The 270,214-nt window shown below is 43.1% G+C and overlaps 3 protein-coding genes across 9 annotated transcripts; 2 read left to right on the top strand and 1 right to left on the bottom strand.

Annotated features, from left to right (window-relative positions):
* The first annotated feature begins 24,752 nt into the window (after window positions 1-24,752).
* Window positions 24,753-48,620, top strand: LKAAEAR1 (LKAAEAR motif containing 1). Its single transcript, XM_060771476.2, has 5 exons — window positions 24,753-24,836; window positions 25,858-25,933; window positions 37,106-37,439; window positions 45,200-45,322; window positions 48,430-48,620. Exons 3-5 carry the CDS (start codon window positions 37,146-37,148, stop codon window positions 48,490-48,492), a joined length of 480 nt encoding a protein of 159 aa, XP_060627459.1. The 5' UTR covers window positions 24,753-24,836; window positions 25,858-25,933; window positions 37,106-37,145; the 3' UTR covers window positions 48,493-48,620.
* A 43,175-nt stretch (window positions 48,621-91,795) lies between these two features.
* Window positions 91,796-182,543, top strand: RGS19 (regulator of G protein signaling 19). 3 transcript variants are annotated; one of them, XM_060771928.2, is made up of 6 exons: window positions 91,796-92,173; window positions 172,594-172,769; window positions 174,447-174,586; window positions 179,710-179,784; window positions 180,787-181,021; window positions 181,851-182,543. In XM_060771928.2, the coding sequence occupies exons 3-6, from the start codon at window positions 174,483-174,485 to the stop codon at window positions 182,037-182,039; spliced, it is 603 nt and encodes a 200-aa protein (XP_060627911.1). In that variant the 5' UTR covers window positions 91,796-92,173; window positions 172,594-172,769; window positions 174,447-174,482; the 3' UTR covers window positions 182,040-182,543. The 3 variants fall into 3 exon arrangements, with proteins under 3 accessions (XP_060627911.1, XP_060627909.1, XP_060627910.1); XM_060771926.2 differs by having other exon boundaries at window positions 91,797-92,173; window positions 172,594-172,740; XM_060771927.2 differs by lacking the exon at window positions 91,796-92,173 and adding an exon at window positions 141,836-141,970 and having other exon boundaries at window positions 172,594-172,740.
* Window positions 182,544-188,433: 5,890 nt separating this feature from the next.
* On the bottom strand, window positions 188,434-212,571 carry TCEA2 (transcription elongation factor A2). 5 transcript variants are annotated; one of them, XM_067468245.1, is made up of 10 exons: window positions 212,394-212,564; window positions 207,377-207,439; window positions 205,704-205,809; window positions 204,116-204,203; window positions 198,238-198,371; window positions 195,140-195,196; window positions 194,257-194,411; window positions 193,581-193,727; window positions 191,362-191,433; window positions 188,434-189,815 (listed from the first exon to the last, which is right to left on the bottom strand). In XM_067468245.1, exons 1-10 carry the CDS (start codon window positions 212,460-212,462, stop codon window positions 189,717-189,719), a joined length of 990 nt encoding a protein of 329 aa, XP_067324346.1. In that variant the 5' UTR covers window positions 212,463-212,564; the 3' UTR covers window positions 188,434-189,716. The 5 variants fall into 5 exon arrangements, with proteins under 5 accessions (XP_067324346.1, XP_060627905.2, XP_067324348.1 ...); XM_060771922.2 differs by having other exon boundaries at window positions 188,434-189,644; window positions 212,394-212,562; XM_067468246.1 differs by having other exon boundaries at window positions 189,656-190,165; window positions 212,394-212,563.
* Window positions 212,572-270,214: the final 57,643 nt, after the last annotated feature.

Consider the following 270,214-nt stretch of genomic DNA (forward strand, 5'->3'; position numbering starts at 1 on the left):
AGGAAACAATATACTCCCAGAAGTCCTAGTATGATTTCTGATATGTCAAAAAGAATGAGTTAAAAATAGAGAGAGCGGTCCACACAGAGATCTGAAAAAGTTATCTTTCTTGACTATGACTCCCAGAATCCACTGAACTGATGTGATGAAGATGCTGGGAGTTATGGTCTCAAAAGTATTTTTCCAGGCATCAGTATCTGCAAAGGTCCTGTCTATTGTGAATACCAATCTCATTTGAGGAGCTCCCAGTGGTGCTATGGGTTAAACCTTTGTTCCGGCTGGCTAGTTCGAATCCGGGGAGAGCAGGTAGAGCTCCCTTTGTCAGCTCCAGTTCACCATGCAGAGACATAAGCGAAGACTCCCACAAGGATGGTAAAGCATCAAAAACATCCCCTTAGCAACATCCTTGCAAATTGCAAATTGAGGATTGCTTTCCCATGTCTCCCATGTCTCACCCAATGGGATTTGAACCCTAGTCTACTATTTCCAACACTCAAACCACTACACCAATCTGGCTCTCTAGAGTCCTGCAAAGGTAAAGGTTTCCCCTGACATTAAGTCTAGTCATGTACAATTCTGGGGGGTTGTGCTCATCTCCATTTCTAAGCCAAAGAGCCGGCGTTGTCCTTAGGCACCTCCAAGGTCATGTGGCCAGCATGACTGCATGGAGCACCATTACCATCCCGCAGAAGTGGTACCTATTGATCTACTCACATTTGCATGTTTTCGAACTGCTAGGTGGGCAGAAGCTGGGCCTAACAGTGGGAACTTACCCTACTCCCCAAATTTGAACCACCAACCTTTGGGACAGCAAGTTCAGCAGCTCAGCGGTTTAACCCATTGCACCCTCAACATCTAACCAACATCATAGGGATGTCTGATGGAGCAGTATAAGCAGGGAGGATGGGCACAATACTGGCAAGCCTTGCTCCTTCAGTACTTTGATGGGTCAACAAATATCCTAATGCATCTGGACAAGAAGGCGATTAGAGACAAAATCTTTGAGAGGGATGCAGCTGACAACTTGCAGATTAGCCAACTGCAAGGTTTCTCTACCTGGTATCCTCGGCTAAAAAGTGACCAATATTATCAACAATATCTTCAAGACCTAACGTCAGCGGTCCTGAGGAAAGCATTTACAGCCCTGCGATTCCAAACAATGCCATCAAACTGGCTAGAGGGAAGATACAGAGGGATCCTCCATGCCATGCCCAACGACTTTGCATTTGTGGCACAGGGGAAATAGAAGACCTAACACACTATTTGCTACGTTGCCCCTTGTACAATGACCCTAGGAAAAATATCCTAGGATCACTTTTGGAAGAAAGGGCATCGTGGCAACAATCTGCGGTGATCTGCGACTTGCTAGCAGATCATTCTAAAAATATAACACCAAAGGTTGCCACATTCGCAATCGCAGCCCAAAGGATAAGAGACAAAGTAGCAAAATCCATACTGGGGGTCAGAAATGGAAACGGTTTAGAATGACACAAAGCAGACACTGTTACTGTCATGTTTCTGCTTTCATAATTTTAAAGAACTTGTTTTAGTTTTAATTCTTGTTACGTTTTAAGGTTTATATTGGAAAGTGTTTATAAAGTTAGTATATTACTGATGTCATGGCCTATGGCTAATACAATAAACAATTCATTCATAGGGATGTCAAAACCTCTTGGGTTTGAGTTCATCCTTTTCTTCCCCAGAGCTCTGCCTGCCTTTACATCCCATGACTTGTTCAAATGAGATTGCAAGGTTTTTTTTTTCTTCCCAACATTCATATGTGTTTTAGTACATACGTTCTGCAATGTAGGATGCATCTACACTGTAAAACTAATGCAGTTTAACACAACTTTAGCTGACATGGTTCAATGATATAGAATCCTGGGAATTGTAGTTTTACAAGCTCTTGAGGTTTCTCTGCAACAGTATGCTGGTGCCTCAGCAAACTACAAATCCCAGGATTCCATAACATTGAGCCATGTTAGTTGAAGTGGTGTTCAACTATATTAATTGCCAATGCACATGCACCCACAGTCATTTATTTGCACACTGTTTTCAATGCACACATTTCACACACATCTTTGCGTGAACACACACATTATTTTATTTTTACACTTTTCCTAACATATACATTTCTGTACTCATGCCCTACTTTGATTGAAGTGTGCCAGTGCCTAATTTCAAAGGAGTACCATTTGTATTTCCAGAAAGCAGGTGTGATTTTATCCTGACATAACTCAGCACAAGTCTTACAAATGTGCCAAGATCTGAGACGTGATGCACTTTTGTCTTGCAACAAGTGTTGGTAGGTGTGAAACGGATAATTTCAGTAAGGATCTTCAAACCATCAAAAAAAAAATATTCTTCAGTCTCTCGTCAATGCCAAACCAACACTTTTCTGTTGACTTGATTCACACATTTGACAATGTCTCGTCAGGAACAAAAACAGGGGAAAACATGTCATAATGTGTATCAGAAATGAACACTGGATTCAATTGGTGTGCAACACTGGAGTAGCAATGAAGCTTTACTGCCCAGTGAAGCTCACACAGTTGTATCAAAACCTAGTCATAACATATATGTCCAAACTCTTATTGGAATCATATACCCATGTGTGTTCCCTTTTGTGTGTAGTTGTACTTTTTTGTCTTTTGTGTAATGGATGTATTCTTTGCACTGTTGCATAAATAAAGCACTCCAGGTATACTCATTGCACATGTCTGAATGGGGTTGGATTAGATGGCCCTTGGGGTTCTCTTCCAAATCTATTATCCTGTATAACATTGCCATTTTCCTCCTCTAGCCCATTTCACTCAATAGTTGACATTCTGTTATGTTGTCCCAAATAGATTCTCCAATCCATTTTTCAATAGTGGGGTCACATAGAGATAAAGCTAATCGACTTAATACATTGACTCCAAACAGGAGTACTCTACAAGGATATGGACAAGTTGGAGGTTGTCCAGAGAAAAATGGCCAAAATGGTCAAAGGTTTCAAAGCCAAGCTGTATGAGGAGCTAGATATATTAGCTTGGAGAAGCTAAAGTTGAGACAGGATGTGATAGCAATGCTTAAACATTTGACATCATTTCCTATTGGGAAGGAAAACCACTTATTTTCTGCTGCTCTAGAAGCAAACTTTCTAACTTGGGGGCCACATGCTAGCGCTCCCTGCTAGGAGAAGGGAAGGGAAGGAGGAGGGAAAGAGAGAAGGAAGGAAGGAAGGAAGGAGAAAGAGGGAGGGAAGGAGGGAAGAAAGAGGGAAGGAAGGAGGTAAGGGAGGGAAGAAGGAAGAGAAGGATAAAGGAAAGAGAGAAAGAAGCAAAGACAATAGGGAGGGAGGGAGGGAGGGGGGAGGGAGGGAAGGAAGGAAGGAAAGAAGGAAGGAAGGAAGGAAGGAAGGAAAGAAGGAAGGAGAAAGAGGAAGAGAGAGGAAAGAGGCAAGGAAGGAAGGACAAAACGGTGGCAGGGAAGAATGGAGGGAGAAAGAGGGGGAAGTAAGGAGGAAGGAAAGGAAAAAAGGGAGGGAAGGGTGGAAGGGGTGGAAAGAAGGGAGGGAAGGGAGGGAGGGAAGGGAAGGGAGAAGGAAGTAAGGGTGGAAGAGAAGGGTGGAGAAAGAGGGAGGAGAGGGGGGAAAGAGAGAAGGAAGGAAAGACAAAAGGGGAGGGAGGGAGGGAGGGAGGGGAGGGGGAAGGGTGGAAGGAAGGAAGGGTGGAAGGGAAGGGGGAGAAAGTGGGAGGGAAGGGAGGAAAGAGAGAAGGAAGGAAGGATGAAAGCGTGGAAGGGAAAGGGGAGAAAGAGGGAGGGAAGGGAGGGAAGAGAGAAGGAAGGAAAGGGAAAAGGGAAGGAAGGAAGGAGACAGAGTGAGAGAGGGAAGGAAGGAAGGGTGGAAGGAAGGAGGGAGGTAAGAAGGAAGGAGAGGAAGGAAGGAAGGAAGGAGAGAAGGAAGGAAGGAAGGAAGGAAGGAAGGAAGGAAGGAAGGAAGGAAGGAAGGATACAATGGTGAGAGAGAGAAGGGCCTGAAAAAAGAGCCAAAGTGGGCGCAACCAGCCTTCAGGCCTGGGTTTGCCTATACCTGGGCTAGGGTATGGAGCAATGGATTCCAATTGCAGGGAGAAAAATCCACCTAAAGATTAGGAAGAACTTCTTTACAGTAAGAACTGTTCAATAGCCTTGGAGTCCACTGGAGTCTCTTTCTCTGGGGTTTTTAAAGAAGTGGCTGGCTGGCCATCTGTCAGGATTGCTTTGATTGTGCCTTCCTGCCCGGCAGAGTGGGGTTGTCCCTTGGAGTCTCTTCCAACTGTATGATTCTATTAAAAAAGAATAGAGACTCAGGCCTGTTAGAAGTTTTCTATTATTTGTTGGAGATTTTTAAAATCACAGAGTTGAGTATGCGCCTTCCACAATCTCTGGCCTCCTTAATCAATGTGGCACCTCTTTAATTTGCTCCCCTAAAGTTAGAATGTGCACTTAAAAGGGGAGGAAGGAACTTGCAATTTAGGAGATGACAGCCAGGTGGGAGGAGGATATTGGTTAATTATAGCCTCACTGACTACTCTGCGCAACACCAGGATGGAACGAATCCCCAAGATCTATCATTGTAACCTTGCTTAGTGGAATGCGGTATGAGGAACTCTGTGAGGTGACAACTTCTGATGACTAAATTATGCACTTGTTGAAATTTGCAAATTAATGGGGCAGTGCTACACTGTCTTCGGTGTCTTCCTACTTGTTTTCCTGCTATATATATATATATATATTCAAGAACTTCTCTTTACTCCACTGTAGCTCATCCTTTGAAGAAGAACTTCCTAATAGATCGTTTATAATTTTATATATTCCGTGACTCATGCTTCTATCCAGCTTTCCGCAGTGTTCAAAGAGGCATTCACGGCTCTCTTCCTCCGCATTTTATCCTCTTAACTCCCCTGTGAGGTACTTCAAGCTAAGAGACGGAGAGCCCCTTCAGAGGAGAAAAAAAATTACAAAAAGTCCTAGTTTTTGTTCCTGTACAAACCGATTTTGTTTCCAAAATGTTCAGGCTCTTTCCTTCATGCTAAAGAAATTCTTGGGATCTTCCAGCATTACCAAGCACTTTTCCTTCTCATTCCTCTGCCCAGTTAAAATTAACCCAGTATTTCCTGAAATGCGATGTTATACTTACCGGGCATTTGGTTTATAGGTAAAGGCAGGTAAAGGTTTTCGCCTGGCATTAAGTCCAGTCGTGTCCGACTCTGGGGGTTGGTGCTCATCTCCATTTCAAAGCCGAAGAGCCAGCGTTGTCCATGGACATCTCCAAAGGTCATGTGGCCGGCATGACTGCATGGAGCACTGTTACCTTCCCACCAGAGCAGTACCTATTAATCTACTCACATTTTCATGTTTTCAAACTGCTAGGTTGACAGAAGCTGGGGCTGACAGTGGGAGCTCACGCCGCTCTCCGAATTCAAACCAGCGACCTTTCGGTCAACAAGTTTAGCAGTTCAGTGGTTTAACCCACTGCACCTCTGAGGGATCAGTTTGTATTAACACAGAATTAACAGCCGGTAGGCTTGTACCATCGTGCCTGGGGGCTATAGCTCTCAATGAAAAAGGAATGGACGTGACATCTTTCCCCAGGGGATTGCTTCTTGCCCTCCTTTAGGGAAACTGGAACTCTCAAAGACCCAAACACTGTAGATAACTCAAAATAAGTTTTATAGTTCACAAAGAGTTATCTGTTTAAGGCAATAAGCTGGAAGTTTCAAAGGGGTGAAGGAAAATGTACATTACAGTCTCTGGTTGTCTTGGGTCCAAGAAGCTTTTCCAGGTCCCTCTTTCTCAATGGCTGTAAATGCCGGAGCAATCCACAACCCCAGTCCAGATGGCCTATATTTTGAAGACACAGTGTCTTCCCCTGGTGCCAAAAGAACTGGTTTGAAGGCGCTTGAGACTTCCCAACGTTGTTCAGGTTGGTCTGAACATGAAGCATAAGTCTCAAGGGTAAGAACCTCAGAATTGGTGCTGAGAGGTAATTTAATCAGGGGCTTTTAGAGCCAAGTTTCTTACTCACATCCATCTGGTAGAAAATCTGATGGTGGAATAAAAAAGGGAAGCACTCCACTCCTCCAGGAAGAGGTGAAGCCAAACAATTGAGCTGAAAAAGCAATTCAGCTGGTGAAAACAACACTGATTGACACCTATAAATAACCAATCAATCCAACTATACATAAGCAGGGTAAAAAGGCAGGATTAAGCATGATACAACAGTTTAAATCTTGCAACTAACAGTTCTACACATAGGTGGTGCCACTCACGCCATCACAAGGCTGTTAGGAATTGTGGGAGTTGAAGTCCGAAACACTTGGAGGGCTGAAGTTTGCCCATGCCTGACTTACACTGTAGAATTAATGCAGTTTGACACAATGTTAACTGCCAAGACTCACTGCTATGGAATCAAGGAGCTGTAGTTTGGTGAGACACCAGCATTATGTGGCAGAGAAAGCTAAAAACCTTGGAAAACTACAGCTCCCAAGATTCCATTGTATTAAGCCATGGCAGCTACAGTGGTGTCGAACTGCAGTTCATTCAACAGTGCAGATGCATGCTAAATATGATAGAAAAGATAAGTATAAAAATGATTTTAATAATTATTTTAATATTGCTGCTGATTTTTTTTAATGCATATGCCAATTTTTACTGTATGTGTTTATGTGCATGGCATCAAATTGCTGCCTTTTTGAAAGGCCGCTCTGAGTCCCCCTTTTGGGGTGAGGAGAAGACAGACAAAAGCTCACCTTGCTCCCTGGATTTGAACCACCGACCTTTCAGTCAGCAGTGAAGACCAGACACAGTGAAGACACCTGCCCTTGCACTATGCTACTCTGCTGCTGAGTACGCATGCCCAGTGTGGGCACACTAAAACAGTAATGTGGCTCTTAATGAGATATGCCACAGTATCACGGGAGGTCTGCGCCCTACACCACTGGAGAAACTACACTGTTTAGCCGATATTGCACCACCTGACATCCGCCGGGAAGTAGCAGCCAATAGTGAAAGGACCAAGGCAGTGACATCTCCAGCTCATCCCTTGTTTGAGTATCAGCCAGCACATCAACTACTTAAATCAAGAAATAATTTTTTAAGATCTACAGAGACACTCGCTGGAACACCCCAGCAAGCGAGAGTCCAAAAGTGGCAGGCTCAAACCCAGAACCTCAACCAATGGCTGATACCAAATGAGAGACTCCCCCCTGGGCACACAGAAGACTGGGCAACTTGGAAGGCGCTGAACAGACTGTGCTCTGGCACCACGAGATGCAGAGCCAACCTTAAGAAATGGGGCTACAAAGTGGAATCCATGACATGTGAGTGTGGAGAAGAGCAAACCACTGACCACCTGCTGCAATGCAACCTGAGCCCTGCTACATGCACAATGGAGGACCTCCTTGCGGCAACACCAAAAGCACTCCAAGTGGCCAGATACTGGTCAAAGGACATTTAATCAACTACCAAACTTGCAAACTTTGTGTTTTGTCTGTTTGTTTGTTTGTTTGTTTTGTTAAAAATGTAATACAAATGTCTGGTTGCTCCTGATACGATAAATAAATAAAGTCAGCAGTCCAGCCGGCACAAGGGTATAACCCATTGCGCCACCAGGCGTTCCTTGAAGGACCTTTTAATCAAATCCATGAAGAATCAAGCCCAAAAATGTGGAAGGCAACTATGTAGCATTATACTGTACTATGTGAAAGGGGTCTTGGATTTTAGAGCAGTTTCCCATGTTGTTTTCTGTGCAATATGCATTCTCTCCCTTTCTCCAGTCCTCTGCCGTCTCTTCTTTGCTTTTCTTCCTTTTTTATGTCAGATGCAATCAAGTTTTTTGCATCGTATTCATTTCCACCTGCTGAGTTTTCCTTCCTGCTAGCTCTCTATCTTTCTTGCTTTTCAGAAGGTTTTATTAAGTCCCTTTTGGCCCAATCCTACGCTCATATACATGCCACTGCTCATATTTAAATCAAGGCATTATCCCTATGATGAAGATGCAAAGAAAATAGGATGCAAATCCAGACTACATTACTGTGGCTTCTTAGAATCATAGAATCAAAGAGTTGGAAGAGACCTCATGGGCCATCCAGTCCAACCCCATTCTGCCAAGAAGCAGGAATATTGCATTCAAATCACCCCTGACAGATGGCCATCCAGCCCCTGTTTAAAAGCTTCCAAAGAAGGAGCCTCCACCACACTCCAGGGCAGAGAGTTCCACTGCTGAACGGCTCTCACAGTCAGGAAGTTCTTCCTCATGTTCAGACGCTGTTTTACTGCGTGTTTTTTTACTCCAGCCAAAAATTTATCCAATGTGATGATTTCTATGAGAAAAAATACAAGCTTAATGGGCAAAATCCATAGCAAGGGGAGATACATTCATGTGTTGGGTGTATGAATGAATTGTTTATTGTACCAGCCATAGGCCATGACATCACATAATATACGACCTTTAAAAGTACAATACAATAAGTACAGGGTGAGGCAGCATAACTTCCTTTTTTCAAAACTTAATAAAACCCATTGTATGAATCAGAAATGTTTATTTTTATTTTTTACAATGTAGGCGTATACCTAAAGTTTTGTTTTACGTAGTTTTGAAGATCTAATGTTGCGTTTTCTGGCTCCTCTCACTGACCTTGAAGTCCTGCATTTTCTGAGTCACATTTCTCACAGAGAGAAGCATCATTCCCCTGACTTGAATCTTCATCGCTTCGAGCCCCAGGAAATCCCAAAGGCAATCCCACAATCCTCTCTAAACATCAGTGAACTTATCAACACATAATCTGATCTCCAACACATAACCTCAGACTTAATGTGGACATAACATATTAAACAAAAATGTCCAAACAGGAGGGAAACTTACTCCTGTGTAAGACACCAAAAGGATTGTGACTCTGATACTTATATTAACCTAACCCCTCACCTTCCAGCCTAAGCTACAGCTTTAATACCTTGTGTTGTATTTTCCTGAGTTTTAATCTATTATTACAATTTTAGATATGCTTTATTTTTCCCCACCATCAGTGACCTAATTTTTAAAAAAAACAACGTAATCATCAAAAACCACGACCCCAATTTCTGATTCTTTTCTTTCTTTTAAATTATACATCTACATTTCTGGAAAATTACAGAGGCAAGGAAGATTGTTTATACCAGACAGACTGCAGTCTGTTGAAAAAATAGTCACAATTTACAACAGAAAGCAATTTACTGAAGCCTCTTAGGGAGCTTTATATGTTTCGTAAGCAACATCTTTTTTTCCCAGAGTGTCAATGTTTTCTTTCATTGGAGATTCAAGAGCATCAGTTACAATCTACTCGGTTGCGTGGACCATATCCTAAAAAGCAATTTGTAAACTACTTGTCAGGTGGGATGATCAAGGGTTCCTTTACACCGGGCATGGGAAAACTTCAGCCCTCCAGGTGTTTTGGACTTCAACTCCCACAATTCTGAACAGCCGATAGGCTGTTCGGAATTGTGGGAGTTGAAGTCCAAAACGCCTGGAGGGATGAAGTTTGCCCATGGCCAGAGGCGGCCCTAGGTAATTTTCAACAGTAAGCAAACAGTATTTTGGCATCCACCCCCCCCCCCCAACCAATCATTGATATATATTTTCTGTTCGTCGTGGGAGTTCTGTGTGTCATATTTGGTTCAATTCCATCATTGATGGAGTTCAGAATGCTCTTTGATTGTAGGTGAACTATACATCCAAGTAACTACACTTGCCGCACTTGCTCCCTTGCCTGTCCCGCTTTGAATCCGGAGGCGTGCCTGAAGCCCCCGGCGTGTGCACCAAAAGTCACCTCTTTTTCTAACTTTCTCCTCAGCCATTGGGACCAAGAGAGAGAGAGGGGTGGAGATGCCCACCTTTCCTGAAGGTAGGCGCAAAAACAAAGGAGGGAGCGGAGGTGGGAGATACCTCCAGCCAGAGGGGCTCTCTCTCTCTCTTTCTCTCTCTCTCTCTCTCGGTCCCAATGGCTGAAGAGAAAGTCAGGACAAGAGGAGACTTTGGGTGCACACGCTGGGGTCTTCAGACATGCCTCCAGACCCGAAGTGGGCCAGGCACGGCGGCTCCGCCCCTTGGCCCACCCGCAGATTGGGGAGAGGAGAGGAGTCGGGTGGAGCGCCAGGGGATTGGGAAAGGGAGCCGGTCATGGGGAAGGGATCGAACACGGAGAACGATTGAGCGCTGGCTCTGCTCGCACACCCGGTGGCTGGGTAGAGCAGGAATGAGACAGACTAGGTGAGGCTCAAGGGCCCGGCCCCTTTGGGAAGAGGACCGCCCGGCAGCGAGGCAAGAAAGCCGAGGCTCCCCCCCCCCAGACTGCTAGGGCTGTTGTGAGCTGAGGGGGCGCTCCTCAAGTGGCAATTGAGGGGCATCTACAGAGGCGCCTCTGCGCCCCTGGCAAAAAAAGTGTTCTGCGACCGCTTACTTCGCATAATGGATGAGCCGCCCCTGCCCCTGCCTGATTTACACTGTTGAATAAATGCAGTTTAACATCATAGAAACCTTGTGAGCCATCCAGTCCAACCCCTTGCCAAGAAGCAGGAAAATCACATTCAAAGCACCCCCAACAGATGACCATCTAGCCTCTGTTTAAAAGCCTCCAAAGAAGGAGCCTCCACCACACTCCGAGGCAGAGAGTTCCACTCCTCAACTTTAACTGATATACTCAATGCTATGGAATCCTGAGAGCTGTATTTTCACACAGCCTTTAACTATCTCTTCAAAGAGTGCTATTGCCAGGATTCCACAGCATTGAACAGTTAAAGTGGTCTCAAACTGCATTCATTCTATGGTACAGATGCACCCTAAGGCACCAAAAGTATTCCAGCAATTCAATGGGGAGTCAGCACACAGGAAAATCTCAATGTTTAAATGGATTTATTGGAACTGGGACTAAACCATAGAATTCAGTGTAGTATCTCCATGAATGCTTAATCAAATACCACAGATAGTTGAATTCAGCTGCCTTGAATCCTGGGGCAGGAGGGGGGAAAATATGATATTAATAATTCATAAATATAATAAGTAATGTTGCCACGAGGGGGCAGGCTATATACAGTCATAAATAACTCCTTAAAATGTATATTTATCACTGCAAAGATGTGAAATGTGGATTGATGGCCTCCCAGTAAATCCAAAATATCTTAGTGGAGGAAGAGAAGTTCTACTTTGAGCAGCAAGCCATAAATCAGAAAGAGGTGATTGTGACTAACCTATAACCGCAAATATGGGCTCAATTATTAGGAAGAGAGTTTCAGGTCAGAACATGGAAGAATGTGTTCTTTTCAACGAGAAAGCCTTGGCTCCATAATTGACCTCACAGTAACAAGCAAGTCAGCTGTGTGATGCAACTGCAAAAAAAAGGATAATGCCATTTTAGACTATATTCATAGAACCATTATTCCCCAATAATCAGGGGAGGGGGGCAATTTCATTTTATTCTGCATTATTCAGAATAAATACTTTATGTGAAGAACTATGTTCAATTCTGGGAACTGCACATTACAAAAGATCGCCAAGTCCAATGGGTTCATAGATTGAGGTGAAAAAAAGTATCAGGCATAAAGAAAATAAACCCTACAAGAAAAAGCTGGATGAACTGTGTACCTTTAACTTGGAGGAAAGAGATCTAAGAGAGAACATGGATGCACCTACACTGTAGAATTAAGGAAGTTTGAGCCCATTAATTGTCATGGCTCAAACTATGGAATCATGGAATGTTGGAGTTCAGTGAGGCACTAGTGTTCTTTGGCAAGGAAGGCTAAAGGACTTGTGAAACTACAACTCCCATGTTCTGTAGTATTGATCCATGGCCATTAAAATGGTATCAAATAATAGTCATTATACAACTGTGGTTCTCAACCTGTGGGCTGTGGACCACCAGTGGACTGCAGGGATGAAAATCTGGTCTGTGAGCCTCCTTCCCCTTATTTTATTTTTTATGTATTTTATTTTATTTTATTTCCACTCCTTTCGTGCCACCTGCCACTCCTTCCTTGTCTCTGACCAGCCCCTACCCCTTGTATAGACCACATCAGCTCTAGATTACTAAATATAGATTTCTGTGGCTGAGCAGATGGTGACTACTGGATGGCATATGTTCTGTATCAGAAACTAGAGCTAATGTGGTCTATCCAATGCAATTTTCTGAATCAGCACCCTAAACACCCAAACAAAATCTAAAGTTGACCAAAAACTTATTTATAACCCTTTTGGTGCTAATGTTGGAGAGTGATCCCTGGTCAAAAAGAAGGTTGCGATGTGTCCTTAGAGACCAAACTGTGAAGGAGCTCTCCAAGGTGCTGAACCTTTTCCTGAAGATAGGACTCAATACCAAAAAAAGTTAATTTAAAGCTTAGTATAAACCCTAGAACAGAGTCACTACCAAGCAGTCAGCCTCATGACTTCTTTTGCATTAAAGCATAACCAGATTGTTACAAAGATGTCCTGCTTTTCCAGTTCCTTCCACTCCTTTTCATTCCATTCAGGAATCCCAAGTGAAATCCAATATACAGGGTTAGTCAAAATGAATAGGCCAATAAGAAAATTAATTGTACCCGAATGTATGTTTACTGTAACCAAACCACAGCTACGTAGCGACAGATAAACTATCAAAGTTTTTTTTGAGCAACACACATGTACGTTAATGCCGCTAGGCGTCGCTAGGAGTCGCTGTTTTCAAAATGGCGGAATCAGGCAAAGAGAAGGCGTTTTGTGTTATGCCATTATGTCGGATGTGCTGCAACGGATGTGGAATGAACTGGACTATCGCTTGGACGTCTGCCGTGTCACACGGGGCGCCCATATCGAACATCTCTGAAGGTGAGACAAAACTTTGATAATTTATCTGTCGATACGTAGCTGTAGTTTGGTTACAATAAACATACATTCGTCTAAAATTAATTTTCTTATTGGCCTATTCATTTTGACTAACCCTGTATATCTGGAGAACCGTTTTCCAATATTCCTGATCCTCCACATAATGGAGACACCAATGACATACAGACAGCTACTGCATTTGAAATCATTCCCTCTCTGATGCATTTTTGGTCTCAGAGAGATTGTTCACAAAGGCTGCAATGTCAGGAGTTGCTATAATTAGAGAAATCTTTGGCCTCCCACCAACAGCAAGCGTGCAAGAAATTGGCTCTTTCCTTGAAAACTTTTTGACCGAATATGGAGTTGCACATTCTTATTTCTCATTTGGATCTTCCCTTAAGAACTTAAGCCTCACTTGGGTAGGTTGGGCCAAAGGTCTGTGTAAACTCCACATCCAGTTCTGAACAGCAGCCAGCCAAATCCTTTGAGGGTCTTAAGCTGTGAGATCTACCATTATTGCAAACAAGGACGACTGGCACCATGCAGTGCACTCTTGGACTAATGTTGCTTCCCAAACTACAGCAGGGTTTCAGATTCAGTTCTTCTGTTCCTTCTTGCTCCTTCTGACTGAGATCTTAAAATCAGAGAATAATACAGTTGGAAGAGACCACTTGGGCCATGTAGTACAACCCCCCCCCCCCCACCATGCAAGAAAAGCACAAAGTATCTCTGACAGATGGCCATCCAGTCTCTGTTTAAAAGTTTCCAAGGAAGGAGCTTCCACCACACTCCGAGGCAGAGAGTTCCACTCCTAAACAGCTCTTACAGTTAGGAAGTTTTTCCTAATCTTCAGGCGGAATCTCCTTTCCTATTATTTGAACCCATTGCACCAAGTCCTAGTTTCAAGGGAAGCGGAAAACTAATCTGCTCGATCTTCCTTATGGCACTCTTTCACATATTTGTACATAGATATCATGTCTCCACTCAACCTTCTTTTCTGCAAACTAAACTGACCTAGCTCTTTAAGATGTTCCTCAGAGGGATTTATGGTCTTCAGACTCATGCCAGACAAAGCTTATCTCTTTTTTAAAAAGAGAGATTCAAACTTAGTTGATGAAGGGAATGCTGTGGATGTAGCATATCTTGATTTAAGTGAAACCTTTGAGAAGGTCCCTGTGCAGAAGTCATTGATACTATGTATATGTTTAACTGTTAGAGTATATGTTTGTGTTGGTAACAGTAGCTAAGACTAGAGTTATCTGGTTTGAACCAACAGGGAGCGTTGCCAAGGAAACCAGGCAGGTTAGCTCAGAGAGTGAGAAGTGGGCGAAGCCAAGGAGGAGAAGTTATGTGCGTCTTTGGAAAAGGGGGAGTCCGAGTCTGAGTCTGAGAGTCAGTGTGTGAGAGTAGAGGCTTGAAAAGCCTGGGAGAGAGGTGTGTGTGTGAATAGCTGAAGGTTTTTCAGTCTAGGAGTGCTGAAGGGAGAAACCTGACCCGTTTCTTTAGTTAAAGTAGACTAAAGGAAGCTTGTAAGATCCCTAGTCGAGGAAGGACTAGAGATCAGATATTTGATCAAGGAAAGATCAAATTGGAAGGCTACTCATATTAGGAAACATTGTTTACTAAAGTGCTTCACCTCAGTAAAAGTTAGCCACGAGCTGTGTCATCAGGGAAGAGGACTGTATTACAAACCAAGTTATATTCAAAGTTCTATAAGTTATTTAACAGCCTGCAACCATACGCTTTGTACACAATAAACTTGTTAACTTTTGTTGATCTGCATCTGTAGAGCCAGTTCTCATCAGTGATACCTTAAATACCTCACGTTGGTGGCAGTTACCTTAAATTACAAATAACAATTGGCCTCCTCTATAACATATTCTTATCAACAACAGAGGCCTGAGAATAATTCCCTCCTTAATCATCCACACCTGTACAATTTGGTGCGTGCGTCCTGTACAATTGGTGACAGCGGGTGGGATCTTTAAAGATAAAATCCCTATACCCTGTCTATTGTTGGGTTTGCACCTGTACAATTGGTGGCAGCCCTGCACAATTGGCTCGCGACCTCTGCACAGTCCCTCATAACCTTCTTGCAAACAAACTAGTCAAATGTGGGCTAGACAATGCTACTGTGAGTTGGGCTGGGAATCTGGGAAGTTCTAATTTGGTGAGACACCAGCCCTCTTTGGCAGAGAAGGCTAAACTACAGCGGGAGCAGGGCGGAGTGGCGAACCGCGGCCAGAAGTGCCCTCCCCGCCAGGAGTAGTGAGGAGCAGCGAGCCGCCATTGCTGTGGGAGCTGCGGCCTGAAACACCCTCCCCGCCTGGGGAGTAGGGCGAGCCGCCGCCGCTTGCCAGGGTTGGAGCCGCGGCCTGAAACTCGCTCCTCGCCCGGGAGTAGGGCAGAGCAGAAAACCATTTAAAGATACCGCCGCTGGGCAAGATCGCTGGTGCGGGGCCTCTGCCGCTGGAGCCCTTGGAGCCTCTGCTGGGCCTCCGCCAGAGCCGCCGCCACCGGAGCTGCCGCCGCCAGCTCTAACGCCAAGCCGTCGTCGCCGCCGCCGGGGCCATCACCACCTTCACCCTCCGGCGAGGACTGGCCGACTGCCTGTCGAGCTGTTGGGTCCCGCCGCCGTCTGGGCCGTCTGGCCCGCTGCCGCCGTAAGTTCCACCGCGGTCGCCATCTTGCTGTGGCTGAGGGGAGAGACACGCCGCGGGGAAGAAAGACGCGCCGCGGCCGCCATCTTGCCGCGTTGTGGGGCCCCTTGCCGCGTTGCTGGTCCTGCGGCCTTACCATCTGGGCCTGCCCGTCCCCTACCTCGCCGCTACTTAGGCCCATCAAACAACTTAGGCCCATTAAACAACCCAATCGCTGGGTCCAACTCTACCTGAGCCTTCTCCATCCTCACCTACTCCGCCTGGGCCCTATCTTTCCATCACCTGGCCCTCGCCAGCGGGCAAGCTGCGGATACCTCTTCTCTGGTGCTGTCGTTCACTGTATTATTGTGTAGACCATTGTGCTGATCGATATTGTGCAGACCGTTTGTATAGATCTTGTTGTGCGGGCCGCTTTCTGTGTAGACCGACAGGGTGTTGCCTGTTGTGCAACTTAGCCAGATATAGACCAACTGGGCTGACCACCACCGTGTTGACCACCTCCAGAGGACCATCCGCTATCTCTACATCAGTCGTCTATAGTTTACATCTGAATCATAGCACTTTTGCCAACTGCCAATCTCTTTAATTACTGTGTTTACATATTGCGAACATTGCACGTTACAGTTCCTGTCTACCTTTGCTGCTAATGTGGTAATAAGAGCATAATATAGCACCTTAAGGCGCCTGCCTCTGTTGCCAACTGTTTTTGCACTTTACCCCTTCCCGATTCCTCCTGCCGCACTTTAGTAATATTGAGGGCCAGTTTTGAGCTTTTGTTGCACTTTAAGATCCTGCACCTTATGAATCACCCTAGTGGCTCGTAGCCGTGGAGTTTACTATTGCTGCACTTTAAGACTCTTTAAGACTCTAGCATTTTAGGTACCATCCTACTTTCGCGGCTGAACGTTTACCACTTGTATCACTACCACCCTCTGAAGTGTACTGTTTCCACCCATGTGGTCCCCCACCCTCCTATGTATACTGTCCCTGATATTATTGACTGGAGAAAGGGGCAGGGGAGAAAGTGGGCTGGAGCCTGTGAAGAGCAATGAGGAGGGGAGGGGGGATAGAGAAGACCAAAGCAACTGGCAAGAAAAAACACCAACATTCCAAATAGCCGGTGAACTGGATTAAGACCTTGGTCATGAACTGCAGCACGGAGGAGGGGAGATGTTCCACTAGTCGAGGGGCCCCCATAGAGGTCGTGGTGGGAAGGAGGAGATGCGGGAAAAGGAGACCTCGAATTCGGCTAAATTCGGACCATTTATCCACATTAACAATTCCAAATCGGTCTCCTAAGGTAAATTGGTGTAACCAGGTGAGCGGACCCTCTGGACTGAAGGTGGTGCTGTTGAACGCCAGATCTGTCAACGGAAAAACGACCTGGATCCAGGACCTAATCCTGGACGAGCGGGCAGATCTGGCGTGCATCACGGAGACCTGGCTGGATGAAGCTGGAGGAGTAAATCTGACCCAGCTTTGTCCTCCAGGCTTCTCCGTGCAGCACCAACCGAGATCCGGAGGGCGGGGAGGTGGGGTCGCAGTGGTCTATAGGGATTCCATCCATCTGACCAGGTGCCCCATCCCGCAGACCACAAATTTTGAATGCGTCTACCTGAGGGTGGGTGACCGGGACAGAATAGGGATTCTGCTAGTGTACCATCCACCTCGCTGCACTACAGTCTCCCTACCTGAGCGAGTGGGGGTGGTCTCGAGCCTGGCGTTGGAGTCTCAACAGCTCCTTGGGCTGGGAGACTTCAATATCCATGCAGAGGCGACCCTCACAGGTGCGGCTCAGGACTTCATGTCTGCCATGGCAACCATGGGGCTGTCCCAACAAATATCTGGCCCCACCCACTGTGCTGGACACACATTGGACTTGGTTTTCTGCCAGGGATGGGAACAGGGTGGCGGTGTGGAGGAGTTGTCCATCTCTCCGTTGCCATGGACCGACCACTTCCTGATCAGATTTAGGCTCACTGCGCCCCCTAACCTCTGCAAAGGTGGAGGACCCATTAAGATGGTCCGCCCCAGGAGGCTGATGGATCCAAATGGATTCCTGACGGCTCTTGGGGATTTTCCCGCCACCTCGGTAGGTGACCATGTCGAAGCCTTGGTCGCTCTCTGGAATGGGGAGATGGCCAGGGCTATTGACATGATTGCTCCAGAACGTCCCCTCTCAAGTAGCCGAGCTAAACCAGCCCCTTGGTTTACTGAGGAGCTGGCAGTGATGAAGCGAAGGAAGAGGGAACTAGAGAGCGTGTGGCGCTCGGATCCGAGCGAGTCAAATCGAGCACAGTTTGTGTCCTTTCTTAGGGCATATGCCGCGGCAATAAAGGCCGCTAAGAAAACCTTCTTTGCGGCCACTATTGCGTCTGCAAAGAACCGTCCGGCGGAGTTGTTTCGGATTGTCAGAGGTCTTTTAACACCCGCCACGTCAGGCAGGAGCCCTGACAATTCGGTCACGCGCTGTGAAGCATTTGCTCGGTTCTTTGCAGACAAAGTCGCCTTGATCCGTTCTGAGCTGGACGCCGCGTTAAATGCAGTCTCCGAGGATGTAACAAGAGCACCTGCTTGTCCTATTTTGATGGATTCTTTTCAGTTTGTGAAACCCGAGGATGTGGACAAGATACTTGGAGGAATGAGGCCCACCACGCCCATCCTAGACCCCTGCCCATCCTGGCTTCTGAGGGAGGCCAGAGGGGGATTGGCTGAGTGGGTAACAGTGGTGGTGAATGCCTCCCTTCGGGAAGGCAAGATTCCAGCGAGCCTAAAACAGGCTATTATAAAGCCGCTGTTGAAGAAGCCATCACTGGACCCCACTAAATTGGACAACTTTCGGCCTGTTTCCAATCTCCCCTTCTTGGGCAAAGTCATGGAAAGCATGGTGGCCTCACAACTCCAGGTATTCTTGAGAGACACGGATTATCTGGATCCGGCACAGTCTGGTTTCAGACCGGGACATGGTACCGAGACGGTCTTGGTCGCCTTAGTGGATGATCTGCGCCGGGAGCTAGACAGGGGGAGTGTGTCCCTGTTGGTGCTCCTGGACCTCTCAGCGGCCTTCGATACCGTCGACCACGGTATCCTTCTGGGGCGCCTTGCGGAAATGGGCCTTGGGGGCACTGCTTTGCAGTGGCTCCAGTCATTCCTGGAGGGCCGCACCCAGAAGGTGGTATTGGGGGACTCCTGTTCTACACCACAACCTTTGACTTGTGGGGTTCCACAGGGTTCCATACTGTCCCCCATGCTGTTTAATATCTACATGAAGCCGCTGGGTGAGATCATCCGGAGTTTCGGGGTGCGGTGTCATCTGTACGCAGATGATGTCCAACTCTGTCACTCCTTTCCACCTGCTACTAAGGAGGCTGTCGAGGTCCTGAACCGGTGCCTGGCCGCTGTAACGATCTGGATGAGGGCGAACAAACTGAAATTAAATCCAGACAAGACAGAGGTACTCCTGGTCAGTCGCAAGGCCGAACGGGGTATAGGGTTACAGCCTGTGCTGGATGGGGTCGCACTCCCCTTGAAGGCGCAGGTTCGCAGCTTGGGTGTGACCCTGGACTCATCGTTGAGCCTGGATCCCCAGGTGTCAGCGGTGACCAGGGGAGCATTTGCACAGCTCAGGCTTGTGCGCCAGCTGCGCCCGTATCTCGGGAAGTCTGACTTGGCCACGGTGGTACACGCTCCGGTCACATCCCGCCTTGACTACTGCAACGCTCTCTACGTGGGGCTGCCCTTGAAGACGGCCCGGAAGCTTCAGCTGGTTCAGCGCGCGGCAGCCATGTTACTAACTGGAGCGGGTAGCAGGGAGCACACAACGCCCTTGTTGTCCCAGCTCCATTGGCTGCCGATTTGCTACCGGACCCAATTTAAGGTGCTGGTTTTGGCCTACAAAGCCCTAAACGGTTCCGGCCCAAAATACCTTTCAGACCGCATCTTGGCCTACGAGCCCACGAGGACCTTGAGATCGTCTGGGGAGGCCCTTCTCTCGATCCCGCCTGCCTCACAGGCACGTCTGGCGGGGACGAGGGAGAGGGCCTTCTCGGTGGTGGCCCCCCGGCTGTGGAACACTCTCCCTGCAGACATCAGACAGGCGCCCTCCCTCATGTCCTTCCGAAAAAGCCTCAAGACATGGCTGTTCGAGAGGGCATTTAATTAGTGCTATAACAATGTGGTAAAGATGACTGGAATGGAACAAGGAATATGAGATTGGCTACGATTCCACTATGAGACGAAGCGGATTTTTAGTGTAGTTTGTAATTGTTGTGTAGTTTATAGGTTGTTGTAATTGCCTCTTTGTAAATTGTCTTTTATATGTGTGTACACCGCCATGAGTCGCCCTAAAGGGCTGAGAATGGCGGTTAATAAATGCATCAAATAAATAAATAAATAAATAACAGCCATGACAGTTGAAGTGGTGAGCTGTTGTAGTTTTTTTTGGGTTATATGGCCATGTCCTAGAAGTTAAAGTGGTGTCAAACTGCATTAATTCTACAGTGCACAGTGCAGATCCGCCTTTAGTCAAACTTGAACAGCTGCCTGATTTTTCCAGGGGACAGTTCCAGAACAAAATACTCAAGACATGAAATGAAGCATGAAGTGAGTTACCAGGATCGAGCAGTTTGCCCTGACTCCAAATATTATGTATGTAGAAAAATGAGGGGTGGGAGGAACTATGGAATTTTGGAGATGGCCATAAAGAAAAAAAATGGGTCCTGGAGCAAATTGTGCTTCAATTTTCACTAGAGCCCACCATGACTAAACTGGGGCTAAGGAATCCTAAGAGTTGTAGTTTCATGAGGTACCAACACTCTTTGGCAGAGGAGTCTTAAGAGTTTGTAAAACTATAACTCCCAGGATCCCATGGCTGTCAAAGAGGGGTCAAACTGCATTAATTCTACACTGTAGGTGTACCTATGGTTTGAATCAGAAAGTATTGGGTTTGGACTGATCTTACTGCAATTGGGTATAGATCACAATTTGGAGCTTGTAAGTCTTACAACTCTTCAATGTTTCATTTGCCCTATTAAATACTTTCCCTGCAAAATTACTTCTGCCTTGTTCTTCCTCTTTCTAGCTTTATTCGAAATCGATTTATGGGGTCCTTGGCATTTTGCAGTGGCTCTCTAAGTAGTGCTGAGAAGTATTTAAAAACTTAGAGCAGAAAGGGAGCTCCGTAAGTGTATTTGGCTTTCTGGCAATTGAGGAGCTCTCCAGAAGCCCATCATAAATCCATTTTCTCCTCTTACTGTCTTCCATTTCTTTTCACAGTCTCAGCCTTTTTATTATGAAAACACACTTAGCCAATCTTATATATATATATATTCATTTTGGAAACCAATTTCACTTGGGGCTGGGAAGTCAGATTGAAAAGGAAAAAATTACTTGGCATTGAACAGTCTCTCTCTTCCCACCCACCTCCCCCCCCCCCTTTTTTTTTTAAAGGCAAACAGGAACCACTTAGAAATTATAGAGTGGTGATATGAATGGTAGCAGTAAAAGATTGCTCATACCTTTCAGAAAATAAAAAGGGTCTACTTATGCCCATTAGTGAAACTCAGGGTATGAATGCTTGCAAAAGGGCATATTTTCAAGTTATTTCAAAATGCTTCCCATTGTACTAACTCCTGCCTTCTGGGCAGAGTTTGGAGAATTTATTATTTTTACAACAACTCACAGAATTCTATAGCTAGTAGTTGTAGTGGCTGGACTACTAGTTACAAATTATCAGTGCGCTATAAAAAGTGGGAAGAATAAGTTTGGTAGAAGCATGGCTTTAAATTACATTGGAAATGATAGCTATATACACAAGGATGTGAATGCTAGAGGTGGATAGGATGGGACCCACAAAAAATTGACAGTAAATTAACAAAGCTTCACATGTCTATACACCAATACACAGAAATGGGAAACAAGATGAACTTGAACTCCTAGTGTACAGAGAGGTACATTTGACCTATACACCAATACACAGAAATTGGAAACAAGATGAACTTGAACTCCTAGTGTAGAGAGGTACATTTGACCTTATAGGCATATATGAAATTTGATGGGGTGGGACCTATGATTGGGATAATAAGGGTATCACTTATTCAAAAATAAGAGATGTGGCAGAAAAGAAGGATCCACAGTATTATATGTCAAAGATAAAAATCAGTCATTCAGAAATAGTGATCAAAATGGACCAGTTGGCAGAATTGGGTAAAAAGAAATAGATATATAAAAGAATGCAACACTGTGGTAGAAGTTTACTACAAGCCACCAAACCAAGGAGAAGTACTGGAAGATGCCTTTCAGAAACAAACTTCTGAAATGTCAAAGATGCAAGAATTAGTAGTTATGTTGGACCATAATTTTCCTGATATCGGCTAGGAGACTAATTCTGCTAAGCATAGACTGTCCAACAAATTCCTGATATGCCTTGCAGATAATTTCTCATTTTAAACAGATAAAGGAAAGAATAAACAGATTGGCAATCCTAGGCTTGGTTATGCCACTGAGGCTCCTTCTACGCTGCCATATATTCCAGTTTATCAAATAAGATAATCCAAATTATTTGCTTTGAACTGGATTACATGAGCCTAGACTGCCATATAATCCAGTTTAAAGCAGATAACATTGATTTTATATGATGGTGAAGAAGGGGCCTGAATTACACTGAATCCCACCTTTGGATCTCACTCTGATTGTGCCACAGGTACCACTGCATTATAATGACTTATGTGGCAATGGTCTTCCATAGGTTGGGTGTATGTGCCTTCAAATTGCAAGAGATAAGGGATAGTCGGAGGGGGGTTTCCACTTCCTTCCTCTGAAATATAGCCAATAGTACCTGTTATTAATTTCCAATCTCCTATCTATATCCAAGTATTAAAAAGAGCTGCCCCTGGTTTGCTTTCAAGATCAGGTAGGACGTGATGCCTTTAGGGTATTTAGACCTTATAACTCTGTGTTTTAAATAGTCTTGCATTTTCCATTTGAGAATTATTTTGGGTTTTCTTCCACCTCTAGCATCATCCAAGCCTTCAAATCACCATGAATTTCATATAATACCAGGTGCTGTTAGCATGTGGTATTTGTTGGTAGTCTCCAATAAACTCTTGAAGTCAAACCAAGATTGATCCAGCTTAGTGTACAAGTCCAGATAGGATGTGAAGCTTTTATGATATTTTATTTACCTCTATTTTTATTTATTTATTTTATTTACTTCTGCTTCATTGACTATTCTAAAGCCTTTGACTGTGTGGATCATAATAAATTGTGGCAAGTTCTTGGTGGGATGGGCATCCCAAGCCACCTTGTCTCTCTCCTGAGGAATCTGTACAAGGACCAAGTAGCAACAGTCAGAACTGACCACGGAACAACAGACTGGTTCAAGATTGGGAAAGGCGTACGGCAAGGCTGCATACTCTCACCCAACCTTTTTAACTTGTATGCAGAACACATCATGCAAGGATGTGCGGGGCTGGATGAATGCAAAACTGGGGTGAAAATTGCTGGAAGAAACATTAACAACCTCAGATATGCAGATGACACCACTTTGATGGCCGAAAGCGAGGAGGAGCTGAGGAGCCTTCTAATCAAGGTGAAAGAAGAAAGCGCAAAAGCCAGGTTGCAGCTAAACATCAAAAAAACCAAGATTATGGCAACAAGAATGATTGACAACTGGAAAATAGAGGGAGAAAATGTGGAGGCCGTGACAGACTTTGTATTTCTAGGTGCAAAGATGACGGCAGATGCAGACTGTGGCCAGGAAATCAGAAGACGCTTACTTCTTGGGAGGAGAGCAATGTCCAGTCTTGATAAAATAGTAAAGAGTAGAGACATCACACTGGCAACAAAGATCCACCTAGTCAAAGCCATGGTATTCCCTGTAGTAACCTACGAATGTGAGAGCTGGACCTTAGGGAAGGCTGAGCGAAGGAAGATAGATGCGTTTGAACTATGGTGCTGGAGGAAAGTTCTGAGACTGCCTTGGACTGCGAGAAGATCCAACCAGTCCATCCTCCAGGAAATAAAGCCCGGCTGCTCATTGTAGGGAAGGATACTAGAGACAAAGTTGAAGTCCTTTGGCCACATCATGAGGAGACAGCAAAGCCTAGAGAAGACAATGATGCTGGGGAAAGTGGAAGGCAAAAGGAAGAGGGGCCGACCAAGGGCAAGATGGATGGATGGCATCCTTGAAGTGACTGGATTGACCTTGAAGGAGGTCACGAAGAGTCGGAGGCGACTGAACGAATGAACAACAAAAATTTATCTCTATTCCCCCCAATCGATGTGTGTGAGAGGGGGCTGTGTCATCGGCTGCACAGATCCTGAAGGGACGACATCACAATTAGATGGCATCAATCAGAAAGTACCCAATGCCCAAACTGTTTGCTCATCGGTACCGACCTTGTAGTAGTGACTACATGATCCATAGGATCAAGAAAGAGGCAAGTCGGGGATATGGGTGAGGTCTTAAATATTTTCAAATTACCTGAAGAAACAAGCCATTGGTAGTGTTATGCTCAAAATTTTACAAACCAAAACCAGGACATATGTGGCCAAGCAATATCGGAGTGTTGTCAAGATGACAAAAATGAATTTGAACATACAAGCTGGGAGAGGACGCAGCAGTTTGCTTTTGCCTGAAAGGCAATTTTGCTGAAAGCGTGTCAAACTGCATTCATTTTATAGTGTAGATGCACCCCTAGAAAATTCTTAGAGGGGACACAGTTTGTTAGATGTGGCAAGGTGAAAACAGAAATGGAGGTCATAATATACAATCAAAACAGATGATTTATTTACCAATTATGGTGCATATGTATAATTTTTAATTCAGTTCACAAGGTGCTTGTTTTGTGTCTCCCATTTCTCTCTGCTTATCTTAATTTATTTGTTTTACCATTTTGCCGAACGTAAAAGCCACCTTGGGCAACAAATTTGAAAGGAGAAGCAAATTATTAGTTTATTGTAATGGTGTCTTTACTGATGTGGAAAGTTTTTCAAACTTTGCAACTTCACTCGAATTTGCGGAGGGGAAGAGTTGTTGTGCACACTTCTCTGCAGCAAAATGTCTGGGGATGAGTTTGCTTCATCAGTAATCCTCGTGCTTTGTGTATATGTGTGTGTGTGTGCATGTGTGTGCGTATGTGGTAAGCGGTCTGGATGGGGGAGTGGGGCCTCCTCACCATTGTCTAGTTGCCCAGCGCCTGGGTTACTATAGAGACGTTTAGTACACTGAATGTCTTTGAGCCTAGAAGGGTAAGGTGGAACGGGTTTGAGGCAGAAGAGATGCAGGCTGCCAAGTGAAGAGCAGGTTCCATAATGGGAGAAAGGTGAGAAAGGAATATTTAAGGAAATTATGGGAATCCTTTCCCTCGTGTCTCTGTCCCACTTCTTTTTTACTCCTCCCCTGCTCCTCGTTATCCTTTTATTTGGCCAATATGGCTGAAATGAAAGAAAAGCCAAACAGTAAAGCTTCCCTTCTGCTCATCAAAGCCCAACAAAAAATTGTCTTGGTGGCTTGGTTTTTAGGCCCATTACTGGGATTATTTGGGTTACTGGTTCAGAAAATTGTGCTGGGTGGACAACATTAGCTCCAAGTTTTTAGCTTTGTTATCATCATTTTCTATAGGTGGGCAAATGATGGCTGATATATGACACATGATTGCTCTGTTATCTCAAAAACTTGACTTGATAGGGAAAAGTCGGTGTCATTTTTGGAATCAGCAAGTCAAATAGTCTAACATTTGAGGCACCAAAATGCATGTTGGCCAGTGTTAGAGAAGGGTGTTCTTTTTGGACTGCATCTTCCAGAATCCCCAGTCTGTAAGGCCACTGTATTGTATTATTACCCTTTTCAAAGCATGCCCATAGTTCCTGAGGAGAATGCAATACTGGCATTCTGCAAATCCACAGTTCCAAAAGGAATACAAACACTGTGAGTCACAAAGGATAATGGAAGGTGGTGATAATTCAGCAGAACCAAGAGCATGCCAAGGAGGAGCAAGAGATCTTTGTAGGTTGGTGGTGCTCTTTTCAAGTTCTGCTTGGTGTTGGCTTCCCTATGTAGTAGATCCAGTGGAGGCTAGTGTCTCCAATGTCAGAGAGGCATCAATCTGAAGTTTGGTCCTTACTTTCAAAGAACAATCCAAGATGCTGAAATTATGTTAGGGATGGGGTTGAGCAACTTAGATATCTCCTTTGGAATTCAAACTAAAACCTAAAGTAGATCAATTGCCCCATGGACATTGGCACCACCAGCCTCCACTGCATGGACTTTCTTGGCCATACAGATAAGCTCTTCCTGTTCTCCAACCTGATGTTCCTATCTATCTCTTTTTTTTAACCCACCAGGGAAATAACGATCTTCTCTTGGATGCTAAGAACCTGCTAGCAGAGATTGAACATTCTATACTGGATTTCCCCAACGGTAGGTAGCATTGAAAGTAAAGGTTTATTTTCATTATCTGTAGGTGAATCTGTCAGTTTTACACTTTCTGGAGATTAGGAAGAGCATACCTTCTTTCCTCTAAAGCAATAGACTCCATCATCAAAAGGTTTCTTCTAATGTTCAATCAAAATCTACTCTCCTGTGATGTCAGACCATTAAGCCTGGTTCTATCTTCTGAGGCAGCAAAGAACAAACCTGTCTCTGTGATGGTTCTTGGGGTCTTTAAAGAGGATCCTCATATCACTCCCTCAGTCTTCTCTTCAACAATCATAGAATAGAGTTGGAATAGAAAACATGGGCCACCCAGTCCAACCCCTTAGCATGCAGGAAAAGCACAATCCCTGACAGATGGCCATCCAACCTCTACTTAAAAGCTTCCAAAGAAGGAGCTTCCACCACACAGAGAGTTCCATTGTTGAACAGCTCATACAGCCAGGAAGTTCTTTCTAATGTTCAGGTGGAATCAACTTTCCTGTAACTTGAACCCATTGCTCCTAGTCCGGGAAGTGGACTGCAATTGTATGGATCTGGTTAATGATTTTAAGCTGGTGAATTGTTTTAATGGATTGTTTATAATTGTTTTAACTGTTTAATTGTATTTAATATTTTAATTGTATTTATTTATTTTATTTATTTATTTAAAACATTTATATTCCACCCTTCTCACCCCAAAGGGGACTCAGGACGGAGCACAGCATATACATGGTAAACATCCAATGCCAGGACACAAATTCACATACAATACATAAACACTAAAAAACATTTATCAAAATTTTAAAATACACCATTTAAAACCATCCTACTCACCTGCATCAAATCTAATTGGCCTGGTCATCTTTCTTATTGCCGCTTGGCTTTATCGCCCTCTCCCGAAAGCTTGGTCCCACAGCCAAGTTTTTACCATCCTTTGAAAGGACAGGAGGGAAGGGGCTTACCTGATCTCACCAGGAAGGGAGTTCCATAGCCAGGGAGCAATCACCAAGAAGGTCCTGTCTCTCATCTCCACCAATCGTGCCTGTGACAATGGTGGGATGGAAAGCAGGGCCTCCCTGGAGGATCTTAATCTCTGTGATGGTTCAGACAGGTAAATTGGGCCGGGGCCATTTAGGGCTTTATAAGCCAAAGCCAGCACTTTGAATTGTTCCCAGTAGCAAACTGGCAGCCAGTGGAGCTGGCGTAACATGGGAGTTGCATGCTCCCTGTATGCTGCCCCAGTTATTAACCTGGCTGCCTCTCTTTGGACTATTTGAAGCTTCCGAGCAGTCTTCAAAGGCAACCCCACATAGAGTGCACTGTAGTAGTCTATCCTATATGTAACGAGAGCGTGGACCACCATGGCCAAGTCTGACTTCCCAAGGTATCTAATTATTTCCTGTTGTAAGCCATCCTGAGTCCTTCTTTGGAGGTTGAGAAGGATGGGATATAAATGCTTGAAATAAATAAACAGTCCTAATTTCAAGGGCAGCAGAAAACAAGCTCCCTCTCTCTTATGACACCCTTTCACATATTTATACATGGCTATCACGTCTCCTCTCAATCTTCTCTTCTGAACAGACCCAGTTTTCTAAGATGCTCCTCAGAGGGATTCATGGTCTCCAGACCTTTGATTATTTTAGTCACCCTCCTCTGGACACTTTCCAACGTGTTGATATCTCTTTTGAACTGTGGTGCCCAGAACTGGACACAGTATTCCAAGTAAAAAGGTCTAACCAAAGCAGAATACAAAGGCATCACAACTTCTCTCAATCTAGACACTATATTTCTTTTGATGCAGACCAAAATCCCATTGGCTATTCAAACTGTGCATCACACTGTTGGCTCATATTCAACTTGTTGTCCATGAAGACTCCAAGATCTTTCTCAAGTGGACTGTTGTTCCTTTGTGCGCTGGGCCTGTAAAAAAAATTCCTTTAGAACAGGACGTGCAACCTTTCCCCAGCGGGAAGCCAGGGGGCCCAAGGAGAAGTTCTTAGAGGTTTTCCACCACAAATGATCTTTAGATGGCTTGTGAAGTATAACAAAGTCTTTTATTAATGAACAATCAAACAGAAACTTCTCTTGTCTTCAGTAAAGATAAACAAATGATTCCAGGCTTTATGCAACTGATAGCTTCCTAATCTTGTCCATGAACTTGTCAATAACTTCTTTACTTTAAAGGAAAGTCCCCTTTTTAACTTCTCCCAGGCTGACTGTAATCTAACCCTTACTGATGTGGGCTCCGCTACCGGGTCGAACTGCTTCTCGAACGCCGAGTGGACCTACCAGTAAAGGCTTAGATGTTCTCCAGCTGGAGTTCTTTGGTCTTTAGGGCTGTTTGCCTGGAAATCTTTAGAATCTTTGGAGGCTCTTAAGACTGTTCTCCCCCAGAAAAGTCTTAAGGGTTGAAGCTTTTGTACAGGGGAAGCTTGCACACGTCCTGTACATTAGCTTTCCTTGCTCTGAGACTAACTAAAAATGGCTCCCTTCCCTTCCCAATTGCCCTGAGCAAGGGGCGGGACCAAAACTTAACAATGATGGACAGGTGACTTGCTCTATGACTGCAACCAAAGGAAGCCACCTATCTGCAGAATCCCAGGAACCTTGGAGTGCAAGCAAACATTTAATACAAAGCAAATAAAATTGGAGCTCCTGGTACAGCCGTACCAGCACAACTGTTGTTGAGCCAGGCATTATCCATCCTTTATCTTTGCATTTCATTTTTTCTGCCGAAGCATTGTATCTTACATTTGTATTGTTGAGATTCATTTTGTTGGTTTTGGCCCAGTTCTCTCATCTGTTCAGGTCATTTTGAATTCTGTTCCTGTCTTCTGAAGGATTGGCTATCCCTCCTAATTTGGTGTCATCTGCAAACTTGATAGCACGCCCTCTAAATCTTCATCCAAGTCATTAATAATGATGTTGAACAATATGGGGCCAGGACCGAACCCTGCACCACTCTATTAGTCACTTCTTTCCAGGATGAAGTAGAATAATTGGTGAGCATGCTTTGGGTTAACCAGTTACAGATCCACCTAATAGTAGTATTCCCTAGCCCACAAACTGAACATGTTCAGCTCCTTCAACCTCTTCACATATGATTTGCTCTCCATCTATCTAATAATCCTCTCAGTCCTTTGCTGAACCCACTCCAATTATATCCTTGTTAAAATGAAGTGCCCAGAGCTGAACACAGTATTCCAAGTGAAGTCTGGCTAGCACAAAATATAATAGGTCTATAATTTATCTTCACTTAGACAGTATGTTCTATTAATACAGGCTAAAATCATATTCATATTAGGCTGTACAGTGTAGTGGAGGGTTGGACTGGATGGCCCTTGGGATTTCTTCCAACTTTATGATTCTAAAGTCATGTTGGGAGACCTAGAGATTCCTAGAGAGAAGGTCTTCCTAGGAATCTCTTAGTCCTTTACTACGATGTAGTAGAGTCAAGCCGGAAATCTAGCTATTTCTTGAAAAATACTTTCTCAATGTATTGTCAAAGGATTTCATGGCCGGAATCACTGGATTGTTATGTGTTTGCTGGGCCATGAAGCATTCTCTCCTGACGTTTTGCCTGTATCTATGGTAGGCATCCTCAGAGGTTATGAGGTCTAGGTTGCTGTAGGTTTTTTCGGGCTATATGGCCATGGTCTAGAGGCATTCTCTCCTGACGTTTCGCCTGCATCTATGGCAAGCATCCTCAGAGGTAGTGAGGTCTGTTGGAACTACGAAAAAGGGTTTATATATCTGTGGAATGACCAGGGTGGGACAAAGGACTCTTGTCTGCTGGAGCTAGGTGTGAAACCATGAAAATGAACAAAATCTGGCTACCAATATTTTAAAAAACCTCTAAAATTACAACAGCACAACAACAGAGAGGAAAGAAACAAGGACATCCAATCACCTCTCAACAAAAGTTTGCTCTAGGCACTGTCAGGCCATTATATGCTAATCAAGGTGGTCAGTTGAAACATTCACACCTAGCTCCAGCTGTGGAATGACCAGGGTGAGACAAAGGACTCCTGTCTGCTGGAGCTAGGTGTAAAACCATGAAAATGAACAAAATCTGGCTACCAGTATTAACAACTCTAAGATTACAACAGCACAACAACAGAGAGGAAACAAACAAGGACATCTAATCACCTCTCAACAAAAGTTTGCTCCAGGCACTGTCAGGCCATTATATGCTAATTAAGGTGGTCAGTTGAAACATTCACACCTAGCTCCAGCCAGGCCCGTAGCGGGGGGGGGGGGGCTGAGTTTGGTTTGGGGGGGCTGAGTTTGTTTAGGGGGGGGCTGAGTCTGAGTGAAAGAGGGTCTACCCTAGCAAACCTTTTGTATTGTTACCCCAATACCCCCATGCATATGGGATATATTGAGTATACTGATCAGCAGCATAGCAGTTTAAATAATGCACCAGTAAGGCCTTCTCGTGGACCACCATCAGAATTCCAGGGGGGGCTGAAGCCCCCAAGCCCCCCCCCCCCCCCCCCCGGCTACATGCCTGGCTCCAGCAGACTAGAGTCCTTTGTCTCACCCTGGTCATTCCACAGATATATAAACCCATTTTCCTAGTTCCAACAGACCTCACTACCTCTGAGGATGCTTGCCATAGATGCAGGCAAAACGTCAGGAGAGAATGCCTCTAGACCATGGCCATATAACCCGAAAAAACCTACAACAACCCAGTGATTCCGTCCATGAAAGCCTTCGACAATGTTATGAGGTCTGTTGGAAACAAGGAAAATGGGATTTATATATCTGTGTAATATCTAGGGTGGGAGAAAGAACTCTTGTTTGTTGGAGGTAGGTGTGAATGTTTCAATTAGCCACCTTGATTATTATTTTATTTCGGTTACTTCTACCCCGCCTTTCTCACACTAGAGGGGGACTCAGGGCGGCTTACAAAGGCACAATTCGATGCCGGCATCAACATAACAGTAGAATAAAAACAATATAGCAGCAATTAAACAATTAACAATCAGTTTCTGCACTGCAACAATAAAACCAATAAAACCAATTTCACCTAATTAACACTCAGCATTCACCATCTCATAGTCCAAATTCCAATTCCACTTTGTCAGTCCTGTCAGTCCTAGTCGTCCAATTGTCTTTATCTAGTTGTCAGATTGCCCGAAGGCCTGGTCCCACAACCACATTTTTAATTTCCTCCTGAAGGAGAGGAGGGATGTTGATGACCTAATTTCCCCCGGGAGTGAGTTCCATAGGTGAGGGGCCACCACTGAGAAGGCCCTGCTCCTCATCCCCACCAACCTCACTTGTGATAGCGGTGGGGTCGAGAGCAGGGCCTCCCCAGATGATCTCAAACTCTGAGGTGGGACGTGTCAGAGTTAGACCTCTGGTCTCAGCACAGCAAGCGTGAAGTTTCCAAAATAAACAGACTCAGTCATCACACAGCATTCTTCTTAAGTTCCAAGATAGCTTTTACTAGAAATGTCTATACACAAGCGACTACATGATGAGAATGAAAAAATGGCGACTAACAAAGCATAGCAAGAAAACACACAGCAAACGAGAGATCCGCCCTTCTGTCTTATCTATGTTCTTGGCTGGTACACTCCCTAGTTTTCTCAGGGCAAAGGAATTTTTGTTATCACAGTTTCACTGTCTAGCCTGTAACTTTGTAACAATAACAATTTTACTGCATATGTGAACTGAACAATAAATGAACATGACTGAATCCATCTTTGAAAAGCAATACTAATACATTGCAGTGCTAATACAAACACATTGAAAAACATACATGTGAGATAACTACAACTATCCCGACAGGACATAGAGGGAGATGCGTTCGGACAGATACGCTGGACCAGAACCGTGTAGGGTTTTGTAGTTCAAAACCATCCCCTTGAATTGTGCTCGGAAGTGAATTGGCAGCCAGTGGAGCTGACACAACAGGGGGGTGGTGTGCTCCCTCTATGACGCTCCGGTGAGCAATCTGGCTGCCGCTCGCTGGACCAGTTGAAGTTTCTGAACAGTCTTCAAGGGCCACCCCACGTAGAGTGCGTTGCAGTAATCTATTTGGGATGTAACAAGAGCGTGGACCACTGTGGCCAGATCAGATTAGCATTTAATGGCCTAGCAGTTTCAAGGTTTGGCTTCTTACTGCCTTTGGGGATCCTTTGTTGGGAAGTGAATGCTTCTGGGAAATGGCCATGCAGCCCAGAAAACTCACAAAAACCCAGGTATTTTCTCAGTTTAAAAATAGCATTTTATGTTTTGCATCTTCTGTGGCAGTCCTGTGCCTCAAACCCTATCAAATGTGGAGAACTGACTTCATCCTTTATTTCATTTTATTCTGCAAATGGCCTTCCAAGGTCACTTATTAGCATCCATCCCTTCCCTACCTAACCTTGCGGCCACCATCAGGGCATTGCTTGAAGAATATCACAATGGAGAATCCAAATGACTCCAGAGGATGCCAAGTGGCAGATGGCAAACTGCTTGGGTCACGGAGCCTGATGGCTGCTAATTGCAGCCTGGTACATGCAGACTTCCCTATGGGACGCCCGTTTTGTAGAAACGGAGCAAAGTGCCAAGTTTCTTCTAGGCTGAACACAAAAACAGTGTGATGCCTATGACTGACTTTCCCAACCAAATGTCTTTGCAAGGTTGTTTGTGTGCTTGCTTTGAATAATACATTTTTTCAGTTCCTGGAGGCTGCTTTTCCAAGAACAGTAGTCCCTGCTGCCAATTGATGGGTATTTCTCTGTATTTGGTCATTTGCTACGAAACCTTTAACCAAGGTTGAGAGATGTTTATTAGATGGCCTGCAAGTCTTCTTACACCAGGGCCAAGGCCAAAAAAATGTCATCATACTTCACTTTCTCAGAGTATTTTTCAAAGAGACTATATAATGCAGTTCAATACAGTTAAACTGTGTTATATGAGTCTACACGGACCATATAATGCAGTGTAGTTGAGGCCTTGTCTTGCCACAGTATGACAAAGAGGATCAGAATAATCTAATAACACTATTCAGGTTGATTTAATTTGATGTGAGTTTTCATGGAATTTAATCTACTTCAAATCCATCAAAGTCAATATCACAATGAATCAGATTCTTGTTAAAGACTCAACAAATATTAACTGGAAAAAAACCTCATAGAATCTTAGAATCTTAGAGACTGTTAGGAATTATGGGAGTTGAAGTCCAAAACACCTGGAGGGCCAAAGTTTGCCCATGCCTGATATAGATGCATCTCTACTCTATGAAGGTTGCTGCAACCGACTTCTTTCTCCCATTCTCAAAGGTGCCACACATAATGCACAATTGTTTTGCATACTGATATTCCAGACTAACTTAGCTATGCATTTGAATATAGAGCAGTTTCACTTCTATAACTCTAGCTTATGACTGCAGCTCGTGATGTTACTATCTAAATCACATTTTGGTCTCTGAATGTTCCTTAGAGTTCCTTTGAAGACCCACTTCAAATCAAATTGCTGAGCCCAGAAATGCCTTTTCATGGACTTCATAGGCTGATCTCTATGCAATGCTCATTTTTTTTGTCAAAGGCAGAGACTCAAGTGCAATCTGGAAATTCTGTTACATAGTAAACAGCTGGCAATTCTGTTACATGCTTGTAAAGCCCTCCAAGAGCTAAATTCAATAGGAGATTCAGCCAATATGTTTAAAAAGCTAATTGAACTGCTGGACATAGAATCATAGAGTTGGAAAAGATCCCATGGGCCATCCAGTCCAACCCCCTGCCAAGAAGCAGGAAAATTGCATTCAAAGCACTCCCGACAGATGGCCATCCAGCCTCTGTTTGAAAGCCTCCAAAGAAGGAACCTCCACAACACTCCAGGACAGAGAGTTCCATTACTGAACGGCTCTCACAGTCAGGAAGTTCTTCCTAATGTTCAGATGGAATCTCCTTTCTTTTAGTTTGAAGCCATTGTTCCACGTCCTATGACTTATCTGGAAGATAAGCCTTCAGGCTCTTGGGGTGCATCTACACTGTAGAATGAATACAATTTGACACCACTTTGACTACTATGGTTTAATGGTAGTTTTCTGAAATATTTTTCTTTATCTGTCAGACAGCTTTGGTGCTGCAGCAAACTACAAATCCATAGAATGAAGCCAAAGTTGTGTCAAACCGGTGGTGTTTTCTAGTGTGGGTGGTATCTCACAAAGACCCTAAGGACAACCTTGGCAAAATTTGTTCAAAGGGAGAAGGTTGTTATTGCTTTCCTCTAAGGCTGAGAGGATGTGACTTGCCCAAGTTCACCCAATGGGATGTGAACCCTGGGGTCCTTCCACACAGCCCTATATCCCAGAATATCAAGGCAGGAAATCCCACAATATTTGCTTTCAACTGGATTATCTGAGTCCACACTCTGATAACGTGGGATTTTCTGCCTTGATATTCTGGGATATAGGGCTGTGTGGAAGGGCCCCTAGTTTACTATTCCCAATGCTCAAACCTCTACACCAGTCTGGCTCTCGGGAGTCCTGCAAAGGTAAAGGTTTCCCCTTGACATTAAGTCTAGTCAAGTCCAACTCTGGGGTGGTGATACTCCTCTCCATTTCTAAGCCGAAAAGCCGGTGTTGTAGACACTTCCTAGGTCATGTGGCCAGCATGACTGCATGGAGTGCCATTACCTTCCTGCAGAAGCGGTACCTATTCATCTGCTCACATTTGCATGTTTTCAAACTGCTAGGTTGGCAGAAGCTGAGGCTAACAGGGGGAGCTCACCCTGCTCCACAGATTCAAATCACCAACCTTTTGGCCAGCAAGTTCTGCAGCTCAGCAGTTTAACCCACAGCACCACCGCAGCCCCAAACCAAGAGTCTTGCCAACCAAATCTATGCTTAGTCATAGAAGCTCCACTGGTTGACCTTGGGCAAGTCATATCCTCTCAGCCTCAATGGAAGGCAATGGCAAACTTCCTCTGAACAAACCCTGCTTGGAAATCCCTTTGATAAGGTTACCATAAATTGGAGTCAGCTTGAAGACACACAGCTACTTGTTGCTACTGTTTAAACAGAACTCGCTAAAATAACATCAGCAGTATGCCACAAGTCTACAGCAGCTGCCCAAGTAATTAAAATATTCAAGGGACAAAGATTAAAAATCACATTTGACATTTATCTATCGGAGGCCTTCTCAAAAGGGAAGCTCTTGACCAGCTTCCAGAATGTCATTAGTGAGGAAATTGAGATGTGTCTCCTGTGGAAAGGAATTCCTTGAATTTATGTCCCCTAATAACATTGTCCCGTGGACAGCTTAGAAACATACAGAGATAAAATGTAATTAAAAGCCATTATGCTAAAACAACAAAACGACTTCCAGCCTAACCATTTCCAGCAAAGAAGAGAATAAAACCAGATGACCCCAGTATTTCACATCACATGAATCAATATGTGCAAATCATTCTTTAATCACCAATTTGACCTCAAAGAGAGCCTGAAAAGGATTCTTTTGTGGGATCTAAGTACTACTAGAGTCTTCCAGACAGCTTCTGGGAACCGATGTCCATGAACATCACTTTTCCAAACTTGGATCTAAACTTGAAAGTATCAGCCACTTAGAATCATAGAATCATAGAGTTGGAAGAGACCTCATCCGGTCCAACCCCCTGCCAAGAAGCAGGAAAATCACATTCAAATCACCCCAAGCAGATGGCCATCCAGCCTCTGTTTCAAAGCCTCCAAAGAAGGAGCCTCCGCCACACTCCGGGGCAGAGAGTTCCACTGCTGAACAGCTCTCACAGTCAGGAAGTTCTTCCTGTCTGTGGCCCATCAGATGCTGCTGGATTGAGCTCCAAAACTAAGCTACCAAAACAAATGGATTGTAGGAATTCCAGTCCATCATTGAGAGAAAAAGCCATAGTTTTCTAACTGTGATTGAGTAATAGCCAGAAGTTTCCATGACAAGGGTGCAATTATTCTTTTCTGAGTTTAATGCTTAAGATTCAGCACCTCAAACAGCTTTGAGTTCATTAGATCCTACATCCAATGAACATAATGTATGTTTTTCAACACTTTGATGCTCTTTCAAAGCTCGTTCCACAGATTGGTAGGATTCTCCTTGCAGCTTCCCAGTTTTTTTCCTCCCTGGATCTTCTCAGGTGCTCTAGAATCATAGAGCTGGAAGAGACCAAAGTCCAACCCATTCTGCTGTGCAGGAATACCATTTGGATTCTAAGCTATATCAATAGAAGTATAATCAGTGTCTCCTAACCTTTGATCCTCCAGGTGTTTTGGACTTCAACTCCCAGCTAGCCTTCCAACTGTTAGGAATTGTGGGACCTGAAGTCCAAAACACCTGGAGAACCAAAAGTTGGGAAACACTGGTTGATGGAAGCCATAGTCCCTCTTTATTCTGTTTTGGTGAGACCATGTCTTGAATAATCCTGTGTCCAGTTCTGGGCACAATTCACAAAGGATATGGAAAAGCTGGAATATAGCCAAAGATGGGCAACCAAAATGGTAAAAGTTCTGGAATGACCAGGGAGGGACAAAGGACTCTTGTCTGTTGGAGCTAGGTGTGAATGTTTCAACTGACCACCTTGATTAGCATTTGATTGCCTGGCAGTGCCTGGAGCAATCTTTTGTTGAGAGGTGATTAGATGTCCTTGTTTGTTTCCTCTCTGTTGTTGTGCTGTTCTAATTTTAGAGTTTTTTAATACTGGTAGCCAGGTTTTGTTCATTTTCATGGTTTCCATGAAATGCGAATCAAGGTGGTCAGTTGAAACATTCACACCTAGCTCCAACAGACAAGAGTCCTTTGTCCCACCCTGGTCATTCCACAGATATACAAACTCCTTTTTCTTAGTTCCAAAAGACCTCACTACCTCTGAGGATGCTTGCCATAGATGCAGGCGAAACATCAGGAGAAAATGCCTCTAGAACATGGCCATATAGCCCGAAAAAACTTACAGCAACCCAGTGATTCCGGCCATGAAAGCCTTCGACAATACATTTGACAGTTTTGTCTTTTGAAATATAGTCTAAACCACCTGCCATTTGTTGTTCACCTCCCATCCAAATACTATCAAAGACTGGCCCTGCTAAACATCCAAAATCAGACAGGATATGTTGCCTCTAGGGTATTCACACCTTATCCCTTTGTGTTTTCCAATTTTAGAATTACTGCATTTTCCCATTTTAGAGTTACTATATTTTTTGTCTCCCTCTAGCATCCTCTACCATTCAGTCCAGGCCTGAGAGAGAACCAAGATGTCCAAAGCAGAAACGCTTCAGAGAAGCAAACCTCTCGCCCGCTTTAAGAAGGCTTCTCCCACCAACGAAGTCAGCAAAATGACTCCCGAACAGACTGCGCGCTACTTGGCCTTTGCTGATCCCTGCAATCCCAAAGTGAAGGCAATGTTGGCCGCCACACTTATGAAGGACAGGAAGCTTGTCGGGGAGGAGGAGAAGCAGGCGGAAGAGAATAACCTCATTGGGATCCTCAAGGCCGCCGAGGCTCGGAACCGCCTCCGCAACGCAAGGCTCCAGCACCAGAATCTGAGAGTGAGTTTACTGTAGCTCAATCATTCCCAACTCTTGGCCCTCCACATATCTTGGACTTCGCGTCCCAGAATTCCTAACAGCTGATCAAGCTGGCTGAGGCTTCTAGGAGTTGAAGCTCCAAACACCAAGTGGACCAAAGCTTGGGAATAATTGTTGTAGCTGGTTGGTATGGCACAACAGGGGAGAGGTGGAGGAACCTCAAAAGATCTTTTATGATGTAGCATCAAAGATGGTTCACAGGGCATCCCTCTTCCTTGTGTGTGTTTTCATAATACACCAAGGCTGCATCTCCACCTTAGAACTGGCATGGTTCAATGCTGTGGAATCCTGGGAGTTGTAGTTTGGCCAAAAAGGCTAAAGGCCATGTAAAACTATTATTTATTTATTTATTTATTTGGGGTTCTTGTACCCCGCCCTTCTCACCCCGAAGGGGACCCAGGGCGGCTTACAGCTGCAAGGTGCACTTAGACGCCTGCTACACAAACAATCATCACAAAAAATATAACAGTACAAATTCCCACAATTCAACATTATCCAATAAAATCAGTAAAATGATAAAATCAGTAAAAACAATACAAACCTGGATCTTCCTCCTACCCATCAGTGTACAATTAACTCAAAGATCTGTTTTGGTTCCATTTCGACAATCCTGCCGATCTTACACATCTGATTGTCTTATTTGGTTGTCATTGTCTAATTGCCTGGTTGCCCAAAGGCCTGGTTCCACAGCCATGTCTTCACCCTCCTCCTGAAGGAGAGGAGGGTTGGTGCTGTTCTGATTTCCCCCGGGAGTGAATTCCACAGGTGGGGGGCCACCACTGAGAAGGCTCTGCTTCTCGTCCCCACCAGCCTCACTTGTGAGAGTGGTGGGGTCGAGAGCAGGGCCTCCCGAGATGATCTCAAACTCCGAGGTGGGACGTAGAGGGAGATACGTTTGGACAGATACACTGGACCAGAACCGTATAGGGTTTTGTAGGTTAAGACCAGCACCTTGAATTGTGCTCGGAATTGAACCGGCAGCCAATGGAGCTGGCACAACAGGGGGGTGGTATGCTCCCTGTATGTCGCTCCGGTGAGCAATCTGGCTGCCGCACGCTGGACTAGTTGGAGTTTCCGAACAGTCTTCAAGGGCAACCCCACGTAGAGCGCGTTGCAGTAGTCTATCCGGGATGTAACAAGAGCGTGGACCACCGTGGCCAGATCAGACTTCCCAAGGTACGGGCGCAACTGGTGCACAAGTTTTAATTGCGCAAAAGCTCTCCCGGCCACCGCCGAGACCTGGGGTTCCAGGCTCAGCGGCGAGTCCAGGATCACTCCCAAGCTGCGAACCTGCGTCTTTAGGGGGAGTGTAACCCTGTCTAACATAGGCTGTAACCCTATACCCTGTTCGTGAACTACAACTTTCATGATTCTACGGCACTGAGCCATGGCAGACTGCATTAATTCTACAGTGTAGATACATCCCTAGGCAGTGTTTGGATCTCTTAAGACTGTTGCATCCTACAGAATCCTGGGATTTGTAGTTTCATGTGTTCTCTAGCTGAAAATTCTAAATACACTCCTGTAAATTCCAAATCCCAGGATTCTGTATGATGTTGCCAAGGCAGTTTAAGTGCAAAGAATGTGCTATAATTGGTTAGCATGAAAGGATAGATAGAACACAGATATCTATTACTAAGATACACAAAGTTTTATGTACACAAAGTATTATGTCCTTCGAAATACTTATAAGTCACTTTTCCAATCATCAGACAGATTGGACAGTTATGTTTATCTACATGAATATGGGAATTTATCCATGATAGAGATACCGTATATACTCGAGTATAAGCTGATCCGAATATATACGCTACATCCACGGCATTCCCCGCATCTACTCAGCTTGGAGCTTTCTTCGATAGAGCTACAAGCTGGGTAGATGCGGGGAATGCCGTGGATGTAGCGTACCTGGATTTCAGTAAGGCCTTCGACAAGGTCCCCCATGACCTTCTGGCAAGGAAACTAGTCCAATGTGGGCTAGGCAAAACTACAGTGAGGTGGATCTGTAATTGGTTAAGTGGACGAACACAGAGAGTGCTCACTAATGCTTCCTCTTCATCTTGGAAAGAAGTGACAAGTGGAGTGCCGCAGGGTTCCTCCTGGGCCCGGTCCTGTTCAACATCTTTATTAACGACTTAGATGAAGGGCTAGAAGGCATGATCATCAAGTTTGCAGACGACACCAAATTGGGAGGGATAGCCAATAGTCCAGAGGACAGGAGCAGAATTCAAAACGATCTTGACAGATTAGAGAGATGGGCCAAAACTAACAAAATGAAGTTCAACAGTGACAAATGTAAGATACTCCACTTTGGCAGAAAAAATGAAATGCAAAGATACAGAATGGGGTATGCCTGGCTCGAGAGCAGTACGTGTGAAAAAGATCTTGGAGTCCTCGTGGACAACAAGTTAAACATGAGCCAACAATGTGATGTGGCGGCAAAAAAAGCCAATGGGATTTTGGCCTGCATCAAGAGGAGCATAGTGTCTAGATCTAAGGAAGTAATGCTACCCCTCTATTCTGCTTTGGTTAGACCACACCTGGAATATTGTGTCCAATTCTGGGCACCACAATTCAAGAGAGATATTGACAAGCTGGAATGTGTCCAGAGGAGGGCGACTAAAATGATCAAGGGTCTGGAGAACAAGCCCTATGAGGAGCGGCTTAGGGAACTGGGCATGTTTAGCCTGAAGAAGAGAAGGCTGAGAGGAGATATGATAGCCATGTATAAATATGTGAGAGGAAGCCACAGGGAGGAGGGAGCAAGCTTGTTTTCTGCTTCCTTGGAGACTAGGACGTGGAACAATGGCTTCAAACTACAAGAGAGGAGATTCCATCTGAACATTAGGAAGAACTTCCTGACTGTGAGAGCCGTTCAGCAGTGGAACTCTCTGCCCCGGAGTGTGGTGGAGGGTCCTTCTTTGGAAGCTTTTAAGCAGAGGCTGGATGGCCATTTGTCAGGGGTGATTTGAATGCAATATTCCTGCTTCTTGGCAGGGGGTTGGACTGGATGGCCCATGAGGTCTCTTCCAACTCTTTGATTCTATGATTCTATGATTCTATAAGCCAATTCACATAATTTTACCACAAAAAAACTGGGAAAACTTATTGACTCGAGTCTAAGCCGAGGATGTGAAATGCCGCAGCTACTACCACATTTCAAAATAAAAATAAATACCAATAAAATTACATTAATTGAGGAATCACTAGGTTAAATGCTTTTGAATATTTACATAAAACTGTAATTTAAGATAAGACTGTCCAACCAAACCATTATTCTAACTTTCTCCAATGTAAATGTGCATACGTATCGAGTAAAATAATAAATGTAATAATAATAATAATAATAATAATAATAATAATAATAATAATAAATTGAGTAAAATAATAAATGTAATAATAACAACAACAGAGTAAAATAATAAATAACTTTGACTCAAACATAAGCCGAGGGGGGCTTTTTCAGCCTAAAAAAGGGCTGAAAAACTAGGCTTATGCTCGAGTATATACAGTAAGTTGTTTCTTTATATTGTGTGTATAAGTAATAAACCTATCGTACGTTAACATATTTGAAGTTTCAACAACAAAAACATCATATTTTGTGTAGCATGAAAGGATCCCATGTCACTGCCCATCCACTGAACCCAAGTAAGGAGACCCTTTTCGGACTACAACTCCCAGACAGTAGATTATCCAAAGTCTGGACTCAGCCTGTATAGAGGGAGCAGCACACTTTGGAAGAATAGGCAAACTGCTTTGTGAAGCTGCAATTCCCATGATTGCATAACACTGAGTCATGCCAGTCAATATGGTTTCAAGTCGTACTAATTTTACAGTTTAGCTGGACCTTCTGTGAATCCTCAGTTTTTGAAGCTCTTGGATGCATGCCAGTTTTCAATTTAATTAGGACTAAAGAAGAGAGTTTAATGGGCATATCTAAATTCTGGAGGGCCAAAACATGTCCAAAAAGGGGCATCTTGTTCCCCTCTCTTACAACAAAAACATTTCCTTTTACAAAGTCCTCTAAAGGAATTTTCCTGGCCTAGATTTAATCTGCTTTACCAGTGGCTTGTTAAAATTGTTTTCCAACCCATCTGCTGCTGTTGTTTCACTTGGAGCAGTAGTCAGATTTTTCTATCTATGTGTTTCCATGGTTCTTGTTTGATGGTGTCTTGATGGAATTCAGGAAGCCTTTGGGCAAAGTCCCTGGTATCTGAGCAAGTGTAGCAGGTGTGAGATAAAAGGAGAAATCCCTATATGGAGTGAAAACTAGAGCAGAAAACAGAGTAGGAATGCACAAACTGGTTGATTTTTCATGAATGCATATATCTCCATTTGGAATTTGTTGGACCTTTTTGTTTGATGGAGAACATTTACAGTTGCATTCAGTTCTGGACAGGAACTTCACTTTGGTGCATCATCATCCATTGGAGCAATGAGTTCAAATTACAGGAAAGTAGATTGCACTTGAACATTTGGAAGAACTTCCGACTTTAAGAGCTGTTCAGCAGTGGAACTCACTACCTCAGTGTAGGGAAAGCTTCTTCTTTGGAGGCTTTTAAACAGAGGTGGGATGGCCATCTGTTGGGGGTGCTTTGATTGTGCTTTTCCTGTATGGTAGCAGGTTGGACTAGATAGCCCATGATGTGTCTTCAAACTACTAGTGTCTACAACAAAACGGACCTTACTTAAAAAATACCCCTCGTAGATTGCACTTGAACATTTGGAAGAACTTCCAACTGTAAGATCTGTTCAGCAGTGGAACTCACTACCTCAATGTAAGGAAAGCTTCTTCTTTGGAGGCTTTTCAAAAGAGGTGGGATGGCCATCTGTTGGAGGTGCTTTGATTGTGCTTTTCCTGAATGGCAGGGGGTTGGAGTAGATAGCCATGATGTGTCTTCAAGCTATATGATTCTATGAGAGTATATTCTTGCAAAGGAGCTAGTAAAATGTGGACTAAATGGAGTGAGAAATGGTTAACTGAATGAATCCAAAGGATGCTCCTCCTCATTTTAGAGAGAAGGAATTAGTGGAGTGCCACTGGGTCCTGTTCTGGGCCCAGTGCTATTCAACATCTTTATTAAAAAAAATGACTTGGATGATGAAATAGAAGGCATGCTGATCATGTTTGCAGATGATCCCAATTGGGGTAGAGAGCTAATACCCCAGAGGACAGGATCAGAATCCAAATGTACAGATATAGAATGGGTGACACCTATCTAGAAAACAGTTCTTTTGAAAGCCACAGGGAGGAGGGAGTAAGCTTGTATTCTGCTTCCTTGGAGACTAGGACGCAATGGAGCAATGGCTTCAAACTACAAGAGAGGAGATTCCATCTGAACATTAGGAAGAACTTCCTGACTGTGAGAGCCGTTCAGCAGTGGAACTCTCTGCCCCAGAGAGTGGTGGAGGCTCCTTCTTTGGAAGCTTTTAAACAGAGGCTGGATGGCCATCTGTCAGGGGTAATTTGAATGCAATTTTCCTGCTTCTTGGCAGAATGGGGTTGGACTGGATGGCCCATGAGGTCTCTTCCAACTCTTTGATTCTATGATTCTATGATTCTATGAAAGTTTGGTGGAGTCTCCCTCTCTGGAGGCCTTTAAACAGTGGTGGGTGTCCATCTGTCAGGGGTTCTTGGATTGTGCGTTCCACACCGCAGGGGCTGGACTAGGTGGCGCTTGGGGGTTTCTTCCAACTCTATGGTTGCGTGAAAAATTGAGAATTTTTGGTGCATCAAGGGGTGCAGTTTGCAGAGAGGTCAAGAGGAGTGATGCTCCCCTCCCCCAGTCTGTGTCCAGTTGCCCATCCATGCTCCAATTTCATCTGTTTTCCCCTGAGAATTGTTCAGGGAAGTCCTGCCTAGGAAAAGTTTACCATTCCTGGCCAGGAGTATATAGTTAAAACTCCCTGGAATTCCTGCTTGAGGCCCAGATGGGAGCTCTCAACTTCCCTTCCTTGTCAAACCCAAAGGCAAATGTTTTGACAGTAACTCCAAGATCCCCGGAGGCCTTCCTGTGCAGGAGACCTTTCTCCTGATTGCTGTCATTTTATTCATGGTTTACAAACCCCGGGCCAAGTTTCCTTGCATAATCCCCGTGAGAAAGCCAATTCTGGACGAAACGGCTTATTTTAGACCAGACCGCCGCAAGGAAAGTATTTTCTTTTTAATCTCGGAACAACATGATATCATAATTTGGCTCCGGGGCTGGTGTTATTTATGGCCTTCGCCTCCACTATGCTATAGTTAGCAACCCTGGAAAGGGGATTTGCTGCTGCTGCTACTGTCCAAACAAACCTTATACTCATTGCCAACTTTAGGGCTATTCTAGCCTGTAAGACAAAACACTGGCAGAGCGCCCCCCCTCCCCCCCCCCCCCCCCCCCCCCGGCCATCCCAATGGCAATAAACAACACCTGGAGTATTGTCGAAGGCTTTCATGGCCGGAATCCATGGGTTGTTTTGGTTTTTCCGGGCTATATGGCCATGTTCTGGAGGCAATTTTTCTCCTGACGTTTCGCCTGCATCTATGAGGATGCTTGCCATAGATGCAGGTGAAACGTCAGGAGAAAAATTGCCTCCAGAACATGGCCATATAGCCCGGAAAAACCTACAACAACCAACACCTGGAGTCTTTTGCAGTCTTTCTAGAGTGGTTTCATGTATACAGAGCTACATCTCTGTAATGCTTTATAGAAACAGTGTGTGACTTCTGTTGGTGCATGCCTTTCAAGTGTCCTGGGGTACATCTATAATGTAGAATGAATTCAGTTTGATACTACTACCTTCTCGGTGGTGGCCCCTCGACTCAAACTCACTTCCCAAGGACATCTGGGATGCCCCAACTCTAGCAATTTTTAGGAGGAGCCTGAAAACGTGGTTGTTCCAGTGTGCCTTTCCAGAATAATGAATTTCTCAGCAATATGCCCCCAAAATGCACTTTATTACTTATTTAGGATTGATTGATTTGTTATATCCTACCTTGCTCATGCCCAGCCTTGGGTTTTAAATGCTTGTTGTGTTACTGTACTGCTTTATTTTATTTTATTTTTGTTTATGAGATGTATTTTAACTGTTTTTGTTATTGTCTGTTGTTATTGCTTTTGTTATTGATGTGTTGTGGGCTCGGCCTCATGTAAGCCGCACTGAGTCCCTTGGGGAGATGGTAGTGAGGTATAAATAAAGTTTATTATTATTATTATTATTATTATTATTATTATATATCAGGGATTGATTGAAGGGGCGCCAAAATACTGTGTCCTTACCGTTGAAATTACCTAGGGCTGCCTCTGGTAGTGGGAGATACGTTTGGACAGGTAAACTGGGCCGAAACCATTTAGGGCTTTATAGGTTAAGACCAGCACTTTGAATTGTGCTCAGAAGCTAATAGGCAGCTAGTGGAGCTGGCAAAACAGGGGACTTGTACGTTCCCTGTAACCCACTCCTGTGAGCAACCTGGCCACCAAGCATTGGACTAGCTGAAGCTTCCGAGCAGTCTTCAGACTCCTCTATTCACACAACTCTATTAGGATAAAGAAACTTCCCCTTTCAAGTAGACTTGGGGAAAAACAAATTTCTGCAGCCTCTCCTAGCTTATCTGATATTTCTCAGTAATACTTTTTGACATCTTGGTCACACTCTGATGTTGGAGGGTATCCTAATGTTCAGATTTGGATAACGGCTTCCATAACAGCCCCTGACCATTGTCTTTCTTTTCTCTCCAGGCGCAAGAGATCAATTTCCTGGTCTCCTTCCAGAGAAATGCTAAAGGCGCTGTGAGACTGGAGGTCTTCCTTCCTCCCAGGAGGAACATGGTAAAGTTATCCGACTGCATGAACACAGTCCAGGTATGTGTTGGGCAGGGATGAAACTCTCTGCTAATTTCTTTCTTGGAGGTGAGGAGGAAGAGTTTTGAAAGTTTCCTTCCTTCTGGGGGCAAGGCTGCAAACTGGATAGATAAAAAGTTGATTATCTGCAAGTTACATTTGGGGACGTCAGCTTCTTGAATACGACTGTGGAAATTTGGGACTTCAGAATTACAACAACAAAAAAAGCTTGTTTAAACTCTGTAGTGTCTATCTATCTGCTGAGCTTGTTGACCAAAAGGTCGCAGGTTCAAATCCAGGGAGCGGCGTGAACTTCCGCTGTCAGCCCCAGCTTCTGCCAACCTAGCAGTTCGAAAACATGCAAATTTATTATTTATTTATTTATTTATTTATTTACTTCACTTGTATACCGCTCTTCTCAGCTATCAGGCGACTCAGAGCGGTTAACAACCAGTATCAACAACACAGTACAAAATCATTAATCATTTAAAACAGTAATATCAATTAATTAACATCAGAACATCAATACAACAATAATACAACAATACAGGAAAACAACAATCCATCACGTCTCATCAATAGAATCAGCATCCGATCTCGTTGTCCATTAATCCATATTCCAAAAATCAATCAATTGCACTGCTTAGTTGAAAGCCTGTTCGAAGAGCCAGGTCTTCACTTTCTTCCTGAATGTCAATAAGGAGGGAGCCGATCTAATGTCTGTAGGAAGGGCGTTCCACAGCCGGGGGGCCACTACTGAGAAGGCCCTGTCTCTCGTCCCCGCCAGGCGTGCTTGTGAAGCTGGCGGGACCGAGAGCAGGGCCTCCCCAGATGATCTTAACGTCCTAACTGTTTCATAGGAGGAGATGCGTGAGTAGATCAATAGGTACTGCTTCGGTGGGAAGGTAACAGCACTCCATGCAGTCATACCAGCCACATGACCTTGAAGGTGTATATGGACAACGCCGGCTCTTCAGCTTAGAAATGGAGATGAGCACCGCACCCCAGAGTCAGACACAGCTGGACTTAATGTCAGGGGAAAACCTTTATCTTTACCTTTATCTATCAGCAACTAAATTTTGTTTCTATATAAAGGGGAGGGGAGGGAAAGAAGGAAGGAAGAAGGAAGGAAAATTATTTATTTATTTATTTAAAACTTTTATATCCCGATCTTCTCCAACCTCTGTGGAGGGACTCAGACCGGCTCACAACAGGATTCAGTACTAATAATACAATCTAAAAACATCATACAATAACAACAACTTAAAATACATATAGATTAACTTTACAAATAAGCCAAATAAAGTAGCAATGAATTTCTAATTGTCTAGTCGAGATAGTAAGAACCTCTACTGGATGGTTATATAATTATTTACTTACTTAGGCAATCCCTCATAGCTTGAGGATGATTGTCTTTCAGATGTGGTGTCTTGGCAGTGGGTCCGTAGGTGGCTGTGGAGCCCTATTCTTGATCCGCATCTTCTCCTGCAGTGAGGACAACGGTTTCCAGGTGGAAGGCGGTCCATGTCAGGGTTGGCTTGATGGGCCTTACTCTTGGCATGTTTCTCTTTTTCACCCTCCGTAGGTGCTTCTTTGAATTCCGCAGCACTGCTGATCACAGCTGACCTCCAGTTAGAGTGCTCAAGAGCCAGGGCTGTATAGCAAGTGTTTCCAAAGTTGCATGATCTGTGGTTACTTTCTAAAACAGAGATAATTATGTTGCCATTGTAAACCACCCTGAGTTTCCTAAAGGTTGAGAAGGGTGGTATACAAATATAGCAAATAAATAAATAAGGGCTGAGAAGGGTATACAAATATATTAAATAAATAATTATCTAAGGTTAGCATGAATGCAAGCATAGTATAATGGTGTAGGCATTGGACTCCCCACTCTCTCAGAGGGATGCAAGAGCAACCCATCTCTCAACAAATCTTGCCACGATAACTGCATGAGTGAGTTTCCATAAGTCAAATTGAAAGTGCATAGTAAGAACCACCAATGCACACACATGACATGCCATGAAAAAGCAGTTTCCACAGGTATCTGTCCACATTTTACCATCATCATCGTCATCATCATCATCTTTATTTATATTCCTCCCTATCTCTCCAGAGGGACTCAGGGCGGATTCAAAACATAAAAGGCAAGCTTACTTACTTATTTCACTTACTTACTTGAAAATGGAAGGAAAAAGGAAGAGAGGCCGACCAAGGGCAAGATGGATGAATGGCATCCTTGAAGTGACTGGATTGACCTTGAAGGAGCTGGGGGTGGTGATGGCCGACAGGGAGCTCTGGCGTGGGCTGGTCCATGGGGTCACGAAGAGTCGGAGACGACTGAACGAATGGACAACAACAACTTACTTATTTCACTTACTTACTTAGTAACTAAGTACAGTAGAGTCTTGCTTATCCAACATAAACAAGCCAGCAGAACATTAGATAAGCAAAAATGTTGGATAATAAGGAGGGATTAAGGAAAAGCCTATTACACGTCAAATTACATTATGATTTTACAAATTAAGCACCAAAATATCATGCTTTACAACAAATTGACAGAAAGAGCAGTTCAATACATGGTAACATTATGTAGTAATTACAGTATTTACGAATGTAGCACCAAAACATCACAATGTATTGAAACAGCTGTGGATCCAGATAGGAGGCAGACTGTGCTGGATAATACAGAACGTTGGATGAGCAAAGATTGGATAAGCGAGACTCTACTGTAAAAGGCAGATATTCAATGCTCAAACACAACAAAAATTGGCAACCCAACATGTAAAAACAAATTATGCCTTAACAAGTAAAATTAAATTAAAAATGCAACATAAGACAAAGCACCAGACATCAAACAGAAGCATCAATTTCCCAATCCCTTGGGACAAATAGATCAATCATTACTCAAGATGTCTATTGTTCTGGTGGGGCGAACAGGGCACGGATATGGATGGTAGCTATTAATCAGAGGTATAATGGTAGTATCACCATCTACTCCTCTTCCTCCACATTTCTCCATTTGAACAGAATTCCATACTCTAGGCATGTAAATATTCAGAATAAATATTTTCCTAAATATTGTTCAATGTCTTTCCCTTTAGTCATTTCCATTTCCCTTTCCCTTTCAGAGAGGGCGGATTGAAGAGATCCTGGAGGATGAAACGGGTGAGATCTTTATCAGGAGGCCTTGAACCCTCCGTAGAAGAATGTAGGACAAGGGAGAGAAGACAGGGATGGGAGCCAACCGGAGCAGAGGTCTGCCACTTAGCAAAGTTATTCCAGTTAAATAAACTACATGGATTATTACCAAGAACTAAAACATAGTGTTGTGCCAAAAATTCTCTTTTTAAACATTTTAGCAATTCCCAATGTCATGGAAATGAAACGTCTTTGCTAAATAAAGTGAACCCTGGGTATACACTGGAATTTGAGTTCCAGGACCCTTGTGGATACCAAAATCCATGGATGCTCAACTCATATTATATAGAATGGCATACATACACAAGCCATAGATAGCTGTTTCCATGGATGGAGAATCTGGATATGGATGGTTGATTATCATGCCAGTGAGGAAGATTGCATTGCAGTTGGATCGACTTAGGCCCCTTCTCCACTGTTATACAAATGCAAGATACTCCACTTTGGCAGGAAAAACAAAATGCAAAGATACAGAATGGGGGACGCCTGGCTCAAGAGCAGTACATGTGAAAGAGATCTTGGAGTTCTCGTGGACAACAAGTTAAACATGAGCCAACAATGTGATGTGGCGGCAAAAAAAAAAGCCAATGGGATTTTGGCCTGCAACAATAGGAGCATAGTGTCTAGATCTAGGGAAGTAATGCTACCCCTCTATTCTGCTTTGGTTAGGCCACACCTGTAATATTGTGTCCAATTCTGGGCACCACAATTCAAGAGAGATGTTGAGAAGCTGGAATGTGTCCAGAGGAGAGCGACTAAAATGATAAAGGGTCTGGAGAACAAGCCCTATGAGGAGCGGCTTAAGGAGCTGGGCATGTTTAGCCTGAAGAAGAGAAGGCTGAGAGGGGATATGATAGCCATGTATAAATATGTGAGAGGAAGCCACAGGGAGGAGGGAGCAAGCTTGTTTTCTGCTTCCCTGGAGACTAGGACACAATGGAACAATGGCTTCAAACTACAAGAGAGGAGATTCCATCTGAACATGAGGAAGAACTTCCTGACTATGAGAGCTGTTCAGCAGTGGAACTCTCTGTCCCGGAGTGTGGTGGAGGCTCCTTCTTTGGAAACATTTAAACAGGGGCTGGATGGCCATCTGTCGGGGGTGATTTGAATGCAATATTCCTGCTTCTTGGCAGGGGGTTGTGCTGGATGGCCCATGAAGTCTCTTCCAACTCTTTGATTCTATGATTCTATGATTCTATTCTATACATTATCAAAGCAAATAATCCACATTATCTGCTTTGAAGTGGATTATATGAGTCTGCACTGCCATATAGTCCAATTCAACGCAGATAATTTGGATTTTATATGACAGTGTAGAAGGGGCCTTAGTCATGTTTGTGAGTTTGCAAGAGCTGAGAAGGGCTGATAATAACAGGTGGTCCTGGAGGTCTTCCATTTGTAAGAGTCTTGTCTAACTAGTCAGAAATCCTGCATTGGACTAGATGTTGCTTCTGGACATCCAGATTGATATATACAGGAACTTCTGGTGTGCAATATGGGGCAAAAAACCACTTCTGAAAACTCCTTATCTAACAAAACCCTATGAAATTCATGGGTCCGCCATATATTGACAGGTGACTTGAAGATGGACACAGACAGAAATATGGACTAAGAGTCTAGATCAGCTTTTTGCTTAATTATACTGAACTAAATAAGGTCTCCTGGCCCAATCATCGCTTCTCCCATCCTTCCTTACTGAGGAGCAGCGACTGTGATTAATAGGGCTCTGTTCTCCTGATAATTGTGATGCAAAGACTGGTATTTTCACCCACTTCTCATCAGTAATCTCCAGTATGACAGAGGCAGAAGTCCATCTCCATCACAAAAACATCAGAAACATCTGCTACACCCCAATCAACAAGAGAACTGACCTCCATCACTCACAGCAACTGATACTCCGTAAAGTGAGGCTGGGTTCCTTTTATGATCCCTGTATATTCCTTACACCAGTGGTTCTCAACCTGAGGGTCCCCAGATGTTTTGGCCTTCAACTCCCAGAAATCCTAAGAGCTGGTAAACTGGCTGGGATTTCTGAGAGTTTTAGGCCAAAACACCTGGAGACCCACAGGTTGAGAACCACTACCCTATACTATAATCATGAACATGTAGGGAGTGTGAATACAAACAGTTACAGATGTATAATTATTGCTATGGTCATTCTCAGAACTCTTGTGTTTTCCATGGCAATTGGATAAAGGAGTTATCTCTGGATTTTAGTTCAACTGTTAAAAGATCTCTCCAAGCTGCTGACCTGTATCTCCCAAATAAGTTGGGGTTCTTTGGTAACTCCTTGAAAATCTGGCGTGAAACACAGAATGGATCAATATGTCATGAAATATGATGTATGGTTTGAATGAAATTGTATGAAAAAAGTATAAATGGGACCTAATTGTGCTGAAGACACAGTTCTAAAATATTAAGGCCTGGAAAACAACTACGCTGCTGAACTGTAATTAAAAGTTGCTGATGAGAACTGTGACAATGATTAACTGTTGACATTGCTGACTTGATTAACTCTGTAGTGGAAAACAACATATTTACATTACCAAAGACAATTACTCTTTAACTTACGGAAGTCACAAGGCTCCTTGAGAAGGAAAACCAATTATCATTGAAAGAAGGAAAGTCAACATCTGCCCAGAAACTGATGCAGAGCTGTGAAGTTTCAGGCTAGTAAACAATTTGTAACTCATTTAGACCTTTGTCAACTTTCTGGAACAGCATCAACAGAAATTGCTGTATTGGAGAACTTCCAATATTCCAATATTGTGGCAGACAGCTGGTCTGGTCACCCGCCAAGTTCTTCTCCATGGGAGAGAGAGTTGGTGTATTTGGGAGAGTGGCAGATCTGCAATGGAACTCAGAGTCTGGTTATCATGAAAATATCATTGCAGATTTGATAAATATGGATTTAATATGATACGTGGGTATGAATGAGTTGAATTGAAGGATGTATGGATGGACTAATAATTTTGGAAGCACCATTTCTAAAAGGCCAAGGCCTTAAATGCCTAACTACCTGCTTGCTGGACTGTAATTAAAAGTTCCTAATAAGAAGTGAAAATAAACTCTTGATAAGAACTAGACCAGTGTTTCTCAACCTGGGGGTTGGGACCCCTGAGGGGGTCACGAGAGGGTTGTCAGAGGGGTCGCCAAAGACTTTCAGAAAACACAGTATTTTCTGTTGGTCATGGGGATTCTGTGTGGGAAGATTAGCCCAATTCTATTGGGTGGGGTTTGGAATGCTCTTTAATTGTAGGTGGACTATACAACCCAGCAACTACAACTCCCAAATGTCAAGGTCTATTTCCCCAAACTCCACCAGTGTTCACATTTGGGCATATTGAGTCTTCATGTCAAGTTTGACCCAGATCCATCATTGCTTGAGTCCACACTGCTCTCTGGATATAGGTGAACTACAACTCCAAAACTCAAGGTCAATGCTCGCCAAACCCTTCCAGTATTTTTTTTTGTTGGTCATGGGAATTCTGTGTGCCAGGTTTGGTTCAATTCCATCATTGGTGGAGTTCAAGATGCTCTCTGATTGTTGGTGAACAATAAATCCCAGCAACTACAACTCCCAAATGACAAAATCAATCCTCCCCAACCCCACCAATATTCAAATGTGGGTATATCAAAAATTTGTGCCAAATTTGGTCCAGTGAATGAAAATACATCCTGCATATTGAATATTTATAATTCATAACAGTAGCAAAATTACAGTTGTGAAGTAGCATCGAAAACGTTATGGTTGGGGGTCACCACAAAATGAGGAACTGTATTAAGGGGTCACAGTATTGGGAAGGTTGAGAAACACTGAACTAGACAGTGATAAGATAAACGTTTACAATGTTAAGAAGGAAGTTTACACAAGGCTAACACCAATCAAGAAGAATCAACATCTGGCCAGGAAACTGAGATGGAGCCAGGATGGAAGACGTCTATCATCAATTTACAACTTTGGGACTACATCAGCAGAATATTCCTATAAAAGACTCAATATAATAATTCTCAAATTGTGGCAGAACGCAGGAGTCTGTTCCACCCGCCTCTCTGCTCCATGGGAAGGACAGAGATGGTATATTCGGAGAGTGGCAGATTTGCAAGGGAGCAGTCTGGTCATTTTGGGGCTTCTTTCTCAAGGGAAGAGGAAGAAGTGCACTTTTTGGGGTCTTAGATTTTGTGCAGGGAGTCAGGTTCTGCTGTATGGAAAACAGAGATCTGTTCCTTGGCATTGTTCTTAGGGAATAATTTTTGACATTTTGAAGTTTTGAAGTTATGGAAGTTTTAGAACTATGCATTGGCAGGCTGCAGAGAAGCAGGATCTGGCTTAACAGGTGCTTCTCCAAGGAGGGGGAAAAGGATATTATAATTTTTGGATGCATGACGATGAATGCATGAACATGTGTGTGAATTGTGATTGAAAATGTAATTCTCCTTTGTTTGTTTGTTAGCCATGTAATTGTAAATCCAGCGTAGTTGCATAGAATCTGTATGTCTGTATGTCCAATATTCTTTGTGCAAAAGTTCTGTAAAAGTTTTGATACACCCTCTCACACTGGAAATTGCAATATAAAGAACCTATGTTTAAAAGTTATTGAAAGGTTATTCATGACATGGTCACTTGCTTCTTTCTCAGAGGAAAGGAAAGAATGTGTGTTGCAAATATTTGAAAAGTGGCAGATTTGCAAGGAAGCAATCTGACCTAAATGCAGGTGTTCTTCTCCAGGAGATGGAGGAAGTATTGTGATGCATGCATGTAAAGAGTGAATGTGTATGTATAGTGTGAATGCTGAGTAGATGTGGAATCCCCTTTATTTGATTGTTAACCAGAGGCGGCCCTAGGTAATTTTCAACGGTAAGCAAACAATATTTTGCCCCCCCCCCCCCCAACCAATCACTGATATATATTTTCTGTTCCTCATGGGAGTTCTGTGTGCCATATTTGGTTCAATTCCATCATTGGTGGAGTTCAGAATGCCCTTGGATTGTAGGTGAACTATACATCCCAGTAACTACAACTCGCATATGTCAAGGTCTGTTTTCCCTCAAGTGTGCCTCAAGAGCACCCCTGGGCAAAATCAACTATACTGCAAATGCTTACTTTGCGTAATGGGTTGAGCCGCCCCTGTTGTTAACCAATGTGTCTTGGATAATATGTATGTCTACCTTTGTAAAAATTGCTCGAATATACTTTCTTGCTAAAAATGCAGTAAAAAGAACATTTGTTTAAAAAGCATGCACGACACATTGTCCCATTGAACGAGAAACAACAGATGTCTCGGATTCAGAATCACGCCAGGTGTTTGAGGCAAAACATAAAAATGGGTCTTCTATTCTGAACTAGCAACCCTTTCCCTATGCTTTCAGGTATTGGCTTTTAAAAAGGGAAATATACAAGTTGTTTCTTTGCCTTTCCTTTCTCCGTACTCTCCTGGAATACATCCAGTGCCGCTTCTTCGGGGCTAGTTTCACATGATGCTCAGTTGAAACCAATTAAAGTCAACCCACAGGATGTAGTTGGTGCTGACACATGTCTTCTTTTTAATCACCCTTTTTCCTACTGTGCCAAGTTCCTGTGCAGCCCTTTTAAAATTGTTTGCACACTGTAGAAACATATTGCAGAGAGGCATGGTGAGCCCATTGCTTTTGCGGCACTAAAAAAAGAGGGCAGAGTAGAAGTGAGCCAACATTGCTCAAAAGTGTTTTTTCTCCCCTCCTGGGAAAATAGCAGAGTTTTTCCCCCTCCTTCTTGCCTGCAACTAGAAAAAGAAAGCTACCGATGATCCTTTCTGCTAAACTAAGGAAATGTTAGCTAGGAGTACATACGTAAGATCTCTAGCTAGAAAAGGTCACTTTTGCATATGTAAAGATATGATGTAGCTGTAGAGTATCTGAATTATGTAGATGCAGGTAATGTGTATTCCAATAAAGCCCCAAAAGTGTGACTTCTCTTCTGCATCATTTTCTCTTGTTTCACTATTATTGGCTGAGTGAGACATTAGAACTGAACCTTCGTGGCCGCTTTTAGGTCATCATTCCATTTGACTTCTGGTACAAACATGGGGTGGCAAGGTGGTCCATGCCTTAGTCACCTCCAGATTGGACTACTGTAATGCATTCTATGTGGGGCTACCCTTGAAAACGGCCCGGAAATTCCAACTAGTTCAACGAGCGGCGGCCAGGTTGCTAACTGGAGCTCCTTACAGCGGCGCAGGCGTCAGACCAAGCGGATGTCGAAATCCGTATCCACAAAAAACTTCATGTCTAGAAGCTGGAGAGAACAGCCATATTAAAGAAAGGTCAGACAGAATATTATGGCTCTTAGAAGTAGGAATGGCAATTAGAGGAGGCCCCTCTCACAAAGGCAATAGGTCAGAAGTGCTTGCTACCTAAGGCAAGGGAGGAGCGAAATTCCCTTTGACTCCATTCAGTACACAAACCACCTGGACACCATGCTGAGTTTGATGCACCAAGCACTTATCTTTGAAGGAGATGCTCTCAACAGGGCGGCAGCTAGGTTACTAACTGGTGCGTCTTACAGGGAGCGGTCAACCATCCTGTTTAAGGAGCTCCATTGGCTGCCATTCATTTACTGGTCCCAATTCAAGGTGCAGGTGCTTACCTACAAAGCCCTAAACGATTTGGGACCCGCCTACCTGCGTGACCTTATCTCTGTGTACGAACCCACATGATCTCTTCGATCATCTGGAGAGGCCCTGCTCATGCTCCCACCACCATCGCAAGCGCGATTGGTGGGGACAAGGGAGAGAGCCTTCTCGGTGGTGACCCCTCAACTCTGGAACTCACTCCCCAGGGATATTAGACAAGCCCCATCTCTGGCAGTCTTTAGGAGAAGCTTGAAAACGTGTCTGTTTCAGTGTGCCCTCCCAGAATAAGGAAACTCCCAGAAATATGTCCTCAAACAAACTTTAATAATGATTTTAGATTGTCTACACATTTCTTCCCTCTCCAAAACCTCTATCCCAATTACATGTTACCTGTTCATGCCCAGCATTATTTTTAAATTTTTAGTTATTACATTTGGCCCAGCCATAGGTTTTTAAATGCACCGTGTTATTGTTATTGTTTTTTTGCTTATTTTTTATGAGTTTTTGTATTGTTTTTGCATTATTGCTGTTATTGTTATTGTTGTATTGTGGGCTCAGCCTCATGTAAGCCGCACTGAGTCCCTCGGGAGATGGTAGCGGGGTACAAATAAAGGATTATTATTAGTATTACTATTGTTATTATTATTATTATGCTGGTTGCTTCTGGATTGAGAGAATCAGCCATCTACGAAGACGTTGCCCAGGGGACGCCCGGATGTCTTGCAATCCTGCGAGGAGGCTTCTCTCATGTCCCCCAAAGCTCTAGGTGCTCTTACTGCCTATTACAGGGAAAACCAGCTGATCCCCAACTCATCTAAAACACAGACATGTGCCTTTCATCTCAAGAACAGAGAAGCATCCCGAGCTCTGAGGATCACCTGGGAAGGAATCCCATTGGAGCATTGCAGCGCACCCAAATACCTGGGAGTCACTCTGGACCATGCTCTTACCTACAAGAAGCACTGTCTGAACATCAAGCAAAAAGTGGGTGCTAGAAACAATATCATATGAAAGCTGACTGGCACAACCTGGGGATCACAACCAGATACAGTGAAGACATCTGCCCTTGCGCTGTGCTACTCTGCTGCTGAGTATGCATGCCCAGTGTGGAACACATCTCACCACACTAAAACAGTGGATGTGGCTCTTAATGAGATATGCCGCATTATCACGGGGTGTCTGCGCCCTACACCACTGGAGAAATTACACTGCTTAGCCGGTATCGCACCACCTGACATCCACCGGGAAGTGGCAGCCAATAGTGATAGGACCAAGGCAGAGACATCTCCAGCTCATCCCCTGTTTGGGTATCAGCCAGCATGTCAACGACTTAAATCCAGACATAGTTTTTTAAGATCTACAGAGACACTCGCTGGAACACCTCAGCAAGCGAGAGTCCAAAAGTGGCAGGCTCAAACACAGAACCTCAACCAATGGCTGACACCAAATAAGAAACTCCCCCCTGGGCACACAGAGGACTGCGCGACTTGGAAGGCACTGAACAGGCTGCGCTTTGGCACCACGAGATGCAGAGCCAACCTTAAGAAATGGGGCCACAAAGTGGAATCCTCGACATGCGAGTGCGGAGAGGAGCAAACCACTGACCACCTGCTGCAATGCAACCTGAGCCCTGCCACATGCACAATGGAGGACCTCCTTGCAGCAACACCAGAGGCATTCCAAGTGGCCAGATACTGGTCAAAAGACATTTAATCAACTACCAAACTCACACATTTTGTATTTTCCTTGTTTGTTTGCTTTGTTCTGTTAGAAATGTAATCTAACTGACTGGCTGCCCTGACACGAGAAATAAATAAATAAATTATTATTATGTAGGGCATTGCTTGGATAGTAATGACTGTATAAGAGTCAGAAATTCCTATTCAGAAAGAATAAAAGAACAGGAACAAACCCTCAAAAATCGACCAATCCTACCTCCCCTTTTTAGCTTGGTGGAACTGGAGGAGGAGGTGAGAGGAGGGATGAAATTGGGCTTCACAAATTGCTGTCAAAGAGGCAGAAACTACTCCAATCCATTTCTTTAAAACTCTGTATTCTCACAGGGATTGCAAAATGGTTAAATTATGCCTTAAAATTTGCTGTAAATTTATCAACTTTGTGGCAAACAGCATATCTGAAGGTAAATCTACTTTTCTCATTGTTTGAAAGCTACAAAGACCTTTTAAATGACTCTTAACATTTAACTATTAGAATTATATTCTAAGAATTGTCTGAGTGCTTAGTAAAACTATCTGGCGATTATCTACATAAACTTAAAAAAAAACCAATCAAAATTGTTTACCATACTTGGAAACAGGAAGTAATTGAACTATAGAGGAATATTTATAGAGAAGTTAAACATTGATTATAAATTATTCACTACAATACTGGCAAACAGACTAGAGAATATACTAACAGGATGGAAGGTCAAGCAGGCTTCTTACCTGGACAGAAAATTAGAGAAAATACGAGAGTGATATTCAATTTGACAGAATACTTCCATCAGGCCCGTAGCCAGGATTTCGTTTCGGGGGGGGGGCTAAAAAATTTTCAGGGGGGGTTTCGGGGGGGGGCTGAGTTTCGGGGGGGGGGGCTGGGTCTGAGTGAAAGAGGGTCTAGCCTAGCAAACCTTTTGTATCATTACCCCAATACCCCCATACATATGGGATATATTGAGAATGGTGATCAAATCATGATATTAATAAACATAATAGTTTAAATAATGCACCAGTAAGGCCTTTTCGCGAACCACCATGAGAATTTCGGGGGGGGCTGAAGCCCCCCGAGCCCCCCCCCCCCTGGCTACATGCCTGACTTCCATAAACATAATGAAAAACAAGACTACAATATACAAGGGTTGAATGAAAAGTAATGCCTCCACCTTCGTAACTCCTCAACAGATGGCAGTACTGGTATGCGGCAGGTACTGGCTTGTTCAATAGACTCTTCTCTACAGTTCCATTTTGACGAGAAGCTTTAGCATTGAATGGTTGTGTTGTTAAAATGTGAAGTGTGGAACCTGTGCAGATGGTTCGATCAATGCCACTTAAGCAACGAGCAGTCATTGAATTCTTGACAGCAAAAGGTGTCATTCCAAAGAAGATTCATCAGATAATGCAAGCTGTCTATGGCGATTGTGTTGATGTGAGTACTGTGCATCAATGGGTGAGTAAGTTTAAAGATCTTGAGGTCAGAACATCTGACTTGCGTGAAAAACAAAGAGTTGGACGTCCTGTGACAGCAACCACCGAGTTTCACAAGCAAAAGGTTGACAGATTCATTCAGGATGATCGTTGTATCACTCAGAGAGAAATTTCAAGCATAATCGGCATTTCACAAGAACGTGTGGGCCACATTATTGCTTTGCTTGGCTATCAGAAGATCTGTGCACGATGGGTACCCAGGATGCGGACGCCTGAAATGAAAGCGTAGAGACTTGAAATTTCAGAGACTGGATCTGTCCACCATACGACACCCTCCATACAGTCCAGATTTAGTGCCATCTGACTTCCATCTGTTCCCGATAATGAAATAAGATCTGCGGGGACATCATTATGCTTCTGATGAAGATGTTGAGAGAACTGTGAGACGTTGGTTACAGAAACAGAGTGTTGACTTCTTCCGTGAAGGCTTCAGAAAACTTGTTCATTGTTGGCAGAAACGTATCCAATTGTCTATCAGAAAAGTGAATAGTGGTAGTTAAAGAGCACATTCTAAGGATTATTTCTGCATTTGATTTATTAAAATATTCCCATCCAAACCCAAGTAACAAAGGTGGAGGTATTACTTTTCATTCAACTCTTGTAACTGATTACTAAGGAATGACAGGTACAGCCAGCCAAGGCTGTGAGGGACAAGAGACACACACACCCTCACACACAAGGCAGAACAGTGGGATGCCACCACTGTATATTCAATATTCCTTTGCTGCTACCAAATATTTATTAAGGCTTCTTTTGCTGCCACCTCCTTGCCAGAATGTTTTAAAAGACACACAAACTCTTCCGGTGAAATGAAACAAGAATATGTTGTTTATTTGTTCTTGAACAGTAAAGATGCATAGTGGTTTCAATAATCAGTCAGGCTTTACTTCTTACAGAGAAAGGTCTTATAATTTGAGTTCCTTAAAAGCAATGTTCCACACACAGGAATGCAAACAGGTTATTTTGAACCTTTTGAATCCTCTTTCCACACCAGTCCTCTATCTCTATAAAGGTGTACTAAATTTCTTATTCCTTCTCCCTGAAGGCTTTAACTATTTTCCTCAAAGAGATATCTTCTTAACAAAGTTCCCAAAACTCTTCCTTCCTTCCTTCCTTCCTTCCTTCCTTCCTTCCTTCCTTCCTTCCTTCCTTCCTTCCTTTCTTCCCCTTCAAAATTCCTATCTATTTCCTCCAACTTCAAACTCCAAACTGAAACTATGGCTGCCTTAGCTTTTTCATAGAATCATAGAATCAAAGAATTGGAAGAGACCACCTGGCTACGGGCCTGGTGAGGGCCGTTCAGCAGTGGAACTCTCTGCCCCGGAGTGTGGTGGAGGCTCCTTCTTTGGAAGCTTTTAAACGGGGGATGGATGGCCAACTCTCAGGGGTGATTTGAATGCAATATTCCTGCTTCTTGGCAGAATGGGGTTGGACTGGATGGCCCATGAGGTCTCTTCCAACTCTTTGATTCTATGATTCTAGGGCTTTAAAGATCAAAACAAGAACTGTAAATTGTGCCTGAAAATATACTGGCAGTTAATGCAGCCATTGCAACAAAAATACTTATTTTATTTATTTATTTACAGTATTTATATGCCACCTTTCTCACCCTTGGGGGGACTCAAAGCGGTTGACACATAAATAATGGCAAAATTCAATGCTTTACATTCGGCACCGATACGATACCAATACAAACAATTAGTGTGCTGTTGCGCGCTGGGCCTGTAAAAATGTCTGTTTACAGGATATGCTTTCTGTATGTCCAATGGGATGACGGGGTGCCTCAGCTAAAGGGTCCCATAGGTTTCCCAACACAAAGTTCTGTAGAGGCTCAAAATAGGTTCAACAACGTTCTTTATTAAGGCTTAAATCTTCGAACAAACGAATTAAATACTTTATAATTTGAAAACTAGTAGCTTCCTCGATCTGCCAACAAGGAACAGGCAACTGCTTGATAAACTGTTCCTATCTTCTTTAGGGAAACCTTCCAACCCTTCCTTGGGCAATCATTCTTTACCTTACTGGTGTGAGGCCCCTACTCCTGGCTCCAATCTGCTTTATGGATAGCCCGAGTGTCCCTTACCAGATAAGGTTTTTTGTAGATCTGCCAAGCTGGTGTCCTTTAGATTTTCCAGCAAAAGGTTGTGGAACCATTCCCTTTGCCTAGCAAAGCTGGCTGTAATTCCCAGCAAAGCTGGCTGTATTTCTTTTTTCCCCAGCAAAGCTGTAAGAAGTGAAGCTTTTTGCAGGTGGGACAGAGAAAGCCCACATGTCCTGCTGTAAGGCTCCAAACTGTGAGACTGAACTAAAAGTCCCCTTTTCCCTCCAAATCTGGGGAAAGGGGTGGATCTAAAGGCTCCAACGATGATTGATAGGTTGTTGGCCCTATGATTGCAACCTGGGGAAAGCTACCCAATTGCAAAATGCAAGGCCCAAATAAATTTAAACAAACTAACAGTCCAAGAAAAAGAAATTCAAATCTCCTAGCAAGCCGTGCCAGCACAATTACAATAGTCAAACCACAATTAAACATAAATCATAATTAAAACAATACATCAACAAGCATTAAAACAATAAAACAGTCAAATCGCCTTTCCAGTCAATGTTCCTCTAAAATACATCTACTGTCCGAAGGCCTGGTCCCAGAACCATGATTTTGATTTTTTTTTTTCTAAAAGCCAGGAGGGATGGAGCAGATCTGATTATTATATATGGCTAGTCAAGATTCAAAAGCCTTGCTTCAAAAGTACTGCCATTTTATTAGCTTTTGCTTCTCACTGCTAGTATATTTCAACAGAAAACACAAATACAGAAGGATAGAGTAAGGTATTGGGAGAAGTGAAGAGGATTTCTTAATGGTTTCTATGTTGCAAATCTCATTATTCATGATACTTCCAAATAGTCCTATGGGACTCTTCCCTTCCCAGTCAGGAGGAAGATGCTTGTTCAAGAACAGCTTACATGCCCCAGGAAAACCAAAATCTAAGGCTTATGATTTTTTTTGGTAAATATATCCTCCAATTTTTTTTGGAATACATTGCCCTTTAAAGTTCATTAATTTAATTAAAATTCATTAATTATTCATGCAGTATATATTTTTAACAGCTGCTCCTAGGCTTATAAAGTTATTTTGCCCATAGAACTCTTCTGTGCTTAACTTGTTACTTTTATATGGGGCATAGGATACAATCCTAGGTCTGGAAGAGGTGCTAAAGGTCATCTAGTCCAGCTGTGCAGGTACAACTGTACCAGGAGTTCCTATTTTGTTTGCTTTGCATTGAATGTTTGTTGTAGTCCTAAGTTTCAGGGACTCTGCAGATAGGTAACTTCTTTTTGCTGCAATCATAGGGCAAGCCACCTGTCAATTATAGTTAGGTTCCCTGGTCCCGCCCCCTTTTTGGGGTTTTGGAGGGAATAGGAGCCATTTTGAGTTCAGTCCACACAGAGAAGCCTTTCATGCAGGACATAATACCAAGAGCTCCTGTAGAAAGCTTCGTCTTCTACAGCTTGGCCGGGGAGAAAGGTCCCATAGCTTGGCCGAGGATTATACAGCCTTACAGCTCCTTTGCTGAGGGACTTCAGCCAGCCATCACCGAAACCTGAACTCCTTTTTCCCTGGAAGTCTACAAAGCTCTGCTTGGTAAGGGTCACTCGCGGAAGCCAGAAGCAGTTGGTACCGGGTGCAGGGGCTCCACGCCAACAGAGGCAAAGACAGACTGCCCAGATTAGAAGTTAAGGATTTCCTCATTAGTTACAGTTATGAAGATAGTGCCTGTTCCCCGTGGACAAGATTGAGAAAGAGCCAATAGACTGTTAAGAAAGCCTTAAAGTACCTGTTTGTTTTCATTAATAAAGAACTTTGTTGAACCTTTAAGCAATCTAAAGACTCTGTTTTAAAGAAATCCAAGGGCCTTTAATCTGAGGCAGCCCCGGCGTCCCGTTGGGCACACAGAATTTATGTCCTGTCTACAGTCTTATGCACAGGCCCAGCGTGCGACAGCATACCAGCCCTTTTCTAGTTTCAGGAATCAACACAAAACTATCCCTGGGGCGGGGTCATCTAACATTTTCTAAAAGCTTCCAATGAAAGAGAGTTCTGCAGGTTCTTGATAGTCAATTCCAAGCATCCTCAAACTGCGGCCCTCCAGCTGTTTGGGCCTCCAACTCCCATAAGCCCTAATGAGCTTATTCAATTGTTAGGAATTATGGGAGTTGACAGCCCAAACAGCTGGAGGGCTGCAGCTTGAGGCTGCCAGGTCTATTCTATTATCAAATGGCTCTTACTGACAGCAGTTTTTACAAATATTTAGTTGGAATCTTCTTTTGTGGAATTTGATGCCAGTGGCTTGAGCTACTGGGTCAGCAGATTGCGGAAACAGAAGAACGGCCTACCTCAGGGGAGCATGCTTGCTCCATCCATGTTCAACATCTACACAAATGACCAGCCACTGCCAGAAGGGACAGAGAGTTTGATCTATGCTGATGATCGTGCCATCACCGCTCAAGCAGGGAGCTTTGAGATGGTAGAACAGAAGCTCTCCGAAGCTCTAGGTGCTCTTACTGCCTATTACAGGGAAAACCAGCTGCTCCCCAACCTATCTAAAACACAGACATGTGCCTTTCACCTTAAGAACAGACAAGCATCCCGAGCTCTGAGGATTACCTGGGAAGGAATCCCACTGGAGTATTGCACCACCTGACATCCGTCAGGAAGTAGCAGCCAATAGAGAAAGGACCAAGGCAGAGACGTCTACAGCTCATCCCCTGTTTGGGTATCAGCCAGCATGTCAACGACTTAAATCTAGACATAGTTTTCTAAGATCTACAGAGACACTCACTGGAACACCTCAGCAAGCAAGAGTCCAAAAGTGGCAGGCTCAAACCCAGAACCTCAACCAATGGCTGATACCAAATGAGAGACTCCCCCCTGGGCACACAGAAAACTGAGCAACTTGGAAGGTGCTGAACAGACTGCGCTCTGGCACCACGAGATGCAGAGCCAACCTCAAGAAATGGGGCTACAAAGTGGAATCCACAACATGCGAGTGGGGAGAAGAGCAAACCACTGACCACCTGCTGCAATGCAACCTGAGCCCTGCCACATGCACAATGGAGGACCTCCTTGCAGCAACACCAGAGGCACTCCAAGTGGCCAGATACTGGTCAAAGGACATTTAATCAACTACCAAACTCACAAATTTTGTATTTTGTCTGTTTGTTTGCTTTCTTCTGTTAGAAATGTAATATAAATGACTGGTTGCCCTGACACGACAAATAAATAAGCAGAGCTCAACCTCAACTCATCTTCTACATATACAGTATGACCCCCATATCAATAGGAGATATGTTCCATACAGTGGAAATGCAAAACCTGTTTTCAGTCTGCACTTTAAAGGAGCCATCAGAGCTACTGGGCCTATTTGGGGGACAGAATCACACTCAAATTAAAACATCAGTTTGTTTCAATTTAATAATCAGTTAACACAGATGGTCATTGTTTTAGTTTCATTTCCAGATTCTACTGATTTGTGGCCAAATATCCAGATACAGATTTGCCTACTCTGTTGATGCCAGATGGGCAGGATAGCATCAGAGACAAGTTCGGGGAGAGAAGGATGTCATTCTTGGCACCAATTTGTTTCTACCTTCATGGAAATATTCAGAGCTCAAGACTGATCAGAGCTTGGAAAGTGACTTTGCTTGGACATCTCCCAAAAAAAGGTGAATTGGGAACAACAGCCGCAACATGGCACGATTCATCCGTTTCCGCTGTGCTAAACACTGAAGGAAAAGGGTGATGGCAGCAAGCAATGTCTATTTGGACAGTGGATCAGGCTGTTTTTCCGGACAGTCCAGGGTCAAATCCCTTGTGTTGGATCATCATCTCCTACATATTGTCTCCAGCATTAACTTTCCCAGCTGGCCACAAAGCTCTCTCATGGTGATCATGTAGGTGCCTCTTTTTGACATCAATAAAGGTGCCTGAAAAGGCCAAGAGCTGGAAAAAAGTTCTGTTCTGTGGCCATCTAAGAGCAGCAGCAGCAACATGGGTATGATTTTATCCTTTTCCCTGCATCAATTAGCATAGGGAAAGGGTCAAGGTGGCAGTGTCCATCTTGACAGCAGATTGGGCCCAATCAAATCTGATCCCATTGCCCAAACTCTCCTGAAGTCATAAAATACTCTAGTGCAGTGTGTCTCAACCTTGGGTTGGGACCCCTGTGGGAGTCGTGAAACCATCAGAAAACAGTATTTTCTGTTGGTCATGGGGGTTTTGTGTGGGAAGTTTGGACCAATTCTATCATTGGTGAGGTTCAGAATGCTATTCCATTGTGGGTGAACTATAAATACCAGCAACTACAACTCCCAAATGCTGGGGTCTATTTTCCCCAAACTCCAGCAGTGTTCACATTTGGGCATATTGAGTATTTGTGCCAAGTTTAGTCCAGATCCATCAATGTTTTAGTCCACAGTGCTCTCTGGACATAGGTGAACTACAACTCCAAAAATTCAAGGTCAATGTCCACCAGACCCTCCCAGTGTTTCCTCTTGGTCATGGGAGTTCTGTGTGCCAAGTTTGGTTCAATTCCATCATTGGTGAACTTCAGAATACTCTTTGATTGTAGGTGAACTATAAATCCCAGCAGCTACAACTCCCAAATGACAAAATCATTCCCCCCAACCCCACCAGTATTCAAATTTAGGCATATTGGGTATTTGGGCCAAATTTGGTCCAGTGAATGAAAATCCATCCTGCATATCAGATTATGATTCATAACAGTAGCAAAATTACAGTTATGAAGTAGCAATGAAAATAATGTTATGGTTGGGAGTCACCACAACATGAGGAACTGTACTAAGGGGTCGCGGCATTAGGAAGGTTGAGAACCACTGCTCTAGTGTTTCCAGCCAACACTTTCATATCCCCCAATGTATGGCTAAAGACATCATGATAGTGACTGGACTCCACTGTACATTGAGGAATCAGTTAGAAATCCATCAACAGTGAGTATGGGGTTTGGAGCCAGTGTTGAAAAGCCCTAGGTCCTGGACACTGGAGGTTAGTAAGAAAGCAGAAGTTCTAGCACAATTGACTGCACCTTCCTATTCTTCTCACAATTCAGGCATTTGAATTTTCATAGAAACATAGGTGTCAGAACATCTTTGTCCAGCCTGTGACAGGCTTCCTGGTGATACAGAACCAGGCAGCACCACTCCTCTCCTACCAACCTTTAGATTAAGAGGTGACATCACAGTCATGTTAAATATTTGAAAGACTGTCATATGGAAAACGGTGCCAGTGGAATCTCCTTTGTCAGAAATTTTGAAGCAGGCTGCATAAACATCTGTAGAGATTGCTTTGATTTGGTTTTCCTGCTTGGCAGATTGGGGTTGAACTGGAGAACCCTTGGGGCCTCTTTCAGCTCTATGATTTTAATGATTCTATCAGTTCCAAAAACTCATATGTATTTCATTGCACCGTGTTTTATAACCTCTCGTCTTCAAAGTGTCTGGAAGCTTTCACATCTTTTGCAAGCACAGTCATTCTCATCTTGTGATTTCTGTTTATGATTTCACATGATGCTGATCTTGATAACTACATATAACCAAACTTATCCTGTCATTAGACATAGAACACAAGTCCTGTGTTACACAGATAACCGCATCTTAGTTACCACACTCTCTCCTGACAAGGACATGGCCTATTGAAAAGATCTGAAGCTGAGGAAAGATGGGTGTGGAGATGATTTTGGTCATTGTGAATTCCATACAGAAGTCTGAACTTTGGCCTGATCCAAACAAGCAGAACTGTAATATCATGTGTTTGACTTATACCAGCATAATTCAGTAATTCATCAACAGAATGTCAGCTCCTGTTTCCAAAAGTATTTTGTCTTGAGGTTAACCTCTGTCTATACACACTCCTGGGTAGTCAAAGCAGTAGGAGCTTCTGACTGTTGAACAACAGATGATGAATGTTTCCCTGTCCACCCATGGAGGATAAGTCTTTTTGCAAGTGTAATCCCCTAGGATCCCTTGGTTAAATTCCACACTACAGGAGAGTATTTTAAAAGAGCATGTACATTTGCAAATGTCAAAGATTTTGCTAATAGAAAATTAATGCACATCCAACCCAAAAAAGGTAACCACTGAACCACGGCTTCTGTGTCCACATCGCAGAAGCATTATCTGAACTATTGCATTGTTGAAATGTCCAAGCTGAGTAATCTGGGGAGATGCAGGGGGGAAAAGTCATGGGGCATTGAAAGATCAGTGGAGAGATCATTTTCTAGTCTGGAAGCATGAACAATAAGAGAGCACACAAGAAAATCAGAAGGTTCCTTGGACTGCAGTTCTAACGATACATAGTGGCTGAGATCCTATATGGCACAGGATAGTGTGATTGTTTTACATGTGAAAAGATGTGAACACTCCCAAATTCACCACTAAACCCTTACACACACTCTATAGCTTGAAATCTCATTTCTGTTTAAAAAATTCTTAATAATAATAATAATAATAATAATAATAGAGTAAAATAATAAATAACTCTGACTTGTGTATAAGCCGAGAGGGGCTTTTTTAGCCTTAAAAAAGGGCTGAAAAACTCGGCTTGTATTCAAGTATATATGGTATATTGATTTGTACAAGTAAGCCTATGAAAAATGTTTTTGTGGTTATGTCTATTAAAAAAATCTGCTGAAACACTTGACAAAATTTTATAGAAATCCTTTTAGTCTGTCCCTGTCCCTCCAATAGTGTTACCCACTGTGATTGGCACACCCATAACCTCCCTAGTGACCTCAACTGACTGCAATCCTTTTTGTGCAAACTTATAATTTGTGCAAACCTATAGTTTCTGCAAACTTGTAATGGTACACATATGCAAGTGCAAGACTGGCCTTTCAGAGTTTATCTGAGGTACAAAATACCCCAGAGAAAGATTCATCCTTTTGAGCAAGAACCATCAGGACATAGGTTGTATTTACTTTCTGGGTGATAAAAACAGAAGAAAATAGCTGCTGTTTCAGAACAAAAGCCAACCTGATCTAACATTCTGTTCCGACAATTGCCCACTGAATGCATCAATGGGAAGCCCAGAAGCAGGGCATGAGTGCCATAGCTTCCTCCCACACATGTTCCTTAGCAACTGGTACTGCCATGCAAATGGCCTTAAATACCGAGGGCAAGGAAGAGGAGGAACATCAGGACTAGCAGAGCTGGAGTACCCTCCTCGCCATGAGAAATCAATAACAAAAGAGGAAAGTGAAATAATGGAAGAAGTGGCATTTAAGGTGTCTGTCACAACAATGAGACAGGGTCACTTGTGTGTGTGCATACTCATAAACATCAGGAAAAGGATGAAAAGATAAGTAATTCAGACACAAGAGGAGCAAGGCTAGGGAAAGGGAGAGAGGGTGAGGTGAGAAAGCATAACTAAGTAAAGTTGTAGAGTTTTAAGGGATGAAAGTCATCAGTACGTTGATGATCCTCAATGCTTCTTCATTCAGTCTAACTTCAAGGGAGCTGTTTTAGTCCTAAACAAATTGAATCCCTTGTCGCATTGGTGACGTATGCATGTGTTAGACTTGCTATGCATGTGGGATGATTTATTTGCCATAGTACAGCAGGTGCTGTTTGGTGAATGGTTCATCTTTGGCCCTCAAATTTTTGGACCAAAAACAGAGAGTCATTGACCACCTTCTATAGTTGCTTACAGCTTATTATTTTGAGGAAGGGAATCTGAAAATAGAGTATTTAAAAGAACATCTTATCTCTGTATTGTCTAAGGCTTTCATGGCCGGAATCACTGGGTTGTTGTAGGTTTTTTGGGGCTATATGGCCATGGTATAGAGGCATTTTCTCCTGACATTTCGTCTGCATCTATGGCAAGCATCCTCAGAGGTTGTGAGGTCTGTTGGAACTAGGAAAATGGATTTATATATCTGTGGAATGACCAGGGTGGGACAAAGGACTCTTGTCTGTTGGACCTAGGTGTGAATGTTTCAACTGACCACCTTGATTAGCATTTGATGACCTGGCAGTGCCTGGGGGAATCTTTTGTTGAGAGGTGATTAGATGTGCCTGATTGTTTACTTATCTCTATTGACAAAGGGATCTCATTCATTGAAGTTTTAGGAGCTGAATTGAGCAGGAGGGTTGGACCCCATGACCCATGAGGTCCCTTCCAATGGTATGGTTCTATGATCCAATGAGGCCACTTTGGTTGAGACTGGGAATTAGGTTAAGGATATTATGCAACTTTTCAGACCTAAAAGTGAACATCCAGTCATGCCTTGGATTGTTTTGTTTTCACTTAGAGATATTTCTGGCAGTTCTTATGCTTCCCAAGAGGACCACAGGGAGTGAAAACTGGCCTTCGGCCTCATCAAACTTGCCAAGTCATTGGCCCAAAGTTCAGAGCATGATGGCTCTATCTCTCTGCAATGCAGAACTACATTGGAGTGCTGGAGGTATTCTGCATACTAACACTGCACATTCCTAGTCCATGGTCCCTTGAAATTCTGGACTCCCATCTTTTCTGTATTTGACCCCATTGAGCCCTATATTAGGAGTCTTGCCAGGGAGCTTTAGTAAACACTTGCTTGGATATATATGGGGCTCACATCATCTGCTTGGAAGTTAAACTCCAACAGAAGATACATGGAGTGCACATAGGGATCCAGACTAGTGAGGTGAATAAAGAATTGCAAAGAACAGAGGAGTATTTGGGACTCTCAGAGTGCATCTACAGTGAAGAATTGATGCAGTTTGACATTGCTTTAACTGCCATGGCTCAGTGCTGTGGAATGCTGGGATTTGTAGTTTGGTGAGGCACCAGTCCTCTTTGGCAAAGAAAGCTAATGACCTTGCAAAACTACAACTCTGTAGTGACTGCATCTTCTCCTATGAACCAACACACACCCTGAGATCATCTGGAGAGGCTCTCCTCTCGCTTCCATCACCATCCCAAGCATGGCTGGTGGGGACGAGGGAGAGGGCCTTCTCAGTGGTGGCCCCCTGGGTTTTGAACTCCCTCCCTAGGGAGATCGGACAGGCCTTCTCCTTATCCATCTTCTGCAGGGAATTAAAAACTTGGATTTCTGTGGAGAAAATTGCAGTTTCACCAGAGAACTACTTTGTCTCTACTATAAGCCACGCACCTTATTCTCGGCCCACCTATTGGTTACTCAACACTTTCTAAGGGTATTCTTCAGCCTCTGTTCATTTGAATTCTGCACTTTCCACTGGCTCCATTTCAGAATCATTGTGCTCATTTGAGCCTGACTCCAGCTCTGAACTTTATTGCAGCCTTGTTGTTTTAGATGATGTCTTGTGATTGTGGTATGTTTTTTTTATTGTTTTAATGCTGTTTTTATTTGCACGTGGGCTTGTCCCCTTGTAAGCTGCCCTGAGTCCCTTCAGGGAGATGGTAGTGGGGTATAAGAATAAAGTTATTATAAAGTTGTTGTTGTTATTGTTGTTGTTGTGTCGTGGCTGTTAAAATGGTGTACAACTGCATTAATTCAATAGTGTAGATCAGTGTTTCTCAACCTGGGGGTTGGGACCCCTGGAGGGGTTGCGAGGGGGTGTCAGAGGGGTCACCAAAGACCACCACAAAACACAGTATTATCTGTTGGTTATGAAGGTTCTACGTGGGTAGTTTGTCCCAATTCAATTGTTGGTAGGGTTCAGAATGCTCTTTGATTGTAAGTGAACTATAAATCCCAGCAACGACAACTCCCAAATGCCAAGGTCTATTTTCCCCAAATTCCATTAGTATTCGCATTTGGGCATATTGAGAATTCATGCCAAGATTGGTCCAAATCCAGCATTGTTTGAGTCCATGGTGTTCTCTTGATGTAGGTGAACTACAACTCCCAAAACTCAAGGTCAATGCCCACCAAACCCTTCCAGTATTTTCTGTTGGTCGTGGGAGTTCTGTGTGCCAAGTTTGATTCAATTCCATCGCTGATGGAGTTCAGAATGCTCTGTGATTGTAGTTGAACTATAAATCCCAGCAACTAGACTCCCACAGGACAAAATGAATACCCCAATACTCCAATCCCACCAGTATTCAAATCTGGGTGCATTGGGTATTTGTGCCAAATTTGGTCCAGTGAATAAAATACATCCTGCATATCAGATATTTACATTACTATTCATAACAGCAGCAAAAATGACAATTATGAAATAGCAATGAAACTAATTTTATGGTTGGCGGTCACCTTAACATGAGGAAGCATATGAAGGGGTCTGGCCGGGGTGGTCCACGCCTTGGTCACCTCTAGAATGGATTACTGCAATGCGCTCTACGTGGGGCTGCCCTTGAAGACGGCTCGGAAACTTCAATTGGTCCAGCGGGCAGCAGCTAGGATGCTAACTGGAGCTCATTATCAAGAGAGGTCTACCCCTCTGTTTAAGGAGCTCCACTGGCTGCCATTTATTTTCCGAGCCCAATTCAAGGTGCAGGTGCTCACCTACAAAGCCCTGAATGGTTTGGGACCACCCTACCTGCGTGACCGCATCTCCATCTACGAACCCACACGCTCGCTCCGGTCATCTGGGGAGACCCTGCTCGTGATCTCACCTACGTCGCAAGCGCGCTTGGTGGGGACACGGGACAGGGCTTTCTCTGTGGCGGCCCCGACTTTGGAATGCCCTGCTTTGTTTATTGTTGTGTTATGTTTTTCTATTGTATTGTGTTTTGAGGCTTCGGCCCGTGTAAGCCGCATCGAGTCCTTCGGGAGATGCTAGCGGGGTACAAATAAAGATAATAATAATAATAATAATAATAATAATAATTAGGAAGGTTGAGAACCACTGGTGTAGATGCACCCTCTGTCTCTTCCTGGTCACCCAATGTTTTCTAGCTCAGACTGGGTGCTTGTTCTAATTTTGGACGCAAAATCACCAAGGCAAGAGGGAAGCCTTATTTGCACCTGAACGGCTTACTGCTCCCACTGATTGCACATTACGTGGAAGAGAAACAGTGAACCTTGTTTCCAAGGGTCTGGGGGGTTTTATCCCCTCAAAAGGACCCAACTGTTGCCCAGGGAATGAGGTTCAGGTCTGCTGGAGTTGTGTGACACCTACTGGATCTACAGAATAATACAGTCTTTCTTCACAGAAGAAGGAAACATTGCAATTTTAAGATAAAAGGGGATGATGCATCAGCTAGTGAGGTTAGCTCTCACCGTCTTATTCTTATCCAAGCAAGTTGGTTTGGATTCAGAGTCACAATTCATCAATTAGCTGGCCCTTTTGCAAGACTTCCAGAAAGAAACCTTTTTATCTTTTTAGTTTTTCACATTTTTCAAAAGTCTCTTTGCATTAAATACAGGGAGGGTTTATTCACTGTAACTGCAAAACATTTTTGTAAAGCCAGCTTATCTGCATTTTATCCATAGGTCTAGAAGGCTAAAACTTTGTGGCAATTTACTTTTTGAACCTTCTAATATACACAACCCCTGGTTAGAGTTGCCATTTATTATCCAACTAGCTTGGATACCCAGTGTTGCACAGGTAATTTGAAAAAAGTCATTTTTAATTTTTTTTTTCAAAATGCATAAGGTTGTGGGTGAACTACAACTCACAGCATGCCAGGCAGGCATGTACCCGGGGGGGGGGGGGGGGGGGTTGAGGGGTTTCAGCCCCTCCCGAAATTATCAGGGTGATCCGCAAGGCCTTACTGGTACGTTATTTAAACTGTTATGTTTATTCATATCATGAGAATGAAGAGGGGATCATTCTTTAAAAGGCAGGGAGAAAAAAAATCAATATATTCTTCCGAAAATGAGATAAATGCTGACTTGTCAAGGCAACTGAGAACCAACACTTGGCTACCAAGAGTATCTGTTAGTAATTCATCTCATAATATTTAGAAATACCTCTGTATCCACAGCAGATTCATTTCCAGTTTCAGGTAACCACAGTGTTACCATGGATATGACCGAACCCGGAGTATTATAGAGCTTTTTTAGAGATTCTAAGGTCCTAGAGGACCTAGAGCAGTGGTTCTCAACCTTCCTAAATGCCTCAACTCCTTGATACAGTTCCTCGTGTTGTAGTGATCTCCCAACCATAAAATTATTTTCGTTGCTACTTCATAACTGTCATTTTGCTAGTAAATTTCATTTACTAGACCAAATTTGGCACAAATACCCAATACGCCCAAATTTGAATACTGGTGGGGTTGATGGGGGGATTGATTTCATCATTTGGGAGTTGTCATTGCTGGGATTTATAGTTCACCTACAATCAACTCTATCTGAACTCCATCAATGATGGAATTGAACCAAACTTGGCACACAGAACTCCCATAACCAAGAAAAAATACTGCAAGGTTTTAGTGGGCATTGACCTTGAGTTTGAGAGTTGTAGTTCACCTACATCCAGAGAGTGTTTGGTGGGCATTGATCTTGAGTTTTGGAGTTGCAGTTCACCTACATCCAGAGAGCACTAAGGAATCAAACAGTGATGAATCTGGACCAAACTTGGCATGGATACTCAATATGCCCAAATGTGAATGCCGGTGGAGTTTGAGGAAAATAGATCTTGACATTTGAGAGTTGTAGTTGCTGGGATTTATGGTTTACCTATAATCAAAGAGTATTCTGAAATCCACCAACGATGGAATTGGGCCAAACTTCACACAGAATCCTCAAAACCAATGAAAAATACAGGAAAATACAATGGAAAATACAGGAAAATAGACCTTGACATTAGAGAGTTGTAGTTGCTGGGATTTATAGTTTACCTATAATCAAAGAGTATTCTGAACACCACCAATGATAGAATTGGGCCAAACTTCCCACACAGAATCCTCAAGACCGGTGGAAAATACAGTGTTTTCTGATAGTCTTTGGTGACCACTCCGACACCCCTTCTTGACCCCCCAGGAGTCCTGACCTCCAGGTTGAGAGCCGCTGACATAGAGATTCCTCTTTAGACATTTGCTATATCTTCCAATGCAACTTCTGCGGGAAGCATATCAAGCATTCACCTGGAGGATCTAGGACAGTGGTTCTCAACCTGGGGTCCCCATATGTTTTTGGCCTACAACTCCCAGAAATCCCAGCCAATTTACCAGCTGTTAGGATTTCTGGGAGTTGTAGGCCAAAAACATCTGGGGACCCAGGTTGAGAACCACTGATCTAGGAAGACCCCAGGCATGGTTAAGTAAAACTGCAGATGACTTAGAATATATCAGGAAAACTAGGCTGAATCAAAAACAGATCTATTTCAGCATCCTCTTCCCAACCTTGGCCAGCCAGATGCCTTCAGGGAGGCTAAAATTGAGAATGAAATCCCAATCTGTTCCACTATGAGAAACAGCTGAGGGAGCAGAGTATGTTTAGCATGGAGAAGAGGAAACCAAAATGTGACATGACAGCTGCCTCCAAATATCTAAAGGGATGTCATGTAGGAGTGAGCTTATTTTCTGATTCTTCAGAGACCAAAACACAAACAAATGGATTCTCATGACAAAAAAAGATCCTGTTTTAATATAAGGAAAAACCTCTTGACAGTAAGAGCTGTTCCAACAGTATAATAGATTACCTTAAACAGTAGTGGGTTCCCCATCTTTGGAGGTCTTAAAACAGATGGGCATCTTTCAGGAGCGTTTTAGCAAAGGATTGGATGTGTTCCCCTCCAGCTCTTTGATTCTATCATTCTATTCCCACATATGAGCACTATATTTTGGAGCTAATCCAGAGGAGGGCAACTAAAATGATTAAGGGTCTGGAGAACAAGCCCTATGAGGAGTGGTCTAAAGAGCTGGGCTTGTTTAGCCTGAAGAAGAGAAGGCTGAGAGGAGATATGATAGCCATGTGAGAGGAAGTCACAGGGAGGAGGGAGCAGGCTTGTTTTCTGCTTCCCTGGAGACTAGGACGAGGAACAATGGCTTCAAACTACAAGAGAGGAGATTCCATCTGAACATTAGGAAGAACTTCTTGACTGTGAGAGCCGTTCAGCAGTGGAACTCTCTGCCCCGGAGTGTGGTGGAGGCTCTTTCTTTGGAAGCTTTTAGACAGAGGCTGGATGGCCATCTGCCAGGGGTGATTTGAATGCAATATTCCTGCTTCTTGGCAGGGGGTTGGACTGGATGGCCCATGAGGTCTCTTCCAACTCTTTGATTCTATGATTCTATGATTCTATATAAGGTAAAGGTTTCCCCTTGACATTAAGACTAATCGAGTCCGACTCTGGGGGGTGCTGCTCATTTCCATTTCGAAGCTGAAGATCCAGTGTTGTCCCTAGACACCTCCAAGGTCATGTGGCTGGCGTGACTTCATGGAGCGCTATTACCTTCCCACTGAAGCTGTACCTATTGATCTACTCACGTTTCCATGTTTTCAGACTGCTAGGTTGGCAGAAGCTGGAGCTAACAACAGGAGCTCACCCTCTCTGACACCTCCTTGCAACCCCCCCCCCCCCCAGGAGTCCCAACACTAGTGTATGATTTACTTTAACATAAATTCCTGTTTTTTTTATAATAGCAACCCACTCCCATTGATATTTATAGAGCAAAAATTAACGCCTGAAATACTTCTCCTTGCTTTCAAAACCGCTTTGATTAAATGTAATTAAGTGCAAGATTGCAGCCTAAAATACATTTACAGTACTAGCATTCAGAATTAATGGCATTAAGCGCAATGAAATGTTAGACTGCAGCCCCAAATAGAGCATAACGCTGTATCTGTGGGACCAGCACCCCTAGTTTCATTTATCCAAATTTGAAAAAAATATGACCTCTCTAAGCATTTTCTAGATCAGGTATGGGCAAATTTTGGCCCTGTGGTTGTTTTGGACTTCAACTCCCACAATTCCTATCAGCCTCAGGCCCCTTTCTTTTCCCCCTCAGCCGCTTAAGCGATCAGGCATGGGCAAATTTTGGCCCTCCAGGTGTTTTGGACTTCAACTCCCACAATTCCTATCAGCCTCAGGCCCCTTTCTTTTCCCCCTCAGCTGCTTAAGCGATCAGGCATGGGCAAATTTTGGCCCTCCAGGTGTTTTGGACTTCAACTCCCACAATTCCTATCAGCCTCAGGCCCCTTTCTTTTCCCCCTCAGCCGCTTAAGCGATCAGGCATGGGCAAATTTTGGCCCTCCAGGTGTTTTGGACTTCAACTCCCACAATTACTATCAGCCTCAGGCCCCTTTCTTTTCCCCCTCAGCCGCTTAAGCGATCAGGCATGGGCAAATTTTGGCCCTCCAGGTGTTTTGGACTTCAACTCCCACAATTCCTATCAGCCTCAGGCCCCTTTCTTTTCCCCCTCAGCCGCTTAAGTGGCTGAGGGAGAAAAGGAAAGGGCCTGAGGCTGATAGGAATTGTGGGAGTTGAAGTCCAAAACACCTGGAGGGCCAAAATTTGCCCATGCCTGATCTCAATCCTTCAGTGTGACCCTGTAGTTTAATGTATCAATGCAAGGTCCTAGGATACACGTATTACAGATATAGAGGCTGTACTATACTTACACTTCCATTTAAAAACATTAGGATTAAATGCCAGAAAATGTAAAAACCACAACTCCCAAATATTGCCAGAACTAAACACAATGCAATTTTTTCTGGTGCACCGGCCCCTAAATAAAAGCTTATAGAATCATAGAATTGGAAGAGACCTCATGGGCCATCCAGTCCAAGCCCCTGCCAAGAAGCAGGAAAATTGCATTCAAAACACCCCCGACAGATGGCCATCCAGCCTCTGCTTTAAAGCTTCCAAAGAAGGAGCCTCCACCACACTCCGGGGCAGAGAGTTCCACTACTGAACAGCTCTCACAGTCAGGAAGTTCAATGTATTGTTGAAGGCTTTCATGGGTTGTTGTAGGGTTTTTCGGGCTATATGGCCGTGGTCTAGAGGCATTCTCTCCTGATGTTTCGCCTGTATCTATGGCAAGCATCCTCAGAAGTAGTGAGGTGAAGTTCTTCCTAATGTTCAGATGGAATCTCCTTTCTTGTAGTTTGAGGCCATTGTTCCACGCCCTAGTCTCCAGGGCAGCAGAAAACAAGCTCGCTCCTTCCTCCCAATGATTTTCTCTCACATATATTTATACATGGCTATCATGTCTCCTCTCAGCCTTCTCTTCTTCATGCTAAACATGTCCAGCTCTTTAAGCCGCTCCTCATAGGGCTTGTTCTCCAGACCCTTAATCATTTTAGTCGCCCTCCTCTGGACACATTCCAGCTTGTCAATCTCTCTCTTCAATTGTGGTGCCCAGAATTGGACATAATATTCCAGGTGTGGTCTAACCAAGGCAGAATAGTGGTAAACTTGGTGTTTACTTTGCAAATGTAAGGACTTTTTCTCCTTTTTGACCATTGAAAACTGCTGTTATTCAGCAATAGTATCTGATTTGTCACTTAAAGAAAAAAGATCCCATATCATGGCTGATTTTTGCTCTTTCTCAGCCACATCTTCCAAATCTGAGAAAAGTTAAAGGTCATCTCAGTCAACCAACTATTGCTGAAAACAATTCATTCTCCCTTTCTGCATGCGTCCTTGAAGCAACTCTCAATGAAACCCTTATTGTGACTAAACGAGAAGGATCTCGTGACATCCTGTGGACCAGTAAGTTTTATTGGTTTGGGGGGAAAAAACCCTCTTCCTCCAAACTAATAATTGCCATCAGCCAAACTGGAGGATGTATGGATTTTAATGACTCATTGGTTCAAGTGTTTGACTCATTGGTTCAAGTGTAAGTCTGGGAAAAAAATCTGTCAAGAAATCCCCCATGATAGGTCAGACATAAACTGAAAACACATTGCAACAATGGGCTTCTGTAAATTGTTTGACTGCAATTCCCACCATCCTTCACTATCGAGTCTTTCAGTCTTTCACCCTCCATTCGTGCCTCTTCAAATTCTGCAGCACTGCTGGTCACAACTGACCTCCAGCTGGAGAGCTCAAGGGCCAGGGCTTCCCATTTCTCAGTGTCTATGCCAGAGATTTTAAGGTTGGCTTTGAACCCATCTTTAAATCTCTTTTCCTGTCCACCAACATTCCATTTTCCATTCTTGAGTTCGGAGTAGAGCAACTGCTTTAGGAGATGGTGGTCGGGCATCTGGACAACGTGGCCGGTCCAGCGGAGTTGATGGCGGAGGACCATCACTTCAATGCTGGTGGTCTTTGCTTCTTCCAGCACACTGACATTTGTCTGCTTTTCTTCCCAAGAGATCTGCAGGATTTTCTGGAGGCAGCGCTGATGGAATCGTTCCAGGAGTTGCATGTGACGTCTGTAGACAGTCCACGTTTCGCGGGCATAGAGCAGGGTTGGGAGGACAACATCTTTATCGACAAGCACCTTGGTATCCCTACAGATGTCCTGGTCCTCAAACACTCTCTGCACTCGCACATCTCAGGTGGTGTTGTATTTCGGTGTCGATGTTGACTTTGGTGGAGAGGTGACTGCCAGAGTAACGGAAGTGGTCAACATTTTCTAATGTTACACCATTAAGCTGTATCTCTGGCATTGGAGAGGGGTTGGCTGGTGACTGCTGGAAGAGCACTTTGGTTTTCTCGATATTCAATGACAGGCCGAGCTTCTCGTATGCTTCTGCAAAGGTGTTTAGAGTGGCTTGTAGACCTTCTTCTAAATGCGCACAGACGACATTCTCATCAGCATACTGGAGTTCTATAACAGATGTTGTTGTAACCTTGGTTTTGGCTTTCAGTCTGCTGTAGTTAAACAGCTTGCCATCTGTCCGATAGAATCCTGGGAGTAGTAGTTAAGTGAACTGAGAACTGGGAAGCCCTGGCCCTTGAGCACTCTAGCTGGAAGTCAGCTGTGACCAGCAGTGCTGTGGAATTCGAAGAGGCACAAATGAAGGGCGAAAGGGAGAAACATGTCAAGAGGAAGGCGTGTCAAGCCAACCCTGACCGGAACCTCTTTCCACCTGGAAACAGATGTCCTCACTGTGGAAGAATATGTGGGTCAAGAATAGGGCTCCACAGTCACTTATGAATCCACCACCAAGACCCTACCCTTGGAAGACCATCATACTTGGACAAGGGATCGCCTAAGTAAGTAAGTAAGTAAGTAAGTAAATTAAGTGAGACACCAACATTCTTTCACTGAGGCTAAAGACCTTCCCAAACTACTATAATTCCATAGCACTGAGCCATAGTGAAAGTGGTCTCAAATTGCATTCATTCTACAATGAAGATGTGCTCATTATGGGGCTAATATCTGAGCAAATGGCAATATGGATGGATGGGATCCTTGAAGTGACTGGATTGACCTTGAAGGAGCTGGGAGTGGTGACGGCCGACAGGGAGCTCTGGCATGGGCTGGTCCATGAGGTCATGAAGAGTCGGAAACGCCTGATCGAATGAACAACAACAAACTGAGCAAATATGCACAGAATTGCACCAAAACTCCCTCTTTATTCCCCAAATATGCATAGGCCAGGGTTAAGAAAAATGGGCAGGACTTTCCCTTTTCAGCCTCAATGGGGAAGAGAATGAGATGAGAATTCCAAAAATGCATTGCAAAATTCATCGTATATCATAGTCAGCCTTTTCCTCAATGAATTCCAGTGTATTGTTTTCATCAGACTCCAGGTAAACAAAATTTCTCCAGATGATAAAAAGTGTTACCTAGGTTCATTCGCGGCTGGGTATGTGTCGATTTTTAATTTTTATTATTTTTATATTGTTGCAGTTTCCTTCATTTCAATGACCAGCCTTTGGTTTTCAAGCCTTTTCTTCCGTAAGGATAATGGGATTTCTTTGGAGTAAGCATCCCCGGGGGTATAATCAATTTACTGCTGCAGCTGGCTTGGATGATCTACGGATGGAACAAATCAAGAACTTTGGTCCAAAAGCAAGGCGCTGGCTGCTGGAGCTGATGAACAACTGCACTGCATCCTGTCAGATCCCCAAAATCTGGAGGAAAGCAAGAGTCATCGCCATCTTGAAGCCAGGCAAAGACCGTAATGACCCAAAAAGCTACAGACCAATCTCCCTGTTGTGCCACCTCTACAAAGTTCTGGAGAGACTTATTTTGCATAGAATTATGGAAAATATAGACCCCTGTCTGATCCCACAGCAAGCTGGCTTCAGAAAAGGCAAAAGCTGCACATCGCAAGTGCTGAACCTGACCCAGCACATAGAAGATGGCTTTGAAAGGCAGCAGATCACAGGAGCTGTCTTCATAGACTTGTCAGCAGCCTATGATACTGTGAACCACCGCCTCCTCCTGAGAAAAATGTATAATATCACAAAGGACTACCACCTCACCCGCCTCATAGGAAACCTGCTACAAAACAGGAGCTTTTTTGTGGAGTTCCAGGGCCAGAGAAGCAGATGGCGGAATCAGAAGAACGGCCTGCCTCAGGGGAGCGTGCTTGCTCCATCCATGTTCAACATCTACACAAATGACCAGCCACTGCCAGAAGGGACAGAGAGTTTCATCTATGCTGATGATTGTGCCATTACTGCTCAAGCAGGGAGCTTTGAGATGGTAGAACAGAAGCTCTCCGAAGCTCTAGGTGCTCTTGCTGCCTATTACAGGGAAAACCAGCTGATCCCTAATCCATCTAAAACACAGACATGAGCCTTTCACCTTAAGAACAGACAAGCATCCCGAGCTCTGAGGATTATCTGGGAAGGAATCCCACTGGAGCATTGCAGCGCACCCAAATACCTGGGAGTCACTTTGGACCGTGCTCTGACCTACAAGAAGCACTGCCTGAACATCAAACAAAAAGTGGGCGCTAGAAACAACATCATACGAAAGCTGACTGGCACAACCTGGGGATCACAACCAGACACAGTGAAGACATCTGCCCTTGCGCTATGCTACTCTGCTGCTGAGTATGCATGCCCAGTGTGGAACACATCTCATCACACTAAAACAGTGGATGTGGCTCTTAATGAGACATGCCGCATTATCACGGGGTGTCTGCGCCCCACACCACTGGAGAAATTACACTGCTTAGCCGGTATTGCACCACCTGACATCCGCCGGGAAGTAGCAGCCAATAGTGAAAGGACCAAGGCAGAGACATCTCCAGCTCATCCCCTGTTTGGGAATCAGCCAGCACGTCAACGACTTAAATCAAGACATAGTTTTCTTAGATCTACAGAGACACTCGCTGGAACACCCCAGCAAGCGAGAGTCCAAAAGTGGCAGGCCCAAACCCAGCACCTCAATTCATGGGTGATACCAGATGAGAGACTCCCCCCTGGGCACTCAGAAGACTGGGCGACTTGGAAGGCGCTGAACAGATTGCGCTCTGGCACCACGAGATGCAGAGCCAATCTTAAGAAATGGGGCTACAGGGTGGAATCCTCGGCATGCGAGTGTGGAGAAGAACAAACCACTGACCACCTGCTGCAATGCACCCTGAGCCCTGCCACATGCACGATGGAGGACCTTCTTGCGGCAACCCCAGAGGCACTCCAAGTGGCCAGATACTGGTCAAAGGACATTTAACCAAATACCAAATTTACCAAATCTGTGTGGTTTTTTTCTTTCTTTCTTTTTTTTTCCCTTTTCTTTTTAATCTCTGTGTTTGTTTTGCTCTGTTAGAATTGTAATACAATGGCTGCTGATGACACGATAAATAAAAATACTGCTGCAGTCCAAGACCAGAGTCCAGCACATTGCAAAAACATCTGTTTCCAGATTGCAGCTCTTAAACCTTTTGTAGCCAAAGGCTGTTTCACCAAATTCCTTAAAATTCTGGGCATGTTGACTTTGTTTTGAAATTTTGAAATTACTGAATACCTGGGCATGCAATAATGTTTACTGGGTTATTTATTTTTAGTGGGGAGGAGAGGGAGGAAAAAATACTGCCTCCTTCCTTCAAGAGGAAGTTCAAAGTGACTAATAAGTAATATAAAATTGGCATTACAAAAACAACAGTTTGGAACTTTAAAGTATTCTTTAGTCCTGAAGGCATGAGATGCAGGTTAAAGCAATGAGCTGCTCTCTGCTGCCCCCAAGAGGCAGCATGAGACATGACAGGTTTGTATTAAGGGAATGTTAGATTTTGTGTCAGCATTAGAAGAAACCTCTTCCAACAGACCTCACAACCTCTGAGGATGCCTGCCATAGATGCAGGCGAAACGTCAGGAGAGACTGCTTCTAGAACATGGCCATATAGCCCGGAAAACCTACAACAACCCAGTGATTCCAGCCATGAAAGCCTTCGACAATACAACCACTTGATAGTAAGATGTATGAAAACCAGTGGCAAAGAAAATTAGTAAGCTTGCTTAAGGGCTCTTTCCTTCTTTTTCTTTCTTCCCTCTTTTCCTTCATCCCTTCTTTTCTCTTCTTTCTTTTTTTCCTTCCCTTCTCTCATGCTTTTTCCTTCCTCCCCTTCTTTCCTTTCTTTTCCTTCCCTCCCTCGTTTCCTTTTCTCTTCTTCTTCTTTCTTTCCTTTCTTCCCCACATATACGTCACCTATTAACAGCCAATCTGCTTCACTCCTTTCCCCCCAGTCACATGACAGAAGGCCACTTCACCTGCTAGTAAAAGTAAAGGGTTCTCCTTGATGTTAAGTCTAGTCGAGTCCAACTCTGGGTAGTGGTGCTCATCTCCATTTCTAAGTCAAAGAGCCGGCATTGTCTATAGACATCTCTTAGGTCATGTGGCCAGCATAACTGCATGGAGCACCATTACCTTCCTGCCGAAGCGATACTACTTGATCTACTCACATTTGTATGTTTTTGAACTACTAGGTTGGCAAAAGCTGGGGCTAACTATGGGAGCTCACCCCGCTCTGTGGATTCGAACCACTGACCTTCCGATCACCAAATTCTGCAGCTTAGTGGTTTAACCCACTGTGCTATGTTCCTTTTGTTCCTTTTATTTCCCTCAACTCAGAGTCCAAAAGGGGTGGTTATTTTATTTCAAACTCCTTAATTTATTATTATTATTATTATTATTATTATTATTAATCATTTCATGTATTTCTATCCCACCCTTCTCCCGCCCGAAGGAGGACTCAGGGCGGCCTTACACAAGCACCGTACAATGCTATCAATGTGTAAAACAGTCCAAAATACATTAAAATCATTAAAAACACATTATAAAATTCATTAAACAGTAAATTAAACATGTTGGTTGGATACTGAAGGGTGTGCATGCCAAGTCTGGTCAAGATCCATGAAGCCTTTGTGGTACAAACATAAACACCAACCAACCAACATACAGCATCGAAACACTGATTCTCCGCCATCAACTTCACTAGACCGAATGCCACGTTGCCCAAATGCCTGATCATCATCTCCCAAAGCAGTTACTTTACTCTCAGCTAAAGATTTAGTGGAGATTTACTCTCAGCTAAGACTTAAAGATGAACTTAAAGCTAACCTTAAGAAATGTGGTAGAAATAACTGGGAAGCCCTGGCCTTTGAGCATTGGAATGGGAAGTCAGCTATTTTCAACAGTGCTGTGGATTTTGAAGAGGCACGAATGGAGGACGAAAGGGGGAAACGTGCCGAGCAGAAGAAGGTGCCTCAAGCAAACCCTTGTTGGGACCGCCTTCCACCTGGTAATGTATGTCTTCCTTATGAAAGAAAGAGCATGCACATCCAGAATAGGTCTCCAGTAACTTACGGACCTACTGGCAAGACTCTACCCTTGGAAGACAATCATACTCGTCCACAAGGAATAGCTTATAGTACACATATGAGGTCTGGAATCATGGTAAAGGTTTTTTTAAAGGTGTTTTGAAGTTTAGAGTAAAACCTGGAACTGTTCAACTGTCATTGGAGATGTTCTAGGTCTGGATTTCTTGTGGCCTTGGCTGATTTCTTTTTTGTCATGTCAGGAGCAACTTGAGAAACGGCAAGTCGCTTCTGGTGTGAGAGAATTGGCCGTCTGCAAGGACATTGTCCAGTGGATGCCTGGATGTTTTGATGTTTTACCATCCTTGTGGGAGGCTTCCCTCATGTCCCCGCATAGAGAGCTGGAGATGATAGAGGAAGCTCATCCGCGTTCTCCCTGGATTTGAACCTGCGACCTGTCAGTCTTTAGTCCTGCCGGCACAGGGGTTTAACCCACTGTGCCACTGGGGGCTCTGCCTTGGCTGACTCTTTTAAGATTCTACAACAGTCATGGGCAAACTTGGGCCCTCCAGGTGTTTTGGACTTCAACTCCCACAATGCCTAACAGCCAGTAGGAGTTGAAATACAAAACATCTGGAGGGCCCAAGTTTGCAATGCCTGTTCTCCAATCTGCATCTACAACACAAATTAATATTATACACTAGCTGTCCCTGCCACGCGTTGCTGTGGCCCAGTCTGGTGATCTGGAAAATAAAGTAATGAGGAAGTGTTGGTTTCTAATATGTGTAATTCCTTTATGCTTGTGGGTAAACAGTATTTCTTTTTGTTTCTTTGTCAGTGTTGATGTGGAGACTGTCTGGTTTGCCTACTCTGGAACATGCAACATATAATTGCCCTTCTTTAGGGGTCCCTTTCAAATCATAGAATCATAGAATCAAATCCATGATACTATATCTCTCTGTGTGTGTCAATCATACATATCTATCTATATCTATGGCTGGATGGCTCTCTCTCAGGAGGGCTTTGATTACGTTTTCTTTCCCTGGTGAAGGGAGTTGGACTGGATGGCCTTGAGTATTTTCTGTTGGTCATGGGGGTCTCTATGTGGGAAGTTTGCCCCAATTCTGTTATTTGTGGGGTTCAGAATGCTCTTTGATTGTAGGTGAACTGTAAATCCCAGTAATTACAACTCCCAAATCTCAAGCTCTACTTCTCCCAAACACCATCTGTGTTCATATTTAGGCATATGGAATATTTGTACCAAGTTTGGTCCATATCCATCATTCTTTTGAGTTCTTAGTGCTCTCTGAATGTAGGTGAACTACAACTCCAAAACTCAAGGTCAATGCCCACCAAACCCTTCTAATGTTTTCTGTTGGTCATGGGGGTCTCTATGTGGGAAGTTTGCTCCAATTCTGTCATTGGTGGGGTTCAGAATGCTCTTTGATTGTGGGTGAACTGCAAATCCCAGTAATTACAACTCCCAAATCTCAAGATCTACTTTTCCCTAACACCATCTGTGTTCATATTTGGGCATATGGAATATTCGTGCCAAGTTTGGTCCAGACCCATCATTCTTTTGAGTTTTTAGTGCTCTCTGAATGTAGGTGAACTACAACTCCAAAACTCAAGGTCATTGCCCACCAAACCCTTCTAATGTTTTCTGTTGGTCATGGGAGTCCTGGGTGCCATGTTTGATTCAATTCCATCATTCGTGGAGTTCAGAATGCTTTTTGATTGTAGGTGAACTATAAATACCAGCAACTACAACTCCCAAATGACAAAATCAATTTTTTTTAGTGATGGTCACTCCTTGGGTTAGTAGGTATCTTGTGTCCAAATTTGGCAGCAATTCCCCCAATGGTTTCTGAGTTGTGTTAATCCCACAAACGAACATTACGTTTTTATTTATATAGATGTAGAAATTACAAGGGTTCTTGTAGTAATGTGAAGGTGATGTTACCAAAAAGGTCAAAAATTTCAAAGTAAAGCCACCGGTGGAGGCCCCTGGCTGCATAACTAAGGAAAAATAAGGCAGTAGAAACAGGAATTGTTTTTTAGAGTTAGGAGACATATCTGCTATATTTTCTAGTTCAGATCTGGCAGGTAGAGACCCCATTAGCATAGTCCCAGGGTGAACTGTCCTCATTTAGGTAGAAATGTTGACACCCTCTGCTACTATAATTTGATGAAAATTATAGTGTGATATTTTGCAGAAAATATACACGTGCCATGACAATATCGAATGCAATCATTTTTATTTTAGGTAGGAAAATGAGTATTTTATGTTAAACCAATTAGAAGCCTTGTATGCTAATGAAGGAAAAACCTGGTGTTATAAATATCATGCTCAAACTTGTAATTTTCGTCTACCTGGTCTTTAGAGGATTGCCTCCCAATTGGCTCCTTTCTGCAGACTGTCTGATGAGTGATTTCCTACCGTTGCGGTAATCACTGGGACCTTGCATTGGGCAAACTGATCTGGCCCTTTTTGAGCAGCAAGGAAGGCTACTCAGTTTTGTTGGCCATCACTGTTGGAAAATTACTGGAGAGGAAATTGGTCTCCTATAAACAGTTAAGATCCATTAACTTGACAAAAGACCTGCTTATGCTGGAAATAGAAAGATGGTAGAATTGTGTCTTTATGCTACAACAAGATGACCTGAATTTTTGGTCATATCTTTGTAATCATGATTTAGGGAGGCTGTCAGGATGTGTTGTAGTTCACCAGTACACCATGACCCCAACCCAGTTGGATCCAACCACTATATCACACTTCCTACAATGCTCATAGCTGGGATGAGACCTGAAAGCTGGACTTGTCAGTACCATTTACATATCCTATCCACAGAGCAGAAGCATTGTGTGACTTCTGATGGATCTGGACCAGACATGGGCAAACTTTAGCCCTCCAGGTGTTTTGGACTTCAGTTCCCACCAATTCAAGTCCAAAACACCTGGAGGGCTGACATTTGCCCATGTCTTCTCAGTGGTGGCCCCTCGCCTGTGGAATTCACTCCCCGGGGAAATTAGGTCATCAACATCCCTCCTCTCCTTCAGAAGGAAGCTGAAAACATGGCTATGGGACCAGGCCTTTGGGTAATCTGGCAGACTGACAAGGTAATGACGACCAGAACTTGGAAAGGACTATGGTAATGCTGAATGGATTTATGGATTTTAGAACTCGGTGAACGTTGGCCACTAGATTGGCTTTTAATTCTTATTGTTTTAATTGATTGTTTTTAACTACTGTGGTTATTGCTGTTATGTAATTTATCTGTTGAATTGTTGGCATCGAATTGTGCCAGTTGTAAGCCGCCCTGAGTCCCCCCCTTGGGGGTTGAGAAGGGCGGGGTAGAAGTGCCCAAAATAAATGTCTCATCTGGACCATTTACGAGATCTGTATTGACCTCATAAGCTCTGAAATCCCCAATCAACTACTACACTGTGAGGAGGTGAATAGAATGGAATCAAAGCATTGCAAGGTACCCCAAGGGCCATTCAATCCAACTCCCTGGAGGAACACACAGAACAGATGGCCATCCAGCTTCTTCAAAAAGCCTCCAGAGAAGGAGATGCTGCCACACTTTCAGGCAGCTCTGAACAGCTCTTACAGTCAGGAAGATCTCCCTAATGTTTAGATGGAATCCCTTTCCCCTCAATTTGAATCCATTACTCCATTGTATCCAAGTCTCCAGAGCAGAAGAAAAAAGCTTGCCCCCTCCTCAATGTGAGATCCTTTCAAATATTTAAAGATCTTGCCCTTCTCTTCTCCAAGAAAACCAGCTCCCTCAACTGTTTCTCATAGGGCTTGGTTTGCAAACCTTGGACTATTTTGTCCGGGCTTTAGCGCAACAGGTTAACCACCAGCTGCAAGAAATCTTGCCAACTGAAAGGTTGACAGCTTGAGCCTGGGTCAGGATGAGCTCCTAGCTGTCAGCCCAGCTTCTGCTCACCTAGCAGATAGAAAACAGCAATATAGATAAATAAGTACCGGTTTAAAAGGGGAAGGTAATACAACGTACCCATAAGGACATGCCAACAATTTGATTGAAAGGTCATCTACAGACAACAAAGCTCCTTGGCATGGAAGATGGAGCGACAGCACCTTCCTGTGGCCTGAGTCGAGCACAGCCTCCAGATGCAAGAGATGGAAAAAGATGGGAAAAGCTCTGTTTATGTATGGTCTGTCCTTGTCAATTGTATAGCAACATTAAATATTTGCTGTATATGTGTTCTGTAATTCGCCCCGTTATTCCCAGTGAGGCATGATTGAGGTGGAATAGAGTCGGCCTGTACTTCCCTCAATCTGGACAGGACATTATATTATCGATGCAGCCTAAAATCACATTGGCTTTTTTAGCTACCGCATCATACTGTTGACATGTTTAGAATCTACATCGACTCCTAGATTCCTTTCAAATGGACTGTTTTCAAGCCAGGTGTCACTCATTCTATCACAGAATCATAGCTGTGGGCCATCCACAAGGGCTATCCAATCCAATCTTCTGCCAATTGTGCATTTCACTCCCCCCCCCCCCCCCCCACAAATATTGCCATGCAGAATTTTCCCTAAAGACTCTTCCGTGGAAAAAGCACACTTCACATGCTCATTTAGCACAGTAGGTTAACCCACAGCTGAAATAAATCTTGCCAATTGAAAGGTTGGCAGTTTGAAGCGTGACCTTCAGCTCAGCTCACTGCCCACCTAGCAGATAAAAAAAAACTCTGAGTAGATAAATAAAAAGGTAAAGGTTTCCCCTGGCATACAGTCTAGTCGTGTCTGACTCTGGGGATGGTGCTCAATTCCATTTCTAAGCCAAAGAGCCTGCATTGTTCATAGATACCTCCAAGGTCATGTGGCCAGCATGACTGCATGAAGCACCGTAGCCTTCTCGCAGAAGCGGTAACTATTGATCTGCTCACATTTGCATGTGTTCAAACGGCTAGGTTGGCAGAAACTGGGCCTAACAGTGAGAGTTCACTCCGCTCTCCGGATGTGAACCGCACACTTTTTGGTCAGCAAGTTCAGCAGCTAAGTGGTTTAACCCGCTGCATCACCAAGGGGGCCCAAGTAGATAAATAGGTACCGCTTAATTTGGAAGGTATATTACATGGCACCATAAGGAAATATATATATATATGAAATGCAGGCTATTCAATCAAAGGAGGAAGTCTGTGGACAGGGCTCTTTGGCATATTGGATGGAGCAAGAGCACCCCCTGTGGCCAGAATCGAGCACAACCTCCAAGATGCCGAAGATGGGAAAGCCATATATACCTCTAGGAGCCCTCAGTGGCAAAATGGGTTAAAGTGCTGAGTTGCTGAACTTTGTGATCGAAAGGTTACAAGTTTGAATCCGGGGAGCGGTGTGAACTCCCGCTGTTAGCCCCAGCTCCTGCCAACCTAGCAGTTTGAAAACATGCAAATGTGAGTAGATCAATAGGTACCGTCTGCGGGAAGGTAATTGTGCTCCATGCAGTCATACCAGCCAACATGACCTTGGAGGTGTCTATGGACAACGCCGGCTCTTCAGCTTAGAAATGGAAATTTATTTATTTATTTATTTAGAACTTTTATATACCGGTCTTTTATATACCGGATGTTCTTGTACAATCTCAAAAGCCCAGCAGCTCTCCCAACTAGGTATGAAAAGGGTTCTCCATCCTTGATCCAAGATTAAGATCCAAGACAACTCAGAAGCAAGTCCAAACGGCAGAGGGAAAGTGCCTGGCCATGCAGGAGTAACTTCCCATGGAGAGATAAGGGGGGAAGGGAGGGAGGGAGGGGGGAAGGGAGGGAGGGAGGGAGGGAGGCAGGAAGGGGAAGGGGAAGGGAAGGAAGGAAGGAAGACAAGGTTAGACCACATCTGGAATATTGCGTCCACTTCTGGGCACCATTATTGAAGGGAGATGTTGACAAGTTGCAATGTGTCGAGGAGGGCGACTAAAATGATCCTTAGTCTTCCATCTAAGGCTAAGAGCCCTTCTACACAACCATATAACCCAGAACATCAAGGCAAATAATCCACAATATCTGCTTTGAGCTGGATTATCTGAGTACAGATTGCCATATAATCCAATTCAATGTGGATTTTATACAGCTGTGTGGAAGAGGACTCAGCCTCCAAGATCAGATGGGATCTGCTGCCTTTCGGGTATTGTAGACCCATCATTCATTCATTCATTCATTCCAGAAGTGTATTGTTTCTGTAGGGATGGTTCCACTAGGCAGGAGGCCCCAGGTTGTTGGCATGTCGGACATTCATATTGCTTTTGCAAGAAGAAATCTGTTTTGGAAGGGGGAAAACCCATTTGAAGGAAGATGCTGATAAGATGGAATGTGTCCAGAGGAGGGCGACTAAAATGATCAAGGGTCTGGAGAACAAGCCCTATGAGGAGCGGCTTAAAGAGCTGGGCATGTTTAGCCTGCAGAAGAGAAGGCTGAGAGGAGACATGATTGTTGTTGTTCATTCGTTCAGTCGTCTCCGACTCTTCGTGACCTCATGGACCAGCCCACGGCAGAGCTCCCTGTCGGACATCACCACCCCCAGCTCCTTCAAGGTCAGTCCAGTCACTTCAAGGATGCCATCCATCCATCTTGCCCTTGGTCGGCCCCTCTTCCTTTTGCCTTCCACTTTCCCCAGCATCATTCCCTTCTCTAGGCTTTCCTGTCTCCTCATGATGTGGCCAAAGGACCTCAACTTTGTCTCTAGTATCCTTCCCTCCAGTGAGCAGTCGGGCTTTATTTCCTGGAGGATGGACTGGTTGGATCTTCTCGCAGTCCAAGGCACTCTCAGAACTTTCCTCCAGCACCATAGTTCAAAAGCATCGATCTTCCTTCGCTCAGCCTTCCCTAAGGTCCAGCTCTCACATCCGTAGGTGACTACAGGGAATACCATGGCTTTGACTAGGCGGATCTTCGTTGCCAGTCTGATGTCTCCACTCTTCACTATTTTATTGAGATTGGACATTGCTCTCCTCCCAAGAAGTAAGTGTCTTCTGATTTCCAGGCTACATTCTGCATCTGCAGTAATCTTTGCACCTAGAAATACAGTCTGTCATGGCCTCCACATTTTAGACATAATAGCCATGTATAAATAAGTGAGAGGAAGTCACAGGGAGGAGGGAGCAAGCTTGTTTTCTGCTGCCCTGGAGACTAGGACACGGAACAATGGCTTCAAACTACAAGGAAGGAGATGTCACCTGAACATTAGGAAGAACTTTCTGACTGTGAGAGCCGTTCAGCAGTGGAACTCTCTGCCCTGGAGTGTGGTGGAGGCTCCTTCTTTGGAAGCTTTTAAACAGCCCTATGAGGAGTGGCTTAAAGATCCCTATGAGGAGTGGCTTAAAGAGCTGAGAATGTTTAGCCAGAAGAAGAGAAGGCTGAGAGGAGACATGATAGCCATGTATAAATATGTGAGAGAAAGTCATAGGGAGGAGGGAGCAAGCTTGTTTTCTGCTGCCCTGGAGACTAGGACACGGAACAATGGCTTCAAACTACAAAAAAGGCGATTCCACCTGAACATTAGGAAGAACTTTCTGACTGTGAGAGCTGTTCAGCAGTGGAACTCTCTGTCTCAGAGTGTGGTGGAGGCTCCTTCTTTGGAAGCTTTTAAACAGGGGCTGGATGGCCATCTGTCAGGGGTGATTTGAATGCAATATTCCTGCTTCTTGGCAGAATGGGGTTGGACTGGATGGCCCACGAGGTCTCTTCCAACTCTTTGATTCTATGATTCTATGAAATACAAGGTATGGATAAGGAAACAAGCCAAACCCTTCTTGGGCTTCTAGAGAGCAAACCCTATACCTTATTTGTTGCAACATGGAAGTTGTGCTCCCCATGCTCTATTCTGCTTTGGTTAGACCACACCTGGAATATTGTGTCCAATTCTGGGCACCACAATCCAAGAGAGATATTGACAAGCTGGAATGTGTCCAGAGGAGAGCGACTAAAATGATCAAGGGTCTGGAGAACAAGCCCTATGAGGAGCAGCTTAAGGAGCTCGGCATGTTTAGCCTGAAGAAGAGAAGGCTGAGAGGAGATATGATAGCCATGTATAAATATGTGAGAGGAAGCCACAGGGAGGAGGGAGCAAGCTTGTTTACTGCTTCCATGGAGACTAGGACAAGGAACAATGGCTTCAAACTACAAGAGAGGAGATTCCATCTGAACATGAGGAAGAACTTCCTGACTGTGAGAGCTGTTCAGCAGTGGAACTCTCTGCCCCGGAGTGTGGTGGAGGCTCCTTCTTTGGAGGCTTTTAAACAGAGGCTGGATGGCCATCTGTCAGGGGTGCTTTGAATCCAATAGAATGGGGTTGGACTGGATGGCCCATGAGGTCTCTTCCAACTCTTTGATTCTATGATTCTAATGGCTTCAAACTACAAACTACTGAACATTAGGAAGAACTTTCTGACTGTGAGAGCTGTTGAGAAGTGGAACTCTCTACCCCAGAGTGTGGTGGAGGCTCCTTCTTTGGAGGCTTTTAAGCAGAGGCTGGATGGCCATCTGTCGGGGGTATTTTGAACGCAATTTTCCTTCTTCTTGGCAGAATGGGGTTGGACTGGATGGCCCACGAGGTCTCATAGAATCATAGAATCAAAGAGTTGGAAGAGACCTCATGGGCCATCCAGTCCAACCCCATTCTGCCAAGAAGCAGGAATATTGCATTCAAACCACCCCTGACAGATGGCCATCCAGCCTGCCATGAAGCAGGAATATTGCATTCAAATCACCCCTGACAGATGGCCATCCAGCCTCTCTTCCAACTCTTTGATTCTACAGAAAATCTGTCAGGAGATGCATTGCAGAGGTGAGTGTGTTTCCCCTCCTTGGACTCCTCTGGGCTGCTGTTGCAAGCTGCATGAAGGCTCATCTTCTCTTTTTTTTTTTTTTTCCCCGCCTGGGATTGCCTTGCAACCGGGGAAAGGCCGAGGAAAGCAGCCAAGCGGAGGTGGGCAGAAGGAAGACCTTCTCCTTTTTTCCCCCCTTCTCGCCCAGATCCTGCCAAATATAAATAAATAAAGCGGAGCAGGCAAGGAAGTGCAAAAAAACAGCCCTTTGCTTTCGGAAGTCAATCGCCGGGGCTGGGGGACGCCTGCGCAGTGGAGAGACCCTGCCAGCCAGTATTTTTCTTCCCCTTTTTTTGATTTTTTTTCCTCTCTCTCCAAGTGGCTTCCCCACCTCCACCTCTTCCTCCTCCCTTGGCACCCCTTCTTCCTCCCCAAAAAGGGAGCTAAAAAAGAAGAGGCGGCGGAGGAAAAAAATAGGGGATTGGAAAGGGAAAAAGGGACGGATGTGCGGCAGGGATCTCGGATGCACCAAACGTGAGTCCCCAAAACCCCCTGAGTTTGGGTTGAGTGCCTTTGCCAAAAGGGACCTCCATTGGAGAGGGCAACTCTGCCCAGGATTGGGCAAAAGGGAGGGGGGTGAGGGGGGGGAGGGAGGTGTTTCCTTGGGAGTGAAATCGGATCCAACCTGGCTGAGGCTCCCTCGCCTTTTCCTCAGTTTCCTGTGCTGCTTCTCCTGCTTTTCCTCTCCTTTTTGGATGAGGTTTGGCTACATCTGTATCTTGGGAAGGGACCTGGGCCCTTTGGCAAAGCCGAGGGGAAGGGGAGAAGGGGCCGAAGGAGAAACAGTCTTGCAAAGGAGAGATATATTCACAAATGTATTAAATTTAGGAAGGGAAAGGCAGGCGCGTGTTGTCGGGTGAATGCATCAAGTGTGCGGCCGGATTGCAATAGAGGGGAAACAGGGAGGGAGAGCTTGCTGGCGTGGAATGGGAGAGGAAGACCTGGGTTTGGGGTCTCCCCTTGAACCCCCCTCCTTCTCTTCTTCCTGAGGTTCCTACCAGGTAGGAAGAAGGCATGCCATGGTCTGCAAGGCTGGCTCCTAATGAGAGCCATGTGCCAGGTTTGGCCAAAGAGGCTCAAGGCAAAAAGGAGAGAGATGTTTGGGGCGATGGCAGAGCAAGGCGTTGAGTGCCATTAAGATCCCTTTGGGAGGAACCCCATCAGGGCAACCAGTTTCTTCCTCTTGAAGGGTCACCTTTCTTGTACCCCAAACCTTTTATTCAGGTGGCTTCCTTTCCTTGCCTCTTGGAGGGCAATACCTGGGGACCCACCAGATCAAAGGCTGCCTGAGGCTTCACAAGGCCAGTCGCAGGAGTTTTGGTCTTGCAAATCCATCTCTTTACAACAGTAGGGCCTTCCACACAGCCCTCTATCCTGGAATATCAAGGCAGGAAATCCCACATTATCTGAGTATGTACTCAGATAACGCAGGACCCTTCCACACAGGATATCATGGCAGGAAATCCCACATTATCTGAGTATGGACTGAGAGAACGCAGGGCCCTTCCACACAGCCCTATATCCCGGAATATTGAGGCAGAAAATCCTACATTATCTGAGTGAGGACTCAGATAACGCAGAACAGCCTTATATCCTGGAATATCAAGGCAGGAAATCCCACATTATCTGAGTGTGGACTGAGCTAACGCAGGGCCCTTCCACACAGCCTTATCTCCCAGGATATCAAGGCAGAAAATCCCACATTATCTGAGTGTGGACTCAGATAACACAGAACCCTTCCACACAGCCTTATCTCCCAGGATATCAAGGCAGGAAATTCCACATTATCTGAGTGTGGACTGAGATAACACAGGGCCCTTCCACACAGCCTTAGATTCTGGAATATCAAGGCAGGAAATCCCACATTATCTGAGTGTGGACTGAGATAATGTAGGACTCTTCCACACAGCCCTATATCTCGGAATATCAAGGCAGAAAATCCCACATTATCTGAATGTGGACTGAGATAATGCAGGACCCTTCCACACAGGGTATCAAGGCAGGAAATCCCACATTATCTGAGTGAGGACTCAGATAATCCAGGCCCCTTCCACACAGCCCTATATCCTGGAATATCAAGGCAGGAAATCCCACATTATCTGAGTGTGGACTCAGATAACGCAGGACCCTTCCTCACAGGATATCAAGACAGAAAATCCCACATTATCAGCGTGTCGACAGATAACACAGGGCTCTTCTACACAGCCCTATATCCCAGAATATCAAAGCAGGAAATCCCACATTACATGAGTGTGTACTCAGATAACGCAGGGCCCTTCCACACAGCCCTATATACTGGAATATCAAGTCAGGAAATTCCACATTATCTGATTGTGGACTGAGATAATGCAGGACCCTTCCACACAGGATATCAAGGCAGGAAATTTCATATTATCAGAGTATGGATTGAGATAACGTAGGGCCCTTCCACATAGCCCTATATCCCGGAATATCAAGGCAGAAAATCCTACATTATCTGAGTGAGGCCTCAGATAATGCAGAACAGCCTTATATCCTGGAATATCAAGGCAGGAAATCCTACATTATCTGAGTGAGGACTCAAATAATGCAGAACAGCCTTATATCCTGGAATATCAAGGCAGGAAATCCCACATTATCTGAGTGTGGACTCAGATAACGCAGGACCCTTCCACACAGGATATCAAGGCGGAAAATCCCACATTATCAGCGTGTGGAGAGATAACACAGAACCCTTCCACACAGTCCTATAGCCCAGAATATCAAAGCAGGAAATTCCACATTACATGAGTGTGTACTCAGATAATGCAGGGCCCTTCCACACAGCCCTATATACTGGAATATCAAGACAGGAAATCTCACATTATCTGAGTGTGGACTCAGATAACGCAGAACTCTTCCACACAGCCCTTTATCCCAGAATATCAAGGCAGGAAATCCCACGTTATCTGAGTGTGGACTCAGATAATCCAGTCCAAAGCCGATATTGTGAGATTTTTTGCCTTGATATTCCTGGGATATAAGGCTGTGTGGAAGAGCCCCCAGTTCCAAGCAGATATTGTGGGATTTTCTGCGATATAGGACTGTGTGGAAGGGCAGCCCGGAAAACTCACAACAACCCAGTGTGTGGAAGGGCCCAGTGTGAATTTTCTCGGCTGTATGGCCATGTTCCAGATGCATTCAACAATATCGTGTTTTTCAACCTTCCTAATGCAGTTTGTCATGTGGTGGTGACCCCCAACCATGAAATTATTTTAATTGCTACTTCATGACTGTGATTTTGCTACTGTTATGAATCGCAATGTAAATATCTGATTTGCAGGATGTATTTTCATTCACTGGACCAAATTTGGCACAAATAACCAATACTCCTAAATTTGAATACTGGTGGGGTTGGGCCGGGGGGGAGGGGAGAGATTGGTTTTGTCATTTGGGAGTTATAGTTGCTGGGATTTATAGTTCACCTACAATCAAAGAGCATGCTGAACTCCATCAATGATGCAATTGAACCAAACTTGGCACACAGAACTCCCATGGTCAACAGAAAATACTGGAAGTGTTTGGTGAGCATTGATCTTGAGTTTTGGAGTTGTAGTTCACCTACACCAAGAGAGCACTGTGGAATCAAACAATGGTGGATCTGGATTAAACTTAGCATGGATACTCAATATGCCCAAATGTGTTAAATAGACCTTGACACTTGGGAGTTGTCGTTGCTGGGATTTATAGTTTACCAATAATCAAGGAACATTCTGAACCCCACCAACGATAGAATTGGCCAAACTTCCCACACAGAACCCCCATGACCAACAGAAAATACTGTTTTTTCTCATAGTATTTGGTGAGCCCTCTGACACCCCCCTTGCAACCCCCCAGGTTGAGAAACACTGCTTTACAAGATCCTGAAATCAGGGAGACATATATCTTGCAAACCTCCTCTTTGATAAGATGCTCAAAACAAGGGAGCATATGTATATCTGCAAGGGAGGGGCTTATTCATATATTTAGTAAAGATTCCTTTGTACAAGATCTTGATAATGAGAGGGCATATAAGCTTGTTACATCCTGCAAAGGGAGGGGGGCATATGTCAGATGACACAGAGAAGCCATTAAAATCCACAAGCATGTGGACAATTTCAACAGAAAGGAAGAAACCGTGAAAATGAACAAAATTTGGCTACCAGTATTTTTTTTTTAAAAAAAAAACTCTAAAATCAGTACAGTAAATAAAGAGCACCACTCTGAAAATAGGAATTCCAGATAGGAAAAGTCAGGGCCAGCTAACATCTTCCAAAAAAAAAAAAGGATTCCCCTGAGCAGGAAGCAGCCAGGCATTGAAGCTGCAAGGCTTTTCTGTGCTAATCCCAAGGTGATTGATTGCAACACTCACACTTGCTTTAAACAGCCAAGAGTTCTTTCTCCCACCCTGCACATTCCACAGATATATAAACCTCCCTTGCCTAGTTTCCAACAGACCTCACAACCTCTGAGAATGCCTGCCATAGGTGTGGGTGAAACGTCAGGAGAGAATGCTTCTAGGACATGGCCATGCAGCCCAGAAAACTCACAGCAACCCAGGGGGCATATAGTTTGTTAGATCCTACAAAGGATGAGGTATATATTTCAAAGTTCCCCCTTTTACAAGATCCAGTAAAGGAAAACATAAAAAACCCTTTACAAGATGTTGTCTGCGGCTTTCATGGCTGGAATCACTGGGTTGCTGTGAGTTTTCTGGACTGTGTGGCCTTGTTACAGAAGCATTCTCTCCTGATATTTCACCCACATGTATGGCAGGAATTCTCTGAGGTTGTGGGATCTGTTGGAAACTGAGGAAAGTGAAGTTTATGTATCTGTGGAATGTCTAGAGTGGGGAAAAGAACTCTTGTCTGCTTGAGCTGCATGTGAATGTTAGCATTGAAAAGCCTTGCAGCTTCAAAGCCTGGCTGCTTCCTGCCTGGGGGAATCCTTTGTTGGGAGGTGTTAGCTGGCCCTCGTTTACAGGGTTACAATATACATTTATGGCCCCTCCTTTACAAGATCCTGCAAAGGACGGGCATATATAATCCTTATATTTATATAATCCTTATATCTTTATATAATCCTTATATCTTGGGCCCCTTTCACACAGTTGAATAAAATCCACATCGAACTGGGTTATATGGCAGTGTGGACTCAGATCCCCTCTTTACATGGTCCTTATATCTTGGGCCCCTTTCACTCAGTTGAATAAAATCCACATCGAACTGGGTTATATGGCAGTGTGGACTCAGATCCCCTCTTTACATGGTCCTTATATCTTGGACCCCTTTCACACAGTTGAATAAAATCCACATCGAACTGGGTTATATGGCAGTGTGGACTCAGATCCCCTCTTTACATGGTCCTAATATCTTGGACCCCTTTCACGCAGTTGAATAAAATCCACATTGAACTGGGTTATATGGCAGTGTGGACTCAGATCCCCTCTTTACATAATCCTTATATCTTGGGCCCCTTTCAGAAGTACAAAATCCACATTGAACTGGGTTATATGGCAGTGTAGACTCAGATCCCCTTTTTACATGATCTTTATATCTTGGGCCCCTTTCACACAGTTGTATAAAATCCACATTGAACTGGGTTATATGGAAGTGTGGACTCAGATCCCCTCTTTACATGGTCCTTATATCTTGGGTCCCTTTCACTCAGTTGAATAAAATCCACATCGAACTGGGTTATACAGCAGTGTGGACTCAGATCCCCTCTTTACCTGATCCTTATATCTTGAGTCCCTTTCACGCAGTTGAATAAAATCCACATCGAACTGGGTTATATGGCAGTGTGGACTCAGATCCCCTCTTTACATGGTCCTTATATCTTGGGCCCCTTTCACTCAGTTGAATAAAATCCACATTGAACTGGGTTATATGGCAGTGTGGACTCAGATCCCCTCTTTACATGGTCCTTATATCTTGGACCCCTTTCACACAGTTGAATAAAATCCACATCGAACTGGGTTATATGGCAGTGTGGACTCAGATCCCCTCTTTACATGGTCCTAATATCTTGGACCCCTTTCACGCAGTTGAATAAAATCCACATTGAACTGGGTTATATGGCAGTGTGGACTCAGATCCCCTCTTTACATGGTCCTTATATCTTGGGCCCCTTTCACGCAGTTGAATAAAATCCACATTGAGCTGGGTTATATAGCAGTGTGGACTCAGATCCCCTCTTTACATGGTCCTTATATCGTGGGCCCCTTTTACACAGTTGAATAAAATCCACATTGAGCTGGATTATATGGCAGTGTGGACTCAGATCCCCTCTTTACCTGATCCTTATATTGTGGGCCCCTTTCACACAGCTATATCCAATCCTCACTGAACTGGGTTATATGGCAGTGTGGACTCAGATCCCCTCTTTACATGGTCCTTATATCTTGGGTCCCTTTCACACAGTTGAATAAAATCCACATCGAACTGGGTTATACAGCAGTGTGGACTCAGATCCCCTCTTTACCTGATCCTTATATCTTGGGTCCCTTTCACTCAGTTGAATAAAATCCACATTGAGCTGGGTTATATGGTCGTGTGGACTCAGATCCCCTCTTTACATGGTCCTTATATCTTGGGCCCCTTTCATACAGATGTATAAAATCCACATCGAACTGGGTTATATGGCAGTGTGGACTCAGATCCCCTTTTTACCTAATCCTTATATCTTGGGCCCCTTTCACGCAGTTGAACAAGTGGACTCAGATCCCCTCTTTACATGGTCCTTATATCATGGACCCCTTTCACACAGCTGTATCCAATCCACATTGAACTGGGTTATACAGCAGTGTGGACTCAGATCCCCTTTTTACATAGTCCTTATATCATGGACCCCTTTCGGACAGCTGTATCCATTATCCAATCCACATTGAACTGGTTTGTATGGCAATGTGGACCAAGATGATACAATACAAATCCAGTTTGGATAATCCATAGCGTGGATCATCACCCTTGATATTCTGGGCTGTGTGGGAAAGCCCTTGGTAATAAGCAGGGGCCAAGATATTATCTTGCAAGCCCCCACTTTCGAAGATAGGCTGTCCCTTCCTTTCCAAGACCTGGAATTACTCCTCTTTGGAGGATTGAAGACAGTGGTGGGTTGCTGGGAAAGCTGGGATCGCCCTTTTCTATCTATCTATCTATCTATCTATCTATCTATCTATCTATGGATCTATCCATCCACCCATCCATCCATCTATCTATCTATCTATCTATCTATGGATCCATCTATCTATCTATCTATCTATCTCTCTTTCTATCTATCTATCTAAGGATCTGTCTATCTAAGGATCTGTCTATCTATCTATCTATCTATCTATCTATCTACCTACCTATCTATCTATCTATCTATCTATGGATCTATCTATCCATCCATCCATCCATCCATCCATCCATCCATCTATCTATCTATCTATGGATCTATCTATCTATCCATCCATCCATCCATCCATCCATCTATCTATCTAAGGATCTGTCTATCTAAGGATCTGTCTATCTAAGGATCTATCTATCTATCTATCTATCTATCTATCTATCTAAGGATCTATCTGTCTCTGGGGAAAAGGATATTCCGGTGTGCCTGCCTCCCTCCCTCCCTTCCCAGCCATGCAGCCCTGTCTGTCCCTCCTGATATGGCCTGCCTGCCTGCCTGCCTGCCTGTCCCTTCCTCCTTCAATGCTGTGGAGAGCAGTGTCATTGGGCGCAGAGGGAGAAGAGAAAGACCCTGCATGCAGAGGGATTCCTTGTCTCCAGCAAGCCTTTGGTGCGGGGTTTCCCTGCTGCCCAGGGACCCTCCTTCCTTCCTTCCTTCCTTCCTCGCCCCCTCCCTTTCCCTTCCCTTCCCTTCCCACTTTGGGGAGTTGGCATCCCTTCCCTGGAGGCAGGGAATCCCTCGCCTGGGGCTTTGCCTGCCCAGCAGCTGCTCGCCTTCTGCAAGGAAAGAAAACATGGCGCGGGCGGGGAGGGAAAGGTTGCAAGCCTGGGATTTCCCTGCCTCTCGCGCCTTCCCTCCCTTCTCGGTTCTTTCCTCGCCGGAGAAAAGGAGCCTCCTTTCCCAGGAAGGGATGCGGCTGCTTTGCAGACCTTGCCCAGCTTTGTCTCTGTGCCTTGGAGGATGGATCTGCACTGCCATGTAATGCGGTTGGGTTGCGGTGACATTTCCGGGCGGTATGGCCTTGTTCCAGAAGCATTCTCTCCTGACGTTTCACCTGCATCTGTGGCAGGCATCCTCTGAGGTAGTGAGGTCTGTTGGAAACTAGGAAAATAGGGTATATATATCAGTGGAATGTCCAGGGTGGGAGAAAGAACTCTTGTCTCACACCTCTGAGGATGCTTGCCATAGATGCAGGCGAAACATCAGGAGAGAATGCCTCTAGAACATAGCCATATAGCCCCAAAAAAAACCTACAACAACCCAGAACTTTTGTCTGTTCAAGGGCCAGCTACCCCTTCCAACAAAGGATTCCCCCAGGCAATAAGAAGCCAGACCTTGAAACTGCTGGGCCAATTGAAAGAACATACAAGAGTTCTTTCTCCCACCCTGGACATTCCACCCGATTTTCCTAGTTCCCAACAGACCCCATAACCTTCGAGGATGCCTGCCATAGATGCAGGCAAAATGTCTTTCGTTCACGTCTCATGTCAAATTATCACCACAAATTTCCCCAGAATGTTTCCTTGGGGGTAGTTTTGTCAGTCCCTTCCTCAGAAATACAGCTTTGGCCTTGGTCCTTAGTCTCGTATCTAAGACTAAGAGCTTGTTCTACGCAGCCATATAACCCAGAATATCAAGGCAGATAATCCACAATAGCTGCTTTGTGCTGGATTATCTGAGTCCACACTGCCATACAATCCAATTCAATGTGGATTTTATGCAACTGTGTGGAAGAAGTCTTAGCCTCCAAGATCAGATGGGATCAGCTGCCTTTCGGGTATTGTAGGCCCTTCATTCATTCATTACAGAACTGTATTGTTTCTGTAGGGATGGTTTCACTAGGCAGGAGGCCCCAGGTTGTTTGCCTTGGCATGAGGGATATTCATGTTGCTTTTGCAAAAAGAAATCTGTTTTGGAAGGAGGGAAACTCATTTGAAGTGAGATGGTGACAAGCTGGAATGTGTCCAGAGGAGGGCGACTAAAATGATCAAGGGTCATGAGGAGCGGCTTAAAGAACTAGGCATAGAATAATAGAATCATAGACTCAAAGAATTGGAAGAGACCTCATGGGCCATCCAGTCCAACCCCCTGCCAAGAAGCAGGAATATTGCATTCAAATCACCCCTGACAGATGGCCATCCAGCCCCTGTTTAAAAGCTTCCAAAGAAGGAGCCTCCACCACACTCCGGGGCAGAGAGTTCCACTGCTGAACGGCTCTCACAGTCAGGAAGTTCTTCCTCATGTTCAGATGGAATCTCCTCTCTTGTTTTGTAAATCTATTTTTTTTTCCTGGAGGGAGTAAAGGCATGTTTAGCCTGAAGAAGACAAGGCTGAGAGGAGACATCATAAGGGCCATGTGTAACACCCTTCCAAGGGAGATCAGATCGGTGTCTTCACTCCTAACCTTTTGGAAAACACTTAAGACATGGCTATTTGAACAAGCATTTGCAAATATTGAGTAACGGACATAAGAAATGGAACTACATGATGGGATTGGACAGTATTTTAATGAGCATTTATTGAATTATGTTTTATTGTTGCTGTTATGATTTTATAGATGTTAAAGTTTTTATATTGTACTTGTGTTTTCATGGCATTGAATTTTGCCTCGTAAGCCACCCCGAGTCGCCGGAGGGCTGAGAGGGGCAGTATACAAATATAGTAAATAAATAAATATAAATATGTGAGGGGAAGTCATAGGGAGGAGGGAGCAAGCTTGTTTTCTGCTGCCTTGAAGACTAGGATGCAATGGAACAATGGCTCCAAACTACAGGAAAGGTGACTCCACCTGAACATTAGGAAGAACTTCCTAAATGTGAGAGCTGTTCAACAGTGGAACTCTCTTTCCCAGAGTGTAGTGGAGATTCATTCTTTGGAGGCTTTTAAACAGAGGCTGGATGGCCATCTGTCAGGGGTGCTTTGAAAGTGATTTTCCTAATTCTTGTCATAATCGGGTTGGACTGGATGGCCCACAAGGTTTCTTTCAGCTGTGATTCTATGACATGACCTGTCTGGTTTGTTTTTGGAAGCTGAGCTGCATCAAGTCTTGCTCCTCATTGGATGGGTGTCCACCAGAGATGGCCAGATAAGACTCAGAAAGAGACCTATCAGAAAATTAAGGGACTCATTCTATAACTATTTCTGACTAGAAGAGTCAAGGATTCAACTAAATGTGTTGTTCCTTAGAGTATATAATGAGCATGGGCAAACTTCAGCCCACTGTGTGTTTTGGACTTCAACTTCCACAATTCCTAACAACCTACCAGTATATAATATAATTCCAAATATCTCCAGCCCTCCACATTACCAGGTTTGAGTTTCACGGAGTTGATTATTTGCAGGTTTGATTAAAAGGTCCTCTCTGGAAATATCAAGGACCTCCAGTGCGATTCTGTGGTCAACTTCAACCACGGGGTTGACCCTACAGTTGTGTTGGAGGTTGCAGACATTCCTAGAGAAGTGGTCTAGAGATGTAGGGCTTTTAGTTGCTATTTCTCCATTTTGACAGGAGTCCTGTGCTCCTAATCCCCATGAATATGGAGGTACTGTTCTGTATAGCTCCTAGGCTGGGAAATTGCCATTTGAATGTACCTTTTTCGTTGGATTTCATAACCTAAAGTAGAGTCTGGCTTGGTTTATGTTTTGATGAAAAATGATGGTAATAGCAAGGCTCTATAGCAGGCATGGGCAAACTTGGGCTCTCCAGGCATTTTGGACTTCAACTCCCATCATTCCTAACAGCCTCAGGCCCTTTCCTTTTCCCCCTCAGCCGCTTAAGCGTTAGGAATGATGGGAGTTGAAGTCCAAAATGCCTGGAGAACCCAAGTTTGCCCATGCCTGCTCTATATTTTGGTTTAGGAAGGACTTGTGCTTTAAACCCTGGAGAACAGCTGCCAGTCAGAGTTGGGTTAGATATTGAAGCTGCTTCGTGTGTCCGTTTGGGAAGCACTGGATTAAATGAATGCAATTTCAGATTTAGTGGGAAACCTTTGACATCTGTGCGTTGTTGCTTTGGTCAGACCTCACCTGGAATAACCCCGTATCCAGTTCTGGGCGCCACAGTTCAAGAGGAAGATTGACAAGCTGGAACATGTCCAGAGAAGGGACACCAAAATGATCAAAGATTTCAAAACCAAGCCCTACGAGGAGCAGCTGAGAGAGCTGGGGGATGTTTAGCTTGGAGGGAGGAAGGATGATAGAAAGGGCACAAGAGAGCCGTGTTTTAATGTTTGAAAGGATGTCACATTGAGGAGAGGGCACGCTTGTTTTCTACTGCTTTGGAGATTTGGACACTACAGAGCAATGGATTCAAACTGCAGGAGGAAAATGTATTGTTGAAGGCTTTCATGGCTGGAATCCCTGGGTTGTTGTAGGTTTTTTCGGGCTATATGGCCATGTTCTAGAGGCATTCTCTCCTGACGTTTCTCCTGCATCTATGGCAAGCATCCTCAGAGGTAGTGAGGTCTGTTGTTACTAGGAAAATGGGTTTATATATCTGTGGAAAGACCAGGGTGGGACAAAGGACACCTAGCTCCAGCAGACAAGAGTCCTTTGTCCCACCCTGGTCTTTCCACAGATATATAAACCAATTTTTCTAGTTCTAACAGACCTCACTACCTCTGAGGATGCTTGCCATAGATGCAGGCGAACCGTCAGGAGAGAATGCCTCTAGAACATGGCCATATAGCCCGAAAAAACCTACAACAACCCTGCAGGAGGAAAGATTATGTCTAAGATTTTTTTTTACAATAATTTAAGTTTTTATTGTCTCAATTCTATTATTAAATTATACAATCCAAGTCTACCGGCTCACTCCCCCTCTGTAGTAGTAAATCTACACAGGAAGATAAGCATCCCATACTGGAAATTGGTAGAGCTGGTCTGAATAGACAGGACAAAACCAAATATACATCCCCTTTATACAACAGATGGGAATAACTACATGATGTTGTTGCATACAGACAACAACATCAAACACACACCAAGAGGGGGTCATTAGCAACCTCTAGATGGAACAAACACGAAAACGTCCCGTCTCATGCACGAGCTGTGGCATGTTCAGCTTTTTCACACTACAATTACTCAATTACATCTGCCCCAAGTGTAAACAGATCACTCGCATGGAACACAGGATTCGACAACTCGAGGACCGTATTAACACCCTTAAGGACATTCAGGAACTTGAGCTGTTCTTAGACACCACACACCACACTGTCCTAGACACGCAGCCCATATCGCACCAACATTACGGGGAGGCTCAACAGAACAGCACCTCAGTTGTGGACAACCCTCAGGCTTGGAGAAATGTCACCCTTAGAAGGACACATAGGACCCGGAAGCCTCCTCAGAATACTTCCGCTCAGCTGCAGTTACACAATAGATTCCAAATTCTCACACAACTATCACCTGACCAAGAAACACAAAATATTGGGGAAGACCAGAATGGCTTAGATACTGATCAGTGGCTCATCCTTGATCAGTGTGCAGGGGATAGCCCTGACTGGGACAACACTTCACAACATTCACACTTGCGCAATCGTGCAGGTGTACCATCCCCAACCGTAGACCAGGTGCAACAGGAACACATACAGGAGAACCATAGGCTCTTGGACGAATCTCAATGGATTGTCCTTGACGAATGCACCGGGGATGTCGAGGAGGAGGACAACACTTTTCACCTACACAATTCACACCAACAGGATCACTTTTCTGGAGACCTACACACTACAATGCACAAAAGGGGCCCTGTCATTCCCGAAAGTAAACAGGTCTTGGTAGTAGGCGACTCCCTCCTTAGAGGAACGGAAGCTGTCATTTCCAGACCAGATGGGATGGCTCGAGAAATATGCTGCCTACCGGGGGCAAAAATACACCATATCACTCAGAGGCTCACCAGGCTCCTCAAGCCCTATCACCGTCCTCCCCTCATGTTGATTCATGTAGGAACCAATGACACTGCAAGGCATACGTTTCAAAAGATCACAAATGATTTTCGAGCTCTCGGAACAAAGCTAAAAGAATGTAATGTACAGGTGGTCTTTTCATCCCTCCTCCCTGTTGTAAGACACGGACCCACAAGAGCCAGAAAAATAGTACAGGTCAATGACTGGCTTAGAAAATGGTGTCAGGAGGAACGCTTTGGCTTCCTCGACCATGGCCTGCTTTTCCAGGAGGATGGCCTACTGGCAAGGGATGGGGTGCATCTCACACAAGTAGGAAAACACCTTTTTGCTCACAGACTCGCAAACCTCATTAGACGCACTTTAAACTAGGTCCACCGGGGGAGGGGGACAACAGCCTTGCGAACACTACTTTACCCACAATATCTGGGAATCGCCAGAAGGCTAAACGGAGGGCTGCACAAACACAACAAGGACCAAGTACCCAAAGCACAATAATCCCAATTAAACAGCTCAGGGGAAGATCTCAGGGGCTCACATGTCTTTACACTAATGCACAGAGCATGGGAAATAAACAAGACGAACTCCAACTTTTAGCACAACACCACAAATATGATATCATAGGGATCACTGAAACCTGGTGGGATGACTCCTATCGCTGGAATGTAGATATCGAGGGGTATAACCTCTTTCACAGAGACCGAACAAAGGGGAGAGGAGGCGGAGTAGCCTTATATGTCAAAAACTCTTATGTTACAGAAGAGATTCAAGACAGCAATCTGGGAAACCAGCTTGAAATCATCTGGATAAGAATCAAGGGAACTGGGACTCAAAAAGATGTCGTTGTAGGCGTCTACTACAGACCCCCAAGCCAGGAGGAAGAACTTGATGAAGTCTTCTGCCAACAGTTGACCAAACATGCACAGAGAAGAGATGTAGTAGTCATGGGCGACTTCAACTATCCCGATATTTGCTGGAAAACAAACTCGGCCAAGAGTACAAGGTCCAACAAATTCCTCGCTTGCCTTGCAGACAATTTCATGGTCCAGAAGGTAGAAGAAGCAACAAGGGGATTGACTACTCTTGATCTCATCTTAACAAATGCGGAGGACCTGATCGATGCGGTCGAAGTGGTAGGATCCTTAGGGGCAAGTGACCATGTGCTCCTGCAATTTGAGGTACAAAGGAAGGCCGAAACTAAGACAAGTCAAACCCGCATTTTGGACTTTAGGAGAGCTGATTTCCAAAAAATGAAGGAAACGCTGAGCAGCATTCCGTGGACACAGATACTAAAAGACAAGGGAGTTACGGATGGATGGGAATTTCTCAAGAGTGAAATACTCAAGGCGCAATTGCAAACTGTGCCAACAAAGAGAAAAAATAGGACAAGTGCAAAGAAGCCAGAATGGATGTCCAAAGAACTTCTAACTGTGCTAAGACACAAAAGAGACATGCACAAGAAGTGGAAAAAGGGAGAAATCACCAAAGAAGAATTCAAACAAATAGCCAACACCTGTAGGGAAAAGGTCCGCAAGGCTAAAGCAAAAAACGAGCTCAGACTTGCCAGGGACATTAAAAACAATAAAAAGGGCTTCTATTCTTATGTCAGTAGAAAAAGGAAAAACAAGGAGGCGATAGGACCTCTTCGAGGAGAAGATGGGGCAATGCTGACAGGGGATAGGGAAAAGGCAGAACTACTTAATGCCTTCTTTGCCTCGGTCTTCTCACAAAAAGAGAGTCTTCAACCTCAGCAAGATGGAGTGGATGAGGGTTTGGAGGACATTCAACCCCAAATTGGGAAAGAAGTCGTCCAGGAATACCTGGCCGCTCTTAATGAGTTCAAGTCCCCAGGGCCAGATCAACTACACCCAAGAGTACTGAAGGAACTAGCGGAAGTCATTTTGGAACCATTGGCAACCATCTTTGAGAGTTCTTGGAGAACGGGAGAAGTTCCAGCAGATTGGAGGAGGGCCAATGTGGTCCCAATCTTCAAGAAGGGAAAAAAGGATGACCCAAACAACTACCGTCCGGTCAGCCTCACGTCGATACCGGGCAAGATTCTGGAAAAGATTGTTAAGGAAGTGGTCTGCAAACACTTAGAAACAAATGCAGTCATCGCTAATAGTCAACATGGATTTATCAAAAACAAGTCATGCCAGACTAATCTGATCTCTTTCTTCGATAGAGCTACAAGCTGGGTAGATGCGGGGAATGCCGTGGATGTAGCGTACCTGGATTTCAGTAAGGCCTTCGACAAGGTCCCCCATGACATTCTGGCAAGGAAACTAGTCCAATGTGGGCTAGGCAAAACTACGGTGAGGTGGATCTGGAATTGGTTAAGTGGACGAACACAGAGAGTGCTCACTAATGCTTCCTCTTCATCTTGGAAAGAAGTGACAAGTGGAGTGCCGCAGGGTTCCGTCCTGGGCCCGGTCCTGTTCAACATCTTTATTAATGACTTAGATGAAGGGCTAGAAGGCATGATCATCAAGTTTGCAGACGACACCAAATTGGGAGGGATAGCCAATAGTCCAGAGGACAGGAGCAGAATTCAAAACGATCTTGACAGATTAGAGAGATGGGCCAAAACTAACAAAATGAAGTTCAACAGCGACAAATGCAAGATACTCCACTTTGGCAGAAAAAACGAAATGCAAAGATACAGAATGGGTGACGCCTGGCTCGAGAGCAGTACGTGTGAAAAAGATCTTGGAGTCCTCGTGGACAACAAGTTAAACATGAGCCAACAATGTGACGTGGCGGCAAAAAAAGCCAATGGGATTTTGGCCTGCATCAAGAGGAGCATAGTGTCTAGATCTAAGGAAGTAATGCTACCCCTCTACCCCTGCTTTGGTTAGACCACACCTGGAATATTGTGTCCAATTCTGGGCGCCACAATTCAAGAGAGATATTGACAAGCTGGAATGTGTCCAGAGGAGGGCGACTAAAATGATCAAGGGTCTGGAGAACAAGCCCTATGAGGAGCGGCTTAGGGAACTGGGCATGTTTAGCCTGAAGAAGAGAAGGCTGAGAGGAGATATGATAGCCATGTATAAATATGTGAGAGGAAGCCACAGGGAGGAGGGAGCAAGCTTGTTTTCTGCTTCCTTGGAGACTAGGACGCGGAACAATGGCTTCAAACTACAAGAGAGGAGATTCCATCTGAACATTAGGAAGAACTTCCTGACTGTGAGAGCCGTTCAGCAGTGGAACTCTCTGCCCCGGAGTGTGGTGGAGGCTCCTTCTTTGGAAGCTTTTAAGCAGAGGCTGGATGGCCATTTGTCAGGGGTGATTTGAATGCAATATTCCTGCTTCTTGGCAGGGGGTTGGACTGGATGGCCCATGAGGTCTCTTCCAACTCTTTGATTCTATGATTCTATGAACTCAAAGAAAAGTAAAACAATTCCGCTGCTTGTTTATGTTTTCCTTTTTTGCTTTTGTAAACCATGCACAATGCAGTAGAAAAAGGTTGCGTCTCCACCATCAGGCAAAGAAACTTTGTATGGGATGTGGGCCCTTTGCAAATAGTTCTTTCCGGATTCAAGAACTGATTATTTCTCTCTGAATGGGGATAAATAATATATGAAACCCATTGGCAATGCCAGGTTGGCAGTTCATAAATTCTCAAACAAACCATTGCATGAAAAACCAAAGTATTCTTTCTTCCACACTGAGAATGGTTGACTTTTCGTAGAGTTTGGAAAGGCAGGAAACCCATCATGGTGAACGTTGCAAAACTTTGCATATACTTATCGATGTAGCAGCGGGTTGTTGCTGTTTATTAGTTCAGTCGCTTCGGACTCTTCGTGACCTCCTGGACCAGCCCACGCCAGATCTCCCTGTCTGCTGTGGCCACCCCCAGCTCCTTCAAAGTCAAGCTAGTCACTCCAAGGATACCATCCATCCATCTTGTCCTTGGTCGGCCCCTCTTCCTTTTTCCTTCCATTTCCCTCAGCATAATTGTCTTCCCTAAGCTTTCCTGTCTTCACATGATGTGGCCAAAGTACTTCATCTATGCCTCTAGTATCCTTCCCTCCAGTGAGCATTAGTTTCTGAAGTATGGACTGATTGGATCTTCTTGCGGTCCAAGGCACTCTCAGAATTTTCCTCCAGCACCACAGTTCAAAAGTGTCTTATCTTCCTTCGCTCAGCCTTCCTTATCGTCCAGCTCTCACAACCATAGGTTACTACAGGTAATACCATTGCTTTGACTATGCAGATCATTGTTGCCAGTGTGATGTCTCTACTCTTCACTATTTTGTCAAGACTGATCATTGCTCTCCTCCCAAGAAGGAAATGTCTTCTGATTTCCTGGTTGCAGTCATCTTTGCATCTACTAATACAAAGTCTGTCACTGCCCCCACGTTTTCTCCCTCTAGTTTCCAGTTATCAATCAGTCTGGTTGCTATCATCTTGGATTTTTTTATGTTTACCTGCAACCCAGCTTTTGCACTTCCTTCTTTCACCTTGGTTAGAAGGCTTCTCAGCTCCTCCTCTCTTTCAGCCATCCAAGTGGTATCATCTGCATATCTAAGGTTGTTAATGTTTCTTCCAGCAATTTTAACTCCAGCTTTGGATTGATCAAGCCCTGCACATTGCATGAAGTGTTCTGCATACAAGTTGAATACGACGGGTGAAAATATACAGCCCTGCCATACTGTTTTCCCAACCTTGAACCAGTCTGTTGTTCCATGGTCTGTTCTTACTGTTGCTACTTGGTTGTTGTACAGACTCCTCTGGAGATAGACAAGGTAGCAGTGGGTCTCAGATGTAAAAGATCACTAGGAAAAGTGAACCAAAGGGTGTTGGGTTCAACGAATATACACCAATCTGGTGTACATTGTGTTGGTCCCAATGCACATGGGTTACATTTTGTCCCTGCTGACCTGGGAACAAATCCTATTGAATGGACATTGCTCCCACGGACGTTCAAGGGATTTGCTCTAGGAGCAATATGTAAGAAATGCATGTGCTTGAGCATGAGGCGCGTTCCCCAATTGCCTGCTGTCCCAAAGCTGAGGAAGAGTAAGGTTACATTATGGCAATGAAAGCCATTAGAAATACCACTACCAAGTTCATAAGTTGAAGCCAATCTCGGTTCATCTTGGAACGCTGGATATAATAAGCTCAGAACTCAAGATGTGTGATCTCCCAGAGATATCTATATAAATAAAAATGTAATGTTCGTTTGTGAAATTAACATAATTCAAAAACCACTGGACGAATTGACACAAAAATTTGGACACTACACCCCTAACAGACCAATGAGTGACCATCACTCATAAACCCCTCCCAAAAATAGTGGAAGGGACTTAAAAAACCCCAAAAGGTAAATGACAATACAGCGCATGTGCGAAAACGACAGCTACCAGCATCCCCTAGACCAGGCCCTTTAGGGGAGGAGGATGCTCCAAATGCACTGTTTCCAAGCTGCAAGTTCACTTCTCCTTGGATTTCTTTGAGAGCATTCCAATATTTCCTATTCCTGGACTGCAACTCCCAGTAACCCTCCAGAAAGATAAGATATATAGATTAGATAGAGATAGATAGTAGGTAGATAGACCAATCAGGAGGACTGCTGGGAGTTACAGTCCAAGAATAGGTAGAGAAAGAAGAAAGGAGAGAAAGAAAAAGGGAGGGGAAGGAAGGAAAGAGGGAGAAAGAAAAAGGAATGAAAGAGGGAGGGAGGGAGGGAGGGAGGGAGGGAGGGAGGGAGGGAGGGAAGGAAGGAGAGAAATAAAGGAGAGAAAGAGAGAGGGAAGGTTGGCCACAGCAACACGTGGCGGGTACAGCTAGTAATTATATAATTACTTTTTTGTACAGAGATTTGCACAACAGTTTGCCCAGTTCTTGTCCTTTGGGTCTGTTTTCTTGATGCCAAAACAAGACAGAAAGGAGGGAGGGAGGGAGAGAGAAAAAGAGAGAGAGAGAGAGAAAAGAAGGAACAAAGGAAGAAAGGCAAATTTGACCTTCTCTTGACTGGACCCAGTAAGAGGAAGAACTTCCTGATGGTAACAGATGTTTGGCAGTTGAGTAGACTCATGGTAGGATCTCCTTCTGGGTGTTTTTAAGCAAAGGCAGGATGGCCATCTGTCAGGGTGCTTTGATTATGTTTTCTTGCATGGCAGGATGTTGGACTGGATGGCCCTTGTGGTCTCTTCTTTGGTGCTTTCAAATGCACATGTTAAAAGTGCAAGAGCAATAGTGTTTTTATTACAGGAAAATATTCCAATGTAGAGTCATACTATGGCCAAAGCCCGGTCTACACTGACTATTCAATGCAGCTTCAAGCTCCCTTGACAATGCAGTGGCTAGACTAGGCATGCTGCGAAAATCATGCTGCAACGCACTTTCAGTGATAGAATCTTTTCAAGGGCAAAACTGAGGAATAGTCTGCATCCCAGCACATTCTATAGCAAAACAAATGATATAATAGTAGGATTTAGGATTTACAAATGATAGTAGGATTTAGGAAAATTTGGCTTGTTATGGAAACAAGGATTGGCAATAAAGCTTCAGTGGAGACCCCCTTCCCCCATAAAAACAACTCTTCCAGGAGTGCATTTCCCTTCCAAGGGATAGATTTCTCTCACTTCCTGTTCTCAGCCCTGTTCTTCACAAGGAGTCATATTTAAGTTGAATGTTTGTAACCTGGGGCTTGAGGTCGGGTACAATTTATAATTAAAATAAGAGATAAAACACTATTAAAATGCATAAAACAAGATACACTGTGTCAAATTTATGTCTATGGAGGCAAATCCCGGTGGTTCTTCATGAGACCGATCCACTATGGGTGCATCTACACTAATTAATTAAAGGGAGCATACCACTCCTCTGTTATATCAGCTCCACTGACTGCCGATCCAGTTCAAAGTGCTGGTTTTGACCTATAAAACCCTATATGGCTCCGGCCCAGCGTACCTGTCTGAACATATCTCCTTCTACGTCCCGCCTTGGAGTTTAAGATCTTCTGGGGAGGCCCTGCTCTCGGCCCCACCTCTATCACAAGTGAGATTGGTGGGGACGAGGAGCAGGGCCTTCTCGGTGGTGGCCCCTCGCCTGTGGAATTCACTCCCCGGGGAAATTAGGTCATCAACATCCCTCCTCTCCTTCAGAAGGAAGCTGAAAACATGGATATGGGACCAGGCCTTTAGGTAATCTGGCAGACTGACAAGGTAATGACGACCAGAATTTGGAAAGGACTATGGACTTATGGATTTCAGAACTCGGTGAACGTTTGGCCACTAGATTGGCTTTTTAGTTGTTATTGTATTAATTGATTGTTTTAACTATTGTGGCTATTGCTGTTATGTATTTTATCTGTTGAATTGTTTGGCATCAAATTGTGCCGGTTGTAAGCCGCCCTGAGTCCCCCCTTGGGGGTTGAGAAGGGCCGGTAGAAGTGCCCAAAATAAATAAATAAATAAATAATGCAGTTTGACACCACTTTGAGTGCAATGGCTCAATACTATGGAATCCTGGGAATTGCAATTTGTTTTCTCAAATTAAAAATGTGGAGATCTGATTGTACAGTAGTCTAATGTATTACACACAAGGGATCTCTTTCAGGAGTCTTCCTGTATTGCGATTTTCATGCTTGGACAAGATGGCTTGTGCGGTTTCTTTGAACCCTGTGATAATCTGCAACGCTATTTTGGCTGTCCTGAAATAAGGATGCGCTTCTGGGAGAAGCACACCATGAAATCCTGAGGGAGGATCTAGTGATTCTATTTATTTATTTATTTATTTATTTACTGCATTTGTTTACCGCCGTTCTCAGCCCTAGGACGACTCACGGCGGTGTACAACATATAAAAACAGTTTACAATTGGCAATATCACAACAAAATCAACATAACTATCACTAATACAATTACACTAAATCATCCGCGCCGTCTCATCGTAGAATCATAAACCAAACTCGTTATCCATATTCCGTTCCGATCATCATTGCCAATTGTTGTAGCACTTAGTCAAACGCCTTCTCAAATAACCATGTTTTTAGGCTCTTACGGAAAGCCAAAAGGGAGGGCGCTTGTCTGATATCTACAGGGAGGGCGTTCCACAGCTGGGGGGCCACCACTGAGAAGGCCCTATCTCTCGTCCCCGCCAGACGTGCCTGTGTGGCAGGCGGGATCGAGAGAAGGGCCTCCCCAGATGATCTCAAGGTCCTCGTGGGCTCATAGGCCGAGATGCGGTCAGAAAGGTATTTTGGGCCGGAACCGTTTAGGGCTTTGTAGGCCAGCACCAGCACCTTGAATTGGGCCCGGTAGCAGATCGGCAGCCAGTGGAGCTGGAACAACAAGGGCGTTGTGTGCTCCCTGCGTCCCGCTCCTGTTAGTAACCTGGCTGCCGCGCACTGGACTAGCTGAAGCTTCCGGGCCGTCTTCAAGGGCAGCCCCACATTTGGTTCAAATTGACCATAGAATTGCTCTGGAGGCTGGAAAGAAGGCTTCTCTAGCCATCGACTGCACAATATTCAAATCACGTGTAAATGAAAATGCATTCAAGGAACTCAAATAGTTTTTCTGTATCACCTCCCAGCCGACAAGGCCTCCGAGGCGATTATGAAAAATGAAAATCCATTATAACAGCACACAGCCTTAAAACATAGTAATATATCCATCAGAAAAACCTAGAAACAGGGTAAACACAGGGTTGTTGTAAATTTTTTTCGGGCTATATGGCCATGTTCTAGAGGCATTCTCTCCTGACGTTTCACCTGCATCTATGGCAAGCATCCTCAGAGATAGTGAGGTCTGTTGGAACTAGGGAAATGGGTTTATATATCTGTGGAATGACCAGGGTGAGACAAAGTACTCTTGTCTGTTGGAGCTAGGAGTGAATGTTTCAACTGACCACCTTGATTAGCATTTGATGACCTGGCAGTTTTTTGGTGTGGTTTGTGAGTGCCTGAGGGAATCTTTTGTTGAGAGGTGATTAGCTGTCCCTGATTGTTTCCTCTCTGTTGTTTTGCTGTTGTAATTTTAGAGTTTTTTTGATACTGGTAGCCAGATTTTGTTCATTTTCATGGTTTCCTCCTTTCTTTTGAAAATGACCACATGCTTATGGATTTCAATGGATTCTCTGTCTAGTCTGACATGGTGGTTGTGAGAGTGGTCCAGCATTTCTGTGTTCTCAAATAATATGCTGTGTCCAGGTTGGTTCATCAGGTGCTCTGCTAGGGCTGACTTCTCTGCTTGAAGTAGTCTGCAGTGCCTTTCATGTGGTCAGTTAAAACATTCACACCTAACTCCAACAGACAAGAGTTCTTTGTCCCACCCTGGTTATTCCATAGATATATGAACCCAATTTTCCTAGTTCCAACAGACCTCACTACCTCTGAGGATGCTTGCCATAGATGCAGGTGAAAGGTCAGGAGAGAATGCCTCTAGAACATGGCCATATAGCCCGGAAAAAACCCACAGCAACCCAGTGATTACGGTCATGAAAGCCTTCGACAATACACAGATAATAACTTAAAATCTTCTTTCTCCTACCCTGGATATTCAACAGATATATAAACCCATTTTTTTCTAGGTTGTTGTAGGTTTTTTTGGGCTATATGGCCATGTTCTAGAGGCATTCTCTCCTGACGTTTCGCCTGCATCTATGGCAAGCATCGTCAGAGGTAGTGAGGATTTTTTCTAGTTTCCAACAGACCTCACTATCTCTGAGGATGCTTGCCATAGATGCAGGCGAAACGTCAGGAGAAAATGCCTCTAGACCATGGCCATATAGCCCGAAAAAACCTACAACAACCCAGTGATTCTGGCCATGAAAGCCTTTGACAATACAGAGTAAACACAATCCTAGAGCCTGGATTTGAAAGAGGTAGCAGCAATTTCCAACATGGAATGCCATGCAGACGAGCGCTCTTTGGCTGCTCACTGGAAGCGTCAAAGAGACGTCATTGAGTTGGGGAAAAGCTTTGTTATATTTCACCATCAAAACCCTTTCACAAGGTGTGGGGACATACAACAATGTCTTCTTTGTATTCTTCAATGTAGACAAAAAGGAGCTCATCCCAAATAATGGCAAAAGACCTATCTGCACAGCAGCTGCCAGCCTGAGTAGACCGTACTCAGTGACATAGGCCAGTAGTCCAACTCAATCAGCACAAACCAGCTTGGTGTGTTCAGATAACATTTTTGTTGTTGTTGCTCAACAGGAATTGATGGTTTCCTGAGAACCGGGCATGTTGAGCCATTCTTGTGCACTTTTTCTCTCTCATTTGTGTGTGTGTGTATTGCATATTGTTTTGTTTAATACAGATACACTTTTTAGAGAGCTCCCGGTGGTTAAACCCCTGTGCCGGCAGGACTGAAGACCGATAGGTCGCAGATTCGAATCCGGGGAGAGGCAGATGAGCTCCCTCTAACAGCTCCAGCTCCTCATGCGGGGACATGAGAGAAGCCTCCCACAACAATGATAAAAACATCAAATCATCCGGGCGTCCCCTGGGTAACATCCTTGCAGACGGCCAATTCTTTCACACCAGAAGCGACTTGCAGTTTCTCAAGTTGCTCCTGACACGACAAAAGAAAAAACTTTTTAGAGATTGTTTATTATTTATGTATTTATTTTAGTCATTCCAGACATTTTAACTGTACCATTTTGGAACTGGGAAAGTTCAGACTGCAAACTTATTTATTTATTTATTTATTTATTGTGTCAGAAGCAAACCAAAACAGTTGTATTGCATTAAAAAAACAAACACACAAAAGACAAAGTTTGCAGACTTGGTATTCTATTAAACGTCCTTTGATCAGTAGCTGGCTACTTGGAGTGCCTCTGGTGTTACTATAAGAAGGTCCTCCACTGTGCATGTGGCAGGGCTCAGGTTGCATTGCAGCAGGTGGTCAGTTGTTTGCTCTTCTCCACACTCGCATGTCGTGGATTCCACTTTGTAGCCCCATTTCTTAAGGTTGGTTCTACATCTCGTAGTGCCAGAGTGCAATCTGTTCAGCGCCTTCCATGTCGCCCAGTTTTCTGTGTGCCCAGGAGGGAGACTGCAAACTGGGATCTGCTCATTTGTATTATATGTATTATCCAACACGGTCTGCCTCTCACCCGGATCCACAGCTGTTTCAATACATTGCAATGTTTTGGTGCTAAATTCATAAATACAGTAATTACTATATAAAGTTACCGTGCATTGAACTACTTTTTCTGTCGATTTGTTGTAAAACATGTTTTGGTGCTTAATTTGTAGAGTAGAATATCTACCCTGAGAGATGGATAGCAGTTTTGTCCCCCCACTCAACCCTCCAAACAATAACTTCTGTTTTATGTACAGAAGTTATTGTTTGGATCAAGATCCAAATCCTTTCCTTGCCCAGATGTGAAAAGCTGTCCGATAACAGTCCTCTGAGCTGGTGCGCAAGACCTATGGCTAAGGTGGAGTCCTGTGAACAGTTCTTATAACTCAGGCATGGGCAAACTTCGACCCGCTAGGTGTTTTGGACTTCAACTCCCATAATTGTGTGAGTTGAAGTCCAAAACACCCAGAGGGCCAAAATTTTCCCATGCCTGCGATAGCATATCTATACAGGCTTAGTGTCTTGCAGATATAATGCCATGTTACTTACTTTTTTACTTACTTTTACTTAGGCGATCCCTCGTTGGCATAGTCCCTGAGTAGCATAGTCTTCCAGGACCAGTATTCTTGTGGATCCATAGGTGACTGTGGAGCCCTATTCTTAACCTGCATCTCCTCCCACAGCAAGGGCATTGGTTTCCAGGTGGAAGGCGGTCTTGGTCAGGGTTGGCTTGATGCGCTTTCCTCTTGGCATGTTTCTCTCTTTCACCCTCCATTCGTGCCTCTTCAAATTCCACAGCACTGCTGGTCACAGCTGACCTCCAGCTGGAGCACTCAAGGGCCAGGGCTTCCCAGTTCTCAGTGTCTATGCCAGAGTTTTTAAGGTTGGCTTTGAGCCCATCTTTCAATCTCTTTTCCTGCCCACAAACATTGCGTTTTCTGTTCTTGAGTTCGGAGTAGAGCAACTGCTTTGGGTCGGGCATCCGGACAACGTGGTGGTCGGGCATCCGGACAATGTGACCGGTCCAGCGGAGTTGATGGCGGAGGAGCATCGCTCCAATGCTGGTGGTCCTTTCTTCTTTCAGCATGCTGACGTTTGTCCGCTTGTCTTCCCAAGAGATTTGCAGGATTTTCCGGAGGCAGCGCTGATGGAATCATTCCAGAAGTTGCATGTGATGTCTGTAGACAGTCCACATTTTGCAGGCATATAGCAGTGTTGAGAGGACAATAACTTTATAAACAAGCACCTTGGTATCCCTACGGATGTCCCGATCCTCAAACACTCTCTGCTTCATTCGGAAAAATGCTGCACTCGCAGAGCTCAGGCGGTGTTGTATTTCGGTGTTGATGTTGACTTTGGTGGAGAGGTGGCTGCCAAGGTAGCGGAAATGGTCAACATTTTCTAATGTTACACCATTAAACTGTATCTCTGGCATTGGAGAGGGGTTGGCTGGTGACTGTTGGAAGAGCACTTTGGTTTTCTTGATGTTCAGTGACAGGCCGAGCTTCTCGTATTCTACTGTGAAGGTGTTTAGAGTGGCTTGTAGATCTTCTTCTGAATGCGCATAGACGACATTGTCATCAGCATACTGGAGTTCTATAACAGATGTTGTTGTAACTTTGGTTTTGGCTTTCCATGTTACAGCATATAGAATCATGGAACCATAGCTTTGGAGCGTTGCCATTCACAGTATTGGTTTGGAGAAATCTTAGTATGAATCCAAGAACAGGAACCTCAGAAGGCTCCTAACATTAAGTAGTCAGTGCAGATGTGCCTGTAGTCTGGTCAGTCTTTTAGTCTGAGCTAATGTTGAACAGCTTGTGCTGTCAGGAAATATTTTCTGATCTTTATCTAAAACCTTTCTTGAAATTCGAACCTATTTATTAGGATCCTGCCCTCCGGGGGCCTGAGAAAACAAGCTCACAGGACAAGATGTTTGAAGGTGGGTTATCTAGCCACTTTTCAGGTTTCTCTTGTCCAGTCTAAACATGTGCTGCCTCTTCAACTGTTTCTCATAGGGTTTGACTTCCAGACCTCTTTGGGGGCATTCCCTTCCTTAGGAATTGGCTTTATATATGGAAGGTTCAGCCAGGTGATGAGAATCTTCACGTTTTGGGTCTCAAATTCACCCGTTTTAAAAAATGGAAAAGACATTTCTGGTATAATAACAGAAATAGTATATTCTGCACAGAAAGGTGCTCTTTTCAGCAAGGAACATGCTGGATTTATTAGGAAACCTCAAGGAGATGCTGTTTTTAACAGTTCTGGTCAAATCTTTTGGAAGCTAAGTAGGGTCACAAACACCTTGAAGGGACATGTGCACCGAGAGGATAATAAGTGAAGAAATTGCAGAGGAAAGAAGGCAAAGAAGGGAAGAGCAGAAAGTGTATTGTCGAAGGCTTTCATGATCGGAATTGCTGTGTTGTTGTGAGTTTTCTGGGCTGTATGGCTATGTTCTAGAAGGATTCCCCCAGGCAGTAAAAAGCCAGACCTTAAAACTGCTAGGCCATTAAATGCTAATCAAGGTGAACAATTGAAACATTCACACCTACATCCAACAGACAAGAGTTCTTTCTCCTACCCTGGACATTCCTCAGATATATAAACCCATTTTTCTAGGTTGTTGTAGGTTTTTTTTTGGGGGGGGGGGGATATGGCCGTGTCCTAGAGCAGTGGTTCTCAACCTGGGGTCCCCAGATGTTTTTGGCCTTCAACTCCCAGAAATCCTAACAGCTGGTAAACTGGCTGGCATTTCTGGGAGTTGTAGGCCAAAACACCAGGGGACCCACAGGTTGAGAACCACTGTTCTAGATGTCGCAGCTATCGTGTCGCTGCTTTAAAGTTGGGGTTGATTCCAAGCATCCAAACCCCCTTTGCAGAAGCTGCGCCCCGTTGCCCAAGGAGAACAATCAACAGAAGACAAACTCTCTTCCAATAAAGAAATGTTTATATATAATAGTCACAAAAATAGTTTCAATCCTCAATCCTTCAGCAAACCTTGCTTCGGTCACTTCAGCAATCTCTTCTTCTTGCTCTTGCTCTCATTACTCCAGCATTCTCCATACTCAACAGTCTCTACTCAGTGGTATGGTTGCTGATGACACGATAAATATATATAGTCTCTACTCAGTCTCTTCTCTACAGTCTACATTCTCCATTCTCTACAACACACAGTGCTTAGTCCCAATTTGTAGCATCTAATCTATCACAGGTAGTTTAACAGTTGCTCTCCATGCAATGCTTGGACATGGTCCTTACAAATACTTACTCACTTTTTCACTTAAGAAATGACTCAATTGATCTAAAACTCTGACACTAGAGTCATTCTCTCCTGTCGTTTCGCCTGTATCTATGGCAAGCATCCTCAGAGGTAGTGAGAATTTTTTCTAGTTTCCAACAGACCTCACAACCTCTCAGGATGCCTGCCATAGATGCAGGCAAAACATCAGGAGAGAATGCTTCTGGAATATGGCCATACAGCCCAGAAAACTCACAACAACCCCGAGCAGAAAGTACTTTCCAGCACAAAGTAATTAGAATCATCTGCCCAATATTTGGTTCTGGTTGAATTTGCTGGAGACTGTAAAGCTGCGTATAAATATGTGTCAGATGGTTCATCTTGGGACACATAATGAATTGGGTTCTTTTTAGCTCTCTAGAACCATCTGATCAGACCTCACATCATTCAAAGCAGTTTCCAGCCAGATGCTAATGTTTGGCTCCTGTTCACTGCATTCGGTGCTGAGCCACCCGAATTGATCCCGCTGGAGATATTGCCTTCCATAAAGCCGGGCAGCTCCGTCCCCAGATTGTCCTGGCACTTGAAATTTTAAGACATGCGCTTCCCCCGCCTATACTTTATGGCCTATAATAAATAGCACTTGCAAAGGACATTAGGAAATGAAGGCTCTTTTTGTATTTTAAAAAATGTGTTTATCGCTTCTCGGTATCTCGGCCTTTAAATTTGCTCCGCTGTCTTTTAAGAGTCTACGTCCTCGGATATGTCATCTTTTTGGATCAGGCCTCCGGGCTGTGTTCCCCGCCTTCCAATCCACAAAGAGCATTAGCGGGTAATTGGAAAGGGATTTTCTTCCTACTACCAGATGTTGAAGCTGATGTTAATGAACTCGGATGCAAGCGGAATAAAGGAATTAGAATGTCATGTATAAGTTAATCAATAGGAAATTTCTTTGAATTTCAAGTTGGGCTGAGTCCAGGAAAAATGGGTCAGTCCGTTGCTTTGGGGCATCTCCATATTTTTGAGGCAGAAATTTGCCAGTTAAGTGTTAGTGATCTTACACAAATGTAGGCGGAGATCCTATATCTATGTTGGCGTAATTACATGGAAGGCGAATTGAAAGTGGATCTGCTTCGATGGGCATTTTAGGAGTGTTTCAGTTGTGTGATTCAGCACGAACTATAAGGCTTAGATGGCACTCATGGTCCCTTCCAGCTCTTTCTGTGATTTCACTTACTAGTGAAAGTGGTAAGAAAAGGCAGACTGAGCTGAGATGCCCATTTCTTGATGGCCTCTTCTGTTTTTCAAATATGGGGGTAGGTCAAAAAGTAATGCCTCCATTTCTCTTACTTTTATTTCTTTTGCAAATGCTGGACTATCTATGCATGATATGATACAGCAGTGTTTCTCAACTTTCCTAATGCCGTGACCCCTTACTACAGTCCCTCATGTTGTGCTGACTCCAAACCATAAAATTATTTTCCTTGCTACTTAATAACTGTAATTTTGCTACTGTTATGAATCGTGATGTAAATATCTGATATTCAGGATGTATTTTCATTCACTGGACCAAATCTGGCACAAATACCCAATACACCCAAATTTGAATACTGGTGAGGTTGGGGGAGGAGGTTGATTTTGTCATTTGGGAATTGTAGTTGCTGGGATTTATAGTTCACCTACAATAAAAGAGCATTCTGAAGCCCACCAACAGTGGAATTGAACCAAGCTTGGCACACAGGACTCCCATGACCAAGAGAAAATACTGGAAAGGTTTCGTGGGCATTGGCCTTGACTTTTGGACTTTTAGTCAACCTACATCCAGAGAGCACTGTGGACTCAAACAATGATGGATCTTGACTAAACTTGGCATGGATAGTCAATATGCCCAAATGTGAACACTAGTGGCAGGGATGTAGCCGGGGGGGGGGGGGGGGGGCTTGAGGAGCTTCAGCCCCCCCCCCCCCCCTGAAATTCTCACGGTGGTCCATGAGTGGCCTTACTGGTACATTATTTAAACTGTTATGTTTATTCATATCATGGTCTGATCACCATGCTCAATATATCCCATATGCATGGGGGTATTGGGGTAATGATACAAAAGGTTTGCTAGGGTAGACTCTCTTTCACTCAGACTCAGCCCCCCCCCCCTCCCAAATCAAAATCTTGGCTACAGGATTGACTAGTGGAGTTTGGGGAAAATAGACCTTGACATTTAGGAGTTGAAGTTGCTAGGAGTTATAGTTCACCTACAATCAAAGTTCATTTTGAACTTCACCAACAATGGAATTGAACCAAACTTAGCACACAGAACTCCCATGACCAACAGAAAATGCTGGAAGGCTTTGGTGGGTATTGACCTTGAGTTTGCAAGTTGTAGTTCACCTACATCCAGAGAGTACTGTGAACTCAAATAATGATGGATCTGGAGCAAACTTGGCATGGATACTCAATATGCCCAAATATGAACACTGGTGGGGGTTTGGGGAAATAGACTTGACATTTGGGAGTTGTAGTTTCTGGGATTTATAGTTCACCTATAATCAAAGAGCATTCTGAACCCCGCCAACGATAGAATTGGGCCTAACTTCCCACACAGAATCCCTGTGACCAACAGAAAATACTGTGCTTTCTGGTGGTCTTTGGTGATTCCTCTGACACCCCCCTCGTGACCCTCCCAGGGGTCCCAACCACTAGACAGAGGTAACCTTACTGTACTGATGTAGTCTTTTCTTTTTCCGATTGATTACAACCATGAATCTGAAGCTTAAAAAAAAGAGTCATCATTGAATTTCTTGCAAAAAGAAGGTTGTGCACCTCAGGAAATCCATAATCACTTGAAGAATGTTTATGATTTGGCCCCTTCTGACTTTTACCTGTTTGGAGCTCTGAAAGGCAACCTACGTGGTTTCAGATTCAATGAATTGAATAGTGTTAAAACAGCTTTAGAATCATGGGTCATGAAGCAAAACCTTGAATTTTCCCAAAATGATTTTGTTGCCTGGGTTAAACAATGACACAGATGTGTCCAAGTTGATGGTGACTATATTGAATGGTAGTTTTGTGTAGAGGCCAGTTCAGGCTATGATCTGTAGCAACGTTTGCTGTTATATGTTCATTCATAACATTCTTGTGACACAGGAGGCAAAACTTGTTGACCCACCCTCATATGTTTTGATTAAGCAACATAAACCACATGAGCAATGTTAGATAGAAAAAGCTAAGCTACACAATCTGCTACTGTCGTACTATAACTAAGGAACTATTAAAAATAGCAAACAGAAAGACAAGAGCAAAACATGCACAAATATACACAAAAACAAACAGAAAATGTCTACAAACTTTCTACTCTCTGTGTGATGGTTGCTATTATTGATTACATAGTGATAATTGTGCTTTTGGCTACAGTACTAATTTAGGAATCCTACGCTTGACAAATGCTCCCATCACTGTTGCGAAAAGGTGACGAAGAAGTCCTAGTTTAATAGAGCTCCCCTGAAATGTCTTGTATCCTCCCCCACTATAGAAAAAGGTTTCAAAAACTACAGACAATGAATCAAAACATTAGCAATATGTAGAAGGTCCTTCTGTAAAAGTCCGTGTTTAAGCTTCCAGGGAAAATGAATACCAGAATGAATGAAAACACAAATGGCAAGATTAAACAGCCAGATTTTCATAGTACAGTGAATGCTATGGCAGTAAAGGGAACCCAAGGAAATTGTTATAGACCAGGCATGGGCAAACTTTGGCCCTCCGGGTGTTTTGGACTTCAACTCCCACAATTCCTAACAGCTGGTAAGTCCAAAATGGGAAGACAAACAGACAAATGTCAGTGTGCTGGAAGATGCAAAGACCACTAGCATTGAAGCGATGGTCCTCCACCATCCACTCCGCTGGACCGGCCACGTTGTCCGGATGCCTGACCATTGTCTCCCAAAACAGTTACTCTACTCTGAACTCAAGTATGGAAAATGGAATGATAGTGGGCAGAGAAAAAGAGATTTAAAGATGGGCTCAAAGCCAACCTTAAAAATTCTGGCATAGATACTCAGAACTGGGAAGTCCTGGCCCTTGAGCACTCCAGCTGGAGGTTAGCTGTGAACAGCAGTGCTATAGAATTTGAAGAGGCACAAATGGAGAACAAAAGAGAGAAACATGCCAAGGGGAAGGCACGTCAAGACAACCCCAACCGGGACCGCCTTCCACCTGGAAACCAATGCCTCACTGTGGGAGAACATGCAGATCAAGAATAGGGCTCCACAGTCACCTATGTACCCACTGCCAGTACACTGATCTTGGAAGACTATCCTACTCGGACAACGAGGGACCGCCTAAGTAAGTAAGAAAGTCCAAAATACCTGGAAGACCAAAGTTTGCCTATGCCTGTTGTAGAGGTTGCAAAGGTTCATTTTGACCCACAGCTCTCAGACCGTTCTCCAAACCAGTCATGCTACCCCTCTATTCTGCCTTGGACCACACCTAGAATACTGTGTCCAATTCTGGGCATTACAACTGAAGGGAGATATTGACAAGTTGGAATGTGTCCAGAGGAAGGCGACTAAAATGATCAAAGGTCTGGAGAACATGCCCTATGAGAAGTAGCTTAAAGGGCTGGGCATTTTTAGCCTGCAGAAGAGAAGACTGAGAGGAGACATGATAAATAAATAAATAAGTGAGGGAAAGTCATAGGGAGGAGGGAGCAAGCCTGTTTTCTGCTGCCCTGGAGAATAGGATGCAGAGCAATGGCTTCAAACTACAGGAAAGGAGATTCCACCTGAACACAAGGAAGAACTTCCTGATTGTGGAACTCTCTGCCCTGAAGTGTGGTGGAGAATCCTTCTTTAGAGGCTTTTAAACAGAGGCTTTATGGCCATCTGTCAGGGGTGCTTTGAATGCGATTTTCTTGCTTCTTGGCAGGGGGTTGGACTAGATGGCCCACAAGGTCTCTTCCAACTCTATGATTCTATGATGGCATGGGGGGGGGTGGTTTCCAGGAAATTGTAGTCCAAAAAGGGGGGGGGGGGGGATCTAATCTCTGTCTAAGGCCTTCAAGACAAAAAAATCTCATTCCTGGCCCTAAAGCGTTATGAAATATGAAAAACAACATTTATTGTGATTTGGTCTGCTTCATAAAGAAGTGGTGCAAGATGACGCTACTCCAGTGGTGCTATGATCACCAGGCCACATTCCAAGCAGTCACTTTTGCCTGATCAATTGCATCATCTTTATGGATAGTAAGAATTGCCAACAGGTAATCAAAATAGAAGAGTCTTTGAAACAGTAAACATGTCATAACTCACCCTCTAGAATTCAAAGTTTCAGACACAGAGGAGTTGGGTATCCAGGAATGTGCATCTCCTGATGATAGTGGTGTTTCTGAATTCAAAGAGCTGGAGGCTGAGGCAGTGGGAGACAGAAGGTGATGGACACTGAGGATGCGAAAGTCATCATTTTCTGAACAGTGAAGAGACAAAGAGAGATTGTGTCAATCTTTGTGGTTGTTAAATAGGAGATACTGATTAATTAGGCACCTAGTGTTTTGGAGACAGCTGTCTACAAATCTTCCAGCAACTCTCCTATACACTTCAGCATGTTTCCAAGACCTTGGAGTGCCTACCGTTTACTCCTTATTAGCTTCTTGTACCTGGATTACTAACTTGATTGCTAACCTGGACTGGCTGATGAGCATCCTCTTATGTCACTCTTCATCTTGATGAATGACCTATGACTGGCCTCAATTGAATGAACTAACCATTCATTTCCCAGGAAACCTGCTGATGAGAGCTGAAGACAAACCAGTTTTTACTCTTTTAAGAAAAATGATGATGTGCCATAAACACATTAATGCAGCTGATTAGGGATTGGAGGGGGGGCGGGATTGCAGTACAGCACATGTGACGGACCTAAAGTTTGGGGTGGCTGTATAGAGATAATGAAGACATGTGTTTTTTGCTGGATTTATTTGCAGCCCTTGTCAACAGAGGAACTGTCTGTACCAGAAATGCATTCCTTGTTGGGGGCACTTCTCCATCAGATTCCCCATCACCTGCTTTGATGGAGAGTTTTTTTAGCCTCTCTTGTACATGTATTTCCTATGTTCTGGCACTGAACGAACCTTTTCTAAATGGATTCAAGTTGTATCTCTGGAGTTCCCTCGAGCGTGATTCTGTGGTTCTGTGCCAGCCTTGTTAGCCCTTCCTTGCCCCCAGGGCTGTAGAGTCAGAGTCATGGGGTTGGAAACAATTTTGGGTAGATTCAGAGTCAGTAGAAATGTACTGACTCTGGCTTCAACACAAAATGGAACTAAATGCTTAATTGCGTATTTGCTTTCACGGGAATTTAGGAAAGTTTTCTTGGTCAGAAATGTTAATAAAATACATTTTATGTCCCATCAATCTAAGCCTGGTGAGGCACATGGTGGTGATGTAATACTATGGTGTGTGTGTATCCACTAATTAATATAGATTTGCAATTTATGAAGAAGTTGGACAATTAAAAAACAGAAGTCAGATGTTTGGTGTTCCTGCTTCATAGCCCTGCTTGTCTCAGCCTCTTTTCGACCCTCCATCCTATTATTTCGTGTCACAGAAAATACAGGTAGTTCCTGAGTTAAAACATCCGACTTACCAATGACTAATAGTTAAGAACGGGACTGAGACAACAGGAAGTGAGAGGAATCTACCCTGGAGTACCCTTGAATTTTCATAACTCCTGGAAGAGTTATCATAGGGAAAGGGGGACTCCACTGAAGCTTTCTCACCAACCCTTGTTTCCACAACAAGCAATATTTTCAAAATCCAATTCTCACAGAAAGGGAGGTGAAATCTTCTGAACATGGGCACAGACAGCAAAAAAAACCCCTACATAGAAAGAAAGATAGATAGATAGATAGATAGATAGATAGGCAGGAGTTACACTTAAAAATGTACCTGTTCCAATTTACATACAAAATCAACTTAAGAACAAACCTTCACTTCACTTCATTTCTTAATTAGTCGCTCTCCACCAAGGTGCTCCGAGCGACTTACAATCTAAAATAGCATTTACACAATATAAAAACATTCAACATAAAAACATTCAACAGTGACTATTTGGCAAATTAGATCTGATTACTTAAATGCACAACCAAATAGCCAAGTCTTGAGTGCCTTTACAAAAGGTCGCAACTCCGACATTGCTCTAATGTATGGAGGCAATGAGTTCCACAGAATTGGAGCATAGGTCGAAAAAGCTCTACGCCTTGTAGCTTCCAGGTGTCCCTCTCTCCCTAGGGCCCGGTATGTATAGGAGATTTTCCTGGGTGGATCGAGGTGACCACTGATGGAGAAGAGGAATGAGGCGGTCCCTAAGATATAAAGATCCTTGACCATTTTGAGCTCTAAATGTCAGGATCAGTATCTTGTAAGAGATCTGATGTTCTATTGGTAGCCTACAGAACCTATCTTATTAGTAACTTGGGGACTGCCTGTACTTAGTTCATTTTCAGTAGGCCCTTGCTATCTGCTGTAGTTTGGTTCCAATACACTATGTATATGTGTGCTATTTTATATCATGGTACAGTAAAATGATGTCTCATGTATAAAATGGCAAAACCACAGTTTTTTATATGGTAGATACTCATCTATACATCTAGAAACCCTGAGTAAATTGTCCACCGGTCAATATATGTGCCGTACCTTACCTCTTACTTTAAAAAAGGCTCTATCTCTGAGTATAGTGATGAAATGCAGCACTCAGTCCAGAACTTTTTAAATGGTGTGTTGCAACACATTAGTGTGTCAGCTGCAATGTGCAGGTGTCTCGCGCAAATGTGATGAGAGGTAGGCTTGGACCTGAATTAGTTTGAATGAAAATGATTTGAAATATTCTACCTGAACATTAGGAAAAACTTCCTGACTGTGAGAGCTGTTCAGCAATGGAACTCTCTGCCGTGGAGTGTGTTGGAGGCTCCTTCTTTGGACGCTTATAAGCAGAGGCTGGGTGGCCATCTGTCGGGGGTGCTTTGAATGAGATTTTCCTGCTTCTTGGCAGGGGTTTGGACTGGATGGCCCATGAGGTCTCTTCCAACTCTATTATTATATGATTCTATGATCCAAAATGTCAAATATTTGAGAGCCAGGACAGATTTCCTAAGCCTTTGCTCCACTACCTTGTAGCCACGGGGAGATGATTCTTGTTGCATTCCTAGGTGCTCCCGCCCTTGTGTTAAGTGCCTGAGATTTTTGGCAGCCATCCTAAGGAATGTATGTTAGGCATTATTTTTAGGGTTTTGCATAATTTATGCTGCGTGCTGAATTTAGGATAATTCTTGGCACGTAGCTTATCTTGGCAGAAGGTATGCCAACGACCTTGCTTTGCAACAGAGCCTCTGCTTGGCCTGACTTTCTTTCCCTGCCTCTTTCAGCTGTGGCTCAGGAATGCTTTTCAGAAGAGAGTTCGGAAATGCATTCCATTTTGTCTAAGGGGAAATGCTGATTAAATAGCTATTGACTGGTTTTTAAGCTGTCTTTTATGGAGCTTTAACCAGTGATTAATAGGCGCTTATCTGCCCAAGGGTTGCCAGGCCTTTATAGGAACGCTTTGGGGGCATCGGCACTTGTCTGATTTCAAACCTTAAAGCCTAGGAAGGATTACAGAGGTTAACAGCTGAGGGGTAAATGAGCTCAGAGCCCTGCGTGTGTCTCTCTATGCGTGTGTTCCTGTTGCAACCTTGTCGCTGCTGCTTGTACTCTTTTACGGGAGGAAATGCAGAGCTGTGTTTATTCATTTAATATTCAATTAAAACATTGGTGGTGGCTTCCAGTAAAAAGATAGAGATTATTTTTAATGGCCCCATATGCTGCATTTATACCTGTTTCTTGGCATGTATATATTTGTAATATTTTATATTCGGTTCTATTCAGTTTGTGTATAGAAGCCCTGTGCAGGTACAGCTGTACCAGGAGCTCCAATTTTGTTTGCTTTGCACTGAATGTTTGTTGTAGTCCTAAGTTTCAGGGACTCTGCAGATAGGTGGCTTCTTTTGGCTGCAATCATAGGGCAAGCCACCTGTCAATTATAGTTAGGTTCCCTGGTCCCACCCCCTTTTTTGGGTTTTTGGAGGGAATAGGAGCCTTTTTGGGTCAGTCCACACAGAGAAGCTTTTCATGTAGGACATAATACCAAGAGCTCCTGTAGAAAGCTTCATCTTCTACGGCTTGGCTGGGGAGATACAGCCCCACAGCTTGGCCGGAAGATATAGAGCCTTACAGTTCCTTTGCTGAAGGACTTCAGCCAGCCATCACCGAAACCTGAACTCCTTTTTCCTCTGGAAGTCTACAAAGCTCTGCTTGGTAAGGGTCACTGGCAGAAGCCAGAAGCAGTTGGTACTGGGTGCAGGGGCTCCACGCCAACAGACTGCCCAGATTAGAAGTTAAGGATTTCCCTATTAGCTAAAATACAGTTTATGAAGTTAGTGCCTGTTCCCTGTGGACAAGATTGAGAGAGAGCCAATAGACTGTTAAGAAAGCTTTAAAGTACCTGTTTGTTTTCATTAATAAAGAACACTGTTGAACCTTTAAGCAATCTAAAGACTCTGTTTTAAGGAAATCCAAGGGCCTTTAATCTGATGCAGCCCCGGCGTCCCGTTGGGCACACAGAATTTATGTCCTGTCTACAGTCTGATGCACAGGCCCAGCGTGCGACAGCACAAGCACAACTGCCTAAATACCCTAAAGCAGTGGTTCTTAACCTTCCTAATGCCATGATCCCTTAATACAGCTCCTCATGTTGTGGTGACCCCCAATCATAACGTAAATTTTCATTGCAACTTCATAACTCTAATTTTGTACTGTTAATAATCGCAATGTAAATATCTCATATGCAGAATGTATTTTCACCCACTGGACCAAAGAGCCCACCAACGATGGAAATGAACCAAACTTGGCACACAGAACTTCCATGACCAACAGCAAATACTGGAAGGGTTTGGTGGGCATTGACCTTGAATTTTGGAGTTGTAGTTCAACCTACATCCAGAGAATACTGTGAACTCAAACAATGATAGAGCTGGACCAAACTTGGCATGAAACTCAATATGCCCAAATGTGAATACTGGTGGTGTTTGGCGAAAATAGACTTTGACATTTGGGAGTTGTAGTCGTTGGGATTTATAGTTTGCTTACAATAAAAGCACATTCCGAACCCCACCAGTGATAAAAGTGAGCTAGACTTCCATACTGAACCACCATGACCAACAGAAGATACTGTTTCTTTCTGATGCTCTTTGGCGATCCTTCTGACACCTCCTCGCAACTCCCCAGGGGTCCCGACCCCCAGGTTAAGAAACGCTGCCTCAAAGTCACCAGATCCTTCCAGCACATGGATGTGAAACAGCAATGAGTATCAGGTGTCATGGGTTAAACAGAAGGCATGGGCTAACTTTGGCCCTTCGGGTGTTTTAGACTACAACTCCCACAATTCCTAACAGCCGGTAGTTGAAGTCCAAAACACCTGGAGGACTAAAGGTTACCCATGCTTGCAATCCAGTATTACCTCCATATCTGCATGGCATACGTTCTTGAACTTTCTAAGGCAAATAGTAGCAAACCCTATTCAAAACAATAGTTTCCACCAGAGGTTACCACAGAGTCATGCTGGAAGTCTTGAAAAAAATCCTGAAGGCACTTAGGTAAACATATGGAAGCTGCTGTGAAGATGTCCAGCAAAACATGGAACGGATTGACAGACTATATCTAGATTGTATTTAGAGTTATGGGCCAACTTCTGATAATAAGATGGAGAAATCTAAGTTCCTTTCTTTGTATTTATGATTGGGTTTTGGGTTTTTGTTTTTTTTAAAAAAACACACCTTCAATTCTTTCTTTCCTGAATATGTCATTTGTGACAATGTTGATAATATCCTCACAAACAAAAGGAAAGTTCACTCCTCTGCTGGAGGTACAGCTTTTCCCTGCATGGTGAGGACATGTTGAAACCTACATGCCATTTATGTGTTAAAGAAGAGGAACTGCTCAGAAAAGGAAGTGGCAATCCTAGTTTAGCACTACTATGGTGCAATGCACAAGGATTTCAACTCAGACTTTTCACTCAAAATCTTGAGTCTGTGGATGGATGAACCTCAGTTTCTTGCCCATTCAATCTCAAGTTTGCACTGTTTTGAATATGAAGAAAATGGCATATTTCACAAAATGGTTTTGAAATACCAAATTAAATAAAATCCCTACCCCTCTTATTCTGATTCTAAACCAGGAGTAGAAATTGTGCAAATCACAATGAAGCCCTATGCCTTTGTTGTTATTTACTGCCAAGTTATTTTTGAGTTATGGCGACCCTCTGAATGCAAGACTATCATGACCCCTAGTCAACAGTAGTTATGTTCAGATCCATGCAATTAAACAATACAGTTTCAAGCTGCATTGTATGGCAGTGTGGATAGATCTGAATCAATCTACCAATCATCATAGTCTTGCCCTTTTCCTAATGGCTTCCACTTCATCCATCATCTCCCCTATTCCACTGAGCTGCCTCTTCTCATGATATGTCCAATGTATGATAGCTTCAAATTATTTACTCTAGTGAGAGTTCAGACCTATTTAGAGTAGAGTCTTGCTTATCCAACCTTCGCTCATCCAACGTTCTGTATTATCTAATGCAGTCTTCCTCCCACCCAGATCCACAGCTGTTTCAATACATTGCAATGCCTTGGTGCTAAATTCGTAAATACAGTAATTACTTCATAACGTTACTGAGTATTGAACTGCTTTTTCTGTCGATTTGTTGTAAAACATGATTTGGTGCTTAATTTGTAAAATCATAACGTAATTTGACATTTAATAGGCTTTTCCTTAATCGTAGAATCCTAGAGTTGGAAGAGACCTCATGGGCCGTCCAGTCCAACCCCCTGCAAAGAAGCAGAAAAATCGCATTCAAAGCACCCCCGACAGATGGCCATCCAGCCTCTTTTTAAAAGCCTTCAAAGAAGGAGCCTCCACCTTCCTTCTTATCCTCCAATCCCTCCTCATTATCCAATATTTTCACTTATCCAATGTTCAGTCGGCCTGTTTATGTTGGATAAACTTTAAACCAGAGAAGGAAGGAATTTCCTGGTCTCGGTTCAAGCCAGAGAAGCCAGTTTTAAAACCAGAGAAGCCAGTTTTAAACCAGAGAAGGAAGGAAATTCTTGGCCTCGGCTCAAGCCAGGGAAGCCAGTTTTAAAGCCAGAGGAGTCAGTTTTAAACCAGAGAAGGAATGAATTTCCTGGCCTCGGTTCAAGCCAGAGAAGTCAGTTTTAAACCAGAAAAGAAAGGAATTTCCTGGCCTTGGCTCAAGCCAGAGAAGCCAGTTTTAAAGCCAGAGAGTCAGTTTTAAACCAGAGAAAGAAGGAATTTCCTGGCCTCGGTTCAAGCCAGAGAAGCCAGTTTTAAAGCCAGAGAAGTCAGTTTTAAACCAGAGAAAGAAGGAATTTCCTGGCCTTGGTTCAAGCCAGAAAAGCCAGTTTTAAAGCCAGAGAAGTCAGTTTTAAACCAGAGAAGGAAGGAATTTCCTGGCCTCGGTTCAAGCCAGAGAAGCCAGTTTTAAAGCCAGAGAAGTCAGTTTTAAACCAGAGAAGAAAGGAATTTCCCGGCCTCTGCTCAAGCCAGAGAAGCCAGTTTTAAAGCCAGAGAAGTCAGTTTTAAACCAGAGAAAGAAGGAATTTCCTGGCTTCGGCTCAAGCCAGGAAAGCCAGTTTTAAAGCCAGCGAAGGAAGGAATTTCCTGGCCTCGGTTCAAGCCAAAGAAGCCAGTTTTAAAGCCAGAGAAGTCAGTTTTAAAGCCAGAGAAGCCAGTTTTAAACCAGAGAAAGAAGGAATTTCCTGGCCTCTGTTCAAGCCAGAGAAGCCAGTTTTAAAGCCAGAGAAGCCAGTTTTAAACCAGAGAAAGAAGGAATTTCCTGGCCTCGGTTCAAGCCAGAGAAGCCAGTTTTAAAACCAGAGAAGTCAGTTTTAAACCAGAGAAGGAAGGAATTTGCTGCTTGCTTTTCCCTGCTTCTGGAGTAAAACAAGACCACCCAATGAAACAAGAAATAACATTTTCAAACCATGAATGAAAGGATTCGGAAGTCTTGGACGTTTTGAAAAATTTGGAATTTTTTTCTGTGAAAATCAGAACTGACTTTAGAATCGAACCACCAGCGCCTCCTACATCTGAAACGAATTTTGAACCATTTTTTTTTATCAACCGAGCCTAGTGTAGAGCTATACGATCCCCACGTTTGCCTCATCTTAATGATACACACTGTTTGCAAATTTTTTTAGCTCCTTTCCCTTTCTTGTTTGGATCTTGGAGATCTGGAAGTAAGGAGGATCTATAGAGCTAGCAAAACAACATGAGCACACTTACATGTAGGGCTAAAAGCATACAGATCTTTTCCCCATATATAGCTAGGCCTTCTTTTCAGCCCTGAGTTTGATCATGCTTCTAAAGAGCCCCTTGTCAAAGGAGAATCACCTCCAGGCATTCATTCATAAAATCCGTACAAAATTTGTAATTTTCTCTCGTTCCACCCCCATGGCCCTTGCCTTTTTTAGGACACACATGACAGCATAGATAGCTTTGGGCAGGCAGCCAATCACAAATTTTTGTGGGTTGTTAGTTATTTTTTTCCCTTTTTTTACGGCTGTGTTTGCAAAGCTGTGTTTGCTAAACAAGGGAAGCTATCACTAAGAAGAAAACAGAGATGAGCAGGGATTAAATGCACATGAGTGATGTTTCTGGGGGCAAAAAAACTAACAAAAAAGAAAACTGAGCCACTTCATTATGTGATATTATTAGGGGGAAAAAACAATAATCCACGCTTGCTTTTGCCCCCGAGCACGTCATAAGAATGTGTGACAAGCATTCATTGTTTTAACAGGAGATCAGGGATTTCTTGAGGGTCCATTGAAAGCTAGCTAAACCCTGATTAGCCAAAATACTGAGACTCGGATCTCCTCATCCTTTCTGTGTAGCTATAACTTGGGACTTCATTTCTATGCATCCTTCCATATTACACCAGCGGTTCTCAACCTTCCTATTGCCATGACCCTTTAATACAGTTCCTCATGTTGTGGTGACCCCCAATCATAAAATTATTTTTGTTGCTACTTCATAATTGTAATTTTGCTACTGTTATGAATCATAATGTAAATATCTGGTCTGCAGGATGTATTTTCATTTTGTACAAATACCCAATACACCCAAATTTGAATACTGGTGGAGTTGGGGTGGATTGATTTTGTCATTTGGGAGTTGTAGTTGCTGGGATTTATAGATCACCTACAATCAAAGAGCATTATGAACTCCACCAACCAGCGATGGAATTGAACCAAATTTAGCACACAGAACTCCCATGGCCGACAGAAATTACTGGAAGGGTTTGGTGGGCATTGATATTGAGTTTGGGAGTTGTAGTTCACCTACATCCAGAGAGCACTGTGTACTCAATCAATGATGGATCTCGACCAAACTTAACACGAATACTCAATATGCCCAAATGTGAACACTGGTGGAGTTTGGGGAAAATAGCCCTTGACATTTGGGAGTTGAAGTTGCTGGGAGTTATAGTTCACCTACAATCAAAGAGCAGTCTGAAGCCCACCAATGATGGAATTGAACCAAACTTGGCACACAGAACTCCCATGACCAACAGAAATTACTGGAAGGGTTTGGTGGGCATTGATCTTGAGTTTTGGAGTTGTAGTTCACCTACATCCAGAGAGCACTGTGTACTCAAGCAATGATGGATCTCGATCAAACTTGGCATGAATACTCAATATGCCCAAATGTGAACATAGGTGGAGTTTGGGAAAAATAGACCTTGGCATTTGGGAGTTGTAGTTGCTGGGATTTATAGTTCACCTACAATCCAAGAGCATCCTGAACCTCACCAATGATAGAACTGGGACAAACTTCCCACACAGAACCCCAATAACCAACAGAAAATATTCTGTTTTCTTATGATCTTCGGCAACCTCTCTGACACCCCTTATGACCCCCCCCCCCCAGGGGTCACGGCCCCTAGGTTGAGAAACACTGCATTACATAGGACCAGGATTTGTTGGAAATTCCCAGTGTCAGGACCTTGCATCTAACAGTAACCAGACACAGAGCCTTTACAGCAGTGGCACCATCGCTCTTGAATACTCTGCCACCTGAAGTCCGTGCCTTGCGGGACTTATCAGCTTTCCGCAGGGCATGTAAGACATATCTGTTTCGACAGGCCTTTGATCTCTGATATTGCTGTTTTTAAATTGTTTTAAATTGTTTTTAAATTGTGTTCGATTTTAGCCAATTCTTGTAAGCTGCTCTGAGCCCCAGGGGAGTGGCGGCATATAAGTTCGAATAATAAATAAATAAATAAATAAATAAAACAACACTGCAATTCCACTTCAACTGCCATGGTAACATGTGGGGTTTTAAGCATGGGGATATACTACAGTTCTCTGGCTGAGAATTGTTCTGGCAGTCCCCGAGTTATGAACAAGATAGGTTCTGTTGCTTTGTTCTTAAGTTGAATTTGTATGTAAGTTGGAACAGGTACTTTTTAAAGTGTAACTCCAGCCAAATATATATAGGGAAGGGTTAACTTCTACAGCTAGATCTGCTGTTGAAATTTAAGACACAATTGAAGACCCATCTCTTACTCAGCCAGTTTTAGTCATGAATTTTAAACTCGTGCCTTGTGTCCACTATATTTTAATCATTGTTCTGTGCATTTTGATGTATACAGTTTGTAGAAACACATTTTAATATGTGTGTTTATTTAATGACTATGTGTTTTTAACCATGTTATAACCTGCCTCAAGGAGAGCTGAGTAGGAAATGAAATTATTATTATTAACACCCCTGCGGTGTTTGTTTTGCTGTCTGTACCCTGTTCAGAAGATTTGCCCTCACTTTCCATCCCTGCAATAATTGGATTGTGAAAAATGTGGCTTGTTATGGAAACAAAGATTGGTTATTTATTTATTTATCATGTCAGAAGCGAGTTGAGGCTACAGTTTAAATACATTTAAGAACATAAACAACATAAACAACTTTTTTTAAAAGATTGGTGATGCAGCTTCAGTGGAGATACCTTTTCCCCATTGTAACTCTTCCAAGAGTGAATTTTCCAAGGGATAGCTTTGTCTTCCTTGCTGTTGTCTTTTATATATATATATATCTCTACTGGATAATACACCAAAAAGAGACATTATTTTCATTACAGGAGACTGGAATGCCAAGGTGGGAAGTCAAATGACAACAGGGATCACAGGCAAGCATGGTCTGGGAGAACAAAATGAAGCGGGACGCAGGCTGATAGAATTTTGCCAGGAAAACTCGCTGTGTATAACGAATACTCTCTTCCAACAACCTAAAAGACGGCTTTATACATGGACCTCACCAGATGGTCAACACCGAAATCAGATTGACTACATCCTTTGCAGCCAAAGGTGGCGGACATCCATCCAGTCGGTGAAAACAAGACCTGGGGCTGACTGTAGCTCAGATCACGAACTTCTTATTGCCCAATTTAGAATAAAACTAAAGAGTTCAGGGAAAATACACAGACCAGTTAGATATGATCTCACTAACATTCCTAGCGAATATACAGTGGAAGTGAAGAACAGATTTGAAGGACTAGATTTAGTAAACAGAGTCCCAGAAGAACTATGGACAGAAGTCCGAGACATTGTTCAGGAGGCGGCAACAAAGTACGTCCCAAAGAAAAAGAAAACCAAAAAGGCAAAATGGTTGTCTGCTGAGACACTGGAAGTAGCCCAAGAAAGGAGGAAAGCAAAAGGAAACAGGGATAAGGGGAGATATGCCCAGTTAAATGCGCAATTCCAGATGTTAGCCAGAAGAGATAAGGAACTATTTTTAAATAAGCAATGCATGGAAGTGGAAGAAGACAACAGAATAGGAAGGACAAGAGACCTCTTCCAGAAAATTAGAAACATTGGAGGTAAATTTCAGGCAAAAATTGGTATGATAAGAAACAAAGATGGCAGGGACCTAACAGAAGCTGAAGAGATCAAGAGAAGGTGGCGAGACTATACATAAGATCTGTATAGGAAGGATAATAATATTGAGGATAGTTTTGACGGTGTGGTGAATGAATTAGAACCAGACATCCTGAGGAGTGAGGTTGAATGGGCCTTAAGAAGCATTGCTAACAACAAGGCAGCAGGAGACGACGGGATCCCAGCTGAACTGTTTAAAATCTTAAAAGATGATGCTGTCAAGGTGACGCATGCCATTTGCCAGCAAATATGGAAAACACAAGAATGGCCATCAGACTGGAAAAAATCAACTTATATCCCCATACCAAAAAAGGGAAATGCGAAAGACTGCTCAGACTTCCGTACAGTGGCCCTTATTTCTCATGCCAGTAAGGTAATGCTCAAGATCTTGCAAGGAAGACTCCAGCAATACATGGAGCGAGAGTTGCCAGATGTTCAAGCTGGGTTTAGAAAAGGCAGAGGAACGAGAGACCAGATTGCCAATATCCGCTGGATAATGGAGAAAGGCAGGGAGTTTCAGAAAAACATCTACTTCTGCTTCATTGACTATTCTAAAGCCTTTGACTGTGTGGATCATAATAAATTGTGGCAAGTTCTTGGTGGGATGGGCATCCCAAGCCACCTTGTCTCTCTCCTGAGGAATCTGTACAAGGACCAAGTAGCAACAGTCAGAACTGACCACGGAACAACAGACTGGTTCAAGATTGGGAAAGGCGTACGGCAAGGCTGCATCCTCTCACCCAACCTTTTTAACTTGTATGCAGAACACATCATGCGATGTGCGGGGCTGGATGAATGCAAAGCTGGGGTGAAAATTGCTGGAAGAAACATTAACAACCTCAGATATGCAGATGACACCACTCTGATGGCCGAAAGCGAGGAGGAGTTGAGGAGCCTTTTAATCAAGGTGAAAGAAGAAAGCGCAAAAGCTGGGTTGCAGCTAAACGTCAAAAAAACCAAGATTATGGCAACAAGAATGATTGACAACTGGGAAATAGAGGGAGAAACCGTGGAGGCCGTGACAGACTTTGTATTTCTAGGTGCAAAGATTACTGCAGATGCAGACTGTAGCCAGGAAATCAGAAGACGCTTCCTTCTTGGGAGGAGAGCAATGTCCAATCTCGATAAAATAATAAAGAGTAGAGACATCAGACTGGCAACAAAGATCCGCCTAGTCAAAGCCATGGTCTTCCCTGTAGTAACCTACGGATGTGAGAGCTGGACCTTAGGGAAGGCTGAGCAAAGGAAGATCGATGCTTTTGAGCTGTGGTGTTGGAGGAAAGTGCTGAGAGTGCCTTGGACTGCGAGAAGATCCAACCAGTCCATCCTCCAGGAAATAAAGCCCGACTGCACACTGGAGGGAAAGATACTAGAGACAAAGTTGAAGTACTTTGGCCACATCATGAGGAGACAGCAAAGCCTGGAGAAGACAATTGTGCTGGGGAAAGTGGAAGGTAAAAGGAAGAGGGGCCGACCAAGGGCAAGATGGATGGATGGCATCCTTGAAGTGACTGGACTGACCTTGAGGGAGCTGGGGGTGGTAACGGCCGACAGGGAGCTCTGGCGTGGGCTGGTCCATGAGGTCACGAAGAGTCGGAGACGACTGAACGAATGAACAACATACACAGCTTTTATATTCCACCCTTCTCACCTCTGCAGGGGACTCAGGGCGGATTACAGTGTACACATATATGGCAAACATTCAATGCCAATTTTGGCATACAACAGTTCAACTCTCCACCTCAGAATATGATGGAAGCTCCTTCTTTAGTCTTTAAAGAGAGATTGGCTGGCCATCTATGAGGGATACTCTGATTGTGCTTTCCCTGCATAGCAGGGTGTTGAACTTGATGGTCCCTAGGATATCTTCCAACTCTGTGATTGTATGATTCATTTGGAAATCTCAAATGATGAAGGTGGGCAAGTAGCTTCTTATGGGAGGCGATATAATAAGGTCCCTAAATTCTATACAGCTTGGGCCTGAGCAATGGAATATCTTCTTATATGAGGCTTCCTTTTTGTCAGGCTCCTTCAGCCTAACCAAAAAAAAATATGTATGGTATCAGGAGCAAACCAAGGGTACAGTTGTAATGTATTTTTTTAAAAAAAAATACACAAAGTTTAAAAACTTGGCAATTATATTAAATGTCCTTTGACCAGTATCTGGCCACTTGGAGTGCCTCTGGTGTTGCTGTAAGAAGGTCCTCCATTGTGCATGTGGCAGGGCTCAGGCTGCATTGCAGCAGGTGGTCAGTGGTTTGCTCCTCTCCACACTTGCATGTCATGGACTCCACTTTGTAGCACAATTTCTTAAGGTTGGCTCTGCATCTTGTGGTGTCAGACCACAACCTATTCAATGCCATCCAAGTCGCCCAGTCTTCTGTGAGCCCAGGTAGAAGTCTCTGATTTGGTATCAGCCATGGCTTGAGGTTCTGGGTTTTAGCCTGCCACTTTTGGACTCTCGTTTGCTGCGAGTATCTCTGTAGATCTCAGAAAGCTATTTCTTGATTTAAGGCATTGGCATGCTGGCTGATATCCAAACAGAGCATGACAAAAAGGAAGCCTCTTATATACCCTCTCTTGGTGCCCCCACCTTGACCTTTGGTGGTAACATGGAAAGGACCTTCTTACTGACTTCATCCTGGATCTGAAGCTATCTTCATGGAAAGGATAGCAGACTCCGTCTTTGTGTGTGTGGTTTCTAGACTAAAAATAAACCCAGCAAAACAGAATCATGCTGAGCTTTGAACATACCAGACAGAGATAACATCTTTCTATAAACTATTACATGCTTTAGGGCAAAGCATACCATCAGTGTTACAGCTGACATGGTTTATAAATGGAGACCAGGCATTGTACAATCAAGATTATATATCCTACTTTATTCATTAATATTAAAAGATAATTTTTCCATCAGTGCCAATGCCCTAGATCTCTTCCTATTAATTCAGCTGGTATTTTTTTTTTTAAATTGTGTTATGATAGTTACTTTTTTGTGTTGGAATTGCCCTTCCACTAAACTTTAATATTTCAGCAAGCTTTGGGGAACTGACTCTTCATAAGGAAGGGGAGTTTTTATCTTGTACTATTTTTACTTTATTTTTGGGCCTTTTTGCTTTTTTTTTAAAGACAGAATAATACAAAACCTACATACAAAACAGCAACAACAACAATAAGATTAAAATGCTTTTTCTAGAATACTACTACTTCCTAAACATTAAAAAAACAATAACTACAAACTACAGCCTACGTTATCTAATCTAAGGACTTTACATTTTCTGACTGGTGGTTATTTTTTCCAGTTTTCTGCACACATTTAGTAAAAAATACATTTGTACATCCAGTGATTGAGATTTAGCCTCATCTGTGCTTCTTCTTTCTGTGTGTGTGTGTGTGTCAGGAGTGACTTGAGAAACTGCAAGTCGCTTCTGGTGTGAGAGAATTGGCTGTCTGCAAGGACATTGCCCAGGGGACACCCAAATGTGTTACCAGCCTGTGGGAGGCTTCTCTCATGTACCCACACGAGAAGCTGGAGCTGACAGTCAGGAGCTCACCCTGCTCCTCAGATTTGAATCACTGACCTTTAGGTCAGCAGTCCTGCTGGCACAAGGGTTTAACCCATTGCACCAAGGAACAAAAAAATGGGCCCTGGTTTTTCTTAAAAGTTAGTTAGAGATTTCTCCTTAATCAATATAGTAAGCTTATCAATTTCCACAAGTTTTCATATTTTCATAAGCCAATAATCCTGGGACAGAATCACTGACTCTTTCCATCTTTGAGCGTAGGTAATTCTTGCTGCCGTTATCATGTATAACATTAACCTTCCACATTTTCTATCAAGTTTTTCATCTACCGTTCCAAGCAGATAGAGTTCAGGTTTCGTTTCGAATTTGACTTCAATAAATAGAAAATAAATGAATTCAGTGAATAATTATGGAAACTTGTTATACTGTTCAAATTCACAGTAATAACAAACAATATAATATAGATTTTGTACCCTCTGAAATGGTATCAACGTTGTGTCATCTTATGCCGAGTTGAACATGAATAAGCCGCCCACTACCAGTTTTGGTCTTAATCCAGGCCTTCCTCCGGTGGTCTGAAATTGTTATATACATCAACATATTCTGCAAACATATCCATTAAACATCATATACTAAAACACATTTAGAGGTACTTGCAAAGTTATAAACTTAACCCTTGTTATATACATCTTCTGCAAATATATCCATTAAACATCATATACTAAAACACATTTAAGGTACTTACAAAGCTATAAACTTGACACTTGTTCTCCTTAGAGATACAGATTTTTGTACTTAGTGGGATCTTAGTGCACTTCCTCTAAACATTGCATTTTTGTTCATTGCTGTTTCTCACCCAGTTATTAATTAGTGTAGATTTGGTCCTGACAAAAAGGGGTAGATACATTTGTGTATGTTTTTTAAAAGATTGTATACTGTTTTATCTCTTTGTAAAGAGTTTTAAAATTGTATGGTGAATATTTTCTATTGGGTTGTTGTAGGTTTTTTTCGGGCTATATGGCCATGTTCTAGAGGCATTCTCTCCTGACGTTTCGCCTGCATCTATGGCAAGCATCCTCAGAGGTAGTGAGGTCTGTTGGAACTAGGAAAATGGGTTTATATATCTGTGGAATGACCAGGGTGGGACAAAGGACTCTTGTCTGCTGGAGCTAGGTGTGAATGTTTCAACTGGCCACCTTGATTAGTATTTGATAGCCTGGAAGTGCCTGGAGCAATCTTTTGTTGAGAGGTGATTAGATGTCCCTGGTTGTTTTCCCTCTGCTGTTTTGCTGTTTTTATTTTTGAGTTTTTTTAATACTGGTAGTTACAGCAAAACAACAGAGGGGAAACAAACAGGCACATAAAATCACTCTCAACAAAAGATTCCCCCCAAGACACTTCCAAGCCATTGAATGCTAATCAAGGTGATCAGCTGAAACATTCACACTTAGCTCCAGCAGACAAAAGTCCTTTGTCTCACCCTGGTCATTCCACAGATATATAAACCCATTTTTCCTACTTCCAACAGACCTCACTACCTCTGAGGATGCTTGCCATAGATGCAGGCGAAACATCAGGAGAGAATGCCTCCAGACCATGGCCATATAGCCCGGAAAAACCTACAACAACCCAGATTGTAAACTGTTTTATCTCTTTGTAAAGAGTTTTAAAATTGTATAGTTAATATTTTCTATTGTTTTGGAAGCTGCCTAGTGTCCCACTCTGGGAAAAGGGCAGCATCCAATGACAATGATGAGACATATTATAGGTTGAGCATCTCTTGGAGTGCATCTGCACTGTAAAATTAATGCAGTGTGACACTTCTTGAAGAGCCATGACTCTATGCTATGGAATCTTGGGATCTGTAGTTTAGGGTTTCAGCACTGTTTTGGCAAATGACCTCCCATGATTCCATGACATTATAAAGTGGAGTCAAACTGCATTCAGTCTACAGTGTAGATGCACCTCCAGTCATTCAGTTACCAAAAAAAACAAACATATTTGCAATGTAGGATCAAACCACGAACTTCACTTGTGCTTCCTCTCTTTCTCTTTGTGTCTCTCTCTTTCTCAGCCACTTCCTCCGTTCTCTGTGCAGCTTCTCCTATCTCTAGGAAGCCCTCGTCAAAGATCTTTGCTCGCCGGGGCTTTCCCAAAAAAGGGCTTCAGCGTTGCATTCGATTATGCCACTTCCTTTGCCACTCCCTTTCCTGTTAAGTAACAAGACCCTGGCTTCCTCTCTCTTCCTTTTCTTCTTCTTCTAATTTTGCCACACCTCAAGTTTGTCCTTGTATGATGCCAAGCCCTGGAAGCAGGCATCAGTCTGCTTGGAGGGACGCCCAGGATGGGTAGATGGAAACCTGCCAGCCATGGGACAGGTATGGTCACCACACAAACCGGAAACGCTTTCAAGCTTGCTTTATTGGTTTGGAAGACAGCTTTGCAAGAAAGCCCACTGAAATGAATTAATCCATAATACGCTTAATTATGGATAATAATCAGTTGGGTCCAGCCATATCTTTTCAATGCCTAGATAGCTGAAACAGTGATGAAGGTATATATGTCTGACCTCAAAAGCAGACAAAATTATTAGGTTCTTGTGGGTTTTTTCGGGCTATAGGGCCATGTTCCAGAGGCACTTCTCCTGACGTTTCACCTGCATCTGTGGCAAGCATCCTCAGAGGTAGTGAGGTCACCTCACTACCTCTGAGGATGCTTGCCACAGATGCAGGCGAAACGTCAGGAGAAGTGCCTCTGGAACATGGCCGTAGAGCCCGAAAAAACCCACAAGAACCTAGTGATTCCGGCCATGAAAGCCTTCGACAATACATTAGACAAAATTATTCTTACAGGAGGTAATTTTTACTAGGCAGGTGGCTACTTACCAACCTGTTGTTTGGATATGTCTATCAACATTTTCCCCTCTTTGGGTGTATCTACATCAGGCATGGGCAAACTTGGGCCCTCCAGGTGTTTTGGACTTCAACTCCCACAATTCCTAACAGCCGGTAGGCTGTTAGGAATTGTGGGAGTTGAAGTCCAAAACACCTGGAGGGCCCAAGTTTGCCCATGCCTGATCTACATTGTAGAATTAATGCAGTTTGACACTACTTTGACTGCTATTGCTTAATGCTATAGACTACTGAGATTTGCAGTTTGGTGAGGCACCAGCAAACCTTGGCAGAGAGAGCTTGTAAAACCACAGCTACCACAGTTAATTCTACCCATAGTATGTAACTTCATCCCTGTATATTTTTCCACTGTAATCAAGGCTGCAAAAATTACCTTTTGGTGTTGTTATCTTTGTAGGAATAATTGTGTTCCGAGCTGGAAAATCGCTCCGAATTCAGGTTTCACACAGACATGACCCTTCATTGTCCCAATGCTTTCCATTCTGTTCCTTTTATCCTAATCTCCTTCTTGTATTTTCCTCGGTTCTTCGTCTTATCTTTCATGCTTTTTATTCATGCACTTTTTGCTCGCGTCTTTATTTTATCTGCCTCCCGTCATATCTAGAGGACTTCTTTTGATGCGACTTAAGGTTGAGCACGCATTCTTTTTCTTACAGAAAGTGGATAAGGAGGAAGAAGACCATACCTTAAGTAAATATGCTGTGGTTTTGCAAAATATGGGGTGCTTTTCCTATATAGAATGCCATTTTTGACTTGTATCAATAGCAAAGTTTCACTGCTAGCCACGTTAGCTATTTCCTCTTTTGGAGGAAGTTGTGCTAATATGGCTGAAATATAGTATCTGGTCATGATTGTGATTTGAATAAGAAGACATAGTTTTTTATAAATTTTATTACCCATTGTTTCTATGGTTTTAAAATGTATTGATTTTTATTTTTGTTTTATTTTATTTTTTGCTTTTTATCGATATATGTATTTTTATATATGGCATCTAATTGTTGCCGTCTTGTTCACCACCCTGAATTGCCTTCGGGCTGATATGGGCTGTGCTATTGCACGCTGGGCCTGTATGAAAGATTGTAGACAGGACCTAAATTCTGTGTGCCCAACGGGATGCCGGGGCTGCCTCAGATTAAAGGCCTTTGGATTTCCTTAAACAGAGTCTTTAGATTGCATAAAGGTTCAACAAAGTTCTTTATTATTGAAATCAAACAGGTACTTCAAGGCTTTCTTAATAGTCTATTGACTCTCTCAATCTTGTCCACAGGGGACAGGCACTATCTTCTAACTGTATTTTAACTAATGGGGAAATCCTTAACATCTGGGCAGTCTGTCTTTGCCTCTGTTGACGTGGAGCCCCTACACCCGGTACCATCTGCTTCTGGCTGCCTCGAGTGGCCCTTACCAAACAGAGTCCTTTGTAGACTTCCAGGGGAAAAGAAAGTGTTCAGGTTTCAGTGATGGCTGGCTGAAGTGCTGTGGGACTGGATTCCCTCAGCAAAGGAGCTGGAAGGCTGTAAAATCCTCAGCAAAAGAGCTGTGCTGAGACTGCATCTCTCTGGCCAAGCTATGGGGCTGTATCTCCCCGACCAAGCTGTAAAAGAAGCTTTCTACAGGAGCTCTTGGTTTTATGTCCTGTATGAAAGGCTTCTCTGTGTGGACTGACCCAAAATGGCTCCTATTCCCTCCAAAACCCAAAAAGGGGGCGGGACCAGGGAACCTAATGATAATTGACAGGTCATAGATCCAATAAATGTAAATTAAGGAAAGCCATCTAACTGCAAAGGCAGAGCACTTTAAAATACATGCAGTAATCAACAAATAGCAAGATAAGCTGGAGCTCCTGGTGCGGCTGTACCAGAACATGGGCGAGATACAAATGCCATAATAAATAAATAAATAAATAAATAAATTTGGGAGTTTTCTCTACAGATCACTCTGGGTGCATCTGCACTGTAGAACGAATGCAGCTCAACACTGCTTTAACTGCCATAGCTCAATGCTATGGAATCATTAGTAACCCTTTTGGTACTAATGTTGGAGAGTGGTCCCTGGTCAAAAAAAAAAATTGGGAACCACTGATCTACACCATATAATTAATCCAGTTTGACACCACTTTAATTGCTATAGAATACTAGAAGTTGTAGTTTGGTAACTCACTCGCACTCTTTAGCAGAGAATGCTAAAGGCACTGTACTACTTCAACGCCCACGATTCCATAGCATTGAGCCATGGCAGTTAAAGCTGTGTCAAACTGCATTAGTTCTACAATGCAGACGCACCCAGGGTGATCTGTGGGGAAAACTCCAAAAATGACAGGGAGCACTTAACTAGGGATCACTCTCCAATGTTAGTACCAAAAGGGTTACAAATCAGTTTTTGGTCAACTTTAGATTCGGTTTAGTTATCTGGGGTGCTGATTCAGATAATTGCATTGGATAGACCACATCAACTCTAGTTTCTGATACAGAACATATGTTATTCAGTAGTAGCCATCTGCTCACACACAGAAAACCATATTTTATCAGCCTTGGCACTATAAGAGGGTTTCGCAAGACTAGTTGCTCTCATTGCAATAGTGTAGTAATGTTGAGACCGCGGACCATATTTTTGATCTTGTGGACAACTGGTGATTCATGGACCGCAGGTTGGAAACTCCTAGTGTAAATGCACCTTCTGTCAACTACCAACTTGGAAGTTGTAAAGCACCTTCTCAGAAACATGTAAGTCACTCAGATGAGTTACCCACATTTTTATCTTTTTAATGCCAAAGATCTTGTTATTTTCCCCAGAATTTCACAAAAAGGTATTTGTCCTTGAATGTATTGATCAATTGCTGCATTACTATTACTTTTATGTAATTTTGGATTTCTGTTCTGGATCATGTTTTTGATGTATTTTCACTCCCTTCAAAAATCTGTATTTGAACAGCAAGGTACAAGATTTATTAATAAATATAAAAAGCCAAAGAAGCGCTACCGGTAATCAAATCATAACCACCAGATTAGGATCGCCTTTTTTTTCAGACTATGATTCAGCAATGTAATGTACCCGTCCCAACTGTCTTAATAGTAAATGTACTTCTCCTTAGCTGGTTTTACTCTAGTTTTCCTAGAATTTTCCCCTGTGATTTTCTGAGGAATGTAATCACTGAAAGTCCTCGTTCTCTGACTTAATGATTTGATGCTATTTTTGTGTGCATTCATCAGTTTATGCTGACATAAAAATAGCATTGGATGTTAAAAATGAGCTCTTGGTTATACATGCTTTTAGTCCTGACCGGTTCAACCCCAGCCATTGAATCAGTAGGAATGTTGTACGTCAACATTTATATAAGTTCGATTAATGAACTGGATGGGACCCAGGTCCAAAACATCTTACACAGATAGCCTGAAGGTTTTTGTTTTTGTGTGTATCAGGAGCAACTTGAGAAACTGCAAGTCACTTCTGGTGTGAGACAATTGGCCGTCTGCAAGGACGTTGCCCAGGGGACGCCCGGGTGTTTTTACCATCCTGTGGGAGGCTTCTCTCATGTTTCTGCATGGGGAGCTGGAGCTGACAGATGGGAGCTCACCCCATTCTCTGGATTCAAACTGCTGACCTTTGAGGTCAGCAGTCCTGTCAGCAGAAAGGTTTAACCCATTGCGTCACTAGGAAAGCTTATACATTGTGAGTTTTCCGGGCTGTAAGTTTTCCCAGTGATTCTGGCCATGAAAGCCTTCGACAACACAAATTATTATTATTATTATTATTATTATTAAACTTTATTTGTACCCTGCTAGCATCTCCTGAAGGACTCGATGCGGCTTACACAGGCCAAATGATACAATATGCTTAGTAATTTTGTGCATGAAATAAAGTTTGTGTGCATTGACCGATCCCAAAGCAAAGATGCCACTATCTCAGCCACCCATCTGGACAAATTTGGATGTTCGAGTATTTTGGATTTCAGGATTCCAAATAGAGGATACTCAGTGGGTTATTGTAAGTTTTTCAGGCTATATGGCCACATTCTAGAAGCATTCTCTCCTGACGTTCCGCCTGCATCCATGGCAGGCATCCTCAGAGGTTGTGAGGTCTGCTCAGCCTTTCGTGGCTTTTGCAAATAAAATAAACTAACAGCCTTGTGTTGTTGTTGAGAGAGTAAAATGGGAATAAAAGTAGAGTGTAAAAATGCCACTCAAACACTTAAAATATCACTAGAAGCCCTTCATGTCTTGCTTCTACAAAGTGAAGAAGGATCATAGCTTTCTTCTTTCCTCTAGTGTATTTCACACCAGTCTCTGTAATGGATTATTTATCCCACTCACCCTCTGAAAAGGAATGGCAGGCGCTGAAGTGAGGTCCTTGCATCCATCTCTTTATCGTGAGATACAGAGCAAGAAGGATAGTTGCTTTTGAAAGGATTGCGGTGTTGTATCAGTAGGACGTAAATGATTTTGGATGAGGGAAGTTTTCAGTGGCAGAGGGCATTTCCATTCCAGTTCCTATGAGACAAGGGCCCCCTCCACACTACACAACTATAGTGCTATGATTCCACGTTAACTGCCATGGCTTCATCCTTTGGGATCTTGGGATTTGAAATATAGGGAGGGGCATTTAGTATTCCAATCTAGAAAACTCCAGTATCTCACCAGACTATAAGCACCAAAATAGTTTGTAGTTTTTCAATAACATTGCAGCCTTCTCTGTCAAAGGGTGCTGGTGCCCCACCAAACGACATCTCCCAGGATTCTGCTTTGGTTAGACCACACCTGGAATATTGTGTCCAATTTTGGGCACCACAATTCAAGAGAGATATTGACAAGGTGGAATGTGTTCAGAGGAGAGCGACTAAAATGATAAAGGGTCTGGAGAACAAGCCCTATGAGGAGCGGCTTAAGGAGCTGGGCATGTTTAGCCTGAAGAAGAGAAGGCTGAGAGGGGATATGATAGCCATGTATAAATATGTGAGAGGAAGCCACAGGGAGGAGGGAGCAAGCTTGTTTTCTGCTTCCCTGGAGACTAGGACGTGGAACAATGGCTTCAAACTACAAGAGAGGAGATTCCATCTGAACATGAGGAAGAACTTCCTGACTGTGAGAGCCGTTCAGCAGTGGAACTCTCTGCCCCGGAGTGTGGTGGAGGCTCCTTCTTTGGAAGCTTTTAAACAGAGGCTGGATGGCCATCTGTCAGGGGTGATTTGAATGCAATATTCCTGCTTCTTGGCAGGGGGTTGGACTGGATGGCCCATGCGATCTCTTCCAACTCTTTGATTCTATGATTCTAATATTTCAGCCTTCTCTGTCAAAGGGTGCTGGTGCCTCACCAAACGACATCTCCCAGGATTCCACAGCATTGAGCCATGGTGGTTACAGCAGTGTCAAACTGTACCAATTCTACAGTCTAGATCAGGCATTGGACTTCAAAATGCCTGGAAAAGGAAAGGGGGAAAAAGAAAGGACCCGAGGCTGTTAGGAACTGTGGAAGTTAGAGTCCAAAACACCTGGAGGGCCAAAGTTTGCCCATGCCTGGTCTAGATGCACCCTCAAATTCCAAACAAGTTTGGATCCACATTTGTATGCCTTTGAATGCCAGTTGCCTTCTTTCACACACCTGTTCATCCTCTGTATCTATTTAATCCATTTGGGAAGGTTCAGTGGACTTTTGCCATCTAGAGTTTAGGTCCCAGGGATACCAAAAGCCATAGATGCTTAAATCCCATGGTATATGATGACTTAACGAAAGGTGTCAATGAAATGGTTTCCCCAACTATGTCCTATAACTAATATCCAAAGCCTTTGCCTCCAAAAGAGGTTCATGACACGTATGGCTTTTAGATGTGATGTTTAAAAGCCCTGTGGCCTAGCACTTTGTGTATTGGTCTCCAACTCTGGAGACCAGGGTTTGCATCCCTACTTAGTCATGACAACTCATGGGGTGACCCTGCGCAAGTCACGGACTCAACCCCAGAAATCCCCACCACAGGTTTGCTTTGGGGTTGGCAATGATTTAAGAGCACACAAGAAGAAGATGATGATTGGGACTTGTACCCTTTGCTTTGCTCAGTCCTTGGATTTTAGTGGACCAAGTCCAGAGGATGGGAAACAAGAAGGTGAAAGGTGCGGAAACCAAGCCTTGTGAACCTGTTTAAGATTAGAAAAGGGAAAGTGTAGCAGTGATATGATAACCAACTTTAGATATATGGAAAGATGTCATGTACAGTAGGGAACGAATCCATGTTCTACTGTTCCAGAGACTAGGACGCAAACTCCTACTCACAAGATTTGAACCTACAAGAGATTCCACCAAAACCTTAGGAAGAACTGCTTTGGAGCATGGTAGACTCTCCTTCTTTGTAGATATTCAAAAAGGTTGGATGGTCACTCTTAGTGGTGTTTTTATTGTACATTCCTGCATTGCAGGAGATTGGACAGAATGGCACATGTTATCCCTTACAGTTCTAAGATCAACAGACTTGAGTTTTCCCACCAATGTCCTACAGAAATGCCCAAGGCTTTTGCTTCAAGAAGAGTCAATGCCATTTTGGTTGGTTTCTAGGCAAGAGACCTTTATCATGTAGCCATTCCGCCTTGTTCACCATCTTCTAATTGTAATCCAACTATGATTTCCAAGTTCATTTGTCATCTTTTATTTGTGCCCAGAAAAAAATTAGGAAAGAAGAAACATAGTAACTGGAGAATATATCATCAAATACATCGCTTTGGTTTGATTTGAAACTTGTCTAGTGGCTTCCCATGGCTAAGGGGCAGTAAATCCACTATAGGTTTTAGTCTGAATTTTAAAGGTGCTCTCCAAGGTGTTAAGTCCAACTCTGAAAATAATTTTCTAGACCTATGCATGAGTTTATAGGATAGTTAGTAAACATATTTTGCAGAGTTGTTGTAGTTTTTTCGGGATATATGGCCATGGTCTAGAGGCATTCTCTCCTGACGTTTCGCCTGCATCTATGGCATGCATCCTCATAGGTAGTGAGGTCACTACCTCTGAGGATGCTTGCCATAGATGCAGGCAAAATGTCAGGAGAGAATGCCTCTAGACCATGGCCATATAGCCCAAAAAAACTACAACAAACCAGTGATTCTGGTCATGAAATCCTCCGACAACACATATTTTGCAGACTTTGGAGCAATCCATAAACTGCCTTCAACTTGAATTGGATGCCAATCCAGGTTTCCTTCTTGCATATTTCTGTAATGGAAAAGATGCAGTTGGACAATTGTGCAGCTGCAATCTGAACTGCACCATATGCTGCATTACATACAATTGCAAGTTTCCCAGAACAAAACAATATGTCCTCTTTGAAATGAACGGTTTTTAAAAAGGCATGCCTCACTTGCTCTCTTGGCAAATTTCCGCATTTTCTGATGGTTCCTCTTTACGATTAACACACTCGCGCTCTCTTCCTCTTTTTCAGGGGTGTTTTGAGAGAACTGCTGGTACTTTAGCTACCCAAAATGAACTTCCTTTATTCACTGGGCTGCGTCTCTGTGGATTTGTGTGCACACAGAGTATGCTGTGCCTACACAACTTTTAACCGGCAAAGACTAACGTAGTCCACAAGATAGTGATGGTGTTTCGCTCCTAATATTCTGAGTTTGGGATTGCAAAAGGAAAGGGCTTTGCCTGTCTCTGAGGCTTGTCAAGCCTTGTTGCAAAGAAAGAAAAATGCCTTGCAAATCAGGAAGAATTTCATAATTTGAAAAAAATGGTGTGTGTGTATGTACACGAATACTATTTTAAAAAAATCATTTAATAAATATTTTTATCCTGCCCTTGTATCATGATATCTCAGGCCAACAAGTGTAAACAGTTTAGAGAATTCCAACTTAAAATCAAGATGTTATTTAAACAAGATATTAAAAAACCCAAACAAGTTTTGAAAGATGAGAAGGGTTTAAAAAACACTTATATGCTTAAAAGCAAATGAAACTTTAATTTAAAACAAAACAAAACATGTCATCAGCTAGAGCTGAAAAGAAATGAGAGAAAGAGACAGGTTTTTTCATGTCAGGAGCAACTTGAGAAACTGCTAATCTCCTCTGTTGTGAGAGAATTGGTCGTCTGCAAGAATGTTGCCCAGGGGATACCTGGATGCTTGATGTTTTACCATCCTTGTGGGAGGCTTCTCTCATGCCCTCGCATGGAGAGCTGGAGCTGACAGAGGGAGCTTAACCTGCTCTCCACAGATTCAAACTGCTGACCTATTGGTCAGCAGTCGTGCCAGCACAAGGGTTTAACCCATTGTGCCACTCGGGGCTCCGAGAGTGAAAATAAAAGAGAGAGATTGTGTGTGTATAGGAATGTTGATGTATACACACACACACAAGAAACACAGTGATTTGCCTGTTAGGATATAAGACCGGGGTTCAAATATTGGCTCAGCCATGGAAATCCACTGGAACATCTTAGATCAGGGATGAAAAAGTGCCACCCAGGGTTATTTTTGTGGTCAACAGGGTGTCAAACATACATTGTATTCCCACCCACCACCCACCCCAAAATGTGGTTGTAAAACTAAAACTGAATAGCTCCAGAATAGCTCCGTATGTACTCTAGAGATACGAAGGGCATTTCTATCATGTTTGGAGGGCCTCTGCGAAATAATTTGTGCCAATTCTTCTAAAAAAAAAATCTGCTCTGAAAATGACCTGAGGTGTCCACTTGGGGCCATGAGGTGCATTTCCATTACAATTGGTGTCCCTCAAAATTGAATTAGGAGGCAAAAGGGGTAGGTAGGTCAGTAGGTAAGGTAGGTAGGTAGGTAGGTAGATAGGTAGATAGAAAGAAGGGCTGCAAAAATTGATTGTAGGAGCAGTTTCAACCCTCCAAAAGTCTCCTCAGGGGCTCACGTGGCATCCTACTCTTCCACAGTTGCTTACACCTGCTTTTTAGGAGAACAGTGGAAAACCACTACTGAGTAACTTCAGGCTAGTATGGTGTAGTAGTTTGAGTAATGGACTTCAGACTCTGGGAGAGAATGGTTCAAATCCCCATTCAGCCATCGAAACCCACCAGTTGACTTTGGACAAGTCAAACTCTCTCAGCTTCAGAGAAAGGCAGATGCAAACCCACTCTCAATGAACCAGAATCAGTTTCATATAGTGGTTTGAGAATTGAACCAGGACTCTGGAAGAGCATGGTTCAAATCCCCATTCAGCCATAGAAACCCACCAGTTGATTTTGGACAAGTCAAACTCTCTCAGCTTCAGAGAATGGCAGATGCAAACCAACTCTCAATGAACCAGAATCAGCTTAATACAGTGGTTTGAGTATTGAACCAGGACTCGGGAAGTGCATGGTTCAAATCTCCATTCAGTCATGGAGACCCACCCATTAACTTCAGCCAAGTCAAACTCTCTTGGCATTAGAGGAAGACAATAGCAAACTCATTCTGAATGAACCATAATAAGTGAAATGTATTGTCGAAGGCTTTCATGGCCGGAATCACTGGGTTGTTGTAGGTTTTTTGGGCTATATGGCCATGTTCTAAAGGCATTCCCTCCTGACATTTCGCCTGCATCTATGGCAAGCATCCTCAGAGGTAGTGAGGTCTGTTGGAATTAGGAAAATTGGGTTTATATATCTGTGGAATGACCAGGGTGGAACAAAGAACTAGCTCCAACAGACAAGAGTCCTTTGTCCTGGTCATTCCACAGATATATAAACCCTTTTTCCTAGTTCCAACAGACCTCACTACCTCTGAGGATGCTTGCCACAGATGCAGGAGAAACGTCAGGAGAAATGCCTCTAGAACATGGCCATATAGCCTGAAAAAACCTACAACAACCTAAGTGAAATGTGCTGAACCAGGATTCTGGAAGACTGGGGTTCAAATCTTAATTCTCACAGCAAGGAAACTCTAGGATAAGAGTCAACATAAACCAGAATTCACTTGAAGGCAAACAGCAAGCAGGTGGTTTTATATCATGTATTTCCTTCAGGGACTTCAGAGTAGTTTACCTTGATTTTTTTTACCAATAGCAAATAAGTGTGTTGGGTGTAGAATGAGGACTTGCCTAAGGACAGAAAGACACATTGCGTGCAAAATGGAAGCCACTTTTGGAGCACGGAAGTGGGAGGAGGCAGGCGAGGAAAGACCTTAACTCTTTCCCAGTGAAGCTGCTTTTGTGCAAAATCGAGCCACTGGCCCATGGAGCCTGGTATTGACTATCTAAGTTGGCAGCAATTCCCCAGCGTCTCAGGTACAGTTTTCTCCTGCTTCAGTTTAAGTGGAATTGGCAAGAGCTGAAGTTCAACCAGCAAAGGATGTGCTTCACCGCAGAGCCTTAAGAGGCCAGCCTTTGGCAGCTTGCTGCTCTTCCACCGAACCCGGCCTCCTAGAACTACTTCCTCCTAAAAACTTGTAAGGAAGTATGATTCAATACCCTAAAGGCACCAGCTCACATTTGATCTTGGAAGTGAAGTAGGGACATATCTGATTGGCACCTGGATGGAAGACAACCAATGAATCCTAGGTGCTGCAGGGTATATTTCTGAGGGAGATACTGGCAAAACATCTCAGAATATTCCTTGCCTAAGAAAACGCTATGAAATCCATAGGATCTCCATAAGTCAACAGCCAACTTGGAGGCACATACACACAGAATTACTCTGTCTCTGGCATTTTAAAGATGAGATGAAATGCTCACCTTTTAGGATTGGTGCACTGACAGGGAAGGAGTTTTCTGTCGTTTTCTCCTATATGTTTGACACAATACGTAGCAGCTTGGGAATGAGAAGTGAGAGCAAAGGTGAGCAAAGAGTATAAACCCTAAAGTTGATTTTATGGCAAATTCCCAAGGCTATATCATTTTTTTCTGAATAAAAGGGACGAAAATAACTTGCTCTGAAACACTTCCACATTGTGCATTTATAGCACCATGAGTCCACTTTACCTGCTGTGGCAGCATCATATGGAATCCAGGAGTTTGTAGTTTGGTATTTATTTATTTATTTGTCATGTCAGGGCAACCAGTCAATTATATTACATTTCTAACAGAACAAAGCAAACAAACAGACAAAATACAAAATTTGTGAGTTTGGTAGTTGATTAAATGTCCTTTGACCAGTATCTGGAGTGCTTCTGGTGTTGCTGCAATAAGGTCCTCCATTGTGCATTTGTCAGGGCTCAGGTTGCATTGCAGCAGGTGGTCTGTGCTTTGCTCTTCTCCACACTCACATGTCGTGGATTCCACTTTGTAGCCCCATTTCTTGAGGTTGACTCTGCATCTTGTGGTGCCACAATGCAGTCTGTTCAGCGCCTTCCAAGTTGCCCAGTCTTCTGTGTGCCCAGGGGGGAGTCTCTCATTTGGTATCAGCCATTGGTTGAGGTTCTGGGTTTGAGCCTGCCACTTTTGGACTCTCGCTTGCTGAGGTGTTCCAGCGAGTGTCTGTGTAGATCTTAGGAAACTATTTCTAGATTTAAGTCATTGATGTGCTGGCTGATACCCAAACGGGATGAGCTGGAGATGTCTCTGCCTTGGTCCTTTCACTATTGGCTGCTACTTCCCGGTGGATGTCAGGTGGTGCAATACCGGCTAAGCAGTGTAATTTCTCCAGTGGTGTAGGGCGCAGACACCCTATGATAATGCGGCATGTCTCATTAAGAGCTACATCCACTGTTTTAGCGTGGTGAGATGTGTTCCACACTGTAGTTTGGTGAGGCTATTAAATACTGTGGCAGAGAAATCGAAATGCCCTTAAACTACAGATCCCAGGATTCAATAGAGTATTGTCTTGACAGTTAAAGTGGGCTGTGAATTCATGTTCAACTTGACACCAGAACACATGGTGTTGATACCATTTTAGAGTGACTGTACCAAACTCATACAACATTGTTTGTGATTATTGTGAATTTGAACAGTATAATAAGTTTCAACAATCACTTTATTGGTTGAACTTATTTATTTTCCATTTTGTATGTAAATGGGCTATTTTGATGGTGTAATTGTGTTGTGTGGAAGGTCCCTGGAAACTTCCAGGAGAAGAACTTGAGTTTGCAACGGTAACCTTTCCAAGCTTTGCATATTTCTTAATTTGCAGTCTCCCAGGAAGTCATCTTTTCAAGCAAGATGTGTTCTTCTTCTTCTTTCAAGGGCTACATTCCCTCACAAGTGCTATATTTTTGGATTACCTATTGCTGGGGAACAGGACTGGAGCTCAAATTAGTTTTAAAAAGCGAATAAAGTGAAATCCCACCACATTGGCACATCTTTTGCCATGGCAAAGATCCCAGACCCAATCCTTTGACTTATTTGAAAACCCCTCATGCTGTGAAAGATCTTTATTTGGAAGCTTGAGCACCCTCTACAAGACAAGCAAATAATACTTGGGAGCAGAATAGGCAAAAATAATTGGCTCAGTATGAAAACATTTTTTCACATTTTCACATTATGTGTAAACAGTAAAGTGTTCCCAGCTATTTCGGGGTTTGCTTATTTCAGACTCACTGTTTTGTGAGCCCCCCCCCCCCAAGTTATGGGGGGGGAGCCTGGGCACTGGGCCTTATCCTGGGGCTTGTCTCCAGGCTCATCGTCGGCAGCCTCCTCCTCGCCAGCTCTGCTGCTCCTGGCTTGGAAACCCCTTGGGCTCTGTTGACGGCACTGCCGTGCAGGGCTGAGGCTTCAGACCAGACCTCAGCCCCACCTGGCAGTGCCATCAATGGCACCCAAGGGACCTCCGATGCTGAGAACAGCAGAGGCAGCGAGGATTCAAGAGTAGAAGGAGGCCACTGCCAAGTGAGTGGAGTGTCCCTACTTCGCAGATTTTCACTTATTGTGGGTGGTCCTGGAACAGAACACCCGCAATAAGTGAGGGAACGCTGTATTACTTTGGGGTCTTTGAAATAATAACCTTCTCAAGCCTCCACTAGTTATTTGTTATGTATATAATTCAGGTTGCTCACTGTATTTTATATGTGTGTCTTGGTATGCAAATTTACCGTAACTCTTTGTTGTGGGAGGGGCTGCAGTCCATGTGATCAGAACTGGGATTCTTCAGGACTCAGACTCCATTTTACAAACAGTTCTGCTTTAGACTTCAGTAGGAACTGTATTTTAAGTAGTGTTAAACTGCATTCATTCTACAGGGTAGATGCACCCTAAGATCCTGCATTGAGGTTGTTGTACTTTGGACGCATCATGAGGAAACTCACCAAAAGAAAATAGTACTACTATGAAAAGTGTAAGATGGTAGGACAACAGGAAGAATGCATTACAAATGGACTGACTCAGGGTGCATTTACACTCTAGAATTGATGCAGTTACACTCTAGAATTGATGCAGTTAGACATCACTTTAACTGCCATAGTTCATCGTTATGGAATCCTAAAACTTATAGTCTGGAGAGGCATCAGCATGCTTTGAGAGAGAAGACCAAAGGCCTTGTAAAACTACAATTCCCATGATTCCACAGCATTTAGTAATAGCAGTTAAAGTGGTATCAAACCACACTAATTATACTATGTCAATGTACCCTCCGTCAAAGAAGCCACAGCCTTGCATTTGCAAAACTGGAGCAGGGCTGCTCAAAATAGGTAGTCTTGGAGGAGCTTCCTTCAAAGAGTTCCATAGGTCAAAGCCAATAGGAAGCAATAGGAAAACATTCAGGAAATAGTGGAGAAAAGAGAGGTGGAAGACACATTGAACTACCCTCCTGCTACTACAGGGTTTCTCAACCTGGGGGTTGGAACTCCTGGTAGGGGGTCACGAGGGGTTTTCAGAGGAGTTGCCAAAGATCATCAGAAAAACACATATTTCTGATGGTCTTAGGAACCCCTTTGGCATAGTTGTTTGGCTTCACAGTGCTCTCTGGATGTAGGCGAACTACATCTTCCCTAAATCATGCTCAATCCCTCCAATATTTTCTGTTGCTCATGGAGGTTCAGTGTAGGAATTTTGGCCCAATTCTATCTTTGGTGGGGTTCAGAAGGCTCTTTGATTGTAAGTGAACTATAAATCCCAGCAACTACAACTCCCAAATGTCAAGGTCTATTTTCCCCATACTCCACCAGTGTTCACATTTGAACGTATTGAGTTTTTGTGCCAATTTTGATCCTGATTCATCCTTGTTTGTGCCCACAGTGCTCTCTGGATGTAGGTGAACTACAACTCCAAAACTTAAGGTCAGTGCCCACCAAACCCTTCTCTTGGTCATGAAGTTCTGTGTGCCAAGTGTTGGTTCAATTCCATTGTTGGTAGAGTTCAGAATGCTCTTTGATTGTAGGTGAACTATAAAATCCCAGGAACTACAACTCCCAAATAACAAAATCAATCCCCTCCAAATCCACCAGTATTCAAATTTAGGTATTTGTGCCAAATTTGGTCCAGTGAATGAAAATACACCCTGCATATTAGGTATTTACATTATGATTCATAACAGTAGCAAAATTACAGTTATGAAGTAGCAACGGAAATAATTTTATGGTTGGGGGTCACCACAACATGTGGACCTGTATTAAGGGGTCGCGGCATTAGGAAGGTTGAGAACCACTGTGCTAGTAGCAGAATGTAAGCATATGTATTATGTATGTCTTTTTATGGTGGCTCCCATAAAACTGTGGGATTCCTTTCCATGCCCCCTTTTCCCTTCTCTTTTCTCTGGCAGACAAAGACCTTTTGATCTAGGTGGGCATTTAATTAGCTGAGGCAGAATGGGCTTTTTTTAATGCAATGGACTGGACCCTTACATGTCCAGTCCAAAAAAATTCCAATTAATTTTAATAAGAGTGCCTTTTTTAAAAAAGTACTATGCAGAGTTCCAATGCCAGAGAGTCCTTTGAAAGAGCTTGTTAGATCGCTTTTCAACTTGCATGTGAACTGTCTTGGGTCGTATGTTGTAAAAAGGTAGAATCTGAATTAATCTATATAAATCTATATATATATATTTAAATGTAATGATCTGGGTTGTTGTAGGTTTTTTCGGGCTATAGGGCCATGGTCTAGAGGCATTCTCTCCTGACGTTTCACCTGCATCTATGGCAAGCATTCTCAGAGGTAGTGAGGTGAGGATGCTTGCCATAGATGCAGGTGAAACGTCAGGAGAGAATGCCTCTAGACCATGGCCATATAGCCCGAAAAAACCTACAACAACCCAGTGATTCCAGCCATGAAAGCCTTCGACAATGTAATGTTCGTTTGTGGGATTGACACAACTCAAAAACCACTGGACGAATTGCCACCAAATTCAGACACAATACACCAACTACCCCAAGGAGTGACCATCACTCAAAAAGTGGATTTTGTCCTTTGGGAGTTGTAGTTGCTGGGATTTACAGTTCACCTACGATCAAAGAGCATTCTGAACCCCACCAACAATGGAATTGAACCAAACGTGGCACACAGGACTCTCATGACCAACAGAAAATTCTGGAAGGGTTTGGTGGGCATTGATATTGAGTTTGGGAGTTGTAGTTCACCTACATCCAGAGAGCACTGTGGACTCAAACAATGATGGATCTGGACCAAACTTGGCATGAATACTCCCAAATGTGAACACAGATGGAGTTTGGGGGAAATAGACCTTGACATTTGGGAGTTGTAGTTACTGGGATTTCTAGTTCGACTACAATCAAAGAGCATTCTGAACCCCATGAACGACAGAATCAGGGCAAACTTCCCACACAGAACCCCCATGACCAACAGAAAATACTTAAGGCCATCCAATCCAACTCCTTTCATCAGGGCAAGAAAACATAATCAAACCCCTCCTGACAAAGAGCCATCCAGCCATAGATAGATAGATAGATAGATAGATAGATAGATAGATAGATAGATAGATATGATTCACACACAGATATAGTATTATAGATTTCAAAGCGACCCCTAAATAAGGACAATGATATGTTGCGTGCTCCAGAGTGGGCAAACCAGACACTTTCCACATCAACACTGGCAGAAACAGCAAGAAATCCTGTTTACCCACAAGCATAAAGGAATTACATATATTAGAAACCAACACATTCTCATTACTTTATTTTCCAGATCACCAGACTGGGCCACAGCAACGCCTGGCAGGGGACCGCTAGTTATATATAGAGAAATAATTCTGTGCTTCATAGTTCTTCTGTCTCCACACTCTTTCTCTGTTATTCTTCTATTTTTCTCACCTGGGAGATCTTTCCACATCGCTGTCCCTTTGTGCCTGGCTTTTTGTTCCTTCAGCCTCTTTGTCTCTTTTTCCTTGTTCTGCAGTTTCTTCTCCTTTCTCTTTTTATACCCTTTTATCTTATCAGCCTCGGCAGCAAAGCCATGCAGGGCTTTCGCTTTCCCCACCACTCATATGCTAAGCAATTACGTTGTAAACCCGAGCCCCCGGAGATGCAGTGAGTTAAACCCTTGTGCCGGCAGGACTGAAGACCGACAGGTTCGAATCCGGGGAGAGCCCAGATGAGCTCCCTCTGTCAGCTCCAGCTCCCCATGCAGGGACATGAGATAAGCCTCCCAGAAGGATGGTAAAACATCAAAACATCTGGGCATCCCCTAGGCAACGTCCTTGCAGATGGCCAATTCTCTCACACCAGAAGCAACTTGCAGTTTCTCAAGTTGCTCCTGACACCGGGGGGGGGGGGGGGAGACAACCTTGTAGACCCATTCTTTCCCTAGAAAATTGTGAGTTAGGGTGCGGAATTAATTAATGCAGTTTGATACTACTTTATCTCCCATAACTCAATGCTGTGGAACCATAGGAATTGTAGTTTAACAAGGACTTCAGCCTTTTCTCTCAAAGTGTGGTTGCCTCACCAAACTACAAATCCCTGCATTCCACAGCATTGAGCCATGTTAGATAAAATGGTGACAAAGTGTATTAATTCTACAGTGTGGATGCACCCATAGAAGACCTGAGCTATGTTGGAAGACCCCACAGCAGACATATTGCTGTATCACTAGCTTCTGGCTGAGGATGGCTGCCTTCATGTTCTTCCATGTTTCAGCTGTGAACACGTTTAAGAAAACACTGAATCAGTCCGTTCTCAACCTTCCTAATGCCGTGACCCCTTAATACACTTCCTCATGTTGTAGTGACACCCAACCATAAAATTATTTTCAATGCTACTTCATAACTGTAATTTTGCTACTGTTATGAATCATAATGTAAATATCTGATATGCAGGATGTATTTTCATTCACTGGAACAAATTTGGCACAAATACCCATACACTCGAATTTGAATAGTGGTGGAGTTGGAGGAGAGGATTGACTTCGCTATTTGGGAGTTATAGCTGCTGGGATTTATAGTTCACCTGCAATCAAAGAGCATTCTGAACTCCACCTGCAATGGAATTGAACCAAACTTGGCACACAGAACTCTCATGACCAATAGAAAATACTGAAAGGGTTTGATGGGCATTGACCTTGAGTTTTGGAGTTGTAGTTCACCTACATCCAGAGAGCACTGTGGACTCAACCAATGATGGATCTGGACCAAACTTGGCATGAATACTCAATATGCACAAATGTGAACACTGGTGGAGTTTGGGGGAAATTGACTTCACATTTGAGAGTTGTAGTTTCTGGGATTTATAGTTCACCTTCGATCAAAGAGCATTGTGAACCCCACCAACAATAGAATTGGGTCAAATTTCCCACACAGAATCCCCATGACCAACAGAAAATACGGTGTTTTTTATGGGTTTTGGCAAAACCTCTGACCCCCTCCCCACCCACTCCCAAGAGTCCTGACTCCCCAGTTTGAGAAATGTTGCCCTAGATCATATCTATTGCAATAGTTTATCCCTTCATGATACTTACAGATGCAACTGAAATGGACATTGGGTTGCCACTGAGCAGGAAACTGGTGGAAGTTTGCATAGAAGAGGAGATTTCAGCAGGTGTTGCTAGCTGTGAACCAGGCAACATGCAAAACCTGCTGTCATTCCTTCTTCTATGCGGCTCTTAAAAGTATGATAGCCGTCTCTACACCAGTTTTCACTCTAGCATCATAAAAATACAGCAATCTCCAACATCTGCGGTTTTTACTTTTTGGCAGATTGATTATTCACGGAATTGACTTAAAATCTTCTCTCTATGATCTCGATGTCTTCCACTGTAAGGTCAACTTTTTCAGTCATTCTAGGAAAGCTAGAGATTTCTAGAGAGAACTTATTCTTCTTCTTAGGCGATCCCTCGTAGTCCGAGTACAATTGTCTTCCAATATCGGTGTACTGGCGGTGGGTACGTAGGTGACTGTGGAGCCCTATTCTTGATCTGCATGTTCTCCTGCAGTGAGGGCATTGGTTTCCAGATGGAAGGCGGTCTCGGTCGGGGTTGGCTTGACGCGCCTTCCTTATGGCACGTTTCTCTCTTTTGCCCTCCATTTGTACCTCTTTGAATTCTACAGCACTGCTGGTCACAGCTGACCTCCAGCTGGAGCTCTCAAGGGCCAGGACTTCCCAGTTCTCAGTATCTATGCCAGAGTTTTTAAGGTTGGCTTTGAGTCCATCTTTAAATCTCTTTTCATGCCCACCAACATTCTGTTTTTCATTTTTAAGTTCGGAGTACAGCAACTGTTTTGGGAGATGGTGGTCAGGCATTCGGACAATGTGGCCGGTCCAGCGGAGTTGATGGTGGAGGACCATCTCTTCAATGCTGGTGGTCTTTGCTTCTTCCAGCACACTGACATTTGTACGCTTGTCTACCTAAGAGATTTCAGGAATTTTTTTGGAGGCAACGCTGATGGAATCGTTCTAGGAGTTGCATGTGATGTCTGTAGATAGTCCACGTTTTGCAGGCGTATAGCAGAGTTGGGAGGACAAAAGCTTTATAAACAATCATCTTGGTATACCTACGGATGTCCCAGTTTTCAAACACTCTCTGCTTCATTTGGAAAAATGCTGCACTCGCAGAGCTCAGGCGGTGTTGTATTTCAGTGTCAATGTTGACTTTTGTGGAGAGAACACCTATGTAGGAGTCTCTAGGTCCTTCAATGCAATTCTATAAACAGCTTCCAGTAGAACTTGAACATAGAGTCATACTGGAAAAGTTAGAGATTCCCCAAGGTGTTCTTTCAGGTAAAATATAGCCGTGTCTTTATTTGCATTTTCCACTTTTTTGGGAAATGTAGAGACCCGACATTCTTCACAAAAGCCACTTGGCTCTATCTGCCTTGGATCTGCGGTGGTCTTTGTTCTACAGCTGCTTCTGGCCCAGGGAGACCCTCCTGGACTGGGACGGCTCCAATAACCCCATTCCATTTCCTAACGGCCACCATCTGTTTCTTCTGGTGTGGTCCAGTTAATCCCCTCTGTGTGTCCCATTGCATTTCCTTTGGTGAAGAATTGGCCTGGTTCTCCTGCTTCGCACTGTGTATTGCTAATAGAGGAGATGAGGAGAACACCTGGGCTCTTTGGGAATGTGCATCTGTTTGTGATATTCACACAAACCCAGAGGAAAATCTGCAAAGTTTTCCTTTTTTTCTTTGAGCAGACTTGGCAGATGTCAACCGAATTGCATAACTGGATTCCAAACTAAGCCCTTTCATACGAACATTTGGTGAAGCGGCCCTTTTATTCTATTTTCTTCCCCTTCTTTCCCGGTTTGAGTTTTCTCATGCCAACTAAGAAGCTGGTCCAGGAGAAAGCCAGCCTCAGAAACCGATGCTGAGACAAGATGAAAGGTTTTTTTAGCACGAGATGCTCGAGGAGGAAATTTTGGCATCCTCTTTGTCAGGAGTCCAAACGGAAGCTTGTCTGTCTTAGCCAGCAGCCTTTTAAAAAAAACCTCAACAAGCTGTAGTTTTATCTCTCACATCTCAGGCATGCAGAATGCTTTGACAACTTCCAATGCCAGGCATTAGCCCTATAAGGCGGATTCAGCATCATTATCTCCCATGCAAAGAGACATTAGTTAGATGTGCAGGACTCAATTGAATGTATGCAGTGGGCCAAGGATTTGTGGCTCCTGGATTTATTGATTTTTTTCATGTCAGGAGCAACTTGAGAAACTGTAAGTCGCTTCTGGTGTGCGAGAACTGGTCATCTGCAAGGAGACGCCCAGATATTTTTGATGTTTTACCATCCTTGTGGGAGGCTTCTCTCATGTCCCTGCATGAGGAGCTAGAGCTGACAGAAGGAGCTCAACCCACTCTCCTTTGATTTGAACCACTGACCTATTGGTCAGCAGTCCTGCTGGCACAAGGGTTTAACACATTCCACCACCGGGAGCTACGGTGTCAGAAGGGTCACCAAAGACCACCAGAAAACACAGTATTTTCTGTTGGTCATGGGGGTTCTGTGTGGGAAGTGTGCCCCAATTCTGTCGTTGGTGGGGTTCAGAATGCTCCCCGATTGTAGGTGAACTATAAATCCCAGTAACTACAACTCCCAAATGTCAAGGTCTATTTCCCCCAAACTCCATCTGTGTTTATATTTGGGCATATTGAGTATTTGTGCCAAGTTTGGTGCAGATCCATCATTGTTCGAGTCCCCAGTTCTCTCTAGATGTAGGTGAACTACAACTCCCAAACTCAAGGTCAATACCCACCAAACCCTTCTAGTGTTTTCTGGTGGTCAGGGGAGTCCTTTGTGCCAAGTTTGGTCCAATTCCATCGTTGGTTCAGAATGCTCTTTGGTGAACTATAAATTCCTGCAACTACAACTCCCAAATGGCAAAATCATAATGTTTTGAGTGATGGCCACTCCTTGTGATGTGAGACGTTTTGTTGCCAAATTTGGTGTGATTTCGTTCATTTGGTTCTTTTGTTTTTAAGGTACTCATTAGGGCATTTATATATAGATAGATATAAAAGAACGAACATGGAATGGCTAGACGATGCTACTGGAAAAATGAGTTTAACAGGGTGACACTGGTGATTATATGTTTTTAGTGGTTTTTATATGGTTTTTATAATGTTATGCTAAATGACTTTAATTGTATTTTATGACTGTTGTGGCATCAAATTGCTGCCAATCTGTAAACTGCCTTGAGTCGTCTTAGGGCTGAGAAAGGCGGGTTAGAAATACCGTAAATAGATAAATGAATGAATAAATACTAAGTTATTTGTATCCCATCTTCCTCTCAAAATTAGGACTCAGGGCATCTTACAGTTTAATAGAGTACTACAGATAAAAATATACAGGAGATCAGCTAACAGAGGATAACAATAAGAATGTACTGCATGGGGATAGTGGAAGCAACAGCACAAGGTCAGCTTTTCTCTGTGAGGTTAACTATCTTCAGTCTTGGATGTTTTTGGAAGAATTTGTTGGGTTAAGGCTCATTGTTTGTGTGAGCTGCATGCAAGTGTGGGGCATCTATTGAGAGGAAGTGAGTCAGAGACTTGTTTGTGGGAAGAGCTAGCAGTCAACAGCATTCTATATAGCTGTGGCCTCCGTCCCTGAAGCTCAGCGGACAGGGAAGGCCAACAAGAGTGCTTTGTGGGGGTGTTTAATGGGGTCGTTTTGACAGGTTTTGACAAGGAGTTCTGTTTCCCTGCCTGCTTAAGGCTTCCACATATGGATGGTCAGAGTCTTGCTGTAGTCACTTGCAACAGCTACAGTATGTTTGTGTTCTTGCAGGAGGATATGGGTAGGTATTTCCTGTAGCAAGGACAGGTTGGTGGCCTTGTTAGAAGAATCATAGAATCAGACAATCAAAGAGTTGGAAGAGACCTCATGGGCCATCCAGTCCAACCCCTTGCCAAGAAGCAGGAATATTGCATTCAAATCACCCCTGACAGATGGTCATCCAGCCTCTGTTTAAAAGCTTCCAAAGAAGGAGCCTCCACCACACTCCGGGGCAGAGAGTTCCTCTGCTGAACGGTTCTCACAGTCAGGAACTTCTTCCTCGTGTTCAGATGGAATCTCCTCTCTTGTAGTTTGAAGCCATTGTTCCGCGTCCTAGTCTCCAGGGAAGCAGAAAACAAGCTTGCTCCCTCCTCCCTGTGGCTTCCTCTCACATATTTATACAGGGCTATCATATCTCCTCTCAGCCTTCTCTTCTTCAGGCTAAACATGCCCAGCTCCTTAAGCCGCTCTTCATAGGGCTTGTTCTCCAGACCCTTGATCATTTTAGTCTCCCTCCTCTGGACACATTCCTGCTTGTCAATATCTCTTGAATTGTGGTGCCAGAATTGGACACAATGTTCCAGGTGTGGTCTAACCAAAGCGGAATAGAGGGGTAGCATTACTTCCCTAGATCTAGACACTATGCCTGACCTTGAAGGAGCTGGGGGTGGTGATGGCCGACAGGGAGCTCTGGCGTGGACTGGTCCATGAGGTCACGAAGAGTCGGAGACGACTGAACGAATGAACAACAACAAAGACACTATGCTCCTATTGATGCAGGCCAAAATCCCTTTGGCTTTTTTTGCCGCCACATCACATTGTTGGCTCATGTTTAACTTGTTGTCCGCGAGGACTCCAAGATCTTTTTCACACGTACTGCTCTCGAGCCAGGCATTGTCCCCCATTCTGTATCTTTGCATTTTGTTTTTTCTGCCAAAGTGGAGTATCTTGCATTTGTCACTGTTGAACTTCATTTTGTTAGTTTTGGCCCATCTCTCTAATCTCTCAAGATCGTTTTGAATTCTGCTCCTGTCCTCTGGAGCAGAAGAGAAGGTTTAACAACTTCAAGCGCATGTATCTTCTCTTTAGAGAGCATGAGGGGTTTCTTTTGGAAAACCAGTTCAAATTGAACTGGAAGGGGAACACACAGGGGACGTCTCTTCCCAAACACAGGAATAACACATTTGAAGGAATGTGGGACCTAAAAGTAGAAGACACAGTGATCGTTCTGTGAATTTGGAGCTGCAGAATCATTCAGAGCTCTGTCCCTTATCAGTGACTATGTAAGGTTGGATAGGAACTAGAGCAACACGTCGCTCCTCAGAGAGTGTGCAGGTGACCTTGGAAGACTGGGCAGATGGAGTGGTCCCTACCAGTTCTCCAAAATACCATGAGAGTGGCCTTCCTGCACACTCAATAGACTGTATAGAGCAGTGGTTCTCAACCTGTGGGTCCTCAGATGTTTTCGCCTTCAGCTCCCAGAAATCCTAACAGCTGGTTAATTGGCTGGGATATCTGGTAGTTGTAGGCCAAAACACCTGGGGACCCACACGTTGAGAACCACTGGTATAGAGTCATTCAGAGATGTTTCCCCAGAAGTTACTATAGACATGCACCTAGCAAATTTCTTGAGAGGATACCTTTGTAGGTCTTTGAGGGTTATGGGAATACTGCATCCAGAATTCAGGTAATTTAATGATATTCTGTGATATCCATGGTTTCAGGTAACCGTGATCCAATTGGGAACATATTCCCTGTAGATATGGGGAGCTCTTACTGTGTTCTATTAATGATCTAAATATCGGGAAACAGATAGGCATAATTGTTTCCCCCATTTTCTATTTTTTAAATAATCTAATATTGGACTCTCTTTTTTTCAAATTATGCATACAAGGTAAAAGTAAAGGTTTCCCCTGACGTTAAGACTAGTCATGTCCAACTCTGGGGCATGGTGCTCATCTCCGTTTCTAAGCTGAAGACCTGGTGTTGTCCATTGACACCTCCAAGGTCATGTGGCCAGCATGACTGCATGGAGCACTGTTACCTTCCCGCAGAAACGGTACCTATTGATCTACTCACACTTGCATGTGTTCTAATTGTTAGGTTGGCAGAAGCCGGGGCTAACAGCGGAAACTCACCCTGCTACCCAGATTCGAACCGCCAACCTTTCGGACAGCAAATTATGCATGTCTCCCTCAAAATCTCAGTCACCTCCTGAGAGGCACATTCACTGGTTGATAGTCCCCATACCAATGCCAAGGAAATTTTGTGGTGTCCACTGTACCTTTTTCAGCTGATAATATCATACAGTGTGAAAAGGCTATTTTTTTTAAAGAAAATTTGGTGAGCTTTGGGAGTCAGGTTTGGGATTCCTCTGAAAAGTCTACAGCAGTTAGTGAATGCAGAAATAATCATAGAATCATAGTTGGAAGAGACCACAAGCAAACACCATCCAGTCCTGCCATGTAGGAACACACAATTGAAGTATCTTTGACTGATGGTCATGCAGCCTCCAGAGATGGAAACTTCTTCATATTCAGAGATAGCCTTGTACTCTATTGCAAAAACAGTCTTGCCATCACAAGTCCTTCCTAATATTTAGATGGAATTCGTTTTCTTGTAGTTTGAATCCATTGTTCCATCTTTAGACTAGTAGAAAACAAGCTTGCACCCTCCTCGATATGACCGTGTTAAAATATTTAAACACGGTTATTAAGTCCCTTCTTTGTCTTGAAGGAACCTGCAATTGGGGGCTGCAGTTTCCCTGTCCCTGGCTTGGAGAGGGGATTTACCAACTCTGCTTTGCTAACTGGGAAACAGTTAAAGATAGGAAATGAAGCAAACAAATCTTTGACTGGTGATGGATTCCAGATGTTGTTGCACAAGGGAGGTCAAGGAAGGTGCTTGTGTGAGCAAGGAATTGGCTACAGAAATAGGACAACCTCCAATAACACAGGTCCCCCTTAAAGAGGGTGTAGATGAGGGCATCTGCTCTGGAACTTTTCAATCTTGCCTGTGATGAAGAAGTACTTCTGATGTCGCCTGTTACCATCTCTCTTGCAGTTTTTTTCTCTCTCTCTGCCCTGAATTGACTTGCCTGTGTTAGTGGTGAGAAAATACTGTTTTAAATTGATATAAGGAGAATAGGAAGTCAGATTAGTCAACTGACATCCAGCTTCCAAGGACTCAAGCAGGAGGGCTCCACCCCCAATCTGTTAACGGAGGATGTCAAGGACTGAATTCAGGACCTTTCATGTGCAAAATATACATTCTGGCAGAGGACTGTGCCCTCCCCCCTTTTGTGCATAGCCAAAGCTGCTATGTATTCTGTGTGCTCTCAGGTAAGACAAACTCATTGAATCGAGTTGCTAGTCCTTACAGTTAAAAGAGATGGAAGTGTGAGTAAACACAATTTGCATTGGAATATCAGAATACAAGGCTGTGTTGAGCAAAATACAACTGTAGGTCAAAGTGAAGGGTGAGAATGGACTTCATCCTTCTCCTTAGAATCATAGAATCAAAGAGTTGGAAGAGACCTCATGGGCCATCCAGTCCAACCCCCTGCCAAGAAGCAGGAATATTGCATTCAAATCACCCCTGACAGATGGCCATCCAGCCTCTGTTTAAAAGCTTCCAAAGAAGAAGCCTCCACCACACTCCGGGGCAGAGAGTTCCACTGCTGAACGGCTCTCACAGTCAGGAAGTTCTTCCTCATGTTCAGATGGAATCTCCTTTCTTGTAGTTTGAAGCCATTGTTCCACATCCTAGTCTCCAAGGAAGCAGAAAACAACCTTGCTCCCTCCTCCCTGTGGCTTCCTCTCACATATTTATACATGGCTATCATATCTCCTCTCAGCCTTCTCTTCTTCAGGCTAAACATGCCCAGCTTCTTAAGCCGCTCCTCATAGGGCTTTTTCTCCAGACCCTTGTTCAATGTTTTGACATTCCCTCAACACTTAGAAAGTACACAATAATAGTTTTTTAAAAGCAGCTTAATTTATATAGTACATACTCCATCTTCCCCATTTGTAGGTTCAGCTTTTGCAGATTTTATTATTTGCAGATTTTATTAAAATGGTATTTCTAGGGATCTCTAGGTTTTCCTTTATGACTCTATGGCCAGTTTCCACCAGAGGTTAAAATGTGTTTTTCCACTTTCACGCAGTCCACCAAAAAAACTTTATTCCTTCCTGATCTGTGACCACAGTAATAAAATGCATTCATCAAATGTGCCTGTGATGGTGGTGGGACCAAGAGAAAGCCCTCTCCAGGGATCTTAACACTCAAGCAGGCTCATATTAACCAATTTGAATTGTGCTTATGTCTCCATGAATGGTCTTGTGTGTGTGCAAAATTGAATTGAGTCATTGCACCTAGAAGCTGCTGTGATGTTACAAGGTAGGGGTATGCATTGTGGAATGGTGGAGTGACTGATGCGCTATGGCCTGGATGCTCAATAGATATTGTTATGAATATGTGTATTGAATATTCCTCAATACACATCCGGATGCCAGCTAGGATGTGCCTCTACGGGAATAGGAGATGTGCCTGAGACATATCAAAAATGCTCACTGAGGCACACAATATGCTCTTGCTAATGCCATGATGTACATCTTTGCTATTTTCTAGGAGGGATTCTATTTTTCTGTGCGGTTACAGAACATAGACTGTGATATAACTGTGGTTTTTCAGATAATTTTGACTTAAGTTGTAAATGATTTTATGGGTCATAAACAGAACTTTGATTTGTACATGGAAACAAGCTGATAGCCAACAAAGCTGTTCCGACAAGGGAGCTATATGTTCCCCATAACCAGCCTCAGTCAGCAGACCTAGGTTTGCCCCTTGGTGTTATTCCTCTCCCTCAGCTGTTTCATTTCCTTTACTCAGTTCTTCATTGGTTTGACTTAGTTGTGGGCGCCCATGGTCTCACTGGTCAAAACAACACACTTCCTGTGGGTGGAAGTGTGGAGGAATTTCCAGACCAGCGGGCACTCTTGACTCCCTTCTGTGCCTGGGAGAAGGGCACATGACAGTGATTTGGAAGGCGATATGTAGTAGCTGAGTAGTCGAGTCCTGCTCTGGGATGAAACTCCTTTAAAGTTCAAACTAAAACCAAGAACAGATTTGCCACCTTGCTGACATCAGTTGCCATCGTATGGGGTTATTTTCATTCAGTAATTCATGCCATGGAGGCAAAAAGTGGTGGCCAGGGCTGGTGATGGGACTCGCTTGTTGAAAATATTTTCTTGGCTATGGGTCTTTTTCTTCCCATGAAAGCTTAGGAATGTGCATCAACACTGTAAAGTTAATGCAGTTTGACACCACTTTAAATGCCACTGCACAATTCAGAATGTTGATTGGGGCCTTTAAAGCCCTGTGTTCCTTCAATCCAGCATGGTGTGAATGATGGACTATAACCCTGGAAATTCAGGTCTAAATATCTGCTTAACCACACAAATACACTAGGTAACTATATGAAACCATGCCCTTTCAGCCTCAGAGGAGGGCAGTGGCAAACCCTCTATGAACAAACCTTGCTAAGAAAACCTCATGATAAGTTCATGTTAGGGTTGTCATAGGTTGGAAACAACTTGAAGGCACACAACAATTTATTTGGCCCAGGGTTATCCGAAAGCCAAGGTTTCCACAAATGACACCAATACGTCCTCTTCAGGAGAGGACATTCTCTCCACCCCATACTCTCCCAGACATCTTTAGTGAAGATACAGGACAGAGCCTTCTTAGGAGCAGCTCCCAAGCTATGAAATTCCCTTCCAAGGCATGCGTAGTCAGCTCCCTTTGTGCACATTTTCTCTCTTTAGTGCACCATGAAGTGCCACAGTTGTTCCTGGCTCCACATGACACATAGTCTGTTTCCTCTCTCCCTCCACATTGCTCTGGCACCCTGACCAACATCACTTCAGGCTTACACAAGCTATGTTGCGCCTGCTGGATGCAACAACAGCGAAAACAGGTGGGGATAGTAGGGACCTTGTCACACTAGAACATAGATCCACTTTAAATCTGGTTGCTGCTTCCTGCAGAATTTAGGGGTTTGTAGTTTAGGGAGAAGTCTTTAAACTAATCTGTAAGACAGGTCTTGGGCATCACTAAACTTCAAACCCAGAATTCTGCAGGAGACCACATCCAGATTTGGAGTGTATCCATACTCTATTGTGATGAGGCACAAAGTGTGCCATCCCGCAATGCCAGACCAGATTCCATGCAGCTGGACAATAAGGACTCTTCCCTGCCTCTACAGAAGCTGGGGAGTTTCTGGTCAAAGCATATCTCAAGGATGATCTATCTTTTGCTGCTCCAGATCAACCACAGGAAAAGGTCGGTGTTGAGATGCCCAGGGCTCTTTCAGTAGCAAGCCCTCAACTGTGGAACCTCCTGCCAAGGGATGTTAAGCTTGATCCATCTCTTTTGAGCTTCCAGGAAGCAATGGTTCTTTTTCACATGGTCTTTACATATTGCATCAGTTGGTCAGTTTGGTTGTTTTAATATCACTTTTAAACATTTTTTCAGATTTCTTTTAAAAAAAATCTTGAACCCTATTTTGAAAAATGTCACTGGTTTGGAACTGCTATAGTGCAGATGCACAGAGAGAGAGATCAAGAGAGATTGCTCTGATGTTAGCAAAAATGCAGTTTTAAAAGTCACTTAATAATTCAGGCGTTCTTCCACCTTGGGAAGTCTGTTCTGGCCACAGTGGTCCACGCTCTTGTTACATCCCGAATAGATTACTGCAATGCACTCTATGTGGGGTTGCCTTTGAAGACTGTTCAGAAACTTCAATTAGTCCAGCAGGCGGCAGCCAGATTACTCACCGGAGCCTCATACAGGGAGCATACCACCCCTCTGTTATGTCAGCTCCACTGGTTGCCGATCCAGTTCCGAGCACAATTCAAAGTGCTGGTTTGGACCTACAAAACTCTATACGGCTCCGGCCCAGCATATCTGTCCGAACGCATCTCCCTCTATGCCCCGCCTCAGAGTTTAAGATCTTCTGGGGAGGCCCTGCTCTCGGCCCCACCTCTATGAGATTGGTGGGGACAAGGAGCAGGGCCTTCCCAGTGGTGGCCCCTTGCCTGTGGAATTCACTCCCCGGAGAAATTAGGTCATTGACATCCCTCCTCTCTTTTAGAAGGAAACTAAAAACATGGATATGGGACCAGGCCTTTGGGTAATCTGGCAGATAGACAAAGGACAACGACGACTAGAATTGATAGGATTTGACATTGGGGAATGAACTTACGGATTCTGAGCTGGCGAACGTTGAGCATTAGATTGGTTTTATTGATTGTGATGTATAATTGATTGTTTTAATTGTTTTATAATTGCTGTTTATATATGTTTTATCCTATTGTTTGTGTTGGCAACGAATTGTGCCTTTTGTAAGCTGCCCTGAGTCCCCTCTCTGGGGTTGAGAAGGGCGGGGTAGAAATGCGCAAAATAAGTAAATAAATAAATAAAATAAAAGTGCATTTTATTTATTTTTATTTCCTGATTTTTATTTCCTGCACAAGAACAGTATTTTGCTTGCAGAAAATAGTATTTTCTTTGCTGAAAACATTTTTTTGTCCAGAAAACAGTATTTTCTGTGCAGGAAATCCAGCTTTCTGTGACATAAACTTGTTTTCTCCACACAAAAAAAGTATTTTCTGCGCTTTAAAAAAATCCATGTGAATATTTATATGCAGAATCTGTCCTGAACTGTGCAGATTCTCACCTGTCTAAAATTCTCCAAAACTTAATTCCAGAATTCAATAGAAAGTTTCCACTGCAATTGAAACGGATTCATATTGCTATAACTGAGTATTGTGAAAAAGCCCCAGATAAGCATGTAGCCGGAACCTGTTCTGTCATTGCTATTCATGAGATGTATGGGAATTCAGAAACTTTGTAACACCTCTAAGCCTGAACTAACTATTGTATTTGTGGGGGGAAAGTAGGAAAACATCTACTTTGTGGATTCATAGAGGAAAGGCAGGATTTACAATCCAAAGCATTTCCAAAATTCTTAAAGATTAACATTCTAATAAGATTTAATTCTTTTAAATTACCATTGTTTTTCATCTGAATTGGACTTTAAACTCCATCTTGGGTCCTTTGGTGGGAGAAAGGCAAGATTTGAATTAATTACGCAGCAACTTTTCAAAGATTAATAACAGTTTACATCCTGTTCTTAGTTACCACTTGAGTAGTTCTAGTGAATCTATGGATTTGAAATTGGCATTTTATTTGTATGAATGATTTTAATGTGATCTTTTTTTCTGGGTCTTTTAATGTATGTATTTTAAACACTTTAATGTTTTTAACTATGAATTTTCATGATGTTGTGCCACGCCTCAAAGCTTGAGAAGCAGATAAGAATTATTATTATTCACCTAAATGTTGATTTACTATTTAACCATTGATTCCATAGCTCTCCTCTAGTTAGGACCAAACAACTGGATGGTCATATTGTGCTTTATCTGAAAACAAGGGGATGTCTTAGCTTATTTGTGGTACTCAGATCCAATGGAAGAAGAACTAGGTTGGGATGATGCTAACAAGGTGTGCCTTTCTCTTTCTGCAGGTGCCATCCCATAAGCCTCAGTGGCCCTAGGAAGGGCCAGTGTCAACAGACCCTGTGGCCAGCCTTTGGCCAGACCACACAGCCACAGTGGGCCACAACGGCAGAAGAGAACTGCCCATGCCGACTGTTTATGAAGTGGGGAAACAGGTGAACTTCTGATCTTGGCTTACATTAAGGTGAACATTAGAAAGGGTTGTCTTTTGAGGAGCAAAAGGACTCAGAACATCCATTGCCCATGGGCCAGAAAAGTATAAGGGGGCTTATATGTGGGTATAGCAGCAAAAGGATCTCAACCATAAAAGAAGGCATGCATTGGAGGTGAAATGATAAGGCTTGCGAAAGTTGAAGGCAGGATGAAAACAGTAGTTTGATTCCACGGTTTGATTCAGAGTTTGCAAAACCTGGACTGATCTGTTAACAACCTAGAGGTCTCTCAACCAGAGTGTTGTCATCTTTCTTTAAGAAAGATCTAAAAACTCGGCTTTTCCGATGTGCCTGTGGAGAGTGACCATATATTCCAGTCCTGTTGTTTCACCCACACTGTTTTCCTCATATTGCACTCCCCCCCCCCCCACATTAATGAAAGTCTAACTCCACTTTTCCGTCCCCTACTAGCTCCTCCTCCCCACAAATATACCTTTTTTCATTGCTATCTCATCCAGAGTTTTATCATTTTATGTTGTGCATTTGGCCCTCCCACTGTGTTTGCTTTTCCATTATGTTATTTTGCAGTGTTTATTTTACTTGAATGGCTTATTATTTTATTGTGATGTTATTTTTGTTGTTTATATTTTATTTTGCTGTAATGTATCACTGGACTTGTAAGCTGCTCTGAGTCCCCTTCGGGGAGATGGTGGCGGGGTATAAATAAAGATGATGATGATGATGATGATGATGATGATGATGATTATTATTATTATTATACATCAAAGCCAGTTTGATGGCATATAGCAGTAGCAATGTGTTTTCAGAAGAGTTCAAGGCTAGAGAATACTCCACATTCTTTGAGTGGAGTTGACAGACTGCCTCCTGAGGGGTTAGAGGGAAAATGTCCATAAGCAGAGCACCATGGTTGTGAAAAGGCTTGGATTTAGAACTGGTTGATGACCCACAGCAGACATTTCAGACACCTCTCTTGACTGTGCGCATAGATGTCAACCACTCCCTATCAGTCAACCAACATATAAACTGTGGATCCCCACTAGCATCAGGAAAGGCAGTATTGCTCCTGAATTGAGATCCTGTGGATTTGGATTTAAGAATTAATGCATCCTAGCTGTGCTTATGAATAATATATTTATGCAACTTCTAATTTCACAGCTTGGTTTTTGCAAACATTTGTTACTTTTGTGTGTGCAATGTGGGAGAGGCAGTGTAGTATAATAATTTGAGCACTGGATTGTGACTCTGGATCCCCAGTCAGCCATTGAAACTCACTGGGTGACAATGGGCATGTCACCTTCTCTCAACCTCAGAGGAAGGCAAAGGCAAACCCAGTCCAATGCCCAAAATTACAAACCTTGCCAAGAAAACCTTGTTTTAGAGTCACCTTAGGGTCACCATAATTCAGAAACAACTTGAAGACTCCCAAAAATAATAGTGTAAGTAAGGATCCTTCAGCCCAGGCTGTATCCCAAACCGATGCATGCTCCAAAAATGTAACCTGAAGTATAATTTTGCTAATGAAGAGGATAAGCTATCGCTATTTCAATTTGCTTTAAACATCTCTCCCCGTGCCTTCAAGGTTGCTGGAAGTATTCATGACACCATCTACAGGGAAGTTATTCAGCCAGTGTGCCAGTTCCCCAAAGAGGTTTTGCTTTCCTTCCCCATTCTGCTTCCTCTCTTTGTAGTACCCAGAGCCAGAGTATCCAGAGAGACCCCTTCCAATGTCCCAGCATGAGACCTCTCCGACAGCACTGCGACGAGCCAGCAACCATCGACGGGCCAACCCCTGCTGCCTTTGCTGGTGCTGCTGCTGCAGTTGCTCATGGTAAGACTATAGTTGGGGAAAAGTCTGGTCTAGACTCAGTTGAAGTCTTCCACCATTATGGAATATCTTTGTTCTCACATATACAGAAAATGTGCATGGACATGCAATTACCTAACAAGCCAGGAATACAGAGCTCTTTTGCAAAGTCACAGAACAAGTGTAGTATCGTTTTGCGCCGGGGTGAGGAGTTGAATCCAGTTCCCCTGGAGTCCCCATGTGGCCATATGGCTTTCCTTATGATTCCATAATTCTTTCCCAATTTGTGTTTTTCTCCCATTCTAAAAGTTTAAAATGTACATCCTAAGCTATAGTTAATGGCAGTGGAAAATGACAAAGACTGTAATTTGTCATACTTGTGACATATAAGAATATCTGACCACCTGGAAAAGACAAAAATGTTTGATGTGAATACACTAAAGATACTAGATCAGGTATGGGCAAATTTCGGGCCTCCAGGTGTTTCGGACTTGAACGACCAGAAATCCCAGCTCACTTACAGGCTGTTAGAAATTGTGGGAGGGCCAAAGTTTGTCCATGCCTGCACTGGATCCTATCTGATCTTGGAAGTTAAACCTGCTTAGTTCTGGTGGGTACTTGGTTGGGAGATTGCCAGTGAATACAAGGTGCCTTAGGAACGGACAAAGCCACCTCTAAGTCTTCCTTACCTAAGAAAACCCTTGGAAATTCATGGGGGTCATCTAAGTTGACAGGACTTTTGAAGATATGTGCAAACACAACATGGAAATTAATAGGTGGGTTGATTCAGTCAAGAAATCCACAGCTCTTAGTTTGTAAGATCTAAGTAAGGGGATGAAGATCAGGCCTTTTAAAGATCTCTCATTAAAAGTGTCACCATAAGTCAAAGTCGACAGCAAATAACAACAGTGAAGGTTACCTATATCCATGTGGCAGTGAGTTCATGCCAAGGTTTGGCTAGCCTTGGTTAACTAAAAATGGTACTCAAAGTGATAAAGACGCCTCTTCTTGTTGTGTAGGATCTATTAATCCTGGTACAATGTAGGAGTTAAAATGGTGTCTGCTCCTTCTAGTGTTGTTTAATTTACATTAAAACATTTAAAGCTTGCTCCATATAATGAGATCTCAGAGCTTGGTAGAGATGACTATTGGTATCCACCGCAGTAGAGCAGTGGTGAATTGACTTTAAAGGAGATGTTGGGGTGTTGGATCCAATTCCTTGGGTCACTTATTTAAAATTCAATTTAAAACACAGGGTAGATTAACCGTTGTACTGACACTGAAGCCAGTATCAGCACCTTGGATGGCTCCTTTACAGTTTGGACTAAAGCCTAGATCAGATTCACTGTCACAGTAACACTAAAAACACTGGCTCTCTTTGCTCTGTATTCCCCAGCCTATTGCTTTCTAAATAACTTAGTTTACAACTGCCTATATTCCTGGCCATTACCCACATCTACTAAGGCTGATGGGAATCGACATCCAAAACAATCTGGAGAGTCCCCATTTGGCAAGTGATATTCACAAGTAACTATCAAAGTAAAAACTAGCTCAGATAGACCAGATGAACTGTCATTCACTCCTTTATGGGACATTTCCAGGCAATTCCCTGTTCCTTTTCTGGCTGATGTTCAGCTGCTCTCTTTGGGATAGGCCACATACTTAAGCGTGTTTATCACTGGTGTTTAATCAGGGGGAGTATTTGACAAAGCAAGTGTAAACACCATCTTCAGCAGATGGTCTCATATTTGTGCTTCACGCCGTATGGAGGCTTGTGAAAATGCCATGCATCCAGTTTTGTTTAGATCTGGGAGTCTCTCTGTGTGTGCTGGATTTAGGGCATTATGTTTTGGCTAATTTCCTTGTGATCACTTTCTCAAAATAGCAGCATTTCCTAACTTAGGCTTCATGGAGTAGTATGTTGGGATTCATCAGCTATTCCTACATCTTGTGGCATTTCAAAATTTAACTCTGTGCTTCATACAGTCAGCGCTCTACATCTGCAGGCTTGAGTTTGGCAGATTTAATAATTCACAGATATGATTAAAACCTTCTTTCTGGGAATCTCTACATCTTCCAGTGTGATTAGCTGGTCAGCTCCCAGCAGGAGTTCACCACTCAGTTGTGCTGGTAGAAATGTCTAGTGTATTCTCTCAGGAAAAAAAACAGGAATTTTACTATTTGCTGTTTTTCATTTTCACGGGGATCCTGTGAAGTGTTAAGATGTAACTGCTACAAGTCAGTGTGGTTTCAGTGTTGGATGAGAATTTCAGGAAATGAGGGTTTACATCCTCATTCGGCCATGAAAATCTACTCAGTGCTCTTGGTTATGTCACACTCTGAGGAAGGCAATGGCAAACCTCCTTGGAACAAATCTTGCCAGGAAAAGCCTTTGATAGGTTCACATTATGGCTGCCACAAATCAGAAATGACTTGAAAGCAAGCAACTGCATAATGCAGCTGCCGTGTAACTCCATGAGTGTAAAGTTATGCTCTGTCTCCTTACTATAGCATCTCAGCCAGAGTGCCAATTTTATTGCAGATCTCTGATCACCGCATGAGGAGGGTCACTGCTCATTGGCAGAGCACAACATTGACAGCTGAAGGGCCCAGGAGTTGCCCAGCAACTCCTCTTGAAGAGAAAGAGCTCAGATAGGAGGGATGGGAAAGACCTGTCTGAAGCCCGATAAAGCAGAAGTGGGCAACTATATTGAGAACATCTTTCTTTCTCTCCCATGGGTCACATTGCCCACCCCAAGTACCAGCCCACCCTGTCTTGCTCTGCAGTTCCTCTCAAAATGATGACGGGAAGTGTTACTACATCACGTCCTTTCCCCATTTTGAGAGACTCTAGAAGGAAATGGAGGTACAAGTGGAGTAGTCATAGAATCATAGAGTTGGAAGAGACCTCATGGGCCATCTAGTCCAACCCCCTGCCAAGAAGCAGAAATGATGTTCCTGCTTCTTTCTGGGAATCCCAAAATGCTTGGGAACAGAAATGCTTTGAGATTTTTATTTTTATTATTATTTGCATTTTGGAACACCTGTATGTATTTTCATATGTGTATTTTATGAGATATCTTGGGGCTTATTTATCGTGTCAGGAGCGAACCAAAACAGTTGTATTGCATTAAAAACAAACAAACAAACAAAACACAAAGTTTGCAGACTTGGTATTCTATTAAAGGTCCTTTGACCAGTATCTGGCCACTTGGAGTGCCTCTGGTGTTACTGCAAGTAGGTCCTCCATTGTGCATGTGGCAGAGCTCAGGTTGCATTGCAGTAGGTGGTCTGTGGTTTGCTCTTCTCCACACTCGCATGTCATGGATTCCACTTTGTAGCCCCATCTTAGGGCTGATTTTATACAATATTTTTGATACTTTTGGGCATGAAGTAAAGTTTGCGCACAAGTCAGAGCATTCAAAATTGCTTCAGCTGAAGGAGGCTTTCTATAGGTTCATTCTTTCCCTGCATGGTTCGTTGCTCTCTGAGGGTGGGTGGGCAATGAAATGTGCACACTGGCACCATTGTTCCTGGTGATGCCTCAACTGTAAGGGACAGCCCAAGGTAGGAGGATGACAGATTGTTTTTTTAATAAAGCTCCAGCAACTTGGCCAACCAGTCTACTTATTGCAAAAGGGAGCATGTAAACATTTTTGCTGACTTAAATCAGTTGAATGGTAAATGCAATATATTTATTAACATTCCCAAAATAAACCAAGAAGGTGATATTTGGTTGGAGCCTTCTTGGCAATTTAGACAGATGTGTGTGTGTATGTGTGTGTCTTCTACAATTGTACTTTCTATGAGATTGGGCAAGGATGGTAAACTAATCAGATTGTACAAGTATCACACCAAAAAGCAGTTGCGTTTCTATTCTTGGTTGTGGTTGGGTTACATCTTTGATGCTCAAAACAGGGGGGAAACAATACTAAACATAGTTAGATTTGGAAAAGATAAGATTTCTAAATATCAAATAGTGCAGGACTTCAGCAATTTGTTTCAAATGTGAATTGCCAGTATTGGAATCTGTCAAGAAAGCCTTTTTGCCCCTGGGAAGCACAGTTGGAGAGGTTGGAAAGCAGCCCTGCGGCCATATCCATGGAGACACAGCACATAATTCAGAAAGCTGGCTTTGCAGCATTTCTAGGTGTGTGGAGCGCTTCCACAAATAAAGGAGCCTCTGCTTTTCCAAGGACTGCCCTCCATGCTCATGGAGGTGACAGAAACATGCAAGTAGAAGCTTCAGTAGCTTAAAAGGCCAATGCCATTCTACATTGAGGGCAGTAATAGCTATTCTGCTTTTGTCAAACCTCACCTGGAATAATGCTGTGTCCAGTTCTGGGCAAAGCAATTCAAGAAGATTGACAAGCTGTGTCCTGATAAGGGCTACCAAATTGTCCAAAGGTTTGGAAGCTAAGTTCTATGAGGAGCGGCTTAGGGAGCTGGAAAAGAGGTCGTTGAAAGAAGACATGATATCCATATTTAAATATTTGAAAGGATGTCACATTGAGGAGGGGGCAAGTTTGTTTTCTGCAGCTCTGGAGACTAGGACACAAAACAATGGATTTAAATTGCAGCAAAAGAGATTCCACCCAAACATTAGGAAGAACTTACTAATGGCAAGAGCTATTTGGCAGAAGAATATGTTGCCTCAGTGTGGGAGTCTCCTTTTTTAGAGGTTTTTAAGCCAAGGCTGGATGGTCATCTGTTGGGAGGCCTTGGATTGTATGCATGGCAGGGGGTTAGGTCCGGATGGCCCTTGCAGTCCACCTATTGTGCCTCCCTCCCACATGTATTTACTGTATTCATCTCTGGATGCACAAATAGGATTCCTGTTGTCTCCTGAATTGTGGGCAAACACTGGCCTCTACTGGTGCCTGAGAAGAACAGCATGCTGGTTAATCAATTTCCAAGGAGGAAGCTGTGTCCATCTCAGCCAAAGCAACAGAAGACCTTATAGAGCCTTACAGATGAACAAGTTTCGGTTGGATGAAGCTTTTGTAGACTTCAGCCCCATTCTTCCTTTGCAGAAGTGACCTTCCATTCATGAAATCTCCTCCCAGTTGAGCTTTGCCCCCACAGGGCTTTCATTGTGATGCTTTGCCTATCTATACCGTCTTTTCCATTTCCTTTTCGGTTGATAGGAATGAAGATCGGGAGCGAGCATGGAGGGCATCGCGAGACACCAAACTGGAGACCATACCAAACTGTGAATCCTGGTGAGTCGCCTCTTCGTCGCAGATAGGAATATAGTGTGTTCCACAATTTCATGACTACTGTGTCTTCAGGAAGACTAGGGAACTGTCAAGCCTGTTTTCAAAATTTTAATTTTTTTATTCACTTTTAATGTTATTGCTCTTTCTATCTCACTTTCTCCCTAATGGATTAGCATTCAAACCAGCTAACTGTTATGACCAATAATAAGTAGTATCCGTATCAGCCACTCTAAGGACCAGGAAGATGTGAAACCCATTACCCCCCTCCCCCCAAACAAAAATATTTATGGATTTTATTTTTTTAATGAGTTTTATCCCACTTTTCCTTAAGGCAGGTAAGAAACAAGACAACAATCAAGTTATAATGTCATTGAAAAGCATCTCCTTTCGATTGAGACATTTCAAACTGACCTTTCAATTCACACTGGAAGTCACAGACAAGATTGGGATGGATACATCCGTATACTGCAGCCCAAATGATAGGACAGACTTCCGTCACTCATAGCACTTTGGGGAATTTTTATTATTATTGCCATAGTGCCATAGTTGTGAATATGTAGTGACCATGCAGCCAAACCTATAATTAATGTGCTAGATCTAGTTTGCACGTTCGTAACCGTGATAGTAAATTCTCACCATTGTGGGATGTGTTTTTAAAGGTGCATTCGGTCCAAAGTTGAGAGAAAGGCTGGGGAATGGATACACAAATATAGAGCTAAAATGTTGTACTTGAATATTTGCAAAAGAAAAAAAAACTAGAATAATCATTAAGGAATTAAATGTCCATATGTAAAGATGCACAAATTCAGGGCTATGCCCAGTATTTTGTATTTGGAGATGTAGCAAACTGTTAAGAATCTCCAACCAGATTACATCCTGGAGTAAAGTGCTGTGATCCAGCAGCACTTGGCTGGAGTCTACTGAATTATCTCTGGTTCTTCCCTTCATGTTCCTTGTGGTTCCTTGGGCATTGCTTCCTGGTGGATGGGCGGGCTGCACCTACAGTGCCAAGCCGACCTCTGAGGAAATCAAGTGCTGGTCGCAGTCATTCGACAAGTTGATGAAAAACCCAGCTGGCAGGAACGTGTTCCGGGAATTCTTACGGACTGAGTACAGCGAGGAGAATATGCTTTTTTGGCTGGCCTGCGAGGAACTCAAAAGCGAGTGCAACAAGCACGCCATTGACGAAAAGGCACGGATGATCTATGAGGATTACATCTCCATTCTTTCACCCAAGGAGGTACTAGATTTTATTGGTTCAGGTGGTTCAGTCATTGTGAATCCAATATAAGCAATAACATAATGGTCAGCTCTAGTCAGTACATGGATGGGAGACTGCCAAGGAATCCCTGGTGCTTTAGTCTATGTTTCAGAGAAACATAATGGCAAACACCATTTGTAAACCGCACTGAGTCGCCTTTGGGCTGAGAAAGGCGGTATATAAATATGGTTAATAAATAAATAAATAAATAAATACCATCTGAAATTCATGGGGTTGCATAACAGCTTGCATACAAGTTGTTTGTTGCATTAGAAGTTGGTGACTTCCAGTGCATCTGCTTTGAGTGAGCTGTCTAAAATGCTGAATCCTATCTCTAAATAGGTTTTGCACCCAGAATCACTCCTTTAAAGTTTATATTAAAATCCAGAGTGGATTTACTGTCATAATGACATGAGAGCTAAGTGTCAGCAATGAAAATGAGTCGATACACAATACTTCTGGGGCTTAATGGACACCTCACTTGGAACTTAACTTACAAAAGTTATGTTTTTTGGACTACAAGAATCCACCATGGGCACTGGCCATGCTGACTAAGCATCTATGGAATTGTAGTTTAAAAAAAAAGCAGCTTTCCCAACACTAAGCCTGAAGTTAACACCAGGCATAATAGGGTGGACACAGCCTCCATCCTTTTACAGACAGAACTGGGTCCAGATTTGGGGTCTTGATGCTGTCGTAGTTTATTTCATATCATGCTATGGTCCTCTTACTCTGCATCGGTTCTAGACTACTTTTTCTCTTTCTATATGATTTTCTCCCTCTGTGTGTTTTTTCTCCTGTCATTCAGGTCAGCTTGGACTCGCGTGTGCGCGAAGGCATTAACCGCAAGATGCAGGAGCCATCCTCGCACACCTTTGATGATGCACAGCTACAGATCTACACCCTAATGCATAGAGACTCCTACCCCCGTTTTCTGAACTCTACCATATATAAAACATTGATCCAGAGTGTCTCCCGATCATCCTCAGAGTCCTAAGCATCGTATCCCACAAACAACTGCCTGGTGGTGCAGAATACAAAGCGATGGTTCCTCTTTCAAACATCAGGTGTTAAATTTTATGGAGGAAAATTGGCTCTCCCCACTTGGTCATGCAAAATGAAGAGACCTAAAATGGTACCCCTGGTACAGAAGAACCCCTAATCCTCCTCAGCTGTGAACCACAGCCTGGTTTGTCCAGTTACTGGAAAGATTACTCCCATTTAGCCCATCTGGTCTTCTTCCAACAACAACAACAAAACTGAACTGTGACTTCAGCTGTCATGCAAACCTCAAACTCAGGCCTCTGCTTTTACTACTGAATCCATGTTGGCAAGAACTGGAGTACAGGAAGGAGCAGCCAACCCGTGAGGGTGGGGGGTGAGCTAGGGAAACCTTGGGCATCATTGAGTGAAAAAAAGGCCAAAGTCCACATTTTCTGAATGTTGTTCTCTCTTTGATCTGTCTCTTTTTCTTTTCTGTTTAAACAAAAAGAGTTATTTCCATGGTGGTCCTGTAATAGTAACTTCAGCCACGGCTAGTCTCTTGGGTCATTTAGCATAAGAACGATGGCACACAGGTTTTGGGGAAATATCAAATAACCTTGCATTGGTCAGTGGCTCTGGGGTCTGAGTTTGTTTCAGGGTTGCATTTATTTCAACTTGGGCTAGACTTCTCTTGATTCAGTGACTAGTTAAAAAAGAAATAAGGCTTGAGCTCAAAGCTCTTAAACTTTGACATTTTGATATCTGGGATTTTCTTGGAATAACAATTCATCAATTTTTTGAACCAGAAAAGGGTGTTTGAGGGAATCTAGACAGATGGAGAATCACAAAAAAAACCAGCCTTGAGTCATATGTGACCCCAGGTTTGCTTTTTCGTGAAACCAGACACATTTCCCCAAAGATTTTGTTTCTGCCTTCTATACAAAAAGGCAGGAGGCACGGTAACCTTTCTGGAGTCCTGGTGAGCTTTTTCTATGGGTCCAGCACGTTCCTCCATTTCTAGGCCATAGCTGGCTTGGGTGTAGGCTTTTCTTGGCTGACACAGCATATTACCTAGTCTTGAATGCCTTCTGTTGTGGCATCCAGATCCAAAGGAGTTTCTTGAGCCTGCCAGATCATGGTGAAGTGTGGTCCTCTATGGGAGGTTCCAAGTTTCCTTGGGAGAGGGAAGGGGGCATTTCCATGACTGAAAAAAATGGGTCTGCCAAGCTCTTGGGGAAGCAGAACTGCTATCAGCAATACAGCTTTTCTATTAGAGATGCAGCAGTGAGGGAACAGGGGCTACCCTATTCATAGAATCAGAGTTGGAAGAGACCACACGAGCTATCCGATTCAACCCCCCACCATTTATTCCCCAATGGTTGGGAACTGGTAAGAGCGGTGCTCCACAGCCCCCTGTGGCCTCGCAGTCATGCCACTAGGAGTCCTTGGCCCACTCAAGACTACTAATGTGGCTTACTGTGAGAAGCTGGATGGTGGCCTAATTCAGAGTTGGACAACTCACAAACAGCATATGTCACCTGGCCTTTTTGCAGCCTACACAGCAACAACTTAAGTTTTTCAATGGTGGAAGTATGAAAGAAAAAACTTACTTTCACACAGATATATAGCACATAGTTCCTGCTTCCCATGTGTGTGTGTAAAGATACCCAGGAAAGCAGAGTTCTTAAAAATACAAATTTTGGTGCCATATCTCCAGAAGTGGGGTGGACTTTTGCAGGATCTATATGGGCAAACTTCTTCTCTTCAGCTGTTCTCTCCAGAAATCCCAGCCAGCATACCAGCTTTTAGGAATTATGGAGCCGGATAATGATAAAATTTGAGTTACCTAACACCTAGCTTACACAGATATTTGTCTGATCGAGCCAGAATTGTTATGTGACCTGTAGGAATGGAAAGATTATTTCAAAGCATCCCTTCACACTGCAAAAAAAATCCTGAAAAATATGTTTGATGTTGTGATTTCAAGTATCCTGATGGCAGTCTTCACAGTTCTTAACTTATCCTGCACAAAGTTCACTCGTGACGGATTGCACAAAAAACAGTGTTTTGTCTTCAGGAAACAGAAAATATTTCTGTATGGTACTGTTTTCTGTACAAAAACATGTTCCTTATGCAGAAAATGTTGCAACTGGGGGCATTCTATGTGAATTTTACAGAATTGCTATGAACTGAATGCAACTTGCTCGACACAGAAAACAGTTTTTTTAATGCAGAAATCATATTCTACATGGAAAAAAACTGTTTGAATTTCATTTTTTTTTCTTTCAGCAAGAAGAAAACTGCTAAAATTACTCATTGCTTCCTTTAAGAAGAACATAGTGAAGAATTATGTCCCTGATTACCTGCTAGAGTGGAATACATAACTGTACCTGTTAGAAGAACACACAACTCCATCCTTTCTTCTAGCAGAAAATCAAGACTTAGGGGGATTTGGAGTGGGCATGCCTGTCTGAAGTTGCTTAGTATATGTAGTCTGGGCTACCAGACTCTTTAGATATGGCTTTGAAGTTCTTAAAATGGCCTGGAGAAAACTAGCCAACCAATGCAGTTTCTTCTCCATTGCATTGATATTATAATAGAAAATAGCATCCACTCACAGAAAGTCCTGCTTTGGATGGAACGTGACAACTATACAGTTGTTTACAGCTGAAGTCTTGTCCTAAACCAGTTTAATTCCTATCAGCCATCCAAATTGGGTCTCATCACTACATGAATTCTCCCTTATTTCCAATAAGTTATTCCCCCATGTGAAATGTGGCATCTTTTTTCTTCTTCTTTTCCCCTAATAATTTAAAACACCGTTACTTTATTTCAGGAGTTGAAATTTAAGTGGAGGAAAGTTTCAGAGTTTTGTTCCTTGTTCAGAACAGAAGGAAATACCTCAAATTGCTGTGTGTTTCTCTATCTCTTCCTCATTCTTTCTGTCTCTCTTTCTGCACGGAGAACTAGATTTGTGGTCCGTAAAAGACAGGCTCCTCCTCTAGTTGCAGTTCCCTCATTTCTGACTAGTAAAACGCACAGCTGAGAAGGCTGACGATGGCATCCCATAAGCATCCAGAGTTTAGCTTCTCTTTCCTGCTTTCCGCACAATAAACAACTTGCAGTATAAGCATCCACACAGCGTGCATTAGAAACATCAGCCGAAATCCTGCATTGGGAGATGTACATGAATCATAAAACTATGCTCTGCAGATATGTCTACCTATGCCAGCCCCACAAAACTCTCCCTATATGCACTCCTGCTCTCTCACCAATATGGCCATGACCAAGTTGCCAAAGAGCAGAGGGAGAAGCAAGGATGTTGCCAGCTGTTTTTTTGCAACTGGTTTTGCTGTAATGCATTTACAGAGGCTTCTGGGTGTCCTCCCATGCTCTGCAGATGATGCTTTTGGAAATGGCTGGACATATCCCTGTTATCTTTCATTGTCCAACAACATGGAAATGGCCTTCCAAGTACATGTTTGCCAGTACTACAAAGGTGCCTACATGTTATGTTTTTGAGTCCCTTTGGGGAGACAGGGTGTGTTATAAATAAAGTGGTATTATTATTATTATTATTATTATTATTATTATTATTATTAAGCATGCGGCATTCAATGTTTGCCTTTTGCTCCAGAAACTGCCCTGAGTCCTTACGAGGAGAGATGGCAGGTTAGAAATAAATTATTATTATTATTATTATTATTATTATTATTATTATTACAACATGACTTGATGAATCTGGGCCAAACTTAGTGCACATAGCCTTCATTATCCAACTTAAAATAATTGAGTTGAACTAAAAAAAACTCACCTATTTCAGGTCCAGAGCTGAGAGAAAGAAAAGGAATAAGGTGGATGGGTTGTGGCTGGGGTGAAGTGGCCCTCTGTTATAGGACTGGGAAAGAAAAGGGAGTGAAGCAAATTGGCTGCTGTGAGGTGACATGTATGAGGGTAAAAGAGGGCAGGAGGGAAAAAAAGAAAAGGAGGGAGGCAAGGAAAAAAAGGAAATGAAGCTAAAGCAAAGGGAAAGAGTATGAGGGAAAGCAAGGGAAGAAGGGAAAAGAAAGAAAAAAGGGAGAAGGGAAGTGGAGGAAGGAAAGAAAGAGCCACAATGAAAAGGCATACACGGGCAAAGCCAGGTATATACACTAGTAATAATAATAAAAACATGAAGAATCCTGTTTCAAGCAGTTCCAAGTGAAAAGCTTCTGACTATCAAAAACAATTCTTTCATATTCAGATTTTTATGAGAACAACTGTCCTCCATGGCCATTTTCTTGATTGTGTTTACAATGGAATCATTTGCAAAATCTCGCCAATCCTTGAGTTTTACTATGGACCTTGTGCTGTGTTCCTTGCTGACACAAGGTCCACTCTTTTGCCCAACAGTTCCTACCAACAGATGTCTTAAAATGATGGGATGCCATGTTAAAAGGAAGGAGTAATTTGCTCAGTGCATCAAAGTTATTGTCTGATGTTGAAGAACTTCAGCAAGAATGGAAATGCTCTGCTCGAGAATGCGGGGGTGATGTTTATTTTTTGTAAAACATAAAAAGATGCAAGTTCGGGAGTGGGTGGCAATACTTGCTTGCTGTACTTGCCATATTTAGTCTGTTCTCCAATTGGCACAGGTACAAAGCGCCTGTGGAATCCAGTCACAAATATACAGCGAAGGCCAAAAGCAGTGTGTTGCCTTTTCAGATTATGAAGTCAAACCTTTATCTCCATATATATGACCTGCCAACCCTTCAGCCAAGATGCCAATTTTTTGTAAGTTTTCTTTTCCCAGCAAAGAAATGCAAGCATATTTTTTGTTACTTCTAATCATTTTTTCCTTTAGAAAAGAATTGCAATTGGAATATTTTTAAGGAAAATGCTTGTAGTTTCAAATCGAGTCATTTGAAATTTAGTGCTGGATATGGACAGCTTACTTACTTGTAACTAGTTGTTCAAGTGGTGATCTGTGAACTCAGACAAATGAGTTTACCTGCCTCTGAATCATTTGAAACCTTTTTTTTTTTTGGGGGGGGGGGGGAGGGGTAATATCGCCCACTCCCTACCAGATGAGCAGCATGCCTCAAGCCTAAACCCTCAGTTCCATGGATGCCACAACATAAGCAATCATCCCTTTTGCCAAGACACAAGAGGCAATTAGAGTAACTTATCTTTCTCAGGATTTTTTCCAGCACACTCAACACAATTTTGAAAGTACTCACAGAAGCTATAACAACAGAATAGGAAACACCAAACCCAAAGGTGATGCAAAACCACAATCAGAAAGTCAGAATAAGAAAGATCTGACAGAAACACAAAATCAAAACTCTTTGTCAGTGTAAGATCAAAGGCCAACAAATTCCGATATAAATGAACTATCACTCAGAAAGTTCCTATGACAGAGTTACAGTTAATAAAAAAGAACTGAGGGTTTCATTGGGAAGCACTCGTGTATGGCACATGGGGAGTGGGTGGGATTACTGCCAAAGCAATAAATGATGCCCTGTGCTGGCAGAGCTAAACCCATTTGAGTAAGTCAAAGAGACCATGAAGAAGAAAGCTAAAACCAGAAATAAATGGGTCTTAGAGCTAATAAAGCTTGATCTGTCCTGACACACTAAGACAACAAAATTGAGGCTGTCATACTTTGGACATTTTATGAGATTGTGTAACTTATTGGAAAAGATTACAGTGCTGCATAAAGTAGAAGGCAATTAAGAAAAGCACGAAGGCCAAACTACAGGTGGATTGATTCAATCAAAGAAGCTGCAGCCCTGATTTTGCAAAACCTGAGCAAGGCAGTTGATGACCAGGGATCTTAAAAGGTCTCTCATTCATTGGGTTGCCATAAATCAAAGTCAACTTGAAGACAAATGATAACAGTTTCATATTAGAGGATTGGCTACAGAGTGTCATGGTGAACTTACAAACCAAATTTGAGAAATCTTTAGTCCAGGATTTTCCAACTGTGCCACCATAGTTGAAAAGAATTTAAAACCAAACCTGCAACTTGTGCATTTAAAAAATACACCTGGTTGGAAAAGAACACAAATAGTATGCATGCCCAATTCTGTTGCAGAGCTTCTGGTTCAAGGTAGAACAATGCTAAAGGGCCAAACTCACAATTTTTTTTACAGCCAGGAAATTTCCTTCCACATACTGAGACACACACATACCTGGGTTTTCAGAGTTAAAAGGACTGACAGAATTAATACTGTGGCTTTCCCTTTTGACTTTAAGCCAGTTAAGAACTTTATGAAAAAAGCAAATCATTCAAAGGATGCTATGTCCACCAAACCAGAACTTCAGACAAAAGCAGTGTGAAATATAATTATGCAGACTTAAAACATGACCGCCTATAGACTTGCATTTTCAAAACCATGTGCTCCTTTATTCACAGGAACAGCTCATTCTTCAATTAAAATTTTTATTAGTTGTTCATTTGCAATTGTACATGTAACAAAACCAAAAAAACGGGCACAGAACGTTAGAAGCAGCAAAGAGAGGGAGATGCAATCCAAACCACTCGTGAGATAGATTTATAACTTTGCAAAAGAGACTCTCCAGCCACAAAGCTAAATTCTTTGCTCCTACTGTTTTCCTTGCCCCTTGCCTGCCTTAGCTAAGTGAGTGATGGTGGTACATCTTAATATTCAATTGTTCTAGTTTTAAATGCCACAGCTTTCCTTCCACCCACAGCATCTTTGCTCTACTTTTCCCTGTCGGGTCCCTTCTGGTCCTTCTCTTAGCATTACAGGAGACCTCTCCTGCCAGCCTCCAGGATTTCTCTATTGATGACACCCCAGAAGTTGCATGTCTGTTCACTGGGCAGGTCATTTTCCTCATTCTATGGCTGGCTTCTCTTCCTTTTCTCCACATGTCCAAACTAAGTAAATGATGGAGCATAACCCTTTCTCAAAAGTTGTGATGCTGAATACAAAGGCAGTAGCGTTTCTAAAACATACAAACTAGGAATGCCGCCCCATCCTCTTGAGAAGGCCAGAAATCTCAAACAGAATTTTCAACAAACTTCAGTTTACTTGAAAGGTGGAAGACTGGTGTACACAGAACAAATCTGACAGGTTTAATACGTGGCTTCCTTCAATCTTACAGTCACAAAGCTGGAATAGGGAGCTAGAGAACAAGGCCTCTTTCTGTAACCCACCATTAAGTGCTAGGTAAGGTGAACCTACTAATGGAGAAAGTCCTCATGAAGATCCTCTTCAGTGTCATTTGTTGCTAGGTATCCCTCAACAGAAACACCTTTCTTTTGAAGCACCTTGCAAAGGTGAAAACTTTCATAGAAACAAACGTGAATCATTCACTCATAGAAACATCTATGACATATATAACATATTCAAACTGTTTTGAAGTTGGTTTATGCTCACCCCTCCTTCACAAAAAGAAACTCCCCTGCAAGTTGTACTTTGAGAACAGCCTGATCTCCAGGCAAAGGTGAAACAAGTTTAAACTGGTAGGCGTCACTTGCAATGGCAGTTAAAATGACATCCTATGGATCTGAGAGTGAGACACATGTTCGTCAGAGCTTCTGAAAGAGGCAACTGGAAACAAGGAAAGTCACAAGAAGCCATCGCACATTCCAAGATTCAAGACTAGATGCCTGGCCAACAGTTGAAAAAAAAAAAGACCAAAAAGATTTAATACTGATTAAGATGAGAAACTCCAAAGGTGGTCAGTCCACATAAATTCTCCACTTGGCACCCTCCCAGCTTCTATTCCCAGCTGTTGCCATTCCATTCCTAGGCATGAAACACAGCTGGGCCTGCCGCACCTGGACGATGTACAGGGCACAAAGTAACATCGGTGACAAAAAAATATATAAAATTTGCTGGCGGTGTTAGTGGGAATGTATGGCGGAGATCTGACCCAGATTTGACTGTTGCTGCTCTGGTCACAGTCGTCTCAGCAGAACTGCAAGAGGTCGGTAGGATTTAGAGAGCAAAGGAAGAGGATTTAGAGAGCAAAATATTTTCCCCAACCCTTTTCTGTTCTGGATGGAGGACAAGAGAAAAGAATTCACAGAAGCAAATGAAGTTGGGTGGATGTTTTGCATTTTGTAGATGACAGGCTGGAGACTGAGGTTTCTTATTGTAGTGAAACATTGACAAAGGAGGTGTGGAACTTAGGAAGGAGAAGAGGACTAAGTGTGAGACTGAGCTCATCCATTACAGGCATTCAGGTCCACCTAGCATTACCCATGGATACAGAAATTCTGTATTGACATTGTACGGAATTCAATAATCATATCCACATTAGTGTCTTAAACTGACTTAACAATTCTCTCTCCCCTCAAGGAATTGGTTATAAGCTTATGGGGTGGAGAAAAATATATAATTTTCAGCCCCCAACCCACCCAGGACTTATAAATCTTAAGATTCTTTTCAGAAGTACCATAACAAACTATTATATAAATTGGAAACCACACTATGTACCGGTTGGAACATAGCAAGTAACTCTCCATTCAGTTCAGTGAGTCAAAGCAGCATTTAGGCTGCTGATTCTTGAACTGAGAGTAGAGGTGGAGAGGAGGGATCTCAAAACCAATTTGAAATACGGCTTTTGTAGTTCAAAACCTGGGCAGAGAAGTGAACATATCTTAAAGTACGTGCAAACTTTAGCTACCCATTCAGACATTATTTTGATGTTAACCTTTCTTCTTATCAAAAATATCAACATTCTCTGTTATAAATCCAATCAGATGACCTGCTTCAAGGTTAAAGTACCTTTTACAGTGGATTGTGCATCCCCTAAGGATGTTCTGAGTCCCCCAAATGAGAGAAATAATGGAAAGTGTATTTAAAATGCTCCTTAGTTCCTTAGTCAATGTGCCCCCCTCAAACTTTTGTCAATCTCCCACACCTACTTTAGAGGCAGTCCTATGATTTTTTTTCATCAAAATCTCTGGAAAATGTTCAAGAGAGTGCCTGCATGACTAGTACAGAACTGGAGTTATGAAGGTGTTGCCTAGTCCTTTCACTTTATGCTGTTTTGTCTGCCAACACCCTCTTTCTACAATCTGCTTTGTCCCTTGTGGGTGGGAAACCACAGAGAAGGAAGAGGAATGAACAACGTGCCTAGCAGGAGAAAAATTAAGTGCCACCCGCCCACCCAGTCTTCTAGTCAATCTCAGAGCTACACTTATGACAGAACTCTGTGCTACATACACATTGGCCCTTAGAATGTATTTTTATATGGCATCTAATTGTGCCGATTTGTATGCCGCCCTGAGTCGCCTTCGGGCTGATATGGGTGGGATAAAAGTGACGTAAATAAAATAATAAAAATAGAATTAAAACACATGAGTGAATAATGCTTACCTTCCAGCGGTTCCCACATTCATTACACACAACAAAAGTGGTCATTGGCTCGTCTGAACTGCGAGTTTGTAGCTGTGTGAATGGAGACACAAAAAAAAAAATCCGAAGATGAAGGCATCTTAATCACCAAGATTGCAGAGAAGCAATCTTTCCCCATCACCTTCCATTTTGCATACCATAGTCCAGGGGTCCTCAAACTTTTTAAACAGAGGGCCAGGTCATAGTCCCCAAAATTGTTGGGAGGGCCGGATTATAATTTGAAAAAAACATGAATTCCTATGCACACTGCACATATCTTAATTGTAGTGCAAAAATGACTTTAAACAATACACTAATTAAAATGAAGAACAATTTTAATAAAAATAAACTTATTAGCATTTCAGTAGGATGTGTGGGCCTGCTTTTGGCTGATGAGATAGGATTGTTGTTGTTGTTGTTGTGTGCTTTCAAGTAGTTTCAGACTTAGGTTGACCCTGAGCGAGGGCCGGGTAAATTACCTTGGAGGGCCACATCCGGCCCCCGGGCCTTAGTTTGAGGACCCCTGCCATAGTCTGTCAGATTTTGTAAATCCAAGTCTGACCAAATGCAAACCAACACACTGACTCAAATCAAACTACTATTCTTTTACAACCCCGATGTATCACAAAATGGGACCTAAAAGCACTCTCTTTCAATAAAGAAGAAAAGGATCCTGTCAGATCAAGCCAAAAGTCCATCTAATCCAGCCTTCATTTTGTAACCATACTCAGCCTGTGAAACCCAGAATAAGATCTGAAGGGCAGAGGGAGGCTGCCTCTTGTGAAGAACTTTTTGGTTTTCAAGACTCATAGCCATTATCCTTTACCTTCTTAAACCCAACAAACCGTTTACAAAGCCACACAAAGCAACTGTCAATTGCTTGTGACCTGTGGTGGCGGTACATTTTATGTACCAGTGTGTTTGGAAGGGGGAGGGGGGAATGGAGAGGGGTGTCTACCCCAGACCTACTACAAACCAGTTTCCATGGTTACTCCAAGTTCTAGAATGTGAGAACCAAAAAGAAAGACATTATTTCATAATGTTATAGCTCTCTATTTATACTCCTCTCCCCAAACTGGAGGAAAAAGCACACCAGTCTGTGGATCATTTTGAGTACAGCAACACCTAGATGCATCTGTGGGATTTAAAACTGAGCTCAATGTACAAGAGCAGATCAATTTAAAAACAAAACACACTGGCATTTCCCCATGACCCTCCCATAGTGAAGGGCTTGAAGCACATTAACTGCCAGGGTTCAAGTCTATGAAAATCTTGAATTTGTAGTTTTGTGAGTGAGTGACCCTTCTCTGTCAGATAGCTCTGGTGCCAAAACCAAGTACAAATCCCAGGATCCCATATGATGGAGCCATGAAAGTGAAAGATTTGTCAAATTGCTATAATTCTGCAGTGTGTATGCGGCCAAGATCTCTGACAAATATAGAAATCATGGGAATTATTATTTAGGATGGGGTGATATATTCAATAGTTCATTTCTACAGAAACGTAATCGTGGTTTTCTTTTTTTGGTCGTGTCAGGAGCATCCTGTTGTGAGAGAATTGGCCATCTGCAAGGACGTTGCCCAGGGGATGCCCGGATGATTTTGATATTTTATCATCCTTCTGGGAGGCTTCTCTCATGTCCCCACATGAGGAGCTGGAGCTGATAGAGGGAGCTCATCTGCCTCTCCCCGGATTCGAACCTGCAACCTGTCAGTCTTCAGTCCTGCCGGCACAGGGCTTTAAACCACTGTGCCACCGGGGGCTCCCTGTAATCATGGTGAATTACAGCTTCAAACAATTCTCCATTCCAAAAATATGTTCCAAATTGACCCTTAGTGAGATCAAGAGTTCAAGGGATGTCAGAGACTTGTAAAATTGAAAGCAATTAAAACAACTAGCCTCTGTGAGCCCTGTTACCTCTCTGAAACAAGTTTACTGGCAAGATTTTGCTCAATAATTCATAGCAAGAACATGTGAGTGAATTTGGTCACTCTATATGTCTCAACAGATCTGGCAATTACCAGACCTTATTTTCCACAGAGAGGAATACAGCCTTGATTCTCCAGTTAATGTCAACATCCATATGGGGAAGCAAAACAGCTCCACTTTGGGCAGATTCCTTAGAAGGAAAGAACACTGTGGGCACTAATAGGGTGATTAGCTGGTCTTTTAAGTTTAACTGTAAAAATTAGGACTCTCACTTGGGTGTAGATACAGTTCTTCTTCCTACACTTTCCACAGGTGAAGAGGTCAGTCTGGGTCCCTCCTGTTTTAGCCATTTGATGTTCCCGGATAGCCTCCTTGGTCATGGCTTTCCGGATCTCCTTCAGCTCATTGCTAGCCATTTCCTTTCAGAGAATGAGTACAAGAACATCAGGTCACTCTGCTTCATTGATGTACCAACACTTTTGGTGCATCCCAATTAGAAGTATTCAAAGCTAGTTGCATTTGTCCCAAATCATCAGAAACTGCCACCCAACAAATCACTAGTTAGTCTTGATGCTGCAGGTTGTGTCAGATAGCTATCCTAATCTAATGTAAACAGCAGTTGGATCACAACATCTAGTCTAGTGGTTCTCAACTTTAGGATCCTCAGGTGTTTTACATGCCCACACCAATTAGACCTTTGTCTGTGCTGATTGGAAGCCCAAACATCTAGAGAAGCAAAGGGTAAGAAACACTAATTTCAGTCCATCATCCTATCTCTTCCAGCGGGGTTTCTGTAAGAGGATAATATGACTGTTACCTTTCTTGGCTCTTTTTACTGCTGCACTGAGTAATCTTCCCTATCAACAGTAGCCATTGACAATTTTGAAAGTTCTGCTTTCATACAGAGATGGAACTGGTCACCCTGTACTTCTCAGCTCTTCACCTCACCTCTGAAGTCATCACTGCAATTTGTTCTGGAGTGATCACTCCGCACAAGACATTCTTTCGGAGGTCAGGATTCTTAGAGTCCTTTAGATTGGAGATGCGGCTCCTAACACGGTTTTTGTACTTCAAGTCTGTGTTCTTGACATCTTGGTATATAAGTTCAAAAGCCATTAAGGAGCATCCTAATAGACTTTTGGCTTGCCTGAGCTCCATACCCAAAGGCCCTGAGTGCTCAGTGCCAAGACTAAACCAGCAAAGAAGTCCTGCAACTGTGGCAGTGAGAGAGACCATCTTAGGAAGTAGCCATCTAGAAAGTGATTTCAATAGATACCTCCACATTTGAAGGAGGAAGGTGAATGCTGCAATATCATAAATACTTTATTCCTTACACTTGTACTCGGTTCCGAGATGTTCCTCAATTTTGGAAATCTCCCTTTCATTGCAACGTTTATCTCAGAAGCATATTACTGTCAATTGGAACATACACCTTTAACTAGGAATGGTGCTTTTTAAGAGAGGTAAGGTCTAATATGAATCACTCTGGCAATACTATTGCCTCTATAAGGCTCCTGACAAGACCTGAGTAATACTGAGTAACCAAGGTTGTGTTATTGTCTCCCCTCATTCTCACTGTTTTGCTCTAGGAAACATTTTTGAACATTCAAAGATCCTTTCTTTGCAGAAATATTGTTGGTGCCCACAAAAGCTTACATTTCCCAGGATCCTCTAGAGTACTAAATACCATAGTAGAGAGGAAGCCTTACACACAAGAATGGGGAGCTTGCATTAGAAATAACAGCACTCCCCCCCCCCCACCCCAACATACATACATACATATATATATATATATATATATATATTGCTTTTCACTGGCATGAAAGGATATATTCTTCAATTTGAGCTGCCAAGTCTTCACAATCAGCACCGATGGCAACATAGTCATCTGTAAAGAAATAAGAAGCAAACTAAACAAATGGCCCCAGCAGGTAGGGAGAATACCAAAGCAAGCAGCTTTAGGTTTCACGACATTTCACTGAAGATGAAATACAGTAATACACTGCACACATTTCAGGCTTGCCGGGGGTAAATTCCTTGCGATATTGCAAAAAAAGAAAAAAAGAGAGAGAGATTTGAAGCACCTAATGTAGTTGGATCACATAAAAACGAACAGAATTCAAACATAAGAAAACACATTAATCCTGAATAGATCTTGGAGGAGAACAAAGTACTATAAAGCTGTGTCAAGTGGAACATAGGCATCTCTCCTCTCTCACCTTCCAAGCCACAACTTTCCATTGCGGCTGTCATCTCCAAACATAGCTACTGCCTAACTGGCAGAGAGGGAGGCAGTAGCTGTGTTAGGAGGAGAGGTTGCAACTGGAGGCTGGAGAATGCAATGTGAGGAAAGACACATACCTTTGACCAGTTTGAAACAGATCTGCTCCAAAGTCTTGTAAGACTTAAAGCTACAACAGCCCAATCCAAGAGTCCCCTCTCGCATTCGGGCCACACTGCCTTTGAGCATAGGAGAACCAAAAGGATGGTCTCCCCCAAATACCTTAAGACTCAAACAGGGTTCTATAGAACACGTTTCATTCTTTCAAACAGCCATACCAAGTTATGCACAGCTTTATAGACTACAAACAAAACTCTGAATTGTGCCCAGAAACTAACCAACTAGCAGCCAGGTACATTAATACATTGTCAAGAGAACTATCTGTCTTCCTCCATATTCAAAGTGAACTTCATAGAATTCTAGAGTTAGAAGAGACCTTGTGGGCCATCCAGTACAACCTCCTGCCAAGCAGGAAAACCACATTCAAAGCACCCCGACAGATGACCATCCAGCCTCTGTTTCAAAGCCTCCAAAGAAGGAGCCTCCACCACACTCTAGGGCAGAGAGTTCCACTGATGAACAACTCTCACAATCAGGAAGTTCTTCCTAATGTTCAGGTGGAATCTCCTTTCCTGTAGTTTGAAGCCATTGCCCCGCGTCCTAGTCTCCAGGGCAGCAGAAGACAAGCCTCCTCCCTCTTCCTTATGACTTCTTCTCACATTCCAAGTGTGGTATGACCAAGGCAGAATAAAGGCGGAGCATGACTTTCCTGGGTCTACACCTAGACTCCTATTTATGTAGGCTAAAATCCCATTGGCTTTTTTAGCCACCACATGGCATAGTTGGTTCATGTTCACCTTCCTCTCCACAAGGACTCCAAGATTTTTTTTCTCATTTACTGCTTTTGAGCCAGGCGTCCCCCATTCTGTTTCTTTGCATTTAATTTTTTTTGTCTAAGTCAGGGGTCCTCAAACTAAGGCCCGGGGGCCGGATGCGGCCCTCCAAGGTCATTTACCCGGCCCTCGCTCAGGGTCAACCTAAGTGTGAAATGACTTGAAAACACACAACAATAACAACAATCCTATCTCATCAGCCAAAAGTAGGCCCACACTTCCCCATTGAAATACTAATAATTTTATATTTGTTGAAATTGTTCATTTCAATTATTGTATTGTTTTTAAGTGTTTTTGCACTACAAATAAGATATGTGCAGTGTGCATAGGAATTCTTTCATGTTTTTTTCAAATTATAATCTGGCCCTCCAACAGTTTGAGGGACTGTTACCTGGCCCTCTGTTTTAAAAGTTTGTGGACCCCTGGTCTAAGTGGAGTATCTTGCATTTGTCCCCACTGAACTTTCTTTTTTTAGTTTTGGCCAGTAATCTCTCTAATCTGTTAAAATGATTTTGAATTCTCCTCCTGTCTTCTGGAGTACTGGCTTATCCCTCCCAATTTGGTGTCATCTGCAAACTTGATGATCATACTTTCAAACCTTTATCCAAGTCATTAATAAAGATGTTGAACAGAACTGGACCCAGGACGGAACCCTGCTCATGGCACTGCACTCATCACATCTTTCCAGGATGCAGAGGAAGCATTGGTGAGCACCATCTGGGTTCGTTCACTTAACCAATTACAGATCCAGCTAACTATAGTCTTGCCTAGCCCACATTTCACTTGTTTGTTTGCCAGAAGGCCACGAGGAACCTTGTCAAAGGCATTACTGAAATCCAGATATGCTACATCCACTTGAGGTGAACTGGAGAAAATTATCACTTGCATCTGCTATAAAGGCAGACACTTTCCTTATTAACACTTTATTTTAAAAAGTAGATCGAAAAGGAGTTGTGAGGCATCTTTAAGACAAATACTTGTACCTTGACATGAGTTTAATTTACTACATTCTTCTTCCTCAGACGAACTGATGGAGCACAATATTAAGACATCAGGTAGGTATGTTAACTACCCAATTAGACTATTGAAATATATTTTACATGGGGCTGACCTTGAAGATTACTCTAGGGCTGCAACTAGTGCAAAAATCAACAGCCATCTTACTGACAAGGACATACTATAGAAATCATAAAACACATTTTGAAGGTGTTTCACTGATTGTCAATGAATATCTGGTTTGAATTCTAGATGCTGATGATGAAATTCAAAGCCCTAAATGGCCCGGGACCTTAGTATGAGAAGGAGTGGTTCTCTGTAAACACATATGCCCAATTATTAATATCAGCTGGGATGGCCTCCTTTGTCCCACCACTGGGAGCAATACCGTGACAATGTGGGTGACAGCCTGCTCTGCTGTGCCCTTCCAAATGGGGAATATCCTCTTATTGGAGACCTGATTGGCATCAATATCAGTGGAATTCTGCCATCAAGTTGCACCATGGCTTTTAATCAAAACTTTTGGATTAAGTATGCTGTATTACTGAACTACAGTTCATCTTCATACTCTTATCTAACTAGCTACTGTTCTTCAAGCAGTTCAAGAATCTGAATATGGTGTGAGAGTTATTAGTGAGAAGAACCCCAGAGTTCAGTGGTGGTCACTATGAACATTGTCAAATGCACGGTATTTCATAATGTCAAGACTCAGGGATATAAAGAGGAGAAATGCTACACACCTGCTCTCCTGTTACTTACTGTCTGTTTGTAGGGCAGAAGTCAACATTTCTCTACATTTGTTACGTACAGTGTCACATGTGATAGGCACTGGCGGAAAGGTGGTGATTTTGGGAGTGGTGGGAGTCTTCGGCAGGTCCTGCCTTTTAATGGAGCTAGAAGAGAAAACTACTTGGTCAGAAGTTCTCCACTCACACTATGAAAGACAAGTCACAAAGATCTAATACAAATGGGAGAAGTGTCTAGTTTAGATTGGTCCACTGTCCACATGGGGCAACTGTCACACCCTTCCCCCTAAGTTCATTGGTCCCCTGCTTCTGGCTGTATGGATATCTCTGCCGATGACACCAAAGATGTCCATGATGGCCAGGTCACACAGAGCTCTACAGACAGGGAGCACCAAAGGCAGCACAGATGACTAGTAATCATCCAGTGGGGCTGATGTGTTCTCACCTTAGCTGGACTGCAACCCACCACAACGGTACATCTCTCTTTTGTTATGTATTTATAGAACTGCCTTTTAAAGTTATTTAAAGTGGCCATATTGGGGCAGCAAATTCCATACACAAATGATGCTCTCTGTGAAGAATTATTTCCTTTTCTTGGCCCTAAACTTCCAACCAAAAAGGTCAAACATTTTTGTTTGTTTTTAAATAATTTATTTTACTTACATCTCATACTAATTTAATTTTGTAAACTAGTGTAAATGTTTAGGTGGAACATAATATAGTAATACTGGGCAGAATCAAGAAGAATATTTAGCATTTACTTCCTAAGGATCTAAGAGGAGATCTTGTATAAGCCCATTACAGCTGGCCATGCCATATCCATAGATCTTATATCCACAGATTCAACCATGCATGGCTTAAAAATATCTCAAATGACATTGCGAATAATAGAATCATAGAGTTGGAAGAGACCTTGTGGGCCATGCAGTCCAACCTCCTGCCAAGAAGCAGGGAAATTGCATTCAAAGCACCCCTGACAGATGGCCATCCAGTCTCTCTTTCAAAGCCTCCAAAGAAGGAGCCTCCACCACACACTGGGACAGAGAGTTCCACTGCTGAACAGCTCTCACAGTTAGAAGGTTCTTTCTCATATTCAGGTGGAATATCCTTTCCTGTAGTTTGAAGCCACTGTTCCATTGTGTCCTAGTCTCCAGGGCAGCAGAAAGCAAGCCTGCTCCCTCCTCCCTATGACATCCCCTCACATATTAATACATGGGCCTCATCATGTCTCCTCTCAGCCTTCCCTTCTGCAGGTTAAACATGCCCAGTACTTTAAGCTGTTCCTCATAGGGTTTATTCTCCAGACCCTTGATCATTTGTGTTGCCCTTCTCTGGACACATTCCAGCCTGTCAACATCTCCCTTAAATTGCAGTGTCCAGAATTGGACACAATGTGATTCCAGTTGTGGGTTGACCGAGGCAGAATAGAGGGATCTAGACACTATGCTCCTATTTATACAGGACTAAATCCCATGGGTTTTTTGGCTGCCACATGACATTGTTGGCTCATGCTTAACTTGTTGTCCATGAGGACTCCAAGATCCTTTTCACACGAACTGCTATTGAGCCAGGCATCCCCCATTCTGTATCTTTGCATTTCATTTTTAGTCAATGTAATAATGCCATTGTAATGTATTAAATAGTTTTCATTATAAAGCAAACATTTATTTTTTTAAAATTACCCCTCATCCTCCCATCTAAAAAACAAAGCTTGATTTTGCCTTTTTATATAATAGACATCATTTTACTACACCATTGTATATGATGGGAACATCCATACATTTATGTAATCAAGTTGTGTATCTTTGAATCACATCCCAGTGAATACCATGGGCTTATTGTACTATGAAGCATTTCCCAATGTTGTTGTGTGCCTTAAAGTCATTTATTGTGTATAATGACTATGCTGTCTCTCACTATGGAAATACAATATAATACAAATGTTCTATGTCCTACACATGATCAACAGCAGTTTCTGGAATAATATAATCTTCTCAGTTGCTGTGACATAGGCAAGAAAGAGGGCTTCAGAATCTACAAACCATCTGAATGAGGAAGGTGTATAGGAGGTCTCTTGCACAAGGCCAGTTGATGGTGTCATGTAATACAGGCTTCCAGAAACCTTTACACTGCCACAGTATAATGTGTCTGCCCTGAGTAAACAAGCCTCATTATTCTGACCAAAATCCAAGTCCTTATTAGCTTCACTGTGTGAATGGGATTTATAGGCGTGTAGACTTAACACTGAGCAATCAGTCAAGTAGATGTATTCAATTGACTAGCAACTGGATGTAGATCTCTCTCTGACAATTGCTCCTGATATCCATGGATCAATGGATCCATCAGATAATGTGAAATGGGTCCCTTAGATAGATGTGAATATTAACCCTAGAACCTAAAACACCAGTCACTGCCCTATGTACTACAACTACAGTTAGAACTATCTCAACTAGGCTTCCAGTTGGGAATTACATGAACAATAAATAATGTTATGCTGAAGGGCCCTTTAATGGAGGAACCATAGTTCAATTGATTATGGCCACATACACAGCCATTTTCACATCCCTACATCCGAGCAATCCTAATGTCATTGGCTTTGACCTGTAAGTGCTTAAAACTATGTTGCACCATCTTCAGATAAAGTGGTTCTCAACCTGGGGTCCCCAGATGTTTTTGGACTTCAACTCCCAGAAATCCTAACAGCTGATAAACTGGCTGGGATTTCTGGGAGTTGTAGGCCAAAAACATCTGGGGACCCCAGGTTGAGAACCACTGATAAACACATCTATACTGATGCTAAATGGTCAGTAAAAAAAATGATGTGCTCAACAAAGCCGCATGGCAAAGCTTCTTAATATTTTGGCATAAAGTTGCAACACTGATCTGGATAGGACTGATATTCCAAGTATGAAAAAAATCTGCAACTGAATACTAAAAGCTAATTGATCTTTATACAGCTGTTCTAATTTGATGGAATAGTCCAGTTTACAAACAGGCTACTGTTGTAGTGTGCCTTCAAGTTGTTTCTGACTTGTGGTAACCCTAAGGCAAATCAATCACAGGGTAGTTGTTTTTCTTGTAGAATTTGTTCAAGGGAGAGTTGCCTCTGACTTCTTCTAAGGCCAAGTGTGTCTTGCCCAAGGTCATCCAGTAGTATTCAATGGCTGAACAGGGGTTCAAACCCTAGTCCTCCAGTTTCCTAATCCAATATGAAAACACCACCCCAGCTCTCAATGCAAAAAGTTCAAAAATGTAGAAACTGCTCCAGTGCTGTAGTTTAAATATCCCAGTACACCATCCATTAGGAAGAAACTTAATATAGCTTTAGCACCATGACAACTGCATTTTAGCCACCTTGAGTCTTTTCTTTCCCTACAGGTTTCCTGCAAAATGTGAGGTTAATGAATGACATGAAAATTGAGTAAGCTTGTTTTTGCTGCTCCAGAGACCAAGGACTTGTCTATATTGGCCAGATATTTTGCAGCCAGTCCAGCACAGAAATGCTCGACTAGCCGCAGAGGTGTCTACTCACTCCATGCCCAATCTATGGTGGTAGGGTGGAGTCTACATGGCTGAGCAGGGCCAAAAGCAATTAAGCCCAGTTGGACGGGCACCTTCCCTTCCCTATTGCTATCGCCAATGCCAGAGTCCCGTCATCATAGGCATCCTATGACATTAGTAGAAGCACCCACATGACCACGAAGCAGGAGTTTAATAAGAGCTGTTTGACAGTCAAACATGCTGCTGTGATGTGTAGTGGAGTCTCCTTCTCTGGAGGCTTTCAAACAGAGGCTGGATGGTCATCCATTGTGAATGCTTTGATTATGCATTCTGTAAGGCAGAAGAGGGTTGGATTGAATGGCCCTTGGGTCTCCTCCCCCAACTGTTATTCTCCTCCCCCAACTGTTATCCGCCCATCTGCTTTCATTAGATGGTTGCACTGGATGGCCCTCGTGGTTTCTTCCAACTCTACGATTCTTCCAGCTCTGTGCATTGACAGTATTCTCTTCTAATAATGTAAATCTAGAATGAGCATTAGTTTAAATGGATGGTGTACTGCGATTTTCCTGCTTCTTTGCAAGGGGTTGTACTGGAAGGCCCACGAGGTCTCTTCCAACTCCATGATTCTATGATTCTTCCAACTCTGTGCATTGACAGTATTCTCTTCCAATACTAAGATTCATTAGCTTAAATCTAGGATGAGCATTAGCTGAAATCCAGGACTAGCACCTCTGTAACTCCAGAACATGACTTCCCTCAGCTTGTGAAAGAGAATGGGCTTGATCAATGATTGAACAGCAGGTTGAATTTTCAGCCATGTACCCCATCAGTCATTACAAGGTGAACACTTTTGTTTGTGAGTTTTTTGCCACAAGCATTTGGCAACAACTCTGAGTACAGTATTTTCTATTGGGCTTCAAAATTCAAAATTTTAAAATAAAATAGATAGATAGGGTCTCAAGTGCAGAGCTGAAGTCTGGCTTTAAAAGCTCATAGCTTGCAATACCATTCAAACAAGTAAAATGGGTTAAGACATAATCTATGAAAATATTTCTGCTACTATGTAGACAAGCACGAAGAGGTAGATTTGCAGAATATCTACTGGGTGAAGCAACTGCTCTAACTGGTTCTGATAATTTCAGTCTTACTAGCACAAAATAAAAAAATATGTTGCATTGGTTGGACATATTTAAGCCATCCTTCCTAGGGATACTACTTAAGTTTACAAACTTCCAATGGGTCACTATGAGATCTGATGCTATCAGGGTTGTAAGCACCTAGTGAAAAAGTATTACTAGCCCCACCTAGTGTCAGCCCCTTTCATATCAGGTTCCAGGAGGAAAAAAACTCTCTCAAGCTGAAATGGAACAGTAATATTTATGTAATAATGGAACAGTCCATTTAATTATGTGAAAAAGTGATCATTCCCAGTTTCAGATCAAACAATGATATGGATGGATTCAGCCTCTACAAATTTCTTCAATTGCAGAAAAGTAGTCTGTGTGTGAGGTATATACAATTCACTCTCCATGAATTTAGTCACCACAGGATCAGGATCTTAAGGAACTTCTTAATTAAGTGAATGTGTATTTCCACCCAGAGTATGGTTTTAAGCAGCATTATTTCAATGTTTAACACAACAAACTCAAAGAGGATAAACTACAATTAAAATTGCGTAGAACTGGCAATTCTGGATGTGTCAAATGAAGAGTTGTACAAGATGGATACATAAAAGGTTTCTGGAATCTGCACAAAGCATGTGTAAAATACAATATCAGTTCACTGAATGTTGGAATACAGATGGTTATCAAGCTGAAATGTTGTGGGATCTCTACATGATATTACCGCTTCCTCTTGGAGAAATGTGCACAAGAAGCACAAAACACCTTGGAAGAAGACACTTTAAACCTATACTTGGAGGACAAAACTTGAAGCTTCCTAAGATATAAGTGTGTGCATGCTCAAACATGTGTGGAAGGAATAAGAATGTGTTAATTAGAAAAAAAATAAAACACAAAATAAATCAACAAAATCAGAAAAGATGTTTTTATTAATAAAGGAAGGACCGACATGATAGAGAATTAGGGAGGAATGAAAGGGAATCAAATCATAAATAAGGATAACCAAAATAAACTCAGAAAGGACACCGTGTTTGGTAGACATTTATTTATTTCCATTTACAACTGAAGATTTTGTTTTTAAGGAACCAACTTGATTCATCTCCCTCGGCCATCCCCTAAATTGATATTAAAGTTGATATTAAAGTATAATTTCCCAAATCATCTAGCTGGTAAGGAAAACATGCTAGCTTTTGAAGTACACCATAATGAAAAGATGTGAGGAGAATATCAGGTACAAGAACACTATCTCTTGCTAAAGGGAAGCATTACCTTTGGTCTTTGGAGTCACCGCTCTCCCTTGAGGATGAAGTTGGCAAAGAATTCTTTTTCTTCTCATCTCCTTTATCCTCTGAGGCATCTGAATGTAGGCAATGAGAAGCAGGGAAGAGAACAAGCAACAACAACAAATTAGTCCTGAGTTTGAATTGTGATCTACCTAGCAGATGCCCAACTAGTTTGGGGCACTTGTGCATTCTTAAAACAAGAACTAGTGGCAAAACTATTAAAGCACCAATGCTAAAGGAGTTACTATGATGGTAGTACAACTAGGAAGAAAGGTGATAAAAATACAGATCTTTCTCACCCTTTGTCCCAAGGTCACCATCACCCTGCTAATTACAGTGGTTTCAAACACCTCTGCCTATGTGCTTCCACTTTAAACTCTGCAGTTACAAGTTACAAAAAGGAATTCCACATAAACATGAGGAAGAACTTCCTCACAGCAAGAGCTGATCAGTGGTGGAATATATTTTGTTGCCTTGGAATGTGATAGTCCTCTTCTCTGAAAGTTTTAAAGAAGCCGGATAGCCATCTGTCAGGAGTGTTCCGATTGTGTTCCTGCGCAGCAGAAGGGGGCCTGACTAGATGATCCTTGGGGTCTCTTCCAGTTCTGTAATTCCATGAGGAATGGCAGAATGGCATTCTAACACCAATATGTTAATAAGAATGTTTTTTCAGTTTTATTGTGTGTGTGTTTTTTTAGAATTTGCATGCTGTGGATTTTGGCTATGTTTGTTACAAATGTTGTAAGTCACTATGAGGCCTGAACTAGAAAAAGACGGCATATAAATAAAAACCTTCATTACCATCTCTGTGACTTCTTGTATATTAGTCTCAGTGTAGAATTAACAAATACATTTCCCTTCACCCAGCTGGCATAGAAAGATTGGAAGTTGCCTTATACCAAGTGCAGATCATTAGTCTCTATTTTCAACTCTAACAGGCATGATCCTTATCTCAATACCACCTGGAGATATTTGGAATTACCTGGGGGTCTCCCATATCAGAACATCAGTTCTGTGTGAGATAATATGAAGGTATGCCCCTTAGCCTTTGCTTCGTACTAACAAAGCAGGAGCAGAGAGGAGCATGAAATCCATTTATTCAGCATCAGTGACGTTTGAATTATGAACCACTGGTAGGAGGAAAATGAAACAGCAACAGGGAGAAGGTGTTGAAGGTGACTGATGGCACCACCTTTACAGCCTCATGACAAATAAAAATATAACAATTTTCAGAATTTGAATTATCCTCAATTTTCCTATGGAAGAAAAGAACCATAAAATTGTGGTTCTTTATTTTCAAGAACCACAATTTTAGGGAGCAGCCAGGTTCCACTATCAGAGTAAGATTAACTGAATTTTTAAAATACAATTGGTAGATAAAAGTTCATGCAAAACCAATTTTTTTTTGTACAGAGGTGAACAGCTGTAAGAAAAATGCCCTGCTTGTAAGTGTCCCCTCAAAATCTGGATGGCTATTACCAGAAATAGAAGGATGGGCAGATGGATCCCTCAGGCGGTCTAGCAAGATCAATCCAATACTATCATGATACTATCCGAATATGCCTTTTCCTCACCTAGAAGTTTTTTCCAGGCTTTGATAAGAGATTTGGCAAGGGCAATCACGTCTTCATCTGTGCTCTGCTTCCGAAGTGCGTTCACAGACATCCCGATCCGGGTAGACTGCAAACCAGTAAGAAAGAAGTAACCAATTCATCATACAAGGCAGGTGTATACAAAGTTTCGTTGAAAAGGAAGCAGTGCCCAACAATAAAGACAAATTTCTTGTAGGGTTACAGTCATTTTAAACAACTAAGTATCAATGTTAATATTGCATTCTTCATGACACATCTCATTTATCTCAGGAAAGATATATCCCATGGAATTTGGAGTGCTTTGGCTTTGCTTTCTTCTGCTCTGGGACAACAAAGACCAGAAGAAGAGACTGGATGATGCCTAGTATGCATAGTAGAAGAGTCATGAAATTAAACAAATTAGCAATGAGATTAAGACAAAAACGGATTCAATTTATAATGTAGTTAAGAAATATATAGGATATAATAGCATAATACTCATATATAGGATAGCATAATATAGCAGAGAAGATAGATCTGTTAGTAGTTTCTTCCCACAAGTGAAACATTTTAAACCTCCATGAGCAGATCAGTGATATAATTATTTACTCATTTTGTTCTCAAGCAAGCAATGAGTACTTTTAACAATTTTCTTCCTCCTGCAAGAAAGTCTTCAAAAATCAAGCAGTTTTCAAAGCTGGGTGCTAGGCAATAATTAAGCTGTGAAAAGTGTGCACACAGTTCTTATGTGAAAGAAAAATTGTGTTTATTCTATACATCAACCATGTATAGATTTTGTTTGGAATGACTACAATGACAGCTTTTTCCGCACAGAAAATATTTCTTCAGAGAAATATTTTCTGTGCAGAAAAAGTTGTTTCCTATAGAGAACTATCACGTACACATTTTACACAGAATAAATCCGTAACTGACTATTCTTGTGAGTCCCGGATTTTTCATATCAGGCTTCGCGAAACTTGAAAAACATGTTTTGAATCATTTTCACATACTTTCAAATATCGTTTCCATTCATATAGCAGAGGCAGCCCCAAAAATGAACTTTAAAAAATAATGACTAACAGCACCTTTTTTTAAAATGTCCAAGCTCTGCGCCCCTGTAGCGGCTTTTGACTACATCCAATTGTTACTTTCAGCGTAGAGCAAATCTATTAAACACTAAGGCAATACTTTTGCAAATTTTGACTACATTTACTCTAACTGGTATTAGGAATTAGATTTAGATCGTGGAACCCAGGGAAGAGGAACAAGGTGAAAATACATTTTGTTTATCAAAGCAATAACATAATTTTGTCACTGGTCTCTTTCATTTAGATCGCTATAAAATTATCTGAGTGACTCAAAAGGCTCAAGCATCTCTGATTCTGGGAGAATCTCTTCTTGGCAAATCTGAAAAGGATGAGATTTTTTTAACTGTATTTTGAAAATATCAGTGCTTATTACATGCAAGCATCCAGACCTCAAGACAGCACAAATATGGCATTTCCTTACACTAGTATCTGAAGTGTCTCTTGGACAAAGTGAACAATCATATACTATAATATTCATATTCATTATTATTAGTAATATTCAATATAGGACTGTCAGAGTGGCAGATTGAGAGGGAGAACTGAGGAGTTAGCAGTACAAGATGAGAGATATGCAATGACATGACCTACCTGTAATAAATGGAGAGTTATTGGAATACTTTTTAGTTCCTTCAGTAAATCCATTGCCCCTTCCTGGGAAGGAAAAAAGAACACATTGGAGTCACATTGAGTCCAAAGTACAATGACTCCAGTAAATTAGCAGATTCAAAGGCGGCTAATTAAAGCAAAACAGCACAGCTTATGGGGCAAAAATATAACCACCCAAACCAGCCATTCTTGATCCAAATGACTGTTATAGGAAACTTCTGCACTATTTCTCAAATCAGTATGGATTCTATGAAATAATATTTACTTTGTGGCATTCATCAATGTATGGATTAATAAATCAGAGCTGGAAAGAGCCTCATGAGCCACTGAGTTTACCACGAGCAAGTAATGCACGTCACTCCTTATATACTCTAATATTTAGTCTTATCAGATATATGCCCTTACAACTTTGAAAGAACCATGTCACATTGTAGCATGTAAATAGTTCCTTATCATGTCTTTGGCATCACCACCTTCACCACCTAACAGGAGAATCTGTAGCCACCAATGGCTTTGGTTTAAAAGAAAGTTGTAGTAGAGATATACTACTGCCAAAAGGTTTGTGCACATGTCTGGATGTAATCAGCTACCAGTCAGATCCACTGACTTTTGTCCACACTTCTGCAAGTAGAAAATGTATATCCCAACTTTCTCCTAGGCAATCCAAGGCAGAAAAATAGAGGGCAGCACCCACGAAAAGGCATGTCATTGGGACACGCTGGATTGTGAATATCAAACACAATATGAAAGAATTTTTGGAAATCCTTTAAAAATCATCTATACAACTCCAGCAAAGGATCGCTGCCTTGTCGTGGGGCTGGAGCTTGAGCACCTCAATGATGTCACGAGTGAAACTGTGAAAGGACATATCAAATCATCTTGTCTCTCTCCTGAGGAATCTGTATAAGGACCAAGTAACAACAGTAAGAACTGACCATGGAACAACAGATTGGTTCAAGATTGGGAAAGGTGTACAGCAAGGTTGTATACTCTCCCCCAACCTATTCAACTTGTATCCAAAACACATCATGCGATGTGCGGGGCTTGACAAATGCAAGGCTGGAGTAAAAATTGCTGGAAGAAACATTTGCAACCTTAGATATGCAGATTCTACCACTTTGATGGCCGAAAAGGAGGAGGAACTGAAGAGCCTTCTAATCAAGGTGAAAAAAGAAAGCGCAAAAGCTGGGGTGCAGCTAAACATTAAAAAAAAACCCAAGATTATGACAACTAGACTGAATGATAACTGGCACAGAGGGAGAAAACGTGAAGGCAGTGACAGACTTTGTTTTCTAGGTGCAAAGATTACTGCAGACGCAGACTGCAGCCAGGAAATCAGGAGACATTTCTTTCTTGGGAGGAGAGCAATGACCAATCTCGATAAAATAATGAAGAGTAGAAACATCACACTGGCAACGAAAATCCGCATAGTAAAAGCAATGGTATTTCTCGTAACCACCTATGGATGTGAGAGCTGGACCATAGGGAAGGCTAAGCGAAGGAAGATAGATGTTTTTGAATTGTGGTGCTGGAGGAAAGTTCTGAGAGTGCCTTGGGCCGCAAGAAGATCCAACCAGTCCATTCTCCAGGAAATAAAGCCCAACTGCTCATTGGAGGGAAGGATATTAGAGACAAAGTTGAAGTACTTTGGCCACATAATGAGAACAAAAGAAAGCTTAGAGAAGACAGTGATGCTTGGGAAAATGGAAGGTAAAGGGAAGAGGGGCCAACCAAGGACAAGATGGATGGATGGCATCCTTGAAGTGACTAGCTTCACCTTGAAGGAGCTGGGGGTGGTGACAGCCGACAGGGAGCTCTGGCATGGGCTGGTCCATGTGGTCACGAAGAGTCAGAAGCGACTGAATGAATGAACAATAAAATTGTTTGTTTTGTTATACAATCCAGAAGCAGACTTCAAGGACCAGTCTACGCCATAGCTCCCTGTCAGCCGTCACAACCCCCAGCTCCTCTAACGTCAATCCAGTCACTTCCATGATGCCATCCATCCATCTTGCCCTTGGTTGGCCCCTCTTCCTTTTTCCTTCCATATCCTCCAGCATAATTGTCTTCTCTAAGCTTTTCTTTCTTCTCATGATGTTGCCAAAGTACTTCATCTTGGCCTCTACCATTCTTCCCTCCAATGAGCAGTCAGGCTTTATTTCCTGGAGTATGGACTGGTTGGATCTTCCAAGGCACTCTCAGAACTTTCCTCCAGCACCACAGTTCAAAAGCATCTATCTTTCTTCGCTGAGCCTTCCCTAAGGTCCAGCTCTCACATCTGTAGGTGTTTTTGGTTTTTTTTTGGGGGGGGGGGGGTTTGTCATGTCAGGAGTGACTCCTGGTATGAGAGAATTGGCCGTCTGCAAGGACGTTGCCCAGGGGATGCCTGGATGATTTGATGTTTTTATCATCCTTGTGGGAGGCTTCTCTCATGTCCCCGCATGAGGAGCTGGAGCTGATAGACGGAGCTCATCCACCTCTCTCTGGATTCGAACCTGCAACCTGGCGGTCCTCAGTCCTGCTGGCACAGGGGTTTAACCCACTGCCCCACCGGGGGCTACATCCGTAGGTGACTACGGGGAATACCATTGCTTTGACTATGCAGATCTTCGTTGCCGATGTGATGTCTCTACTCTTCACTATTTTATCAAGATTGGTCATTGCTCTCCTCCCAAGACGTAAGTATCTCCTGATTTCCTGGCCACAGTCTGCATCTGCAGTAATCTTTGCACCTAGAAATACAAAGTCTGGAACGGCCTCCACGTTTTCTCCATTTCCCAGTTGTCAATCATTCTTGTTGCCATAATCTTGGTTTTTTTTAATGTTTAACTGCAAACCAGCTTTTGCGCTTTCTTCTTTCACCTTGATTAGAAGGCTCCTCAGCTCCTCCTTGCTTTCGGCCATCAAATGGTGTCATCTGCATATCTAAGGTTGCTAATGTTTCTTTCAGCAACTTTCACCCCAGCCTTGTATTTGTCAAGCCCCGCACATCGCATGATGTGTTCTGCATACAAGCTGAATAGGTTGGGGGAGAGGATGCAACCCTGCCGTACGCCTTTCCCAATCTTGAACCAGTCTGCTGTTCCATGGTCAGTTCTCACTGTTGCTACTTGGTCCTTATACAGATTCCTCAGGAGAGAGATAAGGTGATTTGGTATGCCCAGACAACCAAGAACTTGCCACAATTATTATGATCCACACAATCAAAAGCTTTAAAAATAGATGTTTTTCTAAAACTCCCTGCTTTTCTCCATTATCCAGCGGATATTGGCAATTTGGTCTCTGGTTCCTCTGCCTTTTCTAAACCTAGCTTAGGCAGATTAGGCATGGGCAAACTATACTGGGTGTAAGGAGTTGTAGGAATCATAGAATCAAAGAGTTGGAAGAGACCTCATGGGCCATCCAGCCCAACCCCTTGCCAAAAAGCAGGAATATTGCATTCAAATAACCCCTGACAAATGGCCATCCAGCATCTGTTTAAAAGCTTCCAAAGAAGGAGCCTCCACTACACTCCGGGGCCGTTCAGCAGTGGAACTCTCTGTCCCGGAGTGTGGTGGAGGCTCCTTCTTTGGAAGCTTTAAAACAGAGGCTGGATGGCCATCTGTCAGGGGTGATTTGTATGCAATCTTCCTGCTTCTTGGCAGGGGGTTGGACTGCATGACCCATGAGGTCTCTTCCAACTCTTTGATTCTATGATTCTATGTTCAGGTGGAATTTCCTCTCTTGTAGTTTGAAGCCATTATTCCACGGCCTAGTCTCCAAGGAAGCAGAAAAGAAGAGCGCTCCCTCCTCGCTGTGGCTTCTTCTCACATATTTATACATATCTCCTCTCAGCCTTCCCTTCTTCAGGCAAAACATGCCCAGCCCCTTAAGCCGCTCCTCATAGGGCTTGTTCTCCAGACCCCTGATCATTTTAGTCGCTCTCCTCTGGACACATTCCAGCTTGTCTCTTGCCCTCGGTCGTGCAGTGGATATTTATACATGGCTATCATATCTCCTCTCAGCCTTCTTCTTCTTCAGGCTAAACATGCCGAGCTCCTTAAGCCGCTCCTCATAGGGCTTGTTCTCCAGACTCTTGATCATTTTAGTCACCCTCCTCTGGACACATTCCAGCTTGTCAATATCTCTCTTGCCCTTGGTGGTGCAGTGGGTTAAACCCCTGTGCTGGCAGGACTGAAGACCGACAGGTCACAGGTTCGAATCCGGGGAGAGGTGGATGAGCTCCCTCTATCAGCTCCAGCTCCTCATGCGGGAACATGAGAGAAGCCTCCCACAAGGATGATAAAAATATCAATTCATCTGGGCGTCCTCTGGGCAACGTCCTTGCAGATGGCCAATTCTCTCACACCAGAAGCGACTTGCAGTTTCTCAAGTCGCTCCTGACACGACAAATATATATACACATATATATATCGAATTGTGGTGCCCAGAATTGGACACAATATTCCAGGTGTGGTCTAACCAAAGCGGAATAGAGCATGGGGAGCATGACTTCCCTAGATCTAGACACTATGCTCCTATTGATACAGGCCAAAATCCCATTGGCTTTTTTTGCCACCACTTCACATTGTTGGAGTTGTAGTCCAAAAGGCCTGGAGGACCCAAGTTGGTTCATGCCTGCTCCAAGCCTTTTCAAGACTGAGGAAAGGAGGCGTGGTTAACAGCAGAGACAAGGCGGGGCCACCTAGGCCACGTGGGAGGAAGCAACCAATCAGAGCCAACAGGGTGAGCTGTGAACGGAGCTTTCCCTTTTCGATAGGAAACACAAGGCGTGAGGATGTGGGCGGGGCTTCTCCGCTCTGGGCGTTGTGAGTGGGCGGGGCTAATTTTTTGAAAAAAGCCGTTGGAGAAAAACCGTTGTGGGCGGGGCCCAACCCCTCAGCGTGGTTGCCAAGGCGACCACGAGGGAGGGGCAAGAGGGAGGCCTTTCCACAAGCCAAGAGAAGGCTCTGATTGGGAAGGGAAAGGGGTGGTCTCACTCACTCATTCACTCACTCACCGCGCTCTTCTTGGCCACCATCTTATCGAGGCGCCTGGCGATGCGGACGATCTCTTGCTCCCCGCCCATGGCGCCGCTGCCTCGGCTCTCCCGCCCGCCTGCCTCCTCCGCGAGTGTGTCTTTCGCCAAGACTTCCCAGCCCTGCCGTGCCGCAGCCTCGGAATGCGTCAGCGCAAGGCACGGCGGGAAACGTAGTCCTGCCCCGCCCCTCGCCTCTCACAGGCGCCCTCTCAGCTCGCCCCGCTTGCACTGCGTTTCCCAGGGAGCTTTGCGCGGGCGAGGCTTCTTTCTCCGCCGCGCGCTGCTCTATGGGAAATGAAGTTCTTCGAGAAGGCTGGCCAATGCTTTGTGGGGGCGAAGGAACTACAACACCCGAGAGCCTCGGAAAGAGGCTGAGGCAATGCTCAGGCATGGGCCAACTTGGGCCAGCCCTCCAGATGTTTTGGACTACACTTCCCACAATCCCTAATAATAATCTATAGAAATAAGAACATTCTAATGTAATAATACTAGTATATTATATATAATATTAACAAAGTTGTAATGTAATATATATAAAACTTATGATATAATACAATCTAGTAGTATATAATATATATTGTGGTATAATATAGCACAACGTAATTATATACTGCCCTTCTCACCTCAGAGCGGCTTACACAATATATATACATACAATATATTACATGGAGCACTTTGAAAAACAAGCCCTGGAAACAGCAACCAAAAAGCCCACAATATGGTTCAGATATGTGGATGACACTTTCACCATTTGGAGCCATGGGGGAGAAGAACTCAACGGGTTCCTGGAACATCTTAACCTCATCCACCCAAACATCCAATTCACCATGGAAAAAGAAAATGAAGGAAGACTGCCTTTTCTAGATGTCCTAGTCATCCGCAAACCAGATCAACAATTGGGTCACACCGTTTACAGAAAACCCACACACACAGATATCTACATTACCATCACCCAAGTCAAAAAAGAAGCACCATTAAAGCCTTGGCAGACCGTGCAAAAAGAATCTGCGAACCCCAACTCCTCCAAGATGAACTGAACCACCTCAACTGGGCTCTCCAGGCCAATGGAGACTCCACCTCAGGCATCAGAAGAGCTGCAAGACACCCGAGAAGAAGCCACAAGAATAAAGAGGAAAAGTGTTCTTGCCATAAATCAAGGGAACCACTGACCGCATAGGGAAGCTGATGAGGAAACACAATATAGAAACCATCTACAGACCCACCAAGAAAATCCAACAAATGCTACATTCAGCAAAGGACAAGAGGGATCCTCTCACCTCTGCAGGAGTCTACCAGATACCATGCAGCTGTGGACAAGTCTACATAGGGACCACCAAACGCAGCAGCATTGCCCAGACACGAATCAAGGAACATGAAAGGCACTGCAGACAACTTCAACCAGAGAAGTCAGCCATAGCAGAGCACCTGATGAGCCAACCTGGACACAGCATATTATTTGAGAACACAAAAATGCTGGACCACTCTCACAACCACCATGTCAGACTACACAGAGAAGCCATTGAAATACACAAGGATGTGGACATTTTCAACAGAAAGGAGGAAACCATGAAAATGAACAAAATCTGGCTACCAGTATTTAAAAAACTCTAAAATTACAACAGCACAACAACAGAGAGTAAACAATAAGGCAAGCTCAACAAAAGATTCCCCCCGGGCACTGCCAAGCCATCAAATGCTACATAAGGTGGTCAGTTGAAACATTCACACCTAGCTCCAGCAGACATGAGTCCTTTGTCGTCGTTCCCCCCCCCCCCCCCAGTCATTCCACAGATATATAACCCTTTTTTCCTAGTTCCAACAGACATCACTACCTCTGAGGATGCTTGCCATAGATGCAGGCGAAACATCAGGAGAAAATGCCTCTAGAACATGACCATATAGCCTGGAAAAACCTACAACAACCCAATATATTATATTATTAGCATAGTACAATATCAGTATTATATATTACTATATTATTGTTGTTCATTCTTTCAGCCATTTCCGACTCTTCGTGACCTCATGGACCAGCCCACGCCAGAGCTCCCTGTTGGCCGCCACCACCCCCAGCTCCTTCAAAGTCAATCCAGTCACTTCAAGGATTCCATCCATCCATTTTGCCCTTGGTCGGCCCCCCTTCCTTTTTCCATTTTCCCCAGCATCATTGTCTTCTCCAAGCTTTCCTGTCTTTTCATGATGTGGCCAAAGTACTTCATCTTTGCCTCTACTATCCTTCCTTCCAATGAGCAATCGGGCTTTATTTCCTGAAGGATGGACTGGTTGGATCTTCTTGCAGTCCAAGGCACTCTCAAAAGTTTCCTCCAACACCACAATTCAAAAGCTATATTATACCATAATAACTATATTATACTATACCATTATATTGTAATATTATTAGTATTATTACATGTAATATAATATATGTGTGTGTGTGTGTGTGTGTGTGTAATATTGTGTTATTATTAGTAGTATTGTATTACTAATAATATAGCAGTATAGTGGTATAGTACAATATAATAATGTATAATACTAATATTGTGCTATGCTAATAATATATTGTATATACATATAATATTGACAATAATATTATAATGTAATACAATATAATACTAATAATAATACAATACAATAATATTATAATGTCATAATACTGATATATTAAACATAATTATTACTGATAATCTATATAAATAAAAACGTAATGTTCGTTTGTGGGATTAACATAACTCAAAAACCACTGGATGAATTGACACCAAATTTGGACACAATACACCTAACAGTCCAATGTATGTCCTTCACTCAAAAAATTGATTTTGTCATTTGGGAGTTGTAGTTTCTGGGATTTGTTGTTTATGTACAATCAAAGAGCATTCTGAACCCCAACAATGATGGAACTGAACCAAACTTGGCACACAGTTCTCCCATGACCAACAGAAAATACTGGAAGGGTTTGGTGCGCAGTGTCTTTTGGTTTTGGAGTTGTAGTTCACCTACATCCAGAAAGCACTGCGGACTCAAACAATGATGGATCTGGACCAAACTCTACAGGAATATTCTATATGCCCAAATGTGAACACTGGTGGAGTTTGGAGAAAATAGAATCTTGACATTTGGGAGTTGTAGTTCCTGGGATTTGTAGTTCACATACAATCACAGAGCATTCTGAACCTCACCAACGATAGAATTGGGCCAAAACTCCCACACAGAACAGCCATGTGGGTCACAGCAACGCGTGGCAGGGGACGGCTAGTATATAATAATATATAATGATATATTGTTTTATTACTGCATATTTGTATATTTTAAGTTGCAATGTTTTTGATTGTGAGTTGCTTTGAGTCTCCGTATGGAGAGATAAAATGGGATATAAATAAAACAAATAAAATAGTTCAAAACATCTGGAGGGAGGGTTCAAATTGGTCCATAATTGATCTAGGTTATGGTTTTCAGCTGCTTTCTGTGACAGGACCCACTTGGAAGTGACATTTATTTTACATAGAAAACACCTGCAGATGGCACTATTGTGCCACAAAGCAAGGCAGCATTGGAAGAGTGCTGGCAGCCGGTTTATTGCAATCACCGCCCAGCTCTCTTATCAGCCTTTCCATACAAACTATGAAACTTTAACTGCTTTTTATGCAACCTCCACTGTATTACTTGCACAATGCTGTCCCACTTTGCAGTTCTACATAGCTAATCATCTTATCACATTAAGAAATCCCCCCCCCCCCCCCCCCCCGTAGGAAACTTCAGCCTCTTCTCAAGCATGGAAAGGTACTGAGCTCATCACATGAGTTACACTTCCAGCTGTCATGCATAGCCCTCTGTGATTGAAAAGAGGCAGAAGTGTCCTAAAAGAAGGGAACTCCGGCAATCGATCTCATCACACGGAGAAATTTCCTCCTCGTAGGAGACTTCAGCCTCTTTTCTAGCACAGAGGAGCACTGAGTCCATTATGTATTCTGGGGTTGAACAGGCTGAAATGTTCTGAAAGGAGGGAACTCTGAACATGGGACAGCAATTGTGTTCAGAGATCCTGATTCTTATTGCATTTAAAGACCAAGAGCTTGAACACTGTTCCCGTCCTAAATATCTTGGCGTCACCTTACATCGAACACTAACTAGGAGCACTGCATGCAATAACATCCTGCGGAAACTTACTGATAGCGCGTGGGGTGCAGACCCAAAATTAATAAGAACATCAGCCCTGGCCTTGTCATACTCAACTGCTGAGTATGCCTGCCCAGGTGCAATGGGAATCATCAAGTTTCCTGTCTTGTTTCATTGTCCAACCATCAGCAGCCTCTTGTATCCTATGGGCTTTGATACAGAACCACAGAATCCTATGGAAAGCAATGGCTTTAACCTGGATCGCTGTTTCTTGTATCCTCTGGTTTGACTCAACAATAGGAACCCATAGAAAGAAGTGGTTTTAAACTGATGCCAGTCTCCTTTAATGCAAGGGGCTTTGGGGCAGGGCAAGGGATCTCTTGGTTTTGGATAATGTTGTTTCTCCTGATTACAAAAAAAGTAATATTGACTTTGCGATGAATGTAAAATGAATGCATTGCCAGCTCTTAAGTTTCCACATGTGAGTGTAATGGGGAGGCATAACTCAAAACAGAACTGCTGACGATATAAGAGGAGTGATTCTCTCCGCTAAAAGGACCCATGCTTTTCCCTCTCAATGTGATGAAGCCACCAGTCAAGGAAGAAATGTCCCTGAATCTGTAGGATGTGGGCAGGATGGTTATTAGGTTGACTTGAAGATCTCTTATCCATAGGGTCTCCATTAGTCAACGTTAACTTGATGGTAGTTAACAATACTGTTAGTCCTGGAACAGGGGAGGGGATTGCTGAGCTTCCAATTCCCAAAACGAAGGTTTTTCAGGAAACAGAAAATTGATTCCTTGGTATATCCTTGGCTTGTTGTAATGCAGTCCTCCCTCCATCGTTCTTCTCTTCTTAGTTCAGAGAACATGGAAGTGTTGCTGTCCCTGAAAGAGTGTTAGGGTGTCCTGAAAGGAGACCCTCCAATTTACACTCCAATAACCTGTTTCTCACTGGAAAGGAAAACACAAGTTGTCCTCATGTGAAGGACCTTGAATGGGATCAAATCCAGAAGCATGGAAGTCGTTGGCAGAGCACCCAGCCTTTGTAGGCTTTGCACAGTTGGAAAGTCAATACAGAATTCCTAGCCAATCAGGGTTTTTTGATAAGTGCTCAAAGAGAGGAAAACTAAAGGAGATCTTGTTTTCAGGCCCAACCAGTTTAAGAGTCTGCACCTGTTTGATGTGCCAAACATTTGCAAGACATATAGCAGTTATTGTTCTTTACCATCAAGCTGGCTTTGACTTATGGCCACTCTATGAAAGAGAGACTTTCAAGATCCCTGGTTATTATCAGCTTTGTTCAGGTCTTCCAGACTCAGGGCTGTGGCTTCCTTTATTGAATCAATTCATCTGTAAGGCCATCTCCCTTTCTTCCTACCGCCTTCCCCCTTTCCCAGCATCATCATCTTATCCAATAAGTAATTTCTAAACACAGAACTCATCCAAAATGTCAGATGTGTTTATTTGCTTTCTGTCAGCTTTTTACACTGTCCAGCTTTCATAACTATACATGGAAATTGCAAATACTGTGGCATGGATGATCTACTGACTTGTAGCCTTTTGGTGCCTTCTCAGAGCAAATATGCCATCTTCAGACATGCATCTACATTGCAGAATTAATGCAGTTTGACACCACAATAAATGTCATGGCTCGGTGCCACAGAGTCATGGGACCCAAAGTTTTGCAAGGTATCTAGGCTTCTCTGCCAAATAGTTCTGGTGCCTCATCAAACTATGTCTCCCATGTTTCCATTACATTGAGCCATAGCAATTAAACTGGTATCAAATTGTATGAATTCCACAATGTAGATGCACTCTTGGACATGGAAGGGAAAAAATGAGCTCTGTGTCTTGATACACAGAATGCATGTGGCTTTACCCAGACTTAGCCACAATTGTGAAATGGGGTGACAACTTTTCTTAAAAAACGCCTTTTGTTGACCACAGAACATGCGGATTTTGAGACACATTGGAGTTCTTAAAATTATTTTTAAAGGTCAAAACTGAAACCTTAGCAACATGCTTTCTCATTATGGCAAGAGAAGGGAGCCGATGCTGCCAGGGATCCCAGAACAATGCGGCTCAGTGTAGTGTGCGTTAGGCAGCGGGCCAAACCAGAATCTGGAAAGAGTACAGAGCCTGGCGCTATTCCACCGTGTGGCAAAATCCAGGCTATAGAAGGTCAAGCTTTTAGTCCAGGGGTAGTGAGCCACAGACTCCTCCATGCAGATGGCAGGCAGAGAACAGGAAGGAGAGGAATGGGTCCAAGATCCCACCTTGAGTGCGTCGACACAGAGGATGTGTTGTACCTCCCATTGCTGTGAACACTGTAAAATGTGGTTTTGTTCATCTCGCCACTGAAGCAGCACATGATGTATCTCCAGATTCCAAGATGCTCAATCACTCTGTCGTATGGGGGAGATAAATAAAGTTTTGGGGGGAAAGCACCATGGTTTATGGAAGACAAAAGACTGTTAAAAACCACCCAATCTTGGCTGCCCATCTGAAGCTCAAGAGATGGGGTCCCAGACCAGCTTCCTTTAGGACGGAGTTGCACAGTTGAGGTGATAGAACTAAGAAAGTTCTGTTAAGTCAACTTAATTTGTATTGGCGACAACTGTTAGAAATTGTGGGAGTTGGAGTCCAAAAGACCTGGAGGGCTGAAGTTTGCCCATGCCTGATCTAGAGTGACTCTTACTCAAAGAGTTGTGACAGGGAGGTTGTCTTTATTTATATAAGAAGGATGTTTTGGTGTGTTTTGCTCCCCCCCCCCCCCCCGCTTCTTTGTGATACATTAAATTTGAAAACCCTTGCAGACTAAGAGGCCATTAAACAAACTTAAATAGATAAATCCTCTTGGTATCATGTATTTGTGGTGCCAATGGTACTGTTTGTCCTATTGATGCAACAATACACAGTCTATACCTCACAAAACCTGAAGGACCTATTTCTATCATCTTTCAGATTGCCCGAATCTGCTCACTTTTTAACCTGGTAACCTTTACAACAGCTCTGCAAGATGTGTTAGCTTTCTTAGAACAAGGAGAAAAGCAGGATATAGAGTATCTCTTGAAATTGCTAGGTCCTCCATTAAATTTTACCCAAAATCACACTGGAAGATTAAACATTCCTTAAGAGGATACTTTGTTAGGTATTTGTAGGTTCTCCAAGTTCAACTTCTAGCTGAACTTGGCCATAAAACTCCACAGGAAGACTTAGAGAATCCTAGTGATGAATTCTACAATTAAAAGTGTCCTTTTTATTAGCATTTTTCTCCTTTTCAGGAGTCCTGCATCCCTAATCTCCATGAAGTTGGAGGATCTTTGGAACTATGAGAATGGGGCTTACTGCAAGAACTACATGGTTACTTTGAATCCCCCATGTCACAGCTTATACTTAAGGCCACTCAGTGGTATCAGATACTCTTTCTTGTCTAGTTTTATGCCAGGAGACCTGTTCCTTCCCAGATCATGAAGAGTTAGCCTCATTCAGGATGGTCTGCAAATTTTGGCAGCTTTGAATGTGTCGTACATGAAGCAACTACAGCAGTGTTGTCCAGTTCATCTCCACCCCTTGAATACTAAAGAGCTGTGCCAACAAAATTGGGTGGGGAAAAAGTAGAAGGAAACCCCACCTGATGCAATGGCAGGAATTTGAAGGGAAATGTTTTGGGGGTGAGTGGGGGGAGGACATGAGAGAGAAATGAGAGTGGTTCCCGCTCCTTTGACTCGTGACTTTGTTCTTGCACTATGTGTATTGGAAACCCTATTGAAATGAAGAACTTGGACTCAAGAGAACCATAAAGCTGCACTGGAAGACTTTTTTTCAGATCAGTACATTAAACTACAAATAATTATTTATTATTTGTATTTATTTACTTGATTTTTATCCCAACCTTTTCTCTATAGGTACTCAAGGTGACTAACAACACAACACAATAGAATTTAAAAACAAGGCAAATATATTATATTGTATTTTACCTTTAGTATCCATGACATATTAATACAATTTAAATATATATATATATTTGTGTCATGGATACTAAAGGTAAAATACAATAAAGTATATTTAAACATACATTAAAATTATTATATTGTTAATATTTACAACCCACCTTTTCTCTCATAATAATAATAATAATACACTTTATTTATATTCTGCCCTTCTCCCGTAGGAGACTCAGAGCAGATCCAATGCCTTTACGACAAACATCCAATGCCTTTACGATCAAATACAATGACTCTCTCACACACACAAAGGCAGAGGTTCAAAGTGGCTAAAAGCTAAACATGCCCCCAAAATCCCACCCACAACATCCCTAGCAGCCTGCCCACCATCCCTGAAATGCCCTGAAGGCAGAGAAACTGATTCAATTTACAATGATATTCTCTTATATGTGCCAGATAATCGAGATATATCTATCTATATATGTGTGTGTGTGTGAGTGTGAATATATTTGTCAATCTGGCTGCATGTGCTTGAGATATAACATTGTGTACTGTCAATGTCTTTCTATTGCAGATATGGGCAAACTTGGGCCCTTAGGTGTTTTGGGCTTCAACTCCAAAAACTGGGAATTGAGAAAACTGGAGATTTATTGTCGAAGGCTTTGATAGCTGGAATCACTAGGTTCTTGTGGGTTTTTTTCGGGCTATAGGGCCATGTTCCAGAGGCACTTCTCCTGACGTTTTGCCTGCATCTATGGCAAGCATCCTCAGAGGGACCACCAAACACAGCGCCCAAACACGAATCAAGGAACATGAAAGGCACTGCAGACTACTTCAACCAGAGAAGTCAGCCATAGCAGAGCAACAGATGAACCAGCCTGGACACAGCATATTATTTGAGAACACAGAAATGCTGGACCGCTCTCACAACCACCATGTCAGACTACACAGAGAAGCCATTGAAATCCATAAGCATGTGGACAATCTCAACAGAAAGGAGGAAACTATGAAAATGAACAAAATCTGGCTACCAATATTAAAAAAAACTCTAAAATTACAACAGCAAAACAGCAGAGAGGAATCAACCAGGCACATCTTAACACCTTTCAACAGGGGATTTTCCCAGGCTCAGCCAGGCCTTCAAATGCTAATGAAGGTGATCAGTTGAAACATTCACACCTAGCTCCAGCAGGGAAGAGCTCCTTGCCCCACCCCAGCCATTCCACAGATATATAAACCCATTGTCCTAATTCCAACAGACCTCACTACCTCTGAGGATGCTTGCCATAGATGCAGGCGAAATGTCAGGAGAAGTGCCTCTGGAACATGGCCCTATAGCCCAAAAAAACCCACAAGAAACTGGAGATTATTTTGTTGCCCATCTTTCTGTCCCTGCTTTGCTCAAGTCCTTAATGTGTGTATGTGAATGGGAATTATAGGAGTTGAAGTCCAAAACACCCGGAGGGCCCAAGCTCACCCATGCTTGTTCTAGTGCATAGGAAAGTTACTCATTTAACAATTCCCATAATTCCCAAGGCATCATTGGAGGTTGTCAGACTTGTCATTTTTTATAACCCAGCTTCTTAGAGCTCCACTTCTTCCATTTTCTCTGCAGAAACTGCAAGCCATGCTGTTCTATTTGTGTTCCTCACCCAGCCGGCCTCCTTTCCCTCCCCTCGGCCTCTCTGCCCGCTCTTTGGGCGTCCTTGACCCAGAGAAGTCCGGAGTGAGGATATTTCCCTTTTGGCTCCTGCAAGGAACCCTCCTCTCCGTGGCGCCACTGCAGAGCTGGCTGTGGGAAGGCGGGGGCTCCTGATCTCTCACAGAAGGCTTTGCCATTTCATGCTTCCTAAGCCACCTTCCCATTCACATACACACACCAAGGAGCAAAGCAGGGACAGAAAGATGGGCGACAAATAAAATAATCTCCAATATTCCGAGTTCCTGCGTTTTTCAGTCTGTTCCAGGAATGAGAGCAATATGGGAGGGCATATTTTAATCATAGACTCCCAAATAGAAATTCTACCCCCATAATGGCATTTTCCACCAGTCCCCCAAATTTTATAGAAACTGCAACACTGAACATTATTCACAGTTTGAACCACACCCTCCAATTGTCCCAATGTGACAGGGATTATTTTTGGTCAATTCTCTGTCATCCCACTTTTTCATCTGCATTTGAAATATCCCAGTTTCTATCTCTTGCTCTCAATTTTCTCCTTCATCTTCATTATGCTTTAGTTACTGAAAACTAGGTTCGAAGTAAAAATACATGTTTTTATATATTTTTATTATTCATTGCTTTAATGGTTTTTAAATGTATTGTGATGTTTTTGCTTTTTATTGATATATGTATTTTTATATATGGCATCTAACTGTTGCTGACTTGTATGTCGCCCTGAGTCGCCTTCGGGCTGATATGGGCGGGATATAAATGTTGTAAATAAAGGAGGAAAAAGTAAGGATAAGAAAGGTGAATGCATAATCTTCCCCTTCCTTGTAAGCTCAGTCAAGAATAAAGTGTTGCAGCCTCTCTGAGGTGCATCTACATTGTAGACTTAATGCAGTTTGACACCACTTTAACTGTCATTAGCCAATGCTATTGAATTCTTAGATATGTAGTTTGTTGAGGTGCCAGAACTCTTTGGCAGGGAAGGCTAGAGACCTTGTAAAATCAGTATCGTAGCATTCTTATAGTTTTCTTCTGGACAAATCAGTGCCTCACCAATCTACAAAGCTCAGGTTTCAATAGGATATAACTAGAGCTCCTAGGACTCCATAGCATTGAGCCATGTAGCCATGTAGCTTCTCAGAAGGAGGAACAAGTAAGGATAAGAAAGGTGGCTGCATAATCTTGCCCTTCCTTGTAAGCTCAGTCAAGAATAAAGTGTTGCAGGCTCTCTGAGGTTCATCTACATTGTAGACTTAATGCAGTTTGACATCACTTTAACTGTCATGACCCAATGCTATTGAATTCTTAGATATGTAGTTTGTTGAGGCACCAGGACTCTTTGGCAGGGAAGGCTAGAGACCTTGTAAAATCGATACCGTAGCATTCTTATAGTTCTCTTCTGGACAGCAATAGTTTGGGGTTTTTTTGGGGTCATGTCAGGAGCGTTGCTTCTGGTGTGAGAGAATTGACCATCTGCAAGGACGTTGCCCAGGAAACGCCTGGATGATTTGATGTTTTTATCATCCTTGTCGGAGGCTTCTCTCATGTCCCTGCATGAGGAGCTGGAGCTGATAGAGGGAGCTCATCTGCCTCTCCCCGGATTCGAACCTGCGACCTATCGGTCTTCAGTCCTGCCGGCACAGGGGTTTAACCCACTGCGCCACTGGGAGCTCCTAACAGCAATAGTGCCTCACCAAACTAAAAGCCTCATGTTTCTACAGGATACAACTACAGCTCCTAGGACTCCATAGCATTGAGCCATAGCAGTTAAAGTGGTGCCAAACCACATTCATTCAACAGTGTAGATGCACCCTAGTTTGTTTGTTCTTCTTCGTTAGTAACATTTGGCCTGTTGAGCACACACTGATGTTGCTTTGGTCACTTATGTCCTGTGTTTCATCTGTGAAATATTGTGGGACATATGGGACTTTGGGGTTTTTTTTTTTAGGGGGATGTAACAACTGAAATAGTGCACAAATGTGGTCAGTGGCAACTGATATCTTCCATGTTAGTGAAATTGGGAATCTAATCTGGATCTGAACTTTAAGGAAGCGAAGATAGCGAATCTTATCCCCAGTATAAGTTCAGCACCTTGGATGGTTCCTCTAAAGTTCATAATAAAAACAAAGCTGGCTCACATCAGTTTTTCTCCAATTATGTTGAACAACTCTTGGAGGATGGTATGATATGTGCTCAGTAAGGGCACAATAAGTTTTTCTGACATTAAATGATTACAGTCCTAACTTCAGTAGGGAGGACTAAGGAGACACATTCACATATCGACATAAAGAGGGTCAGGGGGTAAAACGTTTGAAAACATGCTGACTGGCATGAAAGTCAACATTTTTCACTGAGCATGGTTGAATCCAAAGGGATTTAAAGCTAAATGTTGAATAGTTAAGTAGTCAACACTCAGCCTAGATATACTGATCAGTTTTAGCAGTTAGATGATAGATAGATAGATAGATAGGTAGGTAGGTAGATAGGTAGGTAGATAGATAGGTAGACAGAGAGACAGATATGGTAGCCAGAATTCTCAAAATTCAGATTCTTTCTGTCTCAGACATAGATAATATATCAAAAGCGAACCAGAATGAAATTACCCATCATTAAGAAGACCAACTGGGAGCTCTTGAGAGTTAACATATCTGATTCTTGCAGAGGAAAGGAACTGCATTAGGTTTAGGGTCAATTTTCATTCTTATAGACATTGTCAAAATGGCTTGCCATATTGGGATGGTCTGACAGTGACATGATGCCACTTCTGCCTTGTTTTGTTGTTATGATTTCTGGATACTTTTTTTGCTGGCAATGCTACAATGGACACTCAAAATATTTCAAGTACCTAGTAAACACCAGCCAAACAACATTGTTTTCTGGTGAGATGTGAAATTCTACTGTTAACATCCTACTACAGCCCCCGTATTCACTTGAATGGTACCCACAATTTCATCTACTTGTATCTAACAAAATGTTTTCTCTCTTGGAATTTTCTAAGTCCTCCAAGCAATTTTATGATATGTTTCCAGGGGAAGTCATTCATTTCAGTTGGGCTCCTCCAGATCCCTATTGACGCTATGATAGCCTCTGGTGGAAATCATTCATTCAGTTGATATTTAACCTAACCAAAAATAAATAAACTCTTTATTGTAAAGATATGTTCTGTAGTGAATGAACTGGCAATAGGCTCTCCATCTTTGGAGGTCTTTAAAACAAGTTTTGATGGCTCTCTGTGTTTTAGTTGTGTTTACCTGCATAGCAGAGTTGAACTAGATGGCCTTTGCAGCCCCTTCTGACTCTAAACAAATATATCACCATGTGTTTTAGGGAAAAGACCAAAGGTGGGTCACCTATTCAGTATTCTGTACTCAATGATTGAAAAGAGAAGCAAAACTTTCCACTGATGTTTGGTTTATAGATAGAGGAGTCCAAGTTGCAAAGTCAAGGTTCATACCCCACAAATGGGATTCTCCTGCTTCTGCAATGTCAAAATGGTTTGAATCATAGTTCTATATGACTGCTGCTCCCAATTGAAGGCAGAGCCCAGGCTCCTGCAGGCGAACACTTTGCTCAAACACAATGACAGCCTCTTTCCCCAAGTTGCACAATTCCCAGAAATGCACAGCCTCCTGCTAACACCTCCCTTGGGAAGCACATGCCAGCCAGCCGGCTGATCGGCACCAATGCAAGGAGAATACTCCCTTCCACCTTCTGGCAAAGGAAGCCTGCAAGGCTCCCAAAAGGAGGATCCTGAGAGTTTATTTCTCTTTCTCACAGTGGTTATGAAATAGGGAGGACCAACACCAACTTAGACTGAAGGGAAGAGTGAGGATGGGGAGAATGAGGAGAAACTGCCAAAGTTGAAACTATTTGGGGGTCTCCTCTCTACCAAAAGGATTTAAACATACAACCCCTCATCATATTTTCCCTCCCAGTGCAGGAAAGAGAAGTGTGTTGCCCGATCTCTGGTTTTGGTCCTGAACCTCCAGTTTTCATGGCTCATCTCCAGGTTAGGTTCTTCGCTTTGTTGTGTGTACATCTCCAACTCCTCTAGCAGAACATCAGCTTGATAGTCTTTTGAGAGATTCACTGATTTGCTACTGCAACGTGCAAAGAATTTCTATGGGTTTTATATACAGTACAATCCCCATACCCATGGGACCTGTGGCTTCATCTGCCCACATCTCTAGCAATGTTCTCAGTCCTCCAGGTGATTTTATGGCATGTTTCTGCCAGAAGGAACCATACGGTCACCTGGGAAGACCCAGAAAATGCCTAGACCAGTGGTTCTCAATCTGTGGGCCCACAAATGTTTTGGTCTTCAACTCCCAGAAATCCTAACAGCTGGTAAACCAGCTGGGATTTCTAGGAGTTGTAGGCCAAAATACCTGGGGATCCACAGGTTGAGAACCACTGATCTAGATGATACTTCTCTAAGAATGTATTGTCGAAGGCTTTCATGGCAAGAATCACTGGGTTGTTGTAGGTTTTTCCGGGCTATATGGCCATGTTCTAGAGGCATTTTCTCCTGATGTTTCGCCTGCATCTATGGCAAGCATCCTCAGAGGTAGTGAGGTCTGTTGGAAGTAGGAAAATGGGTTTATATATCTGTGGAATGACCAGGGTGGGACAAAGGACTTTTGTCTGTTGGAGCTAGGTGTGAATGTTTCAACTGACCACCTTGATTAGCATTTACTGGCTTGGAAGTGCCTGGGGGGAATCTTTTGTTGGGAGTGATTTGATGTGCCTGATTGTTTACTCTCTGTTGTTTTGCTGTTGTAATTTTTGAGTTTTTTAATACTGGTAGTCAGATTTTGTTCATTTTCATGGTTTCTTCCTTTCTGTTGAAATTGTCCACATGCTTGTGGATTTCAGTGGCTTCTCTGTGTAGTCTGACATGGTGGTTGTTGGTGTGGTCCAGCATTTCTGTTTCTCAAATAATATGCTGTGTCCAGGCTGGTTCATCAGGTGCTCTGCTATGGCTGACTTCTCTGGTTGAAGTAGTCTGCAGTGCCTTTCATGTTCCTTGATTTGTGTTTGGGCGATGCTGCGTTTGGTGGTCCCTCTGTAGACTTGTCCACAGCTGCATGGGATACGGTAGACTCCTGCAGAGGTGAGAGGATCCCTCTTGTCCTTTGCTGAACGTAGCATTTGTTGGATTTTCTTGGTGGGTCTGTAGGTGGTTTGTATGTTGTGTTTCCTCATCAGCTTCCCTATGCGGTCCGTGGTTCCCTTGATGTATGGCAAGAACACTTTTCCTCTGGGTGGATCTTCATCTTTACTCTCATGGCTTGTTCTTGGTCTTGTAGCTCTTCTGATGTCTGAGGTGGAGTATCCATTGGCCTGTAGAGCCCAGTTTAGGTGGTTCAGTTCAGTCAAAAAAGAAGCACCATTAAAGCCTTGGCAGACCGTGCAAAAAGAATCTGCAAACCCCACCTCCTCCAAGATGAACTGAACCACCTAAACTGGGCTCTCCAGGCCAACGGAGACTCCACCTCAGACATCAGAGGTTCATTCAGAGATGTATCCCTTGTGGATACAGGGATCATATATGTACTGAATGAGTCCTCACAGTCATTGAAGCCACAGGACTCTGTATCATCTTCTGTCTAGAAGCAAATAAAGCAAATATTCCTGGTTTCCCTAAGCAAGAAGGGAAAATCTCATTTCATCAGTTCAGAGGAAAAGCCATTTACTTAAGATTTGATCTCCAAATAGGAAAATAAGGGCAAGTATTTGTGGTTTGCTTGAGTGGCCAGCTGTGGGCAGCTGTGGTTGATACATAGTCTTTAATAGCATCACTAGGGGCCGCCTCAAAGGCCCCTTCTACACTGCCATATAAAATCCAGATTGTAAATCTCAGAACCTTGAATCTGAAAACTGTAATCCAAAACTATATATATATAAAAATCTGTTTTCTGGATGAACCATCCAGCCTTATATTTCCCATATGTTCAAGGGTTCTTATGACAGGAGACAAAAATCTTTTTGGAGCATGTGGAGTGTTAATTGATCTTAACAAGGGGAAGTCATCTACTATAGTTTCTACTATGAATGGTTTCTTTCTGTTCTTCTTGGATGTCTTCAGGGCACAAACACCAACTCTGTCCTTCAATGTCTCCTCTATGCAATGTGGCACATCCTATTATAGACGTTAAATGGTTGGCATGTTAACCTTGTTTCTGGGGAATTTGGGGACTCATGCTCCTATTCCTGTGATGAAGTCGCATTGCATTCTTGGGCAAATCAATCTTTTCCTCTCTTGTTCTACCTCAGGCCCCTTCTACACTGCCATATAATCCAGATTATCAAATCAGATAGCCCACATTATCTGCTTTGAACTGGATTATGTGAGTCTACACTGCCATATAATCCAGGTCAAAGCAGATAACCTGGATTTTATATGACAGTGTAGAAGGGTCCTCAGTCACCCCACCTGAGAAATAGGAACCTAAATGGAGTCTTGCCTGCTGAATGTAAGGTTACTTTTTGTGGGGAGATAAAATAAGCACTTTGAAGGGATTTACACATACATCACTTCCAATTGTTTTCCAAACACTTGCTTTTTTTCTGGGTTAACAGGAATTTGGATTAGATGGCCCTTGAATATCCCTTACAGCTCTTTTATTCTACAGCAATGCAAGGCAGAATGTTCAGTCCTGTGAACAGAAACTTTGCAAGTTTTATCAAACAGGGTTGGAAATTATGTGGATGTTAAGATACTGTGGAACTTCAAGCCCATTACTCCTCACCATTGTTTATGGAGGCTACTTCAAGCCCATTACTCCTCACCATTGTTTATGGAGGCTACTTCAAGCCCATTACTCCTCACCATTGTTTATGGAGGCTACCACTACTGAAACTTGTAGTTCAATATCATTTAGAGACCCAGGTGATTTCTACCGTTGTGCTGGACCATGGGTCTCATAGGCGATATATGTCTCTTGCCTGCCCTCAGTGCTCAGATGAATTTGGGGGTTATTTCTGTTTCTAGTCCTAAGTGCCCAAAGCAGATTAAAACTATTGCAAAACTCAGGGGTTTGAGAAGTAAGAGCAGACAACAGAACAAAGTGACAGTCTCACTGTAGGATCTAGACCAGGCATGGGCAAACTTTGGCCCTCCAGGTATTTTGGACTTCAACTCCCACAATTCCTAACAGCCTCAGGACCTTTTCTCCTCAATCCCATTTAGAAGTTCATTAACTTATGGGAGGATGTTTAAGAGCATGGTGTAGTTCTCTTGGTAGATCTAGTGCTCAAAATAACAATTGACTGAGCTATCATGGTACTGTTCCATATAGATGTCACGATATCGTACTGAAATAAGAAGACATGGAATTATACTCCCTTGATGTAGAAAACTAGCACATCAAGGCGTTATCTGAAGGCTGGGGAAAGGAGCTATGCAGGATGTTCTTGTTTACAAGCAAGAACATTTCACCGGTCAACTTGGCGCATTTCTCCAAAAGCCAGGCATTTCCAGGGGTGCCACAATTGTCTGGATTTGGTTTCTTTTGGAAGGAGATCACTGGAGGCATTCTTGTGTTTTGCAATATCAGTGTATTTATTTATATAGACTAAGGGGAAAGGGAAGTTGGGTTGGCTCCATCGTTTGTAAGCTTCCAGTGGGTAGCCAAGATTTCACCGAAGCCACTTAAACATTAGGAATAACTGTTTGACTATAAGAGTTGCTCAAGAGCGGGATAGATTGCCTCAGGAGGTTGTAGACTAATCATCTTTGGAGATCTTTAAAAGACAGGTTAGTTTTGAGGTGCTTTAGTTGTACATTCTTCCACAAGCAGAGGGTTGGAGTAGATGGCCCTTGCAGACCCTTCAAGTTTTAAGAATCTACAGATGCATCTGTACTGTAGAAGTAATACAGTTTGACACCACTTTAACTGCCGTGCCTCAGTCCAATGTATTCATAGGAGTTCTTTGTTGTTGTTTATTCATTCAGTCGCTTCTGACTCTTTGTGACTTCATGGACCAGCCAATGCCAGAGCTCCTTGTCGACCATCACCACCCCCAGCTCCTTCAAGGTCAAGCAAATCACTTCAAGGATGCCATCCATCCATCTTGCCCTTGGTCGGCCCCTCTTCCTTTTTCCTTCCATTTTCCCAGCATAATTTTCTTCTCCAAGCTTTCCTTTCTTCTCATGATGTGGCCAAAGTACTTCATTTTTGCCTCTAATATCCTTCCCTCCAATGAGCAGTCGGGCTTTATTTCCTGAAGTATGGACTGGTTGGATCTTCTCTCAGTCCAAGGCACTCTTAGAACTTTCCTCCAACACCACAGTTCAAAGGCATCTAACTTCCTTCGCCCAGCCTTCCTTATGGTCCATCTCTCACATCCGTAGGTTACTCATAGGAGGAGCAATTTCAAAAGGTCTTTAGCCTCATCCAGGGTTTTATCATTTTACCTTGCCCATGTGGCCTGCCTATTGTATTCGATTTTATATTATGTTATTTTGCTTTGTTTACTCCATTTTTCTATTGTATGTATTTTATTGGGATGCAAGTTTTGTGGTTTGCATTTGGATTTTATTTTGCTGTATTGTATTTTTGGGCTTGACCTCATGTTAGCTGCTCCGAGTCCCCCTTGGGGAGATGGTGACAGGGTATAAATAAAGATGATGATGATGATGATGATGATGATGATGATGATGATGATGGTTATTATTATTATTATACAATCTGTTAAGGGGATTCTAGAGTCTGATCCTGCACTCTGGGGTACTAGTTGTTGTTGTTCATTCATTCAGTCGTCTCCGACTCTTTGTGACCTCATGGACCAGTCCACGCCAGAGCTCCCTGTCAGCCGTCACCACCCCCAGCTCCTTCAAGGTCAGTCCAATCACTTCAAGGATGCCATCCATCCATCTTGCACTTGGTCGGCCCCTCTTCCTTTTACCTTCCACTTTCCCCAGCATAATTGTCTTCTCTAGGCTTTGCTGTCTCCTCATGATGTGGCCAAAGTACTTCAACTTTGTCTCTAGTATCCTTCCCTCCAGTGAGCAGTCGGGCTTTATTTCCTGGAGGATGGACTGGTGTGATCTTCTCATAGTCCAAGGCACTCTCAGAACTTTCCTCCAACACCACAGCTCAAAAGCATCTCTCTTCCTTCGCTCAGCCTTCCCTAAGGTTCAGCTCTCACATCCATAGGTTACTACAGGGAATACCATGGCTTTGACTAGGCAATGGATCTTTGTTGCCAGTCTGATATCTCTACTCTTTATTATTTTATCGAGACTGGATATTGCTCTCCTCCCAAGAAGGAAGCATCTTCTGATTTCGTGGCCACAGTCTGCATCTTACCCATCTCAAATTGGTGTAATCAGCAATCATCATCCAAGTCATTGCTAAATAGGTTGAATAGCACTGAGCCCAGGACAAGACCCTAACCTAGTGGCACCCCACTTGTCACTTCTTTTTTTTTTTTAAATAATTTTTATTAAAGTTTCCACAAGTCCACACAAGGAAAGAGGAGGAACAATAACAAGAAGACAGAACAGTGGGAAAGGAAAAAGAAAGACTAATACAAACAAAATAACCAATACATAACCAACACTCAATACAAACAATAAAATTACTTAAACTATTCTAAAATGACTTCCACTCCAGCCTCAGGATCTTCTCCATATATTTCTTCTCCTTAATATCTATTCTCATCCCGATGTTTTTTCCACTTTTTTCTCATAGTCATATATGGGGGACCAGTCCGTCCTCCTTAAAATTTTTCCATTGTTCCTTCTCAACAAAAAAGTCAGTTCGTCCATGTCTCTTATTTCTTTAATTTTCTTCCACCATTCTTCAATATTCGGTACCTCTTCATTCTTCCAGTATTTGGCAAAAACCATCCTAGCCGCTGTTACGCAATAAGTAAATAATTTATCTTCATTCTCTTCCAGTTTAAGATCAGAGTCTGTAAATCCAAGAAGATAATATTCGGGTTTCTTTTTAAATCTTTTCTTTAGTATTTTTTGCATCTCCTCATGAATAATGGACCAGAACTTACATGTCTCCTTGCATGTCCACCACATATGGTAAAAAGTACCTACTTGCTCACTGCATTTCCAACATTTACCTGATACATTTTGATACATATGACTAAGTTTGCTCGGTGTTAAATACCACCTAAAGAACATTTTATACCAATTTTCCTTTAAATCCATGGCATATGTATATTTTAGTTTTTTATTCCACATCATTTCCCATTCAGCAAAGTGGATGGGCCTTCTTATATTTTCAGCCCATTTAATCATACAGGCTTTCACCTGTTCAGTTTCTGTCAGCCATTGAAGCAGCTTGTTGTATAATATTGTAACCGTTTTTTTTTTTGTGTTTTTAAAATTTTATCCCATGTATTCTCCTTCCAATCAAAACCGATTTTTTGGTCTTGTTTAAAATATTCTTTAATTTGTCGGTAATTTAACCAAGTTATATTACCATATAAAGTCTTTAACTGTTCAAATGATTTAATCTCCGTTTTGCCTTTCACTAATATATCCTTGTATCTTGGCCAGATCCTCCATCCCAATAGTCTTCTTTGATGTGCCTCCATTGCTGAAATCCATAGTGGCGTTGTTTTATAAAAGAGTTCTTTATATCTCATCCATGTCCGTAGTAGGGAGGCTCGCACAAAGTGATTACCAAAATTTTTCTCCTTCTTCTCTCTATTGTACCAAACGTAGGCGTGCCATCCCACTCTTAAATCATAGCCTTCTAGATTTAGGCACTTTTCTTTATCTAAAGTCATCCATTCCCTTATCCAAGATAGTGCACAGGCCTCATGGTAAGTCTTCAAATCGGGGAATCCCAGCCCCCCTCTCGTTTTCTTATCTATTAGATTTGTATATTTAATTCTCGGTCTTTTTCCTTTCCATACAAATTTCAGTAGGTCCTTCTTCCACTTTTTAAAGAGAGTTTGGTTTCTTATCACCGGTATATTTTGAAACAGAAATATAAGTTTTGGTAGCACGTTCATTTTTATCAGAGCGATTCTGCCCAGGAGAGATAGTTTCAGCCGGTCCCAATTCTGTATATCTTTTTGAACCATTTTCCATACTGATTCATAATTATTCTTCAAAAGTTGTCCATTTCTAGCAGTTATCCAGACTCCTAGATATCTAATTTTCTTCACACCTTCTATTCCCACCTGCTGTTGAATCTTTATTTGTTTCTCCTTGTTAACATTCTTAAAAAGAATTTTGGTTTTCTTCCTGTTGATTTTAAATCCTGCCACCTTTCCAAAATCTTCAATTTTATTTATCCAACTTTGTAAATTTTTCTCTGGGTAAAAAATTATATCCATAAATATCTGGGGGAGTTTCCCTCCCTTGGACTTCTTTTTCTTCCGACTTTTATCCATTTGAGAGTCGACGACTCCATTAAAATCTCCTGCCAAGATCAGTTCATCAAACTCTGTTTCTTTTAACTTGATATTTAAATATTCCACAAATTTCCTCTTTGGTCCATTGGGGGCATATATATTACAAACCAATATTTTGGAGTCTCCAATTATCATTTTCACTGCTACACATCTTCCTTCTATATCTTTGAATGCCAGTTCTGAGTCTATTGATTCTTTCACGTAAGTTACAACTCCTCTTTTCTTTTTTTCATAGGCCGAATAATATTCCTTTCCTAGTTTTTTATTTGGGAGGTGTGCGACGTGTTTATCACAGATGTGTGTTTCCTGTAACATTATTACATCAAAATTTTGTTTCTTCAAACTTCTCCATACTCTCTTTCGCTTCTGGGGGGAATTCATACCATTGATGTTATTTGAAAAACACTTTATTTGTCTCTCCATCATTTTACTCATTCTTATCTAGTCCCAATCCTGTGTCGCCAAAAGCCAAATCCATTGGTGCGGTTACCGGTTGTTCCGAACTCTGAGCTCCTTTTTCTTCTTTTTTCCATGGTGTCATTCTCTGTGGTTTCGGTTCTTTTCCCAGAAAGCCATACTCCTTTGGTGATTTATATCTTGCCTTTTTTGCCTTTATTCCTTTCCTTGGTGTAGATAATCTTCTTTCCTCTCCTTCTTCTATCTCTACATCTTCTCCTTCTTCTTCTTCTCCTGGTTCCTCTTCGTCTTCCTCTTCTCCATGTTCTTCATCTCCTTCCTTCTGCTTCATAAGCTTTTCATAAAAAGTCTTGGCCTTCTGTTCAGTTGTCAACCAATATCTTTCTTCATTGTATGTCACCATTATCCCTTCTTTTCTTTCCCACCTGAATCTTATCATTCTTTTCTTCAATTCTTCTGTTAAGAAAAAATATTTTCTTCTTCTTGCTAGTGTCGCCTGCGGAAATTCCTTCAGCACCGCAACTTTCTTTCCTTTATAGAAGATTGGTTTTTTATTATTGTTGTAGAGCACATCGTCTCGAACCTTCTTTCTTGTGAACTTTACTATCACATCTCTGTCTGTCTTGTTTCTCCTAGAATAGAATGATGTTATCCTATAAACCTGATCAACCTCTTGTTCCAGTTCGTCTCCCTCACACTCCAGACAGTCTGCCAAAATTTTGATTGTCAATAGTCTTATATCTTCTTTATCATCTTCCATTATATTTCTGAGTCTCAATTGGAAATCCATTTGCATCTGTAACAATCTTTCTTGTTCCAGTTCCATTTTTTCTCTTTGTCTATCCAATCCTTTTATTTTCTTTGTCATCTCTGTTTGCGTTCCCTCCATTTTTTCTTTGGAAACCTTCAATTCTTTCACTTCTCCATCCAACTGTGATATTTCTTTTCTTATCTGTCCAAATTCCTCTTTTATTTCTGTCTTCATTACTTTAAATTCTTCTGTCATTTTTGTAATAATTTCTTCTTGTTTCTTATAGTACTCTTCATGTTTGGTCTTCACTTCCTCCTTCAATTCTACTTTCAACGCATCTTGTTTTTCTGATATTTTTTAATCTCTTTCAATAAGTTATCCATTTTTGGGTTTATATCCAATGATCCTCTTCGTGGTTCTGCTTTAGGAGTTGTCATTTCCGATTTAATTCTTATTTTCAAAAGTTTTACCTTTTACTCTCCCAAAAATCTCTCCTCTAGTAAAATCAAATTATCTTACTTAAATTCTAAAACAGAGGACCATTAATCTAATAATTAATTAATTGATTAATTGATTAGTTCTATATTCAATAAAAGAAGGTCAAAATTAATTTCTAATTTCTTATATATTTACAGCACATAAAATCAATTCACTTTCTCCCAATATATTCTCCCACTAAAAATCGAAATAAAAAATTTTATCCACTATATCAGGCGGTCTCTTATTGACCCAAATATTGTTGTTAATTCATTTAATTTATTTAAATTTAAATTGAGATTTCCCCCCTTATTTTTTATATATATCTGTATTTAATAATATGGCCTTATTTTATATAAAATCAATTCCTTTTACTGATATAGTATCTTCACTGCAATTTATCCATTCATCAGTTTTTCAATTAATCAGGAAAGATATGTAGTTTCTAACAAAAATTGTTATTTTCTTCTTCTCTTCCTCCACTTGGGTCTGCCAAGAGCCCAATTAGACTTTTACTTATCCACTTCTCTTTTCCTCCAATGGATGTTTGACAACTACTTCTCCTCCTCGTTGTGGTGCCTTTCGTCTACTTCTCTTCCTTGTCCGCTGTCGTCTACTTCTCTTCCTGGTCCGTCGTCGTCTTCTTCTCTTCCTGGTCCGTCGCCTTCTTCTTCTCTTCCTTGTCCGTTGTCGTCTTCTTCTCGTCCTCGTCTCTCCCCTCTATTATTGCTATTTCTAACTCTTGTCTTGCTCCACTGTTCCTCCGGGTCTCAATGTTTCCAAACACCTAAATTTCTTCTCTGCCGATCTGTAGCGCTTTTTCTCTATGATCCAAGATGGCGCCGTCTCTTCTTCCGCTTCGTCACTTCCTCTCTCATTCCCTACGGACCCCTCTTGGTTCCCTCTCTTTTATTAGTCCTCCACTGCCTCCAGCCTTCCAGTTATGTCACTTCCTTCAAACAGCCAGATTGTTTATGAAGAAGGCTGGGGTAGACTCAACAATAATGGCGCCAAGGTCGGAGTTGTTTATGTTATTTCTTCCGTCTCTAAATCTTAAGAATATCTTAAACCAAATCACAGGGGGGGAGCTCTTCGTCCTCCTTACTTCTTTGTATTGAGATATACTTTACATTAAATCGTATTCCCATAAATCCGTTTTCTAACCAAATTCTGCCAAATTCCTCTTATCCAATTTGTCCTTTTTAGTCCAGTTATTCAGCTGGATACAATTTATACAATTTATATTTCCTTAGTTCCTTAGTTCTCTTTATTCTCTATTTCTTCGCTCTTTACTCTTGTTCTTTATTCTTATTCTTATTATTTATTTTTTGTTGGTTCCCCAACCTTCCTTATCTTGCACCTCTTCGCTCCGTTTCTCCCTCTTTCAATTACTATCAATTGGGAGCACTCTCCCGTTACCTGGGGGTGAAGTCTTTCTTATTTCTTTCCCCTCACTGGGAATTTCTTCAATCTTCTTTTCTTCTATTGGAGTGGGCTGGCGGCGGTAAGACAAGCCTTGCAGCTTGATCCCTGCGGGGTGGTTCGCTTCCCCTTCCCGCTCGGACCCTCTCGACCTCCCCTCCTTGAGGGGGGAGAGATCTTTGGGGTCTCGAGCTTCCTTGGGGTTCGCGACACCTTTGCACTCAATCCGGCAAAGGGGGGAGCCTTTTTAGCTCTACCTCACCACCTCAACGCCGGTCCTCGTCAGGAGCTCCCTCTCGACGAGGCTACCCCGTCGCCATGTCCACCGGAAGTCCCCCCACTTGTCACTTCTCTTCAGGAAGAAGGAGAAGGAGAAACCCTTGATCAGGAACCTTTGTGTTTGGCCACTTAACCAGTTCCCAATCCACCTAACAGTAGCATTGTATAGCCCATAATTTTGCTAGGTTGCATTGTATGTGCTTTATTCCCTTACCCATTTGTGGCCCTTCAGTGCTATTCTTTATTTTTTTTTTAATAAAAAAAAGTCAGAGAGGAGAGAAATAAATTAAATCTGAGCCTCTGCTCTTTGGCCTCTTGGTGTGTTCGAGGTGAAGGAATCAAGTCCCGGGCGCTTATCTGATGGAGCATGAAGCTTTGCCAAAGCGTCTTGCTATCAGCTGGAGACACATGTGCGATTGGCAACGCTTCTGGGAAGGAACAATACAAACAGTCCTCATTGTGGAGTCAACAATGCTGGGAGAAGGAGCCCGTGTGCGGTGGGCGGCTTGCAAGGCACACCGCAGGCGATCCCAAACCAGGAAGACGCTTGTCAAAATCAAACAGAGGGGGGTGGCAAAAATCTCTCTTTTCTTCTTCTTCTTTTTGGTTAGTTCCCAAAGGGTGAAAAAAATCTTCCTTTGGGAATGATTCAGAGCCAACAATATAAAAACAAACAGGCTTTTTGTCCACTAAAAATGTTTCTGGTTGCGGTCATTGGTGCGCTTAAAATAAACCCCTGTTGCCAGCCAGTTTAGGAACACTGCTCGATATGCCATGGTGCTGGTTCCCATTCAACTTTGTGTTTAGACATATTAAAAGAGGTAAAATAATGGAAGATATCTACAATACAACTGGGACAAAGCTGCCTCTATTTAGGAATAGATTGCTGTAATATAACAAACATGGGACTGCCCTTGTAGACTATCCAGACTTTATTTACTTAGGTGATCACTTGCCGCCTGAAGATTATGGCCCTCCGAATGTAGTGTCTTGGTGGTGGCTCCGTAGGTGGCTGTGGAGACCTATTCTTGATCCACATGTTCTTCCTTGGTGAGGGCATTGGTTTCCAAGTGGAAGGGGTTCCCACTCAGGGTTGACTAGACGCGCCTTCCTCTTGGCACATTTTTCCCTTTTGCCCTCCATTTGTGCCTCTTCGAATTCTGCAGCACTACTGGTCACAGCTGACCTCCAGTTAGGGCATTCAAGGGCCAGGGCTTCCCAGTTCTTGGTATCTATGCACAGTTTTTAAGGTTGGTTTAAGCCCATCTTTAAATCTCTTTTCTTGTCCACCAACATTACGTTTCCCATTCTTGAGTTCGGAGTAGAGTAACTGCTTTGGGAGATGGTGATCGGGAATTCGGACAATGTGGCCCGTCCAGTGAAATTGATGACGTAGGAGCATTGCTTCAATAATGGTGGTCCTTGCTTCTTCCAGCATGCTGATATTTGTCTGCCTATCTTCCCAAGATTTGCAGGATTTTTTTGGAGACAACGCTGATGGAATTGTTCCAGGAGTTGAGTGTGACGTCTGTAGACAGTCCATGTTTCGCAGGGGTATAGCAGGGTTGGGGACAATACCTTTACAAATAAGCATCTTGGTATCTCTACGGATGTCCAGATCCTCAAACACTCTCTGTTTCATTTGAAAAAATGCTGCACTCACAGAGCTCAAGTGAAGTTAAAACTTCACTTAACTATATTGGGGAAAAGTTTAGGCATGCCATGACAATGAGTTGGCAACGTGAATAACAGAATGTTATATTTCAGTGTCAATGTTGACTTTTGTGGAGAGGTGGCTGCCAAGGGAGCGGAAATAGTCAACATTTTCTAATATTGCATCATTAAGCTGTATTTCTGGCATAGCAGATGGATTGACTCATGACTGTTGGAACAACACCTTGATTTTCTCGATTTTCAGTGAGAGGCCAAGCTTCTCGTATGCTTCTGTGAACGTGTTTAGAGCGGCTTGTAGGTTTTCTTCTGAATGCTCACTGACTACGTTGCGTGTGCACGTGCGATACGCCTCCCACAGCCAACCCAATAAGACACTCACACAAGATGTGGGGAAAACAATGGCCACAACTCATTTATTGATAACAGGACAAGGGGTTGGCAGCCAAGCATGGGTCCTGGATCATGATCGGGCAGCCCAATACTGCCCGATCCCAAACACATCAGGGGTGCCGCCGGCACAATACCAGGCAAACGCAACCTGGCACCCCTGGAACCACCGGGCGTCCCCCCCTAACCGCTAGGGGGGGGGGTACCAAACCAGATCCAGGGCCCATGCCCCACGCCAACACGGAGTTGTGACAATGGAGCATACCACAAACAGGTAACAGTAAACAGGTAACCATGACAGGAAAACACAACACAAGTAAACTGCCAAAGAAAACAAAAACTGATTGCAGGGTGGGTGGGGTGGATCAGCTGTTGCAGGCCGAGTGCCTGCCTGTGAGCCAGGGGCAGCCTTATAAAGGCTGCCCCCGGGAGGGTGAGGCCAGCTCAGGCCTCACCTGAGGTGGGCGTGGCCAGATGCCCCATTGGCCCCCTGCCCCACCGGCGGGAAACCTTCCCGCCATCCGAGGGGGCTTCTGGGAGGAAGAAGCCCCCCTCCGGCAAGAATGGCGGTGGGGAACGCCCAGCACCGCAACTTCTTTGGCCAGGTAAGTCTGGCCATGCCTTTTATCATCAGCAAACTGGAGTTCTATAACATATATTCTTGAGACATTGCAGTTTTGTTCAAACACATACCAAGCCTACTGATCAAGATGGAACAACAGGAAAATATCTTTCCATATTTGTTTAAAAATTAGATACACAAATGGCCTTTCCAAACACAATTCATAATGCTGTTGATTGGTTTTTAATGACTAAAAAGTCTGGATTCCAATTATTTAAAAAACCATATCTTTTGCACATGTGCAAACCCGGTGTCATAGTAATCTCTGGTGGCTCTCTTTCATATTCTTTGACCACCTGAACGCATATCCTCAAACATAATCTCTTGAGCATCCATCATATTTGCAGCATAAATGGTGCTCAAAGAAAAAGTCCCAACAAAGTTGCAGTGGGGATTCTGCCCCCCCCCCCCCCAAAAAAGAGCAATTTGCCTTCAGCCTCCAAAAACATCCCCTTATGTCTAGGAAACCAGCAGACTTCAGTGGAGAGTTGAAATGCCACTATTCCAGCCCGACAGAAAAGCAGATTAGCAAATGATTTCATATACCATCCAATGTAGAATTTGTTGGATTTACTTAGTGGGTCTGTAGATAGTTTGTATGTTGTGTTTCCTCATCAGTTTCCCAATGCAGTCAGTGGTTCCCTTTATGTATGGCAAGAACGCTTTTCCTCTGGGTGGATCTTTGTCTTTATTCTCGTGGCTTGTTCTTGGTCTTGCAGCTCTTCTGATGTCTGAGGTGGAGTTTCCATTGGCCTGTAAAGCCCAGTTTAGGTGTTCAGTTTGTCTTGTAGGAGGTGGGGTTCGCAGATTCTTTTTGCACAGTCTGCCAGGGATTTAATGGTGCTTCTTTTTTTACTTGGGTGATGGTTGGAGTTTTTATGTAGGTATCTCTCTGTGTGTGTAGGTTTTCTGTAAAGTATGTAAGCTGATGAGGAAACACAACATACAAACTATCTACAGACCCACTAAGAAAATCCAACAAATGCTACACTCAGCAAAGGACAAGAGGGATTCTCTCACCACCGCAGGACTCTACCAGCTATGGACAAGTCTACATAGGGACCACCAAACGCATCATTTCCCAGACATGAGTCAAGAAACATGAAAGGCACTGCAGACTACTTCAACCAGAGAAGTCAACCATAGCAGAGCACCTGATGAACCACCCTGGACATAGCATATTTTTGGAGAACACAGAAATGCTGGACCACTCCAACATGTGGATTGGCCCCCCAGCTATGGAACGCCCTCCCTAGAGAGATTAGATCTGCTCCTTCCCTTTTAACGTTTCGGAAGCAAGTCAAAACGTGGCTGTTCGAACAAGTGTTCACAAACACAGAGTAACGGATATGGATAAATGATATAGGAATCAATGATTGACGATGGAACTGGACAATGCTTGACAACAAGGAGAAGCTAATGATTTTGTTTTATTGCTGCTGTGGTTTATGTAATTGTAATGTTTTAATTTTGTTGTGATACTATGTATATTGTTTTGTTGGAAACCACCTTGAGTCGCCAATATGGCTGAGAAAGGCGGTATACAAATACAGTAAACAAACAAACAAACAAACAAACAAACATGTCAGGCTACACAGAGAAGCCACTGAAATCCACAAACATGTGGACAATTTCAACAGAAAGGAAGAAACCATTAAAATGAACCAAATCAGGCTACCAGTATTTAAAAAACTAAAATTATAACAGTAAATAAAGAACAAAACTCAAATACAGGGGAACTCCAGAAAATAAAACAATCAGGAACGTCTAATCACCTCTCAACAAAGGGATTCCCCAGGCAGTAACAAGGCACATCTGAAAACTGTCAGGCTATCAAATGCTAATCAAGGTGGCCAAGCAGCAACAGACAAGCAGCAACAGACAAGAGTTTTTCCTCCCACCACGGACATTCTACAGATATATAAACCCAAATTGCCTAGTTTCCAACAGACCTCACAACCTGTGGGGATGTCTGTCACAGATGCAGGTGAAACATCAGGAGAGAATGCTTCTAAAACATAGCCATACTGCATGAAAAACCTGCAACAACCTAGTGATTCTGGCCATGAAAGCCTTCGACAATATATTGTATACACATATGTACTGTTGAAGGCTTTCATGGTCGGAATCACTGGGTTGCTGTGAGTTTTCCAGGCTGTATGGAAAACTCACAGCAACCCTGCATCTGCCGTAGATGCAGGTGAAACGTCAGGAAATGATGTTCCAGAAGCATTATTTCCTGACGTTTAGCCTGCATCTATGGAAGACATCCTCACAAGTTGTGAGGACTGTTGGAAACTAGGCAATTTGGGTTTATATATCCAAGGGATAAAGAATACTTGTCTGTTTGAGGCAGGTGTTAATGTTACAATTGGTCACCTTGATTAGCATCGAATAGCCTTTCAGCTAAACATATTTTTCAAGGTAGTGCTCTCATCCTGAGTTTCCTTCTTCTCAATGGAGAAGAGGGTGACTCTAGACCTGGCCTGAGATCTGGCAACCCTATGGGCAAGCTATTAAATGTCCACAAAAGGTTGCCGCATGTGTGAACTACCCCCACTCCCGGTACGGGAATTCTAGGTTTTGGAAAATGGTTGTGCCTTCTCCCCTGGGAGTTGTGTGTCCCTGTGCCAACTCCCACACCCAAGCCTCGACTTCTGTGAAAAGGAAAAGTGCTTTCTCCGGCTGAACCTTTCTCCCAAGACTTCGGCTGCCAAGGTCCAAAAATAAAAGGACGGAGGCCCTGGTTTCAAAGCAATCTCACCAGGAGGTGAAGGCGGGGACGAGAAGGACTCTTATTTCTCTTTAATCAGGAAAGAAACACTATCAAAGTGGCCCTGACATACATCCTGCCTCCCCCTCCAAGGAAAACTATTTATAAAGAGGCGGCAGACTTGGTGTGATGGTCTCCCGTTGCTCCATCCACCCGCCAGCCATGCTGACTAATCTGAGGTTTACAGCCTGACAACTGGCCCCAAAAAGCTGGGCTTTTTTCTTCTTTGTAACATTATTTATTTACTTTCTTTTAACCAGTTGAATATACAGTCAACCCTCCATAATTGTGGTTTTGAACTTTGCGGATTTGATAACACTATGTAACACAATTTTTGTTCCAGAGTTATAAATGTCATTTCCTAATTGGTTCTATCATAATAACATGGAGAAAAATGTACTAAACTTCAGAAACTTTTTTTCTGCGGGAGGAACATCATCCTGCAACACATTTTGCGATAGTTTTTCAGTGAGTATCTCACAGACTCACAACCAATTCAACATATTGTGACAGCCACAAAAACAAAGTTTTTGGAGTAGAACAGCTACTTTCAAAAAATGTACTGCACAATTAAATAGGAAATAACACTTTCAATGCAGGAACATATTTTTTTTCAAATTTTGTTACATTCTGTAATTCATGGACTAAAATGACCTAAGAATCGCTATAGACAACTTCATCTTTTCATGCTGGAGGACCTAGAGATTTCTAGATCACATTTTGCTTGGCTTAGAGAGCCGTGATTCACAGCCTTCCTAATGCAGCAACCCCTTAATACTGTTCCACATGTTGTGGTAACCCCCAAACATAAAATTAGTTTCGTTGCTACTTCATAACTCTTTTTTGCTACTGTTACTAATTGTAATTGTGCTGGTACGACTGTACCAGGAGCTCCAACTTTATTTGCTTTGCATTAAATGTTTGCTTGCAGTCCTAGGTTTCAGGGACTCTGCAGAAAGGTGGCTTCCTTTGGTTGCAGTCGTAGGGCAAGTCACCTGGCCATCATCGTTAAGTTTTGCTCCCGCCCCTTGCTCAGGGCAATTTGGTTAGTCTCAGAAAGGAAAACTAATGTACAGGATGTGTGCAAGCTTCCCCTGTACAAAAGCTTCAACCCTTAAGACTTTCTTGGGGGGGGGGGGGGAACAGTCTTAAGAGTCTCCAAAGATTTCCAGGAAAACATCCCTAAAGACCAAAGAACTCCAGCTGGAGAATATCTAAACTTTTACTGGTAGGTCCACTTGGTGCTTCGAGACGCAGTTCGACCCGGTAGCGGAGCCCACATCAGTAAAAGTTAGATTACAGTCAGCCTGGGAGAAGTTAAAAAGGGGATTTTCCTTTAAAGTAAAGAAGAAGTTATTGAAGACAGTTGCCTGTCCTTCGTGGGCAAGTTTAGGAAGCCACCAGTTGCATAAAGCCTGGAAGCATTTGTTTAGCTTTATTGAAGACAAGAGAAGTTTCTGTTTGATTGTTCATTAATAAAGGATTTTGTTATACTTCACAAGCCATCTAAAGATCATTTGTGGTGGAAAACCTCTGAGAACTTCTCCTTGGGCCCCCTGGCTTCCCGCTGGGCAAAGGTTGCACGTCCCGTTCTAAAGGAAACTCTTTACAGGCCCAGCGCATGACAGAACAGTAATGTGAATATCAGATATGCAGGATGTATGTTCATTCACAGGTCCAAATTTGGCACAAATACCCAATACACCCAAATTTGAATACTGGTGTAATTGTGGGGGAGGGCTTTGATTTTGTGATTTGGGAGTCGTAGTTGCTGAAATTTATTGTCAACCCACAATCAAAGAGTATTATGAACTCCACCAATGATGAAATTGAACCAAACCTGGCACACAGAACTTTTATGACCAAGAGAAAATACTGGAAGGATTTGGTGAGCATTGACTTGAGTTTTGGAGTTGTAGTTCACCTACATCAAGAGAGCACTGTGGACTCAAACAATGATGGATCTGGACCAAACTTGGCACAAATATTCAATATGCCCAAATTTGAACACTGGTAGAGTTTGGGGGAAATAGACTTGACATTTGGGAGTTGTAGTTGCTGGGATTTATAGTTCACCTATAATCAAAGAACATTCTGAACCCCACCAATGATAGAATTGGGCCAAACATCCCACACAGAACCCCCAGGATCAAGAGAAAATGCTGTGTTTTCTGATGGTCTTTGACGACCCCTCTGATACCTCCTCACAACCCTCCCAGGTTGAGAAACTCGGGCTTAGAGGCACAGGACCCTTATGAAAGTGAAAAACTTCACTTTTTTAACTTAAGAATTTCTGGGTCCTCTAACACAGTGATTCTCAACAAGTGGGTCCCCAGGTATTTTGGCCTACAATGAAATCCCAGCCAGTTTACCAGCTATTAGGATTTCTGGGAGTTGAAGGCCAAAACTTCTGGGGACCCACAGGTTGAGAACCACTACTCTGTCTGTGGTTAATGTTCACAGGAAGCAAAGCCTAGAAATGCATTAGAGGACCAAGGTGCTCTCTCTAGAAATCTCTAGACCCTCCAGTATGATTGGAAAACTTTGACAATAGGATCACACTGGGGTTTCTAGAAAGTCAATAAGAGATTCCATGGATGGGCAGAACGTCATCATAAAGTCACCCTAGAGGAGTTAGAGCAGGCATGGGCAAACTTCAGCCCTCCAGGTGGTTAGGAATTGTGGGAGCTGAAGTTCAAGATACCTGGAGGGCCAAAGTTTTGCCCATGCCTGACCTAGAGAATCCTAGAGAGAATATTTTTAACCAAATCCATGAATAACCAAACACACAAAAGTCAAAACTGCAACCATTGCAAAACCATCACAAAACATTGAAATAAATCAAACTCTTCCATACTGTATCTCTAATATTCATTGGGATGTAGACTGCCATTAAGAAGTCAGAAGACTAGGAATTGGGAAGGATCCTTAAGAAGAAACTAGACAATGTCCTGAAGTGTCAGGATAGATCTTATTGATGTATCTGTTTTCTGCTGCTCCAGAGACTAGGAAAAGAGTCAATGGATTCAAACTATTGGAAAAGAGATCTACCTAAACATTAGGAAGAACTTCCTGATGGTAAGCACTGTTTGGCATTGGAATATGGTGCCATGTTGAAGTCTGGTGGAGTCTCCTTCTTTGGTGGGTTTTAAGAAGAGGCTGGATGGCCATCTGTCAGCAGTGCTTGGATTGTGTGTTCCTGCTTGGCAGAATGAGGTTGGACTGGTTGGCCACTTGGGTCTCTTCCAAATCTGTGATTCCATGGTCACTGAACATTAAACTTAAGGTGGCCAATGCTATCGTATTTTGGATTTCTATGTATAGTTATGAAAGCTAGACAGTGAAGGAAGCTGATAAGAAGAAAACTCATTCAAAATGTAGTGCTGGAGAAGAGTTTTAAGACTACCGTGAACTACTAAAAATACAAATAGCGAATCAAGCCTGAATTCCTAGAAACCAAGATGACTAAACTGAGACTGGAGATATCATGAAAAGTCATGACTCACGAGGAAAGGGAATGATGCTTGGTAAGGAGGAAAAGAGGAAGATTGTATTCCAGTCAAAGAAGCTGTGGCCATCCTGTGTCTGAAAATCCTAAGCTGTTGAGGACATGTGACTTCGAGGTCCACAACATCTATAGAATCTCCTCCAGCACCATATTTCAAATGACTTGATTTTCTTCCATTCATCTTTCTTAGTAATATGACATGACTCACCAAAAAAGACAATACTATTTGGTGAGGTCAAGGGCAGTAGGAGGGGGAGGGGGAGGGGGAAGGGGAAGGGGAAGGGGAAGGGGAAGGGGAAGGGGAAGGGGAAGGGGAAGGGGAAGGGGAAGGGGAAGGGGAAGGGGAAGGAGAAGGAGAAGGAGGAGAAGGAGAAGGAGAAGGAGAAGGAGAAGGAGAGCAACATTTAGCAACAAGTGACATTACATTGTATGGAGATTACCTTTGAGGAGACATACACATATGGGATTGAACTATTGATTAGCACACTCCCAACACCTTTCTAATTTGTATTGTCGAAGGCTTTCATGGCTGGAATCACTAAGTTCTTGTGGGTTTTTTCGAGCTATATGGCCATGTTCTAGAGGCATTTCTCCTGACGTTTCGCCTGTATCTATGGCAAGCATCCTCAGAGGTGAGGTCACCTCTGAGGATGCTTGCCATAGATGCAGGCGAAACGTCAGGAGAAATGCCTCTAGAACATGGCCATATAGCCCAAAAAACCCCACAAGAACTTACCTTTCTAATTCTTTGGGATCTGTTGTCAAATCAAGTATCTTTGTTGAAGAAGCTCATCCTGATATATATCCACTATCTGCATTAACACAACTATAGTGGAATAGCAGGTTGATGTGATAAAGTCCTATAGGATAAAATGTTAAAATATTAAATATTAGAACATTAAAGCCTCCCTTTAAGAAGTGCCTACACTGAGCATGTTTACTAGCCACCAATCATCAAGGCTCATTTGAATGACACTTCTTCAATTCAGCACTGCTTGGTTTCCCAGAAAATTCCATCTTCCATCTGTGACAGAGAACAGCTTTTTCTCTGTTCTTATTTTATTGTTGGGGAAATCCTGAAACCACCCCTTTCTACATTTGAGAGCATTTTGTACATATGAAGAAGGATTTCACTTCACTTAGAGTGAATCAAACTAATGCAGTTTCACACTACTTGAACTGCCATGGCTCAGTGCTGTGCAATCCTGGGAGTTGTAGTTTTACAGGATCTTTAGTCTTCTCTGCCAAAGAGTGCTGGTGCCCAGAGGCGGCCCTAGGTAATTTTCAATGGTAAGCAAACAGTATTTGCCCCCCCCCCCCAACCAATCATTGATATATATTTTCTGTTCGTCGTAGGAGTTCTGTGTGCCATATTTGGTTCAATTCCATCATTGGTGGAGTTCAGAATGCTCTTTGATTGTAGGTGAACTATACATCCCAGTAACTACAACTCGCATATGTCAAGGTCTATTTTCCCCCAAGAGCGCCTGAAGAGCGCCCCTGGGCAAAATCAACTATACTGCAAATACTTACTTTGTGTAATGGGTTGAGCCGCCCCTGCTGATGCCTCTTTGTCAACTTTAATAGCAGTTCAAGTGGTGTCGAACTGCATTAATTCTACAGTAGAGACACACTCTCAGTTTTGCAGAACTCATTGGAAGTTTTTGATTTCCAATTACTCCATTCATTCACCCACTCAACAAGGCAACAAACTGTTAAGTCTGTCCTGTGACTTTGGGTTTCACTCGATATCAGTCCTATGTTCATGGAATGAGAGGAGCAAGACTTATGAGATGCCTGGAAGATCCCAAAAAAATAGTTTATGAATCAGACAGAACTTTGGGGGGGGGGGGGCGACCTAAGATTGTGACCCTCCGAGGAGTTTGACAAAAGAGCTGCAAGAGCCAGCCATGGGAGCGCTAGAAGGCAACTTAATGTGTTTTTAAACTGCAGCCATCTGCAATGAACCAGTGAGGTAATGCTCTGTTCATAGTTATAACACATCAAGGACCTCAAGCAGTTGGGTAGGAACAGAAAACCTTTCCCAGATGGAGACATCCCAGATTATTAGATCACACAGATCTGAATGAGAGGGGAGGGGAAACCCTGGTGCTGCTCCCCTTACTCTGTTCTCTTGGTTTTCCTGGCAAGCCAGCAAATGGCCTTCCAGCTTTTTCTGTTTTTCGTTTTGGAAAAGTGCTAAATCCAATTGCTAACAAGAGTAGATTAATTGATTCAGTGGAGCACACAACTTGATTTCTCACATTTCTATTGATTTGATTATTGTACCCTATTTAGGATTAACAATGGGATGGAATTCTTGGATTTCCAATTCCCAGTATCTCCACTGGATCGGGGATTTTTGGAGTGGTAGTCTAGAAAAAATTTCAGTGTTTCCAAACAGAGGCAGAAGATTTGACAATGTGAGATGGGGAAAAGGTTACCCCCCTCCCCCTTTTGCAAGCATTTTGCATATGTTATTATATTTGCATATTTATTATTTATTTATTATTTGTTTAAAAGTTTTGTATACCGGCCTTCTAACCTCTCTTGAGGGACTCAGACCGGTTTCCAGCCATAATATCGCATACAATCAATAAAACATCATAATACATATTACAGTAAAACATTAAAACAGCAATTACATTCAATAACTATAATGGTCAGTCGTCATACTAAAATCGTTGCTCATCATCCTCCATCCATATCTCAGGGTGTTGGCTCACTCGTCGAATGCCTGTCTCCATAACCAAGTCTTCACCTGTTTCCTAAATGTCAGGATAGACGGGGCGGTTCTGATCTCCAGTGGGAGAGAGTTCCAGAGTCAAGGGGCCACCACCGAGAAGGCCCTGCCCCTCGTCCCCACCAGACACGCATCTACCACCATTTTGGGGAGCACAAATGTGGCTCAAGCTCTGCAGTGTTTTTAAAAAGTGCTCCCAGACCTCCTGGCAACATGTGCGCCTAAGGCTTCCATCTCAGAGGACTTTGTTTCCGGTGGAGGAAGCTTGAAGAGTCATAAAGCGGTGAGGTCAGTGTTAAAATGTCCTGACATTGTGTATACTTCCTGAATGACCCTCTGACAATACCAGCCACAGGAGACTCTCTTTTACTTCTAACAGGAAGAGTGCAAAGTCCTTCATGGGATCAATTCAGCAGAGGACAAAGGTTATGCTGACACCACTGAACCTGGCCTTGGAAAGTATTCGGTCTTTCTTGGTGGACCCATTGGGTCTCATTTTGAATGCTGGGTGAGAGAACATAGGGAGGAAGCTCTCTGTGAGACAAACTGATTTTTCTCAAGGAGGGGATGCCCTAACCAGATTCCCAAATAGGCTGCCATGAGTGTGCAGGTGAACATATGGCATAACATTATAGCATTATAGAACTGGACTCAAAGAAAGGTGTCGTAAAGGGTCAAAAGTATGGAAGTCCAAACTTGTAGGAAACGTCTTAAGGAGTTGGGTTTGTTTAGCAAGGAGAAGGAAAGCTTGACAGGTGAGTTGATAGTTGACTTTAATATCTGAAGGGATGTCACATAAAAGGTAGTACAAACCTTTTCAGCCACTCCAGAGACTAGAATATGAATCAGTAGAATCAAATTACTAGCAAGATTCCACATACATGTTAGGAAGACCTTATTTACCGTTGTTGAACAGTAGAATATATAGCCTTGGAGGAGACTACTCTCTGGAGGTCATTGAACAGAGGTTGGGTGGACAGGATTGCTTTTGTTGTGTTTCCTACATGACAGATGGATGGAATAGAGATAATTCTTATAGACTCTCCAAACTCCAAGGCCCCTTCCACACAGCTGTATAAAATCCACATTGAACTGAATTATATGGCAGTGTGGACACAGATAACCCAGTTCAAAGCAGATATTGTGGATTATCTACCTTGATATTCTGGGTTATATGGCAGTGCGTAAGGGCCCTCTGATACTATAATTCTATGAGGAGTTGGACTATCCAATCCAACATTTCTACTACTGAGGGAGTACACAATTGAAACATCCTTAGCAGATGGTCATCCAATCTCTGTTTTGAAACCACCCAAAATCAAGGCTTCACTTCATTTTGATATAGCCCATTCCATTGTCAAATAGTTCATACCAAGATGTTCTTCCTAATGTTTACCCAAAATCTCATTTTTTAATCATTTGAATCTCTCTCTTCTGGACCAGCAGAAAACAAGCTCACCTCTCCATTTTCAACATTTCTGACTTAGAAGAACCATAAGGTGAAACTAGCATAGGGTTTTCTGGTAAGATATGCTCAACAAGTGCTTTCCCCGGTCTACTTCTCATGCAGCATCACATAGAACAGTGGTTCTCAACTTTCCTAAAGTCGTGACCCCTTAATACAGTTCCTCCTGTCATGGTGACCCCCAACCATAAGATTATTTTCCTTGCTACTTCTTAACTGTAATTTACTGCTGTTATGAATTGTAATGTAAATATCTGATATGCAGGATATATTTTTATTCACTGGACCAAATTTGGCACAAATACCCCATATGCCCAAATTTGAATACTGATGGGGTTGGGGAGGATTGATTTTGTCATTTGGAAGTTGTAGTTGATGGGATTTATAGTTCACCTCCAATCAAAGAGCATTCTGAACTCCACCAACAATGGAATTGAACCAAACTTGGAACACAGCACTCTCATGACCAGCAGAAAATATTGGCAGGGTTTGGTGGGCATTGACCTTGAGTTTTGGAGTTGTAGTTTGCCTACATCCAGAGAGCATTGTGGGCTCAAACATTGATGGATCATCTAGACCAAACTTGGCACGAATTCTCAATATGTCCAAATGTGAACACTGGTGGAGTTTGAAGATAATTGACTTGACATTTGGGAGTTGTAGTTGCTGGGATTTATAGTTCACCTACCTTCAAAGAGCATTCTGAACCCCAACAACGATAGAATTGGTCCAAACTTCCCACACAGAACTCCCATGACCAACAGAAAATACTGTGTTTTCTGATGATCTTTGGCGACCCCTCTGATGCCCCCTCGTGACCCCCAGAGGGGTCCCAACCCACAGGTTGAGAAACACTGACATAGAAGGTTTCTATACCTGAACAGGGCCAGGCTTTAGCACAGCAGGTTAACCACTAACTGCAGTATATCTTGCCGATTGAAAGGTTGACAGTTCAAAGCCCGGGTCTGGGCAAGCTCCTGGACTTTAGTCCAGCACCTGCCTAACTAGCAGTTTGAAAGCAAAATGTGAGTAGATAAATAGATACTGCTTAAAGCAGGGAGGTATTTAATGCACCCAAAGGAAAATGCTAGAAAATACTGGCAATTAAATCAAGGAGGAAGTTTACAAACAAAGCTCTTTGGCAGGGGAGATGGAGCGACAACACACACACACACACACATACTGCTGGAACTGAGCACAAGCCTCCAAGATGCCGAAGATGGGAAAAGCTTATATATACCTCTACCTATGTACAATTGTCTGTCTTGTCGGTGTATAAATGGCATTGAATGTTTGCCGTACATGTGTTCTGTGATACGCCCCGAGTCCCCTTCGGTGGTGAGAAGGGTGGAATATACATACAGTAAATAAACAAATAAACAAATAAATAAATGATCTGAGCCCTGATCTTCCAGAGTCTCAGGGTGCCTCTCAGGATTCCTTGCATAAGAAAACCCTATAAAATTCCTTAAGTTGTCATAAGTCAACAGGCAACTTGAAGGCACACTTATACACACACACTTCATGCACAGAAGCCAAAAAACAAGGTCTTTGCCCCACTTGTCTTGAGCGTGTGGACTGTTGTCTCTTCCCTGTTGTGCTTACTTTCCACCCAGTGAGGCTTTTCCCTCCTGAGCGTGTGGACTGTTGTCTCTTCCCTGTTGTGCTTACTTTCCACCCAGTGAGGCTTTTCCCTCCTGCCGATCTCTAGACAATATTCACTTAACCAGGAAATGTTCTTGAACGTGGAGCAAAACTCCAGTAAATAAACTGTGTACTGATGCCATTGAACGGCAGCCAATTGTTTTCCTCTCTCTGTGGCCAGTCGGACAAAATGGGTCCGTGCCTTTGGCAAGCAGGCTGCATTGTGTTGAGGTAATTCCTTAATGCTGAAACCAACCACCACCAAGAAAACAAAAAGAACACCTCCCTCCAAAAAAAGCATGCTTCTGGGCATCTGGAAATGGTTGGCGAGAGTGTAACACCCCGCTCTGGAAATCATGTGTCGTCACTGCCGTAAATCTCAAGCATTACAATAAACAGCAACCAAAGTGGTCCGATTAAAGAGCCAGCAGATACGTAGTCAGTGTGGCGAATACCTCCCACAGTCCTATGGAAGTGTACTTTGTGACTCCACGCATACATGTAGAACAACACGAAAAACACCCCAAGGCAAATAGGCCTTTTTCAGAAAACAGATGGCTTCCAAGGATTCTGCATCTATGAATTCAAGTACCCGTGGCTTGCAAATGTTCAAAAAAATCCAAAAAGCAAAGTTTGATTTTACCATTTAATATAAAGGACACCATTTTACTACACTGTGCTGTCGCACGCTGGGCCTGTGCATAAAACTGTAGACAGGACATAAATTCTGTGTGCCCAACGGGACGTCGGGGGTGCCTCAGATTAAAGGCCTTTGGATTTCCTTAAAACAGAGTCTTTAGATTGCTTAAAGGTTCAACAAAGTTCTTTATTAATGAAAACAAACAGGTACTTCAAGGCTTTCTTAACTGTCTATTGGCTCTCTCTCAATCTTGTCCACAGGGAACAGGCACTATCTTCATAACTGTAACTAATGGGGAAATCCTTAACTTCTAATCTGGGCAGTTTGTCTTTGCGTCTGTTGGCGTGGAGCCCCTGCACCCGGTACCATCTGCTTCTGGCTTCCGCGAGTGACCCTTACCAGGGGAAAAAGAACTCAGGTTTCCGTGATGGCTGACTGAAATCCTTCAGCAAAGGAACTGTAGGGCTGTATAACCCCGGCCAAGCTGTGGGCTGTATATCTCCCCGGCCAAGCCGTAGAAGACGAAGCTTTCTACAGGAGCTCTTGGTATTATGTCCTGCATGAAAGGCTTCTCTGTGTGGACTAACCCAAAATGGCTCCTATTCTCTCAAAAACCCAAAAAGGGGGCAAGACCAGGGAACCTAACTATAATTGACAGGTGGCTTGCCCTATGGTTGCAGCCAAAAGAAGCCACCTATCTGCAGAGTCCCTGAAACTTAGGACTACAACAAACATTCGATGCAAAGCAAACAAAATTGGAGCTCCTGGTACAGTTGTACCTGCACATATACCATTATATTTAATGGGACTTCCACATGAACAAATTTTGGTATCTATAGGGATTCCTGTAACCAAACCCCACTTGATACCAAGGCACCAATTTTGACACTACTTTAATGGCAAGGAAACATGGACTATACCTTTGGAGACCAGTGTTCAAATTCCTGATTGGCCAAGACCTTGGTCAGTTTGCACTCTCTCAGCCTCAAGTGAAGGCAACGGCAAACCTCTTCTGAACAAGAAAACTCTATGTTAAGTTTGCCTTAGGGTTGAAGTAGCTCAGAAACAACTTGGAGGCACACAACAAAAGCAACATTCTGTAAAATCCTGGGATTTGTGGTTTGGGAATATGCTTTTGCTCTCTGGCTGAGCATTCTGGCTCCTTCTTGAAATTACAAATCCCAGGACTCTATAGGATGCACCCATTGCAGTGAATGTGCTCCTATAAAGTGCTAATGTTTGTTGCATGAAGGAGGGACAGTGGGATTTAGTGGTTTGAGCACTGGCGCATGACTCTGGAAACTCTGGTTCAAATCCCTGCTTGGCCACTGGGTTACTTTGGACAAGTCACTCTCTCTCAACCTCAGAGGAAGGTAAAAGCAACCCCTCATGAACAACTCTTGCCAGGAAAACTCCATAAATCTCAATGACTCGGAGCCTTGAAGGCACTTAAGAACAACAAAGACACCATAGTCTATGTTATTGTGATTCAATGTCTTCCGGTGGGTCGTATGATTCATATTCTGGTAGCAAGCTGTAGCAAATAGTTTAGAAAGACTCCTTTTGCTTTCTGGGAGACTGAAATGGCTGGGATCATGATACCATGCTTGTGTAGTGCAGGGTTACACATTGATCGTGCCACACATCACTTGCACTGATTGACAGTGATGCACAATTTAACCAAGACATTAAGTGTCCAAATGAATACACACCAATAGGGGCAATTTATACATGGATATGTAATTCATATCCATGTGCACTTCACAACTATCTATGCGCAATGACATGGCAACCACAGTTCAATTTTCACTCTTCACTGAATCAGGACATTCTGCATTGAAAGATATGCCCAGCCATCTTCCCATTAGGAAAATCTACAAATATGGTACTGTATAATCTATGATTCTATAATCTCAAAATTTGGAGAATCATAGACCAAAATACTAAGTAATACTTACTTTGTAAACTTATCCAAAGTATCATCCTTAAGTAACTTATCTGTACTATTCCTGAATTATTATTATCCCTGTTGAAATTAACTTACCTCTATATTATCTCTGCATTATCCAATCTCTGTCGAGCCCCCAATAGTGATGCAGTGGGTTAAAGTGCTGAGCTGCTGAGCTTGTTGACTGAAAGGTCGCAGGTTCGAATCCGGGGAGCGGCGTGAGCTTCCGCTGACAGCCCCTGCTTCTGCCAACCTAGCAGTTCAAAAACATGCAAATGTGAGTAGATCAATAGGTTCCACTCCGGTGGGAAGGTAACGGCGCTCCATGCAGTCATGCCAGCCACATGACCTTGGAGGTGTCTATGGACAATGCCGGCTCTTCGGCTTAGAAATAGATGAGCACCACACCCCAGAGTCAGCCATGACTGGACTGAATGTCAGGGGAAAACCTTTACCTTTACCTATCCAACCTCTCTATTATACATGAATTATTGCATGCTTGGATGTGCACCACATATCTGGTTTCCAAACCAACATGGAAAACAATCATTTCTAGACACTCCTCTTTTAAATTATATCTCCAAGAACCCACCAAATTCCAATACCAATGCTGTCTGGGGGATTTGCAGAATTACAAACTTCCATCATCATTATCATTTACATTAACTAGATAGTTAAGTATGCACTTAAAATGTGGGTGGTGTATATGGTAACCCAAGCAGAAATTGTTTGCATGGGAATGCCAAGAGCTGGATTCAGTCTCTGACACCCTTTTCCACCCTAAAGACATGATGACAAGGACTCCCATATTTTATAGTGAAGGAGTGAAATAAACAAACCCAGATGGAACACATTGCTGGTATGTTCCAAGCATTAGTGATGTTCTGCACAGGCTTCAAAATAGTAATCTAATCTGAGCAGGCGCTTATTCTCTTCCTTCTTGGATCCCATCCTGGGAGAAAGGGGGAAGTTAAACCCAATAAGTAAATAATAATAATAATAATAATAATAATAATAATAATAATAATGCATTTTTATTTGTTACTCGCCTCTCCTAGTGGTTTCAATAAATGTGGTGGAGTTTCCTTCTCTGGAGGTGTTTAAAGCAGAAACTGGATGGCCATCTGTTTGGATAGCCATGATTATGTTTTCCTGCTTGGGAGAAGGAGGTTGGACTTGATGACCATAGTGGTATCTTCCAACAATATCATTATCTGGCCACGGTGGTCCACGCTCTTGTTATATCCCGAATAGACTACTGCAACACTCTCTACATGGGGTTGCCCTTGAAGACTGTTCGGAAACTTCAACTAGTCCAGCGAGCGGCAGCCAGATCGCTCACTGGGGCGACATACAGGGAGCACACCACCCCCCTGCTATGCCAGCTCCACTGGCTGCCGGTTCAGTTCCGAGCACAATTCAAGGTGCTGGTCTTGACCTATAAAACCCTGTACGGTTCCGGTCCAGTGTATCTGTCCGAACGTATCTCCCGCTACGTCCCACCTCGGAGTTTGAGATCATCTGGGGAGGCCCTGCTCTCGACCCCACCACTCTCGCAAGTGAGGCTGGTGGGGACGAGGAGCAGGGCTTTCTCAGTGGTGGCCCCTCACCTGTGGAACTCACTCCCCGGGGAAATCAGAGCATCACCATCCCTCCTCTCCTTCAGGAGGAGGGTGAAGACTTGATTATGGGACCAGGCCTTTGGGCAACCAGGCAATTAAAGACCAGCAGGATTGACGAAATGGTATTAAAAGCAGATCTATGAGACAGCAAACACTGACAATGTAAGGGAGGAATTAGGTTTGTATTGATTTTATTGATTTTATTGATTTTATTGGAATAATGCATGAAGCTGTTAGTAATTGTGAATTTATTGTAATTTGTGATGATTGTTGTGATGCAGGCATCTAATCGTGCCTTTACTGTGTAAGCTGCCCTGGGTCCCCTTCGGGGTGAGAAGGGCGGGGTAAAAGAACCCCAAATAAATAAATAAATAATATATAAAATTTAAAAAATATATAATCTGCAGGAAGCAAACATGGGAGTGTATGAAAGGTTCTTCTCCAGTATGGATTTAAACCCAAGCCAGAGACAATGCGAACCTTTGCCACAAATTGCCAGAAGTCTCATGTTCCAATACAATTACAGTCAAAAGCAAGGTATATGAAATCCATGAAGTCATGAGCATAGGAATAAATCCATAAGCAGGAAACAGTAACATAGGCATGGAAACAGGAACTTTTCCAGAACAAAATGATTTCAGGAACATAGGTAACTTGAGAGCTAAACATTAACTTGGTTTTAAGGCAACATTGTCTGCTCTGAAGAGACCAGGAAACCACCCCTTAATTTAAGCTCAAACCTGGCCTGGGGCCTGTCCCGACAGTACCTTTATTTCAGTATCTACCACAATAAAGGAGGGGCTGTCCAGATAATGTTCTGAACAGTCCCAAATTAATTTGCTACAAACCAAGAAAACCCTGGTTTGTAGTTAACTAATTCGATAGTGGGTTTATTCCACGCCTTCTTGGAAGATGCAGGATAAACCCATTATTTCCGGTTCTGTCTTGCAGAATACTGCAGTCCAAGCAGTATTCCCACAGTTTACTGGGCTAAATAAGCCTGGTAAACTGTGGGAATACCCACCCCATCCCCCAAGCCCCCAAACCTCTTGGAAAAGTAATGAAAACTTACCTGGCCTCCATTACAGGATTTGGCTAGCTCTCCCAACAGGGAGAAATGATGCACCAGGAGAGCGGCAAGGGGGCAGGAGGAAAATCGCTCCCGCCGCTCTCCTGGTGCATCATTTCTACATACCAGGAGAGCTGTCCAAAGCCTGTAATGAAGGCTGGGTAAGTTGTCATTACTTTTCTAAGGGGTCTGGGGGCTTGGGGGAAGGGCCTTCAGATGTTCTCTCGGGCTAGTCCCAAGAGAATATCTGGACACCCACCCCAGAAAGCGCACACTTTCTGGGATATGTATGAACAGTCCCCCAGGAAAATCTGCGTTTTCTCCTGAGATAAAGGCCTGTCTGGATCCGCCCCAAGAAGCCACGAAGTTATCTCTTTGACACCTGGGATTCAAGGACTTTTTCTTACTGAGTCTTTGTGAACTTCTGTTTAACCTTTCCTTTGCTCTCTCTGAACAGTGGCCTAATTTCATATCACGGGGTAACTACCCATCCTCTGAAAACCGTGAAGGCTGATTCTCAAGACAAATGGAATCCCAAACATCTTTTATCTCTTCTGCAGTGGCCAGTCCTTCTCTCTGATCTATGTCCTGCATTTCTGTCTGTGTTTCACAATGACTCAATGAAAAATCCATCATTCCCCTTATTCTCTGAGGCCGAATCCCCAGCATCCCCAGCATCTTGCTGCTGAGCCCCAACAGATAATGCCTGTGTAGGAATCTCTAGATCAGTTAAACTTCAGGTGTTTTGGATTTCAACTCCCATGCCTGAGCTAGATCCTCCAGCATGACTCTGTGGTCAGCATTCACTGGACAGTGACCTTAGAGCCATACTGGAAGACCTAAAGATGGTCTAATCCAGCACTTAAACCCTTACACCACACCGGCTCTCCCAATATGATGACAAATGCACCCCCCCCCCCTCCCAGTTGAGTTCTCTTGCAGGGACCATGAGTTGATGGAGGAGGCAGAGTTTGGGAAATTATTAAAATGTTCATGCTATGAATTCTCAACCAGCACATGCTGAGAAATTCTGTTTCTTTATTGGAGGGCTTTATCTATCATCTCTCATCCCGCCACAGCTCCTGAGGCAATGTGTAACACAGAAAAACATTTAGAATGTTAAATGCATACTTTAAAACAAAACAGACTAAAACAACATTTTTCTGTTGCTCTAGAGACTTGGACATGGAACAATGGATTCAAATGGCAGGAAGAGAGATTCCACCTAAATATTGGGAAGAACTTCCTGACTGTAAGTGTTGTCTGACACTGGAATTTGCTGCTGCCGCTTGTGAGTTTGGTCGAGTCTCCTTCTCTGGAGGTTTCTAAACACAAAATTGGATGGCCCTTTGTCAGCAGTGCTTGGATTGTGTTTTCTTGCATGGCAGAATGAGGTTGGGACGGGCTCGGTCTCTTCCAACTCTATGAGTCTATAAGATACTATGAATCTCTTAAAATTAGATTTGGGCAGATAACATTCTGCCATAGCAATTACTCTGAAAATCTTGGTAGATTTTCAGATTTTTGGGCTGCGGTGGTGCAACAGATTAAACCGTTGAGGTGTTGAGCTTGCTAACCAGAAGGTTGACAGTTCAAATCCGCAAGATGGGGTGAGCTCCTGCTGTCAGCCCCAGCTCCTGTCAACCTAGCAGTTTGAAAACATGCAAATGTGAGTAGACAAATAGGTGCCGCTTCAGTGGGAATATAAAAGGACGCCTGCTACGTCACCAGGAGGTGTCTACAAACAACACAGGCTCCTCAACTTGGAAATGGAGGAGAACACCTCCCCCAGAGCCAGAGTTGAGCACCGCCTCCAGAGCTGGAGATGAAAGGGGAAGCCTTTGCCCTTGTCTGTGTATTTGTGTTTCAAAGACATTGAATGTTTACCTGTGTTTGTATATATGCTGGAATCCACCCTGAGTCCCCTCAGGAGATAGGGCAGAATACAGTTAAAGAGGCCCTGCTCACGCTCCCACCTCCTTCACAGGCGTGATGGGTGGGGACGAGGGAGAGGGCCTTCTCGGTGGTGGCCCCTCGACTCTGGAATTCACTCCCTAAGGACATCAGACATGCCCCAATGCTGGCAGTCTTTAGGAGGAGCCTGAAAACATGGTTGTTCCAGTGTGCCTTCCCAGAATAAGGAAAACTCTTAGCAATATGTCCTCAAATGCACTTTAATATTGACTTAGGATTGTCTGCGTGCTCTCATCCTTTTCTGAAAACCCTTTCCTAATTTGCCTTACCTTGTTCATGCCCAGCACTTTTTTAATTTTAAATTTGAATTTTACATTTGGCCTGGCTACAGGTTTTTAAATGCTGTATGTTTTTGATATTGTTATTGTTTATTGCTCATTGTGTATTTTTTTTTGTTTTTGAGTTTATTTCAACTGTTTTGTATTGATTTATTGTTCTTGCTTTTGTTTATTGATGTGTTGTGGGCTTGGCCTCATGTAAGCCGCACTGAGTCCCTCGGGGAGATGGTAGCGGGATTCAAATAAATTATTATTATTATTATTATTATATAGTATGGAGCATGGATTCATATTCCTCAAATTGTGGAGAAAGGCTTGAGTGCTCATTTTGGCAGATAGTCATGTTGCTATTAATTTTGCGTGCTTAGAAGTACTTGTGCTGCAGGCCAATTAGTTCCCCCATTCATTACACTATGTAACATGGCTTTTGTTCCTGGGTAATTTCCTAATTGGGTCTATAATAAAAACATAGAAAAGGTTTATTAAATTGCAAAAAAAAGTTGTTTTTGCAGAATGTCCTGCAGCACATTTTGCTATAGTTTTTCAATGAATATCTCAATGAGTTTCAACCAATTTCAACATAGTTTGTGCTACACAATGACTTTTCTGGAGTACAACAACTACTTTCAAATTAAATACTGCACAATTAAACAGGAAATAACACATTCCAACTAGGAACAGAATTTTTTTCAAGCTTTGTTACATAGCGTTATCATTCAAGCATTCTTGTGCACAAAAGCTTTGACAAGCACAAGTGCCCTCTATGCATTTAGGGAGCTTACTCCTAATGCATTGGATACATTACGGGTGTTTACTGTTTACTATTTCTGGGAGTATTAAATAATAACAGCTGTCTTGATATGTCTTGATCCTTGATCATTTAACACAGTAGTGTTACAAAGATAACCAGCGTAAAATCCAGAACTTTGCTTAGGCTGATGGATTTTGTATGATCCTAAATTCCCAAAAGCTTATCAAAACAAAACAAAAAACTTTACTTGGATGTTCAACAACAGAAAGAGATAATGAGGGAGAAACCATTGGGCAGATTTTTATCTCCCACACTTATTTTGAAGTTTATGAAAGTCATTTCATTGCATGCTGTGCATTTAACTGATTCAGTAGAAAGTTGTTTTGAGCTCAGCCTGTGATTGTGTTTTGGGATCAGGGTGCTTTGGATGTGGGGAGTAATGTCAATGAGTTTCAAGATGGCAATGGTTTGGTCAATGATATTGATGCAGAGAATGACCAGGAGATCCCTGTTCAAAGTGTAATTTCTCATGAGAATGTCCCTGTAGGGTGTGGGGATGATGGTGTGCTCCCTGAATTACTACCAGAGAGTTTCCATGATTTGGAACTTGAAAACAGCTCGGCACCTGCAGAAATTAATGAGCAAATAGATAGATGGGAAGAGATTAGTCAAAACAGAAAAGCCGAACAGTGGCTTCAGCGTTCTGCCAGGTCCCGAGAATAAAAGATAAGAGACTCTCCGCTAAAGCGAAACCAATTTCTGAGCACTAGAGACACAGCTAACGAGAGTTCCCATGATTTGGAACTTGAAAACAGCTTGGCAGCTGCAGAAATTAATGAGCAAATAGATAAGACAGGAGGAGATTAGTCAAAACAGAAAAGTCGAACAGTGGCTTCAGTGTTCTGCCAGGCCCCGAGAAAAAAAGATAAGAGACTCTCCGCTAAAGCAAAACTAATTTCTGAGAGCTAGAGACATATCTAACGAGGAGATAAAAGTCCCAAGTACAGGATATGTAGTCAAATGAAGCATCTTTTGGAATCAAGTCAAGATCTCGTCCTTGATTCATGGAAGCCCTGCTTGGAAAATTCGTGTTTAAGTGCCTTTTGTTTCATGGTTTTGATTCTTGGATTCTATGATTTTATATTCATGCCTTGGATTCATGTTTCCCGATTTCTTGCCTTTTGTTTGGGATGCTTTGACTTTGTTTTTATAGACTTTGCTGGACTATTACCCTGAACTACTTTGTTTTGTATCTTTTTACCTAATTGGATTTACCTATTTATTTAAAGTGCACTCTAAAAATTCCATTGGATGCAGTCAATGACTGGGAAAGTTGAATCATGGTGCTAAATGGTGATATGACATTCTGGCTATTATTCATTCATTTATTTATTATTTACTATATTTATATTCTGCCCTTCTCACTCCAAAGCGGACTCAGAGCAGCCTTACAATTGGCAGCAATTTGATGCTGTATCAACAGACAATAAAATAAACATATACATTAAGGCAAAACATTAAAAGCAATATAAACATTAAAAAACATTATTAAAATCACACAATCTGAGGACTTTGTCAAAAGCCATTCCAGTTGTTATTGCACATAATTCCACTTCACTTATTGCACTGCACTATTGGCCAAAGGCCTGGTCCGAGAGCCACGTTTTTACTTTCTTTCTGAAGGTTAGGAGGGAGGGAGCTAACCTGATTTCACTGGAGTTCCATAGCCAAGGGACCACCACTGAGAAGGCCCTGTCCCTCGACCCGACCACCCATACCTAAAGAGGTGAGACCTAGAGCAGAGCCTCCCCAGATTATCTTAATCTCCAAAATGGTTCCTAGAGGGAGACACATTCAGACGGATAAGTTGGGCCAGAACCATTTAGGGATTTATAGGCTAAAGCCAGCACTTTGAATTGTGCTCAGTAGCAGTCAGACAGCCAGTGGAGCTGACCTAACAGGGGAGTTGTGTGCTCTCTGTACGCTGGTCCGCTGAGAAATTTGGCTGCTGCTCATTGGACTACTTGAAGCTTCCAAACAGTCTTCAAAGGCAACCCCACATAGTAGTCTATTCGGGATGTAACAAGAGTGTGGACCACCATGGCCAATTCTGGCTTGGTTGCCTTGTTGAGAGTACTTGAGGTGAGAGTAGAGTAACAGCTTTGGGAGATGGTGATTGGGCATTTGGACAACGTGGCCAGTACAGCAAAGTTGATGGTGAAGGATCATCACTTCAGTGCTGGTGGTCTTTTCTTCTTCCAGAATGCTGGCATTTGTTCACCTGTCTTCCCAAGATATTTGCAGGATTTTTCAGAAGCAACACTGATGGAATCGTTCCAGAAGTTAGCTGTGAAGTCTGTAGATGGTCCACGTTTCACAGGCATATAATAGTGTTGGGAGGACAATATAATAGTGTTGGGAGGACTTCTGTAGAGATACCAGGATCAGGACTTCTGGTATCTCTACAGAAGTCCTGATCCTCAAACACTCTCTGTTCTGGGTTGTTGTAGGTTTTTCGGGCTATATGGCCATGTTCTAGAACAGTGGTTCTCAACCTTCATAATGCCGCGACCTCTTAATACAGTTCCTCATGTTGTGCTGACCCCCACCACAACATTATTTGTGTTGCTACTTCATAACTGTAATTTTGCTACTGTTATGAATTGTAATGTAAATATCTGATATGCAGGATATATTGTCACTCACTGGACCAAATTTGGCAAAAATACCCAATATGCCCAAATTTGAATACTGGTGGGGTTGGGGGGGATTGATGTTGTCATTTGGGAGTTGTCGTTGCTGGGATTTATAGTTCAGCTACACTCAAAGAGCATTCTGAACTCCACCAACGATGGAATTGAACCAAACTTGGCACACAGAACTCCCATGACCCACAGAAAATACTGGAAGGATTTGATGGGCATTGACCTTGAGTTTTGAAGTTGTAGTTCACCCACATCCAGAGAGCACTGTGGGCTCAAACAATGATGGATCTGGACCAAACTTGGCACGAATACTCAATATGCCCAAATGTGAACACTGGTGGAGTTTGGGGAAAATAGACCTTGATATTTGGGAGTTGTCGTTACTGGGATTTATAATTTACCTATAATCAAAAAGCATTCTAAATCCCACCAATGATAGAATTGGGCCAAACATAATCACCAGAAAATACTGTGTTTTCTGATGGTCTTTGGAGACCCCTCTGATACCCCCTCGTGACCCACCCAGGGGTCCCGACCCCCAGGTTGAGAAACACTGTTCTAGAAGTATTCTCTCCTGACGTTTCACCTGCATCTGTGTCAAGCATCCTCAGAGGTTGTGAAGTCTCTGTTCTAATAGTAACAGAAGTTCAACAGTGGAATATGTTGCCTCAGTATGTGATGGAGTTATCTGGATGTTTTTAAGCAGAGGTTGGATGGTCATCTGTTAGGAGTGCTTTCATTGTGTGTTCCTGCATGGCAAGGTGTTACAACTCTGTGATTCTATAATCTATGATTTGAAGAACGAGAGAGAGAGAGAGAGAGAGAGAGAGAGAGAGAGAGAGCATTTCCCCATCCCGTAAACCCTTTGTGTGCCTCAAACACCACACTAAGCCACTGAGTCTACCTCCTCTTGAGCCCCACTTCCTCTCTCTGAGGTGTGGCACTTGGAGACACAAGAGGCTATAAAGAGAAACTGGGCGTGTGACCCACTTGGTGTCTCCGTGTGGCTCCATGCAAGCACAGGGTGGGCGAGACGCCAATAAAACATGGTGCAGACAGAGCAAGGGAGACAGAGAAGGAGCTGGCCCCCAGCCATGGTCCAGCTCACCAGACGCCAGCACTGCTGTGGAGGGTGACGGGAGAGGTCACACAGATGTGAGCCCCTTCTTTTTTTCCTTCTCACAATGATCTTATCTCTATCCAGGAAGGTCCAACATTTCCTGCCTCTGTGCAGCCGCTGCAAATACAAAGGGTGAGAAGATTGAAGTGGAAGGCAGCCCCCCGCCCCCTCTCCAAATGTTCACATCTCTGTGATTCCCCCCATTTGGAGGACCCGGCTGCCTTTTCCCTTGTTTACAGTCATCATGTCCTCAGCTCTGCTTTATTTATCTGCCCTATGGTCCTGACAAGGCCTCCTGGTGTTTGGAGACCCTCGCATGGTGGGGAATGGAGTCCTCCAGTCCCTTTCTGCTCTCCAGTGAAAGTCCAACAGACCGGCTGCTGGGTTATTGTTAAGACAGAGACATGGAGCCCTGTGTTTATGTCACACCCTGAGCACACAGCCTGAAATACTTTCCCTTGCTTGGGCGAGCCATGGGCAAAAGGTCAGTGATTCAGAAGCTTGCCAGATCTTTGGGGGGGTTGGTCTTCATCAATGGTTCTCAACCTTCCTAATACCATGAACCCTTAATATAGTTCCTCATGCTGTGGTGACCCCCAACCATACAATTGTTTTCATTGCTACTTCATAACTGTAATTTTGCTACTGTTATGAATCATAACATAAATATCTGATAGGAAGGATGTATTTTCATTCACTGGAACAAATTTGGTACAAATATCCAATATACCAAAATTTGAATACTGGGGCTGTAGAGGGGGATTGATTTCATCATTTGGGAGTTGTAGTTGCTGGAATTTATAGTTCACCTACAATCAAAGAGCATTCTGAACTTCACCAACAATGGAATTGAAACAAACTTGGCACACTGAACTCCCATGACCAACAGAAAATTCTGAAAGGGTTTGGTGAACATTGACTTGAGTTTTGGAGTTGTACATCCAGAGAGCACTGTGGACTCAAACAATGATGGATCTGGACCAAAGTTGGAATGAATACTCAATAAGCTCAAATGTGAACACAGGTTGAGTTTGGGAAAATTTTTGTTGTTGTTGTTTATTCGTTCAGTCATTTCCAACTCTGTGTGACTTCATGGACCAGTCCACGCCAGAGCTTCCTGTCGGTCGTCACCACCCCCAGCTCCTTCAAGGTCAATCCAGTCACTTCAAGGATAAATAGACATTGACATCTGAGAGTTGTAGTTGCTGAGAGTTATAGTTCACCTACAATCAAAGAGCATTCTGAATTCCACTGATAGAATTGGGCCAGATTTGCCACACAGAATCCCCATGACCAACAGAAACTACTGTATTTTCTGATGGCCGTTGGTGACCCTCTGACACCCTCCAGGGGTCCCGACCCCCAGGTTGAGAAACACTGGTCTACATGGTCATATAATATTAAAATGAATTCTGAAACTATATTATATGGCAGTACAGAAGGAGCTGAATTTCAAGGCTTGGGCAAGTGCAATGCCTTGGAAAGTGTGTACTATATACATTGGGCCTGTGGTATTTGCTGTGGTTTGGTTACATTACCCCTGTGAATACCAAAAGCCATGGATGCTCAAGTCTCATTATATACAAATGGTAAAATGGTGCCCCTTCTATAAAATGGCACAATTAAGGTTGGCCATTTGGATTCTTAAAAAGTATTTTCAAGCCATGGGTGGTGGAATTCATGGATACAGAATCCATGGACACTAAAGCTGACTTTTTATTGACATCTACGAGTTTGAATGACGTATCTTATGCAACTGCAACTGATGCTTAAGATACTATGCTTTGAGTCCCCTTTGTGGAGAGAAAAAGCAGGGTATAAATAAACATCATTGTCATAATCATGACAACAATAACAACAATAAAAGCAGTGTAGATCCAGCATTAGAAAGACGTCATCTCCACTCTGCATTTCAGTTACTGCCTCTAAATGGAGCCCCCAGTGGTGCACTGGGTTAAACTGCTGAGCTGCTGAACTTGCTGACCGAAAGGTTTGTTGGTTTGGATCTGGAGATCCAGGTGTGAGCTCCCGCTGTTAGCCCCAGCTTCTGCCAACCTGGCAGTTTGAAAACTTGCAAATGTGAGTAGATCAATAGGTACCACTCTGCCGGGAAGGTAACGACACTCATAGAATCATAGAATAGAATAGAATCAAAGAGTTGGAAGAGACCTCATGGGCCATCCAGTCCAACCCCCTGACAAGAAGCAGGAACATTGCATTCAAATCACCCCTGACAGATGGCCATCCAGCCTCTGTTTAAAAGCTTCCAAAGAAGGAGCCTCCACCACACTCCGGGGCAGAGAGTTCCACTGCTGAACGGCTCTCACAGTCAGGAAGTTCTTCCTCATGTTCAGATGGAATCTCCTTACAGTCCATACAGTCATGCCAGCCACATGAACTTGGAGGTGTCTATGGACAATGCTAGCTCTTTGGCTTAGAAATGGAGATGACCACCAACCCCCAGAGTCGGACACAACTGGGCTTACTGCCAGGAGAAAACTTTTACCTTTACTTCTAATTGCTTAGCTTTTAATTTTGTTTTATTCATTCTTTTTAAGATTTGATTTTTAAACTACAGGTGACAGAAGAAAAATGTCACTTGGCGGAAACAAAATTCTTATGACCTGCATTGGTTTCATCCCACATACTCCAGTAGCTACACCTCCGTATAGCCTGTTGTTTTCAACAGAAATTTTAGCAGGAAACCAAAAGCTGAAAGTCCTTCAGAAGAACTGCATAAGTTATGATGCTCAATGAGTGATCCATCCCGCTGTCAAAGGTGAAAGCTGTTTGTCCTTTTCCTTCCGTCCTGCTTTTATCTGCCCAAACCTTCAACTGCAGGCACTGAGTGGGGCAGATATAAACATTCCCACGGAACTGCCTTTGCGCTCCACTGTCTCGCATCAGCAAGGTTTTGCCCCCAAATCCACATCTTTCTATATTTATACCCTCTTTTCCTTTGGTCAGCAAAAGGCACTTCCATGGGATAGACAGGAAGTCATGGGTTTAGATAGGAGATTAGAACCAACCTGCCTCTTTGGGACTGAAATGCCACCTACAGGCGCCCAAATGAACTCCCAATTCTTGGCTTCTCATGCTAAAAACTGGCTGCATTCGAGCATTGCTCTACTACTGATGCTGAGGCTAAAAATAGGGCAGTCATAGCTTGCAGGTTTAAGGTGTTAAATGCAAAAGGAGAAGGGAATATGGAGGAAAGAGAAAAATTAAAGAGGCAAAACAATTTTAATGTAATCTGGGTAAATGCATATATAAAAATCCAATCAGATATAGTATTGAATCATAGAATCATAGAATCAAAGAGTTGGAAGAGACCTCATGGGCTATCCAGTCCAACCCCATTCTGCCAAGAAGCAGGAATATTGCATTCAAATCACCCCTGACAGATGGCCATCCAGCCTCTGTTTAAAAGCTTCCAAAGAAGGAGCCTCCACCACACTCCGGGGCAGAGAGTTCCACTGCTGAACGGCTCTCACAGTCAGGAAGTTCTTCCTCGTGTTCAGATGGAATCTCCTCTCTTGTAGTTTGAAGCCATTGTTCCACGTCCTAGTCTCCAGGGAAGCAGAAAACAAACTTGCTCCCTTCTCCCTGTGGCTTCCTCTCGCATATTTATACATGGCTATCATATCCCCTCTCAGCCTTCTCTTCTTCAGGCTAAACATGCCCAGCTCCTTAAGCCGCTCCTCATAGGGCTTGTTCTCCAGACCTTTTATCATTTTAGTTGCTCTCCTCTGGACACATTCCAGCTTGTCAATATCAGGGCTGAGTCAAATCTTCTGAGAATTTTCATTGTGAGAGCTACAAATGGTGAAAATGTATATTACGAAGTACCTTCTATTCATTTGCCCATCTTTCATATCTATTGTCACTCTTATTTGCCAGATCTGTGGCTGCTTGAGTGAAGAGAAAGGATTAGAATAATTGAATTGTGGAATCCTAGAGTTGGAAGAGACCTCATGAGCCATCCAGTCCAACCCCGCTTTGCCAAGAAGCAAGAAAATCACATTCAAAGCACCCCCATCAGATGGCCATCTGGCCTGTTTCAAAGCCTCCAAAGAAGGAGCAGTGTGGACTCATATATCCAGTTCAAAGCAGACACTGTGGATTATCTGCCTTGATATTCTGGTGTATATGGCTGTATGGAAGGGCTCAAAGTATGCAAAACATTACTCCGGACCCTTCTTGACAGTCCCCATATCCCGGGATATGATTCCAGGTTCTCTGCTTTAAACTGGATTATATGAGTCCGCACTGCCAGGTAATCTGGAATAAACAGAAAACCTCAGATGGGATCCTGGGATACAGGCCCTTCCATATAGCCATATAACCCAGAATATCAAAGGCAGAGAATCCACAATATCTGCTTTGAACTGGATTATCTGGATCCACACTGCCTACTAATTCAGTTCAATGTGGATTTTATACAGCTGTGTGGAAGGGGCCTAGAACATTTATCTCACATCAAAAATCTAATTGATTAGTTGGAAGTCAATCTTCTCCATTTGGTTCTTGAAAATACATTAAATGTATTGTCAACTACAGTAAGATCACTCTATCAATGGGACTGACATCAGTGTTGACTCATACTTCAAAGCAGTGGGTTCAAGGAGTCTATTCCGGTTGGCATTAATGGGATTCAAGCTTCCATTTCCATCAGGAGCAGGCCTTCTGTAAAGCTTATGGATCTTAACTGCCTATTCAAGACCAAGCCCTTCGGACGCCCAAATATTTTGCATTACTACAAGAGAAAGTTCAATCCAATGTGTTGTCATTTGGAAAATCCATCTCTCTGGTTTTGCATGGATAGCAATTAAGCCCAGAGAAAGCAGGTAAGTCTGCAGGTGGGCTGCAATTCATGTTTTCCTTACTGCTAATTGATAAAGGAAAGCAAAATAAACACTGATTTTGAACCCTCTTCCGTTTTTTCACTGCTAGGCTGGAAAGGGAAGAGCAGGATTAGAATTGCCTTGTTACAAGAGAACAGGAAAGGAAATGCATGAGAGTTGGTCTTCCTGCTGTCACCCAGTGGATGAGAAGTTATATTCGGCCCTGTTGGGACCGGGAGGATGTGAATCTTCCAGATAAGAAGTTGCTAGATGAGCAGGGAAATATCTGTTTGTTGCTCTTATTTGGCATCGTTAATCCTATGCAGTGATCCTATGAATGAAAGACTTTCTGGAAGTCCTGTTCATACAATCATAGAATCAAAGAGTTGGAAGAGACCTCATGGGCCATCCAGTCCAACCCCATTCTGCCAAGAAGCAGGAATATTGCATTCAAATCACCCCTGACAGATGGCCATCCAGCCTCTGTTTAAAAGCTTCCAAAGAAGGAGCTTCCACCACACTCCGGGGCAGAGAGTTCCACTGCTGAACGGCTCTCACAGTCAGGAAGTTCTTCCTCATGTTCAGATGGAATCTCCTCTCTTGTAGTTTGAAGCCATTGTTCCATGTCCTAGTCTCCAAGGAAGCAGAAAACAAGCTTGCTCCCTCCTCCCTGTGACTTCCTCTCACATATCTCCTCTCAGCTTTGTCTTCTTCAGGCTAAACATGCCCAGCTCCTTAAGCCGCTCCTCATAGGGCTTGTTCTCCAGACCCTTGATCATTTTAGTCGCCCTCCTCTGGACACATTCCAGCTTGTCAATATCTCTCTTGAATTGTGGTGCCCAAAATTGGACACAATATTCCAGATGTGGTCTAACCAAAGCAGAATAGAGCATGGGGCGCATTACTTCCCTGGACCTAGATACTATGCTCCTATTGATGCAGGCCAAAATCCCATTGGCTTTTTTTGCCGCCACATCACATTGTTGGCTCATGTTTAACTTGTTGTCCACGAGGACTCCAAGATCTTTTTCACACGTACTGCTCTCGAGCCAGGCATTGTCCCCCATTCTGTATCTTTGCATTTCGTTTTTCCTGCCAAAGTGGAGTATCTTGCATTTGTCCCTGTTGAACTTCATTTTGTTAGTTTTGGCCCATCTCTCTAATCTGTCAAGATCGTTTTGAATCCTGCTCCTGTCCTCTGGAGTATTGGCTATCCCTCCCAATTTGGTGTCGTCTGCAAACTTGATGATCCTGCCTTCTAGCCCTTCATCTAAGTCATTAATAAAGATGTTGAACAGGACCGGGCCCAGGACGGAACCCTGCGTCATCAACTGTCCTGTTCAAGTCCTGCAAATTCAGGACTTGAACAGTATTTTGGTGTGCTGCAATGCTCCAGTGGGATTCCTTCCCAGGTAATCCTCAGAGTCCGAGATGCTTGTCTGTTCTTAATAGGAAAAGCGCATGTCTGTGTTTTAGATGGATTAGGAATCAGCTGGTTTTCCCTGTAATAGGAAGTAAGTGTTGCACCTCAGCAGGAGTTCACCTTGCTCAAAGCACTCACCAGTTGT

Source organism: Anolis sagrei, chromosome 4 (assembly GCF_037176765.1).
Source record: "Anolis sagrei isolate rAnoSag1 chromosome 4, rAnoSag1.mat, whole genome shotgun sequence".
NCBI lineage: Eukaryota > Metazoa > Chordata > Lepidosauria > Squamata > Dactyloidae > Anolis > Anolis sagrei.

Excerpts from the sequence above, each read along its gene's own strand:
- TCEA2 (XM_067468245.1), bottom strand. The coding sequence starts at position 212,462 with ATGGGCGGGGAGCAAGAGATCGTCCGCATCGCCAGGCGCCTCGATAAG. Across the intron at positions 204,204-205,703 it reads AGCCTGGAAAAAACTTCTAG|ATGCCTCAGAGGATAAAGGA; the intron begins GTGAGGAAAAGG and ends GCCTACATTCAG. Across the intron at positions 198,372-204,115 it reads GGTGACTCCAAAGACCAAAG|CTCCATTAAAAGGCAGGACC; the intron begins GTAATGCTTCCC and ends TTTCTCTTCTAG.
- RGS19 (XM_060771926.2), top strand. The coding sequence starts at position 172,711 with ATGCCGACTGTTTATGAAGTGGGGAAACAG. Across the intron at positions 172,741-174,446 it reads TTTATGAAGTGGGGAAACAG|TACCCAGAGCCAGAGTATCC; the intron begins GTGAACTTCTGA and ends CTCTCTTTGTAG. Across the intron at positions 179,785-180,786 it reads ATACCAAACTGTGAATCCTG|TGCCAAGCCGACCTCTGAGG; the intron begins GTGAGTCGCCTC and ends CTGCACCTACAG.
- LKAAEAR1 (XM_060771476.2), top strand. The coding sequence starts at position 37,146 with ATGTCCAAAGCAGAAACGCTTCAGAGAAGCAAACCTCTCGCCCGCTTT. Across the intron at positions 37,440-45,199 it reads TCCAGCACCAGAATCTGAGA|GCGCAAGAGATCAATTTCCT; the intron begins GTGAGTTTACTG and ends TTTTCTCTCCAG. Across the intron at positions 45,323-48,429 it reads ACTGCATGAACACAGTCCAG|AGAGGGCGGATTGAAGAGAT; the intron begins GTATGTGTTGGG and ends TTTCCCTTTCAG.